We start from the raw sequence: 279,490 nt of genomic DNA on the forward strand, positions 1-279,490 counted from the left end.
ACTTCACAGTTAAGACATATTGAGCTACCTGTGGAATCCCAGCCTCTCTGTTCCTGCTCTCTCTTTTGAAAGACATGATAAGTGTGATACACTCTATGTACTTATGTGGCAGACTTCTCTCCAACATTAAGCTATGCTGCAAATGCATTACAAAAATTAACCTTGGAGCACAGTAAAGGAAATACAACTAGGAGACAGAAAGATCTTCACAGTCCCTCCATGCTTTGGTGCATGGGACAGGGCAGCCTTCACAAGCAACTTCTAGCCCCAGAAATGCTAGCTTACCTTTGACATGGCTAATGTCATGAAGGGCCCAAATTGCCATCTACTCATTCTGTATGTCTCCTCCTGAATATTTTTAAGTTTCTGGTAGTTCTGTTCATCAATCTGTTTTCCTCAAAAATCAATTAATACCTCTAATTTTATCTCATGCTCACTATGGGAAAGTTTTTTTAACTACATAGCACAACATCACCATTTTGGACTACATGCTTCCTGCAGGACATAGTAAAAGTTTGCATCTCATTAGTCAACAGGAGAAAGATATGTTTTAATAAGAAAAGTGTGTCCTACCATCTCCAGAGTCCAGTGCCCAGCTGCATCTTAGTGTTGGGAAGTGTTGGGATAAGAAGTCTCGCTCTGAACGCTCAGCGTTTCAGCAATTCTGGTATTTTTGGTGCTAACATTCCTGGAAGCTCTCATTTTACACAGCGGGTAGCAGAAATGCTGCTGCGGCAGAGGCTGGGAATTCCCTGACAGATGGTTCGTTGGGGTCCACAGGGTGCACTGATCCCTCCAGCATGCCCTGCTCATACTGAGAGCACAGCCGACAACAGCACTCGCAAGCTGCAAATCCCATGGGGAATGTCTCTCAAATAAAGTGTTGTACTAAATAATCCATAGATTTATAAGAACTGGACACTTTTTTATTTTTTCTTGTGACAACTGCAAAAAAAAAAACCCAACCATACAGTCATCAGAGAACTGGAGCTGCTGAGGTCCAGAGATATGAAACACTTCACAGGCTGCAGGTAGATGTAACTCAAAGGAACAGGGGAAGTGGGGAAGTCTATTTTGCACAATAAACAATGGTAACTAATGGAAATGAGAGAGAAACCATTGAACCACACCCTAAAAATGGTATCTGTAAACAAAGCAGGAAAACACTGCTTTTTATAGAGGCAGTAGGTAGTCAAACACAGGTTACCTGAAAGAAAGAGGGAAAGTCCTCCCATTAATTCAGGCATCTTAGCAGCTGCCCAGTCCCTCTTCAGGAAGGATTTCCAGAGTTCTTACAAGCCATGTGGAACAGACCTGGTGTCCTGGCAAGACTGGGAACCAGGGACAGCTACCAGTCACACTGAATGTCTACGTCCATATACTGTCAGATTTACTTTGTACATATGTGTGTTTGCATTGCCACCACCAGACCTTCATCCTGAACTGTCAGAGGGGAACAGGATGAGGTCATTTGTGCTGTTTGTATCTATGTGAGTGCTGAGTGTGTTCACCTAGAATCATAGAATGTCCTGAGTTGGAAGGGACCCACAAGGATCATCAAGTCCAACTCCTGTCCCTCCACAGGACACCCCACAGGTCACCCCGTGTGTCTGAGGACATTGTCCAGTCTCTCCTTGAACACTGTCAGGTTGGGGCCGTGACACCTCCCTGGGGAGCCTGTTCAGGGTCCAGCACCTCTGGGTGAAGAACCTTTTCCTCATGTCCCACTGACCCTCCCTGGCACATCTTCTGCCGTTCCCTGGGCTCTGTCACTGTCACAGAGAAGAGCTCAGCCCTGCCCCTCCTGCTCCTGCTGAGGAACCTGCAGCCCCATGAGCTCTGCCCTCAGTCTGCTCTGCTCCAGCTCAACAAACCCAGGGACTTCAGCCGCTCCTCACACGGCTTCCCCTCCAAACCTTCACCAAGTTCATGTCCCTCCTCTGGACATTCTCCAGCAGCTTTATCTCCTTTTCTCCTGTGTCCCCAGCCCTGCACACAGTGAATGCTCCAGGTGAGGCCGCCCCAGAGCAGAGCAGAGCGGGACAATCCCTTCCCTGCCCGGCTGGCCGTGCTGTGCTGGGTGCACCAGGACACGGGTCCCTCTTGGCTCCAGGGACTCTGCTGGTTCATGTTCAACTTGCCATTGACCAGACCCCCCAGATCGCTCTCCATGGAGCTGCTCTCCAGCACCTTGTCCCATCATCTGTCTGTACAGCCAGGGTTGTCGTGTCCCAGGTGCAAAATCTGATGCTTGCTCTTGTCGAACTTGATGTGGTTGGTGATTGTCCAGTTCTCCAATTTGTCCAAATCCCTCTACAGAGCCTCTCTGCCCTTGGGAGTGTCAACAGCTCCTCCCAGGTTTCTGTCATCAGCATCTTGCTAAGCAATCCCTCAAGTCCTGAGCCTAAGGCCTTTATAAAGACATTGAAGAATGTTGGCCCTGTTCTGATCTGTGTATATACGTACATATGTGTTGCATATATGCGTTCTGCGTGCATGTGCTTTCCAGGAACACACGCTCAGCCTCTCTACTTGGTTGGACATGGGCTTGGAACCATGGCAGTCTTGCCTCTGTCACACTACCAGATTCAGCCGTGTTCCCTGACAAGAACCACCTCTGAAACAAAGCCAACAGGAAAACTGTTGTTAAAGTGGAAAACAGTCAGGTATTGAGCACTGTGACGTGGGGAAAGTAGTGTTTCCCTACCAGGGAGCCAACCTGCCAGCTGACCTACTTCAACTGGCAAGGCTGCAGGGGCTTTTACTGCTCAAAATATTCTGGCAGTGTCCAAGATAACAAGTGAATGACAAACATATTTGGGACATTCCTCTGGCTGACCTGTCTGGAAAGGCACAAACCTCGCTATTCCTATTATGTATTAGCCACATGTGTTACTTGCTTAGTGCTGACAAGGAGGAAGCTTGATGAAAAGCAAATTGATCAAATTAAAAAGGAAAGGAACTAACCAGAATGGCATGTTTGCGATCAAAGTGTTCAGCTCAATATGCCATCTGAGGGCTATTGGTAACAGCCTTTTGCCACAGGCCAACCATCCTTGTTTTGGGGACATTTCCCAGCAAAAGACATGGCACTGCATTTGGCTCAAGGCAACAGAATATGCAGATGTGTGTGTGAACCCCTGTATATTGCCACAGACACACATACACTCTCACGCATACATGCATTCTCTTGCATACTTGTATGTAGCCTAAAAAGGGTTCTTTTTGCCATCTGTCACAATTCAAGAAACCCGTTCCCAGCATTTTGTCCTCTGAGTCTTATGGTCAAGCCCCTCCCTTTCCCTTCTCCTTTCTGGTAAGACAAAGCTGTTCCAGTATCAGGATCCAGTCTGTACCCTGTCCTGGCTCTGAACTACTCATTCTGTGCATGCCTCCCTCCTACCACCCTGCACGGTTCGCCTGTGCTGGAAGTAGACCAAATGCTTTGCATAATGTGGAAGCCAAACTCCTTGGTGCCAAACTTTCTTGTTATGCAGATAATCCACTGTTTAGTAGATGCCATGCCACTCAGGCTCTTCCCAAACAATCCAAGTAGCCATTGAATGTGTGGATTGTTTCCTGGGCATGTTAACAAGCCCTTTGTTGCTGGCAGGACTGCCATGAACATCTCAGCTGAGGACATGAAGGAACTGCTGCTTTGGCAAGAGAGAACTGGTAGAAGCCCAGCAACTTCCTTTGAGCTAAATGCAAGCCACTGTCAACAGCAGCTTGGTCTTCTCCAGTGTCTGTGGTAGATTGTCAAGTTCTTGGTAGCAAAACTCATTTTTCTGCAATTCTTCTGTGACCACTGGGCACATGTTATTTTCTCTGGCATTGATGTAGCATTCCAGAATGAACAGAAGGACAGAACTAATTAGAGCATGAAGTAGGTTGCTAAGTGAAATCTTCCATGACAGCATTCAGGTACAGGGGATAAAACTCCCCCATAATTTTTCCACATTAGTGCCTCTTAAGATCCCTGATACTGAAGACTCGGAGGACAGAGATGTTGCTGCAGACACTTCTCGTGAACCAAACACATTATGATCCTGATTCTCTATGGAAATATGATGCCATGTAGGAGACCTCCCTCTTTTTGTTTTATACAGAAAACAGTAAGTGTTAGTCTAACAAGATAAAATGACTCTTCTACTGCAGTGCCAAGCCAACCTTCTGCTATCAAAGAAGGAAATGGGTCCACCTCCCAGTGCAAAAGCATCAGTGGAGAAAAAAAGCATCTATGGAACAATTATATCACAGAAGAAGAAGAAAATGTCTACTCTCTGGCACACAAAATCCTCTTTTCTTACCAGAGAGTGCTACGAATTTTGTTTCATATGCTTATGTGAGGACTGGCATGATGAAACAGAAAAAAAAGGGTAGACATGGTCATGGTCAACAGTGTCCATAGCTCTCTGAGGAAAAACTGGTCCGTCTACACATTCACCCACAGATTCCCCCCCAGGAAGGCTTCAGGCTCTGCACAGCAATGGCAAGGCCAATCCAGAGGAGAAACATTAGAATACCACAAATGGTGTGGGACAGGCATATGTGAGTATGGCTGTAAGAAGAACCATCACTTTAAATGAACTTCTAACATTCAAAACAAATGCATAAATCCCCGAGTTCTTATATTTGGCCTAGATCATATTCCCTATGCAGCTGGTAGAGCCAAATGCTTCACTTCCCAGAGACCTCTGACCTCCCCCTCAAATTCTACAATGTCAGCGAAAAGTTAGATTCTTTCTTCTGAAACCTGACCCCTGAGCGCAGTGATATCAATAACCATAAAAATAGGCACTTCAGCTGCGGTTTTTGGAGATATGTTTGTATTGAAATTGCTGAGCTAAGACATTTTCATACCAAACTAGGTTCCACTAGGTTCCCCCAGTATAGGTAAGTTAATTTTGAGAATAATATCATGCACTTTATGTACACTGGGGAGACAGACAACTTTTTCATCTCTTCAACACAAGCATGAATTAGAATGAGAGAGATTTTCAAGTACCTCACAGGGGTTTCTCCAACTGGAAATACGAATCAGTGTCATCTGGCACATGCACCTGAAATATCCTTCAGGACTTGAAAATGCCCAGTCAGCTTGGACCCTTCATGCTGGAGAAGAGACTGCCAACAGATACAAGATAAGGTCTGTAAAATCAGGAAAGGACAAAGAGAGTGGATGGATGACTGAATTTCACTGCACAAGAAGTAGGAACACGAAGTGAAATTAGCAGGTGGCCAAAGACACAAGGATAGGATTCTTCAAACCACTCACAGTTAATCTGCACGGTTGCTCACCACCAACAGAGTGGCTACAGAATGTTTCCTTTCATTCAAAAAGCTGCAACATAAGTCCATGGGAGAAGAACCAGGGACAGACTCCTGATTCCACACACAGCAAACACATTGGGATTGGGATGCACCTGAGCCAGGAACAGAACAGGAATGGAGCATAGCTCATGGAAGCCTCGGTACATCTGTCTGTTCTCATAATTCCTGTACTTTCTAAGCCTCAGACATCAGTGATGCCCTCAGCCACTGAGATAGTTATTTTTGCCCCTGAGAAAAGAACATGATCTTTCTAATTAGCCCTCAAAAGAACAGCTTTCACAGTAACGCAAGATGCAATCATGGCCTGAGGTGAAAAGGTGTGAACAAGCTGCAAAATCTCAATATCCAGTGGTGTATTACGGGGAGGAGACAGCGGGGGGCTGTCAGTTGGATAAGACAGAATAAAAAGAGAAACATAGATGCTGAATAAAACTTACATCCCTTCAGACTCTGGGCACCCCATGTTCATGCAGCATCAGATGGACCCAGAATAGATTTTCTCATGGTCAACTGCACAGATCCCATCTGTGGAGGGGTTCCTTGTTTTCAGGTCATTCATGCTACTACAACTTTCTTAAAAAAAAAAGAAAAGAAAAACACCTATCCTATTCATAAAGGATGTCCATGTGAAAGCTTCTTTATGCACTTACAGATATAGGTGAGGGCACACCCGTGATGTAATCACTGTTAACGAGAAGAAGCTGCCTGCAGGGTCCTCCCTTGCAGTTATCTGGCTGAGTTTGGGACATTCTGCCCCTTGATACAGGCACAGTTTACCTTTCTCACAGATACTATGAGTAAAAGCTTATGTTGATAACATATGGAGTTCTCAAGCCCTAAGCACAAGGACAAAAAGGGTAGACGTGGCTTGTTCAGGATTCCTGACCCTTTGAGTACAATGTCTTACACAAGGCCCCCAATAGAAATGGCCTCTAATAAGATTCATGTTTCAACACATCACTCCAAAACAAATCTCTGGCACAGCTCTAAGGTGAATTTTCACTGGAAATTAAATATAACTGAGAAGTATGAAAATAAGCAAATTCATACATTGGTGACTGTCACTTAAAGAATGGATAATAGACTGGGTTTTGTTTATGAGATCAATTAAAACCCATCTCTATTTGGAGAGAGACATAGTCTTAACCATAAGTATAATTAAAAGATGTAGACTCTAAACCCCAGTACACACAGAATCACCCTCACACTTTACAGTGACAAGACACTATGTGAAATGTAACTGCTGTATGACTGCAAAATAGTCACTTAAATAAATCCATGTCATATAATCACTCTACCAGCGGCCATGAATTTTCAACCACATTACTCTTTGGAGTGTTTTTAGTGGATATTTGTTATCTCTTCCTAATTCAGGACTAAATTCACAATTGCACTTGAGTGTTAAAGAGCCTGAAGGGGACTCATAAAGTAAGGATAAGAAGAACAGGGACACAAAGATGCAGCCTTGCAGTGCTGTACAAAGAAAAATGGAAAAAAGTTATTACCTTGACACAATTGAGATTGCCTTTCTCATTTAACTGCAAGAACTTAGTCTTCTTACACTTTCTTGAACAAACTTTTTCTCTCTTTATCAAAACTCATTTTCCTTTGGCCTAGCTCCCCAGAAAGACTCACTTTCAGTTAAAAGCAGTTTAAAGTTCTCCACTAAAATGAAGGTGCTTTGGCTCTCATACAGGTGTGGTATGCTCTGCTGCACCCTGGAACCGTAAAATTTTGAAAATGTCAGGTTAACCATTTTAAAATTAGAAAGTGTCATTAAGCTCTTTCCACAGAATTACGAAACACAATATCACATCTCTTGAACCCCCCTATAGAAATAAAAAGACAGGCTGAGAAACCATCCACAATGGACATTACTGGACCTTGGTAAGCTCAATGGGGAGGTGTGAGTACTGACAGAGCCAAACCACAAAATTTAGATGCCCAGATCCACACCCAGCTTCTCCTTAATTCTGAAACTGAGGCTTGTAGGAACAGATTCAAAGCATACAGGATTCTGCATTCCAAAGTAGAGAATGGTTTAGCAGAAAACCTATGCCTTGTACCAGCAACCAGCTATTAAAATCATGGTCTTCTTTAGCTTGACAGGAAATCTGGAGATAGTAATGGAAACAGTGGCAAGTGAGAAATTATTCATGAATAATTACATATTAATGTCGACTAACACATCTCAGAATTCACAATTCCTCATTTAGATGTTGAAGAAATGTAGTCTGGAAAATGCTTCTGTTTTGTTTTGTTTTCTGGGGAGAAAGCAGAGTTGCCAGCCAGTCCAGAAACGATTCAGCCAGGCCAATAACTAACATTACCCACTCAGACTGGGCAGAGTAGAGAAGTTTCAGAAGGGCAGGATCAGAATTTACAGTTTGGGACAAAGACCCAGGAGGGGAAATCTAGGAGTCCAGCAATAACATCAGACATGGGGAAAAAAAAGGAAAAAGCACCTAATACGTTAACCAAAGAGAACTTAATACAAGCTAGAGCCCAAATACCAAAATGCCTCGATGAGAGTTTTATGGTTACTGAAAGTGTTACTGTGGGCATAGCAGGGCCTGCACGAGTGATTGTGTTGCAACTACGTGTATCAGTGGGCAACACTGGATGAGGATAGTAGCATAAAGATTGTACTGCTTATCAGTAAATGCTCCTTTCAGAATAGTTACTTGTATCAGTTATTCCCCCTTGAAATGTAAAATCACCTCCACAGCAGAATGAACAGAGGGAAGATAATTTATCTGGGAGGTCTTGGAAGGGGCAAGCCAGAAACTGAGGATGTGGGGATATTTCAACTTTGTTTTATCCGAACTGTCGAAAGAACCTGCTTGGCCTTTCTGGCCCCTCTCAGCATGGGGGAAGGGAAGTCGTAACTCCAGAGCTGGCAGAAAGTGAGGCAGTTGCCTGATCTCCATCTCAAGAAGGATCTATTTTCAGCATACCCGAATGCCCCTCCCCTGTAGGGAATGTCAGCACTCCAGTGCCTTGCTCGCGCTGCATCGCTGGGCAGGATATTCTATACCCAGAGATGGCTTTCAATCAACCACTTCTCTTTGGCTGTGCCATGTTTTGCTTCTAGTGCCAATGGAGTCAAACCCTGTGTAAATGGAAGCAGAAATTGCAGAAAGTCAATTATTGGCAGGACTCTACTTTTTTTTCCAAGCTGACAATTGGTTTTAGACCAGATTAGGTACTTCACTGGACAGTACCAAGAATAACAAGGAAAGGTAAGAGAACTGTTCCAAAACCTCCAGTAAAGTACATTGTGTAGCTGTGCACCTAAGGTTTTCCCGAAATTCAGCCAACCTGGCAAACTATATAGAGGCTTGTGCAAAGCTGCAGAGTGCTGAAAACTAGCAAATATTGGACAGAGTCTTCTTTTAGTAGGATTCGTGTAAGTAGACTATAAAGCAGAGATAGAGAAATGTAAATTGTGGGGGTGGATGTAAGAGAGACATAAGGCTGAGAAAACACACCTGAATTTCCTGAACTCCCATAATAGTTGGGCCCAAATAAATGTCAGTGACTGATTCAAGCAGTTCATGATGCTAGGAATATAAGCACAGGTTCAAGGAACTAAAAAGGAGGTCATGCACGAGCTAAAGAGAAGTACCATGATCGGAGGGCTGTGTCCTGCCTTCTATAGGCTAGAGGAAAGCCCTGTGACAGACAGAGAGTCTTATCCCTTACTCCCGACAGCACTTCCAGCGCTGGGGAGCAGCCAGGGAGCCAGCACATCCAACAAAGGCATGGCACCGCGAAAGACGTGGTCTACGTGTCCCTAGCAAAATACATCAGTACACAGGATGGATGGTCATGTCTCCACATACTACAGAGGGCTCCATGCAGACTGCAGCATTCATTGTCCCGGTTACTCATTCCTGTATCCTTAGATATGCTCAGAGACGTAAAATGCTCAGCAACTTTTCTCACCTTCCTCTGTACCTTCATGATTTGGTTTTGTTGCATGTCACCTAGTTTTATAAATTTACTTGCGAGTCTGTTTTTCTGTGGATGTTCTAATATATAACATCAGCACTGTGGACATTCAGACGTGTCTGTCTTGAGACAGTGTCACGTCTGGCAAGCCCTTGATAATGAAAAAATAGGATCACATAGTGGGGTAACAGGGAATAGCTGATCTTGTAAAAAGAACCTCACAGATTCCTGTCCTCATGTCTGTTGGACTAAGGCTACCTAAGCATTTCTCTGCAGTCCTTCTGCTTCAGACCCACTTTTGTAGAAGAGAGGCCCATGCTATTTCACACAGCATCAAAGAGAAAACTGCTACATAAAATGAAGAAGGAGCACCATTACTCCTACATCTGTGAAAGGAATTCTCCAACACGGCAGAAAAAAAGAGCCTCAGGAGGTTTTTCTGCAGACTCCTGAAGAGTAGAAGCATACAGGTTCACACTCTTTCCCCATTCCACACCCACAATCATCATAGCAGAGACTTCAGACTTGCCCATAGAATTCTGTGCAGCAGTAAGAAGAGGCCTGACTTATTTCCAGTCTCCAAACTGTTGGTATTGGGTTGACTTATCAAATTAAAACAAAAATCTGACATTAAAGTAGCCTGCCTAAGTAACGAAGGACACCAGTTTCCCTATTATTGAACATGAAATGTTTCCTTAGGGTTTTCCAGCTTTAGTTCGGAAATTCCTGAATCCTGTATTGCTTTGCCCTTGTCTGTTTTTACAAATAATTAGTATATAAGGAAATACTTGGAAGTGCACTCTGACCTTGGTGTTCCTTCTGCTGTTTCTCACTCCTTTTGTTCTCACCTCTATCTCTTTCTGACATTTACTACACATGTAGTGTAGCAGCACCACCAGCTTCACTGATGGGCTCAGCTGTGTCCTGTGGTTGTGTCCATTGCAGGGTTGGCTGGAATTGTGTCCAGCAGGGAGACAGCTCCTCGTCTTTTCTCACAGAGGCCATTCTTGCAACCCCTGCCAAAAAATTGCCACATACTCCAAATACATAGAAATAAGTCACTTACCGCTGTGGGCTTTTTCTTTTTTCTTTTTGTGTTTTGTTTGTTTGTTTGCTGGTTGGTTGAGTATTTTTGTTGTTGTTATTCCCGTAGAAAATGTCTCTGCTGTATGTTTGAACAGAGACCGAAACAGGAACCTGGAGAACACAGCTGGCATAAAGTTAATAGGGGTTTTAAAACACCCTGGTATCCACTGGAAGGGCAATAGCAGTCCAGAAGCTCTGAAGGGAATTCTGATAACTTCTTGATGTGATAAAAGCACTAAGGGAACGTGTTCTGCTGTATCTGATACTTAGAAACTAAGAAGAATTGTATGTGAATGTCAGGGGCAGCTCTGGTTGCAGTGAACACAAAATACAGGGGTTCAGCAGCCTTGGAGGAGGGAAGAAAGCAAATTGCAGGATAACAGCCCTAGCCTTGAGAAGAACAGATTCTCACCTGTTTGGGGATCTACTTGTAAAAATCCCATGGGAGACTATCCTGGAGAGAAGAAGGGTCTAGAAGAGCTATATGATTTTCAAGTATCACCTCCTCCAAGCACAAGGTGGTTGATCCTGACATGCAGGAAGTCAGGGAAAAGTGGACAGTGTTTTTCAGTAAGAGGATAGACCACCACAGCAGCAGATTTTTGGGAGAGGTGGGCTGTTTTCATGACTTGAAAACATGACTGGAGACCTCCAGATGTCTTTTATCAGCAACACTTCTGTGTTCTATGGAGTTAATCTTTTTCTTCTGCAGACAGATGAATTTGGGCAGCAAAAACCTACAAAGTGTCATGAAGAAACTGGCAAAGGAGAAAGGTGAGTTGGAGACTCAGATCAACAGCATGGCCAGTAGCATGAACTCCACCTCTACAATCAATCACGGGGAAGTAGAACCATTATTCCTTTGTATTTATGAATCTTTTTTCCATCCGCAAATGAAGAAAAAAAAAAAATACACAATCTTTTCCAATACTTGAAAATAGCAAGAAGTGGCTGAAGTGATAGTTGACACTATATCATCCCAGTTTAATAAATTAGGTAAAAGGTCGTGAGTTTAAAGGGAGCATGAGAATGTCACAAACATTCAAAATTGTTCAGAACAGAATATTAAATTGTATCTTTTATGTAATAATAACTTGCTGATTTCATCTTTTCTAAACATTGAAGATTACAGAGATTACTGCAAGAAATAAAAATCTGAATTTGAGGGATATGGCCAGATGCTATGGATATGGCCAGATTTTACTTACATTCCACAGATATTTGCATTATTTTGTCTCACTATTGCCATAACATTTGTTCATTCTCTATTGCACCCTTACGTTTTTGTCTGTGGGAAAAAAAATCAATGCACCGCCAAAATAAGAAGGATGCTTGAGCTTGAAAAATTCTCAAACTGACTTCTGATAGTTGTGCCTTTCCATTCCACCGGCTGTTTCAGACCCAGAATGTGCTGAGTGTAGAGCAGTGACCTTGTTTAGGAAAGCCTTTATCTGACCATAGCCTTGCTTCTCTAATTGTCTCCTCAGGAACAGGAAATTTTATATTGAAGACCAGAGAGTTTCCTGGCTGGGACTGAAAACAACTTCTGTGACTGTCTTCCTTTGTTGTGTTCTGACCTGATGCTAACATCACAGGCAGAATCAGCCGTACTCAGCAGATAGAACGGGGAGCTTTTGGTCGAATGATGCAAAGGCAGAACAGCTCACTTATTGCTCTTTATCCCCTCAGCAGGCTGAGGCTCATGATAGGGGTAAGAGGACCACCTCATGTCTTATACTGCCAAGTGAGGACAAATGTTTGTGCCCTGGCACATCCTCTTTCTGGACAGGTAATGGACAGAACCTCTTTCCAGACTGATTACAGTCTCCCCACTCTCACTTCTCCAAGCTATTATAGATGCCACAAGAACTCAGGGCTCCAGGATGGCTTTGGGACCTGACGATGTACTCACCGCAGGAAGAATATGTGTGAGGTGCTGTTTCCTGAACTAGGCAGATGAAAGCCATGTGTTGTAGACCATGGTCCTTTATTACCAGGTTTCTAGCAAGGGAAGTTAAAGACATGGGGAATAGAAAAAGAAGTCATCTGTCATTCCATCTTAAATCTGTTGCCTTGCCAGATGATTTCCATTACCCTAGGAGGTGAAACAAAATACCAGATGTCAAACTGACAGAGATGATGATATACTGTAAATGTGATCTTTGAACCAGTATACTGGAATCCAAGTCATCCTCTTTAATTAACATGTGAAGAGGGCTCAAGAAGGAAGCTGAAATATAAAGAATAGTTTTGCAGCTACTGTTAGATGCATAAACACAGTAATGACTGTAAAATGGGTATTATCAGGGCTGCAGAGAGCATTAATCAGAATTAAAAGCACGAGAGGTTTCTTACAGCTATATGGATTTCAGCTGCTAAGCTTTCAGTTCCTGCACACTTGGAAGTCACTAAGTCAACAGACAGAGATAAGTTTATCAAAAAACTAGATTCAACTTGGAGATCGTTTCATGTGTCATAGAAAGAACAGTCAAGTTTGTTAAACAATTATATAATGCATTAGAAGAAGAAGGGAAAATGTATCCTTTCTCTCCCTTTACACTGTTTTGCATGCTAGAGCATAAGACCTTTTCATTTTCTTCAGTAACATTTCTACAAGTACTTAATACTATTTTTCAAATAGAAACTATAAAATCTCTACATTTAGTGTTCAGAAAGACATTGGCAACCTCATAAAAAAAAGCTGATCTCAGATATTTCAGTTGTACATGCAGTGTTGGCAAACAATGAGTTGAGATCAACCTCTTTGACTCTTCTTACACTGCTTTACCTTCCAGACATTTGACGGAGAGCATAAGCCTTCAGAATATAGTACAGAATCACAGCACCTCATCCTAGCTCCACAGAAGAGCTTCAAATAGGACTTCATACATAACTCTTTGCAAAGAAAGTGACCGGTCTGCAGGACCCAGAAGGTATTCCCAGACACCTCATGAGTCTCGAACTTTTATTATTTAGAGCAGCTAGAGTGTTCTACTTGTGACTTTTTCTCCATACACCTTTCCCACAAGATATTATACAGATTTTCTGCTGACTGATGCATATCTGTAGCACTAGAGGATATGGCCACACCACATCCCTTAAAGTGAGCATATCCTTAAAATTCCTGATGAATTGCTAAAAGCCATGTTTATAGCTTTTTTTTTCCTCAATTACTTAATGCATTTCTTCCCAGGTTTACCTAATATTCACCTTCACTGAAAACCATCATGCTTAATTTAAAAACTATCTGCACAACTAGAACTCTTTGTACATAAACCTGTCTGTCTCAAGACAAAATGCATTGTCATTGATGTGTCAGAACAAGCCAAGTGCTCTTCTCCTCTATGCAAACAGGATCCAAAACCTTTGTGAATTTTGCTAAAAGTAATGATTCTTTTCTTTTTTGTTTGCTTTAGAAATGACGTGGCATTTTAAGAATAAGAAAAAACTTTCTTCTTGATCTAGATCTGTATTCTTAGGGTGAGGTTTAGGTTACTTTTGTTAATACATTCTGTTGAACAAGACCTCTGGTAGAATAATTCTACCTAGAATACCTAGGTTTTGCACTGGAATGCTATGGGGGAAAAAAATATCGCATCTACATCCACAGGTTAGACATGTCAAGACCTGGAGCCTCCCAGGAGTTCTCAAAATTTCTGTGGACTTTTTGCTTGTGCTTGGGAAGGCTGGAGGAGGTGTGTTTGTGATCTAAACCCCATTCTTGCATTTGGTAACTACAGCCACTGTCCAAAGTCTCTATAGTAGCAGCAAATTGGTGAGTTAAAACTGCCAATAAGTCTAAAAGACGAGGGATGCAAAATGGCAGCAGTCACTGCTAATCTGACCCTACCAAAACTTCTGCTAGACATGGATGAGCAAAGCAACCCAGCCAGATATGAAGAACAGCAAAACAATACTTTTAGAATCCAATTTCAAATTGTAGAAAATGGGTAATTGTTCAGAAGAAGGTAAAAGATGTGATTAAATGTATGAATCAAGGTAGATAAACTTTGGTTCTTCTCTGATCTTTTGCAAGTAGTCAGCAAAAAGCTAAGGAGTTGTAAATAGGTTCAGTAATGCAAGCATGATGTGGCTGTCCAAACATTATCATTTGACTATACTAGATTGTTCCTGTTGTTTATTTCCAGAATATTTCTTAATAGAATGTCCTCAAAGCTCTTTGTAATAGTAATCCTTCTCACTGCTGCTGAGTGCTGAGATACACAAATCTTATATGTCAAACAGCAATTCAGAGTCAGGAGAAGAGAAGCCAACCGTTCCAAGACCTGGTGTCCTGCTCTATTTGCTGGGCAGCACTTCCTCCTTTCAGATTCCTAGTCAAAATATTTATAGGAGATTTATTCACATAGCTAGGAAGACTTCAAATATTTCTAAATATATCCACGAGCACGAAAGGGAATCATGCACTCAGTCAAGTTTGCCAAACAATGCTTTGCCAAAAATTTTTTGACCTAAGAAAGAGGAGGTGGGAGGTGTATGTGCAGACCAGAACCTATAAAAGTGCTGGTAGGACAAGTCTGTTCTGTCTCCACGGAAAGCTTCAAGGTAAGAGTCTGGAGGGCTGGGTGCTGGCAGAATACCAACTGCACTCCTGCTGCCTATGGAACTGCTTTCCTCAGAGGACTCTTTGTATCAACAGATATTTTCTTTCTGCTTTTGAATCACCAGCATACTTTTGCCCTGTGACATATCCTTGGTATTCTGTGCAAAAATAAGAAGTTGTCATTTCTGTTTTTCAGTATTGACCAGCTTCCAGCCTGAAGGCCAGCTGGTATCACAAGAGGTAAGACTCTGATTTGCCTATTCCATAGGAATAGACCCTCCAAGATTTTGTTTTTAGGCAGCTGTCTGGGCACTTCCCATATCCCTTTACATCTGTGCATACTAAGGCAGTACAATTCTACCAAGTTGTGCTCTCTGAAACAGCAAATTTCCTTTCATAGCTGGGTTGGACATATTTGTTTGGTACCTCCTGGGAAATAGTTGGCTCCTACCACACAGAACCGTCAACAGGAGATTGCCTGTGAAGAGAAATCCAGGAAAGGGAAGGTGAATGAAGAGCACATATAGTGAAGATTTTGTCAAATCCCTCTGATTTTTTTTTTAATTGAAAAGTTTTCCTCTTTAAGTATAAGTTAATCTTGAAGGATAAGCTTGAACTGGAAAAGGCAGAATAACTTCAGAAGATAAAACTCTTGACTTCTGAGGAAAAAAGATTTGCATAGACAATTCACATCTATGCTTCTGCTTACACCACATCTTTTTGTTGTTGCTCCATCTCTTTACTCAATACAAATTACATGGTCCAAAACATGCAAAAGAGAAAGGATATAAGTGGACTTTCATAATTTTGATATGATGACTTCCCTTGGTATCTCTGCTGCTTTGTATAGAAAAGTTATATAATGCGCCAATCCAATTTTTCTGTGTAGCCTAGTTGAACCACTACTAGATCCAAAGAACTGACCATGTAAACAGTAATAAGAGAGAGAAGTTAAAATCATCTAAATCAAAGGCACATATTTTCTTTAAGATCTAAATAAATTAAAGGATATATAGGGTGAAAAGCAGATAAGACAGAGAGGGAGACTGTAAGAATATGCAGGGCAGAGCACTACAGTCAGGTGTGTGGCACAAAGGCATTTCTTCCTTCACTCAGTACTGTGTCTCTCCACTTCAGGCCCGTGCTGTGCTGCACTCGATAAGCTGCAGCCATGTCGTCAGACTCTGAGATGGCGATCTTTGGGGAGGCAGCTCCTTACCTCCGAAAGTCAGAAAAGGAGAGAATCGAGGCCCAGAACAAGCCTTTTGATGCCAAGTCATGTGTCTTTGTGGTGCATCCCAAGGAATCCTATGTGAAAAGCACAATCCAGAGTAGGGAATCAGGGAAGGTCACCGTCAAGACTGAAGCTGGAGAGGTGGGTAGAATGCAGGGTTTACAAACAGCATTTAATTTCCACTCTGACATCCAAGCTGACACGCATATAACTTTCTTTCCTCTGACAGACCCTGACTGTGAAGGAAGATCAGATCTTCTCCATGAACCCTCCCAAATACGATAAAATCGAGGACATGGCCATGATGACCCACCTCCACGAACCCGCTGTGCTGTACAACCTCAAAGAGCGTTATGCAGCCTGGATGATCTACGTAAGTACCAGCAGCAGTCTTCCTTTGGGGAGCTAGGAGAACTGCTCTGCCAGGCTCAGGGGAAGGCAACGTGCTGTGTCCCTTCCTCGCAGACCTACTCGGGTCTCTTCTGCGTCACCGTCAACCCCTACAAGTGGCTGCCGGTGTACAACCCGGAGGTGGTGTTGGCCTACAGAGGCAAGAAGCGTCAGGAGGCCCCTCCACACATCTTCTCCATCTCTGACAACGCCTATCAGTTCATGTTGACTGGTCAGTGGCTCCATCTGTCTCAGAAGGACATTACCATGAATTTCTTGGAAGGGATACTCTGTCTCATTAGTAGGAGTAGACATTTTCAAAGCTTGCATGGTTCTGATGCATACACACTATTGTGTGTTTTACAATCATCATACTATTGTTTCTGGTCTTTCAAATGAAAGAAATTCCTGCAATCAGTGAGGTATTGTGGCATTTTTCTTGTTTAAACTCATGCTAACAGGTGAGTGGCTGTCAGCATGATTCTATCAAAAAGACATTTTAAAAGTTTCCTTAATAAATATGCTGACATTTCCTTAACACATCATTAGAGTTTTATTTCAGTCATAGTATTAATGACAGCTAATTTTAAAATTACTTTTTCATGTTAATATTTCTAAAAAGAAAGTATATTACCACAGATAGTGTATCAGGAAAAATGTTAAGTCAAATGGATCAGATGGAGCAAGAAAGATAATTATGTCTTTAATGAAAGAGTGGAAGTGAACAGAGTATGAGATGGATATGTGATGTGAATATTTTGACTAATGATGTGAAGTTATTTAATCAGAGGCCTTCAGGAAACATCAGTACCACAAAAGTTCAGATTTGTCTTGATAAAACCATGAAATGAAAAAATGAAACAGAATTATATGTTGCTGCTAGTTTTGTTTCCATATTTTCATATTGTTGTCATATGCAGGGACAGGAGTTGAACTCAACTATTGTTGTCAGTCCTTTCCAACTCAGGACATTTTATGATTCTATGATTCAGTCTTCCCCCAGTTTGGACTAATATTGGAGATTGACCTGACTCAGGTGCAGGACCTCGCACTTGGCCTTATTGAACTCCATAATGTTTACGACACATTCCTCAAGCCTATCGAGATGCCTCTGGATGGCATCTGTTCCCTCTAGGCTATCAACCACGCTGCTCACCTTGGTGTCATCTGCAAACTTGCTGAGGGTGCACTCAATCCCACTATTTAATTAACCCCACTACTTAATTAATCCCACTATTTAATTAATACCTCATTAGTGGAGATATTGGTCCCAGGAGAAACCTTGAGGGATAACTCTAATTAACCATTTGGGCATTGAGATTGTGACTGTAACACTTCGGATGCCGTTATTCAGTCAATTTCTTATCCATCTAACAGTCCACCCATCAAACCCATAACTCTCTAAATAAGAGGCAACAGTGTTCTGAGTATGTTTAGACATAAGAACATGGTGCAAATTACTTTGAAAAAATTAGAAACTGAAAAAAAATATTAGGAGCTAACAAAGGAAAAAAAAATGCAGAATTTTTTCTTGTCATAACTTATATTTACTGCATTAATTTGCAGACTTTTTGTATTCTTCATTTACAAAGTCTATTTGTTTCTGTCTTGTTCACAGATCGCGAGAACCAGTCGATCCTGATCACGTACGTACACTCCCTGCTGGGTCCCTGCGGGGCTGCCCGGTGCCAGGGGATCTCCTGCCTGACCACACGCTCTCTGCTTCTCTCTTTGCTTTGACAGCGGAGAATCTGGTGCAGGGAAGACTGTGAACACCAAGCGTGTCATCCAGTACTTTGCAACAATTGCAGCAAGTGGAGACAAGAAGAAGGAAGAGCAGCAGCAGCCAGCAGGCAAAATGCAGGTGAGGTCTTCGGGTAGGAGCCTGCAACTAAACAATTTATTTGTGAACAATATCATGACAATAAGATTTGTATTTTAGGGGACGCTTGAGGATCAAATCATCAGCGCCAACCCACTGCTGGAGGCTTTTGGTAATGCCAAAACCGTGAGGAATGACAACTCTTCACGCTTTGTAAGTTGTTATCTGAGACAAAATTACTTTTTTCACATCAGCACCCAGACTCACATATTCTTGCAGTCAAGACTGGTAAAATAGTTCTCAGTTGACTTTCCTGCTTCCTTCAGGGTAAATTCATCAGAATCCATTTTGGTGCCACAGGGAAACTGGCTTCAGCTGACATTGAAACATGTAAGTGACTCTCCTGGCCTTGTCCCTTTCCTTCCAGCCTTCCTCAGTTCCTGTGCTAATCCGTACTTCTGCCCTTGCCAGATCTGCTGGAGAAGTCCAGAGTCACTTTCCAGCTCCCGGCAGAAAGAAGCTACCACATCTTCTATCAGATCATGTCCAACAAGAAGCCGGAGCTAATTGGTAGGAAGGGTCACTAATTTCTCCAGACAAAGACCACGGAGTAACATTGAATTCCTTTACATGCCAATTACCTTCATTTGATCTGTATGTGTTGGGTCCTTCTTTTCAGAGATGTTACTGATCACCACCAACCCATATGACTATCACTATGTGAGTCAAGGTGAGATCACGGTACCCAGCATTAACGACCAGGAAGAGCTGATGGCCACAGATGTAAGTAACACACAGTTTTCCCAGGCTGACTCTGGCCTTTAACAGGCATGGTACTTACTCTAGTGGTTCTTTTGTTAGAGTGCCATTGACATCCTGGGCTTCACTCCTGATGAGAAAACAGCCATTTACAAGCTGACCGGGGCTGTCATGCACTACGGCAACCTGAAGTTCAAGCAGAAGCAGCGTGAGGAGCAGGCAGAGCCGGACGGCACAGAAGGTACACCATCAGTTAATACTGCAGCAGTGGTTGATATGTTCTACATTTCCTGTAGAGTCTTGGCAAGTCTCTGGAACTTTTTTTTTGAAAAATAGACATCTAAGATACGTCTATCATGTTTGCTTTGCCCAATAGGGTTCAAAGGTGCATTCCTGTAGAAGTTTGTGGAAGTATTTCCCTGAGACTGGAGTTATTTGCATATATCATAAACACGTACTACTCATGTTGGAGTTTTTTTCTTGACTTTTGTGTATGTTTGTGGTCTGGAGTTTTTTTAGGGAGTGTTAAGGCATAAATGAATATAACTGCAAGGAATACAATAGCGATTAATCTGATAATGATGAATAGTAATAGTAGAACAGGCTACAAATAATAGCTGGAACTTTATATAAGTGATGGTATTTTGCTGACTAAATCCTGGAAACATTCGGAGCAGTGTACACAGCACTGATTCCACTGATTCCACTAGAATCCTCTTCAGAGGATAACTCTGAAGCTGTGAACAAATATCTCAATGTGGCAGTGTCATATTTATTTTGCTAGTTTTAATTGCTTATAAAGCTGGGAGAAGGCTATGACACTTCATCTTCTCCATCTCCTGCGGACTCCATTTATTGTGCAGTCTTTCCTTACCTGCTTTTGCAAACACTGAGGAAAACCTGCAATGTATTTCAGCATTACACTATCCTTACTCATTAGAAATTTTTCCTGACAACTGTTAGAACTTGTCCAATATTTATGCAGTGATCTGCTATACTTTTTTATCATGATTTCAAATGAATTGTATAAGCATTATTGAACAAATAATTTTACATACTGTGCCTGCTGGTGGAGTCTGAATTCAATAGTAAAAGCGATAGCAAAAGGTAAAATGCCAAATTTTTATTGAGGATGCACTTCTAAAAATAACCCTTCATCTCGTATGTTTAGCTGTAGATTCATAAAGGCATAATTGACACTTGTTTTGTGCTCTCTTGAGCATTATGTCTTTAAAGTTACCCTACCACTAGTCACTGAAACAAATTGCACTGTATTTGCTTCTGAGAGGATCTGTGATTGCCTGCACTTTGGTCATCATCCCAGGCTTACCTTTGCTTTTTCATTTTTAGTACTTGTTATAGAGAAGTCTGCCCACCTAAATGTCTCTTAACTGATTTTTCATTCAAAATTCAAAATAAACTAAGAATAGGTGAAGAAAAAAGAGGCAATATAAATGTACCATAATTACTAGAGAATATTAACTATGATAAATTAGAAATACATTATTTTTTCATGTTAACTGATTGTTTTATCTTTACTAGAATTTCCTTTTAATTCTCGTTTTAAGGAACATTGTTTGCTGGTACCTTAACAACTCACTTTTTTGGCCTTTAGTTGCTGACAAGGCTGCCTACCTGATGGGTCTGAACTCAGCAGACCTGCTCAAGGCCCTCTGCTACCCCCGAGTCAAGGTTGGCAATGAATATGTGACCAAGGGTCAAACTGTGCAGCAGGTAACAAAAATGCCTGTTTTGTTGACAAACCTTCTGGGCTTCCTCTTTTGCTCTGCATGTTATCTACAAGCCTTCTGGTTTTTTGTTGTTTTTGTTTGTTTGTTTGTTTTAGGTATACAATTCAGTAGGTGCTCTGGCAAAGGCCGTGTTTGAGAAGATGTTCTTGTGGATGGTTATTCGCATCAACCAACAGCTGGATACCAAGCAGCCCAGACAGTACTTCATTGGTGTCCTGGACATTGCTGGCTTTGAGATCTTTGATGTAAGAACAGTGTTTTATTGCAACACTTTCAGAAGTAACTCTAGAGTGGTGCCTTTTTTTTTTTTCTTTCCAGAAATAATTTGATCCTTTCAGATTGTATCTAAAGTATCATGATTTCCACAGGATTTTAATTTGGAATAGATTTTTTGTGTTTCACATATGCCAATGGAAATCCATAAATGCAGTGCGTTTTGACTGATTAGAAACAGTAGACTAACATGGCATGTGGTAGCTAATGTAGAGAGACCAGTTCCATAGACATAATTTGTGCTTTGAAGGCTTGGGACATACTCTGAAATCAGCATTTGCAAATGTTGGACAAACTGCTGTGCTGTGGACTGTCCCGTGACTGAATTATCCCAGTCTAGTACATATAAAAACTGGCAAGTCTGAATTATTAATGTGGCCTAAGCTTCTAGGGGTCATAAACATATGGATAAATTTTAGCTTGACAAGAGAGACACACTGACAGAAGTTACAAACTCCTGGCTGAGCGAAGCAGGAATACTCTCCTATCCTCCTGTAATTCGGTACAAAAAGCCAGCACTGTTCTTTACCTGTAGCTTTCTAAATTAACATTAATAATAATATTTATTTGTAATATTGCAGTTCAACAGCCTGGAGCAGCTGTGCATCAACTTCACCAATGAGAAACTGCAACAGTTCTTCAACCACCACATGTTCGTGCTGGAGCAGGAGGAGTACAAGAAGGAGGGAATTGAATGGGAGTTCATTGACTTTGGGATGGACCTGGCTGCCTGCATTGAGCTCATTGAGAAGGTATTTGTGCAATTCACAATGTCTAATATTTTCAGAAATGTATTAATTTTTTGTATATTTATAAATGTAGCTTGAAAGGGTAATTGTGATATTGTGAAATACATAAGTTTAGAATATTTTACAATTTTCTCTGCTGAGCATCAGAATAATTGCTGAGGATGTTAATGTTGTTCCACTTAGGAAGCTATATCTTTATCTGTCATTTTTTCTTCCTTTTCACCTCTTCCTCCTTCATTCTGTTTCTCCCAGCCCATGGGCATCTTCTCCATCCTGGAAGAGGAGTGCATGTTCCCCAAGGCAACTGACACCTCTTTCAAGAACAAGCTCTATGACCAACATCTGGGCAAGTCCAACAACTTCCAGAAGCCCAAACCTGCCAAAGGCAAGGCTGAGGCTCACTTCTCCCTGGTGCACTACGCTGGCACAGTGGACTACAACATCACTGGCTGGCTTGATAAGAACAAGGACCCCCTGAATGAAACTGTTGTGGGGCTGTACCAGAAATCATCCTTGAAGACACTGGCCTTACTCTTTGCCGCTGCTCCAGGAGAGGCAGGTAAGTTCTGTGAAATTAGTATTTTCATTTTTATTTAATGACTCTACCAGAGCCATGAATATCAGCCAGAGTGTTCTAAAGAAACTACATATTGTGTAGAGTCTCCAATAGTTTGAATGTATTCATAAAGGAATCGATCAAATGTATTTCAGGTCTTCCACTCGGCCATCATAGTCCATTTATCACGCAGCTTTGGTTTATCTTACACCTTTGGCCCTGTGTTCTTTCAGACTGAGTGATGACTCTGTTTCCCACTGCATCCATGACTGATACATATGAACAAGCTTCTTGCAGTGTCATAGAAAAATTTCCAAATCAAATCCATGGTTTTTTTGTGTTCTTCAGAGGGTGGTGGTGGTGGTGGCAAGAAGGGAGGCAAGAAGAAGGGGTCTTCTTTCCAGACTGTGTCAGCTCTTTTCAGGGTAAGTACCAAAGTCATTGTCTCTCTCTCTCTTTTTTTTTTTTAGTTTAAGACTGTGAAACCTCACAGTACCTCCAACAAAGCCGTTTTACTGCAACCTATTAACATTATTCCACATAAAGAGCAACTCTTCAGTTATTCATGAAAGAGCTGACTGCAAGTCAGCTGAGGTCAGCTGAGGAAGATCCATCTTGATGCTGGAAGAAGTACTTGGGTCAGGCTACAGTTTCATTTACTCATGAGCTGGCAGGTTCAAGCTCTTTCCCCTCTCACTCTGCCTTGGGGAGGCAATGGTGGATCTGGCTGCCTTCCTCAGGGAAACTCAAGTCTGGATCAGCACACACAAATGTGTGTGCATTTGCACATGATAATATAGAACTCATATAACACAGACTTGTTTGCACAAGTATACATATGAAGACAAGGCAATAGGGAAATGCCAAGGCCAGTTACCTTTCCATCATTGGACAGAGCTTTGGAAACACTCTCGTTTGAGCACCTGTGCCCATCCAGCTGCTATGTGGCATCCTGAACCGATTTTCACGTGAAAGAGATATTTGTTTGAGTAGCTTTGCCCGTGCTACAAGCCAGTGCCAGACTGAGAAACATTAGGACCTAGCTAGCAAAAGTGATTGCTAAAATCAGACATAGTTCATGAGTTTGCTTTTAAAAACTCCTCTAGAAAGGAGTGCTGTAGGACCTACTGCTCATACTTTTTCTCTATGAGTTGTGACATCATTCTCACTGAACAGGGAGTCTTTCTTGTCTTCCTCTGCTCAACCTTTGTCAGATATAACTTCACAAGTAGCTCCTAATGCCATTAAGCTGCTCTTTCAGAGTCTTATCTGCAAACTTGGTCCTTACCAGTCTTCCTTTTTGTCCTATTTTTGGTTTTGTTTTTGTTTCCATCAGCAGCCAGTGTCTTCCATAGGGTGAGAATCTGGTGATTACAAAGAATCATCTTTCACTCATATGTATGCCTTTTGTCACGAACTTCTGGTCACCATTTTCCATAGGTGTCCCATCTGAGTGAATATATCCCTCAGTCTCATGGAAACATATTACACAGTTTTGTGTCTTTTATGCTCAAGAATAAAGGCAAAAGAAAACACTAACTAGAATGGCTATAGGTGCAAATAATAAATTCATTATTACTTTCCAACACTTTTTGCACATCTGACAGTATAATTGCAGAGGTACCATTTGTTAACAAAAAATCTTTTGTCATGATCCCACAGGAGAACCTAAACAAGCTGATGACCAATCTACGGAGCACTCACCCCCATTTTGTGCGCTGTATCATCCCCAATGAAACAAAAACACCTGGTAAGAACATCAAGCAGAGAGAATCCATAGTGCGAAGAAGCCATTATCCTCTGTGTCTTATAATGAAGTATCACATAATTGTTTTATTTGCTTAGGTGCCATGGAGCATGAACTGGTGCTACACCAGCTGCGTTGTAACGGCGTGCTGGAGGGGATCAGAATTTGCAGGAAGGGATTCCCCAGCAGAATCCTCTATGCTGACTTCAAACAGAGGTCATCCTTCTTTCTGCTCTCCATTCTGTCTTTCCTGCATAAGTTGTACATCTTGACTATTTTAGCATTTGTGGTTATTTTTAAGTGCCAACTCTATCTGATTATAATGGAAAGAGGAGCAATGTTGGAATGTTGAGAAATTAAGAGGTAATTGAGTTGTTCTCACTGATTGCTGGTCATCGCAGAACTGAACTTTGCCAGTGTCTCTGAGTATGGAAGCACAATAGATACACAAGCCAGTGATTACAAGATTAAAAAATGCAGATTGGGATATGGCTACAACATATTCCCAGGCAAAAATGGCTGACTCTATGAGTGCTCTGCCCATTGCATCAGCTGTAAGTTTCAAGGGAAGATGTTTTCCTCCTGTGCACATAAAGCAATTTTCTACAGTATAGTTGTGAAAAAGATATAAGACTGAAATGGCTGGGGACCAGTGCCCTCTTTTCATCTATGACTGATCACTTAAAGACAGTAAAAGTTTCCTATTTATTTTTTTAACCAAATTAGCACTTCATTATAACTGTATCTCTAAATAAGGAGTAAAATTCCAACTTGCTCAGCCTTATTCTTATGCAAAGACTGCTGTTAATTTCAATAAATAGTATAATCTTATGACTTGAGATTGCCTTCATTCATAGTTCCTCTCATTCTGCAGATACAAGGTGCTTAATGCCAGCGCCATCCCAGAGGGACAGTTCATCGATAGCAAGAAGGCTTCTGAGAAGCTTCTTGGGTCAATCGATGTGGACCACACCCAGTACAAATTTGGCCACACCAAGGTACAACCCCCTCTTGTTTTACCTCCTGTATGCCTGTGCTTTGCTCTGCCTGACAATGATGTGCTGCAACTTTCCCTTTCTCAAGGTGTTCTTCAAAGCTGGGCTGCTGGGACTGCTGGAGGAGATGAGGGATGAGAAGCTGGCACAGCTCATCACCCGCACACAGGCCAGGTGCAGGGGCTTCCTGATGAGAGTGGAGTTCCAGAGAATGATGGAGAGGAGGTACATCTTCAGTTAATGTCACTGTACTTGCGGGAAAGTGTTGACACTTGTCATACTGAAAATATTCAATGTATATTTTAATTATGCTTCAGGGAGTCCATCTTCTGCATCCAGTACAATGTTCGGTCCTTCATGAATGTGAAGCACTGGCCCTGGATGAAGTTGTTCTTCAAGATCAAGCCCTTGCTGAAGAGCGCAGAATCGGAGAAGGAGATGGCCAACATGAAGGAAGAATTTGAGAAAACCAAGGAAGAGCTTGCAAAGTCTGAGGCAAAGAGGAAGGAGCTAGAGGAGAAAATGGTTTCTTTGCTGCAGGAGAAAAATGATTTGCAGCTCCAAGTGCAAGCTGTAAGTGTTGTTAGTTACTTCAGGGAGAAAATAAGTAAGGTCTAAATCCTGTCTCATAGTATGGAACTCTCACACTGAACACTGAATTGCCTAAGAAAATATTTTACTTTGAATCACTAAATCTATAATTCAGACCCCTCAGTGCCAACATTGAAGTATGAGGTTCTGACTTGGGAATGACTTTTAAGTCTCTATGCCTACAGACATGTTTCTCCATGGAAACATATAATATAAGGTTCAGCTTTAGTCAATAGACATATAATATATACAGCTAATAAACCTTAGAGAGCAATTAAGTTGGCATTGGTTTTAATCAGTTTCCTAAATTGAAGAGCATTATGGCATCTCTTATGATACATGGTATCTCACCTTTCCTCCTGCAGCTACTGTTCCAGGAAGACACAAATACCTTCAACAATTGGACCTATGTGCGTCCAGTGTCCTTTGGCAGATCAAAAGATTTGGCAGAATTTACACAATGCTATTGTGTGTTTAAGTGCTGACTTCATGGCTTCAAAGTAAAGTCAGGTTCAAATGGAAACCACCGATTGCATCAGATTATGTACCAATTTATCTTGAACAAAGATGAATTCTAAGTCAGCCTTGCCAAGAAAAGCTTTTCCAGAGATAAAATTAAAAAGCTCTGTGCACAATTATATTCAGCTATTGACTTTCAGGGAAGGTAATAAAAAACCTTAGTTAAAAAAGCACTTTCAGATATTTAGACTACTTATTTATAATAACAGAAAGACAGAATACTTGATGGGAGTAAAAAATGAACAGAGTAGAAACCTACTATGGTTTACAAGAGGTCTGCAAAAGCCGTTTGCACAACAAGAGAAAAAATAATAATTGCATGTTTTTCTTTCTGCAGCAGGAAATACATTTTTTCTATCCAGCTTTTGCTAAAATTTGAGATTACAAAAAACCCTATATTTCTCTAACAGGAAGCTGATGCTCTAGCTGATGCTGAGGAAAGGTGTGACCAGCTCATCAAAACCAAAATCCAGCTGGAAGCCAAAATTAAGGAGGTGACTGAAAGGGCTGAGGATGAGGAAGAAATTAATGCTGAGCTGACAGCCAAGAAGAGGAAACTGGAGGATGAATGTTCAGAACTGAAGAAAGATATTGATGATCTTGAGCTAACACTGGCCAAGGTTGAGAAGGAAAAACATGCCACTGAAAACAAGGTATGAGGCAGAACCTGTCACTCGCGCTCCAGAAAAGAGGACACTGCTGTTACAGGATTTCCTTTATTGACACTTGCTGCCTTCTTCTCAAAGGTGAAAAACCTCACAGAGGAGATGGCAACCCTGGATGAGACCATTGCCAAGCTGACAAAGGAGAAGAAAGCCCTCCAAGAGGCCCACCAGCAGACACTGGATGACCTGCAGGCAGAAGAGGACAAAGTCAATACACTGACTAAATCCAAGACCAAGCTGGAGCAGCAAGTGGACGATGTAAGCACACAGCCACCCAGCAAGAACAGGACAAGTATGGAGTTAGACCTGCCTGCCTACTGATGGTCTTGTTATTTTAGTTGGAAGGGTCTCTGGAGCAAGAGAAGAAACTGCGCATGGACCTTGAGAGAGCTAAGAGGAAACTCGAAGGAGACCTGAAGCTGGCCCATGACAACATAATGGATTTGGAAAATGATAAGCAGCAGCTGGATGAGAAACTGAAGAAGTAAGTGTGGCTGTGGGGCACCTGAGTGCTGGGTTGGTCACACTTGTCTTTTTTTCCCTGATCTCTGACATGGTTTGATTTGCCCACAGGAAAGACTTTGAGATCAGCCAGATCCAGAGCAAGATCGAGGATGAGCAAGCCCTGGGCATGCAACTACAGAAGAAGATCAAGGAGCTTCAGGCAAGTCTGTGTTCCTTCCCCTCTCTCTCCCAGTCTCAGGTCAGGTAGGAGGAAGGACTGGGTGTGAAGGGTCCCTAATGTTCCACAGGCCCGTATTGAGGAACTGGAGGAGGAAATTGAGGCCGAGCGAACCTCTCGGGCAAAAGCCGAGAAGCATCGCGCTGACCTCTCCAGGGAGCTAGAGGAGATCAGCGAGCGCCTGGAGGAAGCAGGAGGGGCTACGGCAGCTCAGATTGAGATGAACAAGAAGCGTGAGGCAGAGTTTCAGAAGATGCGTCGTGACCTGGAAGAGGCCACGCTGCAGCACGAAGCCACGGCTGCCGCCCTGCGCAAGAAGCACGCGGACAGCACAGCTGAGCTTGGGGAGCAGATCGACAACCTGCAGCGAGTGAAGCAGAAGCTGGAGAAGGAGAAGAGCGAGCTGAAGATGGAGATTGATGACTTGGCCAGTAACATGGAGTCTGTCTCCAAAGCCAAGGTACACAAATACCTTATGGATGTTTCTGCCTCAATGGAATTCTATAAAATGCAACTTCTTGTGCCTGCTGTTTCTGAGAGTGTGAATGGTTAATCCTTCCCCTTCTGTATGTTGACATAAGGCAAGTCTGGAGAAGATGTGCCGCACACTGGAAGATCAGCTAAGTGAGATTAAGACAAAGGAAGAAGAACATCAGCGCGTGATCAATGACCTCAATGCTCAAAGAGCTCGTCTGCAAACAGAAGCAGGTGAGACATTCACATGGCTGATGTTCAAATGGATAATGTCAGAGAGTTAATGCAGAAATGAACCTTCTGGGCACATGATCAGTTCAAGATGCCTGGAATAGGATCATAAATTTCTGAAGTTCTGCTAACTATTTAGATTTAAAGTTCTAAATATCCACAATACTGTAATCAATGGCAATAAAATGTTTGTGTGTCTACAAACTTTTCCAGGTGAATATTCACGCCAAGTGGAGGAGAAGGATGCATTGGTTTCTCAGCTGTCAAGAGGCAAGCAGGCATTCACACAACAGATTGAGGAACTCAAGAGGCACTTAGAGGAAGAGATAAAGGTGAGAAGGTTTTGTCATAAATGAATGAAATCACAGAATCACAGAAATCACAGAAGAGAGGGGGAGAATTAACCACTTAGGTAATGCAGTGGGAGTCTTATTATGCTAGCTTTGCTCCCGCTTCCTGCAGTCTATCCATTAATTCTTTTGCAGATTCTCCTATCTTCCTTTCACATTCAGTAGCTTGTTATCATGCTCACAGCAGGGTAATCCAGTGTCCATCACCTTGAAAGATTTCCATGCACATTTGGATTCAATGTCACACTACTATTTTTCCCCCAGGCCAAGAACGCCCTGGCCCACGCCCTGCAGTCTGCTCGCCATGACTGTGACTTGCTCCGGGAACAATATGAAGAGGAGCAGGAAACCAAGGGGGAGCTGCAGCGTGTGCTGTCCAAGGCCAACAGCGAAGTGGCCCAGTGGAGAACCAAATACGAGACTGACGCTATTCAGCGCACAGAGGAGCTGGAGGAGGCCAAGTATGTGGGGAAGGTGGGGAACGGTGGCAGACTAAGAATAGAGATCTAAGGAGACAACCGTGATATTGTCAGGAAGAAGCCAATGCTCTGCTTTGGGGTAGAGATATTGTCAGGAAGAGAGGACATATAGCCCAGAGTGGTATGCATTGGGAACAGCAGAGGCAGCAGGGCTCTTCAGATGCAGAAGAGCAGAGAGATGCTTATGAAAGCAGAGTGAATAGAAAAAAGAGTGAAGTGATGCAGCCCAGGATTCAGACTTAGAAATACAATGGCTGGCTGGGAGAGGACCAACACCTCTGTGTAAATGGGGATCACACACCACCAAGGACCTAAATGTGCTCCCATGAAAAACATACTGGCTGCACACCACAGGTTCCTGTTTCCTTCCTCACCTGGAGCTGTGCTTGTCTCCTGCCAGGAAGAAGCTGGCACAGCGTCTGCAAGATGCAGAGGAACATGTTGAAGCTGTGAATTCCAAATGTGCCTCCCTGGAAAAGACAAAGCAGAGGCTGCAGAATGAAGTGGAGGACCTGATGATTGATGTGGAGCGAACAAATGCTGCCTGTGCAGCTCTGGATAAGAAGCAGAAGAACTTTGACAAGGTCTTTTGGGCTCCAGACCTGGGGTTCCTGAGCAGAGCATCCTCGCCTGATGGCCACATCCAAACTCACACCTGGTTTCTCTTCAGATCCTGGCAGAATGGAAGCAGAAGTACGAAGAGACACAGGCTGAGCTGGAAGCCTCCCAGAAGGAGGCTCGATCTCTCAGCACGGAGCTCTTTAAGATGAAGAATGCCTATGAGGAGTCCTTGGACCACCTGGAAACGCTGAAGCGGGAGAACAAGAACTTGCAGCGTAAGTGCCCGGCCCTCTGCTCCTGGCAGGGCTTTCTCCTGTCCAGCACTACGCACCGCTGCACATGGGTCTGTGCCTGCAGGTGGGCAGGGATATCTGTCACCTTGGTGTGACAGGGCCCTTCCCGTTGCGCTCTGTGCCTGACCATGCCATTGGTGGTTGTTCCCACAGAGGAGATTTCCGACCTCACGGAGCAGATTGCAGAGGGAGGAAAGGCGATTCATGAGCTGGAGAAAGTCAAGAAGCAGGTTGAGCAGGAGAAATCTGAACTCCAAGCCTCCCTGGAGGAAGCTGAGGTACACTCTTCTGTTCTTTGTTTTTTACTTACAGTAGAGTTTAGTAACCTCAGATACCATTTTTGAAATTATATATATTGATGATTAGGGGCCTAGACCACCTTTCTTATGCGAAACTGAGTGAGCTGGGTCTGTTCAGCCTGGAGAAGAGAAGCTGAGAGGAGATCGCATCAGTTTTTATAAATATCTGAAGGGTGGATGTCAAGAGGATGGGACCAAACTCCTTTCAGTGGTGCCCAACAGTAGGGGAAACGAGCACAAACTGAAGCATAGGAGGTTCCATTTGAATATGAGGAAAAGCTTCTTTACTTTGAAGGTGACAGAGCACCTGATCAGGCTGTCCAGAGTGATTGTGGAGTCTCCTTCTCTGGAGACATTCAAGACCCACCTGGACACATTCCCATGCAATCTACCCCAGGTGAACCTGCTTTAGCAGGTGGGTTGGAATAGATGACCTTCAGAGGTCCCTTCCAACCCCAACCATTCAGTGATTCTGTGAGAATAAACTCTTGGTACAGGAGCATGGGGTTTTTTGACACCTTTAACTTCCTTCCTACGGTCTCAGACCCCATGTTGTATGTTATCTTTCAAGAGAAATAGTTCAGGTAAAGTTGCTGACATTATTATTTTCTATGTTGTCACATTAAAAGTATTATAATTTATTCTTGTCCAGGCCTCCCTGGAACATGAAGAGGGGAAGATCCTGCGCCTCCAGCTTGAGCTCAACCAGGTGAAGTCGGAGATTGACAGGAAGATAGCAGAGAAAGATGAGGAGATTGACCAGCTCAAGAGAAACCACCTCAGAATTGTGGAGTCCATGCAGAGCACCCTGGATGCTGAGATCAGGAGCAGGAATGAAGCCCTGCGGCTGAAGAAGAAGATGGAGGGAGACCTGAATGAAATGGAGATCCAGCTGAGCCATGCCAACCGTCAGGCTGCAGACGCACAAAAGAACCTGAGAAATGCACAGGGAGTGCTCAAGGTATGGCACAACGGAACAGGTGCTCACTGGTCTCTTATACGTCTAAAAGTTTTTCTGTTCTAAAATCCTGTCAGTTGCATACTGATGAGAAAATAAGAAATAGGAAAACAGGAAAAATATGCCTCACAATGTGTCTTTTCTCTCTTACCAGGATACCCAGATACACTTGGATGATGCTCTCAGGGGACAAGAGGACCTGAAGGAGCAGGTGGCCATGGTGGAGCGCAGAGCAAACCTGTTGCAGGCTGAAGTTGAGGAACTGAGGGCAGCCCTGGAGCAGACGGAGAGGTCAAGGAAGGTGGCTGAGCAGGAGCTTCTGGATGCAAGTGAGCGTGTGCAGCTCCTCCACAGTCAGGTCAGTGTAATAATAATAACAACAACAACAACAATAATAATAATAATAATAATAATGCTTTTGCTCCGTACATCTACAACTACCTGAAAGGAGTTTGGAGCAAGGGGGTCCATCTATTTTCCCAAGTAACAAGTGACAGGATGAGTGGAAATAGCCTTAAGTTGTGTCAAGGGAGGTTTAGGTTGGATATTAGGAATAATTTTTTCTTGGACAGGGCTGTCGGGCGTTGGAACATGCTGCCCAGGGAAGTGGTGAAGTGAACAGATGTGGAGATGAGGTTCCTAGGGAAATGGGGTAGTGACTGTGTTAGGTTAATGGTTGGACTCAATCATCTTAAAGGACTTTTCCAACTAGAATGATTCTATGATTCTGTGATATAAAGTAGATGAAGACCGGATGAACTGTACCTGTATTTTGTAAAATACATTTTAACTTTCACAGTATGGATAAAGAATATGCAATGTGACTTTTTTTAGCTGCAGATATTATATTAAATTCACAATGCGGATAACTTAAAAATAATAAATATGTGAGTAATAGATATGTGAAGTTCTTACTCTAGAACTTAAGTGAGGTCAAGAGCTTTCACATTGACATTGGAGACTGTAAATCAAACTTCTGTTGATCATTAAGAAAATAGGAATACAGTAATACTGTCATTAACATCATTTAATGATGTCATTATACGTATTCTACAGCACCAAATAATTTTTTTACTGCCACTAGAAAATGATAACGAAAGATTACGTCCTTTTCCTTTATAATTCTAAGTTTTTTGTTGTCTGAGAAACTGTGAAGAAAGACTTTATGGAGGACGTTCTGGAAACACTGAAATAGCTGAGAAACTAATGATTACTACCACAACAGTTCCTTTAGAACAGAATCCCATATGACCTGATGGCAGAAAGTATAAAAAACCCAGCATTCATGTAAAGATCTTCATATGATATTGCAAGCTAACAAAAACAAAATTGTGATATTAATGCTCTTCAACAGAACACTAGCTTGATCAATACCAAGAAGAAGCTGGAAACAGACATTACCCAAATTCAGAATGAAATGGAGGAGACAGTCCAGGAAGCCCGCAATGCTGAAGAGAAAGCCAAGAAGGCCATCACAGATGTGAGTCGGGGGCTCCTTTCATTGCTGATGATGGATGTGTTCTCCTTCAAACTGTGTCCAGCCCCCAAATGGACTTGACCCTTTGCTCTCATCAGGCAGCCATGATGGCAGAAGAGCTGAAGAAGGAGCAGGACACCAGCGCCCACCTGGAGAGGATGAAGAAGAACCTGGACCAGACGGTGAAGGACCTGCAGCACCGTCTGGATGAGGCTGAGCAGTTGGCCCTGAAGGGAGGCAAGAAGCAAATCCAGAAGCTGGAGGCCAGAGTGCGTAGGGCTGCTCTTTGTCCATGAGTGAACATGTCACATAAGCAGCCATCAGGGAAGCTCCAAGGATGGGCTTGTCCTTGCAGGTGCGGGAGCTGGAAGGGGAGGTTGATGCTGAGCAGAAGCGCAGCGCTGAAGCCGTGAAGGGTGTGCGCAAGTACGAGAGGAGGGTGAAGGAGCTGACCTACCAGGTAAGGCAGGAGGCTTCATTGTGTTGACATACTCTTCTTCCAGGAAGTGCAAATGTTGGCACATTGCCTTCCAGAGGTATTTCTTGCTATACCTCAGTCAGTGACACAGTTAACATCATTTTGACCTGTGTCCATCCGGACAGCAATGCTCTGTAAGGAATGTTACTCCTTGTATTTCACATTTATGGAAATTAGAGAAAGAAGCAAACAAAGATTTTTCTTACTTACTATTTTCTGTAGTCTGAGGAAGACCGGAAGAACGTTCTCAGGCTCCAAGATCTAGTGGACAAGCTTCAAATGAAAGTGAAGTCCTACAAGAGGCAAGCTGAGGAGGCTGTAAGTACCACTCTGAGCAAGGCCAGATCTTCTGGTGGAGGTGGAATTCTGTGTTGGTGTTTTCTTCTGTCCAACTTTTTGAAACCTTGACTGTTTTGATGCACTTGCTGCTACAAGACAAAGGAGAATATAACAATAAGAACTGCTGGTTTGGGGAGGAACTGCAGTTCCCCAGCACTATTTGTTTTGCTCTAAGGTTCACTTCCCACCTCTATTTCTTGCTTCCTACCATATCCTGGTTGTCAGAAGCAGCTGCTAGTCCATCTGTTCAGGACTCTGCCATGAGCTCTGCATACACCATGCTGTGCGTAATGTGGTCATTGGCATTTTTGACACTCTAATGTTCTTTTCTCTTCTGGCACCCTGAGTAGCTTCTTATCTTCATTTTGAACCTGCTCTGCTTGCCCAGTTGTAGCATTTAAGTTTCTCTTTGCCCAGTTTTCGCATATACGAGTGTCGGCACACTGCCTGTTGTTTTCACAACTCCCTCTCCCTGCACAGGAGGAACTGTCCAATGTCAACCTCTCCAAGTTCCGCAAGATCCAGCACGAGCTGGAGGAAGCCGAGGAGCGGGCTGACATTGCAGAGTCGCAGGTCAACAAGCTCCGAGCAAAGAGCCGTGAGTTTCATAAGAAGGCAGAAGAGGAGGAATGAGGATCCCAAGTCTAAAAAGTGACCTGAGAGATGCATAAAATGTAAATCTCTGTGTTGCTTTCTTCTGTAATTAGTATGTATGTCTAGATAATAAAGACAGTAGAGACCTTTGCATATGAACAGTGATTAGCATGCTTTATTTATTTATTCAGCGTTTATTACTTTTAGAGTACATGTACACAGTTCATGTTCACATTTACAAGTATATTAAATACCTATACATTTTTACATAGTACATATCTCACATGTAGTTACATGTTTGTACCGCCACAGCAGGGAAAAGGTGCTCAGTGGAGAACTGTCTTATGCTATTCAATTGTGAGAGGCAATCACCGTGGTTCATCACTCAGAAATAATAAAGTAAATCAGATCTATCACCATGGTGATATGTTTTGGCAGCAAGCAATGTGGTCTTAGAAGAATGTCTCAGAGGACACAAGTACCAAGGGGGATTCCTGGGAGCACATCTGTTCTCTGAAATTGTCTTTACAAGCAGAATAGTCACTAGGGATCAAGGAGATCCCCAAGGAGATCAATAGGGATCAAGGAGATCCCTACTCTGGCCAGTCTTGTAAAAGTCTCTTGCTCTCACAAACCAGTCTTAGCTCTGAAATGTCCTGTGTTGTCCAGAATGCAGGGGACCAGCAGAGACCAGATACTCTGAAGGAGAGTATAAGGGACATTGTGACCATGGCTAGAAGCTCTTTCTTCTACATACTGTGTGGGAACACAGCCAAGTCAGGCTGTCACAACCTCTTTGCACACTGGACACAGGTCCACCACTATCTTCTGGCCTACTCAAGACGCTCCAGGGCAGGTCAGCCTCCAGTCTGGGCAGTTGCTTAAAAAATTCAGTTGTTTCCCATGAATGATCGAGGTAAAGCCTTGACACCAGATGGAAGGAGTCTGTGCTTGTTAACAACACAACTTGACAGCTAAGACCAGCACTGTGGTCAGACATGTCATGCTGTAAGAAATGTTAGGCTTCCAACTACCCACAAGTAATCAGGTGGTGAGAAGGGGGTGATGCATTCATTATCCTCATAGCAGGTAGAGGAGGCTGCTGCACTATGACAAGATCTTCCATGAGCAAAATGAGCTGGCCCTTTACTCAGCCCACGGACCCATTTCAAGCCTTGTGACTAGTGGGTCTGCCCCTCCTACTCAGGTCCACCAGCTCTCCTGCCTTCTCTCTCCCCTCCACTCTTCACCTCTCCTGCTCACTTTTCTCTGTCCACAGGTCAACTCTCTTGCCAGTTTATTTTCATTCTCAACATACTGGGCCTGTTCATTTTCCTAAAACCAGATTATTAGCCCCAAACAGAATATTTTGCATTAAGCTGAACTAAACATTCAACATTTAGAAGTTGATTGCAAATGTAACATAAGATAAAGTACACCATTGATTGTGTAAAGTGCCTATGTATCACACTTTACGGATGGGTAAGTAAATTAGGTGATCAGGGAATACATTCAATACGACTAATGCCTCTGGTAAATTAGAAGTGAAACTGTATAGGGACTCCTGTTACTGCTAAATAAATTTGTTTTTGCCAAGCCACAGAGGAAGATTGTGAGATTGACTTGGCTGGTATTTTCGGCATATGTGACAAGCTTTAGCAGCTACCTCAAACTTGGTGTTTATTTAAAGCAAGCGCTAAGCATTGACCATCCTGCCAGAATTGTCAATCCCTAGCTGACCTTCATGTGTCCTTTTTGGATATCTTTTCTGATACTCCAGCTAGCCTTCAAGTGCTGTAAAAAAACACTGCTTTCAAAAGCTAAGGGTTCTTAATAAAACATGTAGACAACATTTGGGCAGCAGAAGACCGCTAGAGTTAGGATGGGCCACTACTCTGTCCATTTTAGAAACGGTAATTCAGAACCCACCATAGCTGAGCATCTTTGGTGCTATTAGTGCCTCTTGAACCTTTCAGGTTATTGTGGTGCCCTTTGTACACACAGCACCTGTGTTCCCTGTGACACTGGTAATGTCAAACACAACCCACCTTCAGTGAGAAGCAGCATTGCCCATCTCAGGATTTGTAAGTCTACTGATATATGCCCCACTCATCTAAGGATTAACCAGAGGCTTCCATTAATACATCAGAGCTTTTGGTACCAGCCACATTTCAGAAAGGGTGGCAGGAGGTGAACAAGCTGTTCTGCTAATGCATTCACTTGTTTGGCCATGCACCAGGAGATTGTTTTTATTTACACCTGTAGCTGCTCACCTATGTCCAGCTCCTCTACCACAAGAGCAGGGCATGGGAGGGGAGCAGTGGGAGGCAGGCAGCACAGGTCAAGTGAGGCAGGAACCCTCTGAGAGCGCCTCACACCATGCTCTCCTGTGGGGCTATGGCCACCACCCTGGTTGGCTCTTGAGGACATGGGCCCTGCTAGGCAAAGTGTGCAGGGAGGCAGGCCACTGAATGCCAGCTACAAGCTGGTTTTAAAATCCCTTTTGACAGCCTGTTCGGCTCTCTGGGAATTTCAATAGTTTCCTTTCTCTTTTCACTGTTTTTTCAGCCACGGTCACACCGTGCTCTGCCCCTGATGCCTCACACCCAGGGCCTTGCCTCCTCACCCATGGCACAGCCTGACACGGCCCCAGGAAGGCCAAAGGCACCACCGACCAACTCAGGGCCCCACCAACATCCGACCTGTCCCTGCGGCCGTGCCGCCTGGCAGCACAGACACTGGTCACACTGCTGGAGCCCCACAGACCACCCACACTGCAGCCCCTGCCTCTGGGGTCTTCCCTTTAGACATGGTGCCCATACAGGTTGGCTGCAATACCTTCATTGGGGAAGCAGAAGGAAGGAGGGGAGCATGGGCTGAGCCTGCCAGAGGTAGGGAACGAAGAAAAATACTGTGACATTATTTCGTCCTTTCTCTTGCCAGTCAAAAATTACATTGTCTATGTAATACTGATGATGTTAGATAAGAAAGTATCATTGGCATCAACAGATACCTGGACAATTTCTGGAGTATGCCTAAATGGGAAACTATTTATTTTGTCCTCCATATGAATATATTCTTTTTTTTTCTGGAATGTATGATATATAAGCTAGTCTTTATGCTCTTTCAGTTTGTAGTAGTTTATTCAGTGAATATTCAACAGCAGTCAGTTGCAATTGCTCTCTGGCTGATTTTATCAGGGATTACAATTTAACATAGTTGACTTCCTGAAAAGCTGCACTGTTAGTCCAAAGTGAACATGACATAAAGGTGAAGCATGAACTAGTTATAATACAAAGGAGAAAATTTTATTATCAGAGTTTTTGCTTTTATGTCCAATAAGAACAACTTGTCCATTTTAAGTGCTTCAAACATCTTCCTTTTGAAGAATCCACAAACTTTCAACAGGTCTGAGAGCTGGCTGAAGAGGCTGCTCAGGGTTCCCATTTCACTGCAGCCCCTCCAGAAGGATTTATAGGTTCCTCTGTGCTCAGACAACTGCTGTTTCCCCTTTCTCAAGCAGTAGTGCAACAATTTTAGCTTCAATAACTGTTGCCACAGTGGACACCCTCAGAAAGGGGTGAAATGAACAGGAATTAGCCACAAGGAGAGGGAAATTTCAGTGCAGTAGTAGATTCAGAGTTGTTACACGTGTGAGTGAGGTGCAATTCCAAAGTTAAAAATCTGTGTTTAGTCATCTTCATGACTAAATGAATATGTAGGTGAGTGAGCTAAATGTCTAAACTATTGTAGAGACTACTATTAGAGTCAAGCACATGTTTCGGTTCTCCCTAAGGTAGGTAAACACATTAGGACAACTGAATCATTCTCCAGGCTCCATTAGCTCAAGCTCCATCAGTGACAACAGGATCTCAGACACCTAGATCACAGGTATGAGAGCATATCTGCATATTTGTTGTGCAGGTCTGCAGTTGATGGAAGACTTGAGCAGCTAGGGAGTGCAGGTAGGAGTGCTATACTTGTGCAGGTAGTAGGGAGGGAGTTGCAATACACTTGGTAGAGAAGAGGAGGCCCTGAGAGAGTATTACAGCTGGCTAAAAAACGCTAAAATGTCCTTTCTGAAAGACTGCAAAAACTTCTGGCTGTTCTCATTCTGCTTAACTGAAACAAAAGTGTTGTATTAAGGCAAAAGATATTCTGACATTTTAGAGCTGGAAAAAACTGCATTATTTATGAGCTGCCACAATTTATTTTTTAAATTTTGATTTTTTTTTTTTAATTTTACTACTAAAAGTAGCACAATAAATCACATACAAGGCTAAATCCCCCCCCCACACATCTTTTTCTTGACTTCCAGCTTTTGCTTGTCTGTATTTTTTCCAAGTTTTTCCAATTCATAAAGTCACAGGGTTTTTTTGACAGCTACAGAGTTTATCCAAATTAAGAAAACTTTGCTTTAAAAATGACTAAAAGGAAAAAGCAAAAGCAAGAATACATACAGATAGAAAACAAATAGTCACATTTTATCCTGTTATATTGACAATGTAGATGCAAACAAGAGTAAGGGAAAACCATACGTGAAAACAGATCAAGGAAAGTGTTACAGGTTGTGGAAATTCGCCTTTCCAATGTAATTTTGAAAATACTTTGAAGAAATTTTCTCATAACACCTTTTGAGTCTTCAAAGTGAGGCAGTGAAGTGGACTGCGAACTGGCTGAAGGGAAGAGGCCAGAGAGTCGTGGTCGATGGGGCAGAGTCCAGTTGAGGCCTGTACCGAGTGGAGTGGCTCAGGGGGCAGTACTAGGGCCTATATTATTCAATATATTCATCAATGATTTGGACAAGGGAATAGAGTGACTGACAGAACGTTTGCTGGTAACACAAAGCTGGGAGGAGTTGCTGATACGCCAGAAGTCTGTGCTGCCATCCAGAGACCTGGACAGGCTGGAGAGCTGGGCGGGGAAAAATTGAATGAATTATAACAAGGGCCAGTGTAGAGTCTTGAATCTGGGCTGGAACCCCAGGTTCCAGTGTAAGTTGGGGAAAGACCTATTAGAGAGCAGCGTAGGGGAAAGAGACCTGGAGGTCCTGGGGACAGCAGAGTGACCATGAGCCAGCACTGGGCCCCTGTGGCCAGGAAGCCAATGGTACCTGGGGTCGATTAGAAGGGGGTGGTCAGTAGGTTAGAGAGGTTCTCCTGCCCCTCTGCTCTGCCCTGGGGAGACCACACCTGGAATCTTGTGTCCAGTTGTGGCCCCTCAGTTCCAGCAGGACAGGGAACTGCTGGAGAGAGTCCAGCGCAGCCACCAAGATGCTGAAGGGAGTGGAGCATCTCCCGTATGAGGAAAGGCTGAGGGAGCTGGGGCTCTGGAGATGGACAAGAGGACACTGAGGGGTGACTCATTAATGGGGATCAATATGGACAAGGGGAGTGTCAGGAGGATGGAGCCAGGCTCTGCTCGGTGACAACCAGTGATAGGACAAGGCGTAATGGGTACAAACTGGAACACAGGAGGTTCCACTTAAATTTGAGAAGAAACTTCTTCATGGTGAGGGTGGCAGAGCCTGGCCCAGGCTGCCCAGGGGGGTTGTGGAGTCTCCTTCTGTGCAGACATTCCAACCCGCCTGGACACCTTCCTGTGTAACCTCATCTGGGTGTTCCTGCTCCATGGGGGGATTGCACTGGATGAGCTTTCCAGGTCCTTTCCAACCCCTGACATTCTGGGATTCTGTGAAAATTATGGTCTTTTTTTTTTTTTTTTCTATTTGAAAAAATCTTGAAAATAAACACTTTTCACCAAATGTCAGGTTTATGCCAGTACCACTTATGACTGTGGGAAAACTATTATTTTTTCTGTTTGTTTCAGTGTTTTTGTTTTGGGTTTTTCGTTTGTTGTCATTGTTGTTGTTTTGGTTAGTGGGTGGGGTTTTTTTTTGTTTTGTTTGGGATTTTTTTTGTAGCCAGTTTTAATCCAGGTCAAAACTGCATGTACCAGCAAGATGAGATAACATAGAGAGTCATTAAAATACCTGAAATTCACAGTGAATTCCAGTTTTCAGACAATGGAATTGCATTAAACACATGAAAGAAGTGCTGTTTTATACTCAGGTGAGGATCTAGCTGTTAGGATTAAGCCATAGGCTTCAGACTTATTCTTCACCGTGAATTTACTCCAAATGTGAAGCTAACCTCTGCTGATTCCCTCCCCACCCCCAGGATTACAGTGCCATCAGAGACACAGTCATCTGAGGGAAGAGGAGGAAGGAATTTCCTCACTTTCTGCAGCCCACTGAGTAGGTGATGCTAAGAGGGAGTGGAGCACAACAGGTGCTGTAAGTGAGGAGGCAGTACACTATGGGAACAGGTGAAGCTGCTGATATGTGATGCAGTTCAGATGGCCTTTTTTTGTCATAGGAACTGTAGTTTGGAAAACGAAGACCAACACATGAGCAAAAAAATAAAATAAAAATCAAGATCTGTTGCATGAGGATGAAATTGTTTCCCAATAAAGCGCAGGCATTCCACTGCCCTCTTCAACACTTCCCTCCTTGTGCTGTTGCAGAACATGGGTAACCTCCTCCTTAATCTGGGTGGGGAACATCCCAGGGAACAGCACAGTAGATGGGCTTTTTTCACATACTAGCAGCTCCTTCTGACAATAACTGCCTCTCTTCCGGACTACCATAAGACATCACTGTTTCTCTGTTTCTCTTCCAGAAAAATTACATTTATTAATCCTTTCCTTCATCTAGCAAACTTATCCTGCAAAAGCAGTGCTGAATGACTCCTTTTTGTTGAGGCAGCACTTAATTCTCCTGCCTCCAGAGGGATATATGTCTTAAATTATGTTCAACAGTTCCATCGTCCTGTTCCTATGATCTTTGAAACCCTTCAGCCCCAGAAATAAGAGTGGAACTTCTATGGCTTTCCTCTGGGATCTAATTCAGTGACCGCTCTTAGAGGCTTCTGTCTCCAACTCTAGACTTACCTTGTTTTGCTCTTTTATTGGTCCTTGTGCCCATAGAGACTTATTGCTATCCCCTTTGAATCACACCTCTATATACTTCCTCTTCCTTAATCACATTTCCTTCCTTATCACTACCTTCAGACTCATCCTTTCCCCTTTCTCTTGCCTTGCCTTTGGTCCATTTTACTACTTGGTCAATCATATTATCCCTTGATTCTCATTCCTGTGAGTTCTGTTCCTACTAATATGCTTCCTATTGCACTGGGATTTCCTTCTTCTGACCCACATTTCAGTAGAACCCCTCATGCTTTTTCAGATTGCAGATGCAGAGCATTTGCAGCACGCAGGAGCCTGTGCCTTCACCTCTCCATCCCTACATGTTTTCTCATTACAATATACTGGCTCTTAGTCTTCACTTTCTCTGCTCAAGTCAGCATCCAATAGATTACAGTACTGATGTAGCCCCTTTCATCTCCTTTATCACACCCTCCTGCTTCCCCCTCTTCTCAGGTTCTCTTGTCAAATTATTTATAGGACATTGATTCACAGACCTGTTATGTCTAATTATATCCATTCACTTCTAGTATGAGTGGCAATTCTGCTAGAAGTTGAGATTGCCAAAAATGTTTTGACCTAAGGAAGAGGAGGTGGTGGCTCCATATGCAGATCAGACACTATAAAAGTGCCTTGGGATCAGTGTGTCTTGTCCTTCCTCAGAAATCTGTAAGGTAAGTGTGTCAGAGGATTTGGACAGGGAGCTGGGGGATGAAGGGAAACTGGCCCTGCATTCCATAAGCACCAGTGCATTCCTACAGAGGTTCACATTTATTCAATGGGCGACGGCCAGTGTCAGCTGGGATTTTCAGTCTGCTTTTGAGGCATCCATATGTTTTATGTCTCTAAATTTGCTCTGGAATTCTGTGCAGCAGTAAGAAGGAAGTTGCTAACTGTGTTTTGCAGCACTGACCAGCTTCCAGTCTGCGAGTCATTCATCTTTTCTCAAAAAAAGGTAAGATCTTGATTTATTCACTCTTTAGGAAGAGATAGAGATGCTCTAAGGTAGGACTTCTATATAGGTGTGTTGGCAATCCCTGTATTCCTTTTATTTATATACGTTCTAAAAATACCGTACAGGAGTTGGACTGGGTTGTCGATAACTTTGCCACGAGATTCTCAAAGACAGAGGTCTTAAAAGTACTGATCACTGCTGCATCACCCACATTCTCCCCAGGATTCTTCCACAAAGAGTGGTTTCCTACATTATCAGACATTAGATCCTAAGCTTAGAAGAAGAAACGGTTTTAAGAAGAGAAGCCGCATCAGGAAGTAGTTTCCAGTTACTTGTCCATAAATTACATATATTCCTGAGGCAAATAATTTCTTTTTTTTACATTTTTGCTTAAATATCAAGAGTCATTGGCACTAGCTGTGAAGCAATGGGAAAAGACATATGTATTTAAATAGCATCAATAATTTTTTTCACAGGGAAGCTTGGGGAATAGGGCTAGAATGTTGTGTATCAAAACGTCAAAGTGCTAACAGAAGGCATTTCAGTCTGACCTTCCTTATAAGCTTGCTCACGTTATGAAAATATTGCACAATTGTAATATAATTACATAAGAAAATATTAAGAATCACAGGGAAATGATACAGTATGATACGTATTCAGATAACTAGAAAAACAGAGACGAAACAGCAACTAAATTCAAAATTTAAAATACTTGCACACAGGAAAATTAACTGTTCATATTTACTTTTTACTTTAATTTCTATTAATTTTGTCAAATATTTTCACTGCAATATATCCCTCAAAATTATAAACTGTCAACAAGCTATCATGTGTAAAGGATATAACTAGCATGCTTTGAATAAGTGGAGGAGAGTTAGCATAGCACTGATTTCAGTAGAAAAATCATATAAAACAGTCAAATGAAAATAGTCACCCAATACTTTAAAAAGGGAAACTACTGACATATAAATATATATAGACATAAATATTATATATATAATATAAATAATATAATATTAAAATACATTATATTTTTATATAAAATATGCTCACATAATGTATACTAACATGCTATGTATAATATGCATTGTAATAATACCGTAAAGGTATATTCTAATAATAATAATAGCATACAATATCCATACAAAATACTATATACTATATATATGCAACATACATAACATACACTAATATACTATAATATATACTTACATAATATATACTAGCATAGTATGTACTAATATATATATAGCATTATTCCTGTTAGGAATCTTGTAAAAAATGTGAGATATTATAGGAAATGATAAAACTGCTGGTGAAAGACTGGGTACAATTTAGAGCCTTATTTAATTATTTTGTGAAATGGTCTCATTTGATTAATAACACTTTAATGAAGTGGAAAATCATGTAGTTAGAAACAAAATGATCAGTCAGGAGATTGTACCCACGTAGTTGAATTGATAACAATAAGTTGTGCAAATCTGTCTTTGCTGGCTAAGAACACAAAGTAATTTTTTTCATGGTTAAGTAGGGGAATACTGGGTAAAATTAGTTTTATAATGCACAAAAATACTATGACTTATTAAAATATTCTTTATGTTAAGCTGGCAATATTGCAATGATGAGGCTGCTAAATGGCAAAGGATTCGGAAAAGAGCTTAAAGTTCAAATATCTTTCCTGAAATCGGAGTGAAACTGTTTCTCAAGGAAAAGTTAACCAATTATTTGATTTTCACCTAGAGGTCTGCCATAGGTAAATGTATTGACAGAGAAATGATCTGCTTCTTTTTTTTGAGAAAAGCTGCTCAAAATCCAAATTCTAGGTGATAAAAATTAGATAAAATTAGGATAAAAAATGTAAATTTGAAACATTATTCATTTTGGAACAATATACCTAAATTCTAGTAGCACAATTGCATGAAATTTTTCAGTGAAGAAAACAGTTTGGCAATAATAAACAGAGTTAATGATAATATTTTTAATACTTTTTTTTAATACTAGGGAATGAATGCAAGATTACTTCATTTCTGTTATGAAACAGATCAAAGCAGAGAACATCAGCTTTGTCTGTTAGCAGAAGGATCTGTGTAATAATTGAAATGTTTGACAACTTGGGCTGTTTTATCCTAATGGAATGTATCTAAGGAGAAGTGCTAATAATATTATCTCTCTGCATATCCAGTTTACTGTGCTTCTTCCAGTATTTTATTGTAAACAAATCTCATAGTCCGAAAGGTTGTAAACAAAAATGACTTGAGAGGGCTTCCACAATTCCAAAATTGGTAGTATCTAGTGAGTGCAGTGTTTAGAGCCTTTGAAAGGATCTGTTTATCCTGTTAATTCAACAAATGAAAAACAAAAAGCATTTCTCTGTAAATGCAATCGTCCAACAGGCCTTGAGATCTGACTACAAAAACAGATGAAAAGGAAATAAAATTATGGAACAGAGCTCTTAATTAGCATAATAATGAAAGAGTCAACTCAATCAGTTGACACATACAGCAGATCACCATCTAATCCACTGTGTTGTGTGTTTCTTCCACCATGCTCTATTATAATGTATTTTCTACCCTCACAGATACTTGCTGCATTATCTCTAGTACACAGCAGCCATGTCGTCAGACTCTGAGATGGCGATCTTTGGGGAGGCTGCTCCTTACCTCCGAAAGTCAGAAAAGGAGAGAATCGAGGCCCAGAACAAGCCTTTCGATGCCAAGTCATCCGTCTTTGTGGTACATGCAAAGGAATCCTATGTGAAAAGCACAATCCAGAGCAGGGAAGCAGGGAAGGTCACTGTGAAGACTGAAGGTGGAGAAGTGAGTAAAAGGCTTGAGAATAAAATTTAATCCTCCTATGGACTTTTAGATGTCAAATATGTATCTTCTTTTCTTTGGCAGACTCTTACTGTGAAGGATGATCAAATCTTCTCCATGAACCCTCCCAAATACGATAAAATCGAGGACATGGCCATGATGACCCACCTCCACGAACCCGCTGTGCTGTACAACCTCAAAGAGCGTTATGCAGCCTGGATGATCTACGTAAGTAATAGCAGAAGGAGACAATTACTAGTGAAGACACCTTTCAGTCTCTCTGAAGATCTTCTTCAATTCTTGTCTTCTTCCTTACTCGTTTTTCTATTTCTTCTTTCTTTCCTGCAAGTGTTTTCCTCTTGCTATCTAAATCTTCTTACTCTCATTCCTTCCCACTTTTGCCTTTCCTTGTTGTATGCCCTTTCTCATCCATTGTCTGATAGATCATTCCTCCATTTCCTTTCACTACCCTGGTCTCCCCAGAACCTGATTCACTTCTGCCTTACCTGTAACTCCCCTCAGCTCTCCAACATCAGCATCCTGTCTCCCTTTCTTAGACTTACTCAGGTCTCTTCTGCGTCACCGTCAACCCCTACAAGTGGCTGCCGGTGTACAACCCGGAGGTGGTGTTGGCCTACAGAGGCAAGAAGCGCCAGGAGGCCCCTCCACACATCTTCTCCATTTCTGACAACGCCTATCAGTTCATGTTGACTGGTGAGTGCTTGACCTGCTTCACAGCAATCTAAACCAAAAGGCCCCCCTGATCTCACTGGAGCATGTGACAAGCCAGTTAAAAACACCAGGGAGCTGCATGATTAAGAAACTGATCAAGTTAAGCAGGAACTCAGTTCAAGCAAAACTGACCCAATAGCATGTGTGGACCAGCAGTGTGTATTATTTGCACTTAATTGTAGGAAATTCTACACTCTCCCACTGTAAAAATACTACTTGACTTTGTTACCTTTTTCTATTGGTGGGATAGAAAGAATTATAATTACATATAATCCTCTATCTTGAATACAGATAGTCATTTTCATTAAATTTCATTACGAGCTGTGTGAAGGGCAGCTCATGTGAGGACCACATGCCTCTGCATCCATTTGCTTTCTACTGTTGGGGCCCAAAAAGGAATTGAGCAGTCTTGGACTACTTAGACTTGAGAGAAGCCCCAACTTCCATTACAGCTTTACTTCTCACCCAGCTCAGCATTACCCAGGTCAACTGCTAACACCATCTTTCATTCTGTCTCATTCACAGATCGCGAGAACCAGTCGATCCTGATCACGTACGTACACTCCCTGCTGGGTCCCTGTAGAGCTGCCTGGTGCCAGGGGATCTCCTGCCTGACCACACGCTCTCTGCTTCTCTCTTTGCTTTGACAGTGGAGAATCCGGTGCAGGGAAGACTGTGAACACCAAGCGTGTCATCCAGTACTTTGCAACAATTGCAGCCAGTGGGGAGAAGAAGAAGGAAGAGCAGCCATCAGGCAAAATGCAGGTGAGGTCCTGGGGATAGGAACCTGCAACTACACAATTTATTTATGAGCTATATCATAGAATCATAGAATCATTTTGGTTGGAAGAGACCCTTAAGATCATTGAGTCCAACCATAACCTAAGTCTAGCACTAAACCATGTCCCTAACAACCTCACCTACGTATTTTTTAAACCCCTCCAGGGATGGTAACTCCACCACTTTCCTGGGCAGCCTGTTCGAATGCCCGGCAACTCTTTCTGTGAATCAAATTTTCCTAATATCCAATCTGAAACTTCCCTGGTACAGTCTGAGGCCATTTCCTCTCATCCTGTCACTTGCTACTTGGGAGAAGAGACCAATACCCTCCATGCTCCAACCTCCTTTCAGGCAGTTGCAGAGAGCGATGTCTCCCTTCAGCCTCCTTTTCTCCAGGCTGAACCCCCCAGGTCCCTCAGCCTCTCCCCATCAGACTTATGCTGCATCACTCTGACCAGCCTCATCATCCTCCTCTGAACTCCACCAGCACCTCTTGTAGAGAGAGGCCCAAAACTGAAGCCAGGATTTGAGGTGTGACCTCACAAGTGCCAAGTACAGGGGCATGATCAGAGCCAGGATGCTGTTGGCCTTTTTGGGAACATGACAACAAGATTTGTATTTTAGGGGACGCTTGAGGATCAAATCATCAGCGCCAACCCACTGCTGGAGGCTTTTGGTAATGCCAAAACCGTGAGGAATGACAACTCTTCACGCTTTGTAAGTTGTTGTCTGAGACAAAATTACTTTTTTCGCATCAGCACCCAGACTCACATATTCTTGCAGTCAAGATTGGTAAATTAGTTCTCAATTGACTTTCCTGCTTCCTTCAGGGTAAATTCATCAGAATCCATTTTGGTGCCACAGGGAAACTGGCTTCAGCTGACATTGAAACATGTAAGTGACTCTCCTGGCCTTGTCCCTTTCCTTCCAGCATTTCTCAGTTCCTGTGCTAATCCGTACTTCTGCCCTTGCCAGATCTGCTGGAGAAGTCCAGAGTCACTTTCCAGCTCAAGGCAGAAAGAAGCTACCACATCTTCTATCAGATCATGTCCAACAAGAAGCCAGAGCTAATTGGTAGGAAAAATCAGTAATTTCTCTAGACAAAGGCCACGGAGTAACACTTACAGGACAATTACCTTCATTTGATCTGTATGTGTTGGGTCCTTCTTTTCAGAGATGTTACTAATCACCACCAACCCATATGACTATCAGTATGTGAGTCAAGGTGAGATCACGGTACCCAGCATTAACGACCAGGAAGAGCTGATGGCCACAGATGTAAGTAACACACAGTTTTCCCAGGCTGACTCTGGCCTTTAACAGGCATGGTACTTACTCTAGTGGTTCTTTTGTTAGAGTGCCATTGACATCCTGGGCTTCACTCCTGATGAGAAAACAGCCATTTACAAGCTGACTGGGGCTGTCATGCACTACGGCAACCTGAAGTTCAAGCAGAAGCAGCGTGAGGAGCAGGCGGAGCCGGACGGCACAGAAGGTACACCATCAGTTAATACTGCAGCAGTGGTTGATATGTTCTACATTTCCTGTAGAGTCTTGGCAAGTCTCTGGGACTTTTTTTTTGAAAAATAGACATCTAAGATATGTCTATCATGTTTGCCTTGCCCAATAGGGTTCAAAGGTGCATTCGTGGAAATACTTCCCTGAGACTAGAGTTATTTGCATATATCATAAACACATACTGTTAACGTTGGAGTTTTTTTTCCTTGAGTTTTGTGTGTGTGTGTGTGTGGTCTGGAGTTTTTCAGGAAAGTTAAGACAAATGAAAATGACTGTAAGTAGTGCAATAGTGACTAATCTGATAATGATAAATAATAATAGCAGAACCAACTACAAATAATAGTTGCAATAATTTCATGAATATATCCAAAGGAAAGATTTATAGAAGAGCATAATAGAATTAGATTGCTATTTAAACATTTAAAAATAACTGTAAAAGAGTTAAATAAAATGTAAGTTCCATTTTCGTTCTCGAATCAAGCCTTACTTTTTTTAGTGATGAGTGTACATTAAATACTTAGTTGTAAATATCACACGTAATAGAAGCAGCTCAAAATCAGCATCTGTATATATATTCTATAATGAAGTCTGGCCTTCTCGCATTAAAGTATTTTGTAAATAGCACTGGTGTTTTGTATCATCATTGCTGTGAGAAGAAACGGAAAGTGACAAGAGAGTATACCCAGTGCTCCAGTGCTTGTATTTAATAGTCTAGATTGAGAGAAAAAGAGAGCTGGAAAAGACCTATGTGTGTGATACTTGTCCATAGGGACAATGTGATAACACTATGAAAGTTGGGTGAAATTTCCTTTTCATAATTTTGGCATAATATGACAGTCGAGTTTCACTGATTATTTTCTGTATACTGTACTATCTTCAGTACAGCGTATTTCAGTACCAACCAGTTTCTTTTTTTCCAATTCAGAATTTGTGGGTTGTTCAACCTGCCATTTTCATGGCCCTTTGCCCTTCCCTCTGTCTAGTCACATGTTTCAAAGTTGGCATGTTCCTTGTAAAGGCATTTGGAAGAATCTTTACATTTAAAAAATCATCTAAATTAAATGGGGAAAAAAACAGTAAATCAAGAAAAAATATAGTATTTTAAACTATGTGACAAATCACATGCGAGTTCTGCAGAAACTATTCTGAATTACTACCAGATACATCTACTGGAGAGCTACTACTTGACCACATTCTATGTCTGTTTCCTTAGTTGCTGACAAGGCTGCCTACCTGATGGGTCTGAACTCAGCAGACCTGCTCAAGGCCCTCTGCTACCCCCGAGTCAAGGTTGGCAATGAATATGTGACCAAGGGTCAAACTGTGCAGCAGGTGAGAAAGAAGAGATGACAGGGGAAAAAAAATGACATGAATTTAAAACTTTGAGCTTTCTCTTTTGCCCTGGATAGTAACTTTTCCTTTTTTTTTTTTTTTTTTTTAGGTATACAATTCAGTGGGTGCTCTGGCAAAATCTGTCTTTGAGAAGATGTTCTTGTGGATGGTTGTTCGCATCAACCAACAGCTGGATACCAAGCAGCCCAGACAGTACTTCATTGGTGTCCTGGACATTGCTGGCTTTGAGATCTTTGATGTAAGAGGAGGATTTCCATACCACTTTCCTGGAAGGGGCATTAAGAAACCATGATAGACTGGAGGGGGTGGCGGTGGGGGGTTGTTGTTTGTTTCTTTGTTGTTATGTGGTGGTGGTGGTGGTGTTTTTTATTATGGATTGTTTCTAATTATTGGATAATCCTGACATTCCTGTAGGAATGGCACTCTTCTTGTTCTCATGGTATTTATTATCCCAAAAAGGTATTTACAGATGACTGTTGTCACATGTAGAGCTGAAAATTGCATTGAAAACTGATATGAAAATGTTGAACTGATAGGTAATAGAAGAGATATTGAGGAAGTTAAAATGTGCTATCTTGAAGGAAGATTTTGTTAATGCTGAGGTCAGATTCCCTCTGAATGCTGGGGAACAGACTGGCAGTGTAGATGAATTCAAGCAGATGAAAAGCTGGACTTGGACTAAGCTCTATAGCTCTTTTCAGAGCTCAAAATATGTAGAGACAGTGCCAGAGCCTGAAAGGGTAGGTATATTAGAGGATGGGATGTGCCAGTCACCTGCCCAGTCCCATGACTAGAAACTCAGGCCCCCATCATGGAGAATTTAATGGGCTGAAAATTAAACACATTGCAAGTGGGAAGTGTTCCTGGAACTGAACTTCTCAAGTAACTAAAGCTCTTTGCATTCTGCAGTTCAACAGCCTGGAGCAGCTGTGCATCAACTTCACCAACGAGAAACTGCAACAGTTCTTCAACCATCACATGTTCGTGCTGGAGCAGGAGGAGTACAAGAAGGAGGGAATTGAATGGGAGTTCATTGACTTTGGGATGGACCTGGCTGCCTGCATTGAGCTCATTGAGAAGGTTCTTGGGCCCTACACACTTAATAGTTTTCCAGATGTAAAATGTAAAAGGAATCTTCCATGCTAATTAGACCACTCTAATGTGTGGCACTCACACTTAAAGCAGCACATGACATGGTTTTTTCTGAGCTCCGAACATTTCATATACATCTTAATTTTTCTATTATTTCACTGCCTGTGGGATTCTGTCATGTAATACATACGATTTACACGGGGCAAAAATTTCAGCCCTAGTCACTGTTCTGGAGTTCATATTCAAAGACATGCATTTTTTGAATGCATGCAGACTGAGTAAATACACTGAGCAACTTCTATTTTAATATGTTTAAAGAAATTTTCTGTCTTGTTTCCAAGAAAAAATATTTAGGAAGTATAAACTCTTCCTTACATCTGAATGCTACTAATTTCATTCATTGTGCTCTCCATCTTCAACTAGCATGCACATAGTTAATTACTACATGCTAGATCTTTATTACAACACAACCATGAAACTTATGGGTGAGCTTGTTTTAATATAGCTGATGTTATATCCAATAACAAAATGTCCTTCTCAAAAACCTCTCAGATTACACATTCTCAGGAGGATTTTTTGTATAATGCTGGTCTTTGATTCCTCTTTCTTGTATGCCTTCTCTCTGCTTTTTGCTTCCATGCTTTCTTTCTTCACTTATTGCTATTTTTCCCAGCCCATGGGCATCTTCTCCATCCTGGAAGAGGAGTGCATGTTCCCCAAGGCAACTGACACCTCTTTCAAGAACAAGCTCTATGACCAACATCTGGGCAAGTCCAACAACTTCCAGAAGCCCAAACCTGCCAAAGGCAAGGCTGAGGCTCACTTCTCCCTGGTGCACTACGCTGGCACGGTGGACTACAACATCACTGGCTGGCTGGAGAAGAACAAGGACCCCCTGAATGAAACTGTTGTGGGGTTGTACCAGAAATCATCCTTGAAGACACTGGCCTTACTCTTTGCCTCTGTTGGTGGGGCAGAAGCAGGTAATTTTTTTTTAATCTATTGTACTATAATCTACAGGAAAAAAAAAAATCTCACAATATTTTGCAATAATACTTACATCTCAAAAATTGAAAACCAGAAACCTCATCTACTTCTTGGAACACAGTCGCTCCGACTAGTAAAGGATATTACACTTCCTTAGAGACCTTAATAGATCTGTAGGTTTTAAGACCAGACAGCTGAACTACAACATCAACAGAGGTTAGCTGACAAACCAGATTTCTGCAATACTCCAGAGAATACAACCAACCGTATCAACATCCTGCTAAATTTATGCATACCCTTAGATGTAAAGGTACATAAAGACTGCATTTGTTATATTCACTAGAGGTTTGTTTAATTCCTTAAATATCTTACTATGCAAAATGTTATTTCCTGTTTGCATTTTCTTAACTTCAGCTTCAAGTCATTAGATTTCATTCTGCTATCATCTGAAAAAGTCTTCTATCATAACTTTCAGTACTGTATGCATTTGCAAATTTTCATCATGTTATTACCTTTTCTGTTTTTTAAGATGAACACACAAGTTCTTCAGATTCTAACTGCATGCTTTTGGGTTTTTTGTGTGTGTATGTTTGGTTGGTTGGTTTGTTTTGTTTTGTTCTTAATATCGTTTAGAGAGTGGTGGCGGTGGCAAGAAGGGTGCCAAGAAGAAGGGTTCTTCTTTCCAGACTGTCTCGGCTCTTTTCCGGGTACTGTAGTATAATCATTATAAATTTTACTTCATTGTCAAATAAAAATATATAGAAAATATGGCTTAGAAAAGATTTAGATTGAGCTAATACACAAAATGTTTAGAAGGGATAAAGGCACATGTTTCTTAATAAAGAAGGATTCTCTCTGAATCCTTGGAAGTATTCTTTCAGAAGTGCCCAAAAGTACTGATCATCTGATATTGAGATTGTGTAAGTGACCTTTTTAAACACAAGTCTTTGCTCTTGCTCTTAAGGAAAATTTAAACAAGCTGATGAGCAATCTTCGAAGCACACATCCCCATTTTGTGCGATGCCTTATTCCTAATGAAACAAAAACACCAGGTAAGTTGTTAAAGTCTAAAGATGTGATAAATCTGGTCTTCTCTGTGCAATGCAATGAAGTACTAACTCATTATGTCATTTGTTAGGTGCCATGGAACATGAGCTGGTGCTGCATCAGCTGCGGTGTAACGGCGTGCTGGAAGGGATAAGAATTTGCAGGAAAGGATTCCCCAGCAGAATCCTCTATGCTGACTTTAAACAGAGGTCAGATTCCATGTCATCCACCCTCCACCATATTCACCAATGCTAAATAATTTGCATTTCCTAATTGTTTTAACTACTATGGGAGTTGTGAGAAGAGTTCATTGTACCTACCTTTAGGCATACAAAAGTCCAAGAACCATCCAGTTTCTTTCTATAGCTAAATAGAAGAACAGGCATTTCCAAAGCGCAGTTATTTGTTCCTGTCCTTGATTCATATTCTGGTATGGGATAAAGCATTTTTTAAATAACTAGACAGAAATGAAGCTGACTAGTTTAGACTTAGTTAACTTCTGGGTAGCAAAGTAAGATGACTTGTAGCCATCAGCACAGATATGTGAGTAAAGAAACCACAAGATATTCTAGACTAACTTGTTGGAAATCCAGATAAAATAAAAATAACGTGCTTTTTGTTCCATGTCAGCTTGAAAATACTCAGATAGTATGTCCTGCCACTATTTTGGATGAAGAATCGCTTCTCTCCCCACATTTTGTTCTTTGCACATAAAGTTCTCATTTGGAGTTAAGGTATTAGATAACAGGATGTCAACACTTAAATATGGAAATCAGTACCCATTCTGTCTCAAGAATTTCTGGACTAAGGAAAGTACAAGGTTTTTCCTAAAAACATATTTATCCATGAAAATGTGATTTCTAAACAATGGAATAGAGTTCAGACTTATTTACCTCTTTTTCACAATTGATTCCTCTTCAGAGAATCTTAGCAGTGGCATCAGTTGGTACAGGTTTGATTGAGCTTTCAGGAATGTGACCTTCTTCATATTTTACTTCCTCCCATAGGTACAAAGTGCTTAATGCCAGCGCCATCCCAGAGGGACAGTTCATCGATAGCAAGAAGGCTTCTGAGAAGCTTCTTGGGTCAATTGATGTGGACCACACCCAGTACAAATTTGGCCACACCAAGGTACAACCCCCTCTTGTTTCACCCCCTGTGTGCCTGTGCTTCGCTCTGCCTGACAATGATGTGCTCCAACATTCCCTTTCTCAAGGTGTTCTTCAAAGCTGGGCTGCTGGGACTCCTGGAGGAGATGAGGGATGAGAAGCTGGCACAGCTCATCACCCGCACACAAGCCTTGTGCAGGGGCTTCCTGATGAGAGTGGAGTTCAAGAAAATGATGGAGAGGAGGTAGGTATTTATACTTACTTGGCCTGCTGAGCTAATTCTTATCAGATACCAATGACATAAACAAAACTGAAAATAAGCTGATTCTAGCCAAATCTCATCTATTTCTCATTAATTCAGCTTACCAATATGGATGTATTTGAGAGTATACCATGGCAGCAGATGAAGCAGTATAAAATCCCAATTTATGAAAAACATGTTGTTTTTAAATCAACCTTCATACTATTTTTTGCTAAATCCAGCAAATGGCTACATTACGTGTATGTCCAGAAACCAGATATCTAGTATAAGCTGATTTTTTTCAGGTCACCATTATAATAAAAGGTGAGGAACACACACTTCTAGCACAAGACAAGTATCCTCTTCCCTTGGATAACTTTCATGAAATAGACCAAGTCAATTTCTGGAGGTGTTCCTTTTCGTTGGCCATGAAAGTGAGCCAAACCTCTGGATTTCAAAAGTGTCCATACCAGTCGACAATCTATGTCATACTAGGGAGTTTTCTTCAGATAAATACATACTGTTTGTAGATTAAATATATTAAAAATAATTCATAAATATATACTTAATAATACATAATAAATATTTTATAGACAAAGACATATACAACTATAAGTATAAATTACTATATGTAGAACTTCATGTTATGCTTATTAACATATAGAATTAACTATTTATTATAATTGTAAAAGTATGCAATATAATGTATTTTTATTACCTCTCAGGGAGTCCATCTTCTGCATCCAGTACAACATCCGTGCATTCATGAATGTCAAGCACTGGCCCTGGATGAAGTTGTTCTTCAAGATCAAGCCCTTGCTGAAGAGCGCAGAATCGGAGAAGGAGATGGCCAACATGAAAGAGGAGTTTGAGAAAACCAAGGAAGAGCTTGCAAAGTCTGAGGCAAAGAGGAAGGAGTTGGAGGAGAAAATGGTGAAACTGCTGCAGGAGAAAAATGACCTGCAGCTCCAAGTGCAGGCGGTGAGTACCACTAATGTGTTTGGTTTGTAATTTTGATATGTTCTCAGCTGATCAATGATGGTAGTCTGGACGTCCTATAAACACCTTTTAGTTGGAAAATCACAAGTGAATTCAGGTGGAGTAGGAGAGGCTGAGAGTGTCAGGCATTTCTCTAGCATTTATGGTCCCTGTCTCCTCAGGAAAAACAGTGATGAAAGTGGAGTCCTCCCCTTTTTCCCTGGAAATAAAAAGGTAGCATCAATAATCCCCTTAAAACAGTCTCTACCAGCAAGGACTAGGATTTGTCTGACCCGATTTTCATGTCTACAGTCTAAAAGTCTGCATCTGAGCTAGTAGCCTCAGGTTTTCCTTCATCTTCAGCAAGGAGAAACTCATCCTCTTGTATTATACAATTAATAAAAAAATGTAAACTTTTTTCATTGGATGGGCTGCATCTTGATATTGTGGCAGACGTCCTAATCTACATGAGATAAACCCCAACCTATCTATCTTATTGAGCTATAAAAAGTCCTCTGCCTGGATGGTATCATTGCTCTTCACTACAACAAAGAGGAGAAGAACAAGCAGTATGTAGAAAATAAAGATTAATTCTCAGTAACTTGCATCATAGAACGTGTGTAAATTTAGGTAGTTGACACTGCCCTGGTAAACATCAGACTCCCTTCCAACTTTTCTTCTTGACCACAAGGGCTAGAAACATGCCTGATTCAAGTACTGCCTTTAAAACAGTGATCTTAAAACCATTTTTGTCAAAACTAGATAATAAATTCCTGCTCAGTAAATATTTTGGAGAGAGTTGTAATGAGAATTTCTCAGCTGAATGTCGGAGGTTCTAGCACTCAAGTTTAAAACAATGTATGCTAAACAAGTCTGTCTATATAATCTACTGAAGACTAATCTGTCTTCAGTAGATCGATATGCAGTTTCCAGTCCAGTCAAACGCAACATAAGTAAAATGGTGAAAAGATACAAGGGAGATACTGCCATATCTGATTTCAGGTTCTATCTTCAAATCAATATTACAGTTTTTAAATAAAATTACATATTTAAAAAATGCTCAGAGGCCATATTTATAGCGTGATAACATATTCCTTTGTTTTCTGAGATGGAGGCAGTCCAAAGCAAACAGATACTCTGATAATAATAAGTTTTAACTACAAAGTACACTGTAAAGCTGCTTTGAAAATAATTTCAATTTTTAAAATTAGTAACAAAAACTAATTATTTCTTTAAAATATTTAAATAAATTGTGTGTAGGAAGCTGATGGTTTGGCTGATGCTGAGGAAAGATGTGACCAGCTCATCAAAAACAAAATCCAGCTGGAAGCCAAAATCAAGGAGCTAACAGAGAGAGCAGAAGATGAAGAAGAGATGAATGCTGAACTGACAGCCAAGAAGAGGAAACTGGAGGATGAATGTTCAGAGCTGAAGAAAGATATTGATGACCTTGAGTTAACACTGGCCAAGGTTGAGAAGGAAAAACATGCCACTGAAAACAAGGTATAAGGCAGAACCTGTCACTCGCGCTCGAGAAAAGAGCACCCCGCTGTTATGAGACTTCTGTTCCTTCTTGCTTTATTGACACTTGCTCCCTTCTCAAAGGTGAAAAACCTCACAGAGGAGATGGCAGCTCTGGATGAGACCATTGCCAAGCTGACAAAAGAGAAGAAAGCCCTCCAAGAGGCCCACCAGCAGACACTGGATGACCTGCAGGCAGAAGAGGACAAAGTCAATACGCTGACCAAAGCCAAGACCAAGCTGGAGCAGCAAGTGGATGATGTAAGAACAAATGTATAGGGGGAGATCAAGGCTGTTATGCATTCAGCCACTACCAGTTGAGCACTGATGGTCTTCTCTTTAGCTGGAAGGGTCCCTGGAGCAAGAGAAGAAACTGCGCATGGACCTTGAGAGAGCTAAGAGGAAACTCGAAGGAGACCTGAAGATGAACCAGGAATCCATAATGGACTTGGAAAATGATAAGCAACAGCTGGACGAGAAACTAAAGAAGTAAGCATGGCTGTGGGACACCTGAGTGCTGGGCTGGTTGCGCTTGTCTTTTTCCTTTGAGCTCTAACATGGTTTGATTTGCCCACAGAAAAGACTTTGAGATCAGCCAGATCCAGAGCAAGATCGAGGATGAGCAATCCCTAGGCATGCAATTACAGAAGAAGATCAAGGAGCTTCAGGCAAGTCTGTGTTCCTTCCCTTCTCTCTCCCAGTCTCAGGTCAGGTAGGAGGAGGGACTGGGTGTGAAGGGTCCCTAATGTTCCACAGGCCCGTATTGAGGAACTGGAGGAGGAAATTGAGGCCGAGCGAACCTCTCGGGCAAAAGCCGAGAAGCATCGCGCTGACCTCTCCAGGGAGCTGGAGGAGATCAGCGAGCGCCTGGAGGAAGCAGGAGGGGCTACGGCAGCTCAGATTGAGATGAACAAGAAGCGTGAGGCAGAGTTTCAGAAGATGCGTCGCGACCTGGAAGAGGCCACGCTGCAGCACGAAGCCACGGCTGCCGCCCTGCGCAAGAAGCACGCGGACAGCACAGCTGAGCTTGGGGAGCAGATCGACAACCTGCAGCGAGTGAAGCAGAAGCTGGAGAAGGAGAAGAGCGAGCTGAAGATGGAGATTGATGACTTGGCCAGTAACATGGAGTCTGTCTCCAAAGCCAAGGTACTGAAATGTTTCTTTGCAGTGATTCAAATATAGTCAAGTATTGATATTATAATATAGAAATTTGAGTTAGTCATACTTTAAAATAAATTGTTGCACTTTGCAACTTTAACTTACTTTGTATATTTCAGTATTATTATAATAATATATTGTGTCCTTTGGGTAAGAGTTTCAAAACTTCACTTGAAGCATCTAATCTAAGGTGCTTTAGGGCCTCATTGCTTGGTTCAGAACATTATGGTACTGACCTTATCAGGTTTTAGTTTCTTCTAAAACAGAAAATTACTCCTGCCATATGCTTTCCTTTTTATTCATAGTTTTCTTTTTCTTCCTTAAATACTTCAGTAACGTAATCATTAAGAGCCAAACAGAAATTTAAAGTAATTTTTTGTGTTACAGTGTCCCATCATCCTTTTTATCTATTGCAAAAATGGAGTGTACATTAATAAGTTACAAAAGTGTTACAATTAGGGATGCAAATTTCATAGAAACATGTATCAGTTAACTGAGACATTTTAACTTTCCTTCTAAATCATTGGTTTATTTTTATTTCCCCTTTGTAACAGTTCAGATTGTCAGTAATTACGTGTTGAATCACCGATCATCTTTAATGTTGTTCTTCATGCAAATAGGCAAATCTGGAGAAGATGTGTCGCTCCCTAGAAGATCAGCTCAGTGAGATTAAGACAAAGGAAGAGGAACAACAGCGTACAATTAATGACATTAGTGCTCAGAGATCTCGGCTGCAAACAGAATCCGGTAAACACATTTTTATGTTTCAAGAAAACACTGTATATGACTTCGGGCTTTAAAGGAATGGGTTAAAAAGACCTGGAGCTCTAGCTGAAAACCAAGCTGAACATGAGCCAGAAATGTGCTCTTGTGACAAAGACGGCCAACAGAATCCTGAGCTGCATTAGGAGAAGAGTTGCCAGCGGGTTAGCAAAGGGTGACCCTTCCATCAGCACAGGTGAGGCCACACCTGGAGTGCCGTGTCCAGTGTTTGGCTCCCCAGTACCAGAGAGATACAGACAATCTGGAGCAAGAACAATAACATAATTCAAGGACTGCAACAACCTCCCCAGGGGTGTGGTAGAGTCCCCACCACAGGAGCTCTTAAGACACAACTGGACAGGATGTTAAGTAATCAAATCTAGGCTCCCTTTCCCATTAAATGTTGGGCCAGATGACCTCTCAAGGTCCCTTGCAACTTGGACTTTTCTATGATTCTCTGACTGGAGCTTGAAAGAAGAATTTCTATATTTCATAAGCTAGACTTCATCCTTCTACTTCCCATAAGACATTCAGGAGAGGAGAGTGATATACCTGAGCACATAAACCATATACTACTACTTCTGTAAGCTTAAGGCTTGAAATGACCACTGAACTCAGTGCAAACATGCAGTAAGACGAGTAAGATATTGGACAAGGAGGCACGATGTATCTCATTTCTTGCCTCTAAGATAAAAACTTTGGCATACTCAGAGATATGGATAGGTATTAGTGATTAGGATTTCATGAAAGAAATAAAATTTTGTTCAACTCAGAACATTTTAATGTGTATTCAATTATCAAGGTTAACAATTTTAAATAAGTCACAAAAAGTTATTTTATTCATCTGACCTTTCCCAGGTGAATATTCACGTCAGGTGGAGGAGAAAGATGCTCTGATTTCTCAGCTGTCAAGAGGCAAGCAGGCATTCACTCAACAGATTGAGGAACTCAAGAGGCACCTAGAAGAAGAGATAAAGGTGAGAAGTCTTCCCAAATTTTATATTAGCCAGATGACTCCTGTCTAGGAGGAGATTTGGATACATATGAAATCACAGAATCAACAAGACGAGAGAGAAAAAAAAATATGCCACCAAAAATCTTCCCTCTTCCCTGCAGTCTATCCATTAATTCTTTTGCAGATTCCCAGATCTTCATTTTGCATTCTGTAGCTTGTCATCATCCTCATAGAAGGATAATCCAGTGTCCATCACCTTGAAAGATTTCAATGCACATTTGGATTCAATGTCACACTACTATTTTTCCCCCAGGCCAAGAACGCCCTGGCCCACGCCCTGCAGTCTGCTCGCCATGACTGTGACTTGCTCCGGGAACAATATGAGGAGGAGCAGGAAGCCAAGGGGGAGCTGCAGCGTGTGCTGTCCAAGGCCAACAGCGAAGTGGCCCAGTGGAGAACCAAATACGAGACTGATGCTATTCAGCGCACGGAGGAGCTGGAGGAGGCCAAGTACGTGGGGAAGGTGGGGAATGATGGCATACTAAGAACAGAGATCTGAGTAGACAACCATGATATTGTCAGGATGAAGCCAATGCTCTGCTTTGGGGTAGAGATATTGTCAGGAAGAGAGGACATATAGCCCAGAGTGGTATGCATTGGGAACAGCAGAGGCAGCAGAGCTCTTCAGATGCAGAAGAGCAGAGAGATGCTTATGAAAGCAGAGTGAATAGAAAAAAGAGTGAAGTGCTGCAGCCCAGGATTCAGACATAGAAATACAATGGCTGGCTGGGAGAGGACCTACACCTCTGTGGAAATGGGGATCACACACCACCAAGGGGCTAAGTGTGCTCCCGTGAAAAACATACTGGCTGCACACCACAGGTTCCTGTTTCCTTCCTCACCTGGAGCTGTGCTTGTCTCCTGCCAGGAAGAAGCTGGCACAGCGCCTGCAAGATGCAGAGGAACATGTTGAAGCTGTGAATGCCAAATGTGCCTCCCTGGAAAAGACAAAGCAGAGGCTGCAGAATGAAGTGGAGGACCTGATGATTGATGTGGAGCGATCAAATGCTGCCTGTGCAGCTCTGGATAAGAAGCAGAAGAACTTTGACAAGGTCTTTTGGGCTCCAGATGTGGGGTTCCTGAGCAGAGCATCCCCTCCTGATGGCCACATCCAAACTCACACCTGGTTTCTCTTCAGATCCTGGCAGAATGGAAGCAGAAGTACGAGGAGACACAGGCTGAGCTGGAAGCCTCCCAGAAGGAGTCTCGCTCTCTCAGCACGGAGCTCTTTAAGATGAAGAATGCCTATGAGGAGTCCTTGGACCACCTGGAAACGCTGAAGCGGGAGAACAAGAACTTGCAGCGTAAGTGCCCGTCCCTCTGCTCCTGGCAGGGCTTTCTCCTGTCCAGCACTACGCACCGCTGCACATGGGTCTGTGCCTGCAGGTGGGCAGGGATGCCTGTCACCTTGGTGTGACAGGGCCCTTCCCATTGTGCTCTGTGCCTGACCATGCCATTGGTGTTTGTTCCCACAGAGGAGATTTCCGACCTCACGGAGCAGATTGCAGAGGGAGGAAAGGCGATTCATGAGCTGGAGAAAGTCAAGAAGCAGGTTGAGCAGGAGAAATCTGAACTCCAAGCCTCCCTGGAGGAAGCTGAGGTACCTGGCATTATTTGTTGCTCTCTTACACATCTTATACCTCATTATAATTACTCTAAAGTTATTCCCAGACACAAGAGGAAAAGAGTGTTTGCATAAAAGTGTTTATAGATCATCTAAACATAGTAGTCCTTTTTACACAGAGCTTCAGGTTCTACAGTTGTCACATTAGAAGTATTCTCATTTATTCTTTCCAGGCCTCCCTGGAACATGAAGAGGGGAAGATCCTGCGCCTCCAGCTTGAGCTCAACCAGGTGAAGTCAGAGGTTGACAGGAAGATAGCAGAGAAAGATGAGGAGATTGACCAGATGAAGAGAAACCACCTCAGAATTGTGGAGTCCATGCAGAGCACCCTGGATGCTGAGATCAGGAGCAGGAATGAAGCCCTGCGGCTGAAGAAGAAGATGGAGGGAGACCTAAATGAAATAGAGATCCAGCTGAGCCATGCCAACCGCCAGGCTGCAGAGGCACAGAAGAACCTGAGGAACACCCAGGGAGTGCTCAAGGTCTGTTGCCTATGGAGAAATAGCTTAGCTGTTATTTTCAGGGCCAGAGACCTGCATCATCTTATAATTTCTTTCAATGGCTCTACAGGATACCCAGATACACTTGGATGATGCTCTAAGGACACAGGAGGACCTGAAGGAGCAGGTGGCCATGGTGGAGCGCAGAGCAAACCTGTTGCAGGCTGAAATTGAGGAGCTACGGGCAGCACTAGAACAAACAGAGAGGTGTAGAAAGGTGGCTGAGCAGGAACTGATGGATGCAAGTGAGCGTGTGCAGCTCCTCCATACCCAGGTTAGGTCACTTGATGAGAAATGGCATTCTTGGTAAGAAGGAGAACACTTGTATGCTTTATTCCAGTCACCACTGGAGGCTCAGCTTTGAAATAGAGAGTTATCTTCTGTGCAGTTATCATCATTATACTAAAAGAGATCTTTGCTGAAAAAGTGTGTACACTGTCTATGTTCCCAGGCTGCATTTGATGAAACCTGTATTATTATTCTTTACATCCTAACATAATCTCCAGAGGAAAGACACTTAGTAACATGGACCAGATTGTTTTTGTCACACATGCCAAATGATCTGCCCTCTGAGCAGCCAGAGACTGAAACTCTGAGACTAGAGCAACATTCATGCCTTGCTCAGTTGAAATGCAGCATTAGGGAATCCTCAAATTCCTTCAAAAATGTACTTCTTCACTCTAGCAAGAAAGTGGGGATGAACTCCTGGCTCTGATGTAGCCCATCTCAAGCAGACTTTGGTATGAACTGAATGTCATAGCAGTAATCCAGCAGTCAAATGCTGAAATCTATGGAAAGTGTCTAGTTTCAAATGCTGAAAAGATTTTGGCACGTTACAAATTTTTCTCTTCTCAGTTGATAAGAATGGATTACTCTTCACTGATTGTGTTGAAGAGAAGGCATATCACTTTATTTTTATTACTTTCCTGTGCCGGCCTTGGTGGGTGAGATGTGGTATGGATTATATTTCTAAGTACTGTTTTTCAAATTAAGAAAATGAATTGTTGGAGGAGAAAAAAAAAAAACAACACAAAATTGTTCCCCAGTGATAAGAAATTTTACATTAAAATCTGTGGTATTGATTTTTCACATAATTATGCTTTAAAAATTTAAAACCCCCTCATATTCTTGAAAGAATGAGCTAACAAAACCGAATCTCTAATGCTCTTCAACAGAACACCAGCTTGATCAATACCAAGAAGAAGCTGGAAACAGACATTACCCAAATTCAGAGCGAAATGGAGGATACGATCCAGGAAGCCCGCAATGCTGAAGAGAAGGCCAAGAAGGCCATCACAGATGTGAGTCGGGGCCTCCTTTCATTGATGATGATGGATGTATTCTCCTTCAAACTGTGTCCAGCCCCCAAATGGACTGGACCCTTTGCTCTCATCAGGCAGCCATGATGGCAGAAGAGCTGAAGAAGGAGCAGGACACCAGCGCCCACCTGGAGAGGATGAAGAAGAACCTGGACCAGACGGTGAAGGACCTGCAGCACCGTCTGGACGAGGCTGAGCAGTTGGCCCTGAAGGGAGGCAAGAAGCAAATCCAGAAGCTGGAGGCCAGAGTGCGTAGGGCTGCTCTTTGTCCATGAGTGAACATGTCACATAAGCAGCCATCAGGGAAGCTCCAAGGATGGGCTTGTCCTTGCAGGTGCGGGAGCTGGAAGGGGAGGTTGATGCTGAGCAGAAGCGCAGCGCTGAAGCCGTGAAGGGTGTGCGCAAGTACGAGAGGAGGGTGAAGGAGCTGACCTACCAGGTAAGGCAGGAGGTCTCCTTCTGTCCTGAGTCAAAAAGTTTAAAAGGACAAGACTGAGAACATCAGAAGACATTATCTTTCTGGTAATGATAGCAAGATCCAGCTCATTACCTCATCTTACTGGACAGCAATTGTCCATAAGAAATGTAACTCTGTTTCATATAGAGGGATTTTAAAGAGGAGGGGCAAAGAGGTGCTTCTCTTTCTCATTCTTCTCTTTAGTCTGAGGAAGACCGGAAGAATGTTCTCAGGCTCCAGGATCTGGTAGACAAGCTTCAAATGAAAGTTAAATCCTACAAGAGACAAGCTGAAGAGGCTGTAAGTATTGCTGTGTGCAGGGTCAGTCCCTGCCCAAGTGCAGGTGGAATTCTGTGTTGGTGTTTTTTCCCCTGCACAGCTCTGTTTGAACCCTTAATTTCTTTGTCTTTTTCCTGCTGTGCATGCAGGAATGAACAGCGGAGCAGCTGTTCCTACTGAACATTTTAGGAGTTTAGAAGGGTGTAGAATACATGTTCCCTGAAATTTATTGTATCACTGGGAAGAACAGCAAAAGCCTCAAGTCAACATTGTGCGAGTAGTTCTATGCTTCCTTTCACTTTCTTTACTTCACATTTCTACCTAGAAGAAAAAAAATACCTTCAGAAAATGTAATACATCATTTATAACTGTTATAGCAGTAAATTAATTGAAAATGATATAACGGAAATAGCTGTAATTCTATGTAATTATTCAAAAACTCCAAAGTGCATTAGCACTTCATATCCAGAGAGGGATTCTTGGTTTATCTTATTACCCATCTAAACATTTAGCATTCAAGGTATTTCTTTGGATAATTAGACAGAATTACACCCTAACAGTTTATTTTGTTTTCATTTTTTTTTCATTATGTAAAGCCAAAATACCACAGCATGTCCAGCGCAATATTACAGTAGGAACATTATTCAACATGTAAAACCTATTTTATCTCCTTTCTTGTGCCCAGGAGGAACTGTCCAATGTCAACCTCTCCAAGTTCCGCAAGATCCAGCACGAGCTGGAGGAAGCCGAGGAGCGGGCTGACATTGCAGAGTCGCAGGTCAACAAGCTCCGAGCGAAGAGCCGGGAAATTGGCAAGAAGGCAGAAAGTGAAGAGTAAAAGTCTCCAGTGGTGGGAAGTGAAAGAGAATTGCACAAAATGTGAAACTCTATCACTTCGATTTTGTAATCACTGCTTAGTCCTTCATCAGTCTCTAGATAATTGATACCTAGATAATAAAAATTGTAGATGTTTTCCCATGGAAATAATGAGAAATCTGCTGTTGTATTCTAATTACCCTGAATTCTTATAAGGTTTACATTTTTCCTTACTTATTTAAATTAATTCAATTGAAAATCTTGCTTCAAACTGTTTCAGCCACTGTTAAAGTGTTCTCATCAGACAGCCTGCTTCCTTGTCACAGTGGAATTTTATCTAAGACTTCCTTAAGGAAGAAAAAATCATTATTTCTTTGCAACAGAATGTAATTATCCTTCATAACTTCTGCTTTAGTGATACAATAGATTTTAACTCAAAGGTACTGCACCGCCCAGTAATCCAGCCCAATAACTGACAATTCTATTAAATCATGTCTTATTTGCAAGATCTTTTTCAGGTTAAACCTCTTCAGTCCTTCAAGCTTCTTTCAAACATAGTTTAGTGGGCACCTAAACCTAAAATAAGATCCGCTTTTAACTTTCGTTCAGGAAAGTGATGTGCAAACCAATGTTGCAAGCGCAGAACAACCAGCTACATCATATAATCATTTATTGTCCATATTCTGTTCCCAAAAGTTCCCTGAATCTTCCACGCTGGTCAGGCAGCCATTTGGGTAATCCACATAGCTTTGCATGGCATGGCCCCACTCAAAATGTGTGTTTTCATTTATTATACATATCAGCACAGATCAGAGAATCCATGGTCACCTCTTAGAAAACAAGAGGAAAGAGGTGTCACTTTCCCTGTTATAATCTAATATTTGGAGCACTTGTCCTTTCGTAGTATGAAGGGATTTGAACCACTGAGCCCTTCTTAGGTTTGTATCATATCTGACCTGGAAATAAGACAATTGGAAAAGCCAAATGAACCATTCCTGTTGAAGATGTACTGCTATGCCTGCAGGAATAAAAAATAATTATCTACAATGAAAAACGTGAAAACGGGATATTAGAGAAAATGCTCCTCTGGGAAAAGGATGTCAAGAGAAAATGGCCTCAAGTTGCACCAGGGGAGGTTCAGATTGGATATTAGGAAAAAAATGCTTCATGGAAAGGGGTGTCAGGCATTGGAACAGGCTGCCCAGGGAAGTGGTGGAGCCACTGTCCATGGAAGTGTTTAAAAGACCTTTAGACAAGGTTCTTAGGGACATAGTTTAGTGCCAAAGTCAGGTTATGGTTGGACTTGAAGATACTGAAGGTCTCTCCCAATCAAAATTATTCTATGATTTGATAGACTGATTAGCACTGGTGTCTCATGAGCCTGTTCAACTCCTTTTTTGATTGGTACATCACAGATGGAATTTTTACACGGCTTTGATTTAACAGCAATTTAGGATATATCAATACCTTGTGGTCTATTACAAAGGTTGTGTAATTACTAACAGAACTTAATCATCAGCCAGTTTAACAAATTGATTCAATCAAATTTGTTATAATAAATCAAAATAGCAACTTAATTAAAGATTGGTAAATGGTAAGGTTCACACTAAACTTACAGCAGGATTTTCTTAACTAAAACACACACACACACACACAAAAGGGTAAATTCAAACACATGGACACTCTAACAGACAAATAGACAGACAAAACAGTTCTAAAATCAGATCACACACACAGAGGTTAATCTATGATTAAAATTTCTCTTTCCTGAGTTTTATAAATTACCCATTTTACGTGTTGACATTCATCAGCAGGCAATCATCAAATCACAGAAAATTAGGCCTTTGGATCTTTGAGAAATCATCAGTAGATGATCATGGAATCTATGTGAAATCATCAACAGATACATACATACATACCTACCTATGTGTATGTATACCTACATGCAGAGACATATATGTATGCATAAATTGCATACAGTAAATACATGTTTCACACATGTATCTTATAAACTTGGAAAGCCAATGAGGAATTTAGCATTTCCATCTTCAATGTGGGTTTGAATACTGCTCATTAAACAGAAACAAAGGGGGAAAATTACTCCATAGCTCTCAGTCACTGAATGCTGTCTTTCATGTGTCTTAAATTAAGAAGCAGACCTGTGCAAAGCAGCTAAAGGTTGTATAACCTAATACATAGTCAGAAGAGACTGCAGTAGACCGAACACCAGTCATAATTCTGTCTTTTCCTAACCATTCCATGGTTAGGAAGCTTAATAACTACATTTTATTTTAAGAGGAAACAGTAGGGTTGTGAACGACTGGTAAACTATTTAGGATGATGTTCAGCTCTGAGACCTGCAATATTGTTTATTCTGACCTGTGAGACGTACAAAAGCTGAAAGATGGGTCTCAGAGAGTGGTGTCTCAATGCCAGGTGGCATCCAGCAGGCTGGATCACTCAGAAGAAGCCAAATGAAGAAACCACATATACACATAAACACACACACATAAAGTTTCCAAAGCTATTCTTTTAAAGCAGCAATCTACTAACGTAAAGATGTACGTTACTGTTTCACCACTGACACGTAATCAAGGTCAAAAGTAGTCACTATTTTTAGCAAACGATTTCAAGGCTTGGATAAGCATTTTACACCTTCACAGGACAGCTTCCTCTGACTGCACCCCTAGTCCAGTGTCACCATCTCTCCAAACCCATTCCCATAGTCAAATGTCAGACACCTGAGAAATGAAGTTTGTGGGATTAATAGCCACCCACCAAAAGCATTGCTACCAGGTTCCTTTTGGAGGAAGAATAAAGATGCCAAATCAGCATGCAGCCTTCACACTGCATAGATAACTCTGTTTTCGTGTATGCCACAGAAACAGAAGCAGCAGAAAGTGTCTTTTTGCTCAGAAATCTCCTCACCTCCCAAAGAACTGTTCAGACTTTGGGGCCCCTGGTTCCTGCTTTCTGTAATTATTTTTTCCTGCCTCTGGCTCAAGTAGATCATCTTTTACTTTCACAGAGCATGGGGACTTCTAGATTGTAGGCTCAACAGTTACTGCCACAGATAGAGACTTTATAGAGAGTAGCTACCTTATTTGAAAATAGCTTTGCCTGCTTTCCGGTGTAGAGACAGCATTTTGCTTTTACACAGGCCCTTTCCTGTCTACTTTGCAGTGTATGCACAGGATGAAACCCTGGATTGCAAAAGCCCTCAAAACTTTGGGATTTTTAGCAGTCCATTACAGAAATCAAGGTCGATGGGTCTATTTAATCAACCTAACAGGGCAGCTCAGCCATGAGGGGTTTGTAGGCCCAAAGGCAGCAGCAGCAAATATTATTCCACTGAGAATAATATAATAACAACTCCAGTTGCTGCTGGGAGTATGGGGCACATCGTGGGATGCAGAAGAAGAGCAGTCAGGGTTGCACAAGGCTAGTGATGGAATGTTTAAGGGTGAAAGCAAAGGTGTGGAATAGGAGAGTTTAGGTGAACAAATGTAGGAAAATAGAGGGGTAAGGAGATAAAAAGGTTCAATGGCATGTAGTGTCTGGTTAGTACACTTATCTGGCCATGTCCTCTGTCTGATCATCACAGTCTGTCCTGTCTTATTTAACTGCTATCGTGGGTGGGCCCTCTACATGGTGTGTGTGGGGTGTGAGTGCAGCACCAGGAGTCAGACTGTGGGGTAGAGGACCCGTGTGCCCATGATGAAACAACTGGATTGAGTCTGGATTGCACTGGAGTGTGTGACTGCCGGTGAAGATCAAGCCAGACCAGCTGGTGAGCAGGTGAGATGTCCTGGGAGCAAGGGACCAGCCCTGGCTGCGAGAGCACTTTTGTCTTGAGGGACAAGAGCATGGCAGGGGGTCAGCTATGGGACAACGGGAGTCCCGGTCAGCTGTGCATGGGTGAGCCTTTGGGAAGGATGAAAGGTGCAAATTTCAGCCTCACCTTCCTATTAAGGATTTTGTGCTCTTTGCCCTTTCCCTACCTCCTTTGTCTCTACACCCTGCCTTTTTAATACTTTCTTTGAAATAAAACTTGTAGCTGCGAGTACTGTAAATATGGGGATAGTGCATGTATGCACAATCAATAATGTATGGAGTGCCACTGTGCGATTGCCCGTGGGGCGGGTACGTGTGCTCTACATGCAGGTGAGCACACCTGCAGGCTCCGTACCAGCTGCACCTGAGCCCATGGAGTTGTTGCAGCCTCACTGTTCTCAACCCATCACCTCCAGCATGTTACATCTTCCTCTAAAATCCCAGGCTGGCTGAATTGCTGCCACAAGGGTATCCAGGAGTTCCCTCAAATGGCTTCAGCTGGGAAGAAGGGGGAGGGAGATAAGCAGAGTTGGTGCAGGGTCTTCCCTGTTAAATATGGAATAGAAGGACAATACAGAGTTTTGCCTGTTTAAAAAACTAGAGAATTACAGCACATTTGACAGTTCCACTGTTTCCTATATCCATCTTCCCAGATACTTTCATAGCAAGGAGAGTAGAAGTGCTTTAGAGAGCTGGATTCAGCTTAGATCCACAAAGAGGATCCACAAAGGTGAGGCCGCTCTGGGCAATGAGACGGCAACAGAGAAAAGCGATCCTGACTGTGCCAGTTCACTTTTCCAATGTCTTTACTACTTGCTTTGAACATGGTTGATGTCCCAGATGTAGAAGATACTCCACAAAAAGTGCACTAGGCAAGATCCTTCTGACAACCTGGTAATCATTACTCAGTACACTGATGACTTAAAATATTGATAGCTGTTTCATAACCCGCTGGCAGGATGTGCAGAGAATGACAGTGAGGGCATATGGGACATCACTTAGGAAGGGTGTGAGGTTACATAAGGAGTGTGAGGACACAAGGCCCTTGAGGTGGTACTGCAGGGCTGTGCTGAGCTCTAATGCAATATATATATAAATAGAGCTGCTGGAGTGAACTTTCTCCCAAGCTGCTCCTGGTATTTGCTTCAGATCAAGACTCTTTGGACACTCAGACCATCCCCAGGGACACTCATATGTCTGCACCAATGTTTATCAGTCTGTCCTTGTCCAGGATCACTTCTCAGAACTATCTCATATAACAACACATACAGACACTTAGCTTCTTTAAGAAAGGTGATATATCTTCTCACATGGCTTTTAGATATTCATCAGGGCAATACCAGCTGGTTCTCCCACCTATCCACCTATTTTTGATTCTCCACTGCGTTTGGGGAATATCAGTTCCCTTTACAAACATTATTTTTCTCAATATGTTACATTCACCAGTGTGTCCACAAATTCTACTCATTATCAGCTTCTGCTAATGATGTTTTTCGCAGTGCAAGCTCCAGGTTTACTGGGCCACTGCTCCCTGAAGCACTTTTTAAAGAATTGCATTCTATTAGACAGCTTCCATATTTCCAAAAGCAAAGCAGTTTTAGTAAGAACTCACATATCAAGCCAATAGTTCAGCTGTTTCATTGCTGTGGCTCATTTGGAAATCTTGTCTAAATCCCATCTGGTCTTGGCCACTTGTTACTATTCATTTTGTCTATTTGGCAACAGGCAGAATGTACAATCACCATCATTTTATTAGCTGAATGATTCTGGCAGGGAAGCCAAGCTGGTTTTTTCCCCCAACACACTTTTTTTCTCTGTTGCTACTAGATAACGTCCCAAATAAACAATATAATTTGTTCTTGTACAAGGAGACAATACAGATGTGAGACCAGCTCGAAGTGGGAGCAAACTGTGTCATTTCAATTGTTCCTGCCTTTACTTCTGCTCTTGCTGTCAGAATTGCCTTCACAATGCTAAGGTACAAATGATGGCCTGGTAATGAATTGCTTTCTTGTTTGGTTGCCTCAGGAAGGAGAAGGAAGCAGAAGACCTGTCATTTAATGTGAAATAGCCTCACAGTCCACAGGATAATAGTCCTTGTCAGTAAAGTGCAAAGAGTATGGATTGCTGCCTTTACAATTGCTGAAAAAAAGATAGAACAAGAGATTTAGGATAGACATCAACTTTTCCCCAAAATATGTGAAAATACACAATATATATCATTGGCCATTTTCAGTAGTTAGCTGAAAGACATCTCCAATGCCCATGTTCCTGTATTACAACAGAAGCTCTTCAAGATGTGGGCTAGTTGACAGCTGTGAAAAAAGCTTGCAAATATATTTTTAGAAAGGAATGTCTCAAAGATTATCATTAATTCTATCTGGCCTTGGTGCAGCGTCAAACTCACATGCAGTGACACAGAAAATCAGCATGCAATGTCATACACTTTTGACAAGTTTAGTTTCTTTTGCCTTCACATAAATTATCTTTCACCTTTCAACAGGGAAGAATGCCGTCTAAAGTCAGGCTGAGAAGATGAACTTTTAGTACACGTTTTCAAAGTTCAGTACATTTGTTTCTATTAAATGCAGGAACCCTTGCTGAGTTCAAAAACATACTTGAAGATACATCTTCCCATGAGTATGCATTTATTCTGCTGCCACTGATCATTTGAGCCTAAAACTCAGTTTGTCTAATCTGAGAAGGGTCATGGAGGAATTCTCACACTTTTGCTCATGGAACAGGGGACAGTATGCCAAAAAGCTTTCAATAAGCAAGACACCACCAAGTGAAACGGTGGGGTTACCATAGTATTAAATTGCAGTGAGTCGTGTTGCATTTCTGTGTCTTCTGGATGGTGTCTCTTTTTCCCCTTCTCTCCAGAATCAGTCCAACACAATTTTGCAAATACATGTTTTAAAGCACAGGCGAAAGGCTTTATCCCATAATGAACACTAATAATGTATATGATAGAGTACCTTTGTGGTTGTCAGAGACCAGGATACAGTTCAAACTTATGAGCCTAAAGGACAGGCAACTTTGTGTCACTGAACATGTAATGGAAGAATCCAACATGAGGGCTAGAGCCACAAAAAATGATACTTTCAGAAGCTGTTTAAATTGATGAGGCCAACTAGAAGCAAGTTACCATTCTTCTCTTTTCATTCTTCCTGCTGTATCCCAATAACAGCAATACAATAACCTATTAAGATGCAGTGATAAAAAGTCTGAAAGGTGGATGGTATGAGGAACAAATACGTATCAGCTTAAAGGCCTAGGAAAAGGGGGTTGGGTATGAAACATGAGAACAGCTACACTAGTTTAGACCAAAATGTCCATCTGTCCCAACAGTGTCAAACAGTTGCAGATACAGCAACTTATCAAGCAGCAGTTTGGGGATTTACATAGGCAGGTGTACTTCTCCGGCCACTTGTACTAAGAAAATTCTCTCTTCAAGATCATCCAATTGAAAAGATACTGGGTAACTGTAGCAGGATCAAAGCTATTAGTGCTATGAACAGGTGTGGTGTTGCACCCCACACTAAATGCAAGGAACTGAGGAGTCCTGACAGCAGCACAGGAACAGAGAATGCAAACACTGTTCTATCCACAAAGAGCAAAGAACTTATAAGATAATCAAATGCACAAATTTTCCGGGTTGTCTTTTGCATAGTGTCTAACCTTTCAGCTACCAAGACAGGCTTACATTTACATTTCATATATTGTTTGACGAAACCAGAATTATGAGACTTCATGAAGATGTTGTTTGCATGATGATGCCTTGATTGATCAGCCCATGTAAACAGCAGAATTTACATAAACCATGCAGATGAATCAGCTGGTACAACACACGTTTAGAAACTGACACAATAAATGTGTGGCAATTTTCTTGACAGATAAATTGCTGTAAAAGACTCCAGCCATACTTACGGTTTTGATAAATTCACATCTGCATATATAATGTGAAAATATGTACTATGAACAACAACACACCAGTCAAGATGGACAACAAACTCATCATATCAATATCATATCTATATTTGCATATATATATATATACCGTACTTCTAGAAATTACCTGGTATGTTTACCTGAATTGACTTTAAATGTACTTTCAACAAACCTTCCTGGTACATGACATTTTCTGAGTCTTTATATTAAACCTGTTCAGTTGATCGTTTTTTCTACTTAAATAAACTTTGAAGGTTCAGTTTATCTAACTAGAAGTGGAAATTTTCACTTGGTCACAAGTTGTCTTTTGTATTTCATTTGCCCAAATGAGACATTATTCCCCCACTCATACAATGGGAAGCAAGGTAGACATGGAGATCCCTGAGTCATTTAGATCCCTAACGCCTTACTGGGATGCCCCAGAAAGTCACCATGCTCAAGGACACACATACAGCCTTTCCTTGTCTTTATATATTCCTCTTCTTTCAGTGTAATGGCCCTGCAGTCACAGGAAAGCAGATCTATTGGATGGTTACCAACACGGGACACGCTCCTTGAGAATAACACTGAAGTCCACATGTACCCAGGAACTCGGGAGGGCTCTTAAAGGAAACTATATGCTCTGGAATACAAAAAGAAGTAGCATTTGTGGATCTGTCTGTCTTCTGTAGAAGATAATGTTCCTCCTCAGACCATTCCTTATTTTTTTACTCCTTCATAACATCCTCACAAGAAGAGTCACAAGAACAATGGGACTGCCAGCCACATTCTGGCACCACAACAGAGTGTACACCCCATGCTATTCCATTTCTGGACTTGGCAGTGCTACTCTCCAGCCACCATAGCCCACGTTGTGTCCAGATCACAACTTACCCTCTCGTGGCCATTTTGGAAAAATCATAGAATCATCAAATAGTTTGGGTAGGAAAACACCTTCAAATCTCCCCCAGTGCCCCCCCTGCCATGAGCAAGGACATCTGCACCAGCTCAGGTTGCTCAGAGCCCCGTCCAGCCTGGCCTGGGATGTCTCCAGGGATGGTTCATCCACCACCTCTCTGGCCAACCTGGGCCAGGCTCTCACCACCCTCAGGGACAACAATTTCTTCCCCATGTCCAGCCTGAATCTTCCTCCTTTAGTTTAAACCATCACCCCTTGTCCTGTAACAACAGGCCCTGCTCAAAAGTCTGTCCCCATCCTTCTTATGGCCCCTTTTAAGTCCAGAAAGGCCACAATAAGGTCTCCCAGGAGCTTCTCTTCTCCAGCTGAACCCCTCAGCTCTCTCAGCCTGTCCCCAGCAGAGCTGTTCCAGCCTCGGATCATTCCTGTTGCTCCTCTGGCCCCTCTCCAGCAGGTCCATGTGTGTCCTGTGCTGAGGACCCAGAGCTGGACCAGCACTGCAGGGGGTCTCACAGAGCAGAGGGCTCTGCACTCTCTTCTCTCTCTCCTTGAGGGACTCCTGGTTTCCCTGCTCCTCACACAGGTTTTCAGAGTAGACTGTACCTGAGACAAAGATACAATGTGCCCTGAAGGTTGTATGGACCTGTCTCCACCATTCTAGTTCAGTGGTTGCAGTGATGTTTTATATTCAGTATTCCAGAGGCATAATAAATGGCGTGCAGAAGTACAGGGCTGATTTACAGATATTTGGGGTTTTCTGGGGGAGGCAGTGTCAGACACCACTACCTGTGCAGAAAAAGGAATGAATTTTTGTCAAAATAAAAGTTAAAAGTCCTGGTTAAAAGTTCTTCATATCTGCCGGCAGCAATCACAAATCTGAGACTGTCATCACAGATAAGGGTAGTTTCTTTTGGCTGGAGGAGATATGCACAGTCTAGAAATGGTTTGCCAGTATTCCCGAAACTCACCATCTGCACCACCTGCAGTCCCTTGTTTCTCATGAGCCCAGGTCTTCCCCTAATGATCTGTGAATTCCCTCTGGAAGATCATCCTTATTGCTCTTCCTTCATTCTAAAGGTGCCCTTTGAGATAGTCATTCTCACCTACTTTGCAGTCAGATGCCCTGCATAGGTGTCATCTATTATACCTTCTGGCAATGAATCACATCTCCTTTAATCTGTTTTGAACCATCATCCTACTATTTTCATTTTTTGTTGCATAGTTCTTAGATAAAAGACTCGGTGAATATATCTATGACATTCAGGATCTAATATAGATATATTACCTTTTCCACTGAATCTTTTTCAAGCTGGAGAACCAAAGTCTACTTAGTCATTTCTCCGGTGAAGGTTATTCCATACCAGTCATTTTCTTCTATTCTTCTGCACATCTCTTCTAAAGTAACTTAATCTGCCAATCTGGCAAACAGATGCTATATTTCAAAAGCATCATTAGTACTGATTTTCACTAATTCTTGAAATATTGGGGAACTGCCAAAGGGCAGGTAGTAACTTAAAATTCTATAAATATTGTAAATGTTTGTGACACTTTGAACAGTGCTGTAAGTAATAATCATGTTGATAGTGATTTGAGACAAACACTGGAATACTTGATATGCTAAAATAAATACAGTAATTCATACTGTCTTTTTAAGGTAGCTTAAACTGTGTTGATGTTTATGAGTTTAGAAGTAATAACACTAAAGCACATATATCTGTTTCTGGTTTTCATTTATATGTATATCGGCAAGCTAGAAAACTACAAAACCAAAGCAGTACACACTACATGGATTAAAAGTTGCTTAATTGACAGGTGTTAAAATGATTCAGTATGTGTGGGGTCATCAGGGGGTGGATGTGCCTTTGGAAAGGATTGGTCCTTCACCATATTCTGTTTTAATAAAAAGATGACTCAGGAGAAAGCGCAAAATCACATTTCTTACAAAAAAAAAAATAGATGAGTCATATAAAAAGGACAACATAATTGCTGAGAAAAAGTAATCATGGTTCCATTATCCTCACAGTTAAGCTACAGATGCACTTAATTAAAATGCAAATGTAAGTGTATATAGCAAATAATGAAGAATGCAACCTGTAAAAAGTGCATGCAAGTTCCATGCTGCAACCAGCACAGCTATTTTGGATATCTGATAGAGAGCAAGTTGTCAAAGAAAAAGACAAGAATAATATTATCTGTACATCTGAGTAGTTATCATTGTCATTTCATGTTTGTGCTCAAACTTCAGGCCAGACTGTGAACAACTCTGATTTTAAAAAACAAACAAAACCAAAAAGCCCCAATAAACAATGTAATAAAAGCATTGAAAAGCATACTAAAAGACTCCAAAAGCAAAAGAAAAGGCCTAAATAGGATGTCTCAACACCGCATGTTGCAATGCCAGACCTGAAGGAGTCCATTTTCTCTGACAGAATCCAACATATGCTCTGAGATATTCTCCTACTTCCTTTAAGTACTACAGTGTACCTAAATATTAGGCATCATGAACATAATTCAAAACGAACAGCCAATGAGGTCTGTAGAAATGCACCAGGGACATGGTGCAAGGACATCTGAGCCAACTTAAAGTGATGACAACGACACATCTGAAAATCCATCTCCTTCCAGATAGGGACCTAGGTCGATTTACAAAGAGGTGATAAGATCTCATGTCCTCTAAAGTTTAAATTATTTTGTGACAAATACTACTTTTTCTGCCTTTAAAATAAAGAAAAAATGAGGTAATGATGACAAATCTACTTTGCCACCTCATCTCCCGTACAAAATTACTTAATGGTAGGAGCATTTACCCAAGATGTAAGAGACTTGAAATCAAATCTTACTGTTCCTTGAGGAATTCAGATGCCACACTCCCATTCCCGTAGCTATATGGCTCTCCGCAAGCTCACAGCATGTGCACAGGCCCATGTAGGAACAGATTAACATTCTCAACAGGAGTGCTTGGGACACAGGCAGAAAAGTGGTGATGACTGCCTAATATACTTGTTAGGAAATCCACCTGTTAGCTCTACATGCTAAATCTCATTCAAAGGCCTTTTCATATATTTTATAGCAAGCAACCACTGTTTAAATAGCATAAATGGACAACTCTTCGCTGGTGAATCTAGAGAGCTGTGGTTATCTCTGTCTCTCTTGTATTTGTTCTAACTCAGAACACTTTGAATTTTTTCTTCGTATCAGAGCAGCTTCAAGAAAAAGGATAGAGACGTTCGTTCCTTGCTTTCCTCATTGTAACTATCTTGTAATTGAGTGATAAATCTCCAGAGTAAATTAATAATAATAAATGTGAAATGATCCTCATGAGAAAAAAATTAATCCCATTTTTACACACAGAAATGGGCTCTAAGATGACCATCACTACTCAGAAGACACCGCACAGATTCAACAGCTATTCCTCTGAAAACATTACCTTCTATTTTTGTAATGGTTCAAAAAGGGAAATCAATTGGCTTTGATTATTAGGAAAGGAACGGAGCACAAAGAGAAACTATTACATGAGTGTATGAATATATCATGTACTCACAGCCTGAATACTGCATGCAGTCCTAACTGCATGAACTCAAGAAGAAGATGAATGAACCAGGGAAGGCTTAGAGAAGGACAACAATAGTGAACAAAGCAATGTGATCACTTCTGAATCAGGAATTATTAAGAACTAAAACATGGGTAGAAAAAAAGAGTAGACAGGAAATAATGTTTCACTTTAGATTATATCAGTTTTTCAGATGGATGGCTCAGAACGAACTAAAGTGGTTGCTCTTCATACATGCAATTAACTTGCTGACACAGGATGTTGTAAATGCCAAATGCTTACAGGAGTACTAAAATGACTGACTAATTTCACAGAAGAAATCCATGAAGAACTATTTAATCTAAAGGCATAACATTTTCAGTCCCACTTACTTTAGTGTGTAATGCAAGTTTTCGCTTTCTCTGATTAATAGGTCATATACTAAGACGAAGGAATAGAGAACAGAAATACGGGATACAAGTCATATGGCTAAGAGTAGCCAACTGAAACCATTTTAGTTAGCCCTGTGTTTGACAACACTCATTCCATCCCCCAGCCAAAGCTCTTAGAAAATGCTGATCTTCATCCCTATGTGTCATCATTTAAGCACCTAACAACACCACTTAGACATCTACACTTAGAGAACACTGCTGCTTCTACTCACCACCACCTTCATAACTAACATCCAGTAGCTATGACTGCTTCTAGTCCTGCCAGGTCTAAGATGAAGCCAGCGAGCACCTCCAGCAAGAGAACTTGAGAGTGATAAGGCCATTGCAGAAATGGCAAGCACACGCAGACTTGGGAGCCGATAGTCTAAGTGGAGAGAATAGTCTATAAAAAGCAAGCAAACTTTGTGACTGATTCCTAAGCTAATCTAGGGCAATAAACAGCCTAGATTAAGCAGGTACTTCAGACTTGAAAATACATAGTGCTCAGCACTATGAACCTGAGGAACATCAGGGGCAGCTCATATATATGGATAGTTTGGGTTAGAAATGGGTCAGGGTCAAGGACCCAAAGATGGTTAAGGACAGACTTGTAGGGATCATGGAAGGACTGCAGGTGAACATGGGGTGGGATGTAAAGTAGGAATGAGGCCGGACATAGTTATGTGTAGCAAAATCCCAACGTTTGAAGAAGCGTACATCCATAAATACAGAGAATGAAAAGAGGAGTGGCAAACACCATCCTACCATAATGTTCTAACCCCACACAGCTTCTTCGGGCAAATCAGTGTTCACCTCTTTACCTGTGACAGGCTCAGTTCACAGTATGCTGCCAGTGTTGCCATTTCAGTCAAATATAAGTTGGCTGTACTGTCATCACACTAGTAACCACTTGTTTACTACATAGCCTACTAATGCTTGCCATCAAACAGGTAGTTCAAAGGTGGACTGGCTTTGGAAGATGTGGTATGGATAAGCAGTCAGTGCATAAGGGCATAAGGCCTAAATAGGATGTCTCAACACTGCATGTTGCAATGCCAGCCCCTGATGGGTTTGTACAGCCCTGTCAGTTCCTGCACCCACCCCAAACCTGTCTGGGAGCTCCCCTGGTTCCCAGTCTTATCACTCTTGAGGTTCAGGTTGATGTTCCTGGAAGTGGCACCTGTAGTTTCTTGATAGCCCATCAATTACTGTGACTGGCAAGGTTTGTTTCTTCTCATCATCTCCATGTTTGTTTTATCTGGTCTGTGTCTCTGTTTATATTGTTTCTGCTTCTTCCTTTTATTTTAGTTTCCCACCTGACAAGGTCCCTGATCTGGTAAACTCGCTCGAATAAACATTTTCACACTCTCACATGCTTCCATCAAGCGGTTTGGTTCCCATCACCTCCTCCCTTGGCATTCACCAGTCGGGTTTGTGTCCCAATTCTTGTTCATGGCTTCCTCCCTTTCTTACTGTCCCTTGTGTTGTCAAAAAATGTCCTTAATCAGATAATCTTAAAGGAGCAGACACTGTCCTTCCACATACCCTTACAGAGCAAGTGAAAGTTATTCTGGTTCAACATTCAGCCTGCTCCATGACATCCTCTGTAGGATGATGGAGCCAGGCTCCTTCCTGCAGGCTGAGACCCTGAGTATGCCTGCAGGTCACAGGTGTTGTAAACCTACAGACCAGGACTGCAAGTCTCCCTGTGGTCCATAAGCTGGCAGTTGTCCTACCCTGTCCCAACCTTGAGGGTGGTTTCAGGCTTGCCAGCACTCCATACTATGGTATAAAGAAATTTAACAAGAGAAAAATTCTGCCTCACAAAGTCTTCCTCCTACTCCATTAGCACATGCAGATAGACAGAAAGGAGATGATGAGATCTGTTAAAATCATAGTTCATAAAGAAATAATTGTGCACAATTAGAAAAAAACCCCAACTTGTTGGTTAAAGCAAGATCTTAAACACTTAAAGCAACTGTTGCCTTATTTGGTATTATCGGAGCTGTCTTTGGGTTTCTCCATCCTGGCACAGTGCAATGTGAAAAGAACAGGTCAGTGCAGCTGACTCCATACAACCTTAAACCAATCCTGTCTCTGAGTAATTAGCAGAGAGATCAGAGCTTCAACACGTTTACAACTAAAGAGTAAATTATTATTGACCAAAAATAGAGTGCTTGAATTCTGTGTAGGCAGGAGGTTACATATAAAGAGCCACAGCTGAAGGCAACCTTATTCTTTGTTACCTTCGCATCTCACGGTAAGTCCCATTTGCTTGCTTCATACTCTAACCAGGGCATCTCCACAGATGTGCAAAGAAGTGGAATATCTAAGGGCATTTTCCTCTCATTCCCCACTTCTAACATTCCAGGTCATGCTTTACATGTAACGTCAAGGTTATACGACCCAAACCCCTCCAGTGTGGTGGCACAAGCAGAAGCAGAAAAGCCATAACTTGCCATTCCTTGGAGGGGCCCTCTACAAACTTTGCTACCCCCAAGCACGATGAAAGGCTCAGGAAAACTAACTCTGAAGGCAGTTTAAATTGACTGGGAAAATATACGTAATGTAGCTAATCTTTTCTTACACATTAGATTTATTTTCCGCAGATCACAGTAACATGGGGAACACACAATTTTAGGTGTCATTTGGCTTTAGCACAAAAGTTGTCATGCTCTGTGTACAGTTCAGCTGTCAGGAGAGACTACAAAATGTATAAATGTTCAATAGACCATATGCCCAAGACAATGAATTGGTTTTTATTTAACCCTCTCTGTTCTTTCTTTAACTATTCCACACAGATACTGCAAGCAGATTCTTTCCTGGGCTCCCTGAAGGTAAGAGTATAACAAATAACACGTAGTTTTGCTAATTGATCCTGATCAATATGTGAAGCTCACTCAGGCAAGGGCAGGTGGCAAAAGACCATGTTGTAGAATGAGGTTCACTGAAAAGGATATATGCTGTTTGAATCAATATGAGCATATGTACAGTTCTCAGTATGAAATACTCCACTTCTCTGGAAAGAGAAGTGACAGATACGCTTAGCCAAAAGGACATGAGCGACAGTCACAGTAATGTCTTTTCATGGTGTTACCTGGGATCCTGGGGCTTACAGATGATTAAAATTCACCCCGTGCCATCTGCACAACTGCTGAAAGCCTGAAGCTGAGGTCGTGTTCAGAGAGAAGGCTCGAAGTACAATTCAAGAAGGATCTAAGCTTATTCTGCCTTAAGTTAGTTTCCTCTGGGGTAAGGTCTAGATCATTACATGCTGACTTTGGCTTATCACACAGGTTCTGAAACTAGAACAAAGAGTCACCTTCATAAAGAACTCAATATGCACCATTCCCTATTAACTTTTCTGGGGAAGGTTAGTGCTTGAGTGGCTGGGAGAGTTAACCAGAGCAACAGAAGGAACCATCCACACATGTGCCTAATACCAAAAAATGCTCACTGAAATTAAAGCTGAAAGGGATGGAAGTACAGGTTACTGTCCCAGAGAATGCCACCTTCTCTGCTCATGAATGCATAAAGATCTAAATTTTACACTATTTCCTGTCATTCAGTAGTTTAACAGACTATGGCCCCTGAGAAATCTTCTGATAACCTATTGGCATTTTCTGATGCCGTGTTTAACCTTTTCATGGACACTGTGAGATAATTTCTCTCTTTCTTTCATGTTGCATCCCCTGAGCCACTCAGAGGCAGGATCATATAAGCAAAAATGCTGAGCTCTATATACACAGAATAATACTTTCAAAGTAGGTTAAAGGTTCTGGGTTCTGTGCTTTGAAATTACTGGGTGTTAGAGGTTCTTGAGAGATGCAGTCCCTCAAAGTCTTCCAAGGTGCATTTCCTATAATAGAAGGGTTTTGCCAAGAGAGATCTGCACTTCTACAGCAATGTGTCCAAAATCAGCATTGCAAATGCCTTCAGATGCCTTTCATCATTTTCTTGCACATAAAACTATCCCATGTTGATTGTTTCAGTACTATGATCCCTCGGAAGGATACGTTGAGTTGTTCAGTTCTGTCCTTTCATCTTTTTTAGCACCACAGTGCATCAGACAGCCCATGAAATACCAGTGTTTTAAAATTGTTTTAATACTTTTTTTGCTAGCCTGTATATTAATTTGCCTGGGGAATAACATTCTGTTTATTCTTATTATTATTTATTCTTATTATTATTATTATTTATGCCTACATTATTTCTGCCTGTGTTATTTCCAGATGCTCTTGGATTATCCACATCAGTCCTTCTGACTATGGCAACCAATAGTATCTATTTGTGTTGAAGAATTTCTGCTAGATATTGCTAAAAATGTAAATTAAAACCGAACATAAAGTTTTCTGAAATATTTCTGCTAGCCTGGTACCTATTGGTACACATCAATTGTCTTTTATTGATTCATAACCAATATTACTCTATATAATTAATACATTAAACCTCAAAGGTACTTTGTAATATTACTCTATATAATTACTCTATATTACTCTATATATTACTCCATATTCCTCTGTATTACTCTATATGATTAATACATTAAACCTCAAAGGTACTTTGTAATTGAAATTCTTTGAAATGTTCTTATCAAGTGTTTATTTACCTAGATAATTTTATGCTATTATTATCTACAATATACTTTATATTCCTTTATTAGCTAATTTTGCCACAGATCTGAAAATATGTTTTCTGTTTGCTTCATATGCTAAACAGGCTTGGCTTTAGATAGGTGATGACCCTCACGATTTGTTCCAGTGTTTGGTACAAACAGAAACTAGTTGAACTTTCACTGCCTGGTATTAAAACATAGAAAATATAAGGGTGCCAAGAATACCTACACTTAAAAATCACGTGTGAGAGCCAGTCTGCTTAATTTATGGATCTTACTTGTGTCTAAATTTCTAGATGTCTAATGACACAATCTATCTAAGCAGCTATGCGTATGTGGCTTTGAGGCGTATGTGGCTGTGCAGCTGTGTGAACAGCAGGTGAAGGTACAGCAGGAGAGGCTTTGAAACCTCGCTTGGGCGCACAGGCAGCCTCTTGACGCTGGATGTCTTCAGAGACAATGCACCTCTGTCTACAAAAGGAATTTACTTTATTAGGATGTCTTAGAATTGAGGCAGAAGATAAGCACCTGACAGCATGACTGCTTTCTGGATAAATGTAAATTACAAATGCACAGGCTCTCTGAAACTTTTCTGAATTCCTACAGAGCAAATTCGGACATGAGTTCGGATGCAGAGATGGCAATATTTGGAGAAGCTGCTCCTTATTTACGGAAGTCTGAGAAGGAGAGGATTGAAGCCCAGAATCGCCCATTTGATGCTAAAGCAGCCTGTTTTGTAGTGGATGAAAAGCAAATGTATGTGAAAGGTACCATACAGAGCAGAGAAGGTGGCAAAGTCACAGTTAAAACACAAGATGATACAGTAAGTGATACCAGCTGTTACTCATACATGATCAGCCAGTTCAGGCAGTTTCCTGGCTTAGATTTCTTCTCCTTTTGTTCCCTTCTGGTTTGGTCAGACTGTGACTGTAAAGGATGATGAAGTCTTTCCCATGAATCCTCCAAAATTTGATAAGATCGAGGACATGGCCATGATGACCCACCTCCACGAACCCGCTGTGCTGTACAACCTCAAAGAGCGTTATGCAGCCTGGATGATCTACGTAAGTACCAGCAGCAGTCTTCCTTTGGGGAGCTGGGAGAACTGCTCTGCCAGGCTCAGGGGAAGGCAACGTGCTGTGTCCCTTCCTCGCAGACCTACTCGGGTCTCTTCTGCGTCACCGTCAACCCCTACAAGTGGCTGCCGGTGTACAACCCGGAGGTGGTGTCTGGCTACCGAGGCAAGAAGCGCCAGGAGGCCCCTCCACACATCTTCTCCATCTCTGACAATGCCTATCAGTTCATGCTGACTGGTGAGTCATTTGGCAAGAATGGGAAACCCAGATGTATGCAGGGCTGGCTGCTTGGTCAAGGAACACTTGACAGTTCAGGCATCTTAGGTGTTGTTCTACTCAGTGCCTGATGGCAACAGCTCCCATAGTCCTATGGCACAACTTGAGATTAGTCTGCCTGTGGCATCTTAATGACCTCTGTGCTGTCAGATAATGAAGGAAAGGCAGCAGCTGTGGCTTTCTGCCCACTCTCCTAGTAAGGAATTTAAAGAAACATTACGGAAGGAACATAGCAGTGAATCTGATTCTGATTAAACTATTTAAGCCAAGGTCTGTAGATTAAAAAACAAACAAACAAACAAACAAACAAAAAGTAAATGGGAAACATAAAGAACCACCACTTGGAGGTAGATTTTTGGCTGACAAAAAGTAAATGGGAAACATAAAGAACCACCACTTGGAGGTAGATTTTTGGCTGCTCCATTCCTCTGTGCACAAAAAGTCTACCCACAAACTAATGATCAGTTAGTTGTGTCTGATGAACAGCAGACCTCCATATCTCATTTGAATAGCTCTTTCTGTGACTTTGTTTTCAGATCGTAACAATCAGTCAATCCTTATCACGTGAGTATACTTTGGCATGTGTAACAAATCTGACAGAGAAGTAAAAATGTTTCCTGTTTCCTGTAACAATTAATATTTTCATTTCAACAGTGGAGAATCCGGTGCAGGGAAGACTGTGAACACAAAGCGTGTCATTCAGTACTTTGCAACAATTGCAGTTACTGGTGAGAAGAAGAAAGAGCAACAGCCCGGCAAAATGCAGGTATATCATTGTATATCATTGGCTCCCCCTCTAGAGTTTCCCCAAAACTGTGCCTGCAGAGCAGAAACTATCAATGCATACTTAGGACTATCAAAACACAGAAAGTGTGGTGCAACTGAGGAGACAGCCAGGATGCACAGGGCAAGCACACTTATTTACCCTCATTTACCCCTGTCTCCATCCCTCTGAACACTAGTGGAACTCTACTTAAAGATGTATTTTCTTACTGTAGGAAAGGCCCAAGACTCAGTTTCTCTCTACTCTCCTTTAACACAGGGCAGGTCTTCACCAGGGAGAGGAAGATAATGTAAGATGGCAGTTTTCTCTGTGCTGACTGTCTATGTATCTATCCATTATTATTCTATGAGATCAGCCACATCCACAGCACCTGAGCGGCTGCAAGTGCAACACAAGCAGTGGGTTCCCACTGTGAGGCGATAGTGCCATTCTTATTGACGGTGCCATTCCTATTGCCGGTGCCATTCCTATTGACAGGGAAGTGCGGGAGCTCTGAACTCCAGAGTGGTTGTGCTGAATCAGAGTCATTTTGATTGCATCAGGTAGTATTTCCATCGGCTTGTTCTCCTGCCTGTGGTCAACATAACAGTCCTGGGAGGCAGCACAAGAAAAGGGACAGATTGGGGACAGCTGCGACCACTTGCCTAACAGTTAGAAAGGAACCTCAGAAAGGATCCTTCCAGGGGAGAAAGCACATACTCTGACGCCCCTATCTGCTGAGCAGCCCAGCTGCTGTAATCGGAGCCCAGTGGGGCATTTGCAAGGTGTGGGTTTCATTCCCTAGTACAGAGCAAGCAACAAACATCCTTGGGGCACAAGTGCATGTCACCAGTCTGTGAGATGGTATGTGCATCAAAGTGGGTGACACGTGTCAGCATGTTATTTGAGTACCCAAGGGCACAGCAGAACCTAAGGAGATTCCAAGGCTGAATATTCTTTTCACACTTAGGCAGGTGTCTGTGATTGACGGGTCATTATGGCCGAGGCAAGCTCATCACAAGCACTCTTTCCATCAGCAGCATTTCAGAATCTCCTAGGCTCAGCTTTCACCAGCTGCTCACTATGCTAGGACTGATCTCAGAAAAACTTTGAGACAGCTAAGAGATGTACTGACCATGTCTGATATAAGGAAAGTCACCTGGCTCTCGGAAGGACAACGACCTGTTCTGCCCTCTTCCGAGTTTATTCACAGAATACTCTGGCTTTTTAGTATTTACAGTCCCTGTAGCAGTAGTATTCGCCTCTTCATAAGAACATTAAATAAAACATTCAGGTTATAGTTCTGTCTATCCCAGTGTCCAATCTCAGATAGAGGCTGAAACCAGATGCCAGGCAAGAGTGTATGAATAAGAGAAGCATGTAACGGCATTTTCGCAAAATACTTTCTCAGCTTCCAGAGCTTTGTCACCCAGCCTGTAGAAAGGACTCCAGAACGAACTTGTATAAAGAATTGCTGCACCTTCTTCCATGCTGTTTTCCATGCATGGTGCTCCCTTGTGAGTTCCCTGGTCAAAGTTGTGCACTAAAAAGGGGTTTGGTGTTGGTGTAAGACAGCTGCACTGACACATACTTCTCTCTACTCTCCCTCTCCCTCTCCTCTCCTCCTCTCCTTTTCTGAAGTTCATTTAGAAAGCTGAAAGAGACATGTGGGAGGGCATTACTCTAGGAATTTGGTATTCTTTATTTAAAAAAAATGCAGAGAGACCTTCATATGGTACTGTGCTGCGTTAATGTTATAGGGTCCATCTTCACGGTGGAGTAATTAAAACTAATTTGAACCCGTTGTGCCATCTGCAGACAGAGCTGGGAATGGCACTCCCTCTCCACTGCAAGATGCTAAAGGCTACAGGGAACACCACGTACAAAGATTCAGCAACCAGGGTTGTGTCACTAATCTTTCATCTGGATAAAATCTGATTTTTTCTCATTCTTTCTTTTCCATCTCTATCTTGGAAATTATCCCTGGAAACATTTTCACGCCCCGAGTGCACAGAGATCAGTCATGACTTTGCTAGAAGCCTTGAGAAAAGCTTTGCTCCATAATTCCAAAAAAGCACATGGTGACTCTGCTTGCTGAACTGCATTGCACAGAATAGGAGAGATATAATGTCACAGAAGCTTCTTTCCTCCCATATTTTTGCGGTTAACAAGAGCGATACAATACATGTTGATTGTTCCTTCTGCAGTCATGCAGCAAAAAACTCAAAGACTTTCTGTTCCCTGTTTTTTAAGTTGGGTGTTTGAGTCTCAGACTTTGTCCATGTCCCACTCTTCCTTCCTAAGCAAGTCTGCCCTCGGAAAGGCTGTTGCTTGTTTGAATACAATTGCAAAACTTTACATTCTGCCTTGCCAGGTGGTTCCTATTAAAGGCTGTACCTCTCTCTGTGTGTCCACGAAAACTCCAGAAATTATTCCATAATTTTCATATTTTCTTTAGCTATCATGGCCTTTGTGAATGGCAACGTGGAAGCAACTCTCATGCAGATTTCAAACTCCCTGCTAAATTTTAGATTAAAGTTTACATGTTTAAAACATGTCCTTTTCAATACTTGTTATTAACCAGTAGTGAGGTTTTATAAGAAGCTTTTTTTTCCTGTAACTAGGGGACGCTCGAGGATCAGATCATCCAGGCCAACCCACTGCTGGAGGCCTTTGGCAACGCCAAGACTGTGAGGAACGACAACTCCTCACGCTTTGTGAGTTCATTTCAGATTTGCTGGAATGCAGATATCTAATACATGTCTTACCCATTGATTGCTATAACAAAGGGGTTTATCTGTACTGCTTGATAGGGAAAATTCATCCGGATACACTTTGGAACGACTGGCAAGCTGGCCTCTGCGGATATCGAAACCTGTGAGTTGGAGCAAGTCAGTGCATGCAGAATCTGTGCATTTATTATCTCAAGTTTACCAGGAGACTAACAGCAACTCTCTTTTGGTTAGATCTTCTGGAGAAATCCAGAGTGACTTTCCAGCTGGCCAGTGAAAGGAGCTATCATATTTTTTACCAGATAATGTCCAACAAGAAGCCAGAGCTCATTGGTGAGTGCCAGCGGTGCTTGGCTTGGCTCTTTCCACTGTGAATTGCCGCGGTGCCATCAAAAGTGCCCTGTATACCTGCAGATCTCCTTCTTATCTCCACCAACCCCTATGACTTCCCCTACGTGAGCCAAGGAGAAGTCACTGTTGCCAGTATTGATGACAGTGAGGAGCTGCTGGCGACGGACGTGAGTACAGTGGCCCAGCCAAGCCAGGGCCACCAAGCATCAGGCCCTGCAACCCCCAGGCTGCCAGCAGGAGAGAACCCCCACCTCCCCCTGGCAGCACCTGTTAACAGCACCTTGTGCTTCAGCCCTTCTGCTCCTCTGACCTTCCCCAACTTGCCTGTGGCCTCTGCAGAGCGCTGTGGACATCCTGGGCTTCAACCCCGAGGAGAAGGTGGGGATGTACAAGCTGACCGGGGCCGTCATGCACTACGGGAACATGAAGTTCAAACAGAAGCAGCGGGAGGAGCAGGCAGAGCCGGACGGCACAGAAGGTAGTGTTGACTGCAGAGTTTGGTTGTGAGCTGCACCAGGAGACAAGCTAGCAACCTCATCCCACAAAGTGCCCAAGACTTTGAGAATGATTTTCCCTTCCAGAAACTAAATTTTTTAAGTTTGTTGCAAGTTCCACAAGGAAACAGAGACATAATAAAGATGGAGCATTGCTGCAGCCCTCGAGGTGTGGAACAGGAATTGGCTACAGCTGAGGCACCACCTGTGTTAGGGAGAAAACATTCTCTATGGAGGAGCTCCCCGTGACAACAGATGCACTTCAGTAGCACTGAAAGCAGGCTCCTTGTAGCAGAAACGTCATAGAAAACCAGGACACCTTTCTTTGTCTCCTTTAAAATAATTTGCTATCTCTGATCCTAGTGGCTGACAAAGCTGGCTACCTGATGGGCCTGAATTCTGCTGATTTGCTCAAGGCTTTGTGCTATCCCAGAGTGAAAGTCGGGAATGAATATGTAACTAAAGGGCAAAATGTCCAACAGGTACTTAGCTGATCAGCTATCCACTTTATTCAGACAGCTCTTTCAACTTGAAAGCTAACTCAACTTTCATTACTGCCCATGGCTGTGTTTCCTACAGGTGTACAATTCAGTGGGTGCATTGGCTAAATCAGTCTATGAGAAGATGTTCCTATGGATGGTTACTCGAATCAACCAACAGCTGGATACCAAGCAGCCCAGACAGCATTTCATTGGTGTCCTGGACATTGCGGGCTTTGAAATTTTTGATGTGAGTTATGGTAGGCATGCTTGCCCATTGATGACTTTTCCAAACTAACCACCATGGTTTTATATTTTGAATTTACAGTTCAACAGCCTGGAGCAGCTGTGCATCAACTTCACCAACGAGAAACTGCAACAGTTCTTCAACCACCACATGTTCGTGCTGGAGCAGGAGGAGTACAAGAAGGAGGGAATTGAATGGGAGTTCATTGACTTTGGGATGGACCTGGCTGCCTGCATTGAGCTCATCGAGAAGGTACAGGAAATCATTTAATTTTAGGAGAGCACATTTCTTCTATGGTCATTTATTTTAGTCCAATCTTTCTTAATAAATTGACACATTATGGTTGAATGACCCTTTCACATAAGAAGCAGTTGGATAGGCTGCTTCTGCACAAACAATGATTTCCTGAACAATACGGCTGGGATGGCAGGAAGATGGGGTACACAATGCTAATTTGATGCCTTTAACAGTAAAGTGAACTTCAAGTCTTACTCCTTGCAGTAATGGATAGAATTAAGTTCTTGGTTCTAGCAATACAACTCCTTATGGCCCCTCTGTCATTGCCCACTGGTTCTGCACTGGGGATCTTAATGGGAATCAACCCTTCACTGCTCTGCTAAAAGCCAGCGGCCAGTGGTTGTACACAGCACTCACACATCATGTGTAAATCCAATATGCACATACCCAAACATCTTCCTTCTCAGGAGCATACAACTATCTGCTCCAAGCACTATCACTCATGCCCAGTGCCTGATTCCACCCCACATGCATGTTCACTGCTCAGTATTCAGGCCCATGGGTTATGCCTGCGCACACATAAGCCTCGCGTTTCTTGCTAACCCCCCACACTTCCCACCACATAACAGCATCTACAGGCAGCACTACCAGTCACAGCTAGTGCCTGTTGCCTATTGCTCTATTTAACACTCAAAATCCACACTTACTGTCCAGTATTCACACATTTTGTGTCACATATCTATGCAATACACAGTATTGGAGCCAAAGGAATCAGAATACCTATGCTGACCTAAGGCCATAGTCTCTTTTGTAACGACAGGAGAAAAGCAGATACTTCTAGGAAGCAAATAATCTCCTTACAAAGTATGTTCTGTTGATGATTCTGTGAAATGTCTTTATAATACTTCCATTGCAGAAAAGCAATATGGACAGCTAACTCACATCTAGATTCTGTTTTACAGATACCTACAGTTAGGCAAGATAAATGCTAAGCCCAGAGCTCTGAAACAGCAGACACACCTAGAGAGCAAATTCTCCATTCAAAACATGGCTTTCCTGCCCAACATCCACCTCCTGTGGCTGCTGCTGCTCTGGAGGATCCTTGATTCTAGCTCTGGCAGCTGTCTAGCTGAAATCAGATGTGGGCATCTAATGGCATCTTATTAATATAAAAGAAAAAATGTTAAAAAAGGAAAAAAAAGGTTCATACCAAGAAGAAACTCCTCGAATTTCCTCTAGGCCAACGAAGTGCAGGTCACATCCGTGAATAGCAAAATGAGAGGATGTGCTTACCAGAAGATACCTAATGTAGCTCAGATGAAAGCTCTGATGTCGCTGAGAATGTGCCTACATTTCTGTGTATTTTAAATAGAATTCTAAGACAAATTAAAAGTCTATGGGTGTTCTATAGTCCCAGGTTATTGCCATTTACACTCCAAATGAGTGTGAGGAAAATCTGATCCATCATGCACATTCACTGGAGATAGAACACAAGTTTGTCAGATATTAGTTATCTATCCACATTCCTGAGGAGCCATTAAATTAAGTTCACGTTGACAATTGTAACCTGATAGCTTTGTAGCAGACATACACAACAGCAACAGTACCACAAACAGGATGCTGAAATGTACTTCCTAATGATGTAGCGTAAGGATAATTGGAACAATTGATTATAATACATATATACAGCCTTTCAGTCAAAGATGTATGTAAACAGTATTGTCGTATTGCTATGTTCATGGGTAGTAGCTTGAGCAACACAATCATTATAGTTTGCCTGATTATTATAGTAACTAGCTATGTATTAAGAAATTGTGCAGTACAAATTAGTCACTGAAACAAGGCACGAATCGTATGCAAGGCGACATTTTATTTACTTTTTTCTCCCCACTACTTATTTTATTCATGCATTCGTATTTCTTCCAGCCCATGGGCATCTTCTCCATCCTGGAAGAGGAGTGCATGTTCCCCAAGGCAACTGACACCTCTTTCAAGAACAAGCTCTATGACCAACATCTGGGCAAGTCCAACAACTTCCAGAAGCCCAAACCAGTCAAAGGCAAGGCTGAGGCTCACTTCTCCCTGGTGCACTACGCTGGCACGGTGGACTACAACATCTCTGGCTGGCTTGATAAGAACAAGGACCCCCTGAATGAAACTGTTGTGGGGCTGTACCAGAAATCATCCTTGAAGCTGCTGTCCTTCCTTTTCTCTAACTATGCTGGTGCAGAAACAAGTAAGTTATTTTTCAGTGATGATTGATAAGGCAAGAATCAACTAAAATCTACTCCTGCTTCTCCTCTCTGTGGTATACTATAGACTATCATCTGCTATTGTGACCTTGTTTCTGCATGCACCCAGATATGCCAAATCTAAGATACCAACATGCAGAATTGCTGAGAACACCACATTCATGTGGTGCAGAGAAGTAAAACTCAGCAAGTCCAAACCAAAGTGACAGGAGGCATATGTTTCCTGACTTGCTGTGTGGTGAATCATGTGCATGTTTATTCATCCTCTAGGCAGGTGACAAATATACATGCAAAGTGCAAGCACTTTATAGTCTTTGGGGACAGAGTTTTGTTTCCTGAGGTGAATAGAAGCAACTAAAAGGAGATCATGGAACTATTTCATATCCACCTGAACAGTCCTGGTGTTGCAAGGGAAAATGAGACAGATCATTTAAGTTAGAAGTCCTCTAGGGGCATCAGAGAGCAGTCCAATCTCTTGCCCCTTTTGTGACTGAAAACCATCAAGTGGGACAGTCAAGACTTCTGACTTACCAAAAATGGCCACACAGATTTCTACGAAGAAGTCCCCAATATTCTGGCAGCCCGGATGCTAAGCAAAAAGAAAAGGCAGTACACAGTAGTAGTCAACTCAGCCATCAGGGATATGGACAGCAGGGATTGAGGCTCAAGAAAGTCCCTGCAGCTCAGTTTGGTTGACACAACATGTCTGAGCAAGCTCCTAGGAAATAGTGGGCATGAGTCAGCTGTCGGCCTTGCAGGTATCATCAGCATATGGAAGGCGAGAAGAAAAGGTTGTGGGGATGAAATTTTCAATAAGGTGTGAAATTCAGAGCATAAACACTCAATTTAAGACTTGATGTAATTGTCTTCAACATTGCAGCAAACAGGAAAAGGCACTAAGCTGCTTGGACTTGTATTCTTGAGACTACGATTTCCTTCCTGCCTTGGGGATGCCTTAACTCAGAATATAGCCCTATTCTTCACCTGGGACATTCGATTAGGAGATTTTTCTAAAGAAGGCTTCACCACACTGATAAATGAATGTCCTCTGCTGAGCCACATTCTTGCAGCCTTTCACGTAATTAAAAACCAAGGAACAAACAAAAAAGTGGAGATATCTATAAGTAAAAGCAATTCGACCAGTAGTACTGAGTACACTATTTTGAAACTCATGTCAGGCCATAGTGTTCCATATCATTAAAACCATATACTGTGCAACGTAAATCCTGCATCTGAGACCAAATATACCATATGCTGATCAACAACCAGCTAGCAGCAGTTCACTGAAACTCCAATGAAGCAGTGGGTTAGCATTTAAAATCAAAAATTAGTGATTTTATTGGCCCGTGACCAAAGAAAGGAAGGTGAGGCCTACAAAACATACTGCTTACTCTAACTGTTCACCTCCTCTCTACTTCCAAGGTGACAGTGGGGGAGGCAAGAAGGGAGCTAAGAAGAAGGGGGGCTCTTTCCAGACCGTGTCTGCTGTGTTCAGGGTATGTGAATTTTCTTTTAAATGAGCCATGATTCCACAAAAATGATATGAGGGCTGGAGAACCTCTCCTGTGAAGAAAGGCTGAGAGAGTTGGAGTTGTTCAGCCTAGAGAAGGGAAGGCTTCAGGGACACCTTATTAAGGCCTTTCAACATATAAAGCATGCTTATCAGAAATACGGATAAAGACTGTACCAAGGCATATAGTGATGGGACAAGAGGCAACAGTTTTAAACTGAGAGTGGGTAGGTTTAGATTGGAGATAAGGAAGAAATTTTTTTACTATGAGGGTGCTGAGACACTGCAACAGGGTGCCCAGAGAAGCTGTGGATGCTCCATCATTGTAAGTGCTCAAAGTCAGGTTGGACAGGGCTTGGAGCAACCTGATCTAGTGAAAGATGTCCCTGCCCATGGCAGGGGTTTGGGCTTGATGATCTTCAAAGGCCCTTGAAGTCCAAACCATTCTGTGATTCTGTAATTCCTTGATATTTGAATAAAAATGGAAAAGCTTTGCAGCTTAAAGGTCAAACCCATGTTTTGTTCTATCACAGGAAAACCTAAACAAGTTGATGACTAACCTGAGAAGTACTCATCCTCACTTTGTGCGTTGCCTGATTCCTAATGAGACCAAGACACCTGGTAAGTCCATCATTATACTCTGAAGACACGGGACTGAAGTGAGTCACCTTGCTTAGCTTCCACACCAACTTCTTCCAGAACAGCTCCCTTTCCATGTGAAGTTCTTGTGAGGGTTGGCCTACAGGACAGTGCCCAAGTAAACCTTCTTGTATTGCTTACTGTGAGTGTAAAATTTTGAGCATTACATGGTCCACAACCCTCACCTGTCTTTACATAATGTGTGTACAGAGCTGAAGATGATAAAGAGGAGATTGATTACAGATGATAAAATTGTCTTTTGAGGGTAACAGCATTAGCAAACCCCTAACAAATGCCTGTTTTTTAGGACCACCATGTCATACAGAATTGTTCAGTTCAGCCAAAGACCATTTACTGATTTCTAAACATCCAGTGTTAGGATCTGATTCACTGAGCTGGAAGACTGTCAAATAAATTATACATCATTTGTAGAATTCCATGTACAAGCTGCTGGGTGCTGCTAGCTCTTGGAAAGCATTTTGATATAAAGTTACTTTTCTTCCTTTATTTAATTGAATATTAAACCCTCACAAAGGATTTAGTCTCCAAGAATGGTCAAGTTCAGGAGTATTTTCATGTGGCCGTTAAATTAAAGTACTTGGGGAGAGAGTTGCCTGTGTGGGTTTTAGGAGTCTAATCATTATGAGGACTGATACTGGCAGAATGAAAATGTAGATACTAGTAGAATGTAGTGAATGGAACAGGAGTACCAGAAAACAGGAGCTTAGCAGCTGTTTAATTTGCTCAGGAAACAAAAGACACGTTTCAGAACATTTCTTGCCTTTCCTGTTTATGTCTCTCTGAGTAACCCTGAAGACCACAAGCAGGATTTAAGCAACATGCATATGTATGGCATTCACATTTCAGCCATCAGCCAAACTCCTTTTATACTCAGTGAAGAGAAGCTGACATTTTAAAGTATGACTCATCTGGTCTCTTTTATACATTTATCTTTAGATGAGATTAATCACATCCTAGAAAGAAAATTGTTTCACTCCACTGACTAAATGAAAGCCCAAAAGGAGATGTCCACACTTTGTATCCTAAAGAAAGGAAAGAGGAATCCCACTGGAGTCTTAACAGTTGAGAAAATTTAAGAGGGCAATTAAGGAAACCTACTAAAATAGAAAGGCATATTTGAATGAATGATTTTGCCAGGTATGGCTGATGTTTCAGGTTCAGTTGGTTGTTTTGACAGAGGAGACTCAGAGGGAATCTGAAAAAAAGGTAGTTCTGTGTGAGCAAAATTAAGGATGGTGGAGTGAAGGAAGAGAAACGGGACATCTTCTAATTGTTAGATGGTTTTAGGCTGCTTAGTCATGACTTTTCTAACAACTCCTTTGGGTACACCTTTATTGATTATGCTGAATTACAGAGTTAAGCATATGGACCATTATGTACTAATTAATGTCTCTAGTAGCTGATGGAAATTCCTTCATGATAAAGTGATTCCAAGAGGGTTTTATTCTGCCAGTTGTACTTTGTTTATAATATTTGGGAATAAGACTTAGAAATACCATTGATTACTATATCCAATAGATATTTTAGGAAGAAAAAGATAATTCCTTCAATTTTAATCAGCTGTCCTCTACAGGTAGACTGAGAGCTTTAGGCAACCTGCTTATCCACTCCTGTTTTGGAATCTATCTAGCTATCAAATCTAATCAAGTTTGAGTGTAGTCAACACTTGTATGGCATACCCAAGGTAAAATCTTAAATAATGTGAAGAGCTGATTGCCTAGATGGGACTAAACTCTACCTTGTGCCACCTCTATCTTTATCCAATGAGGATGCTGATGCTGTTGGAGATTTTTCAGCTGGTCTCCTAATGTGCTCTCCTGACATTTTTGAGTAATGTGGTCTTAGGCCTTTTGGCCATTGGTGATTCACAATCACTGCTGGCCTGGGCATTCTCAGCAAAGCTCACCTCACTGAAGCAACTCTTTGCAATTGGTATGAAAGGAAGGCCTGTTCTCTCTTCACTTCCTGCATCTTTAATCAAGAACTGGTTGAATTTTATCAAAAAAAGGAAAGTAAGGTAATTCTGGAATGCTAATACATATGGAGATTCTTTGGAAGGAAAACAGACTTATGATGGATGTGTTTTATTTAAGGTGAAATGGACCATTACTTGGTGATGCATCAGCTGCGGTGCAATGGGGTTCTAGAAGGCATCCGAATTTGCAGGAAGGGGTTTCCAAGCAGAATCCTTTATGCGGACTTTAAGCAACGGTAGGTCCTCAGTTATTACTGTCTGTTAGGATAAGGACTCAGTAAACCCACCACTCAGGTGACAAGTCTGGTAACATCATGGAGAGACACCTTCTGAATCAGCCTAGATTACTGGCATTTGAGGGAACCGAGTCATTAATACTGCCTTAGGTCACTCCAGTCTTTCTCTCTTTGATCAGACCAGTGATTTCTTGATTTATCAGAACCAGTATAATTTCTAAATTGTAGTCAATGCTCAATGATTCAAAGAGGTGCAAAATGCTTGTAGCGTAATGAATTAAGTGGCATCAGAGACTGCTCTTTTAATGTCTCCCAGAGTACAGATACAAAACCAACACACATCAGCACAGCATCCTTACACTGCACTGACTAAGCATTCCAAAATCCAGGGCTTTGCCAGGGGCCTGTCACTGGCCTGCATCCTGTGCCTTGTTTTCCTCATCTTTAAAAAGGAGACAAACTGGTTCTTGTTAGCTCTGTTGCTATAAAATGCTGAATCAGAACCGGCTGCTGTTATAATAAAGTGTAACACTAGCATCTTCCATGCTGAACTGGTATGAAAAGGACACAAGACCTCTCTAAAAATGCCCTGCAGCCTGATGTTCAGTAAGGCATCAGCTTGTCTCAATTGTAAAACTATAATTTGATGTGACAGGTGAAGGAATCTATCCATAATGGCCATGGTCCAGAGCCATAAAGTGCTTTACAGTTCAAAGGAAATGTGCTGAAGTTCAGAAGGAACTACAATAGAAGCCTAAAATAGAGCATAAATTCACTGCACCATATTCACTGTCTTGATTTTACATATAGCCTTGCAAGGTAGACTTGAGAATAAGCACTCCAGTGTACAGTCACATCCTCTTTGATATATCTGAAGAAACTCCTCAGAAGGATTAGGTGGTCCTGTCCATGACACAGGATTACCTTAATCACTAAGTTACCTTGCAAAATGCTAAGACCTACTGTTAGCATTTACAGAATAATATTATGCCATTTTTAGTTTAAACTCAATAATTCAGTGGTGCAACTTGTAGAGACTGTAAGCAGTGCAATATTTTAATTTCCTTTAGGATATAAGTGATTTTTGTTAGTAGTTTTAATTCATCTTCAACTTTGGGTAGTGTTCCTCTCATCAATGAAATAAGATGAGAGAAGTTGACAAGTTCTCACTCTGCTCTTCCTAATTACTGGACGTGCAGACACTCCTAAGTATGCACATTAATTTTGTATGTAACAACATACTCTGTTGTTATACAGCCAACAGATTCCTCTGATGAGAAGACGTGTCCCCTTGTCATCACATTATGTTCAGCCAAGACTGTCTAGATTTCAGGTGGCATATTCAGCCACTTTCAGATAGCTCAGCTTCCATGTATTTTATGAGATAGGATGGATCCTATTTTCCTCATGCTGTTTGCAACCAGTCCTTACAACCTTCTTACCACAGGTACAAGATTCTTAATGCCTCAGCCATTCCAGAAGGCCAATTCATTGACAGCAAAAAGGCTTCGGAAAAGCTCCTTTCCTCCATTGATGTTGACCACAACCAATACAGATTTGGCCACACCAAGGTAAAGTCCTTGCGGAAGAGATGGTGTAACTAATGGCAAAAATGTTGTTCATTGAAAGTATTTCTTGCGTGAGAAATCAGCCGTCACAATGATTAGAAGCCAAGTATACCATTAACAAGTAGTACAGAGAACTTGTCTGGTTCTGGGCAGTACTGTCAGCTTTGGGAACACCACACTACCAGAATGACCCAGCATGGCCGCAACTGGAACTACTGCTGCCCTTTTCTATGCCAGTTGAACTCATTTGTATCAACGCACATTAGACAGGCTCAGACAAGCTTGGACAGTCAGATTTTCATGGGATTTAAGCACACACAAGCTTGTCTTCCATAACCAAAGCAGTGTCAGGTGGGACATTGATTCTCTGATCAGCACAGCCAAGGCAGTACTATCTCTGTACAAAAACCCAAACACCTATGCTAGTGAACAGACCTCATGTATTCTTCTCAAGCCATCTCTAAGTCAGTTTACAGAGCAAATCTTGAGCCTGACATAGATGGGTAGAGTAGAGCGAAGAGACAGATTAGTATTTAGTACTAAGCTGAAATTTAACTCTTTGTTTTAATAACTACTGATGAGCTAGATCTTCCACAACCTGCACTGGAGCAGGTACCAAAAAACACTGCAATAATGTGATTAGATCATGCATAGAGTGACGTGTCATGAATCACAGGAACACTGAGGATATGAACACTGACACAAAATTTCTCCAGCTGTTAAACCTTTACTCTGCAGGCGTTTTTCCAAAATTACCTCTGATGAGAAGACGTGTCCCTTTGTCGTCACATTATTTTCAGCCAAGACTGTCTAGATTTCAGATGGCATATTCAGCCACTTTCAGATAGCTCAGCTTCCATATATTTTATGAGATAGGATGGATAGGATGAGATCAGTAGTTCACCCTGCAACATCTGCCAATCGTTGTGTATCTGTCTAAGCCTCAAACTATTTGACTCTACTTTATGTTCTAGGTGTTCTTCAAGGCAGGTCTCCTGGGACTTTTAGAAGAGATGAGAGATGAGAAGCTTGTGAGCCTCATCACGCACACACAAGCTATGTGCAGAGGTTACCTCATGAGAACTGAATTTAAAAAGATGAATGCAAGAAGGTAATATAAGAAAATATTAACAATCATGCTGTGTCAGACCAAAAGTCCAGCAATGCAGTATATGTCTCAGGCAAAAAACTGTCCTCAGGAAAGACCCTTAGAAACACTATGGGAAACAGAGCAAGCACAAACTAATAGTTTCCTTGTTATAGCCTCCCAAATTCTAGTAATGGCTATTTATCAATGGAACCATGCAGCTGGACCATGATATTTAGTATTTAATAGCGACCCTTTTCTCCAGGAATGCACTTACCATTTTGAACCTTTAAAGAACCCTCTGATGGAGATACCAAACTGAACAAGTACAAAGGTTTGTCTGAACATGACGTTGTATGGTAATTTCATTGGATCACATTGGTTTTGTAACGAATGGCACATCATTTCTCTCTGCTCTCCTTCTCTTTAATTTTCCTTCATGGCTCAGTCACCTAAGATGGACAATTGTAGCTTGTACAGTGGAAGTACTCCATACTTTTGACCATCCCAGATACCTTTCCCATTTCAGCTCTCTTGCTTTGAGATGGGATGAATCATGCAAAACTTAGAGTGTAGGAGTGGCAGAACTGGGCAAGCCAAGCAAACTTACTCAAATGTTGTTGGCAAGTGAAAGCTTTAGGGGGAGCAATGAATGCGTAAATGTATAGGATGCTCTGCCAACCAGCTGCTTTCATGTGTAATACTCTGCAGTATACATTTAGTTCAGGGGCTTCCTGAGCCAGGGATAGTTTCCAAGAATTCAATAACTCTTACTTAAGAATTTCTCTGCAAGGAATTGTCAGATCTCCCCTTGAACTATGGGCATCAACAACATTCTTTAGCATTCAGTCCCACAAAACCACTTAATTTTGTTTTCAGTTTCTGTGTTAGTAATTTCTGATATGGTATTTGCTATTCTGAGTGACCCAAAAAGCATCAAGCTGCCGTTTCCGCAATTGACAGTAAGTCTCAGATTCGTAATCTCAGCAGCAGTACTTCAAGGATGTCAGTTTTCACCCTGGTATCTACCTAAGCACTTGCACTTGCCTTGAGACTGAGGAAAGCCTCAGAGATTCCCAGGCAACACACCTGAGAAGTTTGTCTGGTTTGGAGTATTTCTGTCTCTTATATCCAGACATAGTTATTGTTTATTCTACTGAACCAGCCATTCTGCGTTCAAGGGCCTAGAAATGACTCTTTAATAAAAGCAAGGGAGGTGAGGACAAAAGTCTCACAGAAAATTTCCTTGAGGAAAATGCTGATGCTGTATGGCAAATAATAAGAATTTGTCTCATTAGCCTCATAAACAGTGTTTTCATGTGTTTTCAGAGAATCCATTTATATCATCCAGTACAACATCCGTGCATTCATGAATGTGAAGCACTGGCCCTGGATGAAGCTGTACTTCAAGATGAAGCCCTTGCTGAAGAGCGCAGAATCAGAGAAGGAGATGGCCAACATGAAAGAGGAGTTTGAGAAAACAAAGGAGGAGCTTGCAAAGTCTGAGGCAAAGAGGAAAGAGCTGGAGGAGAAAATGGTGACCCTGTTGCAAGAGAAAAATGACCTGCAGCTTCAGGTTCAATCTGTGAGTAACCTCCATTTTCACATTCATCCCATTTCCTTCTATTCTGCTGCTTTATTCCTTCTCTTTTCCATTGTCCTTCATAAATAGGCATGTAACATGGTCAGATTCTCCACTGCTTTGTATCTGATCTTGTCATTTACACCTAAGCAAAGTGAGTACAAAGCACACATAGAACATTACCATCAGCAAGAATGAAAGAAATTCTGACTGGGCTCCCATGTAAACCCACTTCACTATTAAGCAGTCACCAGTGAAGAATCAGATGCAACGTATATGCAACGTGCTCCTAACAACAGTATCTGATTCTGAATGAAACACAGGCTGTTTCCACATCTGCTGACCATTATAATATGGAGCCAGGGCAGGGGAGCTTTTCTGTCAGAAACAGGACTGAAACTGTGGAACAAAGACTGATGCTTTTCTCTGGAATACTGCTGAGCAGAGACTGAAATTGCACAAGACATGAATACTGTTAGGTTTTAAAAGGTCTACAATTTAGGCTGAGCTTGACCGTGTCTTGGCTGAGAGATTAAAGAATGATGGGAGCAAGGTTAGCCTCATGTGAATGAAGTGGGAGAAGTTTGGGCAGAGACAGACTGACCCGTGTCATTAGAGTTGGAGGAGCTTATTAAACATAAAGTGATCCAACACTCCATGAAAGATGACTTCGAAATGCTATATGGTTTGCAAATCCACATCTAAAATCATGCTTCCATGAAATCCAGTTTGCTGCCCACCTATTTATCTCACTGATACATTGTAGGTTCCTTGTTATGACTGAAGCCTGTGAGTCTATTGCATGGTACTGTAGTCAAACCATCTGACTGAGCAGGACAATTTCCTTGTGCTCAAATCATACGCATTACTGTGATTTGCGTAAGAAATTCTTCCCTGACTTGTTTAATCAGTTTCTTGAAGATGGTGCTTGAAAAACATATGTTGCCTTTTGTCATTTTTATGCTAAATAAGCCATGCCTTCGATGTGTTCTAACAGGAGAGTGAAAATCTAGCTGACGCTGAAGAGAGATGCGAAGGACTCATCAGAAGTAAAATCCAGCTGGAAGCTAAAATTAAAGAACTAAGTGAAAGAATAGAGGATGAAGAGGAGATGAATGCTGAACTGACAGCAAAGAAGAGGAAACTTGAAGATGAGTGCTCAGAGCTGAAGAAAGATATTGATGATCTTGAACTGACTCTGGCCAAAGTGGAAAAAGAGAAGCATGCAACAGAGAATAAGGTGACAAAGGAATCGGGGAATCATTCTTCCCCAGACAGTTTCCCATGACAATTTTCAGTTTCCCATGACCATTTTCAGTTTTGTGGAATTTTGACTACATCCATGCAAGATTTTGCAAGGGTGCAGTCACTGTGTTCTCAGTCTGTCGTTCCTCAGGGCAACCCCTCATAATATGGATGTTGACTGTCTTCATAGGTTAAGAATCTTACTGAAGAGATGGCAGGTCTGGATGAAAACATTTCTAAACTCACTAAGGAGAAAAAGGCCCTCCAGGAAGCCCACCAACAGACGCTGGATGACTTGCAAGTTGAGGAAGACAAAGTCAGTACACTCACCAAAACCAAGACCAAACTGGAGCAGCAAGTAGATGATGTAAGAAAAAGCTTTTAGATTGTGTAGGTGGATGCTCTTATGGATTAGAAGAGACTAGAAATCTGTAGTTGAGAGTATAAGCAGCACCTAAAGCAGCAAAGCCAGCTCTAATTATTTCAGCTAATAAATCATTGGTAGTCGACAGTAGAATCCAGCACGTCTCATCTTTCCCTGCCTATTTAAACTATGTTCATTACTGGGTATTTCAGCATTGTAGGTTTTTGTGCCCCCTTTTAACCAATCGGCTGGAGCAGTATATCTGTGGCAGCTTGAAGTTTGCTGGAGAGTCACTTGTGGTTTGTTACTGTGCAGGGCAGATATACTCCAGCAAGCTATGAACACTGGGAACTTGTCAATATTGAGCAGTTTATATGCCAGGAACTTCAGGCACTGAAAAATTTGATCTCTGTATTCTTCAAAAACGCGCATTTCAACTGCACACAGCCAAGCTGTGGACTGCTTAATATCTCAAACCAAGTTGTGATGGTTGCTCTGATCTTGCAGCGAGATGTAGCATAGGAGAAGATGAAAAGCGTATATAGGATTGAATTAGTTTTTCTATTCAATTTCCAACTCTCGTTAGAATTTTTAAACCAAGAACAGTTACAAAGTATATTTTATGTGTTTCAAAGTACGTTTTATGTTTTAGCTCGAAGGATCACTAGAACAAGAGAAGAAACTGCGAATGGACCTTGAGAGAGCAAAGAGAAAACTGGAGGGAGATCTGAAAATGTCTCAGGATTCCATAATGGATCTGGAAAATGACAAGCAACAGATGGATGACAGGCTAAAAAAGTATTGCAGTTTTTGAGCTCTGAATTCTGAAATTCAGATTTTATCTTAACTGTATTGAATTTGCATTCTTGTTCTTTAACAGAAAGGATTTTGAAATTAGCCAATTGCAAAGTAAAATTGAAGATGAGCAGGCTCAAAGTTCTCAGCTGCAAAAGAAAATCAAGGAGCTTCAGGTAAAGTCTAAGGGTTATTGCTGATTTTAGTAGCTGGGCACAAGTTCCTTGGAATTAATTGATATTTTTTCTTAGACTGGCCTACGAAGTATTTTCATACACATGACGAAAACAATTAACATGGATTCTAGGTGCTTTTCTCATCTCAGGGCATTTTTACAGAAACTCTGGCCTCTAATCATACATACGTAAGAGATTTCTAAAGTGAAGCTTGTGGCAGGCTTTGAACATGGATCAGATACTGAGTTATGACAGTAGTGAAGCCATGAAGAATTACTTTTTGAACAAAACAATAGAATGTAACATAATCTTTCATGAGAAGCACAGCAATCACCTTCTCAATGCAGAGCCAGGAAGACAGTTTGCTTCAGTCCTGTTATCCCACGGTTGCCCATCTTAAGGTTTCCTCCATCCTGTTTACTGATGGAGAGGGGACACTGCTTTGTTTTGGCCTGAGCTTTGGGAAATATCTAAGAAATTCACATTCCTTTACACTTTCCAGTGACACATCACCTGTTTCTTCCAAAAAGTGCACAGCATGATGAATCCATTCTGAGCTATAACATAAAATGAAATATCAGATTTTACAGTCACTGTTGTTCCAAACCAGAATATTCCATGTCCTATGAAACAATTCAGTGAACTTTCTAGTGGTGCTTTACTTTCTACACTGATATAAATGGTTGGGAACATTTGTTCTTTATTCCTTAATGATAATTTCAAATCTGCCTATTCAGAAGTCCTCATTTAACCAATTACCCTTCACAGGCTCGAACAGAGGAATTAGAGGAAGAAATTGAGGCTGAACGTGCAATCTGTGCAAAAACTGAAAAGCAGCGGGCTGACCTCTCCAGGGAGCTGGAGGAGATCAGCGAGCGCCTGGAGGAAGCAGGAGGGGCTACGGCAGCTCAGATTGAGATGAACAAGAAGCGTGAGGCAGAGTTTCAGAAGATGCGTCGCGACCTGGAAGAGGCCACGCTGCAGCACGAAGCCACGGCTGCCGCCCTGCGCAAGAAGCACGCGGACAGCACAGCTGAGCTCGGGGAGCAGATCGACAACCTGCAGCGAGTGAAGCAGAAGCTGGAGAAGGAGAAGAGCGAGCTGAAGATGGAGATTGACGACTTGGCCAGTAACATGGAGTCTGTCTCCAAAGCCAAGGTTGCTGCATAGGAAGAAACATTTCTTATCACTGCTATTGTTCTTCTGAACAACAAGATGAGCTAAAGGATATACTTTCTGTCTCTTAACAGAGCAACCTGGAAAAGATGTGCCGAGCTCTTGAAGACCAGTTCAGTGAAGTCAGAACAAAAGATGATGAACATATGCGACTAATTAATGATCTGAACACACAGAAAACACGTCTACAGACTGAACATGGTGTGTGCCTAGATGAAATGTAATAGTCCTGTGCCAAGTACTTAAACATGCTGTCGGAATGCCTGTGTATTTTGTAATATATCCATCACTGGGTGATCTGACAAAACTCAGACTGTAGAATTTCCTCCTGGTGGCAGTCACAAGAGACTCCACCCACAGAAACATATAACCAAACCAAAAGAAGCACTGTCAATCAAAATTAATATGTGAGTTTGTGATCAGTTCATGCCCTTTCCTTTAATGCCAACACAACATTTATCTTTGATAGCTTTTTCCTACTGGTGGGAATGAAATTGCTAGTCTCCCTTCATTTTACCACATTATATCTTGTAATCACTTTCCATATGGCTAGCTATTCTCATTTTTATGTTTTATGTCTCATATGTCTGCCTAAAGAAGTAAATCTTTTCTCATTAGGTGAACTTACTCGGCAACTGGAGGAGAAGGAGTCCTTGATTTCCCAGTTGACTCGAGGCAAACATGCTTTCACTCAGCAGACTGAAGAGCTGAAGAGGCAACTAGAAGAAGAAAATAAGGTGACTTGTTTTAATTTGGACCAACAAATCATAAAATAAATCAATGAGCTAAAACAATAAATGAGATTTCTCCTCAGAGGAAGGTGGAGATATCAGAACGATGAAACTTTTGAACTTTGCCTTGGAGTAAAACACAGAGAATCATAGAATCATAGAGACATTAGAAGTGAAATAAGGAGGACAATTTAAGTCCTTTTTATCATGCTATCTGAAGTTCAAAAGCATGAGATGAGTGAAAGAAAATAGCTCTGAGTGCATACCTTACCACTGCAGGAAACCCCCAGGGCAAAGAAAACAGCAGCAGCCAAAAAAAGGAAAGAGACATAGAGTGCAAGCTGACCTAAGGTTAGATAGGAAAAAACAGTTTAAAGTTTCTTCCACTTTCAAATAAACACCAAACTCTACCTGAAAAGCTTATGGAGAAACTTCTTGAGAGATAATTCCCACCTTGTCTGTTGCCTGAAGCACTTGGTGCAGATGTGTCCAGGCAGCACTGTCCCAGACAAGATGGACAAGCGCTTGATCTTGTTCAACAACATCAAGACTGAAACACAGAGTCCCTCATGTTATTCACTTTGCTCATTCTGTTACTCTCACAACTGTTGCACATGTGCAGTGAGATGTGAAATTTTTACCAAAACGCAGTAAAAAAAACATTCAGTCACAAATTGTTAATGTTTTGATTCTGTATAATTATAATACGCAGGCCAAGAACGCCCTGGCCCACGCCCTGCAGTCTGCTCGCCACGACTGTGACTTGCTCCGGGAACAATATGAGGAGGAGCAGGAAGCCAAGGGGGAGCTGCAGCGTGCGCTGTCCAAGGCCAACAGCGAAGTGGCCCAGTGGAGAACCAAATACGAGACTGACGCTATTCAGCGCACGGAGGAGCTGGAGGAGGCCAAGTACGGGAAGGGATGATCTGGAGCAAGTAGAATGATATTTAAGTATAAATGTGAGAGGGAACTGGAGGAAACCAGAATATGCTTGTAGTGGGAATATGCAGAGCAGCATGCTTTTTAATGTGTTAGGAGTGAAAAGGGGAGCGAGTAGAGGTTTAAAGGAGGAGAAGGAGTAGCAGCTTGGGAGTGTCTACAGAAAGGAGAATTCCAGTGCATTAACTATAGAGTTAATCATAGTAGCTGAAAAAGCACATTCTTTACACTTCCATTATTGAAACTGTGTTTCTAGTTCTTCTCTACATTGGTAGAGTCAACCAGTTGGGTAGGTGTTGTCCCAGCCCATGCACCACTCTGGCATGCTGTGTCACCCCGGCTCGTTTTGATGCTCTCTGTTCACACCACCACAGCTTTCTAAATTGCTCTCTTTGCCCACCTCTCTCATGCCAAACTCCCTTTCTGTCCATTTTCTGAGAATGATAGAATTTTCCTTCTCTCAGCATTGATTGTCTCATCCTTCAGAAAGAAGCTTGCTCAGCGCCTGCAGGAGTCGGAGGAGCAGATTGAGGCTGTCAACTCGAAGTGTGCTTCCCTGGAGAAGACAAAGCAGAGGCTGCAGGGGGAAGTGGACGACCTCATGATTGATGTGGAGAGGTCAAACGCAGCCTGTGCAGCATTTGATAAAAAGCAGAAGAATTTTGACAAGGTTCATTCAAAGTGCCTGCCAGATCTGAACACCCTTAGACATTTGAAAAGCCAGGCCAAATTCTGAAATTATGAAAGTTCTGCCCTCACAGTAAGATAAATGACATTTTATCCAAAGCAAAGCTGTGGTAATCACACAATGGGACACATAGTAATGATGATGTGACAGTGTGAGTAACCCCAGATGACCACAGCAAACAACAAAGTTGTTTTCTGATAATTTTTAAAAGTGTTAAGTCTTCACAAGGGAGATTGGGAGGATCCATCTCTAGTCTTTGATCAAGCAAACTGAGCAGGTATTCACATGCAACCTAACAAGCCCTGGCTTGCAATTGGGTTAGTTCCAGCCTTCACTGCCTTTAATAACATTTAAAATAATCAACACTGTCTGACCAAGTGATGTTGCACAGCCTTTTCCCTAGCCCAGCCTGCTATGGGTGAATTAGGTGAATGTACTAAAAAAGATCCCCCACAGGGCTATGGTACCAAACTCAGGAGACAATCAGTAGAACATGATCTTTCTTGGTGGGCTGAGTGCAAGACCACTAGCTCCTGCAATAATAAAAAGACTCAGACAACCTCCAGACTAACCTCATTGTGTCCAGGCTGGTGCCAAACCAAACTCCTACTCGAGAGCTTGAGGTATGTACTAGTGCTGGCTGAAGAGGATAATTTAAGTAGCTTCCACCAAAACAGCAAGAGTATGTATCACAATGAATTGATTGTCACAGGCAGAGAACAGTGCAAAGTAAAAGACCGTAAGATGGGCCATGCCTTTGGGGTTCTTGTCCTGTAAATGTGCAGAGACAGGAGTGTTGCAGAATGGGCCATTCCTATGCTCCTGTCGGTCCAGGTCCTGGCTGAATGGAAGCAGAAGTACCAGGAGAGTCAGGCTGAGCTGGAAGCTGCACAGAAGGAGTCTCGCTCTCTTAGCACTGAGATCTTCCGGATGAAGAATGCCTATGAAGAAATGCTTGACCAGGCTGAGACTGTCAGACGGGAGAACAAGAACCTCCAACGTAAGTTCAGATTACTATCAGCTGGGATCCACCACGAGTCCTAAGATGCTTCCATAGGCTACCAGAGCTCTGCCTCTTCCCAGGGTTTTGTTTTTCATTATTTTTGCCCAAAGTTCAGGTTAGGCAACTTTCTCTCCTGGTCACCTGTAAGCACACACCTACAGCTCATTACAGCTTTCTACTTCCTCATAGTATTCCCCTACCTTCATAATTCCATTCATGGACAGGGACCAAATTAACTGAATGGACAGAAATTACGATGAAACCAGAAACTCTTTTTTTTATCAGATTACTTCAGTCAGTGCCATTAGAAAAAATCTGGAGGGCTGTTATCTATCTCCTGATTATTGGAGGGCCATGTAGCCGTGGCATGGATTGGTATTTAATAAGAAAAATAACTGTATAAAGGAAACACAATTCCATTCCTTTTTGTGAGCTGAATGAGCCCTGGGGTGTACCTAAGGATACAGAGAGCACTCAGACAGGACTGTCTCTGGAGATGTCACTTCACTATCCAGAGGAATTTGCCATTACTCTCTGAGCTCACTCTAGGTGGTCCCACTCATTTTCAAGTTTCACACTGAACTGGAAATAGCAGGGAATCAGAAATAAAGATTGTACACAAGACAGGACCTATTATTTCTCGTCACTGCTGCATTATCTCTTCTGTCTCTCCCATTGCCAAACAGTGACCGCATGTGCCATGGACAACATTATCTAAGATGACTTGAGTGAGTGTTTTCTGTGTTGCAGAGGAGATTTCTGATCTGACTGAACAGATTGCTGAATCTGGAAAAGTTAATCATGGGCTGGAGAAAGCAAAGAAGCAAATTGAGGAAGAGAAGTGTGACCTTCAAGCAGCATTAGAAGAAGCAGAGGCAAGTGTCCTCAATAAGGAGGCTTGTTTTTAGAGAGATCATGAATGGAGGAAATTTGGAGGCTATATATTCCTGTTTATCCTGACACTGTCACAAAGGTGGAGTATGGAAGCACAAGCAGACCCAATAGCACAGGGATTGCTCCTCTCCATACTAATGCAGCATTCCTTGCTGTGCTATTACGCACAAAAAATCTCATTCCCAGACTAAAATTGAGCTCATTTTGCACCCCTTGTTTGAACTTGCTTCTGTGAATGGCTGAAGAAAGTTCATTTGTATTTCAAAACTCTGGCGATTTTTGCTTTCCAGTCAAATTAACCAAGGATGTTTTCAGAGCAGGTCTAATCCATACTTAAAAGTCTTCTTGATGTCACCTCCTGTTCAAAGAAAGCTGAATGCTGAAGATATTTAAGATTATCTTTCTTCAGTTCCCCTATGTTCAGTGAATGGGAGACAGTAAGACATCCAAAGAGGAATCAGTTTGCAGCACAGGGGTTCTGACAAATATGGAAATGTTGCTGGTGATCAGCTAAATCTTGGAAGTGCCACTGATACACTGACATGCTTTGCTGACACATGTTGCATGCCAGGTCCCACAATTCCATGATTTCTGGGTCTTCCTTACTGTTCTTGGCTGTCCCTCAGACCTTCAAACTTTAAATCTTACTTTTTTTCCCAATCCATGCCAACTTGCAGTTCCTTCGGTTCTGTCTTGTCTGGGTTCTGCCTTTTGTTCCCTATGACCCTCTTAGAAAAGCTTCTATTATTTCTGTATGACCATATCTGATTCTCCACAGAATATCTTTGAGAGCGTTTAACGGAGCTGCAAATGGTATACCTAGGGCATGTCTCAAACACAGACACACGGAATTATCTTAAGTTGGAAAGGGTTTCTGGAGGCCTTTAGCCCAACCTCCTGTTGAAGACAGAGCTAATTTCAAAGTTACATTAGGTTGCCCTATGCCTTGTCGAATCGGTCTTTATCATTTCCAAGGATGGAGATAGTACTGCCCAACAACCTTTTCCATTGCAGGATCATTCTCATGGGAACGCATTTTTATCCTTACATGCAGTCAGGAATTCCCTTGCAGCAACTTTGGATTGTTGCCTTTTGTCTTTTTGCTGTCCACCATCAAGAAGAGCCTCACCTTATTTGTTCTGTAACTCCCCTTAAGCAGACAAAGAAGTAAAAAACAACTGATACATCTAATCTTTAGATCTCAGTAGATGGGCAGGTAGTAGGAGCAAGAGTTATAGTGGCCATGCAAATTCATCTGCTCTAATTTATGCATCTAAATGTCATCAGTCTAATCCCGAATTAGTCATTAGGCTCATTCTAGAATCAAAAAGGAGAAATAAGCATCTCTGGAGGGTCTGTTCTTAAAAGGGATGCCAAGGCTACATCAACTGTTTCATTCTCTAGATGTGCTTATTTCTGTCCGCTGGTTGTAAAAGCCTCAGGTTTTTAACACCTAGACATTTAAAGCTGGAGAATATGAGTGTCAGAGTGAAAAAGCTGTATGGAAGGGGAACATGCCCCCATAGTCACTCGGGTGGGACTAAGTGCAGAGCCCCTAAGCAGAATTCAGCATGGAGATGCAAGAGAAGACAAGCTTCTTCTGAGCATGAGGCTTGGCTGTCATATTTTATGTTTCCAAATGTTTTGTTAGCTCTGCAGTATCATTGCAGCCCTCAGTGCCCAGACCCTGTGGCACTGGAGGCATTTTCCTAAAGAGTTCTATTCCTAATTTCCTGATTAATATCCAGCTGAGGTGTAATGACTCTTGAGTACAGGAACAGCAGTCAGCTTTTTCACAGCTAGGCTTTTTCTAAAGGCAAATATATCGGCATTACTGGCTGCAAAGTGCCAAAATTCTGCATGGGCATTTCCCAGTAATGGACACTACAGAGAGAAATTATTTCAACCCTGGCAGGGCTCTTTAGAATATGAAGAGGGAAAAATCCTACGTGTTCAGCTGGAGCTGAACCAGCTGAAGTCAGACGTTGATAGAAGGACTGCAGAGAAAGATGAGGAAATTCAACAGCTGAAGAGGAACCATCAGAGGGTATTAGAGTCTATGCAGACCACGCTGGATGCTGAGATCAGAAGCAGAAATGATGCTTTGAGGCTGAAAAAGAAGATGGAGGGAGATCTGAATGACATGGAAATACAGCTGAGCCATGCCAACCGTCAGGTAGCAGAGACACAGAAGCACCTCAAAGCCGTGCAAGGACAACTCAAGGTAGGGACCACAAGGGCTACTGTCCTACAGGTCTTTGTTGCTCAATCTGCTTGCCTCTGAGGCTTATGGTGCTTTCACCTTCAAAGGATTCCCAGCTCCATTTGGATGATGCTTTGAGAGAGAATGAAGACCTGAAGGAGCAGCTTGCTATGGTAGAGCGTAGGAACAACCTGATGACAACAGAAATGGAGGAGATGCGAGCTGCTATGGAGCAGACAGAGCGAGCCCGGAAGGTTTCTGAGCAGGAGCTGACGGATGCCAGCGAGCGAGTGCAACTTCTCCACTCGCAGGTATTTGGTGTGTCCTTTGCAATAGACATGTGGGAGTGGCATGGAATGGGGTGGGAATGACCTGTCTTTGGGCTGTCCCAACAGAACACAAGCCTCCTCAACACCAAAAAGAGACTGGAAGTGGACATCAGCCATTTACAGAATGAAGTCGAAGACAGCATTCAGGAAGCCAGAAATGCAGAGGAGAAAGCAAAGAAAGCAATCACGGATGTGAGTCCTCTTGCTTGCCTGTCTTGTGTTCTATACTCCTGCAGTCACTTTAGAAAGGCAATTATTCAATGCAGGGACAGAAAACATTGGTGACACAATCCCTCCCACATGGGCCTCACACAGTCTCTGCCTATTGCTTGCTATAGAAGACCCCGTCAGTCTAGCCCTCTGCTCATGTTCTGCTAGCAGTCTGTATTGGAGAAGTGTCCTGTCTGCCCTTCCCCATATCCACATTCACTTTTGCTTCCAGGATAAATGTAACAGACAGGATAGACCAGGGGGTGGCAAAATTGTAATAGGAAAAAAGTAGTCTGAACCAAGCCCTGTTTGGATACAGCACAGAAAAGCAGAAATTAAGACTAAAATCATGTGTGTTTCTATATACATGCTACACATGTAAGAAATAAAAACAGAGAATGGAAATGTCTTATTTAAACAAGGCTACAGTTCCACAGCATCAGAAGAAATAAGTCTTAGGACTATACAGGAAAGGTATATGAAAAAGGAAAAGGAAATGGCATTGCACGAAGTCATGGTGTGCCTGGCCCTGCAGTGCTGTGTCCAGTCCTGGCTGTGCGACAGTGGCAGGGTGGCCGGTCCCCCTCTGGCCTGTCACACCGCTGACAGCTATCCAACCCAGCTTCCGAAGATCTCAGCAGCCACAAGCTTTTCATTGCGGTTTGAGATACTCAGGGTCATTTCATCATCAAAAACTCCTTAGGAGTCTGACTCTTTGGCAAATTTAGGCACAAAATCGTCAGATATCCAAAATCTTTTGGGACGCCAGAGATGCAGAGCACTAGCTGGTAATAATCCAGGATGCCCCTAAAATTCCACTGACTCTTGAAAATGAAATTTTGGTATTGAGTCATTTGCATGCCTTAATTATTTTTTTTCTTGTCATCAGCCCTGCTTGTTCTGCAAGGAACAGTAGTTTTAGAGGTACAGATACTGAGAAACAGCGACCCTCTCTATATGACAGACCCTTAGCACAGCCACGGGCACTGTCTGAGTGAGGCTGATGTTGCTACCAGGGACAGTGCAGACCTGCCAGGGACAGGGAAGCACATCTATAACATACGTGTGCACTACAACCAGGCAGCCATGATGGCAGAAGAGCTGAAGAAGGAGCAGGACACCAGCGCCCATCTGGAGAGGATGAAGAGGAACCTGGACCAGACCGTGAAGGACCTGCAGCTCCGTCTGGATGAAGCTGAGCAACTGGCACTGAAGGGCGGAAAGAAGCAACTTCAGAAACTGGAGGCCAGGGTATGGTGAAGACAAGGGTAGGCTAAGGCTGTCAAGTTCCTGATTGGGCCCTTGGTTGCTGGAGCCTCTTGGGAAGGTTACTACAGGGACAACCTCAGGTATCTCCAGCAGGTTTGATGAGAGTTACACTGAGTAGTCAAATGTTGCACTGTGGGTGAGGAGCTTGAGAATGACCTCATAAAAACTGAGTGAGCAAAAATGGTGGCAGATGAACATCATGGTAGACATACATGGTAACTTATCTAGGGAAAAATAATTTCAAACATACTTACTTGGAGATGAACTTGGAACTAGCTCAGCCAGGAGATCTCAGTCTCATCCATGACAGGCCCCAGAAACCGCTTCTTCAATGTGCAGTAGAAGAAAAAACTCAGAAGAGAAAAAGATTTGGGCTTCATTAGGAAACGCACTAAGAACAAGACAGAGAGCATTGCTTGCCACTATATTAAATGTACCACATGCACTTCTGGTCTCTGCAAGTCAAGAAGGACCTGACAGAGATGGGTCCAGCAAATGGCAGCTGAGTGGGTAGAACCTTATGAGGAGGGACAAACAAGGCTGGGACTCTTCTGTTTGGAGAGAAGGTGGCTGAGGGGGGTAGGTACCAAATCATGACAGCAACGATGTGTTCTGAATGGCTATTCATCAAAATGCACAATATGAGAAAAACACAAGATGCAGATCAGGACACCTTCACCTGGAGATCAGTTTAAAATAAAACTAAGCACTTTACTGAGATTCTGGGACCTGCTGCCATGGGAGGCTACACAGGCAGCTGGTAGAAGGTTCAACAAGTGATTAGAAATCAGCAGGTTTATAGACATACTAAGGGAACAGGCACAGAAATGCCACCTTACACCTCTAATCTAATGACTGTGGAAGCTGGACAAGTGTGAGGAGAGTAGATAGGGGCCAGGTGTCCAAGCTGTCCCTAAATACTATGTGCTGCTGCCCCTCCCAGAGACAGAGCATTGGGCTGGATGGACCATTGTCTGACCCACTTATTGCACTCTTCAAATATTCCTGTTCCAAAATACAGGGAATTAGCGGCTCTTGGCTTTGGAAGGGAATATCCACATAGTATTAAAAACATCGGTGTCCAGGTTTGACTTATAGAAACTACAGAAGAGGCATGGAGCTATGGGAGGTTGTATAGGGCTATTCAGGAGGATGAGCTGGGCTTGAAGATAATAAATGAAACAGATTTTCCCCATTTACCTGGTGAACATTGATAGAACCCTCCCTCCCCTGTTTTACTTTCCTCTTCTCTGACAGGTTTAAGCCTAATTTTGATTATAAATGTCCTGAGTATGCACAGCTAAGTTCCTTCTATAAATAACTACAGATTCACTCACTATGTCACAACTAACATAGCATGGTGAGCAGTTTTTAGCTAGTCTGGCCCCAAGAAGCAACTTCAGGAAGCTGCCTCCCTTGCTGTCTTCACCATGATACTGTGTTTCAGATTAACGAGTTAGAAAACGAGCTTGATGCTGAGCAGAAACGAGGAATAGAGTCATTGAAAGGTGTTCGCAAGTATGAACGAAGGCTGAAGGAGCTCACTTACCAGGTATTTCAAATCCTCTGCCCTCTTATGTGCATCACCTCAGTCCATCTTCTAAAGCTGACTTGATTTTCAATTCCCACAGTCTGAAGAGGATAAGAAAAATATTCTCCGACTGCAGGACCTGGTAGACAAGCTGCAGCTCAAAGTAAAAGCATACAAGAAACAGGCAGAGGAAGCTGTAAGTGCAGGACTCTTTAAACCACTCTGGGCCCTGGGTGGAGTTTTCTAAAAGGTCTAGGCTCCCAAGTTAATTAAAACAATTGAATACTCACTTTGATAGCATAGCAATGGCCACTGCCTTCAAATAGTCCTTATGTAATAAAGACTTATGGCTCACAACAGAGCAGGCACAGCTGTAATTATCTTGGAGTTGTTGCATTTCTGGAGCCACACTAGCTAATTTTCCCAGCTGGAACTCATCAGGACTAATTGTTCTGTCCCCTGCTGAGTGCTCCTGTTGCTGCCAATACTAGATAGAAATGCAGAGAGTGCTGGCAATGCAGGGATGCAGTTGTGAGCGATGTTACTGTGGTGTAGCCATGGGGTCTTTAGTTAACAATAACGGGGCAACATGAGTTTGTGTCCACGTCACTGATGGCACTGCATGACTTTCAGGAAGAACAGGCAAGCACTAATCTCTCACGATGCCGCAAGACCCAGCATGAGCTGGAAGAAGCTGAAGAACGAGCTGATATTGCTGAATGTCAGGTTAACAAGTTGCGAGCCAAAAGCCGTGATATTGGAGGACAGGTGAGTTGGAGGGCTGCAGAGAAGGACCATTCCTATGCAGCAAGTGCCACAAAAATCCTTGCCCAAACACCTGGCAGCCACAGCTGTGTTGCTCCCACTCTTGCACAGGGGTGTCCTCATAAAGGAAGGCCAGAAATTGGCACTTATTCAAAACCAGTGGGTTTTGAAAGGCCTTGAGGTGCCTCCCAAGAGACAGACCTGATGTGATCAACTCTAAGAATCCAGGTCTTTCAGCAGAATGGGGAGATATTTGTTCTTTGCCAGGAATGTGGCAGAACATTTGCAATAGCCGCAGACCAGAAGCAACCTCACAAATAATTCTGTTGTTCCAATAACCTCTACAATATCTTTTTTTAATATTTATATTATTTAGAAATCTGAGGAATGAGGTGTCCCTGACCAGAACTGCGGCAGGCTCCCCTACAATAGAGACATCAGTGCATCCAACAGAGATATTAATTACTTCCTTCAAGTAACTAGGTGTGCATGTAACTAATCTTTGACCTGGTCCTATTTAGCCAACCCTGAGTAGAAGCTGTGAAAAATAAAAATAAACTCGGGTGATGCTCTGGTGACTGTAAGGACTATCAATTTGTTATGAGATCGGCAGTGAGCATCTGTGAATGGATGCAGCAGGTACGGCAGCAATTTCCAAACTCCAGGTGATGTCCTGTGCAGGGAAAAGTGTTCCCAGGGCAATGGGAACACACTCCTCAGGTGTTAAACGTTCATGCTTGAGAGACGCTAACAATACATAAGAAAAATATAGAAAAGATACCTCTGTGAGGCTGTAGCGATACCTGCGACTTGAACCGCTCTGTTCTTCTGCCGGTGCAGCCCGCGGCAGAGGGGGCCGGGGAGCGTGTGTGCGTCAACATGTGCGTGCGTGTGTGCAGGACAGGGCCGGCACCGCTCCCCGCGGCGTGGGAGTGGGAGTGGGAGCTGCTCGGGGCAGCGGGGCAGGGACGCCGGGGCTGGGTGTGCTCCGTGCACGGTGTGTGCGCGGGCGAACCGCCGAGCCCCGCGGGCTGGACCGCAGGGTCCTGGTCCTGCTCCCGCCGCCTCCCCTCGCCCTACCCCCTCCCGCCCGGGACTCCCCCGAACTTCCCGGAACTTCCCCGAACTCCCCGCCTGCGGGGGCGCAGGGGACAGGACCGCCCCCAGGCCGCGGGAGCCGGGCTTGTTTCTAGGCTCGCCGGCAGGGGGCGCTGCCGCGACGCAGCGGCGCTGGCGGAGGCGGGGCCGGGGTGTCCCCAGCGCCGGGGCGGCCCCGCTGGGGGCTGAGCGGGGCCGCGGGTTCGGGGCTGAGCCGCGCCGGGGTTCGGGGCCGCCCGGCCCGGGCCAACAGCCGCTTCCCGGAGCGGGGCAGGACCGAGCCTTCTGTCTGTCTCCGCCAGCTCCAGGCTGCTCCCGTCCGGGACTCCGGGCTCGGGCTCTGGGCCCAGCACCGCCCCGAGGCCGCTGGTTCGAGCCCAGGTGTGCAGGGGGAGCGCGGGCTCCGGTTCCGTGTCCTGCACGGGTTGCCAGTGAGCCCCTTGGCATCGGCTGTGTGAAAAAACAAAGAGTTTCTGCAAAACAAAAATGTTCAGGAGCACATTAAGAGCTTCAGATTTTTCATCTTAGGTATCGAACATTCGCTGTCTGTAGGAGCCAGTTGTTGCCATTGGCTCCTGATCATCCAGGCTGTCATGTCCAAGCAAGACAGCGGCTCTGGCCATTTTCCTGGGTCTCTTTTTTGCTGCCAGGCTCAAGCGTCATCCCCGCTTACCAGCAGGTCCTCCCGGTCAGGTTCCTGCTTCCTCTCATTCAGCACTCGCTGACCTGCTCTTCACATCCTCTTGATGCTCCTTCCTTCCATGCCATTCTTTTCTCTTCAATTCTTCTGCATTTGTTGTTCTCTTACATCGTGTTCCATTTGGGTTTAACAAAGGCAAGTGTAGAGTCTTGCATCTGGGCAGGAACAACCCCAGGTTCCAGTATAAGCTGGGGAATGACCTATTAGAGAGCAGTGTAGGGGAAAGGGACCTGGGGGTCCTGGGGACAGCAGGATGACCATGAGCCAGCACTGGGCCCTTGTGGCCAGGAAGCCAATGGTACCTGGGGTGGGTTAGAAGGGGGTGGTCAGTAGGTCAGAGAGGTTCTCCTGCCCCTCTGCTCTGCCCTGGGGAGACCACACCTGGAATCTTGTGTCCAGTTGTGGCCCCTCAGTTCCAGCAGGACAGGGAACTGCTGCAGAGAGTCCAGCGCAGCCACCAAGATGCTGAAGGGAGTGGAGCATCTCCCGTGTGAGGAAAGGCTGAGGGAGCTGGGGCTCTGGAGCTGGACAAGAGGGGATTGAGGGGTGACTCATTCATGGGGATCAATATGGAAAGGGTGAGTGTCAGGAGGTAAGACAATGCGTAATGAGTTCATACTGGAACAAAGGAGGTTCCACTTAAATTTGAGAAGAAACTTGTTCCCGGTGAGGGTGGCAGAGCCCGGCCCAGGCTGCCCAGGGGGGTTGTGGAGTCTCCTTCTCTGCAGACATTCCAACCTGCCTGGACACCTTCCTGTGTAACCTCATCTGGGTGTTCCTGCTCCATGTGGGGATTGCACTGGATGAGCTTTCCAGGTCCCTTCCAACCCCTGACATCCTGGGATTCTGTGATTCTGTGTGTTTCACACTCTGTCACCAGGGCTGGCTGTAACCCACGTGCCACCTCACCGGTCATCCTCCCCTTCACACTCAGAGTCCCTTGTGCCAGTCGTATCTCTCTGATGTTGTCCCTGCTAATGCCCCATCAGACAGTGATCTACCATCACTGCCTGTCAAGCTGATGAAAATCGCCTTCTTGTTCCTTTTCACCTGCTCCATGACTACCCGACATCATTGGCTCTGGCTTGTACATCCTTCAGCGTGGCATCTCTGTTGTCAGAGATGGATGTGGACAGCCCAGTCACAAACACAGCAAGTCTGTGATTTGAACTGTCACCGTGTCCAGCCCTCCCAAACTGGCAGATCCTGCCCAGGCTCTCACATGACATGCTCTGGTTTTCGTTGCACAGCTGTGCACATTAGGACCACGTCTGCCCCAGCCAACAAACAGTGCTGTGATAAGCACAAAGCTAGCACACAAACCAGTAGATTGGCAGGGCTGATCCTTTTGTTAAGTACAAACCTATTCTCAGTACTTTTATTTGTGCATAAAGAAAGAAAAATGGAAAGAATGAGAAACTACTGCATGGCAGGTTTGTTCTGCAGGAGTGGTTTTTAAGGCTATTTTTTCTTTAATATGGTTATGGCTGCAAACATATTTATGAAGCTAAAAGAAAAGCCTTTGTATGGAAATTTCTTTACACTCCCAGAAGCTTCTAGATGTGCTTTGTAGTTGTCATTAGATATATAGAGCTCTCGGAGTCCTCTGTTTGTCCCAGTATACCACGAAGGGAGAGATAATGAAATGACCAGGTGCGTGTGCATTACGCAGGAGCCAGCACTGGCTTGTTCTCGGTGTGCTGGCCAGCAGTAGGAATGATCCCTTTGTGTGATCACCTGTCTCCACAGCAGTATTTCAGTGAAGCAGCCTGTTAGGTGTTTAGGCCATACATTTCATCACTGGCTTACTTTGGTGGCCACAGAACATGTCACCTTGCTCACTCAAGACAGCTCTAGTCAGAAGTGACAGAGGTGACAGCTAAAGGCTCGGTCCAAATCTGTGCTACTTGCCACCCTGTGCAGAGGCGGAGTGCGCTGCTCAAGCTGATGGTTTGAACAATGTTCAGGTTGAAGGCTTGAATTGCTCTTAGACTGATGAAAACAAAACAAAACACACACCCCCAAACAAACAAACAAACAACACTAACAACAACAACTCGGTGTTCAGTAACTCCACAGAGAGACCGAGCAGACAGAAGAGATGCTCTGAGCCTCCAGAGACCAGCAAGAACTTGAACGCACATCTGTGCTGAGCAGGTCCAGGGTCCACTGGGCAACTCTAAACTATTCCCAGCGCACAGATTTTTGTGTTCATGTATCTCTCTGCTTAGTTATTGCCACTAAATGTGGAAGATGTGCAGGTGTGTGTGTGTGTGTGTGTGTGTGTGTGTGTGTTAGTGTTCTGAAGAGGATCAGATGGTTTCTGGAAAATAGGAGAGGCACTGAGGGGACAAAAAAAATGTCACCCCCCAAAAAAGCCCAGAAAGGTGGAAGGAAATTGAAATAGGGCAAATGGCTCTGCTGTGAGATTGGGCTGAAGACCTCCGATATGCCTTCCAAAAACTTTTCACTGATTCAGTTGAACTCACTAAGCCAGCAGGAAGAAAGGTGCATTCTGCTGTGTGAAGATGATCAATTCACTGAAAAGGCTGAAGAACACAGAGCTGGTACCGGCCACAGGGAGGTCAGGACCGTGCCGCTCGCAGGAAGGGTGCTGGTTGGGAAAGAAAGGCGTGAGAATGAGGCACCAGGCACCCTCCAAGTGAGCTACCAAATCACCTCCTTCAGCCTGTGAGTCCTCAAAGTGATAATTCCAGGCATAATGGGCCACCTACTTTTTCCCGTAATATTTTTACAGCATAATTTTGTAAACTCTGTCCTTGGAGATACTCGAAAGCTGGCTGGACATGGTCCTGGACAACCTGTCTGTGGTAGTCCTGCTTGTGCAGAGAATTTGGACCAGGTCGCCTCCAGGGTTCCTTTCCAACCTCAACCATTCTGTGATTCTGATTTTATCTATTGATTTTAACATCCTGCCCATCTTCAGCCACTCAGCTTCACTCTCACGCGAGCATGCTTCCTTTCACGTATTAGTGCCTCTCTTGCTTATTGCCTAACATCTTAAAGAAATTTTAACATTTCTAAATAAATTATTTCTTTATTTATTATGTGCATGTTTTATGGGTATGGTCTATATATCTGGAGTTGTCTTACATTAGTAGGATGTGTCACAATTTGTTTTAAACTTTCTTGATCATCTTAATCTGCATCCCCAGAGACTGGGGCAGCGGAGAACAGGAGAACCCCGTAACCTTTTCATTCCACAATGTTGGATAAAGTGCCACAAACTAAAACCTTCCCTGTTAGCCAGAGATGCTCACTTGATTTTCAGAAACTCTTCTTTCTACACTCATTCTGGCCACAGGAGAATTTCTGATAAAATCTTCTGGATATTTCCTTCCTTCCAGCTATTTCCCAAACACCCAAACCTTGCTAGATACGTAAAGATCATCATGATTTTTTGATACCAATATGGATCGCTGCCCCAGATAGTCCCTATGGCCAAACTTCACAGTCTTTCGGGCAGCTCCAGGTCCAGGTGTGGCTTGCAGGGTGCGGGGAACAGTGACCCTACTCTTTCCCAGCCACCCACAGCAGCTGGCAGAGATGCAGAGTAGCCTGGAAATATAAGGGAAAGAGCTGAAGAGAGTCATATGTGGGGGCTGAGAAGAATGTGGGAGGTGGAAGAGCCACCAGGTGGATCCTCGCTGGAAACCGGGGTGAGGAAGAGGTTGTCCTCAGTGAGCGGTGCTGTGCTGGGTCCCTGTCAGAGCACGCAGTGGACTTGTGGTGCCCGTCTGCAGGGACAGTTCACTGCCAACCCGCTGTGTGTAGATGTGTGTCAGAAACAGCAGATTTTAAAGGTTAAAGCTGTCAAGGGAAAACTAATGCTGAGTTTCCAAGAGTTTATAGGATCGAATCCTCATCTTCAATAGTACTCAGGATAAACTTAGTTCTTGCCTAATTCTTAGAGACTTTCCTGTATGAGTCATTGTTCATGAGAGAATAGCAGCTTTATACACAGATGGTTGCAGAACAGAGACGCCATTGAGAGGAAAACACTGAGACATCTATGTCCTGCAGATACAGGCACACACATATACACAGACCAACAACTTTATCCACAGAAAGCAGTCAGTCCTGCTCAGTGTGTTCAGGCAGAATCTCTGCTCTTTCATGACATAAGAAATCCCTGATGGAATTCAAGTAATGAACAATTCATGCTGAAGAGGGAAGCTTAGTGTCAGTGGAATATCAACGTCCAAAGCAGCACATCCAGAGGGAGGTTGGCTGGAGGGCTGCCTAGCGGGACTGCTCTTCTCAGCTGGCCGGAATCCCAGTTCTTCATGGGATCAAAAGAAAAGATCAGATGTTCTGGGACCCAGCAAACTGTTGTAGATGATCTGGCAAATCCCCATCATAGCACGAAGACTGATGCTAAGCCAGAGAGGAGGAGGTTTGAAGGAAGGTTTAGATGCTTTCATCAGAGTCCTCTTGGGATGTTCTTCTGCTTTCCCAGTGCCCCTCTATATGATCCTGTGCCTTAAGAGCCTTAATGTAACTGTTTCGTGTAGGTTCATGCCCACGTCTCCACATGCAGGTAACTTTCAGATCAGTGGTTCATGTTTGGACATCAATGCAACTATAACAGTATGAAGGTCACTGTGGGCAGCTTCTGGCTATGATTGTGGGCCAGAAATGCCTTAGATGAAACAGGCAAGAGGCAGGTTCCAAAATAGAGTGCCTGCACTGGAAACCTTTGCTACAGAATTTTATGGGTGCCAAAAGCTTGTGTGGGCTCAAAAAATAACTGCCCTAAATAATGAAATGAGCTATTAAATACAAGATTCTGCCTCTAGCTGGGTAGACCTGAGCCATCATCTGCTGGAAATCAAGACGGTGTTCTGCAGAGCTACTTGTGCACCTGCTCTTTTCCCTAGCCTCCTGCTATCATATATTGCTGGAAACAGGATAAAAAGCCAGACAGACCTGTGGTCTGATCCAGAACTATTTGTCTTATCTTGCTGTATAACACTTAGAAGTTAAGACCTAAATGACCACAGCTTGCTTGCTACTGAAATATATTATTTATAGATAATGCTTTTATTCCTTTCAATGGCTTTTCCATTTAGCATGGAACAGTTAAACATTCAATAAATAAAATTAGATAACCTAGTGTTTGTAGAGCTGGAAGAAGAGATCACAAGGCTACAGCAATGCATACAGATGCTTAGGAATCATTGAGATGGTCTAGAGTCAGGCCAGTCCTCTTCTTTGCGAGCATATTGGCCACTGTGACATGCCCTGGATATGCTGTGCAGTTTATTTTGCACTGAAAGGAACAGCAGCTGGATGGATGGAGGGAAACTCTCTCCTGACATTCTGTAGCCAGCTGCTTGGAGTGAGTTGTTGTGACTTAAACTTTCCAGAGCCCCAGGGAGAGAGAAATGAACACTGAGCTGCTGGAGAGAAGGCACAGCATCACCACTTCAAACAAGGGGGTTGTGACAACTGCCTGCTGTTGACACCTAACTCTGGAGTTATGAGTCACATTTATATGACCAAATATGTGCCCGTCATGTAACAGGGTGGGACCTGCCCTGCCCCTCAGTAGGAAATATGTTGACTGGAAGTAGGCTGATGTTATCGGAACAGCTTGTTATTCTCAGCCTGCTTCCAAGAAAGGAGGTGAAGGGAAGCAGTCGTCTCTCCAGGTGAATTATCCTGGCAGGCAAATCCAGTTTAGTCTCAGGTGAATCACCACAAGTTGTTTGTTCGTGTCATATCACTGTCCATATAAAGGCAGAGACTACGTTTGTTTATGTCTGACTCTAAAATAGTAGGTACAGCTCTGGGCACTGTTACGACAAGGATGACTAAACCTGCCCTGGAACATCACTAAGTTTTACAGTGGCCACAGCCAGGCAGAGCACTGCCTGTCCTTATTCTCAGCATTGACTTTGTACAAAGGGAGTTTCGAGGTCAGCAGAGCCCTAAGAAACACTGCTAAAGGCAGAAAGCAAAGGTAAAGACATTCTGTATCATTAAGTGCATTTTTTTAAATTGTGTTTGAATCACATATTGGGTCATATGAACATGACTCATAACTCTGAATCTTCTACTTGGAATGTTTGAGGTCCTGGACGTCTGAATTTCCAAGTGTGATACTCAAGAGTATCTGGCTTACGAAATCCCTGAACTGCAGTTTGGTGGCCGATGGGAGAGCCCTCAAGGGGAGCACTGCTCTGTGTGGTATTGCTCTTCACTGCACCCCACGCATTCTCTTTGAGATGCTGTCAGGAAGAAGACTGTAGACTAGATGAAATTTTGCTCTGAGCTCCTGTATCCATTCTTGTGTCTTGACTATTCAAACCACTGAGAATGGTCCCTTCCATCAAAACCTATAGCCTTTAAGCACTTTAACAACTAGAAGTGTATTTTGTGTACAGGCTCAGAACATTTCCTTTTCAACAACAAAACTAATTTCTGCTCATCATTTAGACTTCGAGGGTCATTTAAAGATCCAGTGCTACATGTAGTTTCTTTTCAGTCTCTTTCTTTCCTGGTTCTTGTCCTCAGGAAGTCTGTGTTGCTGTGTCTTGCAAACAGGTATGGCCAATCAATTATTCATATGAATCGTGAGTCCATCATGACTAAAAAACCATCCCAGGCACCTATGCCAACCCTTTCTCATTTTGAGCTCTGCAGCATCTTTTCGGTGAAGACATCAGGAGTAATTTAGCTTGTTTCCATGGGGTAGGCCGATTATCAGATACTGCTTTACGCAAACAAAACATTGACCGTGCTGCTTCTACAACTGTTGGAAGTGTATTCTGTTACTCCCAAAACGTTCTTAGGTCCCTCTTCAGGGATTCCACCCATCTGTACAGGGATTGTTTCAGCCGTGTCATTTTAAGAATGTCATTACATTCTGTAAAATCACGGAATAAATTACCTGTGACTGTATAACCACAGCCGATGCTCTCTGCCTTGATATATGAAGTTGGCTCTTTCTCATTCACAGAGAGCATTTCAGTGACACTAAGGACTGTTAAAAGGTAGATGTCTAAGACTGAGGTCCTCACCCTAGACTCTTTAGTGGCAGACAGGGAGAAAAAGGTCCTTTCAAGGTGAAATTCATCTCACCTTAACATACAATATGTTCATGTGATGCTAACTTTAGAACTGGTTTCTAGTTGCTAAGTGGAACAACCTCATAGAACAGATGATAGAGTATGAGAGTTGTGATGGCTCAGGAAATAAATTTTGATAGATCTTAGAGCCAGAGGGGTTGTTTTGATCAGTCAGTCAGACCTGCTGAGCACCAGCCAGAGAACACCTGCATCCAGCCAAGATGCTTCAGCTGGGCTGGAACAGGTGATAGAAAACAAGGCTGAGACTGACAGCTGACAATTCATTCCAATGCCTGGTAGCCTTGAAGCTGCAAATCTGTATGTTTCTGGGATGGCTTCTGTATCTCCCATCTAGTGACCCTGGCTGTGGTATCCTATGCTAGATAAAGAAGCTTTCTGTGCTTAGAAATATTTTTCCTCGTAAACATGTCACACTTCAACATCCTTCACAATAAAGACAATACATGATACAGAAGCAAACATAGGTCTAAGCCTTTGGTAAGAGCTGCTCCCTGTGCTAGGAGTAAAGCTGTTTTGCAAGTCGAGGAGAAGGACCAGACATATCTCAAGACAAACTAACCATGTAATTATCTGCACAATGAAACGTGGATAACTTACGGGACCTATTCAAGAGACATGTACCTGCAGTGACTGAAAGAGATCTTCTGTTTACAGACTGGACATTCATGCACAAGCCAAAGAGAAGGTTAGTAACAGGTTTAGAAAGAAAATGCAAATTAAGAATGAAGTGTTTACATATGGACTTGCCTGCTGTAAAGTTCAGGTTTGTAATTGCTTCAGGAAGTGGACAAGCCTAGGACTAAAGCCCTACTAGAGGCTTTCTCATCAAGAAAGTTCATGCAAAGAAGGACATAAGCTTGCAAAAATATCACAAGGGGAGATAAAGAGCAAGCAGAACAAGTTTCAAGTATAAAAATAGCAGAGGAAAAAATATCAGAGAATAAACCAAAGAAACATGTTCTGTCAACATTAAACACGAGAAAAGTAAAATTTAAACTAAATTCAGTGCCATATATGAAAGCTCTAAACTATTTGGATCTGTGTTCCAACATAGGCAAAGCTGCGTTTGTATGTGCTGAAGCAAAATATGGGGGTTTTGGTTCAGCTTCAGATCTTGCCGTCTATAAAGGGCACTGCTGGAGAATATTGCTGATAGATGTACCTGGATGTGTGTCATGGTATCGTGTCTGTTGCTTTTTGCCAAGCAAGGCACAGCTGGTGTGATAATAATGCACAGTGGATCATGGTTCAATAGCTATCAGCTTAAATGCTTATCAAAGGGGAATGATTTTAAGCAATTCACCACAAATTCACAGAATCAAAAATAGAACTGTAGAAAGTAGGCCAAAAGTTGTTCAAAGAGCCCTAAGAAAGAACCCTGGAGAGCTCAGCTCGGGTTGCTGCTTAGCCTGTCTAAATGAAGAACAGCTACACTGAAAGCCACCTGCTGAAATATTCAGGAGAAAGGCTACAGCCAGGCTACCTGATTGCTCACTTAAAAGAAAAGAAGTATTGCAAATTTATAAAACTCCAGGAAAAGAGAGACGGAAAAATACTCTAATAAAGTGCCACATACATAAAAAACCCGTGCAGCCCCAGGCCAGGAGACACACATGTGATGGTACATTATGGGCACAAAAGGTGGTAGTTGTTCTGAACTTGCTCCTCACTTCTGATTGCAAAGCAAGAGCAAATCAAAAGGAGAAATAGGAGGATCTTCCTCAAAAAAAATAAAGTAATACATATATATGGAAGAGAAAGGAATCTGAATCTCAGAAACAGAACAGGCCATACGGGAGTTAGTGGACAGAGGGGTCTGTGAAAAGGGCTGAGCTCCCAGCAAAACACCGCAGATTGTGCAAAACTTGAACCGACCTAGAGAAGCACCTGTGTCCATTCCACTGGAACAGAAGTTGATGCAAGTGCCTTGAAGCACAGGAGCCGCAGCAGCACCTGCTCCCTGAGGTGACCTGTACACACACGTGGCTTTGCATGCACACGAGGGTCACAGACAGGTGCAACACCTGACTTGCACACACGTAGTAGGTCACGTACACACTTAAGTCGAGGGACTTACAAATGGGCAAGGAGCATCATGTGCGGGATACAGTCACCTGAACACCTGCATGCCCAAACGTGCAGCATGCATGCAGGCACCCTGATGGAGCAGAATGGGACACGCAGTTGACTCATGCACATAAACTGACTCATGCAAGAGGAATCATAAGCCCGGTGGAGTTAGTGACATGCTGGAGTATGGAGGGAGATTTGTAATGCACACTGACATGGATCTCATGCTCTCTGGAATAGCACGCATGAATACACTGTGGATTTTATAGGTGCATGCTATCTCAAACTTCCCTAAGGGGAGGAGCTCACCAAACTGCGGAGAAATGCAGCGTGTGCCTACTGCTGCTGATATATGCACACTGCGCTGAGTCAAACCACACATCTCGAGTTTTGCCACACGCTGTGCCACATTCACAGTGGGATGTGTCACACCACATTGAAATCAATGGTCTGTACACACAGACACAAGTGCAGTCTTACACGTGTGTGTGTGTATTCTGGAGGCAGTCACGCAACTCTATACTGCAGCAAGCCTCTCCTGTGGACCAACAAGGTCCTCAAACACGTGCACACTGAGCTTGGTGCTCACACACTTACACATATCTAAGGGTCTCACAAATATACTGGAAGTAGACACGCGGTTTCCTGCTCACTCACAGACACACGGTGCCTGCAGAGCAATCAGCACAGTGAGCATCAGAGACATGGACATGTCTGCTGTACACATCTGGCTCCCATCAGTCGGTGGGGAGAAGGAACCGCTCGTCTCACTGATGTTTGAATCCAGCAGCAGGTTTTTGTCTTCCTTTCCTCTCTCCACCGACTACCAAAGGATGCTGGGTGGCTGGCTTGGATACAGCTGCGGAGCACTCGTCAGGCAGACCCAGCTCCTTTTGCCTCATCCACACACATGCTGCTGAGAATCTTCCACACACAGAAGTGAGCCTCTCCCTCTCCTCCCTGTGCCAGATGGGTACCACACCATGCAGCAGGTTGTACAAATCATAGAACCATAGAATGGTTTGGGTGGAAGGGACCTTCCCAGCTCCCCCAGTCCCCCTGCCATGAGCAGAGACATCTGCACCAGCTCAGGTTGCTCAGAGCCCCGTCCAGCCTGGCCTGGGATGTCTCCAGGGATGGTTCATCCACCACCTCTCTGGCCAACCTGGGCCAGGCTCTCACCACCCTCAGGGCCAACAATTCCTTCCTTATGTCCAGCCTGAATCTCCCTCCTTTAGTTTAAAACCATCACCTCTTGTCCTGTCACAACAGACCCTGCTAAAAAGTCTGTCCCTATCTTTCGTGCAGACCCTCTTATTAATAATAATTAATAGTAAATACAGAAAGGCTGCAATAAGATCTCCTCGGAGCCTTCTCTTCTCCAGGCTGAATAACCCCAACTCTCTCAGCCTGTACTATAGTAAAGGTTTTCCAGCCCTCTGATCATTTTGGTGGCCTCCTCTGGCCCCTCTCCAGCAGGTCCATGTGTGTCCTGTGCTGAGGGCTCCAGAACTGAACACAATACTCCAGGTGGGCTCTCACTAGAGAGGGGACCTGCTGCCCTTGCTCCTTTTGATGCAGCCCAAGATACAATTGGCCTCCGGGCTGCAAGTGCACATTGCCGGCTCGTGTCCAGTCCTTCATCCATCAGCACCCCCAAGTCCTTTTCCACAGGCTGCTCTCCATCCCTCCATCCCCAGCCTGGGTTGATACCAGGGTTGCCCTGACCCAGGTGCAGGACCTTGCACTGGGCCTCATTGAAGCTCATGAGGTTCACATGGCCCCACTTCTCAGCTTGTCACTGGTGTCCATACAGACACTGTGCCATTGACCACTACTCACAATTAACACGGATGAAACCCTCGTACACGTCTATGGTGCAGGGAGTCACACCCGTCACTGATTCTTACAGGCACCCTGGAGCGAGTCTTGTGCACAGGTGTACACAGGCACACGCACAGCCAGCATACACGTGAACACACAGTCACGTACACGCAGCTGAGCCTCACATGATTGTCCCATAAGCATGTGTACAGGTCAGTCTCCTGTATGAGTGAGTCTTGCCCATTCTGTGGGAGCCGTATACAGAAGCACAGGGGTGTGACACACAGCTCAGCCTCAAAGGTGTGTGCTCACGTGCACCCCCGTAAGTCACACTCATAGGTGAGTCTCACACATGAACACAGGTGTCTCCTGCAGAAGCAACCATGTACACCTACATACAAGTCCGAATTTCATACAAGACTGAGTTTTGTACAAAACTGAGTTTCTCGCACACAGTTGTGGGAGAATCCCATACACAAGTGCACACATATGTGTCCTGTAAACAACTTACAGGCTGTGGTACAACATTGTTCAGGTATGCGTGCCCTGGCTCTCAGGTGCACCCACGCACATGTGGAGATCTCGAGCGCGATGTGGGTGAGACTCGTATGTGCACATCCTCTCACCCACACACATGCTCACACACACACTGAGCAGGTCAGGCAGCATGCCCTACAGCAAGGCACATGTACGTGTGTGTCTGCACTTTGCACACACATCCACACCAGTGCTTATACATGTACCAGCAGTTATATATAACATATGTGCAATGAGTCAGGTGTGCACACCTGGACACACACACACACACGCACTCATACACACCTGCATGCACAAAGGCTTGTGTGTTTTACACACGCAAAGGAATCACATGTGCTGCAGTGAGGCATGCACACCCAGAGCGCGTTGTGCACACAGAGCTGGGCTCACAAGCAAAATACACACGTGGTGGTTGGTGTCACACAGACACATATGCACGAGTGTCACACAGAGGAGGGTGTCGCACACACGTGGTGCATCTCTCACATATGCATAGGTGTCACACGGAGCAGGGTGGCGCATATACAGAGGTGTCTCACGTGTGTATGATTCACACACGTGTTGCAGACACATACACAAAGCAAGTTGTGTGCTCGGCTGAGTGTTGCAGATAGGTGTATCTCACACACCTCTTTGTTTTCTCCATGCTCAGGTGTGTCACACGATGTCATTCAGACCAAATGGATTTCACACACTTGGGTGTGTATCACAAACACACACATGGTGTCTCAGGCATACAGAGATGACTCACAGTCGTGTCTCCACACACACAGAAACACGCAGACACACAGACACACACATGCACAATGTCTCAGAGACATCAGGTCGTACGCACAGGTGTTTCAGACACACAGTGTCCTACACAGTGTCTCTGCGACACTCAGTGTCTGTCACAGAATCACAGAATCACAGAATGTCAGGGGTTGGAAGGGACCTGGAAAGCTCATCCAGTGCAATCCCCCCATGGAGCAGGAGCACCCAGATGAGGTTACACAGGAAGGTGTCCAGGCGGGTTGGAATGTCTGCACAGAAGGAGACTCCACAACCTCCCTGGGCAGCCTGGGCCAGGCTCTGCCACCCTCACCAGGAATAAGTTTCTTCTCAAATTTAAGTGGAATCTCTTGTGTTCCAGTTTGAACCCATTGCCCCTTGTCCTATCACTGGTTGTCACCGAGCAGAGCCTGGCTCCATCCTCCTGACACTCCCCCTTTCCATATTGATCCCCAGGAATGAGTCACCCCTCAGTGTCCTCTTCTCCAGCTCCAGAGCCCCAGCTCCCACACGCACACACGGTGTTTCTCGTTCACTCGAGCACACACGGTGTCTCTCAAGAACACACGGGCGATGTCTCTCGGGGTGACACACGCACACGGCTCCTCTCACACGCACTGTCCCGCGACACGAGTGTCACCCGGGCGGAGCTGCGCTCCGGGCGGCCTCTCCGCCCCCTCCTCATCCTCCTCCTCCTCCTCTCCCCCGCCTCCCCCTCCTCCCCCGCCCCTCGTCCCCCGCCCCTCCCCTCCCCCGCCCCTCCTCTCCACCCCCCGCCCCAGCCGGCGGTGCCCGTGGGCGCCCGGCGCCGGGGCTGCCCCGCTGCCGCCCGGTTGGGCCCCGCCGCGGCCCCGCAGCGGAGCGGGGCGGGCGAGGGGCGCGGCCAGCGCGGGCCCTCCCGCAGCCCTGCGCGGAGCGGCGGCCGAGAGCGGGGCGGCTGCGGGCGGAGCGGCTGCGGGCGGAGCGCGGCCGCGTCCCCCGCCAGGATGTCGGGGTCGCGCTGCCAGACGCTGTACCCCTTCTCCGGGGAGCGGCACCGGCAGGGGCTCCGCTTCGCCGCCGGGGAGCTGATCACGGTGCTGCAGGTGCCGGACGGCGGCTGGTGGGAAGGGCAGAAGGAGGACGGGCTGCGCGGCTGGTTCCCCGCCAGCTACGTGCAGCTCCTGGAGGTAGGAACGGGGCCGGGGCCGCGCCGGGCGGGGGCGGGGGGTGGCGGGAGCCGCTCGGCTGCCGGGCCGGGGGAAGGAGCCGTCCCGGAGCGCCCCGGGCTCGGCCGGGCCGGGGTGCCCCAGGTGCCCGCTCGGCTGCGGGCGGAACGCGCCGCTGCACCCGGGGACCCGGCTGGCATCGCTCTGCTCGGCGCCCCGGTGCCCCCGGGCAGGTTCCTCGGCCACCTCGGGCCGGGTGCTGCCGAGCACACACAGCGCTCGGAGAGGAGCAGCCTGTCCGGCCCCATCCGGCAGCCGGAGCTTTGGTACCTTGTGGTGTAGCCATAGAGATTCAGGGAGCATGGCGAGCTGACGGCTCCTCTGGACACTTGTGTTTTCACAATTGCTAAACAGCAACAGGAGTCAGTGGCTGAGGTGATACAGCTCCTGGCAGTCATGTGTGTAGGCCAGATGCTGGGGTCCTCTCCCTCCTCTCCCTCTCGTTTCCTTTCACTGAACATCTCTTGGCTTTGTGTTGTGGACGAGGTAATTCAGATACATCCCTTCTGTTGCAACAGTTCCCCAGCTGCCTGGAGATAACTTGCTGCTGTTTACGTGTGGCAGAGAGCCCCAGTGGCATTAGAGTTCGTTGCCCAGACTCAAACGTCATGGACTTTTCATCAGGATGCTGAGAAGCTGCATTAGCTTCACTTGTTTTCAGGGCCCTGACACCCAGGGCAACAGTTGTATCCCCACCTCAGGACTGCTTGTATCTGAACTTGTTTATTACTTTGTCCTATGCAAGCAAGACACAATGCAAGTGTAAAATATATGGCCGTGAAGAGTACCTTCACAATCTCTGCATTTCTGAAAGTGAAATCTGAAACATCTCGTGTGCCAAAGCAAGAACCTGCTTTGAGCCCATCGGTCCTTCCCTCACTCACCGTGCCCTGTTGTTTGGAACTTAGGACGTGGGTATGGAAATGGTCTCCTGAAGCAGTGTCCGTGCGGGGACTGGGTCGAAGTGCTTCGCAGCACAAGTTTTCTTGGTCAGCCTCTGTTTGTCCTCCAGGTTTCTCAGGGGGATCAGCCTGCTTTGCTTACACACAAGGCAGGTACTACCCACCCCAGGTTTTCCCTGCACGCCCTCTGGGGAATCCGGAGTGGCAGGAAGCGCTGGGCAGAACCGGGCCCACCAGACGCATGCAGAGTAATGTCCTGTGAGCAAAGGGTTTGGTGCAAAATGAGAATTTGCCTATAGACCTGGCATTGCCTTTTGGTTTCTCTAGTCCAAACGAATTTAAAAATATTTCATGTTTCCATTGAGTTCCTGTTTCTCATTCTTACCTGGAAAGATGGGAAAGTAGAATTTCTCCATTCAGTGCTACAAGAGTGAGGCCAGGAACTTTTCTGTGTCACTGAAGCACTTGTGATTTTTTTATTAGTTTAAAAGTTTGGGAGTCCTTTTGTCAGTTTTGCCACCTACAAGATCCTCTACCGAGATATGTGAATGTTTATGGTTTCACAAACTGCTAAATATTTACCAGGAATTTAGGAATTGTTTGAGGCAAAAGGTATCATGAGACAAACTCTACTCAGCAAGAGCGGCGGGAAATCACTTCTGCGTACACAACAACTTTGTTTTCCTATCCTCTTTCTCCTGGAAACTACTGTTTTCCTGCTTAAGTCTGAGCAAGTTCCACTGTGCTCAGGTCGGTGCCTGCAGCCCCTCAGTTGTGCCCTTCTGACCCTCGGCTCACGCACCACTGAAACCTTCGCTGCAGACCAGTTGTCCGCACAGCACAGCCTCCTTTCTCCCGAGCAAACCTTTGGGAAGAAGGTAAGAAAGACAGCAAGTGCCAGCTGGTGTTCACTCTTTTCCTTTCCGCAGACGTGGTGCCTAATAAAGACTATGAACTGGAGTTAATAGATATGTCAAATGACAGCTTGTTAACCAAAGTAACCACATTTTTGGGACCACAGGTACATGGCACACATTACAGTAGAGCAGATGTGTGAGAAGGAAGATCTGTGTGTGTCTCTCTCATGGCTACGTGCAGGCAGCCTTTCCCTTGTGTGCAGATCAGGGACCTGATCTAACTGAAAGACACCATGATAGAAATACCCTCCTTCTCTGTTCTCTGATCCACGTCCCTGTCCAACCACCCTGACATCAGAGCTGGCATCAGGGAGGTGATGACAAAGCATAGCTAGATGGGGCCACAAACAGGACTCTTCTTTCAGTACCAACCAGCACTTAAATTGGCTTTGGGCGGCCCTGGCCCTGCAGCCTGCGGTAAAGTCCAGCTTTGTGTTCTGAGCTGAACTTAACCACATGATGTTCTCCCCTCCCTCTGTCCTGTACTCACTTCCCCATGCCCAGTTCACTCCAATGGGTACCTGTGCTCCTCTCTGGAGCCCTGTGACTCCTTGTCCCAAAGGACAGCTGGCTGCATTTTCTGCCGCAAGCAGTGAATGAACGTGGCTCGCAGCCGTGTCCAAGGCTACCAGGGCTGGCAGGGTTTGCCCTGCACAGTGCAAGCCCTTTTTCCTCATGGCAAAGTCTGTCAGGTGGCTGGGTGCTACCAGAAAGAGATGGCTTTCTTCTGAAGCCTTTGTAACTTCAAGCCTGCCACCATGTATAGACGGGCAAGATGGATTTTCTCTCTCATACAACTTCATGCTTACCGACTGAAATCTCCTCTGACAGCGCTGCTCTGGAGCCTGCACTGAGTTTTGGCCCTGAGCTCACAGAATGAAGCAAGAAAGGTATAAGGGACAGCATCTAAGACGGGAGTCTCTTCTACCCTGGAGGAGTTAATTTAGCAGCCAGTCTGCAGCACGCTGGTTCCTGCTGGGTGAAAGAGGAGAAATTACTGTTCCTGATGGAACCCCTGACAGCACCTGCGTCTCTTCACAGGCAGCTGGGCTGCGTGTGCCCGGCCGACCATCTCCAGTGCTTATCCAGGAGCTGAGGGCAGGGCAGGCTCTTCCTCCTCGCATGCACTGGCACTGAGTGGTAGCTCTTGGCTCTTGCAAAGAAAAACAAGTATCTGTGGCTGGTGGTTAACCAGAATGGATTTTATTGTCAAATGTGGAGTTGAACAGCTCTGAGAAAACCATGAAGGTTACTTATGGGAAACGAACTCCAGTGTTAGGGATGGGCATTCCTGAGGGATTGCTGCCTTTGCCTCCCGAGCTCTCTTGCTAGCAAAGGTGTGGTTTCAATTCATTCATAACAGATCAAGAAAAGGACCCAAGCCGTAGTCAATGTGGGGCAAGAGAGACACGGGGAGGTAAAGAGGTAAAGGTATTTGGCACCCTTTGGTTCCTGCTCCTGTAGCTGCTGCAAGCGCACAGTGGTGGATTAGAAGTGCCAATGGTGGCTGGATGTTCCTGCAAGAATGGAAACAATGAGAGCTAGAGGAGGACTGCAGTGTGTGGTTGGGATAAGCCAGAAACAAGATGTTTCTGTGAGCTTTGGAGAAGATACAGTTCTCATCGAGCAAAAGGAACAGCATAAACCAAAAGCCTATCAAAAACAGAGAGCAAAGTGAGCAAGTCACCATCCTTGGAGGTGTTTAAAAGACATGTAGATGAGGTTCTTAGGGACATGGTTTAGTGCTAGTTAGGTTGTGGTTGGACTCGATGATCTTAAGGGTCTCTTCCAACCAAAATGATTCTGTGTTTCTAAGGGAGGGTGTTAGTTCCATGATGGGGTTCAAGGTGAGTTCCCCGAGGCTGCTGCGGTCTTGTTCACAGCATCACTGAGTTGGAAGGGACCTCTGGAGATCAGCTAGTCCAGCTTTCCTGGCCATGTCTGGTCAGGTTTTGAATGTGTGTGTGAGGATGGAGATGCCACAACTTTTCCTGGCAATCCGTTCTGGTGTTTGACTACCCTCATAGTTTTCTGTTACATTTAAAAGGCATTTCCTGTGTTTTAATTTGTGCCCATTGTGTCTCACCCTTTCAATGGATATCACTGAGGACAGTCTGTCTCTAATTTTTTTACTGTCCCCCCATAGTTTTTATTGATAACAACCTTCTCAAGCCTTCTTGTCTTGATGCTAAACAGTCCCAGTTCTTTGAGTCTTTCCTTGTATGACCAATTGTCATGTTTTAACCTCAACCAGCAAATAAGCCCCACACAGCCACTCACTCACCCTCCCCTAGTAGTAGAACCAGAAGTGTAAAAGTGAGAAAACTCATGGACTGAGGTAAAGACAATTTAATAAGTAAAGCAAAAGCTGCACATTCAAGCAAAGCAAGATAAGGAATTCATTCATTGCTTCCCATTGGCAGGCAGGTGCTCAGCCATCCCCAGGATCCAAAACACAGCACTATACCAGGCACCAAGAAGAAAATTAATTCTATCCCATCCGAAACCAGGCTCCAATCGATTAATCAACATCATGGCCCTTTGCTGGACTCTCTCCACTATGTCCTTGTCTTCCCTGTGCTGGGAAGCCAGGTACTGTTTCTTATATTGTTATACTTTTGAGGATAGTGGAGTAATGGAGAAGCAGCCCCCAATATTTCCTGAACATGGGAATCCAGTGACGCCAGAGGAATCCAGAAGAGTGGTTTTGCTGTGACTGAGCTTCATCTGCGAGCAAGCAACTCTCTCCCACAAACTCAGGCACTTGTGGAAGGAGGGATGGTGTTACTGGTTGTCCATATCCCATTGAGTAGATACACCGTCAGCTTCAACCTTCATCCCTTCTTTGGTGATTTGTAGCTATATCAGCCATGAGACCTGAAAGCTGGGGACTAGCAACTGGATCTTGTGACCATTTCCTCCCTTATGCATATGTTTGTACTTTTTCCCTGACCATTTGAGCAGAGCCATGCAGGGACCCTCTGTACCAGACTGTTGCAGTCCCAGGTGAAGCAGTTGCCATTCCCACCCTGGTGCAAAGAGGATTCTGTGCAGATGTGGGCGATGCACGGTCCTTAAAGCCAGCACTGCCATGTTGAACACAGGTAGAGCAGATGGCATATGGTGTGCGATACAGTGAGGGATTTCTAACAGCTGGAGACAACACAATGTTTCCTACCCAGAGGCTGACTGCCTCCTCATCCCACCTGCATCAGATGCTCGAGTTGATGCGTGTAGAGAGATCTGTACAGCTCCAGACCTGAGAGCAACCTAGGATAAGTCTCACGGAGGTCCCAGTTTGTCACAGCCTTTATTGGCACAGGGCAGCAGAGGTGCCAAGAGGGTGAGATGGTATTAGACCTCTGGGTCTGGACTCCAGGAGGTGCGTTACACGGGACCCTCTGGGGAAACACTGGCTGTTGTGTCTGTCTTTTCTAGAGAAGTGATTTTCAGAGTGGTGGGGAGATGTGTCATTCAGTCACATTTGCAAGCGTTTTGATTCAAAATCTATTTTGGGCATTGCTTTTTGTATTTGTGGTTAGCTAGAAATCACTTATATAAGCAGCAGCAGTAGCAATATATGCAAATTTGCTGAAAATTGTCAGCACTTTTTATAGCTTCAGTCATCCCACAGATGTAAGTCTCTGTATGAAGCACAGTGTGTGCTTCCAGCACGGACGGAGGTGGCTCTGGAATCTGACTGAGCGAGCTGGACTGAGTAGGGCTGAGCCGCCACTGATCTTGTCTGCGCTTTCACAGCTTGATTTACTGGAATATGAGGCGCTTTGGAAGGAAAGAATCACGTGCATGGTGCACGTTCAGGCATCGGACACTCATTACTTCCACTGCTGTGTAATATTCAGGGGGGGACAATTCATCTCACCTGACCCAACCTGTGACATCTGCCACGTACACCCTGGAAGGTGCAAACAGTTGAACCTGGAGGTCGTGGCACATTCAGCTGCAGGGGGGGTGACATGGCACGAACTGCTTCATTCTTTGTGACCAGGTAGTCATAGAGGGTGAAAGGAATTCATAGAAATGGTAATGCCTCTAATTTATTTCGTAATAGCAGAGAATGTGTAGAGGATTTCGGTGCCAAGCTGTATCTTGTAAGCTGATATGATCCAAGCAGACAGTGTGCTTAAGGAGAAACTGGAATGAGCCGGCTGATTAGCGAGGAAAATTCCATTTCATGACAAAATTCAACTTCCGAACATTTATGTGAAATAATATCATAATGAAGCCTCTATTTCTAGAGAGAAGGAATAATGAGAAGATGCGACATACTCAGTGTTTTCTAAAACACTGCTTTATTTTGGTTTCCAAAATGGAAAATATAGCTCTGAAACCAAGACTAGAGGATGCTGGCAGATTTGGTGCACTTTGGTTTTCTCTACTTATTTCACTTTTACTTGTGTGATAATAAATGAGCAGGTAGATTTAACTGGTCATTTGAATAACCAGATTAAACCTTTGTTTTATCTCTATGATTCCTTACCTTCTGTGGTTGCTTATAACCCACGGTGCTTATAACCCACAGTTGCTTATAACCCACGGTGTGTGTTATTATCAGTAACGAACCCTGATTCTGCGTTACCAGAATCTTAAATGTCTGAGTGTGTACTCAGGATTTGTTTTCATTATTTCACTGACTACTGACATCCCAAAGATAGGACATTTTTCAGTTTTGGAGAAGTCCCACAACAATAGGAGTAAGTACGTGGTGCTGATAGCATGTCTTTGGAAATATTTGGGACTGTTGCGGTTGTTTTCGCTGTGGCCACGCTGTGACTCGGGCAGCAAGCCTGATGTTTCTCATGTTGCCCGTGTTCATCCTGTTCACACCATTGTCAGAGCACGGGGAGCTGAGCGTGGCTCACAGGCGGCTCTGCTGACTTGTGGCTTGGGCTGTTTGACATAAGGCATCGCTATTGCGGTCTTTGGTTTCTGGCGCTTGCAGGGAGCTCTGGTTCTGTGCAGCTTTCCAGAATCCAGCGCTTGTGGGATGTGCCCGGCTTCCCGCGCACACGGCAGATTTGCTGGAAGCCTCCCAAAGCACATTTCCAGTAACAGTGCACAGCTCTGAATCTGCAGATGGGGAAAGAGGACCTGCTGAAATCTGAAAGAAGCATAATGGACATGGTGATCACCACCCTTTGATGACAGCTTTGCACACTGTCATGAGTTTATGTCAGTTTAAAGTGTCGTTTGACCGTATTTAATTGCATGTTGCACTCCCTTTTGTTGGTATGATCCACTTAGAATGCAGAACAGTGTAAAATCAAGGCCAACAGTTTGTTCATGTGCTGTTTTTCAGGAACAGGGTGCTTCAACAAGTGTTTGTCTTGAAAAATCTAAGTAGGCTTTAGCGTAGTTGGAATTCTTAATGTCACGCCACAGTGTAAAACGTTACCTATTAAGAGGGCCAACAAGAACAGACTGAAGCACAGGAGGCTCCATGTGAACATGAGCAGAACCTGGTTTGCTGGGAGGTGCCAGAGCCTGGCCCAGGCTGCCCAGAGCGGGTGTGGAGTCTCCTTCTCTGAGACATTCAAACCCCCTGGACCCACCTGTGTGATCTGCCCTGTGACCCTGCGTGAGCAGGGGTTGGGCTGGGGGATCTGCAGAGGTCCCTTCAGCCCAGCCAGCCTGGGATTCTGTGACCTCGTGTGAAGGGCTGGCGTGTGGCTGTCAGCTCCGCAGATTTGCTCTGTATCTGCAGTGCAGGCTGAGCCCATGCAGTGAGGGGGCCAAGAGCCCCTCGCACACCTGCCATGGCAGCAAAAGTGCACTTCTGGCTGGTAAAACCTGGTTTGGTTGAGGGGGAGAGCAGCCTGTACTCCATGAGTGATGAACATGGTAATACTTTGCCTGCCGTGGAGCTTTGTCCATACACACTGTGGGGACTGTCGTGGAAAGCGCTCATTGCACAGGTGTATGTAAGAGCAGAGAAAGATTTTGCTCATACTAGTAATAGAGTTTTCCTCATTATGCTGTCAAAATAGCTTTTGTATTAGCCTAGTACGTTTGTGGTTTACTTTTTTGCTGGCAACTTCCAGCTGGGGCATGCCATGGGTTACCCAGGAGCTACCACTCTGCATTTTGTATTAATAGAAGAACACATCTAGCAGTGGAACAGGCCAGTGTCTTCTAACATATGCCTTTTTCAGCATTTGTGAGCAGGCCCCGCAGTCCTCAGTTGTTGGTATGGGCCACGTTGGCATGAATTTAGGCCAACCAACAGGTGACTTTGGTCACTGATCTTTGAACTCCTCGACACGTGCGGACCCAAAGTCCAAAATCTTTCTTTGGTGTTGTCTGAGATCTGTCTGACACTTCTCCTACATTCATAATTGGTAAGAGTAGACAGTGCAGGCTGTTCCTGAGCCATGGATATCCCACTGCGATGCTGGCAGCCAAAGCACCGCGGTCTTCCAGCGCTGCTCTGAGCACCGTTTGTGTGCTGCACCCATCTCCCTGGGCTTTCCCAGCACCGGGGCAGCTGGCGATGGCCTCTGCACCCCTGCACCTCCGCCACTGCAGTCTCCAGGGTGCGTCCTAGGAGCAAAATAAGGTCATCATTAACTATTTCATCTAATATCACTTTGTGTGCCCCTGTTGACCAGTTCTGTGCCTCTCTGTGCTGCCCTGTCAGTTGGTTTTCCATGGAGGAAAAGAAGGCTCAGCAAAAGGTCATTAAAAATGAAAAGCAGAGAGGGCAGAGAGGGCAGGCAAGTTTTTGGTGGTGGAGGAGAAGGAATAATTAGTATGGAGGAGTTTGGTGGAGAAAAATGGAGATTTGGAGTGACAGAGTTTGCAAGGGGTGGCAGAGAATTAAGAATTAAAGCGCTTTGAATTTCATTCTGATATGGCAAAATGCCATGCAGAAATTGCACAGAAGAAGAATTCTGTTTCCAAGGGGTGGGTAAATGCTTAACTCAGAATGGAGTAGCCAGGAGCTGGATTGATGAATGCCGTGTATTTTGCAGTCCCGGAGAAATGTGTGTACTGTCTGCAGAATTCAAAATCCTGCTGAGGTCTGTGTGCAGCGCGTGGCTGAGCGGTTCCAGCCCTGCCCTGCAATGAGCTGCCTGAGCAGCAGATTTGCTTCTCCTGTGCCAGCTGCTGTATAATAGGACTAATTCATTACCCAAGGCCAAGTAATCACTCTCAATAGCAAGATCTAGACTTGTCGCATTGCACTTTATATTGCTGATTATCACAGTCATAACAGTCACCAAATGAAGCCTGGAATTGAACATCAGTCTGTTAGGGGATGAAGAACAGAAACGAAATAGTGTTTAAATTAGCTATGGGTCCCTCTCGGAAAATACATTTGAAGTGAAACTGAGTCTATGAGCCCCTGTGCTCCTGCTCCAGCTGCACTGCCCCAGTGTTTGCTGGACTCTGTCACCTGCTTCTTCCTCTGTGCTTGGCCACCACCATTTACCAAGTCTGAACATGGATCTTTGGTGAGGGACAAAGCTTCCCCTTGGTGCCAGCCAGGGACGTGATCGTGGGCTCTAATTCAGCTCAGGGACAGGGCCATAGCAGGTTCTTCTGATGTGCATCTCGCTGGCTGTGCCGAAGGAGAGCTGGTGCAAATCGCTGTTGCCAGCACGTTGTGAGCAGCGTGGCTGGTGCTCTGCGCTGCCACCTCCTCCCTGCGGGACATGGGAGAGAACAGAGCATCTTCCAATGTATCTCTGATTAGTGATCCCCTGCTCTGGCATTTTGTCAGCTTCGAGGTGGGACCTGCCACATCTCACAGGTGGGACTATCTGCTGGAGCAGGATGGGAGATTGTCTGGCCATGTTGGAGCCCCATGGAGAGGAAACACACAGATAAAGATGGCCAGCCCCAAGCAGCACATGCAAGTGGGAAGAAGCTGCGAGCTCCTCCCCACACGGTGAACCAGGGAAACTCAATGCTGCAAGGCTGGCTGCATTTTGGCTTGAGCAGGCTGGAAAACTTGATCACAGAGCTCCACCCAGTGATGCCCAGCAAGTTCTTCATATCACAGCCTTGTGGGCTTGTACCCATGCACTGCTCCTTCTGTGTGTCCGAGGGAGGACCACTCCGGCTTGATCTGGGTGGTATGGGGACTGTAACCCAATGGCACAGTGTTCCCTGGGCTCCCTTCTCCAGGCTGCTCCACCCGTATCTTCTGGGCTGAGAGGCTGCTAGTTTGCAGCCAAGCGCAGATAATTTCGAACGCACAGATCCATTTGCATGGATGTCATATGGGAAGCTGCCCACATCTTGGCACTCCCGGCAGGCTGCTGCTTTGCCTGCAGATGGGTTGTTGCATGGAGAGCTGGGCTGGCCCAGGCAGCAGGCACAGCCTCACTCGCACAGAGCTCCTCTTGGAAAGGTCTCTTCTGCTTCACCGCTTTCCTCAGTTGACCTCGGTGGACCCAGAGTCTGTGCAGCCAATGGGTCTTACCCCTTCCTCTGAGTTGACTGTGAATAGGTTTGTTCTTCAGTCTTGCAGCGTTTTGGCTGGACAGGGGGAGGTGCTGGTGCTGACGAGCAGGGCTGATCAGCAGCAGCCTGCCGAGTGCCGTGCATTGGGTCTGATGCAAAGCAGGAGCTCTTGGACCCTTACAGCTGAAAAACAGCGGTGTAACACAAGGGATGAAGCTGGCTGCCCTCAGAGGAGTGGCTTTTGCTGGAAAAGATGCAGATCTCTGGAAATGGCCCTTTTGTGACTCTAGGATCAGAAATCCACAAGCAGGAATGCCTGTAGTCCCTGTGTTAGCACTGATTAGTGTGCGTGGGGTGTCCCTGATTTACGCAATGCTCCTTCTGCCTTTCCCCATCCTGCTGCCTCCTTCTGGGGGCAAAACTGCCCCCGAGCTCAGGGGCCGCAGCCAGGGAACGTGCCCTGGCAGCCGGGGAAGGGCAGACTGTTCAGCCCAGTGTCAGCCCCTGGAGCGAACGCATCTCAACATTCGTTTCCATGGTACAAAAGTTGTTTTTCTTTTCGGTAATGTTTGCCTGTGGTTAGAGGGAAGAGATCTTGAAAGTCCCTTTTCCCCTCCCCGTGGGAGGAAAGCATTTTGGGGTTTGAATTGCTCTGCTCAGACCTTTCCCTGCCGTGCTGGGATGGGATGTTTCCTCCTCACCACCAAGCCAGAGCCTCATGCAGCCTTGTTCTCATCTCAGAGGGTTCATGCTTTAGCCACTGCGCACCTTCATCCTCTCTGACACACACCAGCTATGGGGGCATCAAAATCAATCTGAGTCTTTAGTCCTTTTTTGCTGAAAATAACAACGATGCTGACTATTAACCTTTTCTTTGTTCTGTGTGATGGAGGCCCTGTGGTTTCTTTTGTTGCTTATTTTAACCCTGCAACTCCTGGTCCCACTCGGCGGTGCCAGCCCGGGGTGCACACCTGTACCCAGGGAAAAACGCAGCATTAGCATCCTCAGCACCATTCGGCTCGGATGCAACAGACAACTGCCAGGAGCGGTTCCGCCTGCCAGGGAGGGCACATAGCAAATGTTTTTAGGTCATGGTTTGTCATTGTCTTGTTGTTCAGGTGGCATGAAGCCCGAAGGGCAGATGTCCTCCAGCTTCTTATGGCTTGAAACGCAGTGCAGCTGAAATCCCTAAAAATACTTTTATTTTAACAAATAAGGTTACAGTTGGCTTCTGATGAGCCTGTACACCCAAGTTGTCTTATTCCACTCCACGGGGAGCAGCAATTGTCTCTCTCTGTCATGTAACGTGTAACTGCCTCAGTTGCCTTATCAGAATATTTCCAAGTAGAATTGAATCACCAATCATGACCATGTAGGACACAATCTTTTCTTCTGTTGTAAGCTTTTTCCTTTATTTATGATATCATCTTCTGTGATAGCTTCCACATTTTATTGTCAAGGCAAGGAATTTATTTATAAATAAATAAAATAGGTACATTTATAAAATCTTCGGTGTTGGATCATTTTCCCCGCTGTCTGCTAGGCTTCACCTCCAGCAGTAGGAAGGCACTTTCTTCAGCTGAAGGAGTTAAATATATCCCTCCAGAAAAGAGCAAGGCAGATCTGAAAGCTGTTCCTGCTACACTAATTTTGATCTCAGCCCTGTTTCCTGTCTAAAGAGTTTTCTCTTTCAGTGGAGATCATGAAATGTCACATTCATTATTTTTGCTCAGAGCATGCTGAGACAACGGCTTTCAGCTCCAGGATCCCCTGTCTCAGGAGCACCGTCTGAGCAACAACAACCATAAGTTACATTGAAGTTGCAGTTCTCTATATTTTTAAACAATATTATTCTGAAGAACAAAATGTTGCCATGGTGTAGTAGTGTCTGAATAATTAGACACAGATTCAACACGTTTCAGTGTGCAAGATGACTACTCGGACCAGGCTAAAACCAGGATAACCTCCCAGATTTCCCTCAAATAAAGCAGGTTTTGTTTTTGTTGACGTGACGAGATCCCGCAGCTGTGCGGGATTCACCAGGGAAACTCCTTCTGTAATCAGACCAACTTTTCTCCCTCCATCCAGTGGGTTGCAGGAGCTGCTGACACCGCTGGAGCACCGCGGAGCGGGGGAGACGCCGTCGGTGGGGCTGCACGGGGAGGTGGCGCAGATACGGATGTCACAGGCACACAGATCATGCTGATCGTGACTCGTTCATAGGCTTTTGCTGCTTCAGTTCAGCAACGGGCACAGCAATGTTTAGAGTGATGCAAAGGATGTTTAGGCTATGGCAGGTGAAGACCTATGGCGAGGGTGGAGAGCTGGTCTGGCCTCCTGTTCAGTCCTCTCCTGCCTCTTTAACTCCGTTTGCGTTCAGCAGCAGGCCCATGATGACCCTCCGTGAACTGGTCCAGCTCTGGGCAACTCGCTGTTTTCCTGGGGTGGCTTCTCCCCCAGGTGAGCTCACCAGATCCTGTTCAACGTGAACACTGAGCGTGTTGCAGGAGCAGGACCCTGCTGTGAGGCTGCTCAATGCCTCCCCCGGTATTTTACCCGGTGGTGGCAGCAGCCGGGTCTCCAGGGATGCTGACCGTGTCCCTTGCCTCTCTGGGACTGGAGGGATGGGGGCGAAGTGGTTTGAGCACACAGACTGCGAAGTGTTATGGGTGGCATCAGAGCCAGACCTCTGTCTGGTCACTAACATGCAGGTGTGCAGCTCACACAGGTCATCTCCACCATCTGAGGCAGGCACCAGCCTTTTGTACAGATGTTGCAAGAGGCGCTGGTTTCTCCAAAGCTGACTGAGTGTTGATTTATGCTTAGCAGGAGCTGCCCACAGCTCAGCAGTTCACATGCAAAATTTACCTAATTATACATGAGACCAGAGGTAGTGCCGTGTGCTGGGAGAAGAGCAGGGTGATGTGGGAGGCTGCAGGGGAAATAGGCAGCTCCGTGTTCCAGGCTCTTGCAGAAACCCTCAGATGTTGCAAGCACGTGTGTGCTGAGCCCCAGGGCTTTGGCACAGACCCCTCTGCCCAACGCACTTCGTACAAACCCAAAGTCATCGATCTGCAGAATCCTTGGAATCATGCAGCACAGGCTTGGATCTGCAATCATGTCAATCTGAGCTTTTACCGGGTCTCTTCAGAAACAATGACCTTGTGTCTCTGTTATTCGAGCGTATTCATTTTGTACTGACGTTTTTAACGGCTTGATGGACTAGTCCAGAAGCTCGTCTGGCTTCTTGATTCAGAGCGGGTTGGAAAAGCTCTTTTGAATTTGGCTCATGGACAGAGAATTGTCAGAATGTAAGGGGAACATGACTGATCTGAGAAGTGGTCGATGAATTCAATTAAACCTAGGTGTTCCACACCCCTTTGAAAACGGCCTTGCTTGGGTGTTGGCGGGGAGACATTGCCATTTTGGCTGGTGGTAGTTAAATGACTCGTATTTGTTCTTACATATCAGGATCAAGGGGAGGTAAAACCCACGTCATGGTGGTCTCCAGGGCCCTATTCCCAATTACTGTCAGTATAAATTGTTGCTCTTACAGCTGAGTCCATTACCCTTGTGATGAATTTCTCCCCAGAGGACAGACATGAGTTAAGCAGTTTCTCAGTGATCAGGTAACTTGAGCAGCAGAGTCCCGTAGAAGAAATTTTTTGTGATAATATTATTCAAGATCACATTGTGAATGACATCAGAAACACTAAATAGTCCCCACCCCAACTCTTCTTAACTTTCAGCCCCAAGTGTTGCCCTTTTCTAAGTAGCATTTTTTTTAATATTAGATTTTGGTTTAATACATTATGTCATACTTTAAATGGTATTTCCGTTTTCATATCAAGTGTATCTGTTACAACCCATCTCATGGAACATCAGCATAGTGTGATCTTCGAAAATCGCTGCCCAGGGTACATATCCGTATCTCATACTATAGTCATAGGCTCACTCCTCTGCTCCAAGAAAGGCTCAATAATACCCACATCATTTCTTATGAATAGTTATCTGGTCTTTTCTTAACAAGCTATACCATGGCTTCAGTATCACCTCCATGGTGAACCTTCCTTCCTGCCATTTAAATCCATTTTTATTCCATCTTTGATGGATGGGAAAACATACTATCCTTTTTCTCTTTTCAGCAGCTTCGTGCCGTATCTGAGACACTCCCCGCTCGCTCGTTCCTGCTCTGTATTAAATGACTTTTCCTCTTTCAGGTCATTTTTTCTAGATCTCTGGTTTTTACTCTCTTCTGGATTAGTCCCTTTGTTCATATCTTGAAGAGTGAAGCTCAAAACTTGACCCGTAGCTCCAGCCGAGATCTCACCAGGTTCTTGTCTCTCAGACCGCTCTCGTTTTCCTTCCCAGTGCGATATCTGTTCCACAGCTCCATCTCCTTTTCCCATTCCTCCAAGACAGACGCTATGCTTTGCCTTTTCTGTGTGCCAAGAACCCTCCCTGCCTGTTTTTCTGTGAATTCGCAGAGATGATTAGCAATGGCTCTGAGATTTATGAGCCAGCTCTTTAAAGTCTTAGGATGAATTTATCAATCTCAGTGTTCTCCAACTTATTCCCTCCCTGTTGCAGGCTGAGATGTTAACCCTTTGTTGCTAGTATTAACTGTGACAGCCACTTGATCATATATGACTTATTTATTATCAGATGACTTTTTGTTGACGATACTGAACATGATTGTCTGTGAGTAGCTCTCCTTCTCTTCTGAGCTGCAACTGGTTCCTTTACTTGGTCTTCCTCTTAATACAACTGCATTTATAGAACATTTCCTTTTACTGTTAATGCTTATCTGCTGATTTTATCTACTTTTGCACCTACACTTCTGTACTTGTTGTAAGAGTAACTGGCATTTTATTTTTTATTTAAAAGCAATCTAAAAGGTTCCTTTCCTTATGTGCACAGCACTAGGTACAAAAGGTTTCCAGTCCCAATGACTTCTGATGTTTCCCTATAAGAGGTAATTATATCCTGCAGATGTATGAGGAAGTTGCATATTGAAATGCTGAATTTCATAAGCAAGATTAACTTGCTGGATGTAGAACAAATAAGCAGATAGATTTTCTGTATCTGCTTTGAGAGACAGCGTGGCTTGGGGATGCATCTTGAGTAAGCAGCAGGTCACAGTGTCTGGACCATGTTGGAAATGCATCCGCATTGCAGGACAGTCCCAGGGACTAGGGGACCAGCCTTCCTCCAGATAAGCACCTTCAGTTCTCAGGTCTGTGATGATCTTTATCTCTAATGGCAATTAAGTCATACAGGTTTGGTGCCTCTCGTTCTCTTTGTATAGCTGCAGTAACTCGAAGCTAAGATTACAGTTGAATTTCGTTGTTGTGGTAATAGGCAGTTTATGTGCATGCTCAAGCTGAAGCTTACTTCTCTTGCAACAGAAAAAGTTGTGAATTGCACAGAAATGATGATATTTGGGGGTGAGTTCAGTGCTGAATTCTGTACTTCTGTGTCTCATCCCATGTCAAGGGGTGTAGTCACATATTTCATTAGTGGTGCGGCAGTTCACCAACAGAATAGCTGGGACTGGGAAAGAATGGGAGTCTGGTGATATGTTAACACTGCAGTTTATAACCTGGCCCGCTGTTCCCAAGGGCCACGAACGTCCTGCCAGGAGCAACCACCACCGCCTAGCAAAACTTCTATATTTCCTACACATATCACACAAATAATGATGGACCATTGGCATATCCGTGCTTTAACATTGGCCTTTTTTCTAAGAACTTCCTCCATCCTTTTTGCTGCATAAATGCATTTGAGGTGAAGCCAAAATGAATCCTCATAGACTTTCGATTGGCAGCTTGAAGTCTGGTAAAGTCCAGAAGAGGATGGAGGGTCTGGAAGGGAAATGTGGCAGTTTTAAAACAGGCAGTTTATTAATTTCATCTAAACCAGTGTCAGTGGGACAGGGGAGTGACCAAGCAAAGAGAGCCAGGGGAGGTGACCCAGTGGTGTTTGCTGTGTTCTGAGGATGCTCAGGCACTGGGTGGAACAAATTAAAATCCATCAATAACTGTTTCCAGAGATTTCCCTCCCACTGGCTGTTTTTAGGGCTGTCTTCTTGTACTTGCGTTTTTTCCAAGCTGAATCTTGTCTTGATATTTCCTGTTGGTGTTTCTGCCTGTCACACTTTGCTGCGTGTGTCCGTCCCAGCTGCAGCTGGTCACCTCGGACCAGCGAGTGTCCCTGTCCTGGACCTGCTGGGCTGTGGATGTCTCCCAGCACTTGCCTTTGTCATCCCTTGTCTCCTTCCCACTGTCTGCACTGTGATGTTATTCTTGTATACGCACCATGCCAGGACTGAATGAATTTCACTGCATGACTATGGTGACCTGGATATTCTTCTCAGATGAGATGCTTGCACTGTGAAGCTTCATTAAAAAGCGATAAAGTGGGCGAATGAGATCTGAGCTCCCTTTAGCATGCACTGGGCCAGGACCAGCAGCTCCGAGGACAAGAAACGGGGGTTTTTCAAATGCTCAAAGGTATGCCGCTAATTGGAATATAAACATGAACAGACCCTCTCATGTCAGCGGTGGTATGTCAGAGATAAGAGGCATCCCTGTTACCAAGGACTGCTGACATCACTTTACACTCTTGGGTAGGTGGCATGTGAGAAAGAGACATTAGTGTCCTCTGCAGGTGTCCTTCCCTGTATCAGAAGGGCCAGAAGAAGGAGTGGAGCCTCTGGACAGGAGCACCAGTGAGGGGAAAGCAGCTACAGGGAGCACTTTGTGCTGTCAGGTTGGATGAGAACCAGCCCGGGAGCAGCAGAAGCTGCAGGGGGGAGAAGGGAGCACGTCGCACAGTGTGGAGATCCTCTGCTGCTCTGCCCACCAGGGGTCATCTTCAGAAACAGCTGATGGTGCTGCATTACCTGTCTATCGTATTTGCACTTTATTTTATTCCTGTAATGGAAAGAAGCTTGTAAATGAATATAGCACACTCTGGTGCCAGCAGGCAACTCTGCTGCGCTCATCCAGACCTTCCTGCGGGACGGGGTCGAGGCAGCCAGGGAGAAACGCTTAGCATGTCCTGCCTGAGCAACCTCCAGAGCCATTGAGCCTGGCGGAGAAGGAGGATTTTGCTTTATTGACATCTCAGTCCTCTGCTGGGGTACAAAGGCAGTCCCACACTTTGCATTTTTAGAGAAGGGACACCTGGAAAAATGCTGCAAATGCAGCAAGAGCTTGTGTCCGGCCGCCTCTCCCTGCGTGACGTGCAGCAGGAGACCCGTGTCCCAGCTGCGACGGGGAGCAGGTTTGCTGCACTGCACCACAGAGCCCCAGCGTCCCCAATCCTCCCGCTGCCCATTGTCCCCCAGGGACACGTGGCCTTCCACGTGTGGCCACGCCAGCCCCACTCCCATGTCCGTGTGTCCAGCCGGGATCCAGGGGAGCCAGGGCTCCGTGCGGGGGCTCCAGACAGGGCTCTGGGAGCCTCGCTCAGCTTTGGCAAGTTGTGGGAATGGCCTTTTCCCTTGCTTACTTTTTTTCACTTGCTCCTTTTCTTAAGAATTGTAGCAACAGCAAAACCAAAAACTGAATATTGTCTGTCTGTCCGAGTGTGCTTTGCTGGGAGTTACAGGCAACAACAGTCACATTCCCCACGCCTGAGAGAGATTACAAGGGAGGGCGCAGGAATGTGCATCTGGCAGCACTTTATATCTTGGCCATTTCATTGTTTTCTCTGCATCTGAGGTTCACAACGTTTTGGTCATGGAGGGCCGTTCAATCCAGGGAATATCGGGCTGGGGCTGCATAACAGATATCATCTGCAGGGAAGCACCATTCATGAGAAACTGAGGACAGTTGTAAATAAAAAGTCCCCATACAGGCTTCAAAAGTAGCTGGGAGCTTTATTTGGGGATCCTGACCGACAACAGCAACAGGGGGAGGCAAATTTCATTTTAAACTGCAGGAAAATGTAGCTGTAATATGCCAAAATGTTAATAGCTTTGCTTAAGGCCTGGGGCCAGGAACAGAATCTGAATTAACTATTGCAATTTTATTTTAATTGCACAGATTTTAAGATAGCATTTATAATAAAAATATCTTGTTAGAAGTGCAGATCATTGACATAAGGTTCTCAGGGACGCGATCCCAACGTTCTTTCTAAAAGAGAGAGGATATTTAAAGTGTTTTGAGAAGTAATTGAAGATAAATACGGACAGCTAACCAGGATTATTCTTTGGATGATATCAGAATATGCTTTCATTAATTTCCCTTGAGACGAATACGCTAGCCCTGGAGGTCTGACCAGAAGGTCTTCTGTGATGCTTTTACTTGCTTTTCTAACTTAGAAATATGTCGTGGTTGAGACAGACAAACGACATAGACCAAGTTTGAAATATGTTACTCACTTGCTCCAATATGTTTTTGTAACTAGCCATTTTTGGCAGGTGGCTGCAGCAGAGGTGGATGTTGCCATGCCTTAGCTGTGTTGTGCATGCTTGTTTGTGCACGTAGGAGAGAGTCTATCTAATTTAAGGGAGAATCCCTTCCTTCCTAAAAGAGCAAACACTAATTATTAGTTATTGTGTCTGGGAAATTGCAGAACACAGCAGTAGGATCATGCTTGTTAAAAAAAACCCTATAGTGATGTATGCGAAATGAAGCAAGTAAAAGCATGCCCTGGCACAGCCCCCTGTAAGCACATATGTTGATGGAGGCTGCATAGGTACCTTGTACCCTTGAGAGAAGAATTTCTTTCATAGGGATTTGTATATTATTCATTATTTTGTTTTTACTCATAACTTCTTCTTTTTGCGCCTTCTGTATTTCTGGAGCGTCCCAGTTGCGTGTAAAACACAAAAGCAAGTGAATCCGTCACCAACAGCTCCTGTGATGGCACCCTCGTGTCGTCCCCAGGTGGAACGCTGGACGCCTGTAACCGGCCTTGGAGCAGGAGTATTTTGCGGCTGTGGCAGTTCTTTTATTGTGTTACTGCTGATCCTGGGGGTTGTTTACCTGGCTGCTGTGCTGCTGGGAGGAGGATGCTTGTGATTCCTGGGAGCCGTGGAGCACACTCCAGGCTGCCGGCTGCGCGGGGGCGGCGCGGGGGTCAGCAAACAGACAGGCAGCCCTTGGGAGCCGGGGGGCAAGGGCTCCTTGCTCACACCTCTTGGAGGGATCTTGTCCCAGGGACCAGGAGAGCGATGCAAAGTGTGTGGCAACGCAGAAACTATGTGCTTGAGTCAAGAGCAGACCTGAAAGAGCCCCACAGTGAGTGAGGCACAGGTTTCTTTAGCACCTCTTCTTATTTCTGTGAGGTTTCTGTTCAAGTTGTTTTTTTCTATTTAAGCAGTTACTTCTTCACATTTTTCTTTAGATAAAACCTTGTGGCATTGTTTGGGGATGGTCTTGGTGGAAGGCGGCATGGCACATCCCCACAAAGATCAAAGTGTCTTGGGGCTCCCTTCCAGTTCTTCATGCATGCATTTTGCAACTTGCTGCAACGTCTTGTGGAACACGCAACCCTGACACTGCATCTGATCCCAGGAAGCCGTCAGTGCTTCTTGGCCATGGCTGGAGAGAGGGGACGCGTTCCCACGCACGGGTGAGCGTGGGTAGGCCAGGGCTCCATCCCAGGCTGTGGAGAGCGTGTTGTGTCAGTGCGTACAGGGGAGAGCGCTTGTACGGGCTGAGCTTTCCCGCAGTGCCAGGCTGGAGGCCCCATATAAAAACATTTGGCATTAATCCCAGATGCTCCATTGCTCCAAAAGCAGCTGCGCGCACAGGGCCCTGGGAGCTCAGAACATAGCCGTGCTGCCCGGCTCTTCCTCTGCCCTCGCACCTGCTGTGGGTGACTTCTCTGCCCCCCCTTTCCACGCAGCAGCCCAGGAAGGGGTCAGACAGTGAAATTAGGTGGCTGTTGGAAGTTTTTTAGCTGCTCCCAGTCACCTTCCCAGTGCAGAGCAGCCGCAGCATGCAGCATTCCCCAGCGCCCCTGCTGCCTCCTGGGTCTCTGACCATCGTGCTGGTGTGACATGCTGGGCAGCCACTCAGAGGGGGATCTGTCCTCCCAGTGTGTCATTTCAAACTGGAGACAAGCAGTGATGCTGCAGCTGGCCTGACCTGGCCTTGTGACTCTCCGGGCGTATGGGGGTGACTCGTGCAGTACAAGGTTTGCTGAACAATAGCCCTGTTGTGTCTGGCTGCCCAGGACAACAAAGCCCTTCAGAGCACTTGGCCCTGGTCCTCTGTCTTGTACCAGATGCTGATGTCAGAGACAGAGCGGCACATCCCCCTGAGCAGGGCAAGGGGACGGGGGCTCCTGCCTCCTCCCGGGCTGCCCTGGCACGGGGCACATCCAGCCCAGAGCTCTCAGTGCTGGCACTGATGCATCCCCAGGCTTTTATCTTCTCTCCTTTCCCACCCTACCAAGCCATGGTGTCATAAGTCCTGCCTGGGGAAGTCTTAGGATCCAGGACAACCAGCTCAGTGTGCTGCTCGTGGGTGATCCAGCCTGGCTGTGTACTGGTGGGTGACCCATTCCCAAACCTCCACAGCCAATGTCAGCTCTGCAAATTAGATGCCAAATGTTAACTCTCTGAACAGCAAGAAACAACGGTGCTGAAAGGAAAACAAAGGGAATGGGAGAGTGCTAACATCTTTGTTTGTCTTTGGGAAGAAGAAAAAGGACTACAGATATTTCAGATAAACTCTTGACTGCTGCAGGAAACCCAGCTTCTGGGAGGGATTTCTCTGTGTTTGAGGGGGGCAGTTGGCCACAGCTGTGCTTGGGAACAGGCGACAGGTACCAGCCTGGTCCTGCCTGGCATTCTACCACTTGCCTTTTAACTTCTGTATGGTACATATGCTGACTTCCCATGAAGGTCTTCAAGGCTGCATGTTGATGCTGAGATCTTATTCTTTTCTCTTCAGTACCTTGTGCCTTAAAGTTTAGGCAGAGGTATTATGCAAAAGTTTTTCTTAACGTGGTGCTGCACGAAGCTGTGAACACAGAGATGCACTGCAATGCTCCCCCACTCCCCCAGGGCTATAACAGGGCATATCTCCTCAGCCACACATCGATCTCCACGGACAAGCACCTCTCGGAACTGCTGCTTTGCCAGAGCGTGAGCATCGTCTGCGGTGGGATCTGGACCAGACCTGGTGCCATGGGTCCCATGACACCCACTGCAGGGAACAGACTCAGCTGCAGCTCAGTGTGGTGGCTTGTTCCCATCTGGCTCCTTATGTGAACCAGGCACACATTGAGAAGGGACAGGATTGAGCAGCTCTGGAGTTTTCACCTCTGTCTCGACAGCCCGTGTTCTGAAGGGGTCTCAGTGGGATTCACAGATCTGAGCATTTCTCTTCCCATCCATTTTGGTCTCTCACACAGCACTGAGCCACAAAACATCACCCAGTCTGTCTCCCTGGGTCATGTATCCTTCAGAAACAGTTTGTTTTTCCCTAGTTTAGAGTGCTGGCAGAGAAAAGTGTATCAGTCCCAGAAGGCTGATTCTCTGCAAACATGGTGTTATTCATAGATATTACCTTAAAGCAAGCTCCTGGGCACATGCCTGCACCACAGCCTGGGACCTGGGTGGGACAGAAGAGAGGAGTTTGTCAGCTGGGGATCTGGCTGCGAGAACAGGCCCTCGGTGGGAAGGTAGAGCTGGGTGGGAAGCATTTCAGAGCCAAATGGGAAATAGAGGGGTGTGGGTGTACAAGAGAGTTGACTGCAGAGCAGAGACACATGCACAAGGGCCACCTGGTCCTCCTCCGAGCCACAGCTGCGGTGGGTTGGTAGGAAGGTGGCAGAGATGGCATCGGAGGAAACAACAGCTGCGCGGAGATGCTGAAGTTATTTATGAGGGAGAAAGGGTGAAGAAGACTTTGGCATGGCACAGAGGAGCATTATTAGGGCAGGGAGATTTTGAAGACTGGTTAAAATGAGGGCTGTCCTGCTACACTGGCACGTGGGGTGTGTGCTGGGCACAGTTCAGCCTGTTTCTCCAGCCTGGGGGTGCTCTGAGACACCCCAACACTTGGCACAGGCAAAGGGAAGGGGAAAACAGCCCTTGAGGAAGAGGCTGATGTTACAGAAGGTGGCCAGAGATGGGGCACGGTGCCCAAAGAAGAGGAATGCAGGGGGGCAGTGGCGCTGGCACTGTTTGCTGTGTCTCTGCTGCAGAGGCGGTGCCCACAGGGCCACCCAGGGAGGGCGACTTGATCCCAGCAGCCGTGTGCCATCAGATTCAGCCGAGGAGCTGTGTTGGTTGCCATGACAACCGGGACAGGTCATATGACCCGTTCCACTTTCTAAATATAAATCTGTTTCACACAGTGTATGCGACTCCATGGAAACCAAATGTTGAGCAAGAAAGATTGCATAAAAATGAACAAAATACAGAATGACTCAAAGTACTAGAGAGAGAGAGGCTGTGGGTAATGCTGGGAGGTCAGAGGTGCCCTGGGCATTCCCCGTTTTTGGGACTCATGTTGGTGTGGGCTTGCCCATGCCCAGCCTGGGGAGGGTCTGCGGGACACTTCTCATTGCTGGGATATTTGTGCTAAACTTGGGATGGGCAGGAGTGGGTGCAGGCATCCCTGCCACCAAGGCCTTCTGGGGACTTCTCTCACTAGCAGATCCTGGTTGCAGCATTAGCTGTGTCCCAACACAGAGCCCACTTCTTCGGCTGCACCATGTCTGCCTTATTTCTGCTTTGTACCCTTGGTTTGACACACACCTTTGACAAGTTATGTATTTATGAAAACTGCAGTTACATAGAAACATAACCTCAGTATTGTCAGGGCAAGCTTGTCCCCACAGGACAGAGGGCTGTTCTGGTGAGGGTCCATGGTTCAGAAGTTTTTCCCTGCTGTGTCCTTGCATTGGGGTGTATTAGAAGGGGGTGGTCAGTAGGTCAGAGAGGTTCTCCTGCCCCTCTGCTCTGCCCTGGGGAGACCACACCTGGAATCTTGTGTCCAGTTGTGGCCCCTCAGTTCCAGCAGGACAGAGAACTGCTGGAGAGAGTCCAGCGCAGCCACCAAGATGCTGAAGGGAGTGGAGCATCTCCCGTGTGAGGAAAGGCTGAGGGAGCTGGGGCTCTGGAGCTGGACAAGAGGACACTGAGGGGTGACTCATTCTTGGGGATCAATATGGAAAGGGGGAGTGTCAGGAGGATGGAGCCAGGCTCTGCTCGGTGACAACTAATGATAGGACAAGGGGTAATGGGTTCAAACTGGAACACAAGAGGTTCCACTTAAATTTGAGAAGAAACTTGTTCCCAGTGAGGGTGCCAGAGCCTGGCCCAGGCTGCCCAGGGAGGTTGTGGAGTCTCCTTCTCTGCAGACATTCCAACCCGCCTGGACACCTTCCTGTGTAACCTCATCTGGGTGTTCCTGCAGGACACTGCAGGGCAGATGCTTAGCTGTACTCTGTAGTTTTTCTTCGTGCAGTGTGACTCTGAGCAAGTGGCAACAGCAGGTAAGCATTCTGACACTGCATTTAATTCAAACCTTTCCCACAGCTAGAGGCATCCTCTTCCATTGCTCCAAGGCTGCATGCTCTGTTGAAATAGGAATATAAAATCATAGAAGAATTTAAATTGCCAGGGACTTTTGGAGGTCTCTGGTCCAGCTTCCTGTTCAGAGCTAGATCAGGTTGCTCAGCGCCTGCATTTGTGGATTTGGGATTGTTTTCCTTTACCTTGGGCTGTATGTTCAGGAGAGCCCCTGTGCTGCAGTCTGCTGGAGTGCAATGCGAGCTAACACATCTTCAAGGAGCTCAGGCTTTTAAGTGCACAGATGTTTCCTCCCTAGGATCCCTCTTTGAAGGGAAATGGGGATTTCCGGCAGTTTGAAAATGGGAAGTGATTTTCCCCTGTTGAGCAAGGCAGAACTTGCCTCAGGGGGTCAGACAACATGGGATGGACTGATGTCTTCAGGCCCTTCACTCCCTGTTGCCTCACTTTGCTGTGTAAAACCCGTTTCATCTTTATTTTTGTTTCCCCGCCATTGGGAGGGGATCACATTTCCAGGTGATTTTCCAAAGGAACAGGATGAGTTGGGCTGCCACTAGCTTGACCAAGAAGAGCGAGAAAGGAAAGAAAAACAGAATAGTCGGAACATCAGAAGAGGTGGAGTGGGAGAAGCAGCCCCAGTGCTGGACGTGCTGCCCTGTTCTGGACCGGTTCAGCTGGACAGCGAGAGCCAGGGGTTCTCCAGCCACAGCTGGTGCTCTTCTTTGCATGGAGCAGCCAGGATGTCTGACCCCGTTGTCATTCTCTTCAGACTTGATTCTAGACCATCTGTGCTTAACAGTGCACAGATGAAACACTGTTCCCTGGTCTAGAGCGTAGCCTCTGGGTAGGTTGTGATGCTGTGGGGTGGCTGTCCTGCCCACACTGGTTGTCCTTCACTCCCTGATATCTGTAACCTGATGCCTGTGGATGCAGGGAGAATGGGCCACAGGTAACGGTCAAGTTCATGTGCTCTGCTCTAAAAAGCACATCCTTCAGCCTCTTGTCAGTGCTGGTGTCCTGAACTAGGTGGGTGAAGCTCAAACAACTGCTTTTAATTCATATGCTTGCCTTTGCTAGTTCTCTGACCCATGGTTTGGTTCTGAAGAGCTCCAGTGCCCTGTCTGCTTTGAGATGCCTTTTGCATTTGCTGCTCATTTCTGATTCCTTTCTGCTGTGCATGTATCAGGAGAATCCTGTCCCTGTTTTTCTGCAGACAGCAAATGAAAACCATCGCTTGTCACGGAGAGTGGGGTCTGTTGGGTGGCTGGCTCGTGTCTGCTCCTTCATGTACCCCTCTCATGTGGACTTCTGATCCTAGGAAATCTTGTAGGAGGGGGGTGCTTGAGTTCTTAGTTTTGAATGTTTTGAGAGATCCTTTGATCCCTTTTACAGATGCAGGGGGATTTCACTGGGCTCACACGTTCTCTGCTCTGCCCACATTGTTCGGATTTCCTGTTTCCGCAGTGGTGTGTTGCAGACATCCTTTCAGGTCCAGATCTGCCTGTCCACCATGGTGACACTACCAGAAGTGACAGTGCAGGGAGTGGCCTGAGTGTGTCTCTCAGCTGAGAGGCGCTGCGGGAGGTGTAAGGTTTGGAAGGCAGAAGGGCTTGCCGGCCCAGCCAGCCTGAGCTGCTGCACTGCCGGCTCAGTGCTTTCAGCGTCCCGTCTTTTTCTCTGGTTACAATAGAGCAGATCTGCTAAAAAGAGGCACTTAATCTTGATGGAGGAACTACAGGAAGTGCACAGTCCCCTGGTAAGCCATTCCAGTCCATACTTATCCTCATGACTGGCAGGTTCTTTTCAGTGTCTCTGATTTCACCTTCCAGTTGCTGTCTGCTGTTCTAGTTCTGCAGGTTTGTAAAACTCTCTGCTGATATTGAAACCTCCTCTCTGTGTACACAGTCCTCTGTTGTGATTTACCATTCTTATTTCTCATAAACTATCCTGGCAGTAATTCTCCTGAAAATAGGAACAAAAGATCAAAGCCTTGGAATCTAAGGATTTGCAAGCAGAAGTGGCTCACTGTTCATCTGATGTGTCAGGTGTACAATCGCGGTTCCAGTTTAACCATGCCGATGCTAAAAGAAGAGACTGCAGAGGGTCTGGCTAGGACAGGGTTGTGTCTGCCAGGAAGAAAAGAGTGAGAAAGTCTCTCCTGTTACTCATCAGATCTCCTGTGTTGGCAGAGAAGGGACAACGTGCTGCCTCTGTGGCCTCCATGGCACCATCATTCCTGAAAGGATGTGCTGCTGAGTGCACCAAAACAATGAGGTACTTAATCTGTGATGCATTATAGATCCCAACCCATATGCTACTGCCCCACACCATCTATTCCAGAGCCTCCTGGTGTCTTTGCTTCAGTGAATGCAGGGTGGTGAGGAGTAGAGGATGAAGCCAAGTTTTGCTTCTTCTTTGATTCCTCCCCTGTGACATTTTCAGTTCCTCTTTGCTGCACAGAGAATCAGTTTGGAGCCGAGCTGCTGCAGGAGTGGGAGCTCAAGTGTGCGTGGGAGGGGATTGCACTGAGACCCGTTAGGGGCTCCAACACAGGAGCTGCCCCAGCACCTAGAGGATCTTCCTCTGCAGTTCCCATGGTGGGGGATAAAGTCCTTCCCAAGAGTGAGCTGCTGTTCAGGATCACATTCCTCCCTAAAACAAAAGGAAGAGACCCCCACATCCGGACTCCATGTACTTCCAAGCAAACCATTGCCCTATTGTTTACAAGAACTTCGGCCTTTGGCAGTGCTGGGGTTTCCCTTATATTCAGTCCTCTTGACCGTCATTGATAGGAACTACTGTGCTCGCAACATTTCTTTATCGGCAAAATCAGAAGTGGAGGTGGAAATATCAGTAACTCAAAAATTAGCAACTACAAAACATGATTCTTATGTGCTTTTTTTTGAAGTGATAGGCATTTTGGCAGAGACTATAGCTAAAACATTGGCTTGATTTTGGACTTTCTATTATTTCCATGCAACATTTGCTGGTGTCCGCTCTATACTGTCCACATCTGTGTCTTGGCATAGCCTTTGTTTAAGAATACAGCCATGGCACCTATCTGTAAAAGATGTGTGCTTTTCCTGCAGTCCATCAGGGAGACCTGAAGCAACACTGAAAGAGTAACTCAAAGGATGTTGGGACAATTGCAGAGCTTCCTTTGAGCAAACCAGCGGTGTCTGTCCTTGCAGGGTGCAGGTGCTGACTGTGAAATTAAGTAATACCATGAGTGCCTGAAGTGAGCTGAACCTAGTCTTGACCTACTTGGTGCATGGGATCACCATATTAAAAAAGAGGGGTAGCAGGAATGGATAGGAGTTCAGCTCCAGAAGGGAAAGAAGATGTTGAAGACAGAAATGGTGAGCATGTAGTAAAAATGTGTGAAATTCTGTACTTTCTAGAGTCTGGAACAGAACCCAGGCTTGGATTATCCTGAATTCCCCTTTATGGGGATCATGCACAGCATACATGGTCTGGTGGAACTTTGTTATCTTCATGGCCACAGATCTGTGCAGTGAATCTACAGGATCAATGTTGAAAATCTACCTTATGAGGAGAGACTGAGAGAGCTGGGGCTGTTGAGCTGGAGAAGAGAAGCTGAGAGGGATCTGATCAATGGGATCAATATCTCAGGGTGGGTGTCAGAGGATGGACCAGACTCTGTTCAGTGGTGCCCAGCGCCAGGGTGAGGGGCAACGGGCACAGACTGAAACACAGGAGGCTCCATCTGAACAGGAGGAGAAACTTGTTTGCTGGGAGGTGCCAGAGCCTGGCCCAGGCTGCCCAGAGCGGGTGTGGAGTCTCCTTCTCTGAGACATTCAAACCCCCTGGACCCACCTGTGTGATCTGCTCTGTGACCCTGCGTGAGCAGGGGTTGGGCTGGGGGATCTGCAGAGGTCCCTTCAGCCCCAATCAGTTTGGGATTCTATGATCAGCTGCACAAGCAATGTGATGCTTCCAGGGACATCATGACTGGAAAGCCTGCAGTGAGTTACTTTCAGTCAAAAGGATGATGCTGGACATTAGGGCCACACTGCACGGCAGGACTGTGTAAACAAGTTTCTGGTGGTGTCAGTACGAGGCTGTAAAGAACTGGCAAAACGTACACGGTTGTTGGAGCTGTGTTAGAAGTGGCATTGCCATAAACAGCCATATTATGTTGGAGAAGAACTCAGATAACTTATTTTTTCTCTCATATTCATGAGGTTTAATGTTTTAATTAGTAGGATTCAGAGTTTTCACGGAAAGCTATATGAAACAGAGAGGTGTTTCAGTGGTATGTATGGAGGGGCTCTGCCCCTGTGATCACAGCGCAGGCATGGTTGTGTTAGCCTTACTAACAGACAAGAATTTCATTTAGTGCATTTCTAGGCAACAGAACAACACTAACAATAATGAGAACATGTGTCTTTGGGCGGGCTAATGTGTAAGAGGGGTTTTCACTTCATCGTAAGATGAGATAAGCAAAATAAAAAATAAATAGTAACATAAACTGTGAAAGTTTCTGCTTTCTCACATGTACAGCAGGGTGAGTGGAACTATAGATTGATTTGATTAAACATGAGAGAGCAGAAACACACATGACAGGAGTAGATGGCAGAGATCCTAGTGATGAATTCTGCATACCACCCTGCTAGCCATAGGCAGGCAGAGCATGAGATCTGAGTCATACATGTGGTGGGGTCCCTTCGTATCTCCCAAGCTAGTTTGTTCAATTCATGTTGGGCCAGCTGAGTCTCCCAGTCAGTATTTCTGCTGAAGGAGAGGAGCCAAAATCTGAACCAGCACAGGCTCCATCTGTGCTGCAGCAGTGAGACGTTATCCATCTCACCCTGTCCTCGGGTCCATATGGCTGCCTTGCCTGGGACCTGTCTGTGCAAGTGCGCTTGATGAGGCACATCGCAAGATCTTCCTTCAGTTCAGTTCCTCCTGAGAGTCGTTGTAATCAGAGTTTTCTGAAAATGAAAAGAAACATAAGATAGACTTTTGGCTCCAGAACCATTAAATGTCCCTTTTATTTTGGGTTGGAACAGAGCTGAAGTTTTACACAGAGACTGAATGTGTAGGAGAAGGACACATCACAGGTTTTTTCTAATGGTACTGTTCATACATCTGTCAATGTCTGAACATCATATGCATCCAGATGCTGATCTCTGCCTATCCCCTGGACATGGCTTCGTGTGAACCTAGTGCAGTCACCTCGGACCTGTCCCCTACTGTGTTGGAAGGCATTTTCGGGATAGACATTAGCTTCTGCAGGATAAATAATTCAGTTTCACACATTTCTTCCTTGTTTTTTTGTATTTCTTCTTTGGAAGGCAATGCAAACAAACAAACAAACAAAAAATGACTACATCGCATGCGTGGTTTGCCTTAGGACATGTGGAAAGACCAAGAGGAGCTCTTGGGATGTGAGCCAGGAGGAGGCTGTTGGGTTCATATCTGCAGCCCTGTAGGGTGGCAACTGGCAGTCATAGAATCACGGAATACTTTGGGTTGGAAGGGACCTTCAACACTCATGTAGTCCAACCCCTGCCATGAGCAGGGACATCTTCACCAGCTCAGGTTGCTCAGAGCCTCGTCCAGCCTGGCCTGGGATGTCTCCAGGGATGGGGCATCCACCACCTCTAATGTTTGGCCATGTATCTTATCTCTCTAGCTCTGCCTTATTCAGTGTTCCTGGTTGAAGGGACTGGCTGGGGTTCACACCTCCATTGGGATGAAGCGCTCTTTGTCAGTCTCACATCAAGCAGCTGCTACCAGGGAACCACCAGCCATACATGGAAGAGGGAAGTAGTCCAAGTGATGCAATGCAATGCAGACAATTACTTGCATTTCAGCTTCACCTCTTTCTTTTCCTCGCACCCTGAACCTGCACTGACGTTTGCAACTGAGTTGGTGAAGAGATGTACAGCTGAGATGGCACTTGAACCCTGATAGAAGTTCTGTGTGTTCTCAGGGAGCAGGTGACAGCATGGCGCTCATCTCTTGCTGTTCCTAATGATCTAGATCACTCCTAGTAATCAGGATCCTAATGATCCTCTCTCTGGATGATATGGATCCAGATTACATCTAGATCAGTAATGTATGCATTGCTAATTACATGCATTATTAGTATATAATCAGCATACTCATACATTTATTTCAGCACACTACTTCTGTAGACAACATGGCTCTGCAGTGTTATTTCTTTAAAATGTCTAAAGGTGAGGGTGCCCTGTAAATTAAATCAGAGTAGCACCTCCATGACCAGTGCTTTGACCCACCGCTATATCCACAAGGAAGTACATGGGTACCAGATGCATGCCTTTCTTTCTCAGACACTTGACTTTTTTTATGCTTTGCATTTTACTGCTTAACAAGAGTCATTTTTTTGGACCGGCCCAAGTGCTTATGGGACATAAATACAGAAGCATTTCATTTCTTTCCCAAAGGATGTTCTGTGCTTCAAGGGAAGGTTTCTTCATGTTCTGGATGGTGCCAGGACAGATGAGAGGAGAAATGTACTGAAAGTCTCCAGGTGTATTGCAATCTGTAGAATGTGAAACCACATGGTCCCTTTCCAGATGTGTGTCTGGTTAGACTTTACAGTATCTAGATATTGACTTAATAGGTTGGGGTCTTTTTCTTTTCTCAGCAGAAACCCAGAAAGGCAACTCCTCAGACAGGAGAAGATACGTTGAACAGCCATCTTCCCCCCGGCTGGCAGAGCTATATGTCTCCCCAGGGCCGAAGGTACTATGTGAACACCTTCACTAATGGTAAGTGGCGGTGGGGGCTGCAGTAAATGTCACCCTAGCAGTAAAGATCTGTTGCAGGAAATTGTCTCTCAAGTTGATTTTGATGACAAAGTAGGCCCAGAATCACATGAACTAATATGACTCTGCCCTCATATGAAATAAAACAATTATAAGAAGATTTTTTCTTCTGATCCTCTGTCATTTTAATGCTGACCATTAGAAAACATCTAAAGCTTTTACAAAAGACAGAGAATGTGAAGTAGAAACACCCCTGCCACTAATGTTTTAGAATATAAAACACTGTTAAGGATATGATTTTTACCACATTCGTTATTTCCTTTCCCTTTAGCTGGAGGTATTTATAGCTACATATGTACATATATGTGAAGTAGTTTGATAGAAAATCAGGTAACGCTAAAGCACTGTTAGGGGAAAACAGAAGTAGTTGATTGAAAAGCTGCTCAAGTCAGATTCAGCTTGCCCATGGAGACAAGGGAAGAAAACCACATGTAATGGAACATCAAAGACAGGATTTTCAGTCTCTGCTTGTGTGTTCTATTCCCTGCCGTGCTAGCAGAGAAGCAGACTTAACTCACAATCTTATCAGCTGCTGAGGACCTGTAAAACTTGTACCACCTCCGCTTACCTAAGACTCTGTGTCTACCTGCTTTTCTCATCATGAGCTCACAACAACATTGCAAAACAGGAACTCAGGACCAGCAAAACCAGATTTCTTTAGCAGAAAGAATGACAGAATGACAAGGGAGGAGAGGACAGCAGGAGTTCACCTTGTTCACCGCAGACCAAAGCCATCAAGAATGACCACTGGCTCATGGGCAGCACCCCGTGCATGGCTGGGGAGATCAGTAGGAGTTAACATGTACCCTCTCCCCACTGCAGCTCACAGGTGGGTGAGAAGGGGATTGAACTCAGTCCCGCGCCATCGTGGCAATAGACCCTTAGTCACATGCACTGGGTTGAAGTCAGATAAAACCACTAAGAATCTGTTTTTTATGTGATAAAAACTCTTGTCCCAGGAACCCACCCCAGAAAGGTAAATGGCCTGGGCTCAGTTTTTCCATCATTTCAGGCAGCTTTTTACTTTCCTCACAAAACTTACAGACAATATAACAAGGACCAATATACACATCCTGCTTGGTAAGTCCAAGTCAGAAATCAGGATGTTTTTTCTCTAGGAAGGAGTTCTCTCGAGGAAGGCAGGATAGCCCTGGCACAGGCTGACCATGGAGGCGGTGGAACCTCCGTTTTTGGGAGCTCTCAGACCTGGCCTGATAAAGCTGTGGCCGAGCCGATCTCTTGTGAGCAGTGGTCCCGCTCAGAGTGAGTAGCTGGCTTAGAGACTTCCAGAGGTCACTTCCAACCTGTCCTTCTCAAGAGAATGTCAAAGCCACCTGTGGTTGTGCTCTCAGCTACTGCAATGGGATTGCAATGCAGCAAAGAGTGTGGTTCCCAGAATAACAGAGAAGTGGGTAACAGAGTAAGTGGGATTTCTGCGTTCTGGTCCTTGCTTTAGGGAGCACTTACTCAAGTTCTGTTCAGATGAGAAAGCTCCTCATCAGAGCAGTCCTAAGCCAAACTGGCTTTGAAGTTGTGTTTGCTCTTGTTTCTTGTGCTGGACTCAAGAATCATGCGTTTCTGAGCCTCCCACACCTCCCATGAAGGGTGTAGCCTTTTGTGAGACAAGAGGATTCTCCTGCAGCAGGTACAGGGACAATCTGGCCCCTCCATTCCACCAGTTTAGCTCGTGTTCCTGGCAAGCTCAGTTTTTCTCAGCCTGATCAGTTGTAATATGCTGCTGCCTGAAAGTATTCTAGCTGTGTAGGTACCACTTTTTGCTAGTTTATTGGTTTGATGATATTGTCTGGGAGTATTTTTGCTCAAGTTGGGCTATATTGCACTGTCAGATTCACATCCCAAATGCCTCAAAGTGGATTATGTGCCAAAGAAGTGTCACCTATAGTGTCATCTAGGTCTCAGACAAAGCGGAAGTGGGATGCAACCTCTGGGCCTTTCTGTTGAAGTGGGTGATCAAGCCTTATCCAGCCCTGGCATGAGCAGCTGTCTGGACATTGCTTTAATTTAATCTGACTAATTAGGCTCTGAACTTTGTCCCTGCACAACTGGTAGTTCAGGACTACCCATAGACAGATTGGCCAGTCTCATGTTGGATATGCACTTCCTTCCTTGACTGAGCTCCGAAGTTGCACCAGCTGAGCCATGCAGTCACCGTAAAGGCACATTTGGAATGAAAGGCTCGCCGTCCAACAGTGGGATTGCACCTTGACACTCAGGAAGCATTCTTCGGCTTTAATCCAAGTCAAGACTAATACGCTGTAAATCTGCAGTCCCCACCTCTCCCGTGGCAGAGCTGCGCTGGCGCGGGTGATGTCTATCGCAAGTTTCATGGACTGGACAGCTCGCTGACTGCACCTGCTGACTTGTCTTAACTGCTTATTTGTCCTGTCATTGCTACAGCTGCTGTTGGGAGTATCAAGATAAACATTGGCAGTGTTTGTAATGGGGACATAGTGCCAACATACATCTCTGTCACAGGGTTTCACGGGCCTCCTTCCTGCTTTGCTTCCGTATCACCATTGTTTCAGGAGCTAGGTCTCTTTTCTGTCAAGGTCCTGTTTGTGTAGATGTACTCCTAGGTTGCTCTCCATCACAACTATCACCAGATGATGAAAGAATGCTGGAGCATTAGGGAGGGATATCGCTGTGCACAAACATGGTAATTCACAAGTCGGTGGAAGCTAGCTCGTTGGCCTTCAGGCTGATCCATGTAGTTAAAGGTCTTCTGGTCACCATTACTCACCAGCAGTAAAACTCTTGGTCTGTAAGGTCATAACCATTTCTCAGATCTCCCAAGGACCCATAATCTCTTTAGTGAGGTGGATGATCAGAAACAGTTTCAAGACCTCCTCCACACTCTTCACAAATTCTCTCTCTATTCTTTTTTGTACCACGAGGAAGTCTGGGTGTTCATCAGCTTTCACACAGTGACTCACACAGTGACTGCATTTGACTTGCTGTAAAACCACTGTAGGGCTGACAGCCACTGCTCGAATGTACATCTGGTCTCAGCTGAAAGAGAAGGGACTTTGCTAATCCATCAGGAAATACTGTAGACCCTGTGCTTTCCTGTGGTCTTTCCCCTCTGATTCCACAGCTGAGATCGTCTAAAATGATTATTTTTCTCATGCTCCACACACGTAGCAGGAAACTATGAAGGGTCAGGGCATATTGCTTTGGTTACTGATGGCAATATTGCCTCCCAGAAGGGGCATGAGCACATTCTGACAAACCATAATAACTGCTCCTTGGTAGACAGAGGTCCAGCTTCAGCAGGGTTGATGAAATGTAGGTTCTTGTAGGATACAGCATAGCATGGGAAGTAACAGCTCCAGGATATGTCCGTGCAGCCCAGCAAAATCTGGATGTCTGTCTGAATCACAGAATCCCAGAATGTCAGGGGTTGGAAGGGACCTGGAAAGCTCATCCAGTGCAATCCCCCCATGGAGCAGGAACACCCAGATGAGGTTACACAGGAAGGTGTCCAGGCGGGTTGGAATGTTTGCACAGAAGGAGACTCCACAACCCCCCTGGGCAGCCTGGGCCAGGCTCTGCCACCCTCACTGAGGAGTTTCTTCTCATATTTAAGTGGAACCTTTTGTGTTCCAGTTTGTACCCATTACCCCTTATCCTATCACTGGTTGTCACTGAGAAGAGCTCCAGAGCCCCAGCTCGCTCAGCCTTTCCTCACACGGGAGATGCTCCACTCCCTTTAGCATCTTCGTGGCTGCGCTGAGAGAAAGGTGTTAGAGATTATCCACCCAGCTGCTGTTGTGTTTGGTCCCAGCCAAGTGCCAGCAATGTTCCACATGTAATAATCCCATATAGATGGGTGCAACAAGTATACTTGCTAATGTCCAAACTATTGCAAAATACAAGATTCTGTGTGAGAAACATTTCGTAGTTAAACATGCCAGTGAGTCACTAGAGTGAAGAAAAGGGAATTTCTTGAGGCAACAAAGTGTTAACCAGTCAGAGTAAGTCCCACCCGTCTGAGCAAGAAATATTTGCATCTCCAAGGAGCAAAGCAGTCCTTATTTTCATGAAGAAAAATTGCCAAACTGTCTCCTGGACAAGGATTAAGTGCTGTGAGATCCCGATATCGCCAGATGATGCATGCCATGCTCACAGCTGGGAAACAGTGGGGATGACCTGTAACTGCTCCCCAGGAGACCAGCGGAGGAAGGAAAACACTGCGGCTCACGGCTCTGTGAGAAACCTTTCATATCTGCCTGATCTCACCAAAACTGCAGAAAAATCTACTAACTGTCCCAGGCTGCACTCTCCATCTGAGTAGCTTGAGCAATATATGTTCCTAAAAGCCTCCAAGGCTAGATGCTCTGCACCTTCTTCAGTCAGTTTGTGCCAAGGTTGTCTGTTCCCCAGATTTACAACAGCCACCGTGAGCTCCTTTTGCTTTTTGCTTCTTTTCAGTGCTTCACTTCTGCAGCCTCAGTTATGTTCTTTCCCTTTCCTCCCCAGTATGTAAAATCAGAAAGATTAAATATGCCCGAACCCCCTTCAAAGAGCTTGGGAAGGAGCCTTCCCCAAGCTAAGGTGCTTCCCAGGGCTGGGGACTGAGTGTGCACTGTGATGCAGACCTTCTCATGGAGGGCTGTCCTTAACAGATGCAACAAGGCACAAGGTATGCACTTCAGAGCCATAAGGGAATAACAAAGGACTTTCTGGTTATTTTTACTCTAAGTTGCTTTTTTTTCTTCTCCATTTGGAGCCCTTCTGTCAGAGCGGACTTCTGTTTTCAGTCCCAAAGTGGAAGGAGGTTCTGACTTCGGAGCAGTTTAGGCGTGTCCCTGTGTATGTCTTGTGTCTCCTGTTATCAGGATCTATGATACGAAGATTCCTATTCCACAGGAAAAAACATGAAATGGTCCTGGAAAGGCTTTGTGGTTGCTATTTGTCATTGACCAAATGTAGGTTCTCTCCCAGGCTCCTCTGAGGGGCTCTGCAAAGTTTTCTTCCATTTCCATGTGCAGAATCTGGATGTGGATCAGAATAACTGGGCCAGGTCAAATGTGTCTTCCCCAGCTGATGAAGCACCAAATTGTCTAAAGGGACTGTACAACTTCAGCTTTGTTATAGTTGCTTGTACTTTATTTCGCTTCTTTTTATTTAGCTTCTTTCTTGAAATTTTTGAATCCAAAAAGGGATTTCTATACCTCAAGCATGGTCTGAGCTCTGCTTGCCTAGAGAACAAATGGTTACAGAAAGAATAAATATGGCTGGTTGTTGTTCTAGCTTACAGCAGGTCCCTCTGGCTGCTGTGGAGACTGTTCTTGTGCAGTTTGGGTTATTTTTCTCTTATTTTAAATAACTTAGAATATCCCTCCTATCAAAGCTCTTCTGTATTGTTTGCCCTGTGCTTCTCCTACCCATTGAGGCTGAGCCAGACAGTGCAGCTGAAGTAGAGGAAAGAGTCTGTCTACTTCTACTCAAGCATGCAGAAATTTGAGTGGAGAAACTAATAATAGCTAGAAGATGCACAGAGCTGTTCAGTGGGCAGAGTGGGAGATGCTAGTTCTCTGTCACAGGTAGTGATCTGGGGGAAAAATAGCCAGAAAGTGAGTGGAAGGAAAGAAGGGCTCCCCTCTGTGACACAGAGCATCCCGAAGTGTCCTCAGCTCTCTCATCTGGGTCTCTGCTCACAGTCCCTTCGGGCTCTGCCATACCCGTGTGCTGTGTGCATGCTGGGGACCCTGTTCAGCTGCTTCCATGCGAGGGTGCAAACTGCTGCAGATGCTGCCTCTGATCCCACCTTTTGCAGAGTCCACAGGTACCCAGGCTTGGCCCGTCACTGAACTCAGCTCATTGCTGGAGTGCTGCCTTGTGGTTTTCCCTTCAGGGCTGCTGTTTTCGGTAGCAAATGTAGCACTGCGCTTTGGGTTGAACAGCGCTCTGCAAGGTCTCCTGGAGCCCACAAATCCATGTTGTTGCTTTCTTTTCATACATGTAACACATCCCTCAGGCACTGCTATGATGCATCCTTCCGTTCGGTTGTCCCTTTCATCATATGTCTCTCATGCATGAGCTAGAAGACAGTCATTTATCTCAGCTGTATGCCAAGCATATGTCGAAGCTCCAGGCATTGTGTTCACTGTCTGTTCTGTTACATGTTGCATTTGGACATCCTCTGAGTGGCACGTCCTTCCCTTGCAGCACTCCAGTTGTCCTGCATGTCCAGCCAGCAGCCCTGGAGGCACATCCAGAGCAGGGTGGGGTGTTCACCCAGCTCAGGGCTGTGTGTGGGCCCTGGGACAGGTCAGAGCAGAACAGAGCATCCCCTCGCCCCGCTCCAGGGCTGTGCCAGCACCCGCTGCCTTTCCAAAGATGGGTGCTAGCAGGAGCAGGTTTTCTTGACAGGTTCACGGCAGTTTTTCATCATTGACAAGCAGTGGTGGGAGGAGGTACATACCATCTCATCTGGTAGGATTGTGGCTAAACATTTATACAGCTTCCAGGTAGAGCGGGTCTGTGAGCAGAGACCCCACATGAAGGAAAGGCAGCTCATTTACAGGATGACAGCCCTTAAAAGCAGCAAAACCAGTAAAACAACCTTAAGGGAAAGGGGACCATAGTTAAATTACAAGAAGATGGTGCAAAACAGATCCTACTCAGAGCATGGTAATCGATGATACCTCGTCAAAGGGAAGCTTGCAGCAAAGGAAATCCTGTGGGGATCTGCCTGAGGCTCCGTTCCGGTCAGTTATTGCAGTAATGAATGGCATGTTGATATTAAGTGTACTTATTCAAATGTTAACTTCAACTGAAGCTGGGAGAGAACATGGTGTTCTGCACAGAACGGGCTCAGAACTCACAATCATCCTGCAGCTGAGGACACACGCTGGAAGAGTGGGATGCTGTTCAGTAAAGATGCACTTCAGACTGGAGATTTCGTCAGAAATAATTAAGTGACAAAGACAGGCAATGGAGCAGTTTACAGTCAAAGATGTAGGGGCTCTGGAAGATCTAAAACTGAGTGTGAGCCAGCAGTGTTGTCCTAGTACAAAAACAGCCATCATTTTCCATTGTATAAATAGGAAAATTTCTCTGGGAGGCATGAAGTAAGCCTGCAACTTTACAAGGAAATTATAAAGCCTCAGCTGGAATATTTTATCTTGTTTGGGCTCTACACTTCAGGAAAGATGTGAGCCAGTTGGATAAAGCCCAGAATAGAGTACTAAGAACGATGAGAGATGTAGAAAACATGGCCTGTGGGCAAATATTAAGAGATCAGGGCTGTTTGCCTTAAGAAAGCAAAGACGTGGATGGGGACGTGAAAGTAGGCTTCAAGTGCATGAAATGCTGTTGCAGAGAAGAGTGTTTGCAGTTCCTGTCATCACTAGAAGACACAGTAACAGACTTCAGGTGCAATGATGATAACTGTAACTTCCTAGCTCTCTAAGTGTGGGCATAGGGAGCTGCCTGGGAGTCTGGAACACTGGAGGTCTCTAAGCAGGTTACGCAAAGCTGTGAGAAATCATGTTTGCCTTGCTTTGGGGCACAGCAGGGACAACAAGACTTCCTGAAATCCCTGTTAGGCCTGTTCTTTTCAGTCTGTAAAGACCAACCTGTATGAAAAATATTTGTCAATGTAGAGGTTGACAAGTACCTGGGACTCATATGAGAGTAGTTCTGTATTTGGTATCTTTGTGTTTCCCCAGTGTTTACATACATCACATCTAACTTGTCACTCAACTGCTGGTTTGCTTTCTCTGGTTCTATAAGTGAAGGAATCTTAATATGAGTTCAGAGGAACATTTACTGTGCTTCATTTCATGTGTACCCACATGCAGTTGTGCTGAATATTCCCACCATGCTATGGGACAGATTCGGTGCCTCCCTGAACGTCCTGCCCTGCTGATCCCAGCACACAGGGCAGCAGTGGGTAGTGGGCTCCGCACTGTGCGGTCTGTCTGCGGGGATGGGTGCACGCTGCGAGCAGGGACAGGTCACAGCCTTTGAAGAAGGCTCGAGACCCAAGAAGGCAAGTGTTTGGCTATCTCCACACCTATGCTTCCCCAGTTTCTCCAGCCTCTGTGTTACTACCCACAGGCACACAGTCCCTTGCACTACCACGAGCCCTCTAGGACAGATGCTTAGTCCATGTCATCCCATGCCCCCATGTGCCAAGGTAAGAGGAATTGGCTGTTTTAAGATTGTAAGCCTTGTCCTCACCTCCTGAAGCTTCTGCTGCACTGCAGAGGACTCCTGGGCCGTGGCAATGGTGCTTGTGACTCTAGATGGGGCGAGCATGGTGTGACACCCACCCCTGTCTGCCTTGATCCTCCCCACTGGCCAGGAGGGGTTTGCAGGAATGGCTGCTCTGCTTCCCAGGGACGAGGGAGGGTGTTGGCAGCTGATGGACTGAGGGAGAAGCGAGTCTGTACATCCCCAGATTGAGGGGATCACAGGTCCTGTTTTCAGGCAAGGGGAGAAAAAAGTGTAGGAGGACTGGAGACAGCATAAAACACCCTTGTGCGCAGCTTCTGTGCTTCATCTGAACCAGCCTGGCTGCCCATGGCTTGCTTTATTTACTTCCCAAAAAATACGAACACAGGCTTTCTGCTATTTCTTCCTTACCAGAACTGTGCTGCCCTTTTTATTGGTTTCTACCTCAGCAAACAGTGATGGGCTCCATCCCTTGAGGTTGGCTGTCCACCTGCACTCTGCTTGGGCTCACAGGTCAGCTCTGATGTTGGCCTGTTCGAACAAACATGAAATAAGGCTTCCACAAACCATCTTGTGGCCCTCACGTTTGAAGTGAACTGGTTCACGTCCTAGCTGGATAAATATCCCTGTGCTTTACACACACTCCTCCATCTCTGCCTGTGACCCAGGTGAGGGGTTGATGTGTGTGATCTTACCGAAGAAAAGCCAGTAAGTGTTTGTGTGAAGTGCTGTGACTCCTGTGGGCCCCTAAGGGCCGTTCAGCAGAAATCACCCATATCTGGCTGTGCACAGGGGTGTTCCTGCCCTTCCCTTTCCCAGGACAGGCACCATTGCAGCGAGTCAGTGAGGAGCTCTGTTGTTCTGCTGGAATTTCAAGAAATAAATGTCCCCAGGCTGGTCTGGGTTGCAAAATCACTGTGTGTGAAGCTTTCAAAACCTTTTATGTATATGAGCTGATTGGAAGACTTTGAATGGGAAGAAGCCGTGTCTGGGAGAAAGGACAAACAGACCTTTACATGCAATCATGTCAGAGTTCTGACACTTACATGCAACCCTGAGCACCTCTGGACAAACTGTGGGTGTTTTGGAGGCAGGTGCAGGTAGGGTGAAATCACTTCTGCCCTGGATATCTCCTACCTGACAGTCCCTGTGAAATAACTATGTTTATTTACTTTCTGCTGGTTTGGAGGGTTGGCGACAGGTTTCTATCTGGCATTTCCAGAGCCCAAAGCAAGGAAAATAGCACTGCTCACCCCTGCCGGCTTTTCTTCTCAATGCTTCGCATCTGGTTCGGGCAGCGTCAGGACTGCTGGCAACTTCATGCCGCTTACCGGGGCTGAGCCTCCCCCCTTTCCCAGGAACACACTGGCATCAGCTCTGTATCAAATGTATATTTCTGAAGTCATTCAAGAGTACAACATTTTCTTATCAATAATAATTGTAGGTCTGTGTTGTGATCAGAGGAGGCATGAGTGATGGGGAAGGACATAAAAACATAGGGTAGGATGGGTAAATGAGGAGGCAGAGAAGGTGAGAAGCAGTCAGGGTGGGAGAGGGGCAATGCTCTCTAGTCTCTGAAAGGTGTAAAGAATTGTGTGCTTCACTCAGCCTCTTAAAACCATCTTCTGTGCATGCACAGTACTTATTCATCTTTAAGAAAACTGGGTTGAGCAGTCTCCTCTGCTTTGGCATCCCGTTAATCCTATTTTCAGATGTGAGACTGTTGTAAGCCACTGGCAAAGCAGATGATATTGCACATAACCTGGACTGTAAGAGAACATGGAAAAGTTTCCAGGCTGCTCAGCAGGGGTGGCCTTGGTGTGTTTCCTACAAGGGAAGCCCTAAGGATCACACTGCCCTGCCAAGTTCAAAAGTACCATGTGCCCAGAATGCACAGCTACTATGTGGTTAACCGTGTGGTTGCTCATTGTCTTTGGGAGTGCTTTACAACAGTGCGTGGGTGGTAGATTCAGCAGGAAAATATTTGATTATGCTGAAGAAATTTTCTGATGTGTTGCAGCTGTAATACCTCTTGCATTAGTCAAACAATAGCACTCCAGCTACCTTGTCCATCACATTAAAGATGACTTATATACTTATGACACAAGCGTGCATGTTGGCTTGCTGCCATCTTGCATTCCCAGCTGAGGTCAGCCTTACACGGTGTGACCTTATTTTCAGGCTTTTCTTGTCTGTGGTGTTATGTCCTTCCCATTTACTAAAGAGCTTTTTGTCTCCTGGAGAGCAGGAATTCTGCTTTCACGTTATCTTGATCCTAATTAAGGTCCAAACATCACTAGTAAAATGCCACCTGCAACAACAAGTTCCAGGGCACGAGCTTTAAGGCAATCCTGAAATGTGCAGCTGCAAGTGGTCATTTCCTTGAAAGGAAATCGCAAGCCCAGCACTTCAGAATTTTAGGAAAACGTTCTTGATCTGCCTGAAAAAAATATGTATGGTTGGAAAACAAAACTCAAAGTGAGCTGAAAGCATGCGATTTGTTTGAGAGAGATTACCCAGTAGCTCAGCTAGACCTGGCATGTTCCTGGAACTTCTGCCCAGCACACCTTGTCGTGTCCCTGAGAGCCAGGGTGTGTGGCAGCCTGGGGCTCAACAAAGCCAGATGCCTTAAAGGCAACCAGTCCTGCGATGCTGGAAAGCAGTGAACAAGTTCACCACTTGCAGGCAATTCTTGCCTCTTCTGAACTACATTCTAGACCCCAAGTGAGAGATCAGTGGATGGCAGGAATATAATCACGGCCTACTCTAGTGCTTCCTCCGCCTAATATTTTTGCATGTCTCTCAGTCAGTCAGGCATCTTGGAAGGATTTAGTCTGTAGGTTGAGGTTTTTCTTTCATATCTCACCAGCTACAGTCAACACCTACTACAGCTGAACTTATGAACTGCAGCTGAAATAGTAAGCTAGCTATGGAGACACCTAAAAGATGTCAAGCATTTTTATCCCATGCTTTTTCTCATACAGGTAAAACTTCTTAGTGAACAGTTGCCCTCTCATACAGGATGCCCTTGCTAAAGGGTGGTATAGAAACCTGCTCTGACAAAGTGGCCTAAAACCTCACAAAAATGAAGTATGTCTCAGAAAGTGCTGGAAATAGCATTATTATCGCTACTAAGCCTGCAATGAAGGGCTTGCTTTTGTCACGCAGTATTCACGAAAGGAGAGGCATGGTATGGGTCCCAGTGCTCGTTTTGAAAGCTCAAGTGAGGACTGTTGTCAGCAGCATTTCCTAGGCCGTTGAGGTAGTGACAAGCATTTCTATTCTCAACACATGGACAGAAGGTTTCAAGAACTCTTGGATGGTGCCTGTCTCCATGGCACTGTTTCAGGACTGAGGATAAAAGCTGTGTGGCAGCCTCAGTCTCTTTCTTATTGAACTGCCTGTGGGAAGGAGCTGGATTTCAGTTCTGATAATGCAGCTCCTGCTGGACTAGTTAATGCACTACATGGCGCTCTGATTTCAGCACTTGTGAGACTGTATCTCGTGTTTCATGCACGGGCAGAGAGATTTGCATCTGTCACTTCTCCTGGCTTCTCTTGGCTCTTTTTATTAGGTATGAGGTTGGAAGTAAAGGTGAGGATCCTGGGAGGCCCGCGGAGAAGTGTGATGCAATGTGAGGACACCGTGTAGAGGACCAAGTTGCAGTTCATGCATGGGCTGCTTGTTTGGGCCTTTTGAGCCAATGTTGTACTAGGTGACCCATATCAGGTTCAGTATTGCGGGGCTCACTGGACCAAAAGCTTGGAGCACAAAGACAAAAGAGCTGCTGTGCTGAATCAGGAGAGTCTTTGGACTCTGGTCTGCGGGAGGTCAGGAGGCGAGAGCCAGGACGGTTCTTCCTGGCCTGGAGTCAGTTCTGTAAACTGGCACAAAGGTGAGACCTCCTCATTCCAATGAAACAAAATTTCCTTGTGCTACACATCCTCTACAGAACAGGAGGAAAATGTTTTCATTGTACTCTCATTCATCCACTCCTTCTGCTTCTAAAGTTTTGAATAGTTTACTCCAGTCTCAGGCCGTTGGAAGTGATTTCCCCCACTTACACACACAAACCCACACGTTCCCCCTGCCTTTCCTTTGGGCTGTTTTCTTCCACACAGAACACCAAGAAATGAAGTGCCATGAAAGCCTTTCTGATTCATCACAAATGTGAGGAAGATCTTAGTCAGAAAGGGGAGATAAGGTGCAGGGACACTGACAGCACGTCGCGGCCTGCGCCCAGCAGAGCCAGCCGGAGCACAGCACCTTCCCGCAGTCTGCAGGCTCGGGATGAGGAGCGCAGTGTTAAAAGGAAACCTATTTCCAAAGCTGGGCTGTTTGCACTCCCTTTGACCACATGTCTTTGCACTTTGGGGAGCCACGGACAGGCCTCAAACCTTGCTGAAAGCCTATGGAGGTACAGTGGAACAGCAAAGGCACGCTAGGAGGTTTGTGAACTGCACACACAGGCGATTCCTACATGCCACTGGCAAGAGTAAAGTGAATCCAAAAAAGATGAGGTAAGACTGTGGGGCCTGTTCTACTCTACTGCAAATATCACTTCTAATTCTGCATGTTTTCAGGAACAGTTTTGGAGAAGCTCACAGGGTTTCTTCTTGTGACATTGAGGAGGGACATGTTTTGTTGCTGTTCTTCATCTATGTCAGAGTGAGCTGTGCATCCTATAGAACCACAGGATGGTTTGGGTTGAAGGGACATTCCCAGCTCCCCCAGTGCCCCCCTGCCACGAGCAGGGACATCTTCACCAGCTCAGGTTGCTCAGAGCCCCGTCCAGCCTGGCCTGGGATGTCTCCAGGGATGGTTCATCCACCACCTCTCTGGCCAACCTGGGCCAGGCTCTCACCACCCTCAGGGCCAACAATTTCTTCCTCATGTCCGGCCTGAATCTCCCTCCTTTAGGGTAAAACCATCACCCCTTGTCCTATTGCTCAAAAGTCTGTCCCCATCTTTCTTACTGGCCTTTTTAAGCACTGAAAGGCCGCACTAAGGTGTCCCCGGAGCTTCTCTTCTTCAGCTGAACCCCCCAGCTCTCTCAGCCTGTCCTCCAGCAGAGCTGTTCTAGCCGTGGATCATTCCTGGGGCTCCTCTGGCCCCTCTCCAGCAGGTCCATGTATGTCCTGTGCTGAGGGCTCCTGCACAGCTTCACATTATTCAGGTCAGAAACTGGGTTTGGAGCTGCTCAGTGTTATAAATTTATTGCTGTTAAAACAAAAGCAAACTCAAAATCTATTTATAAAGATGTGAGATAGCACCAGTAGCTGAGTGACACATTGTAGCTGCTACAGTTCCTGAAGACCAGGGCAAGTTTCTGCACAGTCAGCAGGCCCACAGGTCCTCTGGCTGCTCTGCTCCATTCTCCTAGTTGGGCCAATGAAACTATGGAGCATTTAGCTCCTAAATAGCACTACACATGACACCATGAAGAAGTACTACATCCATTCCTGAAAGCAATATAAGCACACTCAGGAGGGATTCTGCTGGACCTTGAAGCCTGGATGTTTGGCTCTGGTTGTTCAGACTGGAAGGCAGCTGCTTTCACCTCACAGCGCTACTGGATTCATGGAGAAGGGACACAAAATTCCTTCTTCAGCTACCCCACTTTTATCACAAACATAATCTGCATCAGGACCTCCTCAGAAGCTTTTGTTTCTTGACTAACATGATATCCCAGAGTGTGTGGTGCTCTGAAGTCATGTCATTTCTCATTTTCCAAACAGATGGAAAGTGAACTTTCTTCCTTCAAACATCACAGGTTTCCGCTTTCCTTTGTGAGGAAATGTTTAACTACATCTGTGAAAATCCTCTTTGGTTCTGTTGGCTTATATAGGTTGGGTCTTGTATCTGTTTTCCCGCTCACTACATCATTTCAGGTTGAACAAGTGGCTTTCTACTGCCTTGCTGTGCAGGCAATAATTTCCAGATATGTCCCAAGGCTGCAGGACTTCTTTCTGTTCACAGACCTCCTTCAGAGTCCAGAGAGTGACAAGGAAACTACTGATTATTCCCTCTCCTGATTAGCTAAGTAAAGTAATTAACATGTGGCGGATAAGGGAGGGCAGAACTTGCTGGTGTTGTCTGCCAGTGCTAAATTACACTTCCACATCACGAGGGGTTTTAGCTTGACCCCAACATCCTCTCTGGAAAATTGGGCGCGATATAAAGTCTTGTCTAATATCGAATCCATTCCTAACAGCAGTGATCGTTGCTTTACCACAGGATTGCAAGCAGTCTTCATATTTTCCAAGCACCAGGATCAAAGCCTGCATTTGGTACTCCAAGATGAGACTGTCTTGGCCATATCAAACGGGTTGATATCTCTCACCAAGCCTTTTCTGTGGAAAAAAATCACCACCACCACCTGATCCCCATTCACTTCTAATTGTGAATAGGCTGCAGAGAAATTTGTAATATTACAGTATTCTCTTGGTAAATTTAGTTGCTTCCAGTAGATGACATGAGAGCAGTGCAGCTCTGATTGAGGTTAGTTCCCATCCCTGCTTGGGCTGCTGGAATAGTCTCTCTGTTACTCTCTGCACAGAAGTGGATTTTTTTTTCTCCTAACACTCAAAATAAATGGGGTTTAAAAAGTTCTTTTTCTTTTCTGTTTTTACTGCTAATGTCAAAAATAAGTTCTGACAAAAATATGTTACCCCACTGATTGTGCTTGGGCATTAGTGGACATCATGATGCCTCCACACAGATCTTCAAAAGCCATTCTTTAAAATGCTTGTCTTCAAGTCAACTCATATTACTCATTAATCAACAATTTACATTAGAAAAAAAAATCTACAAGAAATGAGGGCGGCATATTCTATTGTTTACCTTCACATTACAATAAGTGTAAATTAGAATCTGTCTTTATTTAACCATGCACTTGTGTATATTAAGCCGAGACAAACTGACTCATAAAAGACAACTCCTATCATTTGATTTTCCTTCTGTTTAGTTAAGACACATTCCAATTCTTCCTTATGGGCCTACCATGGAATTATTAACTTACTACCCAGTTCACAAAGAGCTGAGTAAGATTTAAATATTTCCCCATGATTCATCAAAGCTTCTAATCCACCAGGTTTTGCACTTGCAACGGAACAAAAGCTCCAAGTATTTTTCTTTGCAAGCAAAAGTGTGCAGTGGCCTGGGGAGAGAGGAGGAGCAGGGCATGGGTGTCAAGGACTTGGGCATCACAGATGGGGGAGATGGCACATTCCACATTGGGGATCCTTAATCCTGAGTCCTTTCCTGAAATAAGGAACCTAAGGCAACCCTCGAGGACATCTTTATGTGTAGATATGTGCATGAATATATGTATAAAGACAGATAAAATAGTACTCCCTTCTTTACCCAATAGGCCTTTTATGGTTCTTGAAGCATGTGAGCATCCTGTTGTTGCTCAAGTAAGGACTCACCCTGGACAGGAGCCCCATATGTGCCCTGGAGACCTGCTGACTGCCAACCTGAAACGGTGACACCTGAGGGCTCTCCCAGCCTCTCCTGCTCTGTTACCGCTTGACCACGTTCACCAGAACACTGAGAGAGATGCGGGATTTCAGGCTTTGGTGGGGTTACATGGCTGTTGGTTGGGATTTTGGGAATGACAGTTTCAAACGAAGTGGCCAAAGTAGTTTGACTTGATCACACTAACTTTTTTTCTCATTTGATATTGGCAGGTAGTCAGTGTTATTCATTGGTTTGGTTTGGTACCAATATGTTTATTCAAAAGGAACGGTGGCTTGGGCTTTCTAGCTAGGCTTCAGCAGAAGCTGCTGTTCTAACACCACTGTCTGCTGCTTGCACCTTTTACAAAATTTTGCAATTAAATCTGCTGTGTTTAGCATGTGGTCAAAAATAATTTTCCATTTACTGAGAAAGTGAACAGAATGGTTAAACTACAGAGGAAACTGAGAGGAGGAAAGCAGCAGCAGTCTTTTGAATATCAAAACTGATGTGACGTACATTTGCATATTCTAGTTGCTAAAGGACCTGGGTGGAAAAGAGGAAATTTGCCAGGAAAACAGTTTTTTGAAGGGAAAAAAAGTGCTGTGGTCTTTGTATATATCACTAAAACCACGTATCTGAGTCATTCCCAGCTGCCTTTCATGCGGAGAGCAGGGGCGAAGGCACCGCCTGCACTTGGTCCTTGTGCCCAGGGCAAGGGCCAGCACCGGCTGTGCTGTGGTTGCCGTGGCCGGGCAGGTCTCCATGTCCGTGGGGGGGACCCCGGGCTAGGCTGGGTTTAACTACACCTGGAAAGGTTGTCTGCACAGATGGCAGCAGCAGCTTACAGGCGGTGATCTGCGCTACAGCTGGATCCCTGTTTCCTGCCGAGCAGGGCCCTGGGGCAGAGCTGCGCTGGAAGAACCAGTGACGCAGCTCCCAGTCCGTCCTGTTCCCACCCGTCGGCCAAGGGAGCCGGGACTGAGGAAAGACAGCAGAAAGAGATGGGAGGAGGTGAGGAGTTCAGGGAGGTGCAGGCACTATCCTCACAAGGTGAGAACCTGGTCCAGAGAACACTGAGGAAACCCTTATGAGGAAAGGCTGAGGCAGCTGGGTCTCTTTAGCCTGGAGAAGACAAGACTGAGGGGTGACTCATTCATGTTTACAGATATATAAAGGGTGAGCGTCAGGAGGATGGAGCCAGGCTCTTCTCAGTGACAACCAATGGTAGGACAAGGGGCAATGGATCCAAATTGGAACACAGGAGGTTCCACTTAAATTTGAGAAGAAACTTGTTCCCGATGAGGGTGTCAGAGCCTGGCCCAGGCTGCCCAGGGAGGCTGTGAAGTCTCCTTCTGTGCAGACATTCCAACCCGCCTGGACACCTTCCTGTGTAACCTCATCTGGGTGTTCCTGCTCCATGGGGGGATTGCACTGGATGAGCTTTCCAGGTCCCTTCCAACCCCCGACATTCTGGGATTCTGTGACCCATTTGTACATGTGTAATAGCTGTAACTGGTGTGTGTGCAACGTCTCCATCACCCTTACATTGATGTTTTCTTTCAACAGAAACGACCTGGGAACGGCCAAGCAGCGTGCCTGGGACTCCAAAGACCCCTGTGTCGCAGAGTTCTGCAGGTACTGTTTGGTGCTGTGCCTGACCACTGCACTGGGTGAATCTGCTTCCCTACCACTCAGCAAAGGAAAATGCTGTGATTACGCAGGATGTATACTTAATGTACACAATCATGTGAGTGTAGCAATGGTGGGGCTTTCCCTTCTGATACGCCTTCTTTCCTTTTGTTTCAGAAACAGCAGCATAACTGTACTGAAAAGCTTTAAGTACTGCAGAAAGACAAAGCAAAGCAAAAATTACTCTAGAATAAAAAGTGCTCAATGTAAAGGCTGTTGCTGCCAGCTGACTGTAAATAATGCAGCCTAGAGGATGTTGTTTTGTGGAATTTTTTCAAACTGATGCCCCTCATAATCAGCAGAGCTGAGTGGGAAGTATGCTTGAAGCTTGTGCATTTTGTTGTGACCGAAGGATTTGTAATGTAGTTGTGTATCTTGTTTTAACCCTACTTTGAGCATGATACTCTGCTCAGTGTATTCCAAAAATAAAGCAACCTACAGCTCTATAGATGAACCGTAAGCATCTCACAAGGCTTGCTTTCTTGACACGAAAAGTTATCTCCATTTAAGCAGTGCTTTTTACATAGGTAGTGCCCGCCAAGCTGCTCTATCACTCCCCCTCCTCAGCTGGACAATGAAAGGCTCATGGGTCAAGATGAGGACAGGGAGATCACTCAGCAGTTACTGTTATGGGCAAACCAGACTGAACTCAGGAAAATTAATTTAATTTATTACCAATCAAATCGGAGCAGGATAATGAGAAATAAAACCAAATGTTAAAACACCTTCTCCTCACCTCGCCCTTCTTCCTGGGCTCAACTTCACTCTCAGTTTTCTCTGCCTCCCACTCTGAGTGGTGCAGGGGGAAAAGGAATGGGGGTTGTGGTCAGTTCATCATGTGTTGTTTCTGCCACTCCTTCCTCCTCAGAGGAAGAACTCCTCACACCTCACCCTGCTCCAGCGTGGGTCCCTTCCACAGGGCGCAGTCCTTCAGGAATGGGCTGCTCCAGCCTGTGTCCCTAGGAGGTCACAAGTCCTGCCAGCAAACCTGCTCCAGCATGGGCTCCTCTCTCCATGGGGCCATGGGTCCTGCCGGGAGCCTGCACAGGCTGTCCACAGGGGCACAGCCTCCTTTGGGCACCCACCTGCTCCCCCATGGACCTCCATGGGCTGTAGGTGGATCTCTGCTCCCCATGGACCTCCATGGGCTGCAGGTGGATCTCCTCTCCCCCATGGACCTCCACGGGCTGCAGGTGGATCTCTGCTCCCGCATGGACCTCCACGGGCTGCACGGGACAGCTGGCCTCACCATGGTCTGCACCACGGGCTGCACCTGTGTCTGCAGCACCTCCTCCCCTCCTTCTTCACTGACCTTGGTGTCTGCAGGGCTGTTTCTCTCACATATTCTCACTCCTCTTTTCTGACTGTTCTGGACATTTTTTTCCCCCTTCTTAAATATGTTATCACAGAGATGTGACCACCATTGCTGATAGGTTCGGCCTTGGCCAGCGGTGGGTCTGTCTTGGAGCACATCATTTTACCAAACAGTGCTATAGGAACTGTTTTGAGTTTGGGGGTCTCTTTATCTTGGCTCTTTCCTGTCATAACTCCTGATCAGGGCCTGCTGCAGGATCCTGAGGATGGAGTGGGCCCGTGGCTGAGCTGTAGAGTCCAGTTCTGAGGTCTCACACATCACATTTCCAGCCTGTTGAGAGGGGGAGCAGCATCTTAGATTCTTAGGCCAGAGGCGCAGAACTCAGAAAAGGCATTGTGATTTATATCTGTATAATCAATTCTGTGATTAGGTTTTTAAATGTGCAATTATTCATTTGCTACCAGCAGCAAGCCTGCTAACTGTCCCGTCTGTCCTTACAGTGAATGGCTACCACGTCTCTGGGACCCCGGTACACCAGCTCGACTCGGGTCACATGAGCCTCCGAAAATCCAGCGGGGGTCCCCAGGTAAGTTTTAGGGGAGAAGCCAAACAGTGGTATCCAAGAATAAATGGGTCTGCTGTTCAGTAGTTCAGGAATCTGCCCAGAGCAGGAAGTCAAGAAGCTTTTTCTTTTAGAAACTGTCCTATCAGACAGATTTGTTGCATCTAGAATAGTTAGTCTTTGTGTCCGACTGGTAAAACAGTACAAAATACCAAGATGCTTCGGATTTTTTTGCCCTATCACTCCTTTATGAAAAATCCACCAAGCCACTTCAGTCACTATTAACAACCCTACAAATTTTCTTCCAGCACAGTCCTCTCTCTAGACTTGCACATCTGCCCATGTCTGTATCTCATTGTATTTTCTTGCAGCTCCAGCTTTCCCTCCCAAAGACAGTATTCACAAAGAATTTGTCAGCAGCTTCTTTTTCTCAATTACTTCATCCATTCCGGCATGTCCTCTTACAGGCGCTCCTCTGTGCCTTGCATAGCCTGTGCCTCACCCATCTCATTGCTCTGGGCTAGCGTTCAAGACACTGACCAGTGGACAGCCAGTCTCCCCTGCCTGTTTGTCCAAATTTTCAATAAATACTCCTGCATTTTTTATTGCACCACTTCATGTCCCTGGGAGAGTCTTCCCTGCAGGTCTGCAGATGGAGCGCAGGGCCTTCTTCCAGCTCCTCCCATGGAGCTCTGCACTCCCTGCCAAAACAGCAACAGCTCAATGAAGAGCTGGTGGGTTGCACTCCTGTTGGGTTGTGCTTCCCTGCCTGCTGGCATTTTTCCCCCGATGATACCGAACCTGAGTTCTCTGTTTCACTTCTATATTAACTGGTAGGTTCTTCTGCAGTGCAACTCCTTAAATATTCTCAGTGAAATGCATGTTTGGTCTGGGTGCTGCTACCATGCTGACCTGGGTTGTCTGTTGCTCTCAGCATCCCCCTGATATTCCCTATTTCTTGCTCTAAATTTTGTGTTGTTTGCCAACTGTCCCTCTTTGCTTCAACCCACTTTCTCGCCCACCGCCTCCTAGGTCGTGGCCTTCAGCCTTGCCGCCATGTGTGCTGTTTCAGCTAAGTCAGCGCTTCTGGTTTTGCTTCCCCACCAGTTGATTCATGGCATCTCCCATGACACAGTCCAGCACTATGGACTCTCTGGTCCTTTCACATCAAACATCTTGCACATTACTGCCCATGCTGCTTCTTCTCTGAGCAGTTTGCACAGGCTGGAGGCAGAGCATGTGGGCACCTAAACTAGGTCAAAAGCATTTTAGAAACCAATGTAGTGCATTTACCAGACACCCTGTCCACACATCTGCTGTGACTCCCTCAGAGAACCAAAATAAACTTGCAGGCTGTGACCAATTTTCTTTTAAAAACTATGTTAATCCTTGTGCAAAAAATTCCATTTCTCAGGGTATCTGAATCACAATGTTTTTGCAGTTGGCTTGGTGCACAAGTCAGATTAACTGACTCCCCTGTAACTTCCTTTGTAGCAACATTTGCCACCTTCCATTTTAATGTGCTGAGTCTGACTCAAGTTTATAGCCACCTTTTTGGTCAAATTCACAAGAGACACACAGGGAGTCCATTGCCATGCACTGGTTTGCTCAGTTGACTCAACCATCAGACTGACAAAAATCCCTTTCATTGCTTTTCTCATTCACTTCAACAGCCTTCATGATACTTTCTTTCCATTGCTTCTTTATTACAGGTTTTTCCAAATTGAAGCCCTGGCTTCATTCCTGCTTTGAACCTATAACTAGCTGCTGGTGCCATTAATTCTAAGAGCAGGTTGTGTCCATGCCAGCTTGGGAGCCTGCTTTCCCTGGGAGCTGTGACTCCTTTTGCAGGAGACTCCTTAGTAGAGCAAACATCTGACCATAAACTGTTGGTTGCAAGAAGCTGTTCTCTACACCCTCAAACTCTCATACACTTTGGCCAGTCTTTATCCTACTTGCCTGTCTTGGGTCCTCCCCAACAGCTTTGCCTTGACTGCCTCCTTGTCTGTTCTTGGCACAGGCTGTCTCCTGCTGCAGAGCAGCTTCCACACATTCTCCTGGATGCTTTCTTAGACCTGGGTAGCAGCCATCATGCAAACAAACACTGGCAAGATCCCTCAGGCAAGCTCAGCCACATTTCTTGGAAACAGGTCAAGGGGGAAAAAGCCACAACTGAGAACAACGCAGAGCTGTGCTGTGCTGGGCTCAGGGCCAGGCCTTGTTTACAGCTTCCTAGAGAGCAGCTAAATGCTGCCCGTCCAGGTTGTCACAGCCGCCGCAAAGGCAGCAGCAGCGCAGCCCGCACGCGTTCGGCTCCGGGCACGGCGCTGCTGATGTGAATTGAGCTGGAAGTCGGGCTGTAGCCCAAAGGCAGCGGCTGTTCCGGGGCGCTGCACGACCAAGGGTCCGCTCCCCCCGGCCCCGGTGTCGGGGCAGGGGGATCAGCGCTGGGGTCTACGGCAAAACCCAGCGCCTGCTGCCCGGAGCGGACTCGCACGCTGCGAGCGGCTCCCGCTGCCCCCGAGTCGGCAGCTCGGCCGGGCCGGGACCGCACTGCCCCGGCGGGCGCGGCTCGGTCCCGGCGGCGCGGCTCGGTCCCGGCGGCGCGGCTCGGTCCCGGCTGCAGCCCGCGGCGGGGTCGAGAGGCGGAGCACGGGGCCGGTGCACCCCCGAGGGCCAGCCCGCCTGGGAGCGGGCTCGGCCGCCCGGCTCGGCCCGGCCCTGCCCGCCATTGGCCGCTCGGGCGGGCGGCGGCGAGGGGAGGCGGCCTTCAGCTCCCCCCGCCCCGCGCCCAGCCGAGCAGCGCCGAGCGGAGCTGAGTTGAGCACGGCTGAGGTGTGCTGAGCCGTGCCGAGCTCAGCCGAGCCGCGCCTTACCGTACCGTACGGAGCTGAGCCCAGCTGAGCTGAGCTGAGCCGAGCCGGGCTCTGCCGAGCCGAGCCGAGCGGTGCCAGGCTCAGCCCAGCCGAGCCGCACAGCCGGGCCATGGGGTCCGCGTAGCGCCCGCCATGCTGTGCTCCGAGAGCGGCCGTGACGCTGCGCCCCGCTTGTCTCCACAGGCCCCGGGGTCCCCGGCGGCGCCGCGGCGGCAGAGCAAGGAGAGCAGCCTGACGGTGAGTGCGGGGCCGGGGGAGGCGGGCGGGCAGGGTGATTTCGGTGTTTAAACACTAATAAGTCGGGGGCCCAGGTGGGCTTTGGGATCTCCGCCCTGGGCAGAATTCCAGTAGCGTTTCCTTTTTGATTCTGGTGGTTCTGGGATGAGAGGGGGGTAAGAACAGAGCGAGGAAGGGGAACACGCGTGCTCCAGAGGTGCCGGCTGTGGGCCAGGCGTCCTGATAAAACTTCACCTGGTGACCGTCCCCCTGCCCCAGCAGCCGAGAAGCACTGAAAGGTGAGCACGGAGGAGATTGGTCATTGCCTTGATAGGGCAGCATCTTCATTTTTCTGTGCCAGAGTGTATGAGTGAAGATTTCTGTTGAGAAGTATAGGCAAAGATTTTAGGTTTCACTATGAAGTTAATCTCACATATAGCTGACTCAAGATGTTCTCAGTATCATGTTTACAGATATTAATATCTTTTGTATGCCTGGTGACCTCATTGGAACACAATTTGCACTTCTGGAGTGCTCAGTGCAGGACAGATGTTTAGAAACAGGAAGGAAATTAAAATAGATTGATGACAGTAACTGGAAATAGAAAGGTTTATTTAAAAGGAAATAATAAAGAAGATGAATGAGCAGATGAATGAATTGCAGTGGTAAGGGAGGGGCGATAAACATGCTTACAGCTGCAAGCATTGGCAGAGTGTAAAATCCACGAGAACAAAAGGAATAATTTAATGTTACATATCATTGTTGACTGTTACTATGAGGAGGAGGTTGTTGTCTACGTGTTCTCATGCAGCCTGTTGATTTAGCCATCATTAGGCGTGATTCCCCGGGTTTCTGGTGACAGGGACAGGGGTTCGAAAGGAGCACGTACAGGTGTCGCTGACTGCAGTGCAAGTCGGTCATTGCCATGTAGGTACGGGTTTGTGTTTTTAGGGGAAAAAAAATCAACCGTTTATTTAGTTATCCAAATCAGTCATTAAGAAGGAAAAACCTATTTTTACCATTAATTAGTGTCTTGAGAGGGTGGTATGTTATGGAGTAAGTTGATTTGGGCAGATTCGCAAATGTCCTGCGGAATCTGCAGGACCGCAGGGGCTGGAAACGTGTCTGAGCCACCTACTGCAGCTCCCGCTGCCCAGGTCGGGGTGGGCTGGAGCAAACCCAGGGCTGAACGTGCTGTCCAGAGGCACCAGCGGGCTCCCCTGCATGGGTACAGGTGCAGCACAAGAGTGACAGTGCTTATGTTCTGAAATATTCACTGAGGGTGGGTGTTAGTGTCATATTTGCTGACCCATGTGGCATCTGGTAGCATCTGCAAAGCAAGAAAGTGTTGTATTATGTCAGGGTCACCAGGTGTGTGTCTCTCCAGCAGAAGTCCAAAGCTTTCAAGTACAACACATCAGACACACAAAAACAAGCTAATTTTAACAGCTGTTTGCTCCAAGCCATTGCCTACATCAAGGAAGCATTGTGAACACCAGCATTCTCATAGGTAGTGTAAACTGTAAAGCAGTGTACTTTTTCCCACTGTCTCCTAGGAGGTTATATTTGTTGAGTGTCACTCAAGCTGACGTTGGGATGTTCTGGTTAAGAGAGCTGCAGGGCACATCCTTAGCTTGCTGTCAGATGGTTTTTCTCGGTCTGTAGCAGTGCTCAGGCAGAATCCCTTCTTGCAGAGTGGAATTCTGTGATTAACTTTGGAGCTCTCAGTCCAGCAACCCCCCCCCCAAACTGAAATCCTGTGATGCACAAACTGCAGACATCAGCTGGTGTCCAGCCTGTTCCCACTGTCACTGTTTCACCGCTTTCAGCAGAGGGCCAGCAGTTCGATCCCTTCTTCTTAGGAATCCATCTGCCTCTTCTACATCCAAGTAGCCATTTGGGAGCACAACTTTTGGAAATCCTGAAGGCAGGTGGGAGCTGGAGTATTTCTGCTCTATACGCACCCAACAAGAAGAAGAGCATACTGTTTTCTCTTTGGTAAATGAATGTTACCACACTGTGTTGTTTGTTTTCTTTGGAAGGGAAGCCCCTGCTGGGTTATATCAGAGGCTGTTATGAAACTGCTGCTTGCACAAATTATTGATGCTCACTTAGGAAGCAGCGGTGCAGGTCTGCGGTCTGTTGATTTTGCGGTGAGTTGCAAGGTGCACTCGTTAGTCTGAGGCTGGATGGTTTGCTGATTCCTCCCTCTGAAAGGGAGTTACCTGTGGAAGCTGAAACTCCTGGGCCACAGGTGATGGAGAGTTAAATGGAGAAGGCACAGGGGGACATTGGCTCAGGGACAAAGCTCCGTCTGATGATACGGTATTTTTGAGTGTGGGTTTCTTTCTGAAGAATGATCTAGTGCTTTGTCAAGATACTGCATGACCTGGAAAATGCTGGTGTTTTGTATGGCTTATGTTGGACACATGAACAGACATGTGCTGCAGATGGGAAGAGGGGCAGCCTACATGCAGTAACTTGGGGTTTTCTGGTGCTGTGCCCCTTGCCTGACACAATGTGATGAACGCAGCGTGAGGCTGCACGTTCAGTACCCTTGTCCCTTCTGCCCCGGGCATGGCAGGAACTCAGAAACCCCGGCTGTGACAGGCACTGTCCCAGTCATCTCTGGACCGAATAAAGAGGGCTCTGAAACACTTTCGACAGAATCTTCCCTTTGAAATAGACAGTGTATCAATCGGTTGTTTTAACTTTGAGGCCTTCAGTTGTCTGTTCTCCCCTTATGTGGTACTGTAGCTGTGGGATCACCCTGCCACCGCTAAATCCACATGCAAACTCATGATGTTGAAGCTACCTAGACACAGCCTGGCTGTTCCTGGCCTTCCCTGTCTGGGCAGAGTTCATACTGCCCATGCCTTAGTCTGTGCATAAGCTCTTCTGGGATCTCCTCCGGCCTTTGCGTTTGACTCTTTTGCCCAAATGATCCCATTTGGCAGGTGAACTCATTACATCTAGTGGCGTTGGCCATTGTACTTTTTGGCTCCCAGCTGAAACTGTAAAGTAGATATTGAAGTTGGGCAATCTGGCACAGCTGTGCTGTGTTTGAAGTGCTGGGAATGTGCAGAAATCAGGAAAAATAATCCGCATTTTTAAGTTGAAGAAATGAGCAAGAATTTTGCCCTGCTTCGGTCGCTTTAGCACAGCACAGTAAGCTCACCCACTGTCCGCTCATTTATTTATATAGTGTCTTATGTAATAAACATGTAGTTATCTAAGCCTTGATCAAATTATTCTTGTTTTATTCATGTTGCTTGGCAATGTCCCAGTTACTGGTAAGTGCTGGTAGCAACTTCAAAGCCTCCTGAGGACTTTGAAATCCATGAAATGAATGTTCGTGTCCAACCCAACACAGTTTCTTACTCTGGTGCACACTGCCCCTGTGCAAATCCTGTGTACTCACCTGCTTCCCTGCGACTTTGCTGCTTCTTTACCCTCAGACACAGGCAAGAGTCACCGGCAATGTAAACAGCTCATTTTGCCATCGCTGCCAATGTAATCATATGAAATATGAGCTGTAATATTTAGCTGCTAAGAGTATAATTGCTTTTGCTTGTGATCAGTGTACAGGCAAAAGTGTTTTAATCTATTTATTGCGTTTGGTCCACAAAAGGCTTGTTGAAAGAAATACCTCAACGTGTGGTGCTTGTCTGGTTTCCTTCTCCCCCCCGCGGGGCTTTGTTGTCAGCGTGTTTTCCACAGCGTGTCTGGCTCTGTCCCTTCCTCCCGGCTCTGCGATCCTGTGGTTTTGATGCCACTCGTGTCCGGTGGCAGCTGGAAGCACAGGCACGTTAGCTCAGCCGATGCTTGCAGTCCGGCTTGCTGCTGTCTTGTCATTAATTTTGCTTCGTTGCAAGCTGACAACAGCCAGTTTTTATTAGCGAAGAAGCTGGGTGAGGACTAGTGAGGCTGATTATCACCTTGGCTGTCCCAGGAGAGCCTGTGAAAACGTCATGCAGGTCATAACGCCTTGTTTCCCCTTCAAGTTGTGTGACTCCTGAGATAAGTGTTTTAATTGGTTTTATTTCTTACTGGCGCTTAGAGCTGTAAAGATCAGCTCCCACACGCTCTCGTTCAGGCCTGGGTGGCTCGTCAGCATTGTGGAAAGAGATTAGCTCTGGTCTTACCATGTTGTTTGAATGTGGATCTTGCCCAGAGCGGCTGTCGGGGATGCAGTTGGTGGGAGCAGAGGTCCCAGGCCAAGGGAGGGGGTGTCACTGCCCCAGGGCGGACAGAGCCATTTAATGCTGTTAAACATCACTGAACCACAGAGTGTCAGGGATTGGAAGGCACCTCAAAAGCTCATCCAGTCCAATCCCCCCGCCGGAGCAGGATCACCTAAGAGTTGAAAATCTAATTATGGAAGGTTTATACCACATTTTACCGTCTGCTCTTCTAAGTAAGAGTTATAATTAGCGTACACTGCTTTACACTGCTTAGTATTTTAAGGCCACTACCTTAATCTGGAAGCATGACTTCTACAGAAGAGCACACAGCTGGATTGACATTACACCACACTATTTATTTAAGAGGTTTTTTTCTTTATTTGACTTCTTGAGGAGTATGCTTAATCTCTAAAGGCAGATAATGTCCTCAAGCATGCACAGAACAGCTTCATCTCAATATCACTATAGTCCGTCCATAAATAATTCCAGTATCAAAACTAGCGTGGTCAGCAGGTCAAGAGCAGTGATCCTTCCCCTGTGCTCTGCACTGGGGAGGCCACACCTGGAGTATTGTGTTCAGTTCTGGGCCACTCAGGTCAGGAAAGAGATTGAAGTGCTGGAGCGGGTCCAGAGAAGAGCAACATGACTGGTGAAGGCACTTGAACACAAGCCCTATGGGGAGAGGCTGAGGGAGCTGGGCTTGTTCAGTCTGGAGAAGAGGAGGCTTAGAGGTGAGCTCAGCACTCTCTAGAACTACCTGCAGGGCAATTCTAGCCAGGTGGGGATTGGTCTCTTCTCCCAGGCATCAGCAATAGGACAAGGGGCCATGGGCTTCAACTCTGCCAGGGGAAATTGAGGCTGGAGATTAGAAAGCAATTCTGTGCAGAGAGAGTGGTCAGGCATTGGAATGGCTGCCCAGGGAGGTGCTGGACTCACCGGCCCTGGAGGTTTTTCAACTGAGATTGCACATGCACTTAGTGCCATGATCTAGTCAATGGACTGGAGTTGGACCAAGGGTTGGACTTGATGATCTCTGAGGTCTTTTCCAAACCAGTTGATTCTGTGATTCTGTCATTAACAAAAACAACAACAAACTAACCCCTACCCCCCCAACCAGGAAACAACTCACTGAACAATGCCACAGCCCCCCAGCCCTGCAACGCTCTTTCCCATTTGAAGTTTTCTTTGCCCGGTTACCATTGCGATATGCTTTGGCTCTCTTTGCCATCAGTCACAAAGCTCATCGATGGGACTATGCTGGTAAACCAGAGAGCTTTTTTTCCAGCTATCTTTGATTTTAGAAACTGGAAAAGGAGAATTTCAGGGGTGGATGACACGGGGAGTGAGATACGGCCATGTCCTGCTCAGTGCCAGCCCCGTGTTCCCTCCCTGCTGGGAAACCATGAAAGGTTGTAGGAATGTTCAGAAATACAGATCTGAGAGCTCCTGGTTAAATATTAGAAATCTGTGATGATGGAAGGAAAGAACCATAGGATTTCCTCCACAGCCATTTTTAGGAATACTTCTAGAGTTTTGAAAGTTTTCATGCCCCCTCTGGGACTTTGTGTAGAAAACTGTAAGTTCTGTTTACCACACAAATAATCTTTTTTTATTTTTTCCTTTTTTCTTATTTTTCTTTTTCTTTTTACATTTTTCTTTTTTTTTTTAAGACTGAAAAAACTTCTACATTTTATTTCTTGAATTCCAACACCCATTTCCTTTTAAATGTGATATGAGACCCAAATGGCCTCACGATGTTTTTCTAGGCAATTCAGCATAATTTCTAGACAATTAAATATAAGCTTCTGGGAAGTGAAGGGTGTTTGATTTATTCATAAAGCTTAGAGTCTGATGATAGTCTCCGAGAAGCAGATGAATTAGCTTTATTCTCATGGCGGTTGGTGTGTGTCACTGATCCCGCTGTGTGTGTGGACGTGGTGTGGTGTGTATGATGCCTTCACCAGTCCCAGCGTGAGCATTTCCAGTGACTCCGTGTTTATTTCTTCAGGGCATTAGTGGTGTAATGGGGAGTCTTAATAAGCAGCTTCCAACCGACATAGATTTAGTTTTTGTGAAGCAGGTGCCATTTTTAGCGGGGAATATGAATTTCCCTTGCGGTTTCCCTTTGCAGTTTTTGAGCTGCAGAAAACAACTTGTGTGCTGCTATATGTGCTGCTGCTGCATGTCACCTCTGTGTGCCACGGTAGCCAGTCTGCTGGTAAAAGCTGCAAAATACATTGAGGTGCCTATTTCCCCCTTCTCATTACCCAGTGTGACAATGCTGGGCCCTAGAAATCTGCCTTTAAATACTGCTGTCTTCATGGGAAGAGTTTGGTCCTTTCTCGGTTGAAATAAGCGGTCTTCACAGAATCCCAGAATGTCAGGGGTTGAAGGGACCTGGAAAGCTCATCCAGTGCAATCCCCCCATGGAGCAGGAACACCCAGATGAGGTTACACAGGAAGGTGTCCAGGCGGGTTGGAATGTCTGCACAGAAGGAGACTCCACAACCCCCCTGGGCAGCCTGGGCCAGGCTCTGCCACCCTCACCAGGAACAAGTTTCTTCTCATATTTAAGTGGAACCTCTTGTGTTCCAGTTTGTACCCGTTATCCCTTGTCCTGTCACTGGTTGTCACCCAGAAGAGCCTGGCTCCATCCTCCTGACACTCCCCCTTTCCATATTGATCCCCATGAATGAGTCACCCCTCAGTCTCCTCCAGCTCCAGAGCCCCAGCTCCCTCAGCCTTTCCTCACACGGGAGGTGCTCCACTCCCTTCAGCATCTTGGTGGCTGCGCTGGACTCTCTCCAGCAGTTCCCTGTCCTGCTGGAACTGAGGGGCCACAACTGGACACAATATTCCTGCTTTGAAATGGACTTCAAAATGGAAAGAGTGATTTTGTGGCAGAGGGGAGTGGAGAAAGCTCTTGCACTATATCCAGGACAGCCTCTGACACTTCAGCATGGACAGCCAGCAGCAGAGCCAGTGTGGGTTTGCAGGAACAGTGTTGTATCAGCTAAAGGCTTTGTCTGCTTTGCTCTGGCATGGTGGGTGTACACTGTGTCAGCACTTTGCAGTCTGGTGCTGGGTCCTTTTTGATCCTTTCTGAATAGCCCAAAGGCAGATTCACTGCCTGTGCAGCTGTACTAGCTTTGGTTTTGGATTCCCTCCGAATGTTAACTGATCCAAAAAAACCCTCAGACCCATGTGGTTACATCTCCGAGTCTTCTCTCCCCATTTTCTCTTGGTTTCTTGATTAATACACAAGTACCCAGAGTGTGCAGTGAACCTGCAGGTGCGATAAGAGGGGCTGCTTTCAGCAGGAATTTTAGGCGAGCATTGTGTCCTGGCAGTGAGTTCTGACTCTTACTGATATTTCCCCTGAAGGGCTTAACTGCATCCAGAGTTATTCTGCAGCATGTTCTGCCATAGCTGCCACGCTCTTCGCTTTCACTGTGCTTTTAGCAAGCTACATTTTCTACTGTGATAACTTAATGAGTGCTGGCACTTTTTTCTACCTTTGTTGAATGACTATGTGCTGAATCCTGTCTCAAGTCGCTGTGTTTTTTTTGCACTGAAGGCTGGCTCACATTAGGGACCCCTGTTCCTTTTTGCAGGGAGCATCACTTCCATTTGAAAAGGTCTCTGGGGTAGATAGAAGGGCTGTGCACTGAAAAAATAACACTTTTCTTTGGTAATCCTGTAAGAGACTGACATAGCCAAGATTTTCCAACGAGATACACCAATAGTGCCTTCAGTGCTCTCTGTTGCTCGTGGTAGCTCTTGTGTTCAGGGCGTGCTTTAGGGTGCTTCACATCAGGACGTTTGCCACAGTCGGGAATCCAGGAGAACTCCCTGTGCAGCGCTTTCCAAATCCAGCAGGTTTTCCTCATGCAAAACGGGGAGTTTATTGCTTGCTTGCGAGGAGCTTTCTGGGAATATTTAGCTGCTGTTTCTGTGCAACGACAAATTTTTCTTTACTGACATGCATTCACTGTGGATTTTCTGATTGGAAGCGTTTGTATATGGCCCTTCATTTGCATATTTCTCATCAACAGCTAAATTTCATTTCCTTTTAACTCTCTTTTGCCTTTTTTTACAGATAAACTGCGTGACTTTCCCCCACCCTGACGTAATGCCAGAGCAGCAGTTGCTGAAACCTTCGGAGTGGAGCTACTGTGATTATTTCTGGGTAAGTGGGCAGCCAGCCACATGCCATATTGCAGCTCCTGAGCTTTCAAAAAAGTGGAACAAACAGCCTGAGTTGCAGTACAAGGTAAAGGAGAATTCAGGCTGAAACACATTAGGGCAGCACCAGGGGGACTGAGGACACCAGTGAAGATCAGATGGAAACCATCTAACTGCTCCGAGATGTGGGCGATTGTCAGAAGAGCATCCAGAGGGGCAAGGTCAGCTGTCAGGAGATGGTTTTGGTCAGGAAATGGGGAGGATGTAGGACAAACTACACATCTCAAAACACCTCAGCCAAAAGGGCTGTGCAGCAGAGTGGGGGATAGCGAGCCAGCTGACAGGGAATATTATTTCAGTGTTTCCCAGAGTGTGAGACCTGGGGATGTACAAGGAAACTGGGGGTACCGCAATTAAAGCAAGCACATAGTTACAAACTTTATGTTAAATTGTAAAACCGATGGGATGTTCTGGAGGCCAGATGATATATTAGTTGTTAAAGGATGAGGTTTGCGAGGGACAGGTGCATTAGTAACTCAAATTGAGCAGTTTTAACGCAGCCTTCAGCACGGGAGGTCTCCAGTGGCTGTATTTCTGTGTGTGCTCTCTCATGCTTAGCTCTGCTTTCAGCATCCTGGATCAGATTAAAATGATACAGTAGTCCTTCGAGTGTGGAGCTGATAGAAAATACCTTACACTGGAAAACCCTTTTTGGGGGGCAATACCACTTCAACAATGAAGATTTTATGAATTTCACATGTATTTTCAGTTATTGAAGCATTTCCAATAAAAAACAGCTTCACTTACAAAAAGGTGGCTATTGGAGGCGCAGCAGCACTTGCCCTCGTGTAACTGTAAAACTTATTTTCTTTTTTCTTTTAATAACAAAAAGGAATAAGAGGAGGAGGAAAGAGAAAGTGTTGGGTTGTTCTCCAAGCTGGGCCGAGGTGCTGCGACCATCAGCTCTCACAGGCTCTTTGGACACCACCATTGCTCAGGCTGCCTGGGCAGCTGCCTCTGGGAACGGCGTGTCCGTGTTTCTAATCCTCACACCTTTTTGTTCAACTTCCTTTTTCCTTCCAGGCCGATAAGAAGGATTCCCAAGGGAACAATACAGTGTCGGGATTTGAAATTCTTCTTCAAAAGCAACTTAAAGGGAAACAAATGCAGAAAGAAATGGCAGAGTTCGTCCGAGAAAGGTAATTAGCACTTTACTACCAAATTAACTATTTATGGCAATTCTTTTTTTTACTGATTTAGATGACATAGCACAAACTATGTAAAAAATACACTGTCAGTTCTTAAAGAGCATTTCATTCAATGTCCATCCACGCTCTCCAGTCTTCCCCAGCTCTCACTCCTCTCTTCTGCTGTGCCTGTTCATTCATGTTGCGCACAAGCTGTCCCTTCAGATAGAGGGGACCAAGAAGGTTTTAAGTTGCAGATTCAAGGCAAAAACATGGACGTGATAAGAAAACAGAGCAGAGATGACATTTACAAAGGAAATATTTTGTCTGAAAAGCAGAGAGGCAATTTGTTGATATGGAGCATAGGCGCAGTTTCCTGGGGGAAGATGTAAAAAGACATCACATGGGACTTAAGCTGGTTATGGAGCTAAATTGCACATACAGATATTTAATGTGAACCCCAAATCATAAAGGCAGATGTCGCTACCAGAAAATGACAGAATCCTTTTAGTGGTCTGTTGGTGTGCTGACATGGAAAGTGCACTGAGCACCAAGCAACCAGTTGGTGGATGCTCAGCTCAGCCGTGTGCAGGAGACGATGTGACATCATTACTCATAAGTGGTGTCACTATTATTTGAAATCGCTTTTCATGTGTCCAAGCCAGTGTAAATCATCTTGAGGATGACTCTCCAAACTTGAGAACAGCCGATAGGGAACAAGCGGTGTTTATTCCCAGAAGGAAGGCAGAGCGCACTGATGGATGTTCTCTCCTGGAGGCAATTGCACCCATTGAAGGAGCTGTTGTCCCCTGTCATTGCCTCTACATTGGTGCTTGCTGCTGAGTTGGTATTGCCTTCCTCTGCTGCTGCAGACACAGCATGGCTTTGCTGATATAAATCAATAGGGGTGGAAGCAATGAATAGGGCAACAAACAGGCACCTGTGTTGGTGTTTGGGAGGCGGTTCCATTGGGCAGTTTGCAGACAGTTGATTCATTTGTGGTTTGTTTTCTTTCTCCCTCTCACCTTTTCTTGTAGTATTGGGGATATGGCAGCAGTGGAGAAATGCCAAGTATAGCACAGGCAATAAAGATGGTCTGATAAATGAGGTGCAGAGTGCACAGCATCCATGTGTGGTTCCTGATGCCTTTGATGTGTGACAGTATGAGAGACAGTTGCCTCTGTGACCCATGAAAAAGTGTGACCAGAGGAGACCAGTAGAAGAAAGGAATAATACAATTGAGAAGTAGTCTTGCTAAGTTAGAAGGTGAAGAGAAGGCTGTGATAGCTGTGGCCAGGGAAAAGAGGGGGAAAGCTACTCCAAAGAAAGTAATCTATAATGGAATTTGACAAAAAACAAAAGAAAGCAGCATTCAAGAGGGAAGGAAAGATGGCATGAAATGAGGGAGAGAGAGGAAAGAGCAGCTGTGACACTGGGAAGAGGCATGTCCGTGTCCTCAGCAGAAGAAGGGATAGGCATGCTGCAGAAGAAAAGACAGAAAACATTCACTGTGTGCTGGAAACAAAGAAGGTTTGGAATTGAGTGTGAAGAGGTTCTAGATGGGAGTTACAAAAAGATGGATATATATTTTTCTTCTGTTTGGAACAAATGATTCGAGACTGCTCTGTGTGGAAAAGGAGGAGGACGGTGTTGAGCTGGAGAGGTTACTCGTGGAAATGAAAGCTCAGAGCATCAGGGGAACCTTTACATTCCAAGATTTTCTTGATGACCATCAGGTGGCTCAGGGAATATGAGACCATGTTTAACTAGGGGTTTTCATGTCCAGAAAAATTCTCTCCCATCTGTACAACCAGCCTTCTGGAGATGAGTTTCAAGCAGCTAATAAAAATAGTTTTACATAGGAAGCTGGGATGAGACAAGATAACCCCATTTCTTCATCAAATAACCAACAACTAACTGAAATTTAAACGCTTTTAGATGAACTACTTGTAAATAGCAATCTTAGACTGCGCAATTATGTATTCATTCGGTTCTTATTGACAAAGGTAGGGTTATAATACAGACTTGGAATTGTAATAAGACAGACCTCAGGAAAGAGAAAAAAATAATTAGTAAATTGACTGAACTGAAAGATCAAGGATGTGGGTGTGAAAAAAGGAAAGAATTATTTTAAGTCCAAAGTGAAAACACGGTCCAGCATTTGCATTCAAGTAAGGGGTCCTGGGGACAGCAGGATGACCATGAGCCAGCACTGGGCCCTTGTGGCCAGGAAGCCAGTGGTACCTGGGGTGGGTTACAAGGGGGTGGTCAGTAGGTCAGAGAGGTTCTCCTGCCCCTCTACTCTGCCCTGGGGAGACCACACCTGGAATCTTGTGTCCAGTTGTGGCCCCTCAGTTCCAGCAGGACAGGGAACTGCTGCAGAGAGTCCAGCGCAGCCACCAAGATGCTGAAGGGAGTGGAGCATCTCCCGTGTGAGGAAAGGCTGATGGAGCTGGGGCTCTGGAGCTGGACAAGAGGACACTGAGGGGTGACCTCATTAACATTTACAGATATCTAAAGGGTGAGTGTCAGGAGGATGGAGCCAGGCTCTTCTGGGTGACAACCAGTGACAGGACAAGGGGCAATGGGTTCAAACTGGAGCACAGGAGGTTCCACTTAAATTTGAGAAGAAACTTGTTCCTGGTGAGGGTGTCAGAGCCTGGCCCAGGCTGCCCAGGGAGGTTGTGGAGTCTCCTTCTGTGCAGACATTCCAACCCGCCTGGACACCTTCCTGTGTAACCTCATCTGGGTGTTCCTGCTCCATGGGGGGATTGCAGTGGATGAGCTTTGCAGGTCCCTTCCAACCCCTGACATTCTGGGATTCTGTGACTCCAAAACATCTGAGAAAATGTACAGACTGCCATGAATAGCATCAGTCTCTCCAAGTAGTGGAGAAAAGTATAAGAAATAGTGGTTTTATTAGCAAAGGAACACTGTCTTAGGCTTTTGGTCACTCACTTTTTAATTAAGCTGGTATATGCTTAGAAAATTCAGAATAAGTAGCAGATGATATAGCTACAGGAAAAGAAACACAGGAAAACAGCCCTGGTGATCCGATGAAGGTCTGTGTAGCCCACTGACGTTCATCTGACTGTGGCAGTATTGGGTGCGCAAGAGGAAAAGAGCCTGAGAGTCTCTGTCCTCCCACCTTCAATAACCAGAAGTTTGGGAGTTTCCAGAGTTTGCCTTAGGTCTTCCACGTTCAGCGGATACTTATAAACATCTTCCACTGTTTGTCTAATCCTTTTGAGTCTTCTTACATTTTCGACCACTGCAACAGTTTGCAGTTCTGCATTTTATGCACTACAGGACAAGTAACGATGCTTCTGTTGCCTGCTAATTTCATTGTTGCTTCCTAATCTGGAGAAATAGTGTTAAAAGACTTACAGCCACTATCTTCATGCAGTGACAGTTGTGTAGCTGTCTGTCAGATATCCTCTATCACCTTTTCTCCATGTTCCCTGTGTTGTCTTAATCTATTTAGTTTCTTCTTGCATGGCAGTCACATCGGATCATCTTCTCCTCCCTTTGTAGCTCTCTAGTTTTTGTGAGTATGGGCACAAAAAGTACCTTATTAAAAAAAAAAAAGGCATAAGAGATCAGGGAATAAACATCCAAAGAGCAACAAGAACTAATAAAGTCAAGACTGTATGGGGCCACAATGCACTTATAATCTCTGATACTTCTGACTACACAGGGAGTAAAATTCTGCAAGTTTTCAAACTAGTGGAAACAAGAAACTTTGGGGTATTTTTGGTGTGAAGCTGCAATAACTGTGAAACAGCCATGGAGGTTTCTGGAGGTTGTCTCACAAGGCTCAGGAGTCCCCCACAGTCACCACAATCTAGAGTCCAAGAGGCTTTTTTTCCCATTTTGAGGTTCATCTTGGTTTTTAGCCTCTTTTGAGGTGCTCAAGGTGTTTTGGCCAAAGCCAATGACAGGATACCAGGCTAGGGTGAAACCATTTATGTCTCGTAATTGGGGCTCTAAAGCAAGAACCAATTCGCCGTTTTATTGTTATTTTTTATTGTTTCCTCCTTACCAAGGCAGTCTGCCCCGTTATTAGTGCACCTACTTGCATTACAAGTAACACTTGAAATCCCAGAGCCTGGACTGAAGCTGGAACCAGACATTCCAACCCGCCTGGGCACCTTCCTGTGTAACCTCATCTGGGTGTTCCTGCTCCATGGGGGGATTGCACTGGATGAGCTTTCCAGGTCCCATCCAACCCCTGACATTCTGGGATTCTGTGTGTAATCCAGGGGAGATGCTGTTAGGGTTTCAGGCATCATGCATGTCACCTCTGAACCAGCAGCTGCTCCTTCCCTCCCTGCTGTGCAAACAGCATTCACCCTTGTCCCCTCACTCAACAGCTCCACTTGTTCTTCTCCCGGCAGCCATTCCCACAGCAGTTCTTTGCCAGCCTTCCCTCTTCTGAACCCGCACCCGTCGCAAGCTCAGATCCCATTCTGGTGAGGGCAATGGAGAGGCCAGGGCAGCAGGTGGGATGGGTGAAGGGCAGGGGCTGCACCACCACGTGTCAATGACAGAAGCCCCTGCCACATCTTCATCAGCTTCGTTGCCTGTGACAGGGAGCAAGATGCGTTCGGTGTCTGTAGAAAAGGTGCAGTGCAGCACCCCAAACCCCCACACCTCGTTTTGATTCCTTCTGGATCACTGCATTCCTTCATCTCCACTTCAGGAACGTGCAGCCTGACGTTCAGCAGCAGACTGAAACACATGCTTCTCAAGTGAGCCCAGTTTTGCAGACAGTCCATGTTGCACAGTAGAAACACTTTGTCCTTGTTATTTGCTCTCCAGAACTGTAGCTTTTTCTTCTAATTTTATCACACATGCTGTCCTCTATATATCCCTGCTCTTGCTATTGCATTTTTAGCGTATTGAGGGGAGAGATATGGATCCTGTAACTGGTGCTGCCAAGCCCTGGAGGCTGAAAGGAAAATTCCTGTGGCAAGTTCTGTTAAAATGCAGATAATTTCTTTAAATTATGTGTGTGGGTTTATGCCATAAAGCTTGCTTACTGCTGTCTTTTTATTTCCTCCCTTTCTCTCTGAGTTTAGGATAAAGATTGAGGAGGAATATGCTAAGAACCTATCCAAACTGTCTCAGAATTCCTTGGCTGCTCAAGAAGAAGGGTAAGTGTGTTTCTGTGACTTTTGCAGAAGACAAGAACTTTATCATAAAAGGCATTCCTCCCACACAGCTACATGTATTTTTCCTGAGCTCTTCTGCTCAGCAGAGGTTTATTTAGCTTGGCATCCTGGATGTGTTGTGGAAGATAGAACTGCTTTGGAATATTTTTCTTTTGAAGATGTTCATGGTAAATTTTTAGGAATAGCTGTGTAAAACCTTGCATTTCCAATAATGTGCTTATGCTATCCTTGTTCCAGCTAGCACTAGTTCCTTTAGGGATTAGCATGTATAAGTACTAAGTTACTTCGAATATGGAAGAACGTATGGAATTTTTATACTGCTGATAGTAGATCCATAAGGTCAGGCCAGTAGAATTGGAGCAACACAGGCAGAGGGAGGAAGAAGTCTCTTCTCATCTTGGGTCTGGCCCTCCAAGAAAAGCAGCAGGTTGTCCCTTATTTACAGCATGTTCACCCTGTAGAAGTTCATAAGAAGGTATTAGGCCATGCACTTCACACTAGATTGTAACTCTTCAGTAGCAGTAAAAACACCGTTCCTGAAGGATTTGAAGCTGTTAGCTCTGTCTGTTCCAACATAAACCATCTAAGCAATGAAATCCAAGGTTGGACATTACTGTCCTTCGCCTAGTTCTAACACAGGGTATTTCTACTGGCAGTGAAGCTCCATGAAGCTCCATGCTTAGCTTCCAGTAGACAAGGACAGAAACTACAAGAGGCTTAACTAGGCTGTTACTTCTTTAGGCACCTACACTGACTGTGGTTTCTGTTCTTTCCCCTCTAGGGGTGGGTGTTAACCTGCTCCTAGCAAAGCTAAACCCACTTCCTTCCACATCTTCCCACTTTCTCCTACCCCCAATAGGAGAAGAGGGCAATGCCTGGAAAAACAGAGAGGAAGGAAATTAGGGGAGAGGAGATGAAAAGAAAGAGAATGAGGACCAAAGCATAAAAGATGTTGAAGTAGGGAACTTGAAAGGGACACAAAGCAGAGTGGGGGAGCACTGACTGGTGGTGCTCTGCCTGAAGAGGCGACAAGATAAGGAAATGGAAGGTGCTGTGGTGGCCAAATTGTCTAGGACCAAGAAAAGGCTGGTGAGAAGACCCTGTTATGGGTGAGGCACAGGAAAGAGAAAAATTCCATTTTAAAATATGAGGGAGGAAGAGCAGCCAATGAGCCAAAAGTGGGTCTGCAGCTTAGCACACTCAAAGTGAACGTTCACCAGGGTCTTCCTTTCATTTCTGAGAAGGTGTGAGTTACAAACTGCTCTGTGGACACACCAGTTAGCGCTGCTGGTTTCACACTTCACAGAGCATTTTCCAGCTTTGCTGCCCAGTGTTCTATGGAATTGGCAAAAGGTATGGACTGTCCGGTGTCCTCTGCCCTCCTCTGGTGGTGAGAAGACCCACCAGCATGTATGTGAGTAGGGCACAAGGGTGATGAGATGGGACCGATCTGTGGTGTTGGATGTTCTGTCCAAGTTTCTGTGAGGACTGTGCTGCTGCACAGGCACTGGAGGTGATATAGTCCATGGTCATTTAAGCCATTGTGGTTGGATAAGAGATGTAGAAGAGGCTTAGCAGGCTGAAATGTCTTCTTTATTTAAATAGATCGGATGAAATAGTACCAGTGAAAACTGGACAGTGGGAGGGGTCCTCAGGGTGGGACTAGGGAAGGAAAAGAGTTGGGAGCACTTCTGTAGGTGAACCAATCTCAGGTTGTTTATCTGTGATGAGCACCATACCTGAGGACTCAACTCATTAGAGCAACAACAGATTACAGATCATTATTTTGAAATTTCAGATGATGGGCAGTTTGTCAGGTACAAATATGACAATATTTGAAAAGAGGATAGGGGAGAGAAAGAAGTCAGGAAACTGTGGATCAGTCAGCTTTATATAACCTGTACAAAGTGGCAGAATAAACCATCAAGCTTTCTAGAAGCACTCAGCGGAAAACTAAAGTGACGAGCAATTATTGTGGATGCATACAGAACAAACAATGTCAAACCAACCTAAATTCCTCCAGTGATGGAATGACAGGGGAAGCCAGCTCTTAATTTAGTGTAGCTTTTTGCAATGGGAAATTTTTGTAGGCAAGCAAAAGAAGTGTGGCCTAAATAACGCCTGAGGTACAAAACTAAGTAAGAAATCCTACCTGCTACTTAAATAAAGTGCAGAAAGTAGCTATGGAGTAGAGATCCCGTAAGATTCCTCCCAAGTCCACATTTTTTTCAATGTTTTTGTTAATGACTGGGGATACTAATTGACAGGAAGCTCAACATGAGTCAACAGTGTGCCCAGGTGGCCAAGAAGGCCAGTGGTATCCTGTCCTGTATCAAAAAGAGCGTGGTCAGCAGGACAAGGGCAGTGACCCTTCCCCTGTGCTCTGCACTGGGGAGGCCACACCTGGAGTATTGTGTTCAGTTCTGGGCCCCTCAGGTCAGGAAAGACATTGAAGTGCTGAGCGGATCCAGAGAAGAGCAACAAGACTGGGGAAGGGACTTGAACACAAGCCCTATGGGGAGAGGCTGAGGGAGCTGGGCTTGTTTAGTCTGGAGAAGAGGAGGCTTAGAAGTGAGCTCAGCACTCTCTAGAACTACCTGAAGGGCAATTCTAGCCAGGTGGGGATTGGTCTCTTCTCCCAGGCAGTCAGCAATAGGACAAGGGGCCATGGGCTTCAACTCTGCCAGGGGAAATTTAGGCTGGAGATTAGAAAGCAATTATGTGCAGAGAGAGTGGTCAGGCATTGGAATGGCTGCCCAGGGAGGTGCTGGATTCTGGAGGTTTTTAAACTGAGATTGGCCATGGCACTTAGTGCCATGATCTAGTCAATGGACTGGAGTTGGACCAAGGGTTGGACTTGATGATCTCTGAGGTCTTTTCCAACCCAGTCGATTCTATGATTCTGTGATACAAATAATGCCTTTACTGTAATCGAAGATGAGACAAAGCCCCTCGGTGGTGTGTACAATTTGAAGAAAAGATTGCAATTCAGGATGATTTTTTCGTTAAGCTAGAGAAGTGAACCGAAAAAAATGAAGATGCATTTCAATGAGGACAAAGCGCCAAGTTTTCTTCTTTCACAGGATGTGAAAGATACAGTTACATAACAGTTTGTGGGAGAAGGATCTGGCTGTAATGAATCACAAGCTTATTCATCAACAACTTTGCACGGTTGTCTAAAAAAGCAATCAGACCGAGATATGTAGAAGCAAGAGTGTCTGATAAGAAATAATCTGTTACCAGTTTAGCAACTGGAAGATGGTGTAGTTTTGGTTATGAGGCTGTTGGAGAGGAGCAAACCTAAACTGCCATTGTCTAGGAAATCATTTTTCTCAAGGAAAAAGAGCGTGGAGAAAAGACCTGGTAATTTTCAAGTACTGATAGGCTTCTCCAAGGAGAAATAGAACAATCTGCTCACCAAAGGTAGGGTGTAAAGTAGAAGAGGCAACGGGGGAACTGTATTGGTGAAGATTTATTTTAAGGATCAGGAAAGACTTTTTATGGTAGGAATAAGATACTGAAATATCTTGCTTATGGGGACTGTGGCATCTCTGTAGGCAGAGATCGTTATGAACAGTGTTGTCAAAGATGTGCTACATACTATGTCAATATAATCCTGCCCTGGTCACAGAGATCTTCTTAAACTACTGCTGTCACTTTTCTGTGACTTTGCTGAGCGTGAGATGGTACCAAGTGTTGTACCACATCTGTCTGACACAGATCTCAGTGGGAGGACGTGCAGCAGTCAGAGCGTTGATCATTGTCGTGTTGTTGCAGCACGCTGGGAGAGGCTTGGGCTCAGCTCAAGAAGAGTCTGGCTGACGAAGCGGAGGTTCACCTCAAATTTTCTTCTAAGGTAAATAGTTCTTCCTTTTGCAAAGATTTCTGTCCTGTAATTGGTGTGGATCTTCCTTCATTGCTTTTTAGTGGGGAAAATACACATGCATATGGTACAAAGGTAGAAGAATTAATTAGTTGCTGAACAAACTTACTGAAACTCTCTCTGTTCTTCCTGCCGAAATCACAGTTTATTTGATAGCGGAGGAGTAAGTTCAAACACATCTAGCCTTAGTTTAAGAAAACCTGATTCTAGAGGTTATTCACCTAGAGCTTGAAGTACCAGCCTGCCCAAGTAAATTTACCCAGAGCTCGTACAGATTATTTCTGTAGAGTAAGAAATAAATAATATTTGGCTTCCCAATAAGAATCTACCATATCTATCTGGAAGGAGGAGAACCAAGACTCTGTCTTATTATTATTATTAGCCTTGGCACTTTTGTACACTGAGAACTTCATGCTATATTTGGATCTTCTCTCAAGTGATGTCCAAGGAGATTTCTTGTACAAATTATGGTATTTATCTTTGGTTTTTTTCCGCCACATGTGGCATGCTCCTGCGTCCTGTTACATTATGTTAACCTCTGTGGGTGATCAAGTTCAATACAGTGGCAGATATCTCAGCACAACAGCCGTGTTCGGGAGGAAAATTATAGCTCTGCAGTGTTTGTAAGCGATTATGCAGAGGTTACTCAGGCAACCAGCCGCTGCCTTGGTAACTCGCTGCTCTGCTTCGAACTTCTACTTCAGGTCTGTAATTAGTGAAATACTTTTTGCTCCCTGTTGTCCTCTCGTATTGTTTTCCAAGAGGAAGAAATGGAGTGGTCTCTGTGTGTAGGTTGGCAATGTGCAGGGGCTCTTTCAGTATTTTCCTTAAGCCCTGCACAGAAACTGCTGTAGCATCCTCTGAGTTCTCCCCACTGTTCCTGTACCTGCTTTAGGAGTTCCTAGTTCTGGCTTTTATTAACAGAATATGTTTTTAAACGTATTGATTTTTGCTGTTACTTTCAGAGACATTATTCTTAGAAGCAGTAATTATATTTCTTGTTGATAGTTGAAAAAAGCAGTCAGTGCTGGCACAAAGCAGTCAATGCAGTGCAGAGCACACCAGGAATATTAAAACTTAAACACCAGTGTTCAAGACATTGAACAACTTCTATGACAGTCTGCTCTGCATTGGGGGTCACAAACAGATCGGAGAAGGTGACAACACTCTCGTGGCACTCAGGACATAAAATATTGTATACACTACTAATGCCTGTACAGACTGGCACAGCAGCTGTAGATACATACACAGGAGGAATCCTTCATGAAGGCCGTCATGGCACTGAACCTCTTCTCCAGCTGATTTTCCCACACGGAGCTCCAGGCGGTGAGTTCTGCACGTCTGTTGTACCAGGTGAAGTCGTGGTGAGCTGGCCTGGATGTGATGGTGTGTTACCGGCCGTTCTGGAAATGGTGCTGATGGAGCGAAGGAAAAAGAAATAGTACTTGTGAAATCAGAGGAATGTTTGAAGTGTGGTTTCTGATAACTCAGCTTTGTAGTTTCTCCAGCATCTAATGCTACGATTAACCTTATGCCTCCTTCTGCCTAAGTCTCTACCATACTGGTACAGAGAAACAGGGTCTCTGTCCTATGCTTGCTAACTTTTAGCAAATATCTTGAGACTTCAAGTCCTTTGTTGCACCTCACCTATTCAGTGATGGCAAAGTGTCAGAGTTGTCTGTATACATTAGTGCTTTAAATCTCTTCATCTTAGGAAAGTAGTTTATGTTCTTTTCATCTGTTGTGTACATCTGAAAGTCTTTTAGCAAGATCTTCTAGCAAAAATATAAAAAAGATCTGGCAAACCAGTAGCAATGGATGAGGAGAAGGCTGAAGTACTCAAAAACTTCTTGCCCCAGTGTTCACTGGCAAGGTGTCTTCCCACCCCACACTGCTGGAGTGGATGAACTGCGAGACAGGGACTGGGGGAGCAAAGTCCCTCCCACAGTGAGGATCCAGTTTGTGACCACTTAAGGAACCTGAATGTACGTAACTCCATGGGACCTGATGAGATGCATCCCGGAATCATGAGGGAATGGCCTGATGTAGTTGCCGAGCCACTCTACATGATATTTGAGAAGTCCTGGCAGTCAGGTGAAGACCCTCGTGACTGGGAAAAGGGAAACATCACTCCCGTTTTTGAAAAGGCTAAAAAGGAGGAACTGTCAGCTTCACCTCTGTGCCTGGGAAGATCATGGAGCAGATCCTCCTAGAAGCTCTGCACATGGAGGACAGGGGCGTGATTTGGGACAGCCAGCATAGCTTCACCAAGGACAAGTCCTGCCTGACCAACCTCCTCCATACTACGATGGAGTAACTACATCAGTGGACAAAGGAAGGGCTATGGATGTTGACAGCATCCAGCATCCCTACAGGAGGGACAACAGAAACTAAGTATTTGGTTGCTTCTGCAGAGGTGAAATATCCGTATCCCTTCAGAGGACATTTCCTAGATGGCAAAAATGTGTATCAGAAGGCCAAAGAGCAATATGATACAAACTCTGTCAGAGTTGAGTGTTGCCGACTGTCAGGTCCTGCTTGTGGGAGGTAAATCACGTGTGGACTAGATGGATCTCTCCTGAGTTCATTTCAGTGGCTTCTTAAGTAGGTGCCACTACTTAAGGGGTTTCAACTTGATACTCAGGCGTCTCTTTAGGTTCCCTTATACTTGACAGAAATAAAGAAAATGTGTCCTTATTGGATCTCGTTTCACTATACAAGAAACACAGATGTGCCACCATGGCCCACTCACTGTACTGAAGTCAGGGTTAGTGGCTTTAGTTTGTGTACTTTGTTTTTTTTAAGTAAGTTGCATCATTTAGGCCCGAACCAGAGCAGCTCAAGTACTGCTCTGGGTATTGCCTGCAGTTTGATTTTATGTGTAAGAAGAGAGAAGTATTTTAATGAGGAGAGAGGAAGACAAGGTTTCTGTCCTTTTGCTCCCTCCAGTAAATATTGCCTTAACAGACCTGTCCTGGGAAGAGCTGAGTTTTGCAGTAGGTTCCCTCCGATCTGTCTTGGGGAGAAGTGTTGCTGAATGCCGTTGCCTTTGGCTGTGGTTTGTGTTTTATTTTCTCTCTGATCTGAACTCTACGTAGCAGAAGAGCCAGGAATTAGTGCCCATGAATAATGATCCTCATTATTGCCATTTCTTCCTTTGTTTTCATTAACAGCTTCAGAGCGAGGTAGAGAAACCCCTGCTCAACTTCAGAGAGAACTTTAAGAAAGACATGAAGAAGTGTGACCACCATATCGCAGACTTACGGAAGCATCTGGCCAGCCGCTACGCAGCGGTCGAAAAGGTGGGAGCAGAGAACTAACTGCAGAGTTTATGAGATACTGCTTGTTTGGATAGAAAAGCAGCTGCCTCATGAAAAGTTGCTGTTCTGCCACAAAGAACCACAGAGGTTTCTGCTGAGTGCTTTCTGCTGTTAGTTACCCTTTGCGGGGCCGCAGACATTATTTGCTGCTTAGCTGAAATTTGGGCAGCTGGTGGCTGCGGGCAGAGCTAACATCTTATTGCTGAACTGGCTTTTTGTTTCATCCCCCCTTCCCAATTTGGGACAATAAGTGATTTGATGAAAATCAAATAATAATTGTTACTTGTGTGCATCTGGAAGTCACATCTATTGCCCTCTAAATTTAAAAGAAGCTTGCTTTAGAATAGCAGCAGGGTCAGGCCAAAGGCTCGCCTGGCTCTGTGTCCTCTCGTGCAATAGCAAAAAGCAGATGGCCAGGGATGGCAGCTCGAATGTAGCACAGCAAGTCACAAACCCTCTCCCTGTTCCTGTTGTCTGCACCTCAAAGCAAATATCCTCACCTGCAAAACCCAAACAGCAGCAGCCTGTAGTACTAGCGCTGGTTTACCATGAGCATCCAGTAGGTAGGTGAGGTTATGATCTCTTTTATCAGCAGCTGGCAGGAAATGGGATATCCCTACCTCAGCTGCCAAGGCATGGCAAATGGCATCATCGCTCAGTTTGCTCTTGGAAAGGGAAATACCATGCTCAGTCAGCCTAAAAGGTCATTTAGGCTTTCATTAAAGATCACACCGCATATGAGAAAGTTCAGCTGGGAGCAGAATTGTTGCAGGATACACAAAGTTAATAACTCTGTGCATGCAGGGAGAGCATTTTTCTGCAAAATAATAAGTTCTTTACAGTCATACCTGGAAAGAAACACAGTCCTCATGAGGCGTGGAAATGACCTTGCAACCCTTGAGGTTATAAGGAAGCTATGTATTTTACCGATTTATTTAGGACACCAGACACACGGGGTATCATTTCACCTAATATGTGTGTATTTTACACTAGCTGTGACCTTGGCTAAATACAGTAAAGTGTTACATATTCATGAAAGTTTTAGGAACGTCTATACATATTCATAACCTGTGTCTGAAAAGGCAGTTCTAATTACAATGAGTTCTGGGAGACCATTTCATTTCCAGATGGTCCTTGGCTTGGCGCGCATTTTTCCTGCTATCCAATCTGAACACCCCCTGGCGCAACGCGAGGCCATTTCCTCTTGTGCTGTCTGTTGCTCCTTGGAGAGAAGTTCTTTACCCAGTGCAGAGTCCAGCCCTGCAGGCCAGGAGCTGCTGGCTTCTCCGGGAGAATGCTGTGGGATACGGTGTCAAAGGCTTTACTCAAGTCTAATGACACAACATCCACAGCCTTTCCCTCATCTCCTAGGTGGGTCACCTTGTTGTAGAAGGACATCAGGTTGGTGAAGCGGGACCTGCCTTTTCCAAACCCATGTGGAGTGGGCCTGATCACAAGGTTTTCGTGCATGTGCTGTGTGATATCACTCAGGACGTTGTGCTCCAGGACCTTCCCTGGCACCGAGACCAGAGTGACAGGTCCCCGGATCCTTCTTCCAGCCTTTCTTGTAGATGGGTGTCACATTAGCCAACTCCCCGTGAAGTGGGACCTCCCAGTTAGCCAGGATTGCTGATGGATAATGCAAAGTGGCTTAGTGATCACCTTGGCCAGCTCCCTCAGGACCCTTGGGTGTATCCCATGTGACCCCATAGACTTGTGATGGGATCCATGCAGGGCTTGCTCATGTCAGAGCTCACTTGCTGGTGACAGCTTTGCTGTTGGGGTCACCGCTTTCCAGCAGCCCATGAACCAACCCCACTGGTGCCCAGTGCCCTGAGCTCTGCAAGTGGGAGCCTTCTGTGCACAGGGACCCCCTGTCCCCGGGGCGGCCGTGCCAGCACCCCCAGCCACCTCCAGCCCCAGGAACCCTGAGCGAGCGGAAACTACAGCTCTGCAAATACCAGAAAAAGTCAGAGAGCACAGGTCTGAAAAAACATGAAGAAATGTATTTATGGAGCAAAACACAAGAGTAAACCTCTTTACAGCAAGAACCCCGAACTACAACAAACTATATACAGCAAGAACCCCAAACTACAACAAACTATATACAGAAAAAACCCCAAATACATCAAACTATATAGAGAAAAAACCTGAACACCAACAAACGAAACACTACGAACACGGTAAAAAACAAACTGCAAAGCTGCCTCTCCAATAATCTATGCCACCCCACCAAGTCCATCTTCAACATGCATGTCCAGATCTTTTCCAGCTAGCCGTCCACCTCCATAGGTTCTCCCAGATCTTGATCAATTTCCATGTCTTCATCCAGCTCTACGTCTACCTCCATTTCCTCCACCCATTCATCCACGTCCATTTTGTCTTCGTCCTTCCAGTCCGGGTCCATCTTCTGTCTTTTGCCTTTCATAATGCAGCGCCGTGCGCAGCGTGGTGTAACCTAAGGCAAAAGCCAAGCGGAATTGCATTGCCCTGCCCTGGGCAGCCCAGCAGAGCTGTAGGATGGAGGTCTCAGCACCCCTGAGCCCTTTCACTGCCCATGGAGAGCTGTGGGGTGATGGGTCCCCTGGGCACGTCCCCAGCAGGAGCTGCCTGGAGTTTGGGCAGCTCCTGGGCCACCAGCACCCACGGGCCAGCACCTGTAGCTTGATGGTAGTTTCCTTGCTGCGCTTCGGCATCTTGCCTTGCAATAAATTCTTGCAGATCTGTGGGAACAGAGAGGGCAGGTGTGAGCAGCCATGTCCCTGCCCCATCAGGGGTCCCAGGCACAGAGCCCGGCCCCACGTCTCCCTCTGAGCCCAGTAGCTCCTTAGCCTGTGCTGTTGGTTTATTTGGCTGCGCGCTGCTCCCCGGGCAGGGCTGGGCTGCCCTGGCTCCAGCCTGGAAAGGGGCAGAGGAGGCACGGGCTCAGGCTGCGGGCAGCAGCAGCTGCTCCCACCCAGCATCCCTCCGGCACGAGCCCGGGGTGCCCTGGGCTCCCCTGGGGACGTGTCCCCCAGGCAGGGATGCTGGATTTCAGCAGGGGACGAGCAGCCCAGAAGGGCTTCTCCCAGCCCGTGGCCTTGCAGGGGTGGGTGGAGAGGCTGAGCTGAGCTCCTGGTCCCCGAGCCCCCAGAGCGGGTTCCCCACAACATCCCCGTGCTGCCTGCTCCAGCCTGGCCGGGCAGTGGGGGTGCCCAAAGCTGTGGAGTGGGACCGTACCTGGAGCAGTAGAGTTCTTGTGGAAAACACAGCAAGGGACGAGTGGAGGGACGAAGGTGCTGGGTGTTGGTGAGAAGGGTTGGGTTGAGTAGCGGGGACACTGGGAACAGGAGAGAAGGGCTGGACTGGGAGCAGGGCAAGCAGGAACAACTGGAGAAGGGGAGAGCACAAGGGCTGTGGTGCGTTCTGGACAGGGTCGCTGTGTTGTGGTCGTTGCCGGGCACCAGCGCTGCAGATGGAACACGGGCTGTGACATCACACCTGGGTTGCGTGGGCACTCTGGTGTGGGCTGCGCAGCAGGGATAGGGGTGACGCCCTCAATGGTGGTTATGGATGTACCAACCTGCCTTTTCACCAGTTTCAGAATGCCAACCACTTCTAGTTCCATGCTGCCTTGAGCGGTTCTTCCCAACCGTCCCGTCATGGCCGGCAGCCACCCTCACCCCTCAGAAAGGTTTTTCTTCACTTGGTTCCTGCGGTAGCTGAAGTTGACCTCAATGTTGATGGCCATCCATCCAGAGCCATCAGATCAGGCTCTGATCTCGCTCTGCCCCAGTACAGCACAGCCACTTTTCCATGTGGGCACGAATGGCAGCGCAAGGCGGAACCTGGCTAGAATCCAGGAAGACTCTCAAGCCCTGAGGGTGCCAGTGAATTCAAGTGGTGCCCAAGTCATCCCCTCCTCCCTTCTAGCATTGGGAGGAAAGGGGACAGCCAGAAATGTAGAATGCATCTTAACTGTGGGCTTGGTGGCTGGTGCCATCCTGAAGGATGTTGGCTTTTCTGCCAGTGGGACAGTGGTGATGAGTACCCGAACTCTCCGTCTGCTTCCCATTTCTTCTTCCGCTTCCACTTGCTCATCCACTTCCATGTATTCTTCATCTTTCCAATCTATGTCCATGTTCCGTCTCTTCCCATTAAGAAGGCAGCGCCGTGCGCAGTGTGGTGTAACCTAAGGCAAAGGCCAAGCAGAAATTGCATTGGTTTCCACCTCTGGCTCCTCTTGTTTGTAGCTGCACAGTGACTGTGACCCCGGGTCCTCTTTCTCTGTACACGGTCACCTTTGATCCAGTGTGATGAGTTGTGTGAGTGTCAGACTGCTGAGTTGGTTAAAACTGGTGTATCTCCTGTCCTGTGCCCAAGTTTCTGTTATCTAGTTCACCCAAGGATGCACCAAGGATGCACCCAAGGATTATTATCTTTGCAAGGCGTCAGTCAAGTCCTGTTTCTCGTACAATAAGTTACACAGAGCCAAGCAAGGCTGGGCAATAGTAATGTGGGTTAAAGGGTTAGCTCTCTAAGTGTCTTTAGTGAGGTGGGGTAGGGTTAGTTCTTTAAGTGTCAAGTGTTAGTTCTTTAAGTGTTAATTAGTTAATTGTCAATTCGCTGTAGGGATATTGAGAAGAATGAATTAGAATACCCTTGAGAAGAAGGAATAAGAGAAGGGAAGAGCGCTGTGTGCAGCGTTGCTTTCCTGCAGCTCCCTCTGGCGCCCTGCTGGGCCAAGCACAGGCGCTTTAGAACATGCAAGTGATGCCTCAAGAGCCTTGTGATCTGTAGGAAACGTCACGGTGCTAACAAAATATAATCATCCAAATTTAGTGTGAAACACTCTAACTGGCTAAAGAACAAATGTGACCTATTTTATAATAGCTGCATACAAAGCAAGTGATTTTTATTTTATATTTAGGAAACTTCAGCAAGTGAGGTGATGCATATGTGGTAATGATGTTTATTTGCTAAGACACTTTACTAATTTGCTTGTATGAGTTCTGTAATGATACTGATAAATGAGGTTTTGAACACCTGAAAAAGTCATTTAAATAATCAGTTGTAACCAGGTCTCAGGTTCTAGATTTTTACAGAGTGAACTGCTGCTGTCATGAACCTGAATTAGTTTTTCTGAAATAAGTCTAAAATTTCCTATTGTTAGTGTTTCTGGTGAGCGTTTATTGAATCCAGAAGGTACTTAAAAATAAATTTTGGAAGACACTTGAAATTTTTAAACTATTTAGATCCTAAGAGAAGGAAGTGGAAGTGTCTTTGTGATGCTGGTTAACAACATTTGGAAGAAGCTCCAGCTCCCCTTTCCAGCAATAGTGAGAAGGTTACTAAGAAACGTGGGAGCCTGATGATGCCTTTCGTACTGTGCCTTTCTAAGGACCTATGAAGAGTGCAGATGCTTTTGTGATTTGTTGGTGACAACTTCTGTATGATGGTAGGATGCTGCTTTGAACGCCACAGGATGCCCTAAGAACTTGAGTCCCAGCTAGGACCCAGTTTTATGCAGAGTCTGTGACTCCTGATTGATAAATACTTCTGTGAAGGAGTGAGAGATGGCTGAAAGAGCTGGCATCTCTTTTCCTCTAAAACATGTGATTCTTCTTCAATTACTCCAAGGCCCGGAAAGCGTTGACAGAGAGACAGAAGGATCTGGAAATGAAGACGCAGCAGCTAGAGGTGAAGCTCAGCAACAAGACAGAGGAGGAGATTAAGAAGGCGAGACGGAAGTCGACTCAGGCTGGTGAGTGCCCGTGTGCATCAGCGCCCGAGGGGAGCGCAGCCCCCTGGGCAGCAGGAACCAGGTGGGATGCAACTGCCCATCCACCTGTGTGTTGTTCATATTATTGTAGCTGCAAAGTCCAAGTGATCTGTGCTACAAATCCGTTTGGTATTAAATCCTTTGAAGAAACAAGTCTGTTTTTTCCAAGTCAGATGTCCCCAAATTATTATTTTGACAATTGGCGTGAGAACAGTAAAAGCAGGTGAATTACCCATTTGTTTAATGAAAGTGCTGAGATAACAGAATGTGAAAGTTTCAAAGTCAGGTTCAAAGAAGCTCTGCTGAGGATGTTTCATCCTTAAGTCATAGTTCCTTCCTTGGTTCTTTCCTAAATCACAGTCACCCACAACTATGTGGGTGCCTGTTATGCTACCTATCACTGTCTTTTTCCTTAAAAGTGAACTTGTTTATTTTTTTCCGTGCTGGTCAGTGGTTAAAACAATTTCTATTCAAGGGATACTGAGGGTAGAGTAGCGAATGCTATACTGTACTGAGTACACAGCTACTTGATGTGACCTATACATGTTTTACAGAGGCTCAAACCAGTTCTATGGGATCCATTAGGAACTGATTCGATATCTACAAAGCTGATATGTGCAGCTCTGTTAGTACCTGTGCTGAAAATGTGTTTTAAGTAGGTCTTCTGTGTTTCATCCCTTCGCAAGTCCATTACTTGGCAGAGTAAAAAACCTCAGGGTAGCCTGTCTTGGTTTTGAGAAGAGCCTTTCACAGTGTGACCGTGTGTAAAGACAACCATTTGAGTAGAAAAAAAGTTACGTTTCAGTGACAGGAAGCTCCATGAGAGACGCTCCTTATCCATCAGCAAATCCACAGCCTTTCTGTGTGAGTCCTCATAAATTGTCATAGATACTTATTGAACGAGCAAGGGAGAGCTGAAGATCACAGCATCACAGAATCCCAGAATGTCAGGGGTTGGAAGGGACCTGGAAAGCTCATCCAGTGCAATCCCCCCATGGAGCAGGAACACCCAGATGAGGTTACACAGGAAGGTGTCCAGGCGGGTTGGAATGTCTGCACAGAAGGAGACTCCACAACCCCCCTGGGCAGCCTGGGCCAGGCTCTGCCACCCTCACTGGGAAGCTTCTTCTCAGGTTTAAGTGGAACCTTTTGTGTTCCTGTTTGAACCCGTTGCCCCTTATCCTATCACTGGTTGTCACCAGCAGAGCCTGGCTCCATCCTCCTGACACTCTCCCTTTCCATATTGATCCCCATGAATGAGTCCCCCCTCAGTCTCCTCTTGTCCAGCTCCAGAGCCCCAGCTCCCTCAGCCTTTCCTCACACGGGAGATGCTCCACTCCCTTCAGCATCTTGGTGGCTGCGCTGGACTCTCTACACCTGACAAATATGATGTAACGGAGCTGCCCCCAGCTCCACCAGATCTGACCTTCAAACTGTCTGTGTCTCTCTATAAAAGCTGAACTGCAGTTTCCCTCTGAGCTCTGTAACACTGGCCAGAGAAGCCTCATGTGTTGCTGTCTTGGACTTTTCAGGGGATGACCTGATGCGCTGTGTGGATCTTTACAATCAAGCCCAGTCCAAGTGGTTTGAGGAAATGGTGACCACCACTCTGGTATGTAACTCTGTGTAGCATCTTACATGTATAACACGGCAAAATCGTAATGGCACAAAACATTCATCACTTGTAGGTAGTTACAGGGCAAAGCAGGGGGAAAAACGGGGTGATAGATATCCCACTGTATTTCCTTCTTAGCAGTTCTAAGAAAAACTCTTATCATTAGGGGAAGGAAGAAATAATTGTTTCTTTGCAGAGGCATTAAACCAGTTCAGGGCTGCTTAGGGGCCAGAATGCTGGAATAGTCCCCAGGAAGGATGAAGTAATGCACAAGAAAGACATGTAAAACATGGTAAATCGCTGAATCCACTTATACATCAGTGAATTTTTGTGTTCTATGATTTTACTATTCCATCACAAGTATTGCCAGCTCGGAAGAGGCATGCTTTAATTGCCTGTTGTTCTGTTTCTCTGAAGATAACACAGCTCACAGTGTTCACCATAAGGGCGTATTCCTTTGGCGTTAGTCACCAAGATGCCAAGATACAGCTTTGATGTGCTGTATTCCTAGAAATACCTGTACTTCGGCTTTAGGCCTCCTCCCTCATGTCGTTCCTTAGAGCCCTTCTGGACAACAGCCATTTGCTTTCAAAAACAGGAAATAAAACTGTCTTTTGCCTGTATTTTTCTCATTGGACAAACACAAAATGGTAAACACCTCCTAATGAGAAGCAGGGTAATAAATTGCTCAGCATTTGGAAGTGTGTCAGTGAAATGTTTAAACTGCAGTAAATAAATAAAGGCAGATGGATGAGTGGAAAACCAAGAGGTGGATATCTTCCCAAAAGCAGAACAAGAGGGAAAAATTTGGCATTCCTATACATAAGGAATCTGATTCTCACCTTCACTGGTGGCTTCTCACTGATAAAAATGACACTGACCATCAGTGCCACTGGTGTCTGTTAGCTGCATATTTGCTCCAGGAGAAGTACGACGGAGAAGTGCGCTAGTAAATAGCTCACAAGAGAGGTCGCAGCCTGCAGGCTGCACAGCAGCTCTGTCAGTTGTGAAACGCAGGCTGACAAGCATTCAAAGGTAAGTCTTGGTAGATGTGAATGTGAAATGTGAATTGAAAAACAGTCTGCATCTGACCAGCTCACATACAGATTGGTCCGTATGCAATAGAAAGTCGAGAGAGCTAAGAGCTGAAGGTTTGTGTTCACTTGCATAACTTCCTCCGTGAGGTTTCTGGTGCAGATACAACGCACGTTCTGCATATGGTGTTCTCACCAGCCCTAGCACACTGGGTTCTGCGTTCTGGTCCTGTGCATCTGTGCCCTGCAAAAGGAGACTGAGTTTGCAATGGGTCATTTTTTCCGTGATGACAGTACATCAACTGGCACAGCAATGGGAGCTCAGTCTATTTCAGTCCTGTCCATACAGTGAGCTCCTTTGATTTTCCTCCTCCCCAGGCAGATCGTCTGCCACCTGAGATTTTTGTGCTGTCACGAAGAATCTTTTTCCCAAAAGACATTTAACAAACTGCAAATAGCACAGGGAAGGCAATGTAGCCACCTGCCTTCTCGTACATGCCCAGGTTGCACTCCACTATGGTGGCCAGTACGTGGACATCAGAAATGCCCTCTGAAGGCAAGGGGTTTTTTTAAGATTTGGCCCCATTGGTGTCCCTGTGAATACAGAGCTTTTAGTGGTTCATCCATGTCCATTACAGCACATGTCTTACAGGCAGACTTCCCCAGCATCCTGCTTCCACTTCCAGATGGACAAGGAGGGACTAAGTGCAGATGTTGGGGTAAAATATCGGAATCCAGGAGAAGAGGGAGGCAAAAAAAATCAGGAGGAAAGTTAGAAATCACCTGCCTTTTCAACTAAAGCGTTACTGAGGTCTGCTTACTGACAGCTGAGCAAGGGGCAAACTTGTTGCGGCTCATCATCTGGTGAACAGATGAAACTGCTCTGAAGGGAGTCGTGTTAGACCAAGTGCAGTCAGGCCCTCTGAGCGGTACATCGCAGCGCGGTCTCCTGCTCCCTCAAGCAACAAAGCATGAAAAGCTTCTCACAGGAAGCAGGTTCCCTCTTGTTTGCAGCATCCCTGAAGACAGGGTAGTCTCAGTCTTGAAAGGTTTCAACCTCCTTTTCTGTCATCAGGCTCTGGCTGAAGTGACTTTTGTTGCTTGCTGTCTCTGATTCTCTGCACATAGAGGGATGTACAACCACAGAGTTCATCTGCAAAGCGTGACCCTGGGGTGTTATCACACTGGCTAGCAACATTTTGTGTGTTATCCTTTCTCTGGGCCTTCAAGCTCAGCTTCCAAGGAAAATAAGTCCTTGTTTTCCTTCATGTCCAGGAGCTTGAGAGACTAGAAGTTGAAAGGGTGGAGATGATTCGGCAGCACCTTTGCCAGTACACACAGCTGCGTCATGAGACAGACATGTTCAACCAAAGTGTAAGTCTGCTTGTCATTTGGTCGCTTTGGTCTTTACTGCGCTTCAGCTGGGCAGAACGGTCACTATCCTGGCCTGGCGGATATGAAAAGTGTATTAGTCGGCTTGTTAGTTTGCAACAATACTGGACTGACACCCTACAGTCCTGCATCTCCGAGGTGCTCTGGTCCTGGTTACATTTCATACTGCCAGATCACAGCTTTTTGCTGGGGAGACACAGTGAATTGAATGACATTTGGCCAGCATGAGCCATTATGAGCTCTCCCTGCATGATGCACAACTCCTTGAGGTCATCTGTTCTTGCAAGGAAGATGCTAAATAGTTTCACTGTTGTAGGAGGAAGTATATATTTATTTTATTACTAAAATATGTCTAGTTTTGAAAATACGGGGAATGTATACTGACCTCAATACATGGTTGTATTTGGTGTAAGGTGCAGATTGCAGGACAGGAGTCAGAGACCAGCCGGCCAATGCCTGGCGTAGGAAGCCTGGCTCTGATGTCAAAAATCAGCCTCTTCTCCCCACTATGAGGCTTCACGCTCAGATCTGGCTGTTGTCCACCGGGTCTCACATATGTGTGCTTCTCACTTGTCTGCAAATGCAATGTAGGTGTGCCCAGAGCTGCTCTAGGCTTCTGAGCAATGTCTGTCTCTGCTTGGAAATGTGCCCTTGACATTTTGATTCTTGTTTTGTTCATTTTAGACAGTAGAGCTCGTGGATCAGTTGCTTCGGAAGGTGGATCCTGCCAAAGACAGGGAACTGTGGGTAAAAGAACACAAAACTGGAGATATCCGACCTGTGGACATGGAAATATAGACTGATCTCTAGTTGTATGTGATGAGTCCACTGAATTAACCAGGCTAACGTTAGATTTCTAAGGGTCAGAAGAGCATAGGGAAAAGGTTGTTCCACTACTCGACACCTTGTAATTTATGCCTGTACAGGCTATCTCTGTTACATTTAGTCATAAAAGTGGTCCTCATTGTGCTGAGCCTTAAGCACCAGACATTCCGGGGTGAAAGAACCAGATGTGTGCTTCCCACCAAGGGTTCCCAGTTGCACGCAGCTTCCAGGAGAAATCTGCTTTCTGGTACGGAGAGAGCTCTGTTCTTCAGTGACTTTGTGCTCCATCCCTTGCATGACTATCTCTATACAGTATGTTAGAACAACCTCGCAGCGAGCCTCTGACTAGTAAGTAGATAACCGTTCGAACATGATGCGGGACGCAAGGAAGTCCTGATCATGAATCCCAGGTCTGTCACTGGCTGCTTTCATGGCCATAGGCAAGTCAATTAAGTTTTCTGGCTCCCCCATCTATAAAATACGCGTATCTTGCAGTAATGTTGTGTGCATACATTTATTTCATGCAACAGTTTCCCACCATGGCAATGAAGTGATGACCCTTCTCCCAAAATCTATGGAGAAGACTCCCATTCTTGCTGTTTTTTACTCCCTCTCAGGGATACATAAACCCATTATCATCATGATTTCTGTTCTAAGCCAATCAATAAGGCTGCAAGGGTTACCATCACCATTATTTATCAGGAAAGACTTGGTTGTGCTATACCTACCTCATTAGCTGTCTGAGTGCCCTCAATGACAGAAAGAGGTTCTATACCAAGGAATAAGTGAGATGTTCAAAACCCTTCCTGCTTTTGCAAGAAGTTTTCGCACAGAATCTCCCTAAAGACAGTCCTCTAACTTCTTTTGGGATCTGGGTTTAAATTGCACTTTGTTGGTTCCTTCAGGTGGATATCACAGCCTTTAGGTATCTTTAATTACCAAGTTTGTCCAGCCAAAATGTGCGTTTTATCCTTTTAGAGCCTGATTTTCAAACGTGCCACAAATCTGTGATGCTAGATTGTATAAATGTAGGTGCCCAGCACTTCTGCACCATCAGATTCTTAACCTTAGGTTTTTCCTTCGTTGACCTTACCACAAACCACCAAAAATTCAGCACTACTCTTGGCACATAGTGTTATGTAGTTTGGAGACTGGTTTTGAGAAGGTATTAATTGTCTTCTCCTGCTGTTATCTCTGGTTCGTTATTCAGTGTTGCTGTTAATATATCTTTCAGCATTCCATACGATGCCAAGATTCTTCAGATTATTGCTTTGTGTCCAGCAGAAACCTTGATTCTCACCACCGTGGCCTTTACTCAGTGTTTACTGTGTTGTTATCTACAATTTGCCAAATGTACTGTTTCATTCAAGCCACAGTTCTGCTCCACTTTGTCTCATTGTTACCATCCTTTTTCTCCCCAACACAAAAATTGCATCCTTCTTTTGTTCTACAACTACTCCAGCTTTGTGCTGTGATTCCGTCATTGAAAATTAATATTCCCCTTTATAAATACAAACTGAAACACAGAGAAATCTTATCTGAAACACGTGTTTAATGGTGCTGCAGTGGTTATTTTCTGGATTGTTATTTCAAACTGAATTCTGTTGCGTTTTCCTACAGTTCCCTTTTTCTCAACCATCTCTTTACCAGCACAGATTCATTCCTGCCTTGCAGATGCCTCGAAAACCCACTTTTCTGCTGTGTCATTAACCTTTATAAACCTTTGCAAGTTGGCAGGTTCAATGCCACGAATGCTCGGGATCACCATTCCTTGTGTGTCACCTCCCATGCTGCAAATCCATTACACATCCCAACAATTGAGTTGGCATCTCTACCATGCACTTTCGAGGACAGGCACCACTTTTTTGTTGGTTTTTCTCCTTGTTGTTTGGTTTGGTTTGATTTGGTTTGGTTTGGTTTGGTTTGACTTGGTTTCAGAAACCACAGGTGCCGGGTAAGCTTTTGAAACTTCAATGGCCAAAAATAACTGGAGTACCTAAGAGCTGCATCTCAGGTCAACCCCTGTATTCTAAGCTATATTGTAAATTAAAACGAGCAATCTTGACAATACCTCACCACATTCTTGTTTTGGTTGCCAAACAAAGCTGGTTGTGCACTTCACACAGTATTCTCCTTAATATCTGAAATAATCTGTTATTAATTACAGTTTATTTTTCCTCTTCCTTTAAAAGTGTTTGTTATTTTATGTATTTCGGGCTGGAAATACAGTCCATTAGCACAGGTTTCTCTGTGGATTCAAATGTATTCTGGTTCCGCTACTTAAGCTGCACTTCTCAGTTGTATTTTCTGGTAGTCTTTTTCCACACTTTGATTTATTTCCAAACAGTTTTCCTATTTCTAGTTTTTGGTCCATTTGAAATGTTGCAGGAACGTGTGAGCTGCACAAGACAATAAGTCTCTTGGTGGAGTCTGTATCTTTTTTTCACTTCGATAATCTGAGGGACCGCTTGTGCCTGGCTGTTCATCTTCGCCAGGCCCCGCGAGTGATGGGCTGCCCTGCGGTGGGTGAGATGCTTCCTGTACAAGAATTCCATCCATAATCAGTGGAAGTGTTAGGGAAGTTTTGCTGTTGCTTCTAGACATCTATTGCCTGCAAAAGATGATATTCCCTTGTGATACGACACTGCAGACAGCGGGATCAGCGCTATCCGGCTGATGGATCCGGGACAGTGTGACACCTTGCAGGTCAGTTCTTCTGAATGGACAGCATCTTCAAAGAAGGTAGTGACAAGTTTGAAGGGAGGGATGGATGCCTGCCCTCATGTTCGTTCCTAACAAGGTAACTCTGGGGGTTTCAGCATTGCTCTGTTCATCTTCCAGTGAGCTGAAAAAATGCAGCTGAACTCAGTCTTTCCTTGTGCAACAGCTCATCCTAACCAGCTTCTTCTCTGGAACAAGATCAAGCTTCATGTTATGTTAAAATAGCTAGCGTGTGAAAAGCATGGTGATGTTGTAACGTAACTAATTAATAGGAATAGCAAAGTAAGTCTCTTGCCTCCATAGGTACTGAGCTTAAGGGTCACCTCGTTTTGTCTGGCAGGTGGACACACGCACTTGATGAAAGTTTTTACTGTGTTATTCACCACAGCTATCGGGGTTTCTCTGTTGAGTGACGAGGCTGTCTTACATTTTCCTACAGCCCTGTGGTCACAAAACAAAATGCCAGCTTTTTAGATTTTGGTTTTTTTTGCTTTCACCTGAACAGGTAGAATTAGTGGAAATTTGCCTCTCATTCTTATCTGATCGTTCTGCTGGCCCAGGCCTCGTGCTGTCGAGCCTCTGGCTCCCTGGTGATCTCAGCTTCATCAGAGCCTTTCGGCCCTTATCAAGCTCAAGCACTTCATGAATTCCTACAGCTTTGAATCTGTTGGGTGTCCTGACTCCAGTGCCAAAGCCGGTGAGGTGCTTACCAGCTGTCACCACAGCTGCCACGCAGATCGAGAGCATTTTATTCGTCGTCCATACCATATGACTTCAAAGCCATCTTCTGGCCCAGCTGACTCAATAGTGTCCTCACTGGAAGTCTAAGGTATTCTTACAGCTAATTTCCTGACAGCTCATTCTGGATCCAGTGCTGTTGGTTGATTCCTGTTGGAGTTAACAAGATGGAAACGAGTCCCTTACCACATGGGCCAGTTGTGCTCTTCTGCCATCACTGGCAAGATTCCACTTGCTCTCATAGAACAACATCCCAAATGGGCTGATTCTCAGATCTCCAATCTACTCCAGATTCACTCAGGTTGGTCACTCACATTTGTTTGTCTTCTGAAAGACTTCAGTTGCTCCCTTATGGAAATGTTATTTCATGATTTGACACTGGGATCTTTAGAGATACATTTAATATTTTTTTTTAAGTGTTAAAATATCTTACCAGTAGTGAAAATCACATGGAAATCTGTTATGTTTCCAGAACATGTTGCCCCCCCTGCAGCCCTGCCTGAGCTGCTGTGGTGTTTCTGTGCTCCCCTTGTCTGCACAGTCACAGTAAACACTGAAATCGTTCTTTCTTTTGTGCATGACAGTGTGCAAACTTGTGCTCTCTTTCTCTTTACTCTTTGTGCATCTGCACAGTTCCATGTTGCGGAATTAGCTGCTTTTTGTTCAGCTGGCAGCCCCACGCTGTTATGTCAGCATGTGTAGCCGTCTTGTGACAGCAAACTGCACTCAGATCACCTCTTTTTCTTGTTTGTTTTTTGGTTTTTTATCTAACAGGAATTTTCTCCAAAGCATTCACAGGAAACTTTTGCATGCTCAGTAGCGGTCCTAATTTCTCAGACCTTCTCAGAACCTGTTTCGAATGTCATTATTGAAGTATTTGCTGCAAGTTCAACTCAGAGATTTCTTGAAGACAGCAGGGAGCATGTAGGCAATAAGAGACTTTGAAAATCAGGCTAACAAATAGAAATGCACAAGCCTCTTTTATCCTTAGTCGTTGGGTACATGTATAACCTCAAATACTTAATGTGTAAGACCCAGCTGTTCTACTCGCAGTTCCCAGCAGCTCCAGGAGTGACCCCGTGTCGGGCCAGGCTGGGAGCGCAGCTCTAGAACATGGGCCTGCAGCTGATGCAGCCACAAAAACCCCAGTCCAAAATCAAGTGAACAAGTAGCTCTGCCCACCTATTTCTTCAGTCACACACAAGGAGAAAAAGAGCACTGCTCACCCAGGTGGGCCCTTCACTATCAAGCACCTTAAGAAATCCAGACCAGCACCTTGAAGGTCCCCTTGGAATGAGTAGATGTGACTTCGTGGTGTGATCCATTGATCATTTCCTTCTGAACTGAAAATGTATTTTCTGTTTTATTGTAGCTAGTGTGCACTTTTTCCCTGCTGGGCCTGCTGGGCTTGTTCCCAGAGATGCCAGTCAGAGCCTGGTGTCCCGGAGGCCACCCTGGTCACCCTGACCGTCCTGCTTTGTGACAACCAGGCCTTCAAAAGAACCAGGCCTTCAAAAGAACCAGGCCTTCAAAAGGTAGTGTCAAAATAACGAGCTTTCCTGGTCCCAGACCATTCTGGAAGGTCTGGATGCTTTTTGCCACCCAGCATGTGTTGAGATAGGAGCGTGAGGTCCCAGCGGTCGCTGCAGCGTTGCTGTGAGCGGTTCTTGCCGCGCAGGCGCTCGCCGTGCTCGGATGGTCGGGAACGGCTGACGAGCGTCCTGCACAGTGGAGCTGTCTGACCTTGTACCAGAGGAGCCTGCTGGTCACGTTAACTGTGGGCAACAGTCACAGGCAGATTCAAATTAAGAACAGACACATGGGGCAGGAAATCATTTAGCTGCCCCAGTGGCATCTGAGCTTCTTGACACGAAGTGCTCGTCCCCCCAGACCCTGATGGGCCCAGTAACAGGCTCACCCCTCTCCAAATTCTGCTTAGCATATGGAAACGAGTGGATCTATTGCTCGATACGGGGCTCTCCGCTGGTGCCTGGTTGCGCCGGCGGTGGCTGCAGAACGGTTGGTGTCGTTCGGCGGTGCCCGGCGCCCTCGCGCTGAGCCGAGCGTGGCGTGCAGGCTGTCTGCAGGAGCTTGAGCACACGGTCTTTCTGCTGTATAATGGTGATGAGGTCTTTCCCATCAGCAAATCCTTATCTTTTCCCGAGAAGCACTATTTTATAACTAATATTCATTACTTTGTCTCATAGTAGATCTGATCCATATAAATGTGCATCTTTCAGTTCTTTTATTTTTCCTCTTCATTGTTTCGGTGGCCACCCTCCATCCCTGAGACACACCGGTTTTCAGGATGTTTAATTTTGAATTTTCATAGAACGTTGCTTTAATGTGCTGACCAAACACCGTGCTTTTAGGTATTTTCAGAAAGTGGTAATTGCCTGCTTTTTGGTTTATTTTTGTTTTTTGTTTTGGATTTTGCTGATCAGCCACCAGGTTTGGAAGCGCAGTGACTCCTTTTTGTGCCAATCACTTTTCTTCCTTTCTTCCTGGACATTTTTTCTGAAGGGACCAACACATAGCACAATTCGACTTAAATTTCTAATCCCATGCATTCCTCAAGGCAGAGACCTTTCGTGCCTAATGATGCGTCTGATTCTAAGAATTGTACATGGATAAAATCTTTTATAGACCAATAAAAAATAAGTCTTAGATTAACCACATAGTAATCACAGAAGAAATAACATAGATTTGAAACATTCAAATTTAATTCCCTCAACTTACATTAAGTTGAACTATTTCAGGTGCATTGCAAGCGATAAACTCAGTGGATACTCCGAACAAAAGCTTTTCAGCTGCTGTATTCAGGTTCAGTGAGCAGACAAGACTATAATTTTGAATATATGTAGTCTTTCAGGGCTTTATTTAATGAGTAACTGAGTAATGGCTTGTATCACAACCTGACTAAAATTCTCATAGTTCCCCTTGAAGTACCTCTTGAAATCTTATCTGCTACAAGCATGTAGAATTCACCCTACAAATTCCCAAAGCTCAGGAGCAGCTGGTTTGCACAGATCTGTGCAGGATTCTCAGTGCCACCTTCCTCACTCTGCGCTCTTCTTGGACATCCACATATCCGGAGCCCCACGGTCTCTCCCCGACCCGGTACAGTCACCCAAAATTCTCAATGCTGAAAACAAAGTAGGAAACGTTAAGACTTAAAAGCAACCGCATTGAAGGAGTGTCGCTAAACCAACGTGACACATCCCTCAGTATAAGGGTCTCGGTAAAATAAGCAGGGAATTCTGCATAAAAACATATTGGAATTCTAAAGATGAAGAGTAATTTCGGGGATATCACATCTGCATGACGTGACAATCGTAGTCATTTGAATTTGGTAATGCCTGACTGGAAATCCCCTGTGCCTTTGGGGTTTTTTAATGGGATGGCTGAGATTTTTGGAATAGCCTGAAGAATCTGGATGTCCATTTACCACTCTTTTACTCTTTAGGATGCACCTCAATCCATTATGAAAAAAAAAGCAGGTACTAGTATTGGACAGATACTTTATTCTCCTATTTAGATGGTTTCCTTTCAGCAGCCCACGACAGTGGGAAAAATCCACCAAACAGTTTTGCAGGGATTTACAGGGATTCAAAAGCGAGCCAGATGATCAGTCATGTACTAAACCACAGTTTTCTACTAAAATGAAGCTATTATTTGGTCCTTTTGTGTAATTTTTGCTAAATACTTCTAAATTTCTAGGAAAGTTATCTTCTGCCAGTACTAATGACTTATTTTTAAAGATGTTTAACCAAAATTTTATAACTTTCCATAAATTTTGGCTGAATAGACCCTTTAAATAGTTGATGTATCATGCAGCCTCTATCTGGGTGAGAAATGAATTTTGGATAAGTGTGCAAATTATAGGATGGCTTTTGTTCCATAAGGATACATGAAGGAATTGCTCACTGAGCTTAAGTTGAATGCAGAGGACATGGAAGGAGCAGCTCTTGGATCAACTGGAAGAGTTCAGTGGAAGCCACTTTATGTCAGCTGTGGGTCTTGTCCTTCAGTATTGAAGGCATTTCCTATACATGATTTTTCTGTCCTACTGTAAAACAATTTCATATGGTTAAACTGTATTTTCCTATATTGTTCTGCAAGTTTATATGCACCACAGTGCTCATCTCATCTCCTGTAAAATAAACTGTACAGAGACACACTGAGCATGGAATTGTCTTTACCCAGTTGCTTTTTCTTCTACCAAAGCCACATACCTTTTGAATGCAATATCATCGAACACCACTTGGGGTGCCATATGCGCATGTTCTGCTTTGTTGATAATTCAGCTTGAATTTGCGATCACATCACTCGTGTAATCTACTTGTACTCATCCTTTTTGGATGTTTGCATGATGTTCAGTTGAGTACAGCCCCTAAAGTTTCATTTTTATTAGGAAATAGATTTAAGAAACACCTGTAGTTCAGTGGTTTTGTTTCTTAAAAAAGCAGGCAAGCTGACCATGGTCAGTCCGAAAGCAGCTGCCATGAGATGGGCATGCATTGAATCACCTGTACGTCTTCATCCAGTCAGTGCTTTACCTGCAAGTTCCATGTGCATCTTGAACCTCAGTTGAAGAGAAAACACTGTTGTAAAATGCTATTGTTAATAAATCGTTCTACTTTTGAGTATTTGAGTTAACATGCATGCTGGCAGGTGTTCTGACCAAGTCAAGATCAGCCTTGCCAAAACCCTGTCTAATCCAACAACTGACTTCAGAAGTGACCAGCCTGGATCCAGCTGCAGCAGCAGAGCCCAGAGCCAGCAGTGTCGCAGAACATGAAACCACCTTCCCAGCGACGTGCGACTTGGAGACCTTGGAGGTAACAGCGTTATCCACACACCTCATAAACCTCACCGGAGCTTTCTTCTGAGAATTTGCCCCGTTTTGAACTAATGTAAGATTTTGGTTTCTGCAACCACCTGCAGAACGGCATCCCACAGCTCCGCGGTGTGTTTGTACGCTCATGGGTAAGTAGTTGCAGAGGTGCGCACACTCTTCTCAGAAAAGGAGAAGAAAGGTAAGACACTGAAAAAGTTCCAGGTGGGAACTTGGTTTTCACAGCAGAGTCTTTGCACCTAAATCTGTTAAATAAATCTCTGAATGTTTTGGGCCATGATCTAGTCAATGGACTGAAGTTGGACCAAGGGTTGGACTTGATGATCTCTGAGGTCTTTTCCAACCCAGTCGATTCTGTGATTCTGTGTTGGCGTGTGGTATAGAGCAGCTTGGTCAATACTTAACAGTTCTCTGTGCACTGTGGTACATTTAGCTGCAATTTATCAAGAAAAAGCATTTTCAGTTGTAGAGGACTTAGACACACCTTTGGAACTCAAGATGGGGGGTTACTGTACGAGCCGTGATGCTTATTTACCACACTGGTGTTGTGCTGGTGCTCAGAAAAACATAACAGTGAAAGGACCAGAGTGAGCGGTGGAAGCAGCAGGGTGGCAGCCTCGCAGTTTGCGACATTAAGATGTGGAGGGCAGGAGGTTTTACCACATTCTGCACTGGAATACCTGCGTTAGGCTTTTGTAACCAAAAGAACTAAAATATCAGCTTTGATTCCACTGTGCAGTTAAGCCGTTGACCCTCTTGTGTTCCTCAGATGCGGAAAGAAAGCTGCAGGGGCATCATCCAGGAGGTCTGATTTCAGACCACTTTGGGATTAAGGAGCAGACATGCTTTGTGCTTCAAGCTGTTAACGAATACTTCAGCAGTTCCTGTTAACCATAAATAAAATTACGACAATACAATCTGCATCTTCTGCTGTTTCCCTGACCAGCAATATGATCCTGAAATCTCCATATAAATACAAGTCTTCTATATGGTGAAGTGGACAGTATGTTAGGAGTATCCTAACTTCCATTTTATTGCAAATATTAAGTGGAAATTGGAGGCTGTGTGCATGACATCAGAGGGAATCAGATCCTGTTTTGCTGTGGGTGCTGTTCCTCACTGCACTCGGGCTGCGTTTGTGGTGGAGGTGGAACAACTCAGTCTTATTGAGGGCAAAATTTGGGGGTGATTTGGTGGTTACAGTGAGCTGTGAGAGGCAGGCTCTTGATGGCATGGTGCTTTGCAAATATAATAGGCCCAGGCAGGGTCTCTCAGCAGAGCATATTTTAATAATGATTTTGCAAGTCTGGGTGTTCTACTGAAAGGTAGGCACACATAATAGGGCAAAAAGCCCCTGCTTGTATCCCCCCAAAATCCTGGGTGCAGTTTCCCTCCCCTGTTCCCCATGGGTTGCTACTGCAGGATTTACATCCTACCCCAACGCATACAATACCCTTCCCCTGATCAATATGGTACTTGGGCTACACTTCCCCCTAAATTAACTTGTAAATACAGGTATCAGTATGTATACAGGTATCAGTATATATTCCGGGAAGTGATTGTGCTTTACATTAAGGATCCATAGTCCGATGTCTCTCGGTCCTTCGCCCTGCTGGGCTCAGGCACCAGGTCCTCAGTGATGTAAAAACAACAGTTCTCCGTTTAACGTTCCTTACACCCAAGAAACAGAACAAACTGTTAAAATTCCTCCACTTTAGGAGGAGGTGTCGAGGCGGATGAATTGAGTGCAGTTCTGAGCAGCATTTTCCAAAGCCAAGAGCTGGATTGCTGTGCTGAATTACTGCTCGTTTTGTCAGTCCTGCTGCTGTTGGGTGGGTGGGAGGACGTGTGGGTTCCGTGGCTGTTCTGAACAGATGGGCTTTGCCGTGAAGGGCACTGGTGCTGGATAACCCTGCTTAGACACAACCCTTCAGACTGCTAAGAGCTGAGAGAGGGAAATACCTTGGATGCGGTGCAGCTGTGAAGGGTGATTGGGGCACACACAAAATCCCATCTGGCCTGTGGCGCTGCTCCTGGGCATGTGCTATGGGTGGGATGTGTAGCCCCTTCCCAAATCCCTTAGCAAGCAGATTCTGAACTGACGGCCCCATCAACAGGGACAAGACCCAACAGGAGCCAGGGGAAAATATTACCTGACTTCTGCAGCTCAAGAAAAGTGCTTTAACCAGCACAGGTTTTGTCCCTGACAGTCCCAAAAACGGCAGTGAATGCAAACTGTGGTGTGAAATGGCACATGCCAGGACTTGCCCAGGTCATCCCATATTGCGGCTGGGGGGCCAGGGGACCGGCTGCCACAGCACACGGGCGCAGAACCGGTCACTGGTGGCTCTATGAGGGGTTTACACAGTGCATTTCAGAACTAGCCTTCTGCTTTGTTGGCTGTAGATGGCCCCATGCATTTATCTTACGCTGCTGAAGCTAAGTGTTCACTTTTTATACTGTATAGTCTATTCTCATTATTGATTTTGGACTGTCATGCACCACGGGGAAAAATACAGCACTTCAGGCATACACATATCAGAGGTAAGACTGTGTCTCTGCAGTGACCTCCTATGTGACAAAAGCCTCATCAATTGATTTGAGGCAAATTTTGTATTATTTAATGTAATTTTTATTTCACACAGGGACTTCCTGCAAGTAGCACACATTGTAGTCGTATGCCTAATATAACCCATGAGCCTGGAAAGCCATGCAACCAGATAGAACAATTTAGAACGGATGCTATTGACACAAAACCAATACTTTGTCACCTGAGATGAAATATTGGTGTAGATCTATCTTACAAAATTATGCTTCTGCAAGATTTTCTCATCCGCTCATTCCTACTGTCACACAGGTCCCAAACCGTTCCTGCCCACTCTACCCAGCAGGCAGAAAACATCACCCTGCAGTGCTTATAGAGACCTGGACCCTGGAGTTCCTACCATAGCAGTGACCAGTAATTATTTTTCCCTTTGAAGGAGGTGCTGTTCTGTATGTTCTTATATGTTCTAATATTTCACGTATAACCATCAAAAAGAGTCATGTTTCCTGATGAAAAATAGGCTGTGCAATGGTGTGAGGAAGCGGCAGAAGGCAGCGTTACTCCATGAGTGTGGAACAAACCAGGACCTTGAGCACAGGCAGACGGAGCCCTCACTGACCAGGGGCACAGGGCTGGAAAGTGGTGGAAAAACAGGCTCCTGGTAATCAGGTGCGTCCATCTCGTAAGGTGATGAACCAGCTTCATCCATGGAATTCTGTCAGGAGGCAGACACAGAACTAGGAGACAGGTCTACAGCAAAGGTCTGACGTCCAACCAAGAGGCAAAGCTGGAGATAGCTGCACCTACAGCGTAGCTTAGGCACCTGCAGCATAGCTCAGGCTTGAACTTAAATAGTGCTCCTGGAACCATAGGCAGCGTAGGTAGAAGCCCCAGGTCAGCCTAGTGAGTGCACTTAAGTCCTTTTGGTGCAGTTAGGGGCATGACAGACAGTGATCTCTTGGACCTGTCTGCAGCCGTGGTGGCCACTGTACAAACACAAGGCACAATTCTGCTTTGCAGGGCTTAGGATGGACAGAGAACCAGGTCACAGCAGGTCAAAGATGCTCATGGTGATTTGCACTGCTCGTGGAAGGATTCACACAAGACCACTGATAGAAGCAGTCGTAACTACTGCTGTAAGTCAAATGGAGAAGTTCACAGAATCCCAGAATGTCAGGGGTTGGAAGGGACCTGGAAAGCTCATCCAGTGCAATCCCCCCATGGAGCAGGACCATCCAGATGAGGTTACACAGGAAGGTGTCCAGGCGGGTTGGAATGTCTGCAGAGAAGGAGACTCCACAGCCTCCCTGGGCAGCCTGGGCCAGGCTCTGCCACCCTCACTATGAAAAAGTTTCCTCTCAAATTTAAGTGGAACCTCCTGTGTTCCAGTTTGAACCCATTACCCCTTGTCCTATCACTGGTTGTCACCAGCAGAGCCTGGCTCCATCCTCCTGACACTCACCCTTTCCATATTGATCTCCATGAATGAGTCACCCCTCAGTGTCCTCTTGTCCAGCTCCAGAGCCCCAGCTCCCTCAGCCTTTCCTCACACGGGAGATGCTCCACTCCCTTCAGCATCTTGGTGGCTGCGCTGGACTCTCTGCAGCAGTTCCCTGTCCTGCTGGAACTGAGGGGCCACAACTTGACACAATATTCCAGGTGTGGTCTCCCCAGGGCAGAGCAGAGGGGCAGGAGAACCTCTCTGACCTACTGACCACCCCCTTCTAACCCACCCCAGGTACCATTGGCTTCCTGGCCACAAGGGCCCAGTGCTGGCTCATGGTCACCCTGCTGTCCTCAGGACCCCCAGCTCCCTTTCCCCTACCCTGCTCTCTAATAGGTCATTCCCCAACTTACACTGGAACCTGGGGTTGTTCCTGCCCAAATTCAAGACTCTACACTTGCCCTTGTTCTATTTCATTAAATTTTTCCCCGCCAAACTCTCCAGCCTGTCCAGGTCTCTGATGGCAGCACAGCTTCCAGTGTCACCACTCCTCCCAGCTTGGTGTCACCAGCAAACTTGCTGACAGTCACTCTATTCCCTCATCCAAGTTGTTGATGAATATATTGAATAATACCGGCCCAGTACTGCCCCCTGAGGCACTGCACTCGGTACAGGCCTCAACTGGACTCCGCCCCATTGACCACGACTCTCTGGTTCTTCCCTTCAGCCAGTTCGCAGTCACCTCACTACCCGCTCATCCAGACCGCACTCCCTCAGTTCAGCTGTGAGGATGCTGTGGGAGTTAAACTTATTCTACAAGCCGAATGGGCTGAAAGTGGTTTTGAATCCTCACAGGTCGTTGTATCGTATGTCCTTCGTAAGTCCCTTCAAAGCAGAGCTCTGTGCAAATTTTAAGCAATTGGATTAACTTAGCTCTTGTAATCTTTCTTGGTTTGCTACACAGGTCCCAGCTGCCATTTCTCTCACGTGGTTTCATGAAATACAATGGCAATTTCTGAACTGTTGGTTAAGACAAAATGGCCCACGGAATTCTGCTTGAACACCTTTCATTGAACCAATGTCACACACAAGGGAAGTTTCAGCAGTCAGGATCTCCTATCGACTCAAACCACAGAAATACTGATGACACATTTCTTAATCAAAGAATCTAGCTTGTATAAATTACTGTCTTGGTCCTTATACAAATAAAAAAAAATTACAAACATGCACTAATGAAGTATTTATCATAGAGACAAACAGTTCAGCTTCACTAGTTAAAGCCGAGGGCTCTGTTTGCGCTGCTGTTTTCACAAGTCCCTCAAAGCAGAGGATGGGAACATCCAGCTCCGATTTTATTTTTACTTCCTGTTTTATAAACAGTCTGCTGGAGCTACAGCATGAGTTATGGTCTTTTTATTTACAGAGCTATGATCTTTTTTTGTAGACTTAGCAAATGCTTGAGGCTGTATCATTTGTCTCTGCTTGTTTCCTCAAAGAGACTAGGACTACTTTCTTTTTCTATCAGCTGCTTGGATCTCTTTAAGCTGATTTCTCCAGCATAGTGACAACCACGGCTCTCTGTTCATGGTCCAGGCTTCAGGAGCAATTCTCATCTCCAGTTTCTGGCAAGTCTGTGTGAAGGGGATGAAGGTTCCTGCAGAGCGCTGTGCTTGATGGAGGAACGTGGGAGCCGAGTCAGGACACTCTTTGCACTGCGGACAGTGCTCAGGGATCTTTCCCGTCGGCTCACCTTGGCCACGCGAGTGCCTGAAAACGTGTTACAGTTGTATGCTTAAGAGTATAATTACCTGCCTGGTTGCTGTCGTGCTTCCATGTATTGAAGGGAGATGTGTAGTCAATGCCTTTTTTGTCATTTGTTGCTTTATGCTTTTCTTCCGTCTTTTGTTGAAACCAATTCATTTCTTACCTCTTAGTCTATGAAAACTAAAAATCTGTGTTAGGCCAAAGTCCATATAGTCCAGTATCCTGACACGGACAGTAACCAGTAAGCACCAATTTCTTTAAGATGTATTTAAGATGTAGGGTACAAGCTATTTAAGATGTCCACATCAGTGGACAAAGGAAGGGCTACAGATGTTGACACTTGCCTGTGTTGACAGCATCCAGCATCCCTACAGGAGGGACAACAGAAACCAAGTATTTGGTTGCTTCTGCAGAGGTGAAATATCTATATCCCTTCAGAGGACATTTCCTAGATGGCAAAAATGTGTATCAGAAGGCCAAAGAGCAATATGATACAAACTCTGTCAGAGTTGAGTGTTGCCGACTGTCAGGTCCTGCTTGTGGGAGGTAAATCACTTGTGGACTCGATGGATCTCTCCTGAGTTCATTTCAGTGGCTTCTTAAGTAGGTGCCACTACTTAAGGGGTTTCAACTTGATACTCAGGTGTCTCTTTAGGTTCTCTTTAGGCATCATGTAGGCCCGAACCAGAGCAGCTCAAGTACTGCTCTGGATATTGCCTGCAGTTTGATTTTATGTGTAAGAAGAGAGAAGTATTTTAATGAGGAGAGAGGAAGACAAAGTTTCTGTCCTTTTGCTCCCTCCAGTAAATATTGCCTTAACAGACCTGTCCTGGGAAGAGCTGAGTTTTGCAGTAGCTTCACTCCAATCTGTCTTGGGGAGAAGTGTTGCTGAATGCCGTTGCCTTTGGCTGTGGTTTGTGTTTTATTTTCTCTCTGATCTGAACTCTACGTAGCAGAAGAGCCAGGAATTAGTGCCCATGAATAATGATCCTCATTATTGCCGTTTCTTCCTTTGTTTTCATTAACAGCTTCAGAGCGAGGTAGAGAAACCCCTGCTCAACTTCAGAGAGAACTTTAAGAAAGACATGAAGAAGTGTGACCACCATATCGCAGACTTACGGAAGCATCTGGCCAGCCGCTACGCAGCGGTCGAAAAGGTGGGAGCAGAGAACTAACTGCAGAGTTTATGAGATACTGCTTGTTTGGGTAGAAAAGCAGCTGCCTCATGAAAAGTTGCTGTTCTGCCACAAGGAACCACAGAGGTTTCTGCTGAGTGCTTTCTGCTGTTAGTTACCCTTTGCGGGGCCGCAGACATTATTTGCTGCTTAGCTGAAATTTGGGCAGCTGGTGGCTGTGGGCAGAGCTAACATGTTACTGCTGAACTGGCTTTTTGTCTCACCCCCCTTCCTGATTTGGGACAATAAGTGATTTGATGAAAATCAAATAATAATCGTTACTTGTGTGCATCTGGAAGTCACATCTATTGCCCTCTAAATTTAAAAGAAGCTTGCTTTAGAATAGCAGCAGGGTCAGGCCAAAGGCTCGCCTGGCTCTGTGTCCTCTCGTGCAATAGCAAAAAGCAGATGGCCAGGGATGGCAGCTCGAATGTAGCACAGCAAGTCACAAACCCTCTCCTGGTTCCTGTTGTCTGCACCTCAAAGCAAATATCCTCACCTGCAAAACCCAAACAGCAGCAGCCTGTAGTACCAGCGCTGGTTTAACATGAGCATCCAGTAGGTAGGTGAGGTTATGATCTCTTTTATCAGCAGCTGGCAGGAAATGGGATACCCGTGCCACAGCTGCCAGGGCATGGCAAATGGCACCGAGACCAGAGTGACAGGTCCCTGGATCCTTCTTCCAGCCTTTCTTGTAGATGGGTGTCACATTAGCCAACTCCCCGTGAAGTGGGAACTCCCCAGTTAGCCAGGATTGCTGATGGATAATGCAAAGTGGCTTAGTGATCACCTTGGCCAGCTCCCTCAGGACCCTTGGGTGTATCCCATGTGACCCCATAGACTTGTGATGGGATCCATGCAGGGCTTGCTCATGTCAGAGCTCACTTGCTGGTGACAGCTTTGCTGTTGGGGTCACCGCTTTCCAGCAGCCCATGAACCAACCCCACTGGTGCCCAGTGCCCTGAGCTCTGCAAGTGGGAGCCTTCTGTGCACAGGGACCCCCTGTCCCCGGGGCGACCGTGCCAGCACCCCCAGCCACCTCCAGCCCCAGGAACCCCGAGCGAGCGGAAACTACAGCTCTGCAAATACCAGAAAAAGTCAGAGAGCACAGGTCTGAAAAAACATGAAGAAATGTATTTATGGAGCAAAACACAAGAAAACACAGAAAAAAACCCGAACTACAACAAACTATATACAGCAAGAACCCCAAACTACAACAAACTATATACAGAAAAAACCCCAAATACAACAAACTATATACAGAAAAAACCTGAACGCCAACAAACGAAACACTATGAACACGCTAAAAAACAAACTGCAAAGCTGCCTCTCCAATAATCTATGCCACCCCACCAAGTCCATCTTCAACATCCTTTTCCAGATCTTTTCCAGCTAGCCGTCCACCTCCATAGGTTCTCCTAAATCTTGATCAATTTCCATGTCTTCATCCAGCTCTTCGTCTACCTCCATTTCCTCCACCCATTCATCCACTTCCATTTTGTCTTCATCCTTCCAGTCCGGGTCCATCTTCCGTCTTTTCCCTTTCATAATGCAGCGCCGTGCGCAGCGTGGTGTAACCTAAGGCAAAAGCCAAGCGGAATTGCATTAGCCCTGCCCTGGGCAGCCCAGCAGAGCTGTAGGATGGGGGTCTCAGCACCCCTGAGCCCTTTCACTGCCCATGGAGAGCTGTGGGGTGATGGGTCCCCTGGGCACGTCCCCAGCAGGAGCTGCCTGGAGTTTGGGCAGCTCCTGGGCCACCAGCACCCACGGGCCAGCACCTGTAGCTTGATGGTAGTTTCCTTGCTGCGCTTCGGCATCTCGCCTTGCAATAAATTCTTGCAGATCTGTGGGAACAGAGAGGGCAGGTGTGAGCAGCCATGTCCCTGCCCCATCGGGGGTCCCAGGCACAGAGCCCGGCCCCACGCTTCCCTCGGAGCCCAGTAGCTCCTTAGCCTGTGCTGTTGGTTTTTTTGGCTGTGTGCTGCTCCCCGGGCAGGGCTGGGCTGCCCTGGCTCCAGCCTGGAAAGGGGCAGAGGAGGCACGGGCTCAGGCTGCGGGCAGCAGCAGCTGCTCCCACCCAGCATCCCTCCGGCACGAGCCCGGGGTGCCCTGGGCTCCCCTGGGGACGTGTCCCCCAGGCAGGGATGCTGGATTTCAGCAGGGGACGAGCAGCCCAGAAGGGCTTCTCCCAGCCCGTGGCCTTGCAGGGGTGGGTGGAGAGGCTGAGCTGAGCTCCTGGTCCCCGAGCCCCCAGAGCGGGTTCCCCACAACATCCCCGTGCTGCCTGCTCCAGCCTGGCCGGGCAGTGGGGGTGCCCAAAGCTGTGGAGTGGGACCATACCTGGAGCAGTAGAGTTCTTGTGGAAAACACAGCAAGGGAAGAGTGGAGGGACGAAGGTGCTGGGTGTTGGTGAGAAGGGTTGGGTTGAGTAGCGGGAGCACTGGGAACGAGAGAGAAGGGCTGGACTGGGAGCAGGGCAAGCAGGAACAACTGGAGAAGGGGAGAGCACAAGGGCTGTGGTGCGTTCTGGACAGGGTCGCTGTGTTGTGGTCGTTGCCGGGCACCAGCGCTGCAGATGGAACACGGGCTGTGACATCACACCTGGGTTGCGTGGGCACGCTGGTGTGGGCTGCGCAGCAGGGATAGGGGTGACGCCCTCAATGGTGGTTATGGATGTACCAACCTGCCTTTTCACCAGTTTCAGAATGCCAACCACTTCTAGTTCCATGCTGCCTTGAGCGGTTCTTCCCAACCGTCCCGTCATGGCCGGCAGCCACCCTCACCCCTCAGAAAGGTTTTTCTTCACTTGGTTCCTGCGGTAGCTGAAGTTGACCTCAATGTTGATGGCCATCCATCCAGAGCCATCAGATCAGGCTCTGATCTCGCTCTGCCCCAGTACAGCACAGCCACTCTTCCATGTGGGCACGAATGGCAGCGCAAGGCGGAACCTGGCTAGAATCCAGGAAGACTCTCAAGCCCTGAGGGTGCCAGTGAATTCAAGTGGTGCCCAAGTCATCCCCTCCTCCCTTCTAGCATTGGGAAGAAAGGGGACAGCCAGAAATGTAGAATGCATCTTAACTGTGGGCTTGGTGGCTGGTGCCATCCTGAAGGATGTTGGCTTTTCTGCCAGTGGGACAGTGGTGATGAGTACCCGAACTCTCCGTCTGCTTCCCATTTCTTCTTCCGCTTCCACTTGCTCATCCACTTCCATGTATTCTTCATCTTTCCAATCTATGTCCATGTTCCGTCTCTTCCCATTAAGAAGGCAGCGCCGTGCGCAGTGTGGTGTAACCTGAGGCAAAGGCCAAGCAGAAATTGCATTGGTTTCCACCTCTGGCTCCTCTTGTTTGTAGCTGCACAGTGATTGTGACCCCGGGTCCTCTTTCTCTGTACACGGTCACCTTTGATCCAGTGTGATGAGTTGTGTGGGTGTCAGACTGCTGAGTTGGTTAAAACTGGTGTATCTCCTGTCCTGTGCCCAAGTTTCTGTTATCTAGTTCACCCAAGGATGCACCAAGGATGCACCCAAGGATTATTATCTTTGCAAGGCGTCAGTGAAGTCCTGTTTCTCGTACAATAAATTACACAGAGCTACGCAAGGTATTTAAGATGTAGGCCCACTAAGGAGAACATAATGCCAACTGACTATTTCTTTCTTAATAATCCATAGCACTTCTTTATTTATGTTGCTTTTTCTCCTGACACTCTGCAATTCCTTGCCTCAGAGTTAATAGGAACTTTAGCCAACGACTATAAGAAAACAGTGTTTTGAATATGCTGCATAGAAACGGTTCTGCAATGCTTATAGATGCTGTTATCTAAAGCAGCAACATTGAAATCTGGCGAAGGATCTGTATCTTCTCAAATCTTAAAACAAGCATAACCTCGAGGGGCAGGGTGAGCTCTGGTGACAGTGACAGAGCCCAGGGAACGGCAGAAGATGTGCCAGGGAGGGTCAGTGGGACATGAGGAAAAGGTTCTTCACCCAGAGGGGCTGGACACTGAACAGGCTCCCCAGGGAGGGGTCATGGCCCCAACCTGACAGTGTTCAAGAAGAGACACTGTGAGGAAAGGACCCATGTGGAATAGGGTAGGGAAAGGGAAAGGGAAGAGGAAAGGGAAAGGGAAAGGGAAAGGGAAAGGGAAAGGGAAAAGAAGAGGAAGAGGAAAAGGAAATGGAGAAAAAGGAAAAGAAGAGAAAAAGAGAGAAAGAGAAAAAGAGAAAAAGAAAGGAGAAGGAAAAGGAAAAGGAGAAGGAAAAGGAAAAGGAGAAGGAAAAGGAGAAGGAAAAGGAGAAGGAGAAGGAGAAGGAAAAGGTAAAGGAGAAGGAAAAGGAAAAGGAGAAGGAAAAGGAGAAGGAAAAGGAGAAGGAGAAGGAGAAGGAAAAGGAAAAGGGAAAAATAAAAATAAAAGTAAAAATAAAAATAAAAATAAGAAGGAAAAAAAGAAAAATAAAACAGAAGAAAAATGCTTGTTAATTTAATTGTTGTTTGCAGTGGAACAAACCAGAACATTTAGCACCGCAGTGTCTCCCAGACATCCAACACTCCCAAACTTGTTTTTTCATAGGACTCAATGCGGTGGCGCGTATGTGACTTCACCTCTATCGATGACCTCAGGAGTGAGCACTTCAAACATGACAGAACTTTCTTAATATACCAGATTTATTCCATATTAAAAAAGTACAAACCAGTATTGATTCCAAGACATAACTGACAGGGAGCTCTCCCGACCGCAGTGTTTGAGTCCTTGAGGCACAGATCCTGCTATGCAGAAGCAATATATTTAAACAAAGAATGTAAGTACATATTTATAATTAGCATATACTTGACATCTCCAGCCATAGAAGGAGCCAATGTGTCTGGAAGGTTGTGCTTTATGTGTAGTAAAACATAAAAATTTATAGCATGTCCCACAGCAGATTATTACGTTTGCATAAACTTCATTTTTACAAATCAGGGCAGTTATCCCGCTGTATCTAATGGGAAAGCTCTGTTGAACCACACGAGCTCTTTTCAGCTTGAAATTTAATTTGTTGTCATACAAGTTTTGGCAGAAAGCAAAATCCCTGGCAAAGACAGCTCCAAATCCATTGCAGTCAGGTTTTAGTGCGGGTTTCCTGTGATGTCCTGGGCATGAATATCCCACCTTGTTCTACTTAATGGACTGAGAGAGCAGAGAACAAACGCGCCAGGACCAGGGCCACGGGCTCTGCTCGGGGGGGAAGAAGCTTTAGCTCACTCCCGTCTTTCTCATAGTGAAAGGCAGTGGAAACCTGGGGAATAAAGATGACCATTTGATTGATAAAGAGAACAATCCTGTTACTAAGTCTACACATAAAACCCTGGGCTAACATTAAAGCTTTTTTTGTCTGATGGTTAATCTATGTGCAAATTGGATAAGTAATGCACACCAAATATCACTTGCACACAAACACCAATTCAGGTCTATCTGTCTCCTCCACCTCTTGCTTCATCAAAGGAAGATGACATTTCTTGTCCTCTCTCCCAACTGGTTCTCTCTCCAGTCTGTGCATCTGTAGGAACCCCAGCAAGTCATCTGGCTTCTGTCTTGCATCCCAGGGACCTGTCACAGCTTTTCTCATCAGGTTTTCTGGCTGCAGGTGCAGAAGGAAAAACCTGAAGGATTCTGCTCTGCAGACACCTATGAGGACAGTCAGCTCTTTTTGCTCACTCTTTTCACAACTGTTTTCACTGACTCTCCTAACATGTTTGAATCACAGAATCCCAGAATCCCGAAATGTCAGGGGTTGGAAGGGACCTAGAAAGCTCATCCAGTGCAATCCCCCCATGGAGCAGGAACACCCAGATGAGGTTACACAGGAAGGTGTCCAGGCGGGTTGGAATGTCTGCACAGAAGGAGAATCCACAACCCCCCTGGGCAGCCTGGGCCAGGCTCTGCCACCCTCACCATAAAGAAGTTTCTTCTCATATTTAAGTGGAACCTTTTGTGTTCCAGTTTGAACCCATTACCCCTTGTCCTATCACTGGTTGTCACCAAGAAGAGCCTGGCTCCATCCTCCTGACACTCACCCTTTAGATATCTGCGAACATTAATGAGGTCACCCCTCAGAATTCTGGAGTCCGCTGCTGTCTTTTAGACTGCTTTATATTTTATTTAGAGCTGAGAATCTTTTAATATTTCTGTGGAGATACATGGTGTGTGGCCACCCAGATTGAAGAGCTTCTGTTCTTTACTGAGGTAATAAATACCACGATATTTTTATGATGAAACTTGAGGATTTATCTACTTGCAAACATGCTTTCTGAAATGATCCATGTAATGATTGTTTTCATCAGGATTCCAGGGTCTGCTTATATAAAAAAGAGTTGATTTTTATAAAGAGGCAAAAAGATCATATATATAATACAGAGGTGGAAATGCACCCAGCGGGGAGCTGCTGATGAGCACAGAAAACTGGTTTCTTGACCACCTGAAATACTTTAAAATGCAATTGAGAAGTAAACTGGTGCGATACAGTAAAATGTTACAATTTTCACATTTTTAGCAACCAAGCAAAATGCACTGTAAACCCCTTCAAGCTGTGTAATGTCTTAAACAACAGCTCTCAAAGAAATCAGTCTTTTTGAACTTGGAGAAGACATGGTCAACAGATGTGTGGTGTCTGGTGCTTGTAATGGGTGGTGGAGAATCCACTGCAGCAAAACGCTGTGTAAGCAGAGTGCACATTCTGCTAAAAAGCCTCTTAAACCTGCAGATATATTTTAAAACGGCTTAAATACTGACATTTTAATTATATTTTATGCAAATATACAACCTTGCATTGATTCAATAGGTCGAGTCCTTAACACTGATAGGACTGTAAAAGAAATGCTTTTTTTGAAAAGCACGTGAAAGCTCAACTGTGTTGTTGACCCCGTGCTACCCAATGAATGTATCTGTTCTTTGCAAGGAAACAGCCCATCATAACTAGTGAAGATTACACGTCTAAAAATTTGTAGATTGATAAGCAATTTTTAAACGCATTGGTAAGTTACGTAAGCCGCACAGACTTAGTCTGCCCAAAGGACACACTGAAGATCCAGGCAGCTGATCTCCAAAAGTCCCATATGCAGTCGCAAGGACAAGGCCACACCAAGGGGAAAGCGAGAGGGCGAGCACGGCGCTGGAACTGGGTGCAGAGCAGACACGAGAGTGGAGCCTGTGAGCAGCCTGGAAACGACTGATCATACAGGGTCTTCTCAGAATCGCAGGCTGGCTGAGGTTGGACGTGGCCTCTGCAAGTCACCGCTTTGCACCCCGCTCCGGCAGGGCCACATCAAGCCGCTTGTCCAGGGTATGTTTTATTACATTTGCAGACATTTAGGTTAAAATAGAGTGCATGCCGGTAGCGTACAGGAAAATCATAACAAATGCTGCGTAAATCGCTGCAGGCTCAATAGTTACACATGCGCCTAGGGTATATGTTTACATTGTAGATGAATATTGCCCGCTAATCTTTCAGTTGCCTTTTTTCCTTTCAGCATGCCAATTGGCTCACGCTCACAAGTTTGGAAACTGCCTCATAGAATATTAACAAACTTAAGTGAATTTGTTAGGTCTCTGTCTGAGCTGTATGTTATAACTGAAATTTCATCATGGCTTTTGTTTAATGCTGGAAGAAGGATCTCGCAATACTCTTTCGGTGCTGCCACAATCCCATGTCATTATCCATTCCACCCCTGGGAAGAAGGTGGAAGCAGCACTTACACTGATTATCTTGTCGGTTTGGCAAACCTGCAGATGCATCAAAACGTGCGGCTTGTGTCAAAAAAAAATAGTGAAAACAAAAATCGCACCAAATAATTTAATATGGGCACTTTCAAAAGAAAATATTTTGGTCTTTCATTTCATGATGACATTTCCAGCACTAAACTTTAAGTGAAAATGTTCAAAAAATGCAAGTAAAAGTTTGTTTCTTCCCAAGCTTTTTTTTTTTTTCTTTTGTTTAATATGTATAAATCCCGTGTCTGGTTTGGCTTGAAACTGGGTTTGTTTTGAGATGGGGAACGGTTTCAGTCTGCGGAGAGAAAAGTCTTCTACACACTTAACTCTGTTTATGAAACACCCCCATGAAGGAGGAAAACAAACAACTTCTCTGTTATGTGAGCAGAATGGCAGTCGAGCATGGATGAAGCTGCTGGCACACAATGCGTGTGTCCAGAGTCCACTCACTTCCCGCGTACGTCCTGCTGCCCTGCGTACATCTCTTTCAGCATCAATTGTCTTCCAGATTGGTCAACTCAAAGCATGTTTTGATCCAGCAAATCTCTTGTACTCCAACCACGCAGGTGAAGAACATCCAGATCGACATGTTTTTCAGATTAAGAAAACTGGGATAATTGGGCTGTCAACCGCTCCCTCCTGGCATCGCACGTCCCAGAGATCCGTACAGCCTGGAGGTGAGAGCAGATCTTCCAAGATGCTCCGGCTGTCAGGAGGTCGAAAGCTGCTGCTTTCTAAATCTCGCTTTCTTCGAAGACTTCCTCGGTTGTCTCTCCAGTGGTGACTTCTCCCTCGCTGCTGTCCGACATGCTCGGCCGTGGGCGCGCCGGGGCAGCACAGCCTGGCTCTGGGCTGCGGTCTGTCCTGTGCTGCACCAGCACCTGCTGCAGCTGCACGCCCCAGGGCTCGCTGGCCTCCAGGCACAAGTGCTGCTTGCTGCTCGGGTGCTGCTTTTTCCGTTTCTGTGAACACTTCCTGAGGTATTTTATGTTTTCCCCAAGAAAGCACAGTTTGCAGCCGAAGGGATCTGCGAGCAGGAAGCGGGACCACTGCTTCTGGAGCTCTGCTTTCACCTGGGGGAGAAGAAAACAGCCTGTGCATGGTGATGACTTGTGAGCAGCCTGCAGTCCTCTGAGCAAATGCTAGCTGTAAAATGACAGGGACTGTGGCAGTGCTGAGCTTCCTGCCCCCTTGGGGTGCACTTCACACCTGGTGAGGTCCTTCTATGATAGAAACACGAAATGTTTGCTAAATCAGTCTTAAGAGTCCACCTTCTTCACTCTGACTCAGGGAAGCTTTTCCTGGCCCCTGGATCCCTGGTACACTGTGATCTAATGAACGTCTGTGGGACAGCTTTCTTATTTACAGCCTGATGAAGTGAGGAGGAGAGCCCAAGGGCTGTGGAAATGAGGATCACACAGCTTGGCTGGAGTGTTGTGCTTGGGTATCTGCTTTCTTTTGATAAACCTTTGTAGTTGGCAGCCTGCCTTAAATTCTCAGCACTGAGTGTCCCGCACTGATCGAGCCAGTTCTGCAGATGGACGGCAGACCCTGGGCCTGCACTGAGGATCAGGACGTGCCCTTGCTCCAATCGGCAAGGTCTATGGCCTGGACCAGGAGGTAGAATCACAGAATCCCAGAATGTCAGGGGTTGGAAGGGATCTGGAAAGCCCATGCAGTGCAATCCCCCCATGGAGCAGGAACACCCAGATGAGGTTACACAGGAAGGTATCCAGGCGGGTTGGAATGTCTGCACAGAAGGAGACTCCACAACCCCCTGGGCAGCCTGGGCCAGGCTCTGACACCCTCACCAGGAACAAGTTTCTTCTCAAATTTAAGTGGAACCTCCTCTGTTCCAGTTTGCACCCAGTACACATTGTCTTACCTCCTGACACCCCCCCTTTCCATATTGATCCCCATGAATGAGTCCCCCCTCAGTCTCCTCTTGTCCAGCTCCAGAGCCCCAGCTCCCTCAGCCTTTCCTCACACGGGAGATGCTCCACTCCCTCCAGCATCTTGGTGGCTGCGCTGGACTCTCTCCAGCAGTTCCCTGTCCTGCTGGAACTGAGGGGCCACAACTTGACACAATATTCCAGGTGTGGTCTCCCCAAGGCAGAGCAGAGGGGCAGGAGAACCTCTCTCAACCTCTTTAGAAGGCCAAAAGAGCAACTTTTAACTGCTGATAAGCCACTCAAGCTTCAGTGGAAATACTTTGTATTTGCATTCTAAACCTGTGAGAGATATTGCTTTTCTTATCATACAAAACGATTATACCAGTTGCAAAGAATGCATAGCGCTAGCTCTCGAATAAGTAGAGCTAGTGCATTCATCTTTCTTGGTGTCATTAATATACTTTACTAATCAACTGAAACCTTGTCTCTTACCTCTCCATTAGCAAAGCAATATAAAACTGCTACAAAAAAACCCTGTAAGAGAAAGACAGCAAGAAGGAAAAGTTAGCGTACAGGAAATACCTGAAGTTTTAGTTTAAAGATCACGTTAGTGTTAAAGTCATAAGTATAAACAATGCTGCTTCATTTTCAAAAAGGAAACTAGTAGCCTGTATTTATTCTTGAAGTACCCATTAACTTGTTTTCTTGTGGTGATTTAGCAAATGCAGGGTACCTTTGGTGCAGATGGTGAAGAACAAAGACTATACGACCCAGTTGGATTTTCCATGTTATCTTTATTTTGCTGATTAGTCCTAGTTTATTAACTGATTAGTGCTAGTTTAAGGCTCAGCTTCATTAAGTGCTATGGCTATTTTCAACTGCCATTTTTCCAGTGAAATGGAAATGTATTTTTTTAAGAAAACAAATCCTAGAGATGAAACTTGTTTTAAGCCAACCTCAAAATTACTCTTTCCATTTTCAGCCTCTCTGCCTGTTTTTGATCTCAGCTTACATACATGCATCCTAGCCTAACAGTCCAGCACAGCTACACAGATTTATTACCATTGCTCCAGGAAGCGCACTCCTTTTGCTACGTCTAAACATTTCCGTGGCACGAGTTGTGATGAAGAGAATAATTACTGTTGACTATCGGTCCTAAGGCAATGTTTAGATTAGAAGTAAAAAGGTGCCATAACCATATATATTACAGTTTTCACACTCATATTTTTTCCAGAAATGTTTCTATATTACTCAAACAAAAGCTTAAAACCAAATTCGCATACACAGAGCTTCAATATTTTTATTGTATCTAGCGTTAACCAATAGTATTTTGAGTCTACTGTTAATTTTCTAGCAATTCTGAAAGGTTTGGAGCTATTAATTTCTTAAGGATATATGCAATAAGTATGACAAAAGCCCCAGTTTATCTGCCACACCAACAGAAATGGGGACAGAAGAAATAGCAATCACAACTGTTTTTTCCATGTATTTTATTTCTATTATATTTCATGCTTCACCATGGCTATGGTAGAAAGAAGTTTTGATATGTCACTTATCAATGTAACTTTAAATAATCTTCTGCATCTGAAGTATTTTATGCAAATACTTAAAAAAATCACAAAATATTGTGGTCATTAGAGTTTATAATAAATGGTATTTAAGTATGGGAATAATTTTTAGAACAGTAGTTTTAGAAGACTTAGAAACCATGCAGAGAGGTTCTGATGAATAAATACAAATGTAATAGCCTAAAAAGCACATTTTTATGCAGAATTGGTTCTCCTCCCAGAGACAGTTCTCTGTTTTTGAGTGGAAAATATCTCTGCTGGGTGTGGGGTTTGTGTTCTACATTTGTCCCCACAGGCACCACAAGCAGAAACAAGTTCTGAGCTCCATGGTGCTGCTGAGCCTGGTGACACCCACTGCCCACCTCTGTGTCAAATATGAGTCTGTAAATCGCTTTGTGAACGGAGTTTGCTGATGCTGCAGGATCAGAGCATGCAGTGACGGGCAGGGCACTGTAAAATCATACCAGAAGGTGTAAACATTCAGTTGATGATGCACGTTTGGTGTTCATTTTATATCCTGATTTTTTTTAATGTTTCCTCATATTACTCTTGTTTTCAATGCATGGAACTCCATACTTAGACATCTTTCTCATATGCCATTCATTCTAAGGCATAAATTTTTAAAATTATCACAGTGTGAGGGAACAAGAAGAATCAAATTCAGAAGAAATATTTATTAGCAATAGATGCGTGTGTAAGCTTCACAATTGTTCTTCAGTTCTATTGACAATAGCAACATAATACATTAGTCGTGATAAAAAGCTTCCTGGGTTTTATCCTCCAGAAACCTGTATTTTTTCCTGTGGCTGACAGTTCGCATGCACCAGTGAACCCAGATGTTTGAATTGCTCCACTTTCTAATGTAAAGCACCAAATCTACAGCAGAACGCTTATTTAGAATTTAATACCATGCTCCTTGAAGATGTTTGAAATAAAACCTCCAGACGAGATCCCAGAGGTAATTGTTTTTCTTTAACAGAACAGTTTAACTGCTTTTTAAAACTACTGAGAAGATTTATAGAATAAACAGATGTAAGTGTATACAGTTTATGTGCTTTTTTGCTAATCTCTTCACAAATAACCCTGTAGCTAAAAAAGAGAATCTGCAATACACATTGTCTAAGATCTGTGGGTATTTTGAGAAGAAGTTTTGCTTCTAGAGCGTGCCATGGAGCTGAGCTCGTGCATGTTCCTCTAAAAGGAATGAACTGGTGTTTTCTAGCAGTGATGAGTAAGCGATCTTGTATATCAGATTCCTTTGTGCAAGCCAGTAAATAAAATTTTCACTTAAAACGATTCTGTGTTTCTTAAAATAACATCTAGTCACTGCAACCTCTCCAAGTAAGGATATGTCTAACTGAGGAGCATGGACCACATCAGCGGGTCCCCGTGGGGTGGTGGCCAAGGCCCCAAAGCACCCCTACCCAACCAACTGACCTAATCATTTACCCACAGATTCAGATTCTCTTGCATCCTCCTTCTTCTCAGTTCATTTTGCATGTTTGGTTGCTCACTTACGCCACGTCGTTTGGGCAGGAGGAAATGGTGCTGTGGGAGCCTTATTGGGAACAGATTAAATCACCTCCTAGCTGGGGCCTGTGTTGTCTCTGTTCACCAGAGGATTGTGCTAAACAGGGGTCTGGTGTGCAGAAGTGGACTTTTTTAGTGGTGTCTGTTCACTGAATTACACAGAATCCCAGAATGTCAGGGGTTGGAAGGGACCTGGAAAGCTCATCCAGTGCAATCCCCCCATGGAGCAGGAACACCCAGATGAGGTTACACAGGAAGGTGTCCAGGCGGGTTGGAATGTCTGCACAGAAGGAGACTCCACAACCCCCCTGGGCGCCTGGGCCAGTGCTCATGGTGTGTTTCTGTGTTTCACTTCTGCATGAAGTGCTTTGTTGAATTTATACTTAAACCCATGACAGAGGCAGAAGCCCCAACCTGAGGTCCTCAAAATGGCATCTGAGATGAGATCTTTGATATGGGAACTATGGAGGTCTGAAGTATACAGGCGCTTGAAGTATGTAGGTGTGCTTTTGGCATAAAAACTGTCTTTGAGTTTTTCCCTAGGCTTGCATGGAAGTACCTCTGTTACAACTGCCAAACAGCACACAGCTCAGGGGACTCATACAAGACGTGTCTTGGTCCAGGGGCATTAGTCTGGTAGATGTAACCAGAGTGTGTCCTCTCGGCTGGAACCACAGACAAAGCGATGTCTGTTTATCCTTCACATGCTTCTCCTCACAGTAAATGTTTTAACTCCGCTTGTTGTTCTCACGGTATTCAGATTTGCATCTCATTTCATCAAACTGCCCCAAATACAACATAGTCTACATTCCACCCCTTTTGGAAGAAGTCCTAAAAGGCAAGGACTGCTCCACAGACCCGCTGTGTCTGTGATGAACTGTGTATCTGTGGTATCTATAAGTGAGAAACATATTTACATGGCTCTGTGACCCCTAAAAACAGCACCTGCAAAACAGTACTTACATGAAATGAGCTCATTGTCAGCTGAATGAAAAGTCTTATATGTCTTGAAAGTCCTTCCACCTGTTCATCAGTGATGAAGGTAAATACGAATTCATGGATCCCCAATAATGGAATCAGCACAAGTGTAGATCTTGCCAATCTGAAAAAGAAAATGTTTGATTGTAGTATTTTTTTTGACATCCTTGGTGCAAGAATCAAAAATTCAGTTGCAAAGAAATTCCAGATATTACAAAGATATTCCAGAAATATTTCCTCAATATTCCGACTCTGGAATGGTATTAGTAATTCAGTGATTTTGAGGACAAATTCTCAGATACAAATTTTGGAGCACACTATCAGACAAGTCTGTGCTGGAGGGAATCTTGGCTTTGGGTTTAAGGTGAAGAGTCAGGGAGAAGAAATGGAACAGGAAGGCCACTGTCATCAACCCTGTGCTACTAGGTAACAGAAAAATATTTACGTAGCTAAATATAAGTGATCTGTTAATGGATTCCTAGACGTTCCTATCACTGTTGACAACTCTAGTAGCTGCATAGAAAGTTTTTGCTGTGCTGTTGGGAGTCATCTGCTTTTTAAAAACGCAATCAGAATAATTTTTATGGAAGATAATATTTTACAAGTCTGGGAACACGTTTGCATGAATAAAAGAAGAAATCTCAAAAGAAAGTGAGTTCTGAGGAAGACTTGGAACAGGAGGAATAGTTTGAATCTTTCAAAGTTTAGCAAAACTATAAGCAGTAGAAAGGAGAATACAATACAAAACATTAGCCAATGTTAAATTCAGGCACTGCTGTCTGTGACTATAATTGCAACAGTCATCCTGCAGCAATCTGGAGCATATAGCTGAGATCTTTCGGATCTTGGATGTTGAAGGAAAATGTAAATATGCTTCTTGTTAATAATTTAATAGGAATTTAGTAGTGGAATTTCTATCTCCCCTCCCCTTGCTCAGCCATCTTAGACAATAAAATAGTTCATCTTAATGGGGCAGGACTGTAGGAGCAGACAGGGATTCACAACGCTTTGATTTAAGATACTAAAAACTGGGATGTGGAAAGCAGTTAACAAATACTCAGGTTTCCATTGCTTTAAGTGCAATTTTCACTGCACCCTTTGCTCCTTGCAATCTTCCATTGATGTTCCCACAAAGTGTGAAGATGTTTATACAGAGGCCAACTCCAGGACTTCACATATGACATGACGGACCATTGAAATTCTGGCCTGCAAGAGCGCTGGCTATGGCTACTGTTCAAACTTGGGTTTGCAAGCAGACCAGGGACATTCTTAAGTCAACAGTGTCTGTGAAAAAACGTAGATCAGAAATGCTAATGCCACTTAGGAATGTCCCAGGAATCTTCTACAGCTCCTTTTCTTTTGAGGACATTTTGTCACACTTGGGGAAAAATATATCACAGCAGGGAAGGTGACAGGTGTACAGTGAGGATACCTGGGAACAGAGACCTTACTGCATTGCAAAGTCCTTGAGAAAACGTGCCCATAACACTGAGCACACAGAGCTGACCTGCCTTTGCCTCTCAGGTAAGAAAATGTTTGTGGAGCCTGTTTCCCCAGATGGTTTCCTATATCATACTCTAAATATATTACACCTGGCGATGATAGATAAATGTATAATTTACAGGGGTAAACCGGCAACTCTCTGCTGTTGTGAGAAAAACAAGCAAACAAAAAAAAGGATAGGACTTCTTTGTTATTTATTACTTACCTATATTTGTAGTCATGAAAGCTCATTTGCTGAGCTTTTAGCTTGGAAATCAGCATCCTGAGGATTTTTAGGAAGATGCCACAGTTAACCTTGAAACAAAATACATATGTATTACTTACAATGAATTTTATTATGCTACTCACATAGCTATTAAAGAAATGTAAAATTAAAATTAAATGCTTGTAAAACCCGTCTCTGAATAACTGGGGTGAACTGTGTTGGGTTTGGAACAGAAGCAGGTTATTATCACAGCTGCAGCAGAGAGCACGGAGCAGCAGGAACAGGCTCTGATGGACTCAGCTCTCTCCAAATGAGGCAGTTAACACAGTTTATATACCTTTAGGACATACAACAGTTTATATACCTTTAGGACATATGACTCTTCACCAAACCATAACCGGTAGGCAGGATGTGGTAAAAAAAGTGTTGATTGCAATCACAATAAAGAGGCTCTAGACAGCCAGACAAGGGAACCTCAAGGCATTCTTTTATGAACATTTAATTCCTTTATTAATTAAACTGTGCTGACGTGGCCAAGACCAATCTGCAAATATTTCTTTTCTAATAAGACCTGCAAATGCCTCTGAGGCATTAACTATTTCACTTTCACAAGCCAAAAGCCCTATGCAAAAAAGTTACTCGTGTTGCGACGCTTAGAAAATGAGCATTGCTTATTGGGCCTGATTTATGTATAGGTTATAATTTATGATCTTCCAGTACAAAATTACATTTTAATTTTAACACACAACCTTGCTTCCTCATTTTGGGCATGGACAATCATTCAAAACTACTTTTCTTGTCTATTTCTGACCTCTAGGTATTACTGCTGGAACCCCAGTTCTTGTTCTTGGCTGGTACCAAGGTGCTGTCAGTCACATCCTCCGCTACCCCGGGGCAGGGTGACTTCACTTTCTTAATGCTCTCTTTTGGCTTTTCCCTCCTCTCACCTCTCAGGACTTGTTGTTTTCTTTTCTCTTTTGTTTTTCTTGTGTCCACTGCATTTTTTTTTGTGCTTTTGGGTAGACAGTCCTCCATTGTCCTATTTATCTATTGTTTTTATGGCTACTAGCTGTGTTTCACTTTCAGAGCTCAGTCCCAGCTATGCTCACTTTCTCTCACACACGGTTCCCTCCAACTCAGCAGCAGCAAAACCAAGCCCATTATCTCTTCTTTAAACCTTTAATTGCCACGACTTTACTTCAGTGTGGCAGAAATCAATACCATCCTTTCCAGCTGATGCCTTGAATGCATTAATTCCTCAATATTACACATTGAGCAGTCCTTCTTTTACTCCCCATAGACATCTCTTCTCTACAACATTTGTCTTCGGTCTAGCTAAGCAAATCACTTATTCTTCTAATCCTTTTATGCCTTGCTGACTGTGTGGGAACAGAGAGTATCCTGGACACAATCCATAGTCCCATCTATCAAAATTCTGTGTTCATAATCATGTCCTCATGAGCTGTTTTGATCACGTTATTTCCATCTCTTCATTATTACCACATTTCAGGCGTACATGTTTTCACATTTGTTTAAGAAAAAATTCCTGACTCAATAATTTCATACTATGCTTCATTTATTTTCATTAGGTGAATGCTTTCTCTCCTCGACCATCAGTACTTCTATTGCCACTTCTCTGCATCCTTGTTATCATGAGATCTTCCTCTATAGAGAATTTGGAGCTTTCTAGTGGTGCTCACCACATGGTAGCACTCTCCTAAGTAGGCTGCTCACTGAGTAAATGAGGGTATGTGCTGGTTTGACTGAAAATGGGTTAATTTTCTTCATGCGGTTAGAAACCTTTCTTTTCCATAGCTCGCACGCTCATTATTTGGACTTAGTTTAAGAACAAGCAGATAACACCCCAGCAAAGAGTTAATGTGTTTAATTGCTCTGGTCTGAGAGCCAAGGACACCCTGAGCTCTGCCCACAGGGGTGAGGCAGCGAGGAAGGGGGAGGGATGGACAGAGCTGGACTGACACCCAGACTGGTCAGTAAGAGTGTTCCAGCCCATTAGCATCATGCTCCAGATATAAGGAGAGTCAGGAGATTCCGGGGGCCTCTCTGGCTCCTTCGGGTGTTCTCGTTCTTGCTCTGGGGCGCAGCCGGGGGAGTTTGGTTCAGGGTATTTTGTTTGACCTTTTGCCATTTTGCAGAGGCGTGTGGCCTTTCTGCCTTTTTTTCCTCTCTTTTCTCTCTCTGGGATCAGCATTGGGACCAGGTGCTGTTTTCCTGGCACTGGCTGCTCAGCGTGTTCATGAGGAATTGCCTTGAGTATCTTTTATTTCTATTTTATACATATATTTACTAGTAGTGTATTAGTAGTTTGTTATTTTATTAAACTGTGTTTATCCCAATCCAATTCTCTCTCCCCTATTGCGGGGGTTGGGGAGGAGGTGAGTGAGCAACTATCGCGGTTGTATTGCCAGCTCAGGTTAACCCATGACAGCGTAAATATGTAAGAAGTAAAAAATATGAAAAGCAAAAGGCTCCATCTTTGATATAGATAGAGCTGTGCAGAATTCACTGCGCAGATAAACGGTGGTGTTTTGAGAGGCTGACACTGAAGTTTCTGTACAATAAGAAACCTCATTAACAATTTTGTCTGGCTCATCTTTTCTAACCCAAGAATTGGATTGTACTTGAAGAAAGGATCACAAAAAACAGTTACACTTCTGTACAATATTAGGAACAGAGAAAATAGTTCTTACTACAATGGAAAACAACATTGGTCCTCGGATGATCCACCAGATTCCCATGTGTTCATTTGTTCCCCAGCACCTGAAGATAATTTAAAGTATAATTACATTATTTTCATTTAAAAAATTAGAAAGCTCACATAGCCTATGTATATATTTCAAAAGGAAGTTGACACAGTTCAATTCTTTCAGGTGCCACTCAGGAGAAACAGAATAAAAGTAGGAAGAGTCTCACCAGCAACTGTAGCTGTATTTATTCTGAATATCTTTCCACCAGAATGTTGAGAGAGGTTTTTCTGGACTGTAAACTTCAGAACTATCTGGCAAACTCAGTCTTTGGATACACACAAAAACTGCACATGGCACCAAACCTTCATAATGGAATATACCCTGCACAATTTAATCTATCCAAAACTGGAAATGGGTAAACTATGAATTGTGACTATGTTTCTTGACCTGCTAAAAAGTATGCATACTATTTCCTTGAAGTTGTCTTCCTTTTCTCCTGCTCTAACCTCCTAATTTGTCCTACGCACATGTTCCTTCTTGCTGACTAGCCTGAAACTCTGTAGGACCATGCCTTGTCATTTATGGTCTCCATAACATCAAACTCTTGAGGAGTCGCTGAGGGAACTGGGGTTGTTCAGCATCAAGAAAAGGAGGTTGAGGGGAGACATCGCTCTCTACAACTACCTGAAAGGATGTTGGAGCGAGGGGGGGTGTTCTCTTCTCTCAAGTAACAAGCAATAGGAAGAGAGAAAGCAGCCTCAAGTTGTGCCAGGGGAGGTTTAGATATTGGATATTAGGAAAAACATATTCAAATGATTGTCAGGCATTGGAAGAGGAATGGTGGTAGAAGTGATTGAGTCACCATCCCTGATGAGGTTCTTAAGGACATGGTTTAGTGGTGGACTTGCAAGTGTTGGGTTTGTGGTTGGACTTGATGATTTTAAAGGTCTTTTTCAACCAAAACGACTGTATGATTCCATGATTCTGTAATTGTGATTCAGTTCCTGATGTTGTTGCTTAATAAGTGTATTGCTGTTCCAAACAAAACTCTCTAGGAACCATGAATAAAAAAGGGGAACAAAACAAACCCCAAAGTCTATGTGATGTCATTAATGGCATTGTTGAAGACAAGAAGACTGGAAAAGTGATGCTTCCTAATGAGAGTTACGCTTACTGATTCATTCTCTGAATACTGAACACATTTATTTAATATCAGCTTTCAGTGAATATCAATTTTTGTAATTATTTTCCATAACTTTTTTTTTTCAAAATGGCAGTGCATACTAATTCAACTCAAAGTGTCCAAGGAAAGTACCCACCTCCTTTTCTTACTAACAAGATGCTCTCCATGAAGATGTTTGTGCTGAAAATTTGCCACATGTAAGTGGATGAACATTGAATGCAATAGCTTTCATTTCAGTAACAGTGAATGTTCATTCTACTTCTTGATTTATGCATAAGTAAATCTCAGAATTCCTACAAGTAGTTTAATGTAAAAGTACCAAAAGCAACTGAGAAAATCTAACAAGTATTAATAGGTGCTGTGTAATCATAATGTAATCCAGTGGTCAATACTCGTGTCAATTACAGTCAAGAGCTTCCAGAAATATTAAGCAAACAGAAAGCCAGTATTCTAAGGCACATTTTATCTAGTAACTTACCCTGTGTTCTCCAGTTTTGATCTGCTTATTCCCCAAGGGCCCACAAACAGGATAGGAACAACTGAAAATAAAAGGAGTCAATTATAGCCAGACTTGCAGAATGGTTCACACAGGTTCAACCTGTTGTGGTTTCACCCCAGCCAGCAACTAAGAACCACACAGCTGCTCTCACTCCCCGCCAGAGGGATGGGGAAGAGAATCATAAGAGTGAAAGTGAGAAAGAAAGTGAGTGCCCTCATGGACTGAGATAACGGTAGTCTAATAGGTAAAGCAAAAGCCACACATGCAAGCAAAGCAAGACAAGGAATTCATTCATAGCTTTCCATCAGCAGGCAGGTGCTCAGCCATCCTGAGGAAAGCTGGGCCCCATCACATGGAACAGTTACTTGGGAAGAAAAATGCTGTAATTCCTAACACCCCAACTTCTTCCTCCAGCTTATATACTGACCATGATGTCATATGGTATGGAATACTCCTTTGGTCAGTTGGGGTCTGCTGTCCTGGCTGCGTCTCCTCCCAGCTCCCTGTTCACCCCCAGCCCACTCGCTGGCAAGGCGATACGAGGAGCTGAGAGGGTCTTGGTTCTATGTAAGTGCCTCTCAACAATAACTAAAACATCTCTGTACTGTCAACACTGTTTCCAGCACAAATCCAAAACATAGTCCTGTACTAGGTGATATGAAGAAAACTAACTCTATCCCGACCAAAACCAGCACAATACGTTACATTAGTCCGTGATGCAAAGACATGCTTTTCAGTCTTCTACTTAGAATTGTATGAAAATCAATCTGATTCTGGGTTTCCTCATTTGTAGTTCAAGTACAAAATGACATTTCATTGTATAGTTGAATCTTTCATTTTCAGATTGATATATACATATAGATACCTATACACTACTGGCCTGTCCAAATCTTCTAGATTCCGGACCTTGAGAATGCAAAATAATTGACATTTGAGGCTTCACAGAATAGCTAAGGAGTCAGTTGTTAAAATCTTTATTCGTTGAATCTTAATGAGTTTTCAGTGGAGGCAAGAAACTCTGTCTAGTTAATTAAAACAACTGGCAAGGGCTTGTTTTCCTGTCCTTGCTGGACCTCTTAGAGATAATCCAGATCCCCATTCTCCTATATTGACCCTTCCTGGAGACCATAGACTGCAGACTGAAAAAAAGAATCTGAAATAAAGGATTACTGCACTATTCCAGTGGTCTACTAATGTGTGGGAACAAGCTTCAATCACAAGCACAAAGCATATAAGCTACAAAAGGAAAGCGTTCAACTGGATTCCCAGTGCAATAACACACAAGAGATTTCCTGGTAGATATGGCAGAAAGCAAAGGAGATGTGGGTCACTGGAGCCAGAACAGGATCTATTCCGTGTTCTGGGATACTAACTCAGGAGAGCAGGAGTGCGGCAATACAGGGAAAGTGCTGAAGGGAAATACTCTCAGAGATAATAGACCTCTGATTGGGTAAAATGGGGAAAGAGATAGAAAGGGTCTCACTCAGGTGGGAGATGGCATTGGTGCAACAAGAGGGTCTAAGAGAACAATGGACCACTTGGGAAGAGAAGGAATATGAGGTTGTCCCATGGCGGACAGATGGGGGAAAGATGACCCCCAGGAGATGTTATCAAGTGCAGTCCCTGCACAGCAGCTGAGGAGCACGTTTCCGTGGATGGTTCGCCCATGCTGGCTCAGCAGCAGCAGCACTACATATGTCTCTAAGATAGGTGCCAGACATCCCATTTTAGTAGTAAATCTAATAAATATAAATAAGAAATTAAGCTCATTAGTGGGCAAAGTTCTTTAGGAAATCAATGAATATGACACAGGTATGAGAGCAATGGTGCGGTACCAACAGGGAGATGATCATTATTATCTATACTCTTGCAGTAGCAAGCAAATTTCTTAACAAATTTCCTATTGCAGTTTGAACAAGAAATAAAATTATCAGCCCCTGTCCCAATGAGCTGATGATCAAAGTAACAAATGGACTTATAAAGGTAGGAAGAGTGAGGAAGCAATGAAACAACACTAAACAGCATGAAAGACAATGGTTTGTATGCTAATACAAGCTTATCAATATAGCACAAGGCATCTTCGGAGAGGAATGTGAGAGGGAACAGAGAAATGAAGGAATAGATGGCATGAAGGACCCTCTAAAGTGTGAGGTGCAGCAGAGGAGAAAAAACAGAGGCTTGGCAATGGATAATGAAGTGTGGTGTTACACTTTGACAGAAACTTCTAATAGATGAGAAAAGTGGAAGTGAACAAAGATAGTTCATGTCTGATGAGGAAGAAGCAAAAGAGGAAAAGGAGGGATGCCAAAAATGGGATAACATGTTCAAGACTGCAAGCTTGAAAAATAATCTTCACAGCAGCATAGTGGATGAATTCAGGCAAGGCCAGAGAAAAGGATGCTGTAGGAACTAAGACACGTTCCAATGTGACTGTATCTAGAGATGCATGAAAGCATTAAGGTAGCATTCTCCTTCTCTTAAACATTGAAATAATTCACTCTTCAAAAGTACTTGTCTTTTTCCTTTGGTTCTTGAGAGAGTCTCAATATTGATTTTAATTAATTTAATTTAATCTTGTTAGACAAAATGAATCCCCTCCTCCACCTGAATCATGCCGTGTTTCAGGCTGTCCTCTAACTTAAAGCATACTTTAGAACTTCAAGGTGAGCGAGGAAGGTGAATATATAAATTAAAATTGTTGGTGTTTAGACATCTTTGTTGTGTAGTACTCCATTACAATGGAAGAAAATGAAGTTGCTAATAGTACCATAATATTCAGTGATGACAGAAAATACAGCCAAATATAGTCAAATTTCTTCTTGTTCTGTCCACTAGACTACTGTGTTCTTATGAAACTACTCACCCATTTCCTGCATCTGCAGGTCAGACTGAATTGCAAAAATCTCACTACTGGTACAGCTTTTTATTGACAATCACTGACTTCAGAACAAACAAACAAGAGTTCAGATTGTTCCTTTCTTCATTACAAAATATCCACCACTGGCTCGAAATAGTACCAGAGAATCAAGAATTTGGATATTGTTGTGTACTCACCCCATCCTATCACAATGTATGTCTGTAGCAGTCGTCTTTCAGAGAGTACAACCGTTATCAATAACGTATGCAGATAAATTCCTTCTACCAATAGCCAAAAATAATTTGCCCCAACAAAGTAATGCAAGAAAAACTGGGCAGTCCTGCAAATGATCACAATCTGCAGAAACGAGAGACCAGGAATCATTGATGAGCTGTTAAAACAATAGTCACCTTTAACATCTTGCAGGTGGCTTTGCCTGTTGACATGGGCAAACTATATCCAACATTATACAAGTATCACTTATCCACAGTGATTGCAAACGAGAGATGTTGTTGTTCCGTTGTCTAAACAAGTGTCAGAAAACCAGCACATTTTCTTAGTACAGAAAAGCCTTTAAATTACTTTTTGTCTCTAGGTGTTCTTTCAGAGTAAATACATTATTTGATAATGTATTAAAAGCAAGATTTGTGTGCATTGTGTTGTGCTATATATACCAAGAGTGAATAAAAATACTCTTTTTTAAGTGCCAAATAAATGTGTAGATTTCTTCCTAAAAACTACAGGTGTAAGTTGTTTTTCTTTTGATTGGATCTTTCTAATCTGATTAATTTGTTGTTTCTATACAAGGCTTCATATAAAATCCATCTATTGCAATATATCCAATCAGGATTTTTTTATTGATTACCCCAAGCTTTACCAGCAAAATTTCAGCATTTGAAGCTCAACTAACAAACACCTCAAAACTTGCTGCCATATGGCAAACTTCCAAAACTGTAACTGTTATGGCCACTAGCAGCACACATTAAGTATTAGCATTGAACTAACAAGTTACCTCAGGACCGAGGTATAGTATCCATCCAGTTTCATCATTCGGTCTTTTAGAGTAAATATTGTAGTATATGGTGTCTTTTATAAGAACTGCCGTGGCACGCAAGATAAAAGATGCAAATAAGTTCATATGGATGTAATTTCTTGTGCAGTGAAGTTTTCTGTTGGAGAAAAAATAATGTATGAATCCTCTAGGATATCTTTAACTAGCAGAAATAATAAAAAATACTGTCACATTTGAATTGCTGTCATCAACGGATTTCACTTAGGAGTTGCTTTTATAATACTTATTATGAAAATGCTATTTATTTACATCGGAAACTAAGCAATAAATTTGATTACATGAAAAGAAGACTGTGCATGCTGGGCTCTGTACTTTTAAAGTTTACGTAAATTTTTACTAACCTGAGTAAAGAAAGTATAAGGAGAGCTAATACAAGTGAGATGAGAGAAAAATAATATCCTATAGTGTACAGCAGTTGTAATGTGGTGAGTAATTGATGTTCTTCTTCCTAGGAACAAAGAAGAAAAAAGCGTTATACATGCAGGCAGCTGGGCAGAGCACGAACACAGCTCAGAAACCTTTGAGTCCACCTGGACAGGCTGGAGAGTTGGGTGGGGAAAAATTTAATGAAATATAACAAGGGCAAGTGTAGAGTCTTGAATCTGGGCAGGAACAACCCCAGGTTCCAGTGTAAGTTGGGGAACGAGCTGTTGGAGAGCAGTGTAGGGGAAAGGGACCTGGGGGTCCTGGGGACAGCAGGGTGACCATGAGCCAGCACTGGGCCCTTGTGGCCAGGAAGCCAATGGTACCTGGGGTGGGTTAGAAGGGGGTGGTCACTAGGTCAGAGAGGTTCTCCTGCCCCTCTGCTCTGCCCTGGGGAGACCACACCTGCAATATTGTGTCCGGTTGTGGCCCCTCAGTTCCAGCAGGACAGGGAACTGCTGGAGAGAGTCCAGCGCAGCCACCAAGATGCTGAAGGGAGTGGAGCATCTCCCGTGTGAGGAAAGGCTGAGGGAGCTGGGGCTCTGGAGCTGGACAAGAGGACACTGAGGGGGGACTCATTCATGTTTATAGATATCTAAAGGGGGAGTGTCAGGAGGATGGAGCCAGGCTCTTCTCGGTGACAACCAGTGATAGGACAAGGGGTAATGGGTGCAAACTGGAACACAGGAGGTTCCACTTAAATTGGAGAAGAAACTTGTTCCCAGTGAGGGTGGCAGAGCCTGGCCCAGGCTGCCCAGGGAGGTTGTGGAGTCTCCTTCTGTGCAGACATTCCAACCCGCCTGGACACCTTCCTGTGTAACCTCATCTGGGTGTTCCTGCTCCATGGGGGGATTGGACTGGATGAGCTTTCCAGGTCCCTTCCAACCCCTGACATTCTGGGATTCTGTGATTCTGTGTGTTGCAAGGGGGCCAGGAGGTTTCTGAAGCTGGCTTCCTGCCCTGCCTCAGGAAATCAGTGCCCGAGAGAGACACTTGTACATGGCCTTAGTTTCTTTTTAAATTCAAAGGCACTCACAGCCTTATCTCCAGATTGTTCCTGCACAAACACCAGTTGTAGTCTGATTTGTAGCTAACTATTACCACGATTACAGGCACCAAATGGATCCTGGTGTTTAGTAACTGCAGAGATCAGCTCACGCAACCTGTACACACAAGTGCAATTACTGTATGTGTGGCCTGGGGACACAGTTATAGATCAGTTGTGTCTGTACAACTTTGAGAGCCAGGTCTGTCTACAGTCATTGAAACAGAGAGACTTCTGCCCTGAGTTCAAAGAAAAACAAATCAAAATTATTTAATTAGAGTGGTCTAGAATGTCTTCAAATGATGAATGAGACCTCAGGGGAGGAAGGGAAACCTGCTTTCCACTTTGCTTCATTTAACATTTCTTCCTGCTAAGTTTTTCCATTTAGCTGCCTATGTGCACGGCTTGTCTCTTCATAGTGCTTTTCTAGCTCAAGAAAAGCTTCCCTACAGAGGGGACGCAGAGACGCAGGGTACATGACCTTCACGATCTATATTTGGCCTGCAAAGGTTTTCTTGGCACCCGTGTACTTTCCTCAGTTATTTTGCTGTTTTCTTTGTAAACTGCCTTACTGCTCAGCGCCAGGATTTTAGAACCGTCTGCCTGCCAGTTGTTGTCTCTAATCAATTTATGCTAATTAGTGCTATAAGGACAGGTGAGACCTGGATTCTGGTAGAAACTCTCTTGGAGAGGGTGAAAGCACCCAGTGTGGGTGCCGGAGATTCCCATAGCACAGCCATTAGTCACTCTGCTCCACCAAAACACCCAAACAGGCATGAAACTCATAAAACCCACGAGTTATCATCTTGGCTGTGACAATTTTGCCACACTAAAGCAAATGAAATAAAGTTGAATCTTCTGATGTCCGATGTGTGTGGATTCTAGGTCTGGGTTACTCCTAACATCTTGGGGCTCTCCACTAAAAACAACAAACAGGTACAAAACCACATTTAGTGTTGGTAGGAAAGCTGGTTAAAGCTTTCAGAGAAAAGCTGCTGTCACACAAAATTAATTAGTGTGTCTCCCACCCAAAAGTTTGAGATCCAGGATGGTCAACAAACCACAGAAAACTCTGAGTACTTACAAATGTTTATCACACTTGTATAAATAAACGGTAAGTTTGGATGTTCATGCACTCACTATATAAAGAGTTCAGTAAAAGTACGTTGAGATGCTGAACTAATAGTGTTAAATAAAGTAATCAATAATGTTACTCGGTAAATTAATAACACAGTAACAAGGCTCACCCAAGAAAGTATTAAAAAGTAAAAAAAATGAACAGTAACAGTGCTTACCTAAGAGACTTAATTTTTACATCAGCTAATCTGACTTCTATGGCAAGAGAAGTTACAAGAAGCTGAAAGCAGATAAGCTGCATGCTTTTCTGTTATCTGAAACTACTGCATTCTTTGGCAGTCGTTGCTCAGTTGTGCAAGCAGACAACAGGATCAGATCCCTGTTTCACCGCTTGGACTGCCCTGTACCTCAAACCTAGGGGCGGAATGAGCTTGCTCGGTCGCAAAATGCGTCTCGCCAAGAACACGAGCCAGGCTTCTTTCGGATACAGAGCAACAGTGTGATTCCCAGCTCCACGAGCCAGAGTTGGTCAGTCATTGTTTCCATTCTGTCTTCAGTACAAAGGGCTGAGCACTGTCGAGGTGAGAATATATAGTTTGCTTCATTCCTCCCTGCTGACACAGTCCAGTGCTCCGGGCCAGCGGCATTCGCGTTGTGATGAACCCGCCAGCGTGGGACAAGCTAAATTTGAAAGGACCAGTTAACAGCTCATTAAATGATAAACGGCTCAGGAACTGGCAGGGAATGTCTGGCCTTGGCAGAATGCAGCAATTCGGGGCAGATGATGTGATGCTTTGAATTTATTTTCTCGTCAAATCGCAGTCTTTTTTTCAATTTTATTAGGAGAAACTCAGTACATACGAACACCGGAATCCAAAGAGAAAATAATTTGTGTCATCTAAAGCTGGAATCCCCTTCCTTAATCTTTCCCTCTCTGCTTCTTCTAAATACTGGTTTCCATTTGGTAATCTGGATGGATTCTGAACATCTTTCGCAGGTATTCAGTGGAAACATTTTATCAGTTAGTCAAGAAGGGATTATGAAGATTAAAGTATTAAACCATAATACAAAACTTACTTACATTTTTTTTTAAATTATTTTCCTCGGAACACTCTGAACTGTCACGCCAAATGTCTGTGGAGTTCTCCTTCGTTTGCCAAGTCCCTCCATCCAAGCAGACCCTGTATACATTTCCTACACTTCCTGAAAGTAAACAGAAGTTTAGTCTGAAAGGTCAAAATAAAGGTTTGGTTTTTGATACAGGTTTTAAAGATTTCTTCCTTACACCACAGTGATAGATATCACCCCACCCCCACTCATAAAAAGGATGTTTTCTGGGAGAGATGTTCAAGTCTGGGGTCAGTGGGGACCCCAGAAGTTGAACCTCAGAAGCTGAACCTTGTATCTGTTACTGCAAATAAAGGCCTGGAGTATGGTTACACGATCTTGGACATGTTGCTTTATAGCAGACAATATGGAGCTGTAACAAGCAGAGATAAAGCATAAATAACTATACAGCGACATAAATTTTATGCCTCAGCTCAGAAAAACGGGTGAGAAGAGGTGAGACAACAAAGACACTTCAGACACTTCAAAGGACACTGTGACAAGAGAGACCAGCACCATCTGCCCTTTAGCTGTATTCCCAGCATAAACTCAAAGACAAGTTACCATTTTCACATTACCGTTTTCCAACCACGGCAAATATGAAGGACAAGGAACAGAGACATTTCCTGGGGGCGAGTAAGGCCAGCAAACAAATTGATCAAATGTCCCATTACAGTGTATTCCTGGGAAGAGAAGCAAATAGGAGTTTTACAAAGACTTGTTCAGGCAAGAGGCAATCATGAAAAATCGTCTATACTGTTTCAGATAACCTGCAAGCTACTCCAGAATATTTACAAGATGTAGCAGAAAATCTTTGTGCATTCACTGTACACTGTGCATACACTGCACTGCTCAGCGCACAGGGCAGAAATGGCTACTGCTCTTCTTCCCTGCATCTATACAACAGCAGCAGGTTTTACGTAGTTCATTCTGAGGCCTCTGTTGTCCAGGGGTAATAGACAGATTCCACCCATGCTGTCACTCACTTGTTTTGGTACATGTCACAGATGTTTTTGCTGGTAACTGGAAGATATTCCACTTTTCATGCCCCTTGGGACACTGGTTCTCTCTTCAAACTGCTGCCAGTTCTGGGATAGTGATTTCTCTTAGTCTTTGGCCAATAGAGTTCAGGAAGTTGGTGATATCTCAAACTAACTCACTTTTAAGCTTCACAGGTATCACATCACTCACTGGACTTCAGATTAAGATAAAACTTTTGATAATGTAGAGTTGACATGATGTGATCAGGTTACAGTGTGATAAAATGCATTCACGGCTACATTAGTCTCTTGGTTAGTCTCTGGTTTTCTCCTAGGATAAGCTGAAGTTCTCCTCTCTTAACTTAAATGCTTTTGCCCATCCAAAGCCCCTAATGACCCTCTTATCCTGATATGCCTTGAGATGGCACCAAGGAGAAGTCGTTCCATCAGTTTCCCAGGGATGGAGGTGAGGCTGACCGGTCTAGAGTTACCCAGGTCCTCCTTCTTGCCCTTTTTGAAGACTGGAGTTGTTTCTGCTAAAATACAGAGCACAATATGTGCGTTCTTAGTAATTCCCTCGTACATGTGAGGCTGAACATCTGTGGTCCCATCTGCCTTATGACCCATATAGTTGTTAATATTTATAGCCACATTTTTATTTTTCCTTTCCCCAATATCTGCCTGAGGTTTGTTCAAGTGTGGATTTGGTAGGCTGCCAGAAGGAAAACAGTTTTCTCTCCATCTCATGAAAACTGGTGTTCTGAGTCCCTGTAGTTCTCCTCATCACCCGCTACAAACTACCACCCTCTAGTATCTGGCCATTTGTCACTGCTTTTGGGCTCCTGGGTCATCTGGCTTAGTTCTAATTGTTACCACAAGCCACCATTCTCTGCCTTCCCACCATAATACACTCTTCTTTTGCATCGTGTTTGTGCATACCAGATTTTCACCACCTCTACCTTCTCACTACTGTTTTTCTGTCTTGTCAACTTTAGTTGTAAGTTCTCCTGCTGGCGTCTTGGCTGGGCTGGGATGTGCCTTGCTTCCTTTGCTTTCCAGAAAAGCTTTTGTCCCCTGTGCAGTCCTCATCACCCTGTCTTCTTGCTTCTCTGTGTATAGTCACATAGTCTGTAATTTATGACAGCTTCTTTGTTCGACCTTTTTGTGTTTTCTCCTCCTCCACAGCCCGAGTAAGCAGAAAAATAGGAAAGGAAAGGTGATGGAACAACTCATTCTGGACGTCATCTCCAAGCATTTGGAGGAAAAGAAGGTTATCAGGACTAGTCAACATGGATTCACCAAAGGGAAATCACATTTGACCAACATGGTAGCCTTCTATGATGATACGGCTGGCTGGGTAGATGAGGGAAGAGCAATTGTGCGCAGATCATTTATGAAGACGTTGAACAGTGTGGGGACTGGTATCGATTGCTGGGGGATCCCACTTGTCACAGACTGCCAACCTGATTCAAAAATGTTTTCCACCACTGTTTGAGTTCAGCCTGATAGCCAGTTTGAGATAGGTTTATCTCACAACCTCCATCCAATCTGCACCTTGCCATCTTGTACAGGAGAAGGCTGGGGAGCAGTGTTAAGTGGTTTGCTGAAGTCCAGGTAAACAATATCCACTGCTTTCCCCGTGTTGACAGCAGATGCTACCTTGTTGTAGAAGGTGATCAGATTAGGCATGATTTGCTTTTTGTAAATCCATGCTGGCTTTACCCAGCCACCTGCTTCATTTGGTTAGTAACAGTTTCTAAGGGCACTCATTCCATTACTTTCCCAGGGACTGAAGGAAGACTAAGGAGCCTGTAGTTTCCTTGGTCCTTCTTTATTGGTGACTGGTTTCACTGCCCAGTTTGGTAATGAGCCTGTGTCTTCTGTTTCTCTGCCCACGTATGTTGTTGTTCTTGACATATTTGGCTAATTTGAGTTCTAAATGAGCCCTTACCTCCTGACTGCATCTCTATGTGCCCCAGCAAAGTTCTGATAGTCCTTGACTGGTATTGGCCCATCTTTGCATAGCTGGTATGCTTCTTTTTTGCTTTTAAGCGCACCCAAAAGCTGAGGATGAAGAAGTGGGCGTTTCCTGCCCCATGTATAGTATGAAAACTGAACCACATTCTCGATGGAGATGCAGATCAGAAATGAGAACAGGGTCTTGATTTGTTTATTGTTTCCACAGCTGTTACAGCTTTGCAGGGCAAGCTGAGGCACTTGGCTCGTGCTGTTGCAGCTGCCTCCGGAGCAGGTCAGTGATGAAGCCGGGATGGCATGAGGACATTTCTTCAGTCCACTGCCATGCCCAAGCCAAACTGCTCATTCTCAGCAACTCCAAATCCAGTTGAAAGAAGAGAAAGTCTGTTATTGAACATAATCACTAAAACCAGTTTCCTTGACTCACAGGATGTATCGTACCTTTCACTTTTCAAAGGCTTGTGAAAGTTAGAAAGTTAGAGTTTTCAATATTTTGGGAAAAGCTAAAGGAACTTATAAAATATTACATTTAAGCTTGAAAATCATCCCTTCCCCCCCCCCCCCATTTTAAGTTCACAAGCCAATGCTTTGTGTTGATTTCCAACTTCTAAACGCATTTTGAATGATGAAAAATACCAATATTGATCTCTTTCCCACCTGTGCCTTGAACTTGTCCAACAACCCAAACCAAGCTTGTGTCATCCTTTCCTGAAGACAAAAATCTAGCTGAGCAGAGTTTATACCTTTAGGAGTGAAATAATGGATTTTGCCAAACAGCATTAAACTTAAAGCACTCAACCAGAGGTGAGAAGTGTGGACTCATTTCCTCCCCGTTACTCTTCAGAAGACACCGCGCTCTGAAGCTACACTGCTCTTCAGCCAAGAATTCAAAAGCCATAGAGACAAAAGAATACATGAGAGACTTTAAGCTAGTGGTTATGTGCCAGGTGAACACGGGGCAACCTGGTCTTTTCATCTTAGCTTATTAATCTAATGACTGTATCACAAAATGCATAAGCAGTCCTACGAGAAGAGAGTAGCTCCCTGGCTGCCTTCATTAGGCAGTAACCAGACTCTGTCTTGCCTCCTGTGTTTTGGGTTCTTGTCTGCCATGGCTCCATTTCTAAAGTATAGAAATGGGAGAAATCTTTTCCCTGGACAATCTGTTCTCCTGTAGTTAGCATAATTTCCAGAATACCAGTTCGACTTCCTCGAGGCTGAAAAAGGAAGTGAAAACTGATGTACTTCATCCAAAGGACATGGTTCTTATCAAAAATGGGTAGCAGCTACCTCTTGCCCAGGCACCCAGTACCACACCATAGTGGTAACTCACCACCAGCTGTTGGGTGGTTCATTTCTGTACATGATCCGGTTTTCCATATAAGAACCTAAAGTTTCAGGACAAAGAGAGCCACTAACTTCATGATTGCATGTTTGCGTATCTCATTACAGCTCGTTGTTCTACATTTATAACTCATCAACATCTCACACTTCAGCAAAGCAAGTAAAAGAATATTTGCATATTCATCAGTGTTACTTAGCACGTTGCTTTATTGTGCTGCTTGTTTCCTTACCAGTATCTACAGTTGATTCCTGCAGCATTTTCAAGCATGCTTGTTTATATTTGTTCCATCCAGTAGTGGTTTTTTCCAGCAGAGATCCTTTGGCCTGTGAATGAAAATACTGAACATGAGGAAGATCAGTTAGAACCTTGTGGTCTTTTAGTGGCAAGTTTATTTCCATTATAAGAAATTTAAGGGGAGAGGAGAGGAAAAGTTCGTGTGATCTATTTAGGGACAATAAAAACAAAAGCACTTCAAGAACAACCTCCCTTTTACTAGTGCGGCCTTGAAAACAGGCTCAACTTTAGTTGATCTAGACAGTTTAATGACAACAAATTCTCCAGAGTCCCTTCTGGTGTCTGGAAATCAACCATCCCATGATTACAAGAGCTGCCTTCTCCTCTCCTGGCTCCTTGCTCTGACTTTTGCTCTTCGCCCACTCACCCTGTCCTGTGTTCGGGAAGCTCCTGTCCCCAAATGTGTTTATCTGCTTCTAAAAACAAGAACAATCCACCCTCAATCCACAGGGTCCTAGTGGACCTATCACCTACTCTCTTGTTTTCCTGGCTGAGAACACAAATGAAGCAAAAAAGTGTGTTGGTGGCTAAATGGGTGCGTGCTCTGATGGCCAAATTCTGTCAGGTTGCTGGAGAGAGGATTGCTGCATTTTAAGACATTGATGACACTGCAGCCACAGAAACACAAAGAAGAAACACAGAGGTTGAGGGGACTGTCAGTGATGTTCAAATAGGGAATGGGAGAAAAGGCTGAGGAGTCCTCCTCGGACTGCTGACCTGGAGTCGCTTCCTTAGCACGAGGAAGCAGATAAGCAGAAATGAATGAGACCTAGACGTTGCCATGAAAGGGTGAGACCAGAGATGTAGACCAACAGTTGCTAGCACAGAGAAGAGAATTTATCTCCACTGACAAAATTACTTCTAATATTAAATGTGATCTGCTGTTTATATATATATATATATATGTACGTATGTATGAAAACAATGACGGACATGTTTAGGGTGTGGTAGACATCCGTGGCATACATACACCTTATTAATGTAAGGGTTGCAACTGTCCCAAGGGGACTTTTATATTTTAACTTGCTCTCTGAAAATATCCATCCTTTCAACATATCTGTATCACACAACACTCTGACTGCAGAGGCCTTTAAGAGGGCTATAGCTGATAATTATTGTTTAGGAAAGGAATAGCTAAAAAACAGAAGAGTTGAATGCAAAATTACTTGGTGACATGTTAAATTTGGGCTGTTGAAGAAATGCCCAATTAGGAGGAAAGCAGTAGCGCAAGGATAATCCTAGATAGTGCTTACAGTTTAGTATCAGCATGATGACTTGATCATTATTTATTCAGGGAAAAGAACATCAGCCTAAGCAGCCTCTGTGTAATGTGCCAGCTGGTCTCCTGAAATCAGGCCCTTGAGAGCCAGGGGCAAGTGAGCAGCCAAAGAACCTCTAGCTTTAGGTCACCAAAAATGTAATGATCATATTTTGGAGAGCAGACTAAATGTAATTTTTTTAACAAGCAACAATTCTTATACCAAAGGGAAAATTCATTTCTCTTTGTCTGGACTTTTGGAAACTGCCCTTAACACCTGTGTAGCCCTGAGATTCTCTGAGCTTGGTGATGTGCCAAGGGCAATAATCAGGAAAATCTCTGACTATGAACTTCAACTCTATCTTTTTATTTGAACCTATGTTTTTTTTGAAAAATAAAGAAAAACATATTTATTTCCTTTCAAAACAAGAATACTGGAGATTATTGGCTAGCTGTTACATGAGGCCACTCTTTCATGCATGTTTTTGCTGTACAAAATGTTGCCTGCCCAATACTCTGCTTTTAGTCTCTCAGCTAATTTCCAGACACCCTACTTTAAATTCCAGGGAGCAGAAACACTATAATTATTCTTCCTCTGATGGTCTTGCAAGATAAGAGACAATATTTACAGCAGCCATGAGAAAGGAATGCATGTTTCCAAAATAAAAAGCATCTTGACATTTTCCTCATGTAGGCCTCAAAATGCTGGGAGCCAGGGGAGATTCTTCAGACACTCCTGGGTCACTGAACCTTATTTGAAGAGGCAAAGACATGGAGATGACGCATTTGTAGAAATGACTGCTTGGTTTAAGGGCCAACACTTTGGCTTCTAATAAACAAATGCATTGAACAGCCAAGGAAATAGAAGGGAAGCCTCACAGTTGCTACCTGGCTGCTTGTTTGGCTCCATTTCTGGAGATGAGATGGACATACAGTCATGAAGGAGCTCAGTCAACAAGAGTGAGGAGGATTTGGGGCATAAATGACAGTTTCACATGGCTCGTTGCTGGTTTCTGCAGAGATGCAGGCAGGTTCAGATGGGCAACACCTTGTCCCTAGTGATGTAAACATCTGGGAGACACTTGGTTTTCTACCATAAGCCTTTCTGATGGAAAAAAATAAAGTCTGTTTAACATCAGAACTGCACCTGATGAAAAATTAAAAGCTGTCAGGTGACATGGAAAGTTAATTTGAAAAATAGTTACAAAAACATGTAAAATAATTTAAATTATTAATAAAAAAAATGTGCAGATGATTGGAAATTAGCAGGGGAGCAGATAATGACCAGTTAATAAGGGACCTTGAGATCACAGTAAAGCATGAACCCCTCTGCAGAGCATATACCATGCAAGCTTGCTGTTCGTGACGATTCAGTCTGCAGTCGTCCCCGACCTATGAATAGAGAAAGGCTGAAGAATGAGGAAAATCAGCTTTCTTTCCCTTTTTGGTTTGAAAGGGGTTGATGTAGGTGCCCCAGACAGAAGACTGCGGTGGGACATTGTTAGGGGTCTTCTGCATTAAGTGCACTGGATCGCTATTCACTGTCCAGGCAAGCTGGGAACAAGACCAGCCTGAAGAGTGAAAGGGAAATTAAGGAAGCGAGACACCGTGTTGATGTGTCTGTTGAACTAAGTGAAAAGGATTCAACAAAAAATCAAGAAGACAGACTTGACTTTTTGTCTTACATCTATGTGATTATTATTCTTCAGAGAGTGGAGCAGGTTGTCTTAGAAAGAGGAGGGTCTGCAATCTGGATCAATGTGAGGAGCACAGCAATCACTGCTGGTATCGTTTGCAATCCGGATCAATGTGAGGAGCACAGCAATCATTGCTGATATCGTTTGCAATCCAGATCAATGTGAGGAGCACAGCAATCACTGCCGATATCGTTTGCAATCCAGATCAATGTGAGAAGCACAGCAATCACTGCTGGTATCGTTTGCAATCCGGATCAATGTGAGGAGCACAGCAATCATTGCTGATATCGTTTGCAATCCAGATCAATGTGAGGAGCACAGCAATCATTGCTGATATCGTTTGCAATCTGGATTAATGTGAGGAGCACAGCAATCACTGCTGGTATCGTTTGCAATCCGGATCAATGTGAGGAGCACAGCAATCACTGCCGATATCGTTTGCAATCCGGATCAATGTGAGGAGCACAGCAATCATTGCTGATATTGTTTGCAATCCAGATCAATGTGAGGAGCACAGCAATCACTGCTGATATCGGGGGGGCTTTTCCTGCTTTTGCCATGTGTGGGAGAAGGCTCAGTCCCGTGGGTCTGCTCTGAGAAGAACTGACAAATTGCTTTCTGCATCTTAGATGTGTTTGTGATTAGAGACCCCAGCAAGGTTTTTATTACGATCTAAATTTTGTGCTGCTCGGTGCTATCAAAATTTAGATGCAATGCGTGTTCAGCAATGGAAAAAACAAGCTTTCAGGTAAATTTACTGTGATCTCAAGCAGTGGCAACATACAGCTCAACATGGCTTTTGCTTTTCCACTTTGTTTCAGCCACTAGCATTGAAACAGGACTTCCAGCCCAGAAGAAATTAACCTCCCATGTCCAAGACAGAAGCTCAGAAAGTCTGTGACCTTCTGCCCCACACTGGGCACTTCGTTTCTCCAGGTTATCTGAAGTTTCCCTGGTAGCAAATGAACCGCCTCAGCCCCCCAGCCTGGCGCTTTGCTCACAGCAAAGTTCACCCACACTGGAATTAAATCCAACTTCCCTGCAAGAATCTTTCAATTCATTTGGTTTGCCCAGAGCCCACCGAGATGACACCGCTGTTTAAAAATATGTTGGAAGCAGCAGAAAACGCTGCCTGAAGCTCCGTCTTAGGAAGCGCGTTATACTAATAAACCTTCAAGTTTGCAAACAGACCATAGTGACCATAGTATAATGAGGATTTCACCCTTGTAATTTCTTATACTAAACTAATGGTGAGATGAAATGTTTCTGTTTATTCAGGCTATGCTATTATGGACAGAAAAAAATCTTCAATTTAGTTATAAACTAGAAATAAGAGGTTACATATTTACCTATTATTTCAGCCATGATCTTGGTTTATTCTGAGTTATATTTTTTATGGCTGTATATCTATATGGGTTTTGCTAGAAAATATCGATATAGTGATTTATGATTGTTAAGAAATAACAATATTTTTTTTTCCTTTCTTATTAAAAAATGCAAAGAAATTTAACACATATTTCTTGATACAAATTATCCTACAATGAATCCTATGGTAAAGCAATTCACTGTCATTCATAGTCTTGTAAAGTTTAATCTCATGGAAGTAAAGGTAAGATTTCCTGCTAGTGTTGATAGAACCGGTGCTTCGGCCGAGGTCTCCTGCAGATTGAAGATGTCTCACAAACCCGAGGGTTGTTTCGGTTCTATATTCATTTATGTGACAGAAGCTCTACATTTCTATTAGTGAAAAAGAGAATATGCATCTCCTGGTAACTTTTTCTTCAATAAAAACATTAGGAAAACCATTATAGTCTCTACATCACATACACATGCAAACCTACTTCCTTAGTAACCCAGGGAAATGGAGTAGAAGCGCACAGAAATACCTTATTACTTTCAGTTTAAAGTAAGCCTGTCAATTACGCTTATTCTCATGTATACTCATTTCATAGAAATGTACCCTAAATCTATATATTAATTTTATTCAGATGAATTGAAATTTACTACATCTTTGTATTTTTTAATCTATTGAAATCAGGGTTGATATTCAGAATAAATAATAATGATTAAGAGCATACATAACAATTGAAGTTAATTACATTGAGATATTTTGTCCTTAAATACCTAAAACTCGTCCAAATGATAAGACAAAATAGACAAAGAGTAAATTTTCAGATTTTTAAAAATATTTAGAAAAAAATGAATATTTTAGTAGATCTCTACAGTAAATGAAAGTAGAAATCACATAGAGATTTATTAGCCTTCTATAAGAAGCTGAGGTGCAGACTGAAACCAGTAACACGAGACTTCACAAATGTGAGATTCAGTGCTCACCCCTCGTACATGTCGAAGGCCGAAAGAAACCAGAAACAAAGCTAGAAATAAAGCAAAGCTGGTTTCAGAACCATGGAAAACTGGTAGGAAATAAACATTATTTGCAATAGTGTTGATATCTTGTAGGAAAATTGAAAAATAAATACAATTCAATATTAGTACGGCAAGAGATTGTATAAATGGATGCAACACAATCTATTAACTGTATGAACAAGCATTAATAGAAAACTGTAATAAATTACCTAATCAGAGTGAGTTCTAATACAGGACTCCAGCTTCTCAGTCAACAGTACCCTAAATCTATATATTAATTTTATTCAGATGAATTGAAATTTACTACATCTTTGTATTTTTTTAATCTATTGAAATCAGGGTTGATATTCAGAATAAATAATAATGATTAAGAGCATACATGACAATTGAAGTTAATAAAGCAAAGCTGGTTTCAGAACCACGGAAAACTGGTAGAAAATAAACATTATTTGCAATAGTGTTGAAATCTTGTAGGAAAATTGAAAAATAAATACATGACTAATTTTTAGTAAACATAAACTGTTATGTCAGAACTTTTTTTGAGACAAACATGCTGTTTGTGAAGGTTAAAATGCTACGTGATAGGAACCCATTTTTACAGTGTCTATTATTAAGTATTGAATTAGCTTACCTGTTTCACTAGAAATAACATGATGACAGAGCTGGCCGGTGCAGGAGATATTCTGGACCAGAATCCCATGCTGGAACAGAGACCAAAAAGTGTCACCATGCACATTCTAATCAATTTGTCTCCAATATGCTGTTATTTCACTCTACTATGGATCAATTATATCACCCTGTCCTGTTGGAAAAAGTAAAAATGCCTTCTTTGATGAGTGCAACTCTTTTATGAATCTTCTTATAAATAAGTGAGGAAGGCTACTAAAGTGTCTAGGCTTGCTAGGCTCCAACTACACTTTTTCTCATTAAAGGCAGAGTGAATTTACTCTAAACTTCGCAGAGAGTCTGCTTACTGTAGCTTGCCTTGCAGCCAATAAGAAGCCAGGAAACTATTAAAACATTAAAGGGCTGATCCTGTTCTCTTGAAACTCCACGGGAATTTTGCCAGTGGTTTGCAAGACTGGAATCCAGCTCCATAAATACATATATATATTTATACACACCTCATGAAACCATTAAAAAATGCCCTAGAACACAGGAAAACTGTATGTAGCAAGCAGGCTGAATCAAGTTGGCTGTTAGGAGGAAGCTCAATAATATCTCTTTTTACCCTTTCTGATCATATTTTGTCAAATGTGCACAATCAGTGCAGGATCAGGGAGAAGCTAAATGTACAAAAAATGACGTTACCAGCAGCTGAAGTTTTACTACAACCCTTGTGACATTGGTTTTTTTTTTTTCTAGGTGCAGAGAAAAGCCTGAAAACATTATTAAATGCATGTGTTATACAGGATCAGGGAATAAAACCATTTATAATATCATTCTAGGGTCTAGTTTACAGTTGTCGTGCTTTGAGTTGGCAATATGGAGAGTCAAGGAGGTGCTGCCATGTTTCAGGAGAAACATGACTTGCAGCTGTTTGTACCGAAGGAGGGGTCGTGCCCTTCCCTGAAAGAAGCCACAGGCATCCTGAGCAGTGAAGATGGAGGACAGATCAATATCTCAGGGTGGGTGTCAGAGGATGAACCAGACTCTCTGTTCAGTGGTGCCCAGCGCCAGGGTGAGGGGCAACGGGCACAGACTGAAACACAGGAGGCTCCATCTGAACATGAGCAGAAACTTGTTTGCTGGGAGGTGCCAGAGCCTGGCCCAGGCTGCCCAGAGCGGGTGTGGAGTCTCCTTCTCTGAGACATTCAAACCCCCTGGACCCACCTGTGTGATCTGCCCTGTGACCCTGCGTGAGCAGGGGTTGCACTGGCGGATCTTTAGCTTTAGCTTGGAGAAGAGGAGACTGAGGGGTGACCTCATTAATGTTTATAGATATCTAAAGGGTGAGTGTCAGGAGGATGGAGCCAGGCTCTTCTCGGTGACAATCAATGATAGGACAAGGGGTAATGGGTTCAAACTGGAACACAGGAGGTTCCACTTAAATTTGAGAAGAAACTTCTTCATGGTGAGGGTGGCAGAGCCTGGCCCAGGCTGCCCAGGGGGGTTGTGGAGTCTCCTTCTGTGCAGACATTCCAACCCGCCTGGACACCTTCCTGTGTAACCTCATCTGGGTGTTCCTGCTCCATGGGGGGATTGCACTGGATGAGCTTTCCAGGTCCCTTCCAACCCCTGACATTCTGGGATTCTGTGATCTGCAGAGGTCCCTTCAGCCCTAATGATGCTGTGATTCTATGAAATGTTCATGCAATACATTTCTCCTATTCCGACAGCATTCTCACACAGCAAATTGACTTCCAAGTTTATGGTACCAGCATTGATAGGTCACAAGCAGAAAACTGGCTCAGTGAAAATCTGACTGCAGTTGTCAACCAGAAGATATCAATTGACAGAGTTTTTTCTGGAGCCTCCAAAGACTGATTCGTAGCCTAGTACAAGTTCTTTTTAGTCAAAGAAGACAAGAGTGCTATGACATGTATGCTGGTTAAATTTCATAATGGGCATGAAACTATCAAGTCTGTACATATTGAAGAGGTGTCAGTGTTATTCCCAGGTGAACTCAACTGCCTTTAGACAGTGTTTTCACGAGACTTAAAATATCCTTGAATACAGTCATGTGCACATTACTCCTGGGAATAGGAACATGTTTTAACATGTTTAAGTGTTTAGTGTTTAATCCCTAACAGGACTTCCCTGCCTCCTTCTCAGAATTATTTTCATTAAGAGATACATACGTGACTTCAATGTGTGTCCTGTGGTGCCACTATCCCTTAGAACATGTGTTTTGACCTTACACTTGTAAAAAGAAACAATCATTTACTGACACTCCTGTTCCTTCCGGTCCTTTGCAGCACTTATTTGCATTACCAAACAGGAACAAAGAGCAACATATATAACATGTCAAGGTGGGAAGTGTTTCTTAGATGAAAAGGGAAAAAAAATATACATATATTTAACAGAAAAAATAGATGGGCAGACAAAATGAGGATAATTCAGCTTTTTCTCTACTGGTTCATCTAAGCTCGGTGAGATTTCTATTATGTATTCGTGAGGGCACACTGGACAGTGCTCAGAAGCCCATCAACAGCAAATTCATATAACCCATGACTTTCATTCATCACTTGTGGAACTTTGAACAGGTACAATCACCTTCCCAGCAGCCTCGGGAAGTGCTGCGATGCTGTGAAATGCTCTAACTTGGCAACTGGTTTTATCTCCCTAAGACATTCATACAGTAAGATTCCCAACTGTATTCAATTTAATCAGCGTTCAGTGTTATGGGAGCATTAAGAATGGCAGGATTTTATTTATTTCATAGCTGAGAAATTTAAAAGTTCCAACAAATTAAACAGTTAATTTAATCTGTTCCATTGGAGCAGACTCCATCTGCTGATCAAGGTAAATAGGCATATTCTGTTTGTATAAAGAAAACTTTCTGAGCACATATTGGGGTACTTCCAATGCTCCTGTGTTCTGTGTATCTTTACTCCCGTGATTCATGGTGCACACTATAATTTATTGTCTCACGTCCTCATATTTCTTTCACAAGACATTACTGCCAAACAACACTGTCCTATATCCTTAATCTCTCCAGCCACATGATTTCGGGTCATGCCCATATCTCTGCTTTCTATCCTAACTACTCAGCTGGTACGATTTCCTGAGAGGACTGAAGAATGGGCTGGTAAATACAGGCAGGTGTTTCACCAGGCAGATCTATTTAGTAAAAGGTTGTTTCTAGAATAATTGACAGAGGAGGATGCCAGCGTCAGTCCCAGCTGCAGACAGATGGCCGAGAGCCTCAGCAGCTTTTTCTCTCAGTTTTCTCTCTTTAGTCTTCTCTATTACAGCATTCAGTAGCAGTCACTGGTGTGAAGGGACGAGAAAAGTTGCCAAACCTTTCTGTACAGGACAGAACAAAGGGGATCACTGCATCCGCTTCAACAGCCCCGATGCCAACAGCAGCAACGCTGTGCAGTATATCTGGGAGACAGGAGATGACAAGTTCGTTGACCGAAAGTTTCATGCTGGGATTTGGTATTCCTGTGAAGAAATTGTAAATGAAAGAGGTGAGTAAAACCATATACATCTACTTTAAAAAGTAATCAGAGTTCTTCCTACTTATTTGGTGTCTCCCTCCTCTTTGCTGCAATATCGTGGATGTAATTTAAAGGAAAACGTGACCTTTAAAAGTTACTTTTCTCTGGGAAGGGGGATCCTAGAGGGTGGTATCTAGTCAATGCCTAAAAAATCCTAATAAATTCTGCAAAGAACTTTAGACTGACAGATTGTAGTACAGATGAAGTTCTTTTTATTAAAAAAAAAAATTATTATTATTTTAATTAGAGCAGTAAGTTAAATTACTTTAACAAGAAAGTGTTTTATTTTTCAGATGCTTTTAGTCCCTTAGGCAAAAATGAACATATTTACCTTACATAATCGCTTACAGTCCCCTATGACAACACAAAAAGCACAATTTGATTTTATCGTTTGCTTGTTTTAAAAATCATTTGAGCAATTAAAACTGTGAGACCCAAGTTATTCTGTGCATTTCCTTCTGAGCACAGGTATTTCTACTTTCTTACTACGATCTCAACTTGGATGAATCAGAACAGAACAAGATTATTTTCACTCTGCTAAAACACAATTTGGAGACTTGCTAGTCAGGAGTGCTGATAACGGAGCTTCACTCTGCCATGTAAATGCTGGTAGAGTGAAATTAGCTTACCATTAAAGGAAGGTTCGAGTTAACTTTGGATCTTTGTATAAGAGAATTGTTTATCTGGTTCAAGAAATAGGGAGTTTATTGTAAATCCAGATCAAAACTAGGTTGTTTTTTTTTCCTTTATTGTCCTGACCAGTTTACAAATGACAACCAGAAAAAAAACTTGAGATAAATAAAATCAGCTGTCATCTGTGCTATAAAATGCAAATATTTTTGCAGTCACCTATCCTAAAAGTCCAGTTCTACCTGAAGGTCTTGAAAGTTATACAATTTTAAGAGAGTAAGTGTCAAAGTTTAGAGCAAAATACATCTCCAGAAGATGTCTCTCAGGTGGTGATTGCTTTGGATAGTGGGGTTGTTTAATTTGTGCATTGCTAAGGCAGTTCTTGTTTTCCCACTTGGTGCATGAAAAAACCACCTTTTATTTCCAGTGCAGAGCAGAATTAATTCCAAGAGCTTTGTTCACAGCATCTGTGTGGGGGTCAGGAGGTCATAGGGGTTTGAAAATCAAAGCTTACAGAAAGCAATTGGAATCAAGCTTAGAAGAAATTGTGCAAGCAGCAGCCCTCTTGCTGTGAGGAGAAACCACCTTCCTTCACAGGGAAGGTGATACACAGGCTGACGGTCTTTCAAAGGAAAGTATTGCTTTCCCATTCTGGCTTTGACAGCTACAATCCTTTGGAAATCAATTGACAGCCTTTCTCTAAGTCTCCCAGAATCTGTTTCCACCTTGACAAAGTCTAGAATAATTCTCCAGCTTAGTCCCACGAGCAGGCCCATGTACACAGGGACTCTGTGTGTACTAACATATATCAGAGATCATTTCTCCTCATCAACTTAGTTTGTGCTTTAGGACAGATTTTGTATTTTCTGCCTTCTATTAATCTATTTCTTTAGGACACTACAGAATACAAAATTATCCTGAATTTTATTTTAAAATTAATTTTGGGTTTTTTTAGGTGAGAAATGTAGAAGCTTCATCAGTTTGACTCCAGCTTCTGATCGAGGTATTTTGTTTGCATAAATCAAACTTTCCTGGTCATGTTTATCGATATAAAACAAAACAAACCACCTGTATTTAGATAACAAAATCGCTTGCTTTAACCCCAGTTTTATGTATTTAATTAGTTTTTCAACTTCAAAATGAAGTCCACATGACTTAAAATATGAATCTATGTCTTTGGAAAACACTGCATTTGAATCCGAATGTTTTTTAAAGTTATTAATTTGAGGCCACGTGACTGTGCGTGGCCTTGCGGTTCGTTAGCTGGTTAACATGGTTTTGTTTTGCTACACTTCCCTCTGGACGCAGCAGTCATGATCACAGAATCAACTGGGTTGGAAAAGACCTCAGAGATCATCAAGTCCAACCCTTGGTCCAACTCCAGCCCATTGACTAGATCATGGCACTAAGTGCCATGTCCAATCTCAGTTTAAAAACCTCCAGGGCCGGTGAGTCCAGCACCTCCCTGGGCAGCCATTCCAATGCCTGACCACTCTCTCTGCAAAGAATTGCTTTCTAATCTCCAGCCTCAATTTCCCCTGGCAGAGTTGAAGCCCACGGCCCCTTGTCCTATTGCTGATGCCTGGGAGAAGAGCCCAATCCCCACCTGGCTAGAACTGCCCTTCAGGTAGTTCTAGAGAGTGCTGAGCTCACCTCTAAGTCTCCTCTTCTCCAGACTAAACAAGCCCAGCTCCCTCAGCCTCTCCCCATAGGGCTTGTGTTCAAGTCAACAACTTGGTAATTGTGTCAACAATGAGGTAATTGTGAAGTAATTCTTTTTATATTAACCTTGGTTCATGGTAATTTCAGGGTACTGAGTATAAAGCCGCAGTGCAACACCTTGTACCATCGCTTATTAAGTATATAGCAGGAACGTGCAAGTGCTCTGCCAATAAATGGCCGAATCAGTAAAGAGAATTATAATTTAATGTGTCCATTGACATTGAATTCTTCCTATAGATGTTATAGTAGCATCCTCACAGTCTTGAGCTTTTGTTTAATGTGTAAACAGTGTAAATAAAGAAGAAAGAACCTGTGGAAATACTAAATGACTGTTTATAATATCAATGCTATTGATTTGGTTTTCCAGGGGTTTTATGGCTGTCGATTGTAGCAGAGCTTCTGTACATCGTTTTGCTTCTGACTGGAGCCATTCTTATGTCAATAGAAATGTGCTACTATAGTACTGTCATTGATGGGCTAAAGATCAACGCCTTTTCTGCTGTAGTCACCGTATTAGCAGGTACAGTGAAGGATCTCAATTTATTACGCCCACAAAATGCATCATTGCCAGACTTTCACCCGAAAATTAATAAAAGTGGCCAATTTTCAAAAGCATTACAATACTTATGGAGACACTAACAATACAAGATGCAGCAAAATTAAATGGGAAATATGATTTTCAATTAATATGATTATTTTTATGTTTTATACCTATAGTTCTTACTATTTAAAACTTTATTATTTTAATTTTGAAATTTTTATTTTCATTGTCAGGCTGATTGTCAAATAAAAAAAAAAGTAACACGCTCTTCCAAATAACTTGATTTTTTAAATTTCCGACCTGCTAAGTATGAAAGTAATAGCCAAATTGAATTAGCACTCTTAAGAGGGAATAAAATATAACTGAATAATTCTCCGTGGAGAACTAACATTTAAATTGTCTTTTATTTTCTGCATTTTACTTCTTAATCAGTGCTATTTAATCACAGGACCCTAAGCAAATTCAGTCTGGAACAATCTTCAGAGGGTCCCTAGTCCAATCTGAGGAATCTGGTCTGAAGTCGGTGTTGAATGTGTGTTGAGCAGGAGAAGGTTGGACCAGAGATTTCTGATGGTTCTTACAGCCTGAAGTGCTCGGCGAGTCTGTCTTATAGAACTGTTATTGAGGAATGATGCAGTAAAACCAGCAATTACGGGTAACAGGAACAATGTTTCATGGAGTTTTCAATTTCTGAGCCAGAAGCAATCAGACTGTTTATTTACCATAATTTCTTGAGGAACACATGCCACTGTGCTTAATGTGGTCAGGAATTTTTAGAGTCCGAAGTGATTTCTATTTGCTGAACGATTATCTTTCAGAATGGCATCTAATTGCAAGTCAAACACCTAGCAGATGGCAAAGGATTAATCTCAAGATTGTCAAAATGTTGAGCTTTCATCCTAATCCTAATGTTTCAGGATTTAGTAATCATACATTTGTGGTTGTTGTGCCTTTCTTCATGAAGTTAAGATTTTATATTATACCTTCTTCTCTTAAATATATTCATACATTTAGTTCATTTGTCAATCTTATTTTTGTTAGCTAAGTAAATCAATTTTATTGAACATTTCACTGTGATAATGCAGGAGAAATAATTTTCTTTCTTTCTGCAGAAGTCTCAGTGTAGTGGAAAACAACTATCACATCTCTCCTTCGTCTTCTCTAAAATAAATAACTGAGAGACATATCATATGACTTCACATCTATTTCTAAGACCCCTGACCACTTACTGCTCTACTCTTTCTCTAGTCCAGTTTTTGCACCATCTTCCTAGAGCGAAGCGGTAAATGTGAACATGAGGCCAAACTTCCAAGGGCTTTAGCAAACACAATTTATATTCCAGATGGGGAAACACTCCAGTTTTGCTTGATTTTATGGAAATGTAAAAAGCGTCACCCCAACCTGCATTAGGCTCAACTCTTGGCTTAACTCTCAACTCATCCTTTCCTGAGTTAGGCTCAACTCTCACCTCAGCCTTTCCTGACAGATATTTGTCTAGCCCCATCTCAAATAAATCACCAAGCCCAAGCCACCACCAAAAAGACCCAAAACCCTCTAAAAACCAAACCAAACAACCAAAAACCCAAACACAACAACAACAAAAAGACCAACCAACCAAAAAACACCCTGTTCTGTACTGAAGTTTACCTTCTTAGCAAATGTAATCTAATTCATAACATTCTAAATATTTTCTTCATGTCTAATCTAAAGCCCTGGCTACTCTATTTTTTTTACAGCGTTTCTTTTAGAATACTCAACAGAGAGCAGATGATTCGTTCCTCTTTACAATTAATTAAATTGAAGATGGCTGTCTCAGCTCCCTGTAGTCCAGAGGGCAGTCCCCAGACTTTGCTGCTCATGAACTCTGAGAACCTGCTGGAATATCTCCTTTCTTGTGAATGACTTTCCCTCAAGGTGTCCAACTAGTTCAAAATCTCTGTTACCACCAGTTCTACTAATCGCTCAAAAAAAGCCCTATTTCTCCTGTATCTCACCAAAGCTCATGATCTACTGTTCTGTTTCCAAAAAAGGGGAGTGAGCTTTATTCAATTCTTTAGGTTGTTTTGTCTGCTCTTAGCAATCTGCCTTCTCCCAATAATCACAAGTATTCACTTTTACTAATATTCTTTTGGGGTTTGGTGTGTACAATATTAAGGAGGCTTACACAGCAAGAAGCTTTTCCTGGATGTTCTGCTTACTTCTGCTAGTAAAATTTCTTGAAATATTAAGAATTTGAAGAGGATCTGTCTTAGCTGTTAAACTTATATATGAATCCTTTGTAGATATAAACGAAATCTCGTTGCCCTAATCTGTAAAGAAGATGCAATTTCTTGTCCATGCATGTTTTGTTTTCTTCCCAGGTGTCAGATGCTGTAGCAGGGAGAGGTGCCTGAGGACTGGAGGAAAGCAAATGTCACTCCAGTCTTCAAAAAGGGCAGGAAGGAGGACCTGGGTAACTCTAGACCGGTCAGCCTCACCTCTGTCCCTGGGAAGCTGATGGAACGACTTCTCCTTGGTGCCATCTCGAGGCATATCAGGGATAAGAGGGTCATTAGGGGCAGTCAACGTGGCTTCACCAAAGGGAAGTCATACTTAACCAACCTCATTGACTTTTATGAGGAGATAACGAGGTGGATGGATGATGGCAGAGTTTAGGAAGTTTTCGAAGAATGAGAGCAAATCAACTTCTTGCCTTTTAACATCTATGGGCTTCTCCCCTAGATTCCTCTAGCATACAGAGTAGTTGCCAAGGGACTGTACTAGTGATTGTACTGGCAAATACATGACACATAAATACACTTAGATTATAATGTCCTATATATTTAAGTGGTTTATAGGATTTAGAGTCTTAATAAAATATTCTTCAGGAGCTCAACGGACAAATGCAAAAAGTTGATGAAGAGGAATGTCCTTAATTTCCATTTTCTAATGTTCCTACGATATTGTATTTTTTAGGTCTTCTGGGCATGGTTGCTCACATGATGTATACAACTGTATTTCAAATGACTGTAAATCTTGGTCCTGAAGACTGGAGACCTCACACATGGGATTATGGCTGGTCCTATTGGTACCTATTGGTTTATATTTGGTACTTAGCTTACATTTCAGTCACTTCACCCTATGTGCAAGGAATGTATTCCTAGTTTATAAGGAATGGATCTACCTTACTTTGCACCTGGGGATGCAGTTTAATATCCAACTGTTTTTCTCCAAATTCAGTTGCGTTAGATTATTGTATAGAATGTATACATTTGTGGGTTTTCCATTTCCCATCCTTTAGACAGTACAGAGACCTCCAACTGATGGGCATGAAGCAGATTTAGTACCATCATCTCCCAGGACAACTCCTTTGCTACATCCATCACCCTCAAATTCTGTCATCACATCTGGTTATCTTATCACCCTAGAAACCAATCCTGGCTAAAAATAATGCTAACAAAGAAAACAAAGAGGAGTTATTTTAAACCCATGATCTTGGTGAACTGCAGCAAGGATGTGGGAACAAACAGCTCAGAGCCAGAGGAGAGATGAGCAGAAATTTCTTAAACTGATTTCTCCACCAACGCACACGTTTTGTTAGATAATTGTGCCATGTTAAGAATGGCTCTAATGAGTAAGTTCCTCCACTGTGAACTTCAGTGCATTCCACTGTGACCATATTTTTACCTGTTACTTTTACACCTCCAGCATGCACTGCCCACTCAGTAGTCTCAAAATTTCACACATTTTTTAGCAAATTGTGCCTCAATGTCATTTTTTAGTTCTATCTTCTTACGTTTTTACACGTTTTAGAGTTGACATCCTTTTCTGTTTCCTTGTGACCTGTATTGTCTCAGGAATGCATTTCAGTGCTCTAAGCCTGCTTTAGTGAGCTGTTTCATTGTGCCTTCTCTTTTCTTTATAATCCTTTTGGATAGCGGGCATACATTTTTCTCAGTGTTACCTGAGAGATCTGTAGTCTCAATAACTGCGTTTTAGAATGTTTTTATGCATCCTCACTTTTTTATACTTCCTCTTACTCATATTAAGCTCTAAGTAGAGTAAACAGAGAAACCCAAGGTAGGTTTTCATTAAAGAGGAATGTTAAATGTGGATATTAACTACGTAAATCAGGTATGTGGATGGTCATTAACCAAGAATCTTTTCTTCTTCCCCCAACATGCTCCTCTTTCCCTAATACACGCTAACACAATTACGCATATGCAGTATTTTAAAAAGTAAAACTGAAGGACTCGGTAATGAAAGTGTTCGCTAATTTCTAATAAACTTCTTTGTTTATAGCCTTGCATGGGCTTCCTTCGCTTGCTGTATGGCTGCAGCTGTCACCACTATTAACAAATATACGAAAACTATTTTGGAATTCAAGCACAAAAGGAAAACACTGGAAAGGAGTTTAAAGATCAAATACAAGTTTCCTGATCATACAGCTCCAGAGAAAACTTGCAATGTGTATGTGAACTCTTTTCACAACAGTACAGAGGACCCTGCACACCCGATAAGAGGCTTGTGTCACCTGGCCACCATTTCAGTTCTGTAAATTTGAGCTGTACATTCTGTACGTCATAAATATTAGATCAGAACAAAACAGTATTATTTAATAAAAATGTATATTTGTGTAGCATTGGATTTTTTTTAATAAAGAAATTCTATTTCCTTGGTTGTTTCAAGGAAGTCTGAGTATTGGGAAAGCAGATTTAACTGTCTCAGTTCAGAAAAAGACAGTGACCCAGGTCCTGTGCTGCTCTGATTTTTAAGTAGTCTCTGATGCTAATAGAAAGTATGTGAGTTTGGTGGAATTTCAGACCATTATGGATTTCCACCCTAATACTTTATTGAAAAGACTGCAAATAATCCTATCCCAAACCCAAAGCCTGCAAAGACCAAGGCAGCAAGTAAAGTAGCCCACATGTGGTATATGGCTGGAATAAATTGTTTGTTATTAAAGATATGATTTTTCCAGGAAAGTCTGTGTATTACAGCTTATGATTCAAGAGTTTCACCATATGCAAAGTACTCATGCCCAGTAGATCCAGGGAAGTGATTATTCCTTGCCATTCATTAGATGACATATAGAATACTGTGTCCAGTTTGGGGCTCCACAACACAGGAAACATAGGAATATGTCCTGATGAACATAGGATTAAGTTCAGCAGATGGTCACGAAGATGGTGAGGGGGCCAGAACACATGATAAAACAAAAGGCTGAGGCTTTTTCTGCCTCTAGATGAGACTTTAGAGGGACATGAAGCTCTCCAATATCTAAAAAGTCTAGCAGTTTTCCAGTTTCTACGAGGTTATTTATGACGTGGATCCAGGCTTTTCACACTGGTGCATGGTAGAGGAATGAGAGACACTGGGTATAGTCAGATTAGAGAGGCTTGAACTGCCTATAAGGAGAAACTTTCCCATAGTGAAAAACGCCACGTAGTGAAACAGGCTGCCCAGAAGAGGCTGTTTTACTACTTGGAGGTTTTCAAGACCTGACTAAGTAAAGCCCTGAGCAACCTGGTCTTACCTCATAGCTGATAAAGGCTGGACCAAAGACCCCCTGAGGTACCTTCCCACCTGATTTATCCCACGCTCCTTCCCCTGCTACCTCTCGAAAAATGAATGTAATATTTGGAAATATTTTGAACAACTTTTTCTGTTATCTTTAGTACTGATTGCTTCAGCTGACACACCTGAGGGGTGGGATGCCATCCAGAGGGACCTGGACAAGCTGAGAAGTGGGGCCATGTGAAACTCATGAGCT

The 279,490-nt window shown here is 44.4% G+C and overlaps 6 protein-coding genes across 10 annotated transcripts; 5 read left to right on the top strand and 1 right to left on the bottom strand.

Moving 5' to 3' along the window:
- Window positions 1-16,109: 16,109 nt before the first annotated feature.
- Window positions 16,110-34,243, top strand: LOC308047850 (myosin-1B-like; the record flags this gene model as incomplete). Its single annotated transcript, XM_080356624.1, has 38 exons — window positions 16,110-16,313; window positions 16,402-16,545; window positions 16,638-16,794; window positions 18,181-18,208; window positions 18,306-18,426; window positions 18,505-18,597; window positions 18,711-18,774; window positions 18,856-18,954; window positions 19,064-19,167; window positions 19,246-19,384; window positions 20,759-20,877; window positions 20,990-21,139; window positions 21,749-21,919; window positions 22,169-22,475; window positions 22,821-22,897; window positions 24,135-24,222; window positions 24,318-24,435; window positions 25,094-25,217; window positions 25,303-25,439; window positions 25,532-25,787; window positions 26,735-26,977; window positions 27,071-27,247; window positions 27,328-27,473; window positions 27,563-27,653; window positions 27,742-28,131; window positions 28,253-28,379; window positions 28,590-28,708; window positions 28,991-29,187; window positions 29,606-29,789; window positions 29,876-30,041; window positions 30,213-30,337; window positions 31,011-31,319; window positions 31,471-31,674; window positions 32,671-32,796; window positions 32,892-33,062; window positions 33,149-33,253; window positions 33,494-33,589; window positions 34,091-34,243. 38 exons carry the CDS (start codon window positions 16,110-16,112, stop codon window positions 34,241-34,243), a joined length of 5,829 nt encoding a protein of 1,942 aa, XP_080212750.1.
- Window positions 34,244-44,755: 10,512 nt separating this feature from the next.
- Window positions 44,756-64,266, top strand: LOC308047885 (myosin-1B; the record flags this gene model as incomplete). 3 transcript variants are annotated; one of them, XM_080356691.1, is made up of 38 exons in its annotated part: window positions 44,756-44,959; window positions 45,041-45,184; window positions 45,514-45,670; window positions 46,214-46,241; window positions 46,339-46,453; window positions 47,093-47,185; window positions 47,299-47,362; window positions 47,444-47,542; window positions 47,643-47,746; window positions 47,825-47,963; window positions 49,200-49,318; window positions 49,428-49,577; window positions 50,249-50,419; window positions 51,105-51,414; window positions 52,052-52,125; window positions 52,383-52,470; window positions 52,557-52,674; window positions 53,473-53,596; window positions 53,682-53,818; window positions 54,541-54,796; window positions 56,054-56,296; window positions 56,399-56,575; window positions 56,658-56,803; window positions 56,892-56,982; window positions 57,071-57,460; window positions 58,093-58,219; window positions 59,093-59,211; window positions 59,503-59,699; window positions 60,118-60,301; window positions 60,388-60,553; window positions 60,725-60,849; window positions 61,047-61,355; window positions 61,444-61,647; window positions 62,549-62,674; window positions 62,770-62,940; window positions 63,027-63,131; window positions 63,354-63,449; window positions 64,114-64,266. In XM_080356691.1, the coding sequence occupies 38 exons, from the start codon at window positions 44,756-44,758 to the stop codon at window positions 64,264-64,266; spliced, it is 5,823 nt and encodes a 1,940-aa protein (XP_080212817.1). The 3 variants fall into 3 exon arrangements, with proteins under 3 accessions (XP_080212817.1, XP_080212819.1, XP_080212818.1); XM_080356693.1 differs by having other exon boundaries at window positions 51,105-51,399; XM_080356692.1 differs by having other exon boundaries at window positions 46,339-46,447.
- Window positions 64,267-82,121: 17,855 nt separating this feature from the next.
- LOC308047943 (myosin heavy chain, skeletal muscle, adult-like) lies at window positions 82,122-114,901 on the top strand (the record flags this gene model as incomplete). The annotated part of the gene is made up of 39 exons (XM_080356764.1): window positions 82,122-82,325; window positions 82,423-82,566; window positions 82,659-82,815; window positions 83,391-83,418; window positions 83,509-83,620; window positions 86,242-86,334; window positions 86,431-86,494; window positions 86,584-86,682; window positions 86,764-86,867; window positions 87,040-87,178; window positions 87,558-87,676; window positions 87,774-87,923; window positions 88,002-88,172; window positions 90,084-90,393; window positions 91,832-91,905; window positions 92,453-92,540; window positions 94,673-94,790; window positions 96,238-96,361; window positions 97,333-97,469; window positions 98,775-99,030; window positions 100,025-100,267; window positions 100,463-100,639; window positions 101,289-101,434; window positions 101,517-101,607; window positions 102,376-102,765; window positions 102,858-102,984; window positions 103,402-103,520; window positions 104,227-104,423; window positions 104,940-105,123; window positions 105,976-106,141; window positions 106,895-107,019; window positions 108,954-109,262; window positions 109,349-109,552; window positions 109,637-109,762; window positions 110,861-111,031; window positions 112,497-112,601; window positions 112,681-112,776; window positions 113,214-113,348; window positions 114,539-114,901. The coding sequence occupies 39 exons, from the start codon at window positions 82,122-82,124 to the stop codon at window positions 114,899-114,901; spliced, it is 6,165 nt and encodes a 2,054-aa protein (XP_080212890.1).
- Window positions 114,902-128,446: 13,545 nt separating this feature from the next.
- GAS7 (growth arrest specific 7) lies at window positions 128,447-214,096 on the top strand (the record flags this gene model as incomplete). 3 transcript variants are annotated; one of them, XM_080356514.1, is made up of 14 exons in its annotated part: window positions 128,447-128,629; window positions 159,059-159,182; window positions 176,472-176,555; window positions 178,410-178,495; window positions 181,531-181,584; window positions 189,847-189,936; window positions 191,016-191,131; window positions 196,201-196,275; window positions 200,071-200,149; window positions 203,350-203,478; window positions 209,116-209,239; window positions 210,790-210,869; window positions 213,182-213,280; window positions 213,983-214,096. In XM_080356514.1, the coding sequence occupies 14 exons, from the start codon at window positions 128,447-128,449 to the stop codon at window positions 214,094-214,096; spliced, it is 1,437 nt and encodes a 478-aa protein (XP_080212640.1). The 3 variants fall into 3 exon arrangements, with proteins under 3 accessions (XP_080212640.1, XP_080212641.1, XP_080212642.1); XM_080356515.1 differs by having other exon boundaries at window positions 176,472-176,540; XM_080356516.1 differs by having other exon boundaries at window positions 176,472-176,540; window positions 178,410-178,462.
- Window positions 214,097-237,848: 23,752 nt separating this feature from the next.
- Window positions 237,849-267,415, bottom strand: GLP2R (glucagon like peptide 2 receptor; the record flags this gene model as incomplete). Its single annotated transcript, XM_080356513.1, has 13 exons — window positions 237,849-238,187; window positions 239,499-239,540; window positions 243,068-243,206; window positions 244,791-244,879; window positions 247,502-247,571; window positions 249,160-249,220; window positions 252,235-252,394; window positions 253,050-253,206; window positions 253,451-253,557; window positions 256,736-256,857; window positions 257,340-257,444; window positions 261,293-261,386; window positions 267,311-267,415. 13 exons carry the CDS (start codon window positions 267,413-267,415, stop codon window positions 237,849-237,851), a joined length of 1,590 nt encoding a protein of 529 aa, XP_080212639.1.
- A 3,090-nt stretch (window positions 267,416-270,505) lies between these two features.
- Window positions 270,506-278,275, top strand: GSG1L2 (GSG1 like 2; the record flags this gene model as incomplete). Its single annotated transcript, XM_080356529.1, has 5 exons — window positions 270,506-270,815; window positions 272,431-272,478; window positions 273,565-273,717; window positions 276,694-276,805; window positions 278,020-278,275. 5 exons carry the CDS (start codon window positions 270,506-270,508, stop codon window positions 278,273-278,275), a joined length of 879 nt encoding a protein of 292 aa, XP_080212655.1.
- Window positions 278,276-279,490: the final 1,215 nt, after the last annotated feature.

This window comes from Nesoenas mayeri, assembly GCF_963082525.1.
Source record: "Nesoenas mayeri genome assembly, chromosome: 19".
NCBI lineage: Eukaryota > Metazoa > Chordata > Aves > Columbiformes > Columbidae > Nesoenas > Nesoenas mayeri.